Source organism: Dermacentor variabilis, chromosome 11 (assembly GCF_050947875.1).
Source record: "Dermacentor variabilis isolate Ectoservices chromosome 11, ASM5094787v1, whole genome shotgun sequence".
NCBI classification, from domain to species: domain Eukaryota; kingdom Metazoa; phylum Arthropoda; class Arachnida; order Ixodida; family Ixodidae; genus Dermacentor; species Dermacentor variabilis.
The window spans coordinates 85,957,557-86,245,914 of record NC_134578.1 but is presented as its reverse complement, the minus strand read 5'-3'; the positions used below and the strand labels follow the sequence as shown (position 1 = coordinate 86,245,914).

Here is a 288,358-nt window from a genome sequence, read left to right as displayed (position 1 = left end):
AGCACTGGATGCGTGTTCGTGCGTTGACTCAGTGTTTGTAGATTTTAGAAAAGCATTCAGCCTAGTCGATCACAAATCGCTTGTGTGTAAACAGCGCTGGTTTAATTTCAATGAATAGGTAACTATATGGATTCAGACATACCTTTCCTTGCGGTCTCAGCATGTGGTGCTAAATGTTTCAAAATCTGGTGTGGCCCGCGTAACGTCCTGTGCCCCTGCGGGCTCGGTGTTGGATGTTTCTTTTTTTAATATTTGTAAATGGGACCTTCCCCACACCATCGCTTCTTCCATCGGAATGTATGCTCATGATGTAATAACATATAAGGAAAACAAATGTCGCTGACAAACAAAATGATCTTACAAAATGATTTAGCTAAAATAGAGTACTGGTGTAAAGAATCAGATATGCAAATAAACGCACAAAAAGCTGTCCACGCTCGTTTCACGAAGTGTATGCCCAAGGCAATGCATAATCTATGCGGCTCTCCTTTGCAGACTGTTTCCGAGTATAAGTATTTAGGAGTACTTCCCACACCGTCTATGTGGCACAAGCATATTGATTTCATTACAGCAAAGGCGTGCAAATGACTGGATTCTGACGGCGTAACACGAAGCTATTGTCCCAGCAGGCCTGCGATCTTCTGTATAAAAGCTATGTCATACAAATTTTACATTATGGATACAATATATGGACCCTCCCACAGTTATCGACCGAGACAAACTTGAGCGAGACCAGAATATAGCAGCACGCTGTGTAATCGGCAACTACGCAAGAAACCTCAGCAATACTGCTACAGAACAAACATTAGATTCGCAGCTTTTAGAAAAATGAAGGCAATCTTTAAGGTTACGGTTGAAATTTTTTCACAATACATTTCCGGCCCAGGTTGGAACAGACCGCAATCGGTATATTTTTAGCCGCATTATACGTCTCGACGAACAGATCATGAACTCAAGGTCAGGGAATATAGTTGCAGAACCAATCTTCTTAAAAGCACTTTTTTCCCCAAAGCCATTTCTGAGTGGAATCGACTGCCTGCTGCCGTGGATGGCATACTTGATAACGAAGCTTTTGTAGCTGCTCTTTAAAATTCTTGTCTGTCTACTACTGGAGTTCTTTTTTTATATACCTCTTCATTACATAGTTCTATAGTGCCATTTTCGTCTACGAAATCCCTAGGTGCTTTGTTTATTTTATGTTGGTAATGTGCACTGACATCTTGATGTACTACTTCTGCTTCATAGTGATATTTATTGGGTTCTATACTGTACTTCTGTTGACTACAAAAATGCAATAAGTTGTTCACATTGCTTTGTGTAAACCTGACACCCTCCCGCCCCATTGTAATGCCTAAATGGCATTGTGGGTATGAGAATAAATAAAAAAAGCTAGGGTGGAGTGTCTCGTCGCTTTTTTTCATTAACTGTGGCCTCGAAAATCTGCCCCGAAAATTACTTTTGCTTCTTTATTTATTGATGAAGGGGGCAGACCCCTTTGTGGAATTGACATAAGAAAAATGTTGAGCTTTTTCTAAAAACAGCAAAATTCGGGGAAGAAACGAAGAAATAAGGCCTACCTATGTCGTCTACCTACAAACATTGATTAACGTCATCGTTATCAAAAGCTTTTCGCATCATAAAAAAATATAGTGGCCAACTAGTGTGCGGCGAAATAAAACAGTGTTCCTGTAAGTCCTGTAAGTTCCTGTAAGCGTGATATTACTATTATCGTCATGGGCCTTGAGTACGGCGTTCTGTCGCTGTCACATCAAGAATTCTTACATATTTAGGGGCTCTCATATGTCCCGTGGCCAGCACCTTTACCCTCAAGGATGTGAAAAAATATGCCTGGTATACGACAGCGAGCGCAAACAACCCCTGCTATGAGAGAAGCCGTAATCAAAAAATTCGGCAGCCCTCGAGGCTGATGCAGACAAGGACAGGGTAACGAGCTACACTGAAATAACTAAGGCTTTCTATTTGGTGGGACGAAGTTTCCTTCCGCCTAACAACAAGTTATGCAGAGCCCAGGCGACCACCTGGCCGTAACTACAGTGTGATACTTACCCAAACCCTCGAGCATATCATAGATTCTTCTCTGAGATCTATCACGACAGCCGCTGCAAGGTCTGTGGGTTAGAAGCTGCTACACTAAAACGCATGCTCTGGTAATGTGAAGCAAAGACTAAAGGCATTAATTTTGATGTTCTCTCGGTGAGGTGGGCCGATGCCCTGCACAGCTCCAGGCTCGCTGACCAAATCTGGGCCGTCCAGCAGGCCCGCGAAGCGGCGACTAGGCAAGGTATGGACGTCCCGGAGCTCTGGTCACGAATCTGCAGGACACTCAATAAAGGTTTTTAACAACCGACCAACTTATGACTATTTACGTGTCGGAATGCGAAAGCATTGTACCGTTTGTAGACCTCGGCGGGTCATGAACGCTTTCACGTTAGACACACATGACGTGGCGCCACCTCCTCCCCATTGGCTGCGCCGTCGCGTGCCCAGTGACGCACGCACTAGGCACACCTTTAGTCAGCCAGAACCATGGAGCCACCGTAGCGTCTCGGACTTGCATTCTAGTTCTTCGAACATTGTTTTTTTTTTCGTCTTTTCGTCATTAGTTCATTAGAGCTCACTCACGGTCATGCAACCTTGTTTGTTTTACCTGAACGCGCAGGGCACCGGGGTGATCCAGATCGCTTTGTTCATTTCGACCCTAAGGAAGCAGAAACGCTGGAACCCTCGCAGCAACATCGCAGCCATCTGCTCCTTCATAGTGAAATATTTAGCGCGCACAATCTACAAGGACACAGTGAAGGGGGACACACGTGTCCTTGTCGATTGTGCGCATTAAATATTTTATTATGAATTCGTACCAACTCGACCAACTATCAGTTCTGCTGCAGCCATCTGTTCACTATAAAGGTGTCACCTAATGCATGCTTCACTGGGGAGATGACGGCGCAGCCAATCAGGAGAAGGTGGCCCCACGTCATGAGAGTCACAAACAAGAAAAAAGACTATTTCCTCAAGATCGCATCTCACTCAAATGCTTACGCGCTTAAAGGAGATTTACAAACAAGATTCAAGAAGAATGTCAGTCAACTTGGTATCATCTTTTTCATTAGGTGTTTAACATCTTTCAAGTTTTTGTTGTGATGGAAGAAGTTGCTTTGTGTGGTGTTATCTTGGTATGTACTTCTTGTTGACCTGTGAGTGCTTATGACTACTTGGTGCTCATATTGTGAATACACTTCCTGTACATCAACTATTTCGTTCATTGTAATAAACACCATGTTTAAAATAAGATCCGGGGAGCCGTTGGGGAAGCGTGCTCATCTCGCACCCGGCACGCCCGGGTTCGATTCCCAGCTCGACAGAAACTTACCAAACTTTCTTTTCAAAGCCATTAATTTGCTTTGCTTACAGGAACCTCCCTGAGAAACTTGACGTCAATCCGAGCATTTTTGTCGTGTTTTTTTGCTCTTTGTTCCGTCAGCCATTTTTGGTACCATCTTATGGGCCCGCCGACTACGACGATGGATTTTCGCGAAATAGAGCTTGTAATGCTTTCTTATTGAAAGTGCAATAATTTTGACCACCTGGCGTGCGGAGAAATACCTCACACTACAGTTTAATCCTGATAGCTTTTAAGGTTTATCTTGTGCATTTGTGTCGCCTATCACACCTATCCCGTTATTGACAATTCGCCCAAAAAGGCCTCATTAATTTGTCCCTATTAATGATTAAATCTGACCCCTTAAGGTTAAGAGTGTTAGCCATGGAGCAAGCCAAGCACCCTCTGTGCAGCCATAGGGGTCTTAAAACGTTTATTGTGTAAGATGTGATCCTATGTGTGGTTCAAGGAATCAGGGCACGCAGAATGCCGAGTCGAACAGAGGCAGCAGTCAAGCAGTCTTCCTTCTCCTTCTCCACCTCTTGCGGCAGGCGAGAGTAGGTGACCTTGCTACGGTGCACGAATATGGTTCCCAGCAAGCAGACGTAAACCAGCGCGGCAACCACGTGAACAGCGAAAATGGCGGCCGCCAGCATGGTGTCGCGCTGGCTGCGAGGGTTCCAGCGTTTCTGCTCCCTTGGGTCGAAGAGAACAAAGGCGATCTGGATCAGCCAGGTGCCCTGCGAAGACAGGTATAGCAAATAAGCTTGCGTGATCCCGAGCGAGAGCGAACGAAGTAATGACGAAAAAAACACAACTCCTCCCTAAAACAGAGCCTTCTTTGGTGTCTCAGATTGGGCTGAACAAAATTTTCATCGTGTAAGTTGGCTGTAAACAAAACTCTGCTCGAACCTGAAGCTCCCTTCCAACGGCCCACTTTATAAGCAAATATGCAATCACAGTGACAGCTGCCCTACACAAAAGGGCTTCCCAATCTGACCGTTATGTGACCCGTCGATCTAATTATTCTATTCAGTGTTCATGTCGACCCTTTGAACCACCTATGAATATATTGTATTAAGGTATTAAACAGTTTAATTGTTATACTAGGAGCCTCCTGAACGTGATAAAAATTTGCCACCTTTGTATCATGGTCAAGCGGGGACCATTTAGTGTCCCATTACTCACCAATTTTCTGCATATTGTGATACAAAAAAAAAAGCCGGGGCGACCACACTTACATTAACAGTGCTGTTTATCCCAGTGCTCCACGCTTGTGGTACAAATATGCAATGTTTCGTAATTCTCTGAATGCACATACAAACACACAAAGAAGAACATTTTATGTAAGAGTGTATTTTCTTTCACACTTTCATTTCTTGGCCCCTAGGCACTCTACGACGGGCCTCTGCAAAGCAGCACACTTACGGATTTTTTGTGAGTGAACCGCGTACATAGGCCTGACCTTTCCCATAAATATGGATACGTAATACCGCTCTGTAAATTTGTGTCCCAAATTGTCATGACGGCTCACATTGGCACGTATACTTTGATGCATCCATATCCAGTCAGTATACCCGCTGTGGTGGCTTAGTGGCTATCGTGTTGAGCTGCTAAGCACGAGATCTCGGGATCGAATACCGGCCTAGTCCCGATTAATTTTGACCACATGGGAATCTTTAACATGCGCCCAATGCACGTTAAAGATCCCCAGGTGGTCAAAATTAATCCGGAGTCCCTTACTACGGCGGGCCTCAAATGAAATCGTGGTTTTGGAACGCAAAATCACAGAACTCAATCCACTCAGTGGATCAGCGCAAGTGCGAAACCATTCCAAATGGCTCAAGCGCAGCGATAAGAACTAGACTGTCGCACGGAGATTTAAGCACGCTGACGCCATGGACTATGGCATTCAACACGTCAGGCGAAGCAGGTTCATTCGAAAGTGACACACAAGCACATTCAAGTCTCGCTAGGTCACACTCGAGAGCACTCGGAACAATGTCTCAGTTGTATTGGAACACATGCATTGGAACATGAATGGGCTGGCATCCACTTCTCGCGATCGAGTAGAAAAGAACGTGCGCAGCTTGCACTAGGGGTACAAGGCTGGAATCAACAGCGGAGCTTGTGATCACCTAGTTTTTACGTGGCTTGCCAGGTTATTTGTAGGTTTTCCGAGGTTATGCTAAATTTCGCTAAGTTGTTGGTAGCCTTGGCTAAGTTGTTTCTATGTTTTTCGAGGATATAGGCTAGGTTTTGCTACGTTGTCTCGGAGGGCTTGACGCTGGAAGTTCTCGAGCAGTCGCAGGCCGGGATCGCTTTCTCGGCGCCGTCGAGCGTTCAGTCGCTGACTCTCGCGTTCCCTGGAGTGAAACTCGAGATCCTCGACTCGGCGTCGCCTCTTCTAAGCCGCAGCTTCGGCACGGTGTTCCGGATCAGCTCGGCGGCAACGCATTGCTGCTTGTTTGGCAGTAGAGCACTCTTCCTGATAAGCCGCTACTTATTGAGCGTTCGGACTTTCTTTGGTCTTCCGATGGCAGCAGCGCGTACGCACGGAGTAGAAGAGGCGAGAGGTGTGTCACTCCGCCGGCTGTTCGGGGTTTTTACTTGCCTGTGACGTCACGATTCAGCCCTACGCGCGTGGGGCTCGAGGAGGTTACGTGGTCGGTGGTCTCGCAGGTGGTTGCTAGGCAACGCGAGGCGGCGCACAGCTGAGCTGAGTTTTTTGGTAACGCTCCACGGCGGAACTAAAGCTTAAACAGCTCCACTGTTAAAAAACAGACGCCACGAACAGCGAAACACACAAGAAGCAGCTTTTGGCCTTTCTGTCTGTTTCTTGCATGGTTTTGTCCCCTGCTATCCGTCATTCTGCACTGTTGTGCCTGCACACATGCAAACTGAGTACATCAGTGACTGCACCTAAAATGCAAATCTGTCTAGAAGCATGCGACAACTTTTGGGGCGAGCAATCGCTGTTACAATGATATTTGCGCAGGAGTAGGGTCGTCTTCGTCAATCATCGCCTGAATACTTTCAGTTTAGTAGTTCCCCGAAAGCGACCTTTACATAGCCGCCATGACAATCTTCAATCAAATCTGTACATGCGCGAACGTAAATTGCGGTGATAAAGAAAGCACAGGAGAGGTTCTTCAGAGGCAGCCGGCAAAGAAATCAAAGAACTGCCCCCCCCCCGACATAGCGCTACCATTACAGACATTACAGGCGCAAATCAAGATAGTGTGACGATCCAGTGAAAATATTATTGCTTTTGTATTATTTCAAGCGCGGTATACTTCGTTCAAGACGGTTTATGATAACGATGATTGGAGCTTATTGGCGCGAAGGCCAGACGTGGCAAAGAGCACCCGTTCAACGTTTGACAAGAGAACGTTCTCGCTCCAGTCTAAATTAAAACAGTAGCACGAATTGGGACTGAAAAACCGCTTCGTCCAGCCACACACTCTCGCGTGCCTGTTTGCGTTTCGCCCCCACGCGCGGCGGGGCGTACCTGCAATGTTGCGCAGAATCCCCTCGCAAGCGCCGCCACCACGCTCGATCGTCGCGCCATCTCGACGCCAAGGCAGGCGGCCTGCGCCACGATGACGTAGACGAGCAGCTCGTGCACGAGCACGTCGAGAGGGGCCCTGCCGTGCGCGTGCACGTGGAACACGAGCCCTTCGCCCACGAAAGAAAGCAGCAGCACGGCGTAGTCGCAGTCGGCCGGCAAGAGGCCGCCGGGTCCCCTCGACGACGAAGACAGCAGATCCGCCGGTCCGCTGAGACCGCAGAACACGTACGTGGCCATGTGATGCCAGTTCCTGGGAGCCCACTCTCCCTTGGTGATGCACTTGTGTATCTACAGGCGGCAAAAAAAAACGGTTCTTTATGTTTTACATATGTTTTATTTATTTATTTATTTGATTATTACATTTCCGACGGCATTTGTTTGAACGCACAGCCTTCTGCCAGCACCCATAGAATGCGATCTGCGTGGTGGTAGGCAACCTTGCGATTGTTTCGAACAACAAGGTTGCCACCCTGAATCCGAGAAGCGGTAGCAAACGACGGACAGGGACAAACCTGGAGATTACAGAAGCCAACAGTGTGAAGCAACTAACAGATATTCCTCAAATCTGTTCACCATGCGAAATCTCCGAGCGCAGCGCTTTATCATTTGTATTTTCACTACCTTGGACAGCGTGGCTCGCTCGCGTTCCATCGCTGATGACCGTGGCTACACAAGTAAAGAAAACTCATTCTCGATAACGAATAAATAATTTGACAGTTAATCAAGTGTCAGGCTGTAGTGTGTGTGCGACTGTTTGCGCGTGAATGGGCGCAAGCTTTTCTGAGAGTATTGTCTACAGTGTAGTGATTCGTTCATGTTGGTTAACACGCTCAAAGTTTTTCTTAGGGATTCCTCGAACTCAAGCTCACCAAAGTCCTACTCAGTCGTGCTATGTAGACTCCCGGGTAGACCTCAGTGAGCCTGAGTGAGTCAACTCATAAGTGAATTTGCTTACCTAGTAGTCTGCCGCTACTCGAATGACACCATGACGCGTCATTGTCTTTCTTTTTTAATCATCAAGACCCGATTTCGTTGAGAACTCGTTTGCACATCAAGACACAAGGCTTCCCCGGAATAACCAATGTACGCAATACTTTCGGGAAATGTGCGGCCAGAAGGTCAAGCGCGCGAAGAACAAGAACGAGATCGCTTCAAAAAACTCTCGTCCGGAGTTACGAAACGATTATGGCTTACCTCAGTGGCCACGCCGACTGTCGCCGCAAATATTTTGGCCATGCCTTCCGCGCGGCCTGCGGATGCACTGGCCACAAAACGCTCCCCGGTGGCGCGACACCTGGCATGACGCCGCCAAGTCCATAGCGACCACCAGGTGCCGAAGGCAAATAGCATGGCGCCTGGAAGCACGTGACCGTAGAAGGTTCCCATGCTCGTCTGCAAACGGGAACGCAGCCGTCGCCTGCCTGTTGTGTCGGTAATTTTGGTTCACCGCGATGCGCAGTCCACTTCATTAATTATTATTTATGCCCACGGCAGCCCCACTGGGGCTATTGAAGCATGCACCTCTTAGCCACTGGGCGTCTATGCCGCTTCAGCAGTACATGAGGCGTGCCATGTTGTTATTATTTCTGAAAACGATCTTGCCCCATATCAGACTGGCGTAGATGTGCATTAGTTATGCACACACAAAAAAAAAATGCGTCTAATGGTACGCTAACACCGGTTCTGATATCCCATTAGTGGAAAGCGAAGCAAAAGCAACATTGAGGTAATTTCAGTCGTTACTTTTGCGGATGCAATTCATTTTACTTCCAACAAGTCTAACCAGTCGAGGACACGAAACGAAAAATGAGGAACATTTATTGTGCACCAACACCCTAGGTGAGTATCCTGGTGCTTATTTATTGTGAAATTATCCAAACTTTTATTATCACAGGAGAGGGTTTTTTTTTTTCAAGGTTTGCCGCTGACTGCCGAATGCAACAAAAATTACGACATCGTCTAACGACATTTGGCCCACTTCAGACTCAAGGAATAGCCGTTGCCAACCCGTTTTACCCGTTACGGAAACGGCGTATATAGTGTTTTTGACTTTCCCTATGCTTTATATTATTTCTGCTGTAAAGTACGGGCGTTATATTGACGGTTTTTGTGAGATGGTGCTGGTATCAAGCAATGGAGGCCTTGTATTGGGCCACACACAAGCAGCTCACGACGTCACCACAGCAGAATGGTGGCACTATACGTCACCCCTACTGTAAAACACGCCACGCAGGCACCGCCGTTGCATTGCAGTGAAATCGTTATCTTTTGAGCCGACACGCACTTAGCATTGCGTCGGATTTATTTAGTTTCGGACAGTATGCACCGGACGCCGGACGCGTCAAATCGGTTTAATAAATGTTTCGCGACTCGTTAACGCATCCTACATGCGTGAAGTTCTCGATGCTAAATGTTAAGCTTCGCTGACGTGTGTGACAACCCTATATATGCCTCCGCCAGGGAAGATGGCAGCGTCGACGGCAATGATTTCAACGGAACGCAAGAGAAATCGTATCACTGCCAATTCAGTACGACCTTCTAAAGGAGCAAGGAATGCTGTGACCAGGCTAGGAGCTCAAACTATGCGAATCGGCGACAACGCGGTATTAAACATTCCGAAGACGCATGCTTGGAAACCCATTTGTGACTACTCTCACTGTTCCTATCAGACTCGGCGGCCGCGGCTTCTGCGGTAACCTACTTTGGTTCGGAAATAAAATAGCCATACTATTTAATGTAAAGCCTACTTTGCCAGCTAATCTACGTTATCTGCCAAAGTTTCGTCTCGCCCGGCAAGTGGGGCCTATGAGGGACGATTACTATTCAAGTAGGCGAATAATATTTTTAAGATGAAAATGAGTGTGTAGAAATTTCAAAGAACACATTCAGGCACGTGCAAACACACAGATACTCACTCACACCCACACACATAAGATATGTGTGTATATATATTGGTGTATATGGAATGTGTGTGTGTGCGTATATCATCATCATCATCGTCATCATCAGCCTAGTTACGCCCACTGCAGGGCAAAGGCCTCTCCCATACTTCTCCAACTACCCCGGTCATGTACTAATTGTGGCCATGTTGTCCCTGCAAACGTCTTAATGTCATCCGCCCACCTAACTTTCTGCCGCCCCCTGCTACGCATCCCTTCCCTTGGAATCCAGTCCGTAACCCTTAGTGACCATCGGTTATCTTCCCTCCTCATTACATGTCCGGCCCATGCCCATTTCTTTTTCTTGATTTCAACTAAGATGTCGTTTACCCGCGTTTGTTGCCTCACCCAATCTGCTCTTTTCTTATCCCTTAACGTCACACCCATCATTCTTCTTTCCATAGCTCGTTGCGTCGTCCTCAATTTCAGCAGAACCCTTTTCGTAAGTCTCCAGGTTTCTGCCCCATATGTGAGTACTGGTAACACACAGCTGTTATACACTTTCCTTTTGAGGGATAGTGGCAACCTGCTGTTCATGATTTGAGAATGCCTCCCAAACGCACCCCAGCCCATTCTTATTCTTCTGGTTATTTCAGTCTCATGATCCGGATCCGTGGTCACTACCTGCCCTAAGTAGATGTAGTCCCTTACCCCTTCCAGTGCTTCGCTACCTATCGTAAACTGCTGTTCTCTTCCGAGCCTGTTAAACATTACTTTAGTTTTCTGCAGATTAATTTTCAGACCCACCCTTCTGCTTTGCCTCTCCAGGTCAGTGAGCATGCATTGCAATTGGTCTCCTGAGTTACTAAGCAAGATAATATCATCAGCGAATCGCAAGTTGCTAAGGTATTCTCCATCAACTTTTATCCCCAATTCTTCCCACTCCAGGCCTCTGAATACCTCCTGTAAACATGCTGTGAATAGCATTGGAGATATCGTATCTCCCTGTCTAACGCCTTTCTTTATAGGGATTTTGTTGCTTTCTTTGTGGAGGACTACGGTGGCTGTGGAGCCGCTATAGATATCTTCCAGTATCTTTACATATGGCTCATCTACACCCTGATTCCGTAATGCCTCCATGACTGCTGAGGTTTCGACTGAATCAAACGCTTTCTCGTAATCAATGAAAGCTATATATAAGGGTTGGTTATATTCTGCACATTTCTCTATCAGTTGATTGATAGTGTGAATATGGTCTATTGTTGAGTAGCCTTTACGGAATCCTGCCTGGTCCTTTGGTTGACAGAAGTCTAAGGTGTTCCTGGTTCTATTTGCGATTACCTTAGTAAATACTTTGTAGGCAACGGACAGTAAGCTGATCGGTCTATAATTTTTCAAGTCTTTGGCGTCCCCTTTCTTATGGATTAGGATTATGTTAGCGCTCTTCCAAGATTCCGGTACGCTTGAGGTTATGAGGCATTGCGTATACAGGGTAGCCAGTTTCTCTAGAACAATCTGACCACCATCCTTCAACAAATCTGCTGTTACCTGATCCTCCCCGGCTGCCTTCCCCCTTTGCATAGCTCCTAAGGCTTTCTTTACTTCTTCTGGCGTTACCTGTGGGATTTCGAATTCCTCTAGGCTATTCTCTCTTCCACTATCGTCGTGGGTGCCACTGGTACTGTATAAATCTCTATAGAACTCCTCAGCCACTTCAACTATCTCATCCATATTAGTAACGATATTGCCGGCTTTGTCTCTTAACGCACACATCTGATTCTTGCCTATTCCTAGTTTCTTCTTCACTGTTTTTAGGCTTCCTCCGTTCCTGAGAGCCTGTTCAATTCTATCCATATTATAGTTCCTGATGTCCGCTATCTTACGCTTGTTGATTAACTTAGAAAGTTCTGCCAGTTCTATTCTAGCTGTAGGGTTAGAGGCTTTCATACATTGGCGTTTCTTGATCAGATCTTTCGTCTCCTGCGATAGCTTACTGGTTTCCTGTCTAACGGAGTTACCACCGACTTCTATTGCGCACTCCTTAATGGTTCCCATGAGATAGTCGTTCATTGCTTCAACACTAAGGTCCTCTTCCTGAGTTAAAGCCGAATACCTGTTCTGTAGCTTGATCCGGAATTCCTCTAGTTTCCCTCTTACCGCTAATTCATTGATTGGCTACTTGTGTACCAGTTTCTTCCGTTCCCTCCTCAAGTCTAGGCTAATTCGAGTTCTTACCATCCTATGGTCACTGCAGCGTACCTTGCCGAGTACGTCTACATCTTGTATGATGCCAGGGTTCGCGCAGAGTATGAAGTCGATTTCATTTCTAGTCTCACCATTCGGGCTCCTCCACGTCCACTTTCGACTAACCCGCTTGCGGAAAAAGGTGTTCATTATCCGCATATTATTCTGTTCTGCAAACTCTACTAATAATTCTCCTCTGCTATTCCTAGAGCCTATGCCATATTCCCCCACTGACTTGTCTCCAGCCTGCTTCTTGCCTACCCTGGCATTGAAGTCGCCCATCAGTATAGTGTATTTTGTTTTGACTTTACCCATCGCCGATTCCACGTCTTCATAAAAGCTTTCGACTTCCTGGTCATCATGACTGCATGTAGGGGCATAGGCTTGTACCACCTTCAATTTGTACCTCTTATTAAGTTTCACAACAAGACCTGCCACCCTCTCGTTAATGCTATAGAATTCCTGTATGTTACCAGCTATTTCCTTATTAATCAGGAATCCGACTCCTAGTTCTCGCCTCTCCGCTAAGCCCCGGTAACACAGTACATGCCCGCTTTTTAGCACTGTATATGCTTCTTTTGTCCTCCTAACCTCACTGAGCCCTATTATATCCCATTTACTACCCTCTAATTCCTCCAATAATACTGCTAGACTCGCCTCACTAGATAGCGTTCTAACGTTAAACGTTGCCAGGTTCAGATTCCAATGGCGGCCTGTCCGGAGCCAGGTATTCTTAGCACCCTCTGCAGCGTTACAGATCTGACCGCCGCCGTGGTCAGTTGCTTCGCGGCTGCTGGGGACTGAGGGCCGGGGTTTGATTGTTGTATTCATATAGGAGGTTGTGGCCAAGTACTGCACCAGGGTGGCCAATCCTGCTCTGGTGAGAGAGTGCGTTACCGGTTCTGGTCACCGGGATCAGGCCGCACTCCAGGCCTGTTTGTGCAATTTCTCAACACACGTTTTTTTTTTTTTTGTATTTCCCGGAGGAGAATTGCGCGGCACCGGGATTTGAATCACGGTCCCCTTGCACTGGAGACGGATACTCTACCGTCCCCGCAGGAGTTAAATTAAAATTTGAATTATGGTGTTTTGCGTGACAAAAACCACTTTCTGATTATGCACGCCGCAGTGGAGGACTCCGAAAATTTCGACCACCTGGGGTTCTTTAACGTGCACCTAATTCTAAGTACACGGGTGTTTTCGCATTTCGCCCCCATCGAAATGCGGCCGCCGTGGCCGGGGTCCGATCCCGCGACCTCGTGCTCAGCAGTCTAACACCATGACCACTGAGCAACCACGGCGGGTCTCGCAGGAGTTGTACGCCTCATTTAACCTACAGTGGCGCCCTATTTGATCAGTCAAGGTGGACCAATCTGAGCTCGGTTATACCGCATGGATGGCACTCGGCTAGAGAACCTGGTATTTATGACCTGCACATGTGTGGCCACACATAATTGAGGATATACAATATTTTTTTTTAGGAGGGTTTCCGTACAGTGATAAAAGGAAGGAAAATACATTAAAATGAAAAAAAAAGGGAAAAAAAGGAACATAACATGTGATTTGAACTCGTGATCCTTCAATGTTGCCCGGAAAGGTAGCTCAGTCGGTTGGTTCGTCAAGCCAGCGGTTACTTTCAAGCGCTATAGCTCCTGCTCCGAGCCTCATACTTATGTGGAAAGGGGCTGGTGTTGTCCGCGACAGTCGATTTTTATTTTATTTTATTTTTATTTTTAGGCATTATTTCTTGGAAAAATGGCCGCCAGAGGAGCTGCGTGAACTCGAGAGGCTTTAGAGACTAGGAAAACTGCCTTACAATATTTAGACTTGAGGGGAAGCTTCGTTAACAAACTATAACACGGCAATGAGCACTCGAATACGACGAGAGAAATAATTGAGACGTGGAAAATTCCCTCGAAATAAATCTGGTTTGCGAGACAAATGCTTGTATGTATTGAATCTCTTAAAAGATGAGGGGGGAAATATGCGCTCACCGAGAGGGCATCGTCCGCACGAGACCACCGCCAGGCTCCTTACGGGGATGTGGAGAGCTTCGCGGCCGGAACGAAGCCCCCCCTCTCCGCCGACCAGGCGTGGAAAACGCGCTTTCCGATCGCTCAAGGTTGCGTAGGAATGGTATAGTTCTAGCGTCTAGGAAAAGTTTTAACAGGTGCGAGGACGGCACGCATAGCGTGGGAAGCTAGCCGCCGGAATAGCTATCTTCGAGAGCTATTCTATATTATATTATATTATACTTCGGGAGCTATGCCTGATGCTTTTCTATATATATGTATTCATCTCATCTATGCGATCGCATGCGCGTGCTGTTTCTTTGTCTCTGCGTGTAGTAGTTAAGAGAGTCAGTTTAAGGGCGGAGAAGAGGGAAGGAAAGGAAAGCAAACTTGCAGCGCCGTGGTTTTAAAGCGCAACCGTGGTAGAGAAACGGAAAGGCGATATAAGCATTCGTGGCCATGATACGCACACGACAAACTGCCTTAAGGTATTTAGAATTGAGGGGTAGTTTCGTTAACAAACTATAACACGGCAATCAGCACTCGAATATAATTATAACCCTAATAATAATTGTAAATATTCATCTCATCTATAGTATCTAAAGCGCGCGTTGTTTCTTGCCTCTGCGTGTAGTAGTTAAGAGAGCCAGTGTAAGGGCGGAGAAGAGGGAAGGAAAAGAAAGCAAACTTGCAGCGCCGTGGTTTTAAGGCGCAACCGTGGTAGAGAAACGGAAAGGCGATATAAGCATGCGTGGCCATGATACGCACACGACAAACTGCCTTAAGGTATTTCGAATTGAGGGGTAGTTTCGTTAACAAACTATAACACGGCAATCAGCACTCGAATATAATTATAACCCTAATAATAATTGTAAATATTCATCTCATCTATAGTATCTAAAGCGCGCGTTGTTTCTTGCCTCTGCGTGTAGTAGTTAAGAGAGCCAGTGTAAGGGCGGAGAAGAGGGAAGGAAAAGAAAGCAAACTTGCAGCGCCGTGGTTTTAAGGCGCAACCGTGGTAGAGAAACGGAAAGGCGATATAAGCATGCGTGGCCATGATACGCACACGACAAACTGCCTTACAATATTTAGACTTGAGGGAAAGCTTCGTTAACAAACTATAACACGGCAATGAGCACTCGAATACGACGAGAGAAATAATTGAGACGTGGAAAATTCCCTCGAAATAAATCTGGTTTGCGAGACAAATGCTTGTATGTATTGAATCTCTTAAAAGATGAGGGGGGAAATATGCGCTCACCGAGAGGGCATCGTCCGCACGAGACCACCGCCAGGCTCCTTACGGGGATGTGGAGAGCTTCGCGGCCGGAACGAAGCCCCCCCTCTCCGCCGACCAGGCGTGGAAAACGCGCTTTCCGATCGCTCAAGGTTGCGTAGGAATGGTATAGTTCTAGCGTCTAGGAAAAGTTTTAACAGGTGCGAGGACGGCACGCATAGCGTGGGAAGCTAGCCGCCGGAATAGCTATCTTCGAGAGCTATTCTATATTATATTATATTATACTTCGGGAGCTATGACTGATGCTTTTCTATATATATGTATTCATCTCATCTATGCGATCGCATGCGCGTGGTGTTTCTTTGTCTCTGCGTGTAGTAGTTAAGAGAGTCAGTTTAAGGGCGGAGAAGAGGGAAGGAAAGGAAAGCAAACTTGCAGCGCCGTGGTTTTAAAGCGCAACCGTGGTAGAGAAACGGAAAGGCGATATAAGCATTCGTGGCCATGATACGCACACGACAAACTGCCTTAAGGTATTTAGAATTGAGGGGTAGTTTCGTTAACAAACTATAACACGGCAATCAGCACTCGAATATAATTATAACCCTAATAATAATTGTAAATATTCATCTCATCTATAGTATCTAAAGCGCGCGTTGTTTCTTGCCTCTGCGTGTAGTAGTTAAGAGAGCCAGTGTAAGGGCGGAGAAGAGGGAAGGAAAAGAAAGCAAACTTGCAGCGCCGTGGTTTTAAGGCGCAACCGTGGTAGAGAAACGGAAAGGCGATATAAGCATGCGTGGCCATGATACGCACACGACAAACTGCCTTAAGGTATTTCGAATTGAGGGGTAGTTTCGTTAACAAACTATAACACGGCAATCAGCACTCGAATATAATTATAACCCTAATAATAATTGTAAATATTCATCTCATCTATAGTATCTAAAGCGCGCGTTGTTTCTTGCCTCTGCGTGTAGTAGTTAAGAGAGCCAGTGTAAGGGCGGAGAAGAGGGAAGGAAAAGAAAGCAAACTTGCAGCGCCGTGGTTTTAAGGCGCAACCGTGGTAGAGAAACGGAAAGGCGATATAAGCATGCGTGGCCATGATACGCACACGACAAACTGCCTTACAATATTTAGACTTGAGGGAAAGCTTCGTTAACAAACTATAACACGGCAATGAGCACTCGAATACGACGAGAGAAATAATTGAGACGTGGAAAATTCCCTCGAAATAAATCTGGTTTGCGAGACAAATGCTTGTATGTATTGAATCTCTTAAAAGATGAGGGGGGAAATATGCGCTCACCGAGAGGGCATCGTCCGCACGAGACCACCGCCAGGCTCCTTACGGGGATGTGGAGAGCTTCGCGGCCGGAACGAAGCCCCCCCTCTCCGCCGACCAGGCGTGGAAAACGCGCTTTCCGATCGCTCAAGGTTGCGTAGGAATGGTATAGTTCTAGCGTCTAGGAAAAGTTTTAACAGGTGCGAGGACGGCACGCATAGCGTGGGAAGCTAGCCGCCGGAATAGCTATCTTCGAGAGCTATTCTATATTATATTATATTATACTTCGGGAGCTATGACTGATGCTTTTCTATATATATGTATTCATCTCATCTATGCGATCGCATGCGCGTGCTGTTTCTTTGTCTCTGCGTGTAGTAGTTAAGAGAGTCAGTTTAAGGGCGGAGAAGAGGGAAGGAAAGGAAAGCAAACTTGCAGCGCCGTGGTTTTAAAGCGCAACCGTGGTAGAGAAACGGAAAGGCGATATAAGCATTCGTGGCCATGATACGCACACGACAAACTGCCTTAAGGTATTTAGAATTGAGGGGTAGTTTCGTTAACAAACTATAACACGGCAATCAGCACTCGAATATAATTATAACCCTAATAATAATTGTAAATATTCATCTCATCTATAGTATCTAAAGCGCGCGTTGTTTCTTGCCTCTGCGTGTAGTAGTTAAGAGAGCCAGTGTAAGGGCGGAGAAGAGGGAAGGAAAAGAAAGCAAACTTGCAGCGCCGTGGTTTTAAGGCGCAACCGTGGTAGAGAAACGGAAAGGCGATATAAGCATGCGTGGCCATGATACGCACACGACAAACTGCCTTAAGGTATTTCGAATTGAGGGGTAGTTTCGTTAACAAACTATAACACGGCAATCAGCACTCGAATATAATTATAACCCTAATAATAATTGTAAATATTCATCTCATCTATAGTATCTAAAGCGCGCGTTGTTTCTTGCCTCTGCGTGTAGTAGTTAAGAGAGCCAGTGTAAGGGCGGAGAAGAGGGAAGGAAAAGAAAGCAAACTTGCAGCGCCGTGGTTTTAAGGCGCAACCGTGGTAGAGAAACGGAAAGGCGATATAAGCATGCGTGGCCATGATACGCACACGACAAACTGCCTTACAATATTTAGACTTGAGGGAAAGCTTCGTTAACAAACTATAACACGGCAATGAGCACTCGAATACGACGAGAGAAATAATTGAGACGTGGAAAATTCCCTCGAAATAAATCTGGTTTGCGAGACAAATGCTTGTATGTATTGAATCTCTTAAAAGATGAGGGGGGAAATATGCGCTCACCGAGAGGGCATCGTCCGCACGAGACCACCGCCAGGCTCCTTACGGGGATGTGGAGAGCTTCGCGGCCGGAACGAAGCCCCCCCTCTCCGCCGACCAGGCGTGGAAAACGCGCTTTCCGATCGCTCAAGGTTGCGTAGGAATGGTATAGTTCTAGCGTCTAGGAAAAGTTTTAACAGGTGCGAGGACGGCACGCATAGCGTGGGAAGCTAGCCGCCGGAATAGCTATCTTCGAGAGCTATTCTATATTATATTATATTATACTTCGGGAGCTATGACTGATGCTTTTCTATATATATGTATTCATCTCATCTATGCGATCGCATGCGCGTGCTGTTTCTTTGTCTCTGCGTGTAGTAGTTAAGAGAGTCAGTTTAAGGGCGGAGAAGAGGGAAGGAAAGGAAAGCAAACTTGCAGCGCCGTGGTTTTAAAGCGCAACCGTGGTAGAGAAACGGAAAGGCGATATAAGCATTCGTGGCCATGATACGCACACGACAAACTGCCTTAAGGTATTTAGAATTGAGGGGTAGTTTCGTTAACAAACTATAACACGGCAATCAGCACTCGAATATAATTATAACCCTAATAATAATTGTAAATATTCATCTCATCTATAGTATCTAAAGCGCGCGTTGTTTCTTGCCTCTGCGTTTAGTAGTTAAGAGAGCCAGTGTAAGGGCGGAGAAGAGGGAAGGAAAAGAAAGCAAACTTGCAGCGCCGTGGTTTTAAGGCGCAACCGTGGTAGAGAAACGGAAAGGCGATATAAGCATGCGTGGCCATGATACGCACACGACAAACTGCCTTAAGGTATTTCGAATTGAGGGGTAGTTTCGTTAACAAACTATAACACGGCAATCAGCACTCGAATATAATTATAACCCTAATAATAATTGTAAATATTCATCTCATCTATAGTATCTAAAGCGCGCGTTGTTTCTTGCCTCTGCGTGTAGTAGTTAAGAGAGCCAGTGTAAGGGCGGAGAAGAGGGAAGGAAAAGAAAGCAAACTTGCAGCGCCGTGGTTTTAAGGCGCAACCGTGGTAGAGAAACGGAAAGGCGATATAAGCATGCGTGGCCATGATACGCACACGACAAACTGCCTTACAATATTTAGACTTGAGGGAAAGCTTCGTTAACAAACTATAACACGGCAATGAGCACTCGAATACGACGAGAGAAATAATTGAGACGTGGAAAATTCCCTCGAAATAAATCTGGTTTGCGAGACAAATGCTTGTATGTATTGAATCTCTTAAAAGATGAGGGGGGAAATATGCGCTCACCGAGAGGGCATCGTCCGCACGAGACCACCGCCAGGCTCCTTACGGGGATGTGGAGAGCTTCGCGGCCGGAACGAAGCCCCCCCTCTCCGCCGACCAGGCGTGGAAAACGCGCTTTCCGATCGCTCAAGGTTGCGTAGGAATGGTATAGTTCTAGCGTCTAGGAAAAGTTTTAACAGGTGCGAGGACGGCACGCATAGCGTGGGAAGCTAGCCGCCGGAATAGCTATCTTCGAGAGCTATTCTATATTATATTATATTATACTTCGGGAGCTATGACTGATGCTTTTCTATATATATGTATTCATCTCATCTATGCGATCGCATGCGCGTGCTGTTTCTTTGTCTCTGCGTGTAGTAGTTAAGAGAGTCAGTTTAAGGGCGGAGAAGAGGGAAGGAAAGGAAAGCAAACTTGCAGCGCCGTGGTTTTAAAGCGCAACCGTGGTAGAGAAACGGAAAGGCGATATAAGCATTCGTGGCCATGATACGCACACGACAAACTGCCTTAAGGTATTTAGAATTGAGGGGTAGTTTCGTTAACAAACTATAACACGGCAATCAGCACTCGAATATAATTATAACCCTAATAATAATTGTAAATATTCATCTCATCTATAGTATCTAAAGCGCGCGTTGTTTCTTGCCTCTGCGTGTAGTAGTTAAGAGAGCCAGTGTAAGGGCGGAGAAGAGGGAAGGAAAAGAAAGCAAACTTGCAGCGCCGTGGTTTTAAGGCGCAACCGTGGTAGAGAAACGGAAAGGCGATATAAGCATGCGTGGCCATGATACGCACACGACAAACTGCCTTAAGGTATTTCGAATTGAGGGGTAGTTTCGTTAACAAACTATAACACGGCAATCAGCACTCGAATATAATTATAACCCTAATAATAATTGTAAATATTCATCTCATCTATAGTATCTAAAGCGCGCGTTGTTTCTTGCCTCTGCGTGTAGTAGTTAAGAGAGCCAGTGTAAGGGCGGAGAAGAGGGAAGGAAAAGAAAGCAAACTTGCAGCGCCGTGGTTTTAAGGCGCAACCGTGGTAGAGAAACGGAAAGGCGATATAAGCATGCGTGGCCATGATACGCACACGACAAACTGCCTTACAATATTTAGACTTGAGGGAAAGCTTCGTTAACAAACTATAACACGGCAATGAGCACTCGAATACGACGAGAGAAATAATTGAGACGTGGAAAATTCCCTCGAAATAAATCTGGTTTGCGAGACAAATGCTTGTATGTATTGAATCTCTTAAAAGATGAGGGGGGAAATATGCGCTCACCGAGAGGGCATCGTCCGCACGAGACCACCGCCAGGCTCCTTACGGGGATGTGGAGAGCTTCGCGGCCGGAACGAAGCCCCCCCTCTCCGCCGACCAGGCGTGGAAAACGCGCTTTCCGATCGCTCAAGGTTGCGTAGGAATGGTATAGTTCTAGCGTCTAGGAAAAGTTTTAACAGGTGCGAGGACGGCACGCATAGCGTGGGAAGCTAGCCGCCGGAATAGCTATCTTCGAGAGCTATTCTATATTATATTATATTATACTTCGGGAGCTATGCCTGATGCTTTTCTATATATATGTATTCATCTCATCTATGCGATCGCATGCGCGTGCTGTTTCTTTGTCTCTGCGTGTAGTAGTTAAGAGAGTCAGTTTAAGGGCGGAGAAGAGGGAAGGAAAGGAAAGCAAACTTGCAGCGCCGTGGTTTTAAAGCGCAACCGTGGTAGAGAAACGGAAAGGCGATATAAGCATTCGTGGCCATGATACGCACACGACAAACTGCCTTAAGGTATTTCGAATTGAGGGGTAGTTTCGTTAACAAACTATAACACGGCAATCAGCACTCGAATATAATTATAACCCTAATAATAATTGTAAATATTCATCTCATCTATAGTATCTAAAGCGCGCGTTGTTTCTTGCCTCTGCGTGTAGTAGTTAAGAGAGCCAGTGTAAGGGCGGAGAAGAGGGAAGGAAAAGAAAGCAAACTTGCAGCGCCGTGGTTTTAAGGCGCAACCGTGGTAGAGAAACGGAAAGGCGATATAAGCATGCGTGGCCATGATACGCACACGACAAACTGCCTTACAATATTTAGACTTGAGGGAAAGCTTCGTTAACAAACTATAACACGGCAATGAGCACTCGAATACGACGAGAGAAATAATTGAGACGTGGAAAATTCCCTCGAAATAAATCTGGTTTGCGAGACAAATGCTTGTATGTATTGAATCTCTTAAAAGATGAGGGGGGAAATATGCGCTCACCGAGAGGGCATCGTCCGCACGAGACCACCGCCAGGCTCCTTACGGGGATGTGGAGAGCTTCGCGGCCGGAACGAAGCCCCCCCTCTCCGCCGACCAGGCGTGGAAAACGCGCTTTCCGATCGCTCAAGGTTGCGTAGGAATGGTATAGTTCTAGCGTCTAGGAAAAGTTTTAACAGGTGCGAGGACGGCACGCATAGCGTGGGAAGCTAGCCGCCGGAATAGCTATCTTCGAGAGCTATTCTATATTATATTATATTATACTTCGGGAGCTATGACTGATGCTTTTCTATATATATGTATTCATCTCATCTATGCGATCGCATGCGCGTGCTGTTTCTTTGTCTCTGCGTGTAGTAGTTAAGAGAGTCAGTTTAAGGGCGGAGAAGAGGGAAGGAAAGGAAAGCAAACTTGCAGCGCCGTGGTTTTAAAGCGCAACCGTGGTAGAGAAACGGAAAGGCGATATAAGCATTCGTGGCCATGATACGCACACGACAAACTGCCTTAAGGTATTTAGAATTGAGGGGTAGTTTCGTTAACAAACTATAACACGGCAATCAGCACTCGAATATAATTATAACCCTAATAATAATTGTAAATATTCATCTCATCTATAGTATCTAAAGCGCGCGTTGTTTCTTGCCTCTGCGTGTAGTAGTTAAGAGAGCCAGTGTAAGGGCGGAGAAGAGGGAAGGAAAAGAAAGCAAACTTGCAGCGCCGTGGTTTTAAGGCGCAACCGTGGTAGAGAAACGGAAAGGCGATATAAGCATGCGTGGCCATGATACGCACACGACAAACTGCCTTAAGGTATTTCGAATTGAGGGGTAGTTTCGTTAACAAACTATAACACGGCAATCAGCACTCGAATATAATTATAACCCTAATAATAATTGTAAATATTCATCTCATCTATAGTATCTAAAGCGCGCGTTGTTTCTTGCCTCTGCGTGTAGTAGTTAAGAGAGCCAGTGTAAGGGCGGAGAAGAGGGAAGGAAAAGAAAGCAAACTTGCAGCGCCGTGGTTTTAAGGCGCAACCGTGGTAGAGAAACGGAAAGGCGATATAAGCATGCGTGGCCATGATACGCACACGACAAACTGCCTTACAATATTTAGACTTGAGGGAAAGCTTCGTTAACAAACTATAACACGGCAATGAGCACTCGAATACGACGAGAGAAATAATTGAGACGTGGAAAATTCCCTCGAAATAAATCTGGTTTGCGAGACAAATGCTTGTATGTATTGAATCTCTTAAAAGATGAGGGGGGAAATATGCGCTCACCGAGAGGGCATCGTCCGCACGAGACCACCGCCAGGCTCCTTACGGGGATGTGGAGAGCTTCGCGGCCGGAACGAAGCCCCCCCTCTCCGCCGACCAGGCGTGGAAAACGCGCTTTCCGATCGCTCAAGGTTGCGTAGGAATGGTATAGTTCTAGCGTCTAGGAAAAGTTTTAACAGGTGCGAGGACGGCACGCATAGCGTGGGAAGCTAGCCGCCGGAATAGCTATCTTCGAGAGCTATTCTATATTATATTATATTATACTTCGGGAGCTATGCCTGATGCTTTTCTATATATATGTATTCATCTCATCTATGCGATCGCATGCGCGTGCTGTTTCTTTGTCTCTGCGTGTAGTAGTTAAGAGAGTCAGTTTAAGGGCGGAGAAGAGGGAAGGAAAGGAAAGCAAACTTGCAGCGCCGTGGTTTTAAAGCGCAACCGTGGTAGAGAAACGGAAAGGCGATATAAGCATTCGTGGCCATGATACGCACACGACAAACTGCCTTAAGGTATTTAGAATTGAGGGGTAGTTTCGTTAACAAACTATAACACGGCAATCAGCACTCGAATATAATTATAACCCTAATAATAATTGTAAATATTCATCTCATCTATAGTATCTAAAGCGCGCGTTGTTTCTTGCCTCTGCGTGTAGTAGTTAAGAGAGCCAGTGTAAGGGCGGAGAAGAGGGAAGGAAAAGAAAGCAAACTTGCAGCGCCGTGGTTTTAAGGCGCAACCGTGGTAGAGAAACGGAAAGGCGATATAAGCATGCGTGGCCATGATACGCACACGACAAACTGCCTTAAGGTATTTCGAATTGAGGGGTAGTTTCGTTAACAAACTATAACACGGCAATCAGCACTCGAATATAATTATAACCCTAATAATAATTGTAAATATTCATCTCATCTATAGTATCTAAAGCGCGCGTTGTTTCTTGCCTCTGCGTGTAGTAGTTAAGAGAGCCAGTGTAAGGGCGGAGAAGAGGGAAGGAAAAGAAAGCAAACTTGCAGCGCCGTGGTTTTAAGGCGCAACCGTGGTAGAGAAACGGAAAGGCGATATAAGCATGCGTGGCCATGATACGCACACGACAAACTGCCTTACAATATTTAGACTTGAGGGAAAGCTTCGTTAACAAACTATAACACGGCAATGAGCACTCGAATACGACGAGAGAAATAATTGAGACGTGGAAAATTCCCTCGAAATAAATCTGGTTTGCGAGACAAATGCTTGTATGTATTGAATCTCTTAAAAGATGAGGGGGGAAATATGCGCTCACCGAGAGGGCATCGTCCGCACGAGACCACCGCCAGGCTCCTTACGGGGATGTGGAGAGCTTCGCGGCCGGAACGAAGCCCCCCCTCTCCGCCGACCAGGCGTGGAAAACGCGCTTTCCGATCGCTCAAGGTTGCGTAGGAATGGTATAGTTCTAGCGTCTAGGAAAAGTTTTAACAGGTGCGAGGACGGCACGCATAGCGTGGGAAGCTAGCCGCCGGAATAGCTATCTTCGAGAGCTATTCTATATTATATTATATTATACTTCGGGAGCTATGACTGATGCTTTTCTATATATATGTATTCATCTCATCTATGCGATCGCATGCGCGTGGTGTTTCTTTGTCTCTGCGTGTAGTAGTTAAGAGAGTCAGTTTAAGGGCGGAGAAGAGGGAAGGAAAGGAAAGCAAACTTGCAGCGCCGTGGTTTTAAAGCGCAACCGTGGTAGAGAAACGGAAAGGCGATATAAGCATTCGTGGCCATGATACGCACACGACAAACTGCCTTAAGGTATTTAGAATTGAGGGGTAGTTTCGTTAACAAACTATAACACGGCAATCAGCACTCGAATATAATTATAACCCTAATAATAATTGTAAATATTCATCTCATCTATAGTATCTAAAGCGCGCGTTGTTTCTTGCCTCTGCGTGTAGTAGTTAAGAGAGCCAGTGTAAGGGCGGAGAAGAGGGAAGGAAAAGAAAGCAAACTTGCAGCGCCGTGGTTTTAAGGCGCAACCGTGGTAGAGAAACGGAAAGGCGATATAAGCATGCGTGGCCATGATACGCACACGACAAACTGCCTTAAGGTATTTCGAATTGAGGGGTAGTTTCGTTAACAAACTATAACACGGCAATCAGCACTCGAATATAATTATAACCCTAATAATAATTGTAAATATTCATCTCATCTATAGTATCTAAAGCGCGCGTTGTTTCTTGCCTCTGCGTGTAGTAGTTAAGAGAGCCAGTGTAAGGGCGGAGAAGAGGGAAGGAAAAGAAAGCAAACTTGCAGCGCCGTGGTTTTAAGGCGCAACCGTGGTAGAGAAACGGAAAGGCGATATAAGCATGCGTGGCCATGATACGCACACGACAAACTGCCTTACAATATTTAGACTTGAGGGAAAGCTTCGTTAACAAACTATAACACGGCAATGAGCACTCGAATACGACGAGAGAAATAATTGAGACGTGGAAAATTCCCTCGAAATAAATCTGGTTTGCGAGACAAATGCTTGTATGTATTGAATCTCTTAAAAGATGAGGGGGGAAATATGCGCTCACCGAGAGGGCATCGTCCGCACGAGACCACCGCCAGGCTCCTTACGGGGATGTGGAGAGCTTCGCGGCCGGAACGAAGCCCCCCCTCTCCGCCGACCAGGCGTGGAAAACGCGCTTTCCGATCGCTCAAGGTTGCGTAGGAATGGTATAGTTCTAGCGTCTAGGAAAAGTTTTAACAGGTGCGAGGACGGCACGCATAGCGTGGGAAGCTAGCCGCCGGAATAGCTATCTTCGAGAGCTATTCTATATTATATTATATTATACTTCGGGAGCTATGACTGATGCTTTTCTATATATATGTATTCATCTCATCTATGCGATCGCATGCGCGTGCTGTTTCTTTGTCTCTGCGTGTAGTAGTTAAGAGAGTCAGTTTAAGGGCGGAGAAGAGGGAAGGAAAGGAAAGCAAACTTGCAGCGCCGTGGTTTTAAAGCGCAACCGTGGTAGAGAAACGGAAAGGCGATATAAGCATTCGTGGCCATGATACGCACACGACAAACTGCCTTAAGGTATTTAGAATTGAGGGGTAGTTTCGTTAACAAACTATAACACGGCAATCAGCACTCGAATATAATTATAACCCTAATAATAATTGTAAATATTCATCTCATCTATAGTATCTAAAGCGCGCGTTGTTTCTTGCCTCTGCGTGTAGTAGTTAAGAGAGCCAGTGTAAGGGCGGAGAAGAGGGAAGGAAAAGAAAGCAAACTTGCAGCGCCGTGGTTTTAAGGCGCAACCGTGGTAGAGAAACGGAAAGGCGATATAAGCATGCGTGGCCATGATACGCACACGACAAACTGCCTTAAGGTATTTCGAATTGAGGGGTAGTTTCGTTAACAAACTATAACACGGCAATCAGCACTCGAATATAATTATAACCCTAATAATAATTGTAAATATTCATCTCATCTATAGTATCTAAAGCGCGCGTTGTTTCTTGCCTCTGCGTGTAGTAGTTAAGAGAGCCAGTGTAAGGGCGGAGAAGAGGGAAGGAAAAGAAAGCAAACTTGCAGCGCCGTGGTTTTAAGGCGCAACCGTGGTAGAGAAACGGAAAGGCGATATAAGCATGCGTGGCCATGATACGCACACGACAAACTGCCTTACAATATTTAGACTTGAGGGAAAGCTTCGTTAACAAACTATAACACGGCAATGAGCACTCGAATACGACGAGAGAAATAATTGAGACGTGGAAAATTCCCTCGAAATAAATCTGGTTTGCGAGACAAATGCTTGTATGTATTGAATCTCTTAAAAGATGAGGGGGGAAATATGCGCTCACCGAGAGGGCATCGTCCGCACGAGACCACCGCCAGGCTCCTTACGGGGATGTGGAGAGCTTCGCGGCCGGAACGAAGCCCCCCCTCTCCGCCGACCAGGCGTGGAAAACGCGCTTTCCGATCGCTCAAGGTTGCGTAGGAATGGTATAGTTCTAGCGTCTAGGAAAAGTTTTAACAGGTGCGAGGACGGCACGCATAGCGTGGGAAGCTAGCCGCCGGAATAGCTATCTTCGAGAGCTATTCTATATTATATTATATTATACTTCGGGAGCTATGACTGATGCTTTTCTATATATATGTATTCATCTCATCTATGCGATCGCATGCGCGTGCTGTTTCTTTGTCTCTGCGTGTAGTAGTTAAGAGAGTCAGTTTAAGGGCGGAGAAGAGGGAAGGAAAGGAAAGCAAACTTGCAGCGCCGTGGTTTTAAAGCGCAACCGTGGTAGAGAAACGGAAAGGCGATATAAGCATTCGTGGCCATGATACGCACACGACAAACTGCCTTAAGGTATTTAGAATTGAGGGGTAGTTTCGTTAACAAACTATAACACGGCAATCAGCACTCGAATATAATTATAACCCTAATAATAATTGTAAATATTCATCTCATCTATAGTATCTAAAGCGCGCGTTGTTTCTTGCCTCTGCGTGTAGTAGTTAAGAGAGCCAGTGTAAGGGCGGAGAAGAGGGAAGGAAAAGAAAGCAAACTTGCAGCGCCGTGGTTTTAAGGCGCAACCGTGGTAGAGAAACGGAAAGGCGATATAAGCATGCGTGGCCATGATACGCACACGACAAACTGCCTTAAGGTATTTCGAATTGAGGGGTAGTTTCGTTAACAAACTATAACACGGCAATCAGCACTCGAATATAATTATAACCCTAATAATAATTGTAAATATTCATCTCATCTATAGTATCTAAAGCGCGCGTTGTTTCTTGCCTCTGCGTGTAGTAGTTAAGAGAGCCAGTGTAAGGGCGGAGAAGAGGGAAGGAAAAGAAAGCAAACTTGCAGCGCCGTGGTTTTAAGGCGCAACCGTGGTAGAGAAACGGAAAGGCGATATAAGCATGCGTGGCCATGATACGCACACGACAAACTGCCTTACAATATTTAGACTTGAGGGAAAGCTTCGTTAACAAACTATAACACGGCAATGAGCACTCGAATACGACGAGAGAAATAATTGAGACGTGGAAAATTCCCTCGAAATAAATCTGGTTTGCGAGACAAATGCTTGTATGTATTGAATCTCTTAAAAGATGAGGGGGGAAATATGCGCTCACCGAGAGGGCATCGTCCGCACGAGACCACCGCCAGGCTCCTTACGGGGATGTGGAGAGCTTCGCGGCCGGAACGAAGCCCCCCCTCTCCGCCGACCAGGCGTGGAAAACGCGCTTTCCGATCGCTCAAGGTTGCGTAGGAATGGTATAGTTCTAGCGTCTAGGAAAAGTTTTAACAGGTGCGAGGACGGCACGCATAGCGTGGGAAGCTAGCCGCCGGAATAGCTATCTTCGAGAGCTATTCTATATTATATTATATTATACTTCGGGAGCTATGACTGATGCTTTTCTATATATATGTATTCATCTCATCTATGCGATCGCATGCGCGTGCTGTTTCTTTGTCTCTGCGTGTAGTAGTTAAGAGAGTCAGTTTAAGGGCGGAGAAGAGGGAAGGAAAGGAAAGCAAACTTGCAGCGCCGTGGTTTTAAAGCGCAACCGTGGTAGAGAAACGGAAAGGCGATATAAGCATTCGTGGCCATGATACGCACACGACAAACTGCCTTAAGGTATTTAGAATTGAGGGGTAGTTTCGTTAACAAACTATAACACGGCAATCAGCACTCGAATATAATTATAACCCTAATAATAATTGTAAATATTCATCTCATCTATAGTATCTAAAGCGCGCGTTGTTTCTTGCCTCTGCGTGTAGTAGTTAAGAGAGCCAGTGTAAGGGCGGAGAAGAGGGAAGGAAAAGAAAGCAAACTTGCAGCGCCGTGGTTTTAAGGCGCAACCGTGGTAGAGAAACGGAAAGGCGATATAAGCATGCGTGGCCATGATACGCACACGACAAACTGCCTTAAGGTATTTCGAATTGAGGGGTAGTTTCGTTAACAAACTATAACACGGCAATCAGCACTCGAATATAATTATAACCCTAATAATAATTGTAAATATTCATCTCATCTATAGTATCTAAAGCGCGCGTTGTTTCTTGCCTCTGCGTGTAGTAGTTAAGAGAGCCAGTGTAAGGGCGGAGAAGAGGGAAGGAAAAGAAAGCAAACTTGCAGCGCCGTGGTTTTAAGGCGCAACCGTGGTAGAGAAACGGAAAGGCGATATAAGCATGCGTGGCCATGATACGCACACGACAAACTGCCTTACAATATTTAGACTTGAGGGAAAGCTTCGTTAACAAACTATAACACGGCAATGAGCACTCGAATACGACGAGAGAAATAATTGAGACGTGGAAAATTCCCTCGAAATAAATCTGGTTTGCGAGACAAATGCTTGTATGTATTGAATCTCTTAAAAGATGAGGGGGGAAATATGCGCTCACCGAGAGGGCATCGTCCGCACGAGACCACCGCCAGGCTCCTTACGGGGATGTGGAGAGCTTCGCGGCCGGAACGAAGCCCCCCCTCTCCGCCGACCAGGCGTGGAAAACGCGCTTTCCGATCGCTCAAGGTTGCGTAGGAATGGTATAGTTCTAGCGTCTAGGAAAAGTTTTAACAGGTGCGAGGACGGCACGCATAGCGTGGGAAGCTAGCCGCCGGAATAGCTATCTTCGAGAGCTATTCTATATTATATTATATTATACTTCGGGAGCTATGACTGATGCTTTTCTATATATATGTATTCATCTCATCTATGCGATCGCATGCGCGTGCTGTTTCTTTGTCTCTGCGTGTAGTAGTTAAGAGAGTCAGTTTAAGGGCGGAGAAGAGGGAAGGAAAGGAAAGCAAACTTGCAGCGCCGTGGTTTTAAAGCGCAACCGTGGTAGAGAAACGGAAAGGCGATATAAGCATTCGTGGCCATGATACGCACACGACAAACTGCCTTAAGGTATTTAGAATTGAGGGGTAGTTTCGTTAACAAACTATAACACGGCAATCAGCACTCGAATATAATTATAACCCTAATAATAATTGTAAATATTCATCTCATCTATAGTATCTAAAGCGCGCGTTGTTTCTTGCCTCTGCGTTTAGTAGTTAAGAGAGCCAGTGTAAGGGCGGAGAAGAGGGAAGGAAAAGAAAGCAAACTTGCAGCGCCGTGGTTTTAAGGCGCAACCGTGGTAGAGAAACGGAAAGGCGATATAAGCATGCGTGGCCATGATACGCACACGACAAACTGCCTTAAGGTATTTCGAATTGAGGGGTAGTTTCGTTAACAAACTATAACACGGCAATCAGCACTCGAATATAATTATAACCCTAATAATAATTGTAAATATTCATCTCATCTATAGTATCTAAAGCGCGCGTTGTTTCTTGCCTCTGCGTGTAGTAGTTAAGAGAGCCAGTGTAAGGGCGGAGAAGAGGGAAGGAAAAGAAAGCAAACTTGCAGCGCCGTGGTTTTAAGGCGCAACCGTGGTAGAGAAACGGAAAGGCGATATAAGCATGCGTGGCCATGATACGCACACGACAAACTGCCTTACAATATTTAGACTTGAGGGAAAGCTTCGTTAACAAACTATAACACGGCAATGAGCACTCGAATACGACGAGAGAAATAATTGAGACGTGGAAAATTCCCTCGAAATAAATCTGGTTTGCGAGACAAATGCTTGTATGTATTGAATCTCTTAAAAGATGAGGGGGGAAATATGCGCTCACCGAGAGGGCATCGTCCGCACGAGACCACCGCCAGGCTCCTTACGGGGATGTGGAGAGCTTCGCGGCCGGAACGAAGCCCCCCCTCTCCGCCGACCAGGCGTGGAAAACGCGCTTTCCGATCGCTCAAGGTTGCGTAGGAATGGTATAGTTCTAGCGTCTAGGAAAAGTTTTAACAGGTGCGAGGACGGCACGCATAGCGTGGGAAGCTAGCCGCCGGAATAGCTATCTTCGAGAGCTATTCTATATTATATTATATTATACTTCGGGAGCTATGACTGATGCTTTTCTATATATATGTATTCATCTCATCTATGCGATCGCATGCGCGTGCTGTTTCTTTGTCTCTGCGTGTAGTAGTTAAGAGAGTCAGTTTAAGGGCGGAGAAGAGGGAAGGAAAGGAAAGCAAACTTGCAGCGCCGTGGTTTTAAAGCGCAACCGTGGTAGAGAAACGGAAAGGCGATATAAGCATTCGTGGCCATGATACGCACACGACAAACTGCCTTAAGGTATTTAGAATTGAGGGGTAGTTTCGTTAACAAACTATAACACGGCAATCAGCACTCGAATATAATTATAACCCTAATAATAATTGTAAATATTCATCTCATCTATAGTATCTAAAGCGCGCGTTGTTTCTTGCCTCTGCGTGTAGTAGTTAAGAGAGCCAGTGTAAGGGCGGAGAAGAGGGAAGGAAAAGAAAGCAAACTTGCAGCGCCGTGGTTTTAAGGCGCAACCGTGGTAGAGAAACGGAAAGGCGATATAAGCATGCGTGGCCATGATACGCACACGACAAACTGCCTTAAGGTATTTCGAATTGAGGGGTAGTTTCGTTAACAAACTATAACACGGCAATCAGCACTCGAATATAATTATAACCCTAATAATAATTGTAAATATTCATCTCATCTATAGTATCTAAAGCGCGCGTTGTTTCTTGCCTCTGCGTGTAGTAGTTAAGAGAGCCAGTGTAAGGGCGGAGAAGAGGGAAGGAAAAGAAAGCAAACTTGCAGCGCCGTGGTTTTAAGGCGCAACCGTGGTAGAGAAACGGAAAGGCGATATAAGCATGCGTGGCCATGATACGCACACGACAAACTGCCTTACAATATTTAGACTTGAGGGAAAGCTTCGTTAACAAACTATAACACGGCAATGAGCACTCGAATACGACGAGAGAAATAATTGAGACGTGGAAAATTCCCTCGAAATAAATCTGGTTTGCGAGACAAATGCTTGTATGTATTGAATCTCTTAAAAGATGAGGGGGGAAATATGCGCTCACCGAGAGGGCATCGTCCGCACGAGACCACCGCCAGGCTCCTTACGGGGATGTGGAGAGCTTCGCGGCCGGAACGAAGCCCCCCCTCTCCGCCGACCAGGCGTGGAAAACGCGCTTTCCGATCGCTCAAGGTTGCGTAGGAATGGTATAGTTCTAGCGTCTAGGAAAAGTTTTAACAGGTGCGAGGACGGCACGCATAGCGTGGGAAGCTAGCCGCCGGAATAGCTATCTTCGAGAGCTATTCTATATTATATTATATTATACTTCGGGAGCTATGACTGATGCTTTTCTATATATATGTATTCATCTCATCTATGCGATCGCATGCGCGTGCTGTTTCTTTGTCTCTGCGTGTAGTAGTTAAGAGAGTCAGTTTAAGGGCGGAGAAGAGGGAAGGAAAGGAAAGCAAACTTGCAGCGCCGTGGTTTTAAAGCGCAACCGTGGTAGAGAAACGGAAAGGCGATATAAGCATTCGTGGCCATGATACGCACACGACAAACTGCCTTAAGGTATTTAGAATTGAGGGGTAGTTTCGTTAACAAACTATAACACGGCAATCAGCACTCGAATATAATTATAACCCTAATAATAATTGTAAATATTCATCTCATCTATAGTATCTAAAGCGCGCGTTGTTTCTTGCCTCTGCGTGTAGTAGTTAAGAGAGCCAGTGTAAGGGCGGAGAAGAGGGAAGGAAAAGAAAGCAAACTTGCAGCGCCGTGGTTTTAAGGCGCAACCGTGGTAGAGAAACGGAAAGGCGATATAAGCATGCGTGGCCATGATACGCACACGACAAACTGCCTTAAGGTATTTCGAATTGAGGGGTAGTTTCGTTAACAAACTATAACACGGCAATCAGCACTCGAATATAATTATAACCCTAATAATAATTGTAAATATTCATCTCATCTATAGTATCTAAAGCGCGCGTTGTTTCTTGCCTCTGCGTGTAGTAGTTAAGAGAGCCAGTGTAAGGGCGGAGAAGAGGGAAGGAAAAGAAAGCAAACTTGCAGCGCCGTGGTTTTAAGGCGCAACCGTGGTAGAGAAACGGAAAGGCGATATAAGCATGCGTGGCCATGATACGCACACGACAAACTGCCTTACAATATTTAGACTTGAGGGAAAGCTTCGTTAACAAACTATAACACGGCAATGAGCACTCGAATACGACGAGAGAAATAATTGAGACGTGGAAAATTCCCTCGAAATAAATCTGGTTTGCGAGACAAATGCTTGTATGTATTGAATCTCTTAAAAGATGAGGGGGGAAATATGCGCTCACCGAGAGGGCATCGTCCGCACGAGACCACCGCCAGGCTCCTTACGGGGATGTGGAGAGCTTCGCGGCCGGAACGAAGCCCCCCCTCTCCGCCGACCAGGCGTGGAAAACGCGCTTTCCGATCGCTCAAGGTTGCGTAGGAATGGTATAGTTCTAGCGTCTAGGAAAAGTTTTAACAGGTGCGAGGACGGCACGCATAGCGTGGGAAGCTAGCCGCCGGAATAGCTATCTTCGAGAGCTATTCTATATTATATTATATTATACTTCGGGAGCTATGACTGATGCTTTTCTATATATATGTATTCATCTCATCTATGCGATCGCATGCGCGTGCTGTTTCTTTGTCTCTGCGTGTAGTAGTTAAGAGAGTCAGTTTAAGGGCGGAGAAGAGGGAAGGAAAGGAAAGCAAACTTGCAGCGCCGTGGTTTTAAAGCGCAACCGTGGTAGAGAAACGGAAAGGCGATATAAGCATTCGTGGCCATGATACGCACACGACAAACTGCCTTAAGGTATTTAGAATTGAGGGGTAGTTTCGTTAACAAACTATAACACGGCAATCAGCACTCGAATATAATTATAACCCTAATAATAATTGTAAATATTCATCTTATCTATAGTATCTAAAGCGCGCGTTGTTTCTTGCCTCTGCGTGTAGTAGTTAAGAGAGCCAGTGTAAGGGCGGAGAAGAGGGAAGGAAAAGAAAGCAAACTTGCAGCGCCGTGGTTTTAAGGCGCAACCGTGGTAGAGAAACGGAAAGGCGATATAAGCATGCGTGGCCATGATACGCACACGACAAACTGCCTTAAGGTATTTCGAATTGAGGGGTAGTTTCGTTAACAAACTATAACACGGCAATCAGCACTCGAATATAATTATAACCCTAATAATAATTGTAAATATTCATCTCATCTATAGTATCTAAAGCGCGCGTTGTTTCTTGCCTCTGCGTGTAGTAGTTAAGAGAGCCAGTGTAAGGGCGGAGAAGAGGGAAGGAAAAGAAAGCAAACTTGCAGCGCCGTGGTTTTAAGGCGCAACCGTGGTAGAGAAACGGAAAGGCGATATAAGCATGCGTGGCCATGATACGCACACGACAAACTGCCTTACAATATTTAGACTTGAGGGAAAGCTTCGTTAACAAACTATAACACGGCAATGAGCACTCGAATACGACGAGAGAAATAATTGAGACGTGGAAAATTCCCTCGAAATAAATCTGGTTTGCGAGACAAATGCTTGTATGTATTGAATCTCTTAAAAGATGAGGGGGGAAATATGCGCTCACCGAGAGGGCATCGTCCGCACGAGACCACCGCCAGGCTCCTTACGGGGATGTGGAGAGCTTCGCGGCCGGAACGAAGCCCCCCCTCTCCGCCGACCAGGCGTGGAAAACGCGCTTTCCGATCGCTCAAGGTTGCGTAGGAATGGTATAGTTCTAGCGTCTAGGAAATGTTTTAACAGGTGCGAGGACGGCACGCATAGCGTGGGAAGCTAGCCGCCGGAATAGCTATCCTCGAGAGCTATTCTATATTATATTATATTATACTTCGGGAGCTATGACTGATGCTTTTCTATATATATGTATTCATCTCATCTATGCGATCGCATGCGCGTGCTGTTTCTTTGTCTCTGCGTTTAGTAGTTAAGAGAGTCAGTTTAAGGGCGGAGAAGAGGGAAGGAAAGGAAAGCAAACTTGCAGCGCCGTGGTTTTAAAGCGCAACCGTGGTAGAGAAACGGAAAGGCGATATAAGCATTCGTGGCCATGATACGCACACGACAAACTGCCTTAAGGTATTTAGAATTGAGGGGTAGTTTCGTTAACAAACTATAACACGGCAATCAGCACTCGAATATAATTATAACCCTAATAATAATTGTAAATATTCATCTCATCTATAGTATCTAGATGAGATGAATATTTACAATTATTATTAGGGTTATAATTATATTCGAGTGCTGATTGCCGTGTTATAGTTTGTTAACGAAACTACCCCTCAATTCTAAATACCTTAAGGCAGTTTGTCGTGTGCGTATCATGGCCACGAATGCTTATATCGCCTTTCCGTTTCTCTACCACGGTTGCGCTTTAAAACCACGGCGCTGCAAGTTTGCTTTCCTTTCCTTCCCTCTTCTCCGCCCTTAAACTGACTCTCTTAACTACTAAACGCAGAGACAAAGAAACAGCACGCGCATGCGATCGCATAGATGAGATGAATACATATATATAGAAAAGCATCAGTCATAGCTCCCGAAGTATAATATAATATAATATATATATATATATATATATATATATATAATGTATATATATATATATATTTTTTTTTTTTCATTTAAGAGTGCCGAACCAGGTTAGGCTCACATTTTTAGATTGCATCTTTTTCGGGATAGGCATAGGTTATTAGATTGCACTATCTTCACGATCATTCCACGAAAACGGCTAGGTAGATATTCGGAAAGAAAACTGATCGGACAATGCCAAAAATGCTATTCGCACTAAAACAAACAAATGGCTTTCAATGACATCATTTCATTCGCTAATACTTACAACTTCTCAGTTCTCAGTAAAAATGTATACATTTTTTAAATTGTTATTTCGGACCTAAAACACGATTCTGCCTCATCAGGTGCGTAGTGCAGCTGGTGGACACAACTTATGCATCAGATTATATGATCTGATAGACATTTAACAAGATTTCGATTGTTAAGCTTCAAAGTATTCCTATTAAAGGGAAAGAAAAATTCAGTATGACAGCCAGGAGCAATGACGCTGTACTTCCATTACAGGAATTCTGAACTCTTCTTACTTTTGCAATTGCAACAGGTTGCTTCACTAGCATAATTAGAAAGCCAATAAGTCATACTTTATTCATTTGATATTCGAACATTGTGTGATATCGTGCTAATCATATGTCTCTCTTAAGTTACCTCACCTCAAGGGGTTCAATTGCACCATAGGAGGCTGATGGTTTTTGACAAATATTTCTAAACGAACAAGTTATCGGCCACCTCACTCTAAACCTTTAAACCCCGTTTACATACTAGCGTTAGTGGCGTGTTCAACAGCGTCTATATCATTGATCAACACAATATGTCCCAGAAAGATTTTCGAGCACAGTTTTATACACTTCTCTAGCAGCTCTTGAATACTTGTCTAAGGTGTTCATTCTAGCTACAAGGCGAAACACGTCTTTGCCATTCTTAAAAGCAATGTGCGCTTTCCCTGCCATATTTCAACACAAATAAAAGAATTCCTCGCCTCTACACCGCCATTCAGCTACGCGTTCGTCATTACTTTTCATTAGGGCGCAAGAAGCATCGGAGTACGAGGAACACCAGAGGATCTTAACCACAGAGGGTGCGCAGCAACAAGATATTGCCGCTCTACGGAAAGCAATACTGGTGAAATGTATTTTATACGGCGAAAATTGCGTTCTTCAAGAGAAACTACCCTGTGATGCATAATAAAGACATTCCTATAGCTGATTCGGAATAAACTAACCGCCCCAACTCAAACATACGCAAAGGAAAGTCATTGTAGAAAATATAAGATTACCATGTTTGAGGTGCAGTTTCTTATATATTTACAACAGGACACATATAAGGCACCTGGTATGCCTGACCGAGTTCGTGCAGTATTCCAATGAAGACGCGAAAAAAAAAATCCGTAATGATTCGCAGCGGATATAAAATGTGTTACTGCCCACAAGTCAGATGAACTTAAAGGACTGTACCAAGAAAATACGAAGCTTATTCATTCCACCATAAAATGCGCAGTTTCAGAAAAGCTAACTTTATTTCACAACATAGTACCACTGTAAATGTCCGTCTATAAAGCCCCATTTTCGACGATGGCTAGTCAAAGCACAAACCAAACACACACTCTGGCTTGTATACACAATATGCAATCTCCATCTGATGTGAGACTCTCGTGTATAGAGGCCGCGTTATCGTGCGAAATCGGAAGTAATTCTTTTCGCGAAGTACTACTAAGCACCTACACATAGAAGTACCTGCGCTCATATCTGCCTTTACCAGCAAAAGTACTGCAATCCGAATGTTAAATCTGCTGATGCGAAGCTGCAGAATGCCTTTTTGTTTTGATAGCCATAGCGGAGGCTCCAAAATATTTTTGCTCCTGGAAAGTATGTTCTTACCCTAAACTATGAACTACGTATGACATATCATACGTTATCGTAAATATAAACAGAGAAATCAGAACAGTGAAGTCCCCGATGCCAGAAATGCCGTGATACCTGTTTGCCCCTAGGGGTGACGCGCCAGCACCTTCGGACGGTTCTGCAGCAGGTGACTCGGCAAATGCCGCACGCCGTCTGCAGAATCATTCATCGCTGCACGGCGGAAGGAACACCTGCCAAAATAACTTTTTTTTTTCTGGGTATGCTGACCAAACATATGCTTCCATAGAGCTTCTCCACTTTTTTGAACGTGCGAGTATTTTTTTTTTCCTTGCGTTCCTGCCACGTCGGCCTGTATACATAAGGTCAGATGCGTCGTTAACACATGTGAAATAACGACGATAAGCGTCGCATCGAGGTCCGAGAATTACTCCTCCTACCCTACTTTATCGCGTCAACTGGAAAGGACAAGTGGAAGTTGCCCCTGAGTTCTTTTGTTTAACTTATTCTCCAAATCTCGCGTTGCCGCTCTTGCCTGATGGGATCTCTGTAGGAGCTCGGTACTTATTTCTATAACGTGGCGCAACAGGAAAAGCAGTGGGTATCCCGTCTACCTTGTTTAGCACTTAAAGATGACGTCAATCGCTTGGCGATAGACGCGCGCCAAAAGGGTTTACGCGTCCTATGATCCACTCGTGACAGCATCTTTTGATACCACTTTGCTAATGTCGCTCTCTGTTGTGCCAGGTTACGGCAGTGCGGTTAGGCCAATTTCCTGCTTCCGATGCCTCTGTGAACTCGCCTGTGCTCTCAATCTCTGGTTTTTAGCACGTGTACCACTAATTGCACCGCAGGTAGCGTGCTAAATGAAAATTCGAATTTTAATTCACGATAGGCCACTTTCCCGAATACCTCTACTCAAAATTTATTTAGAGATCTCATCAACCTCCATTCAATACATGTAAGCTTCGTATTAGAAGTATACTCCCCCTCCCCTACCCCTTTTTTTTTTTGCATTCTGTCAATCGATTTCGCTCACCGAGGAAAAGCCTTTACAAGGATCCTTTTCGCCAGGTTGGATGATGCATTAGTGCTCGAGTTGTCTTCTGCCTCGAGGTCTCGACACTAAATTGCAGCCATAGCAACGTGCGTGATACGCTGCGTAATTTTCCACGCGGGACATCATGAGTACCATGCATTTGCATTTCTTTTTTTTTCCGCATCAATGTTATGTAGTTCTTTATAAACACCTTGAATTTCGCGTTACACTCAAAAATAGTCACTTTAGTACACCGCAGAATCATCGTAACCCCTATGTTTTTTTTATGGCTAAACCGGTTTACGGCTAGATGTCCCACAACGTTCAAGTATTACGATGCACCAGAAACAATGTCCTGGGTAGGCATAGTGGTGCCTATACGCTGCCCGTTTAAGCTCAAGCTTTCAGCAATTCCTGCCGCGTTCGCCTGCGAAGTGAATTGCGATAGACTTTCGGCGTCTCTTTGCTTCACCTTGGCTGCAGACTGTCGCGGCATTTCGCCGGCTTCCGTAATATTGGCTTTTTACCACTAGAGCTAATGGACAAGGCATGAAGGCGGATCAGTCTCGATCGTGACACACAGGCGGCTCGTCAGATTGGCTTGGCGTGGCTTCGGACAGCAGGCGCAAGCATGCGCTCTCCCTTTGCTACTAGCAGCAGCTAGCGCAAGCGAATAATATATTTATTCGTGCATCGAGAGGCCGGGACGCATTAAAACGCGTAAATGAGCAGGCACAAAACTCGGGAACCATCTTCATCCTTTCATTCTCTCGACTCTCACGGCTCGAGGGAGCTGGTGTCTTGAGAGGGAGAGAGAGAGAGAGAGACAGAGAGAGAAAACATTTATTTGGGCCATCGAGGTCGTTGCTCTTGAGGCAGAGCGGGTGGTGTCCTCATTCCAGAACTCCACTGGCCATGGTTGCTCGACGTACTTGTTGGACGAGAGCTTCTTGTCCCGCCAGGGTATCGCCGGTCAGCTGTCCCTTCCGCCGCTCAAATGGCGTCCTAGTCTTTTTTAAGTGTTGAGGTTTGCCCCTGCACCCCCACGAGATGTGAAAGAGCGTAGGGTGTGTGTCGGCGCACCCTACTGCTGTCACGATCTACTAAATCGAGTTCGTAAAATGTATATATCCCCTTGCTGCAAAACATTCTTTTATAAACTTCATAGTGAAACCATACCGGTAAAAACATGGCTACAGAAACAGGGTATCTTTGTCTCTTCTGTTAACTGTCGCCTTTGTGACGTGCCAGAGACGATTGAACATTGTTTTATTAGCTGTACCGACGCCATACTATTTTGGGATGTCCTCCAACGGACTTTGAAAAAGGACTTTGAGATTAGCGCTCATACTGTGCGATACCTGCTGCCGAACTCTGATAACAGTGCACCTTTTGATATGTCTTTTCTCATTGGAATGCACAGTTTCTGGAAAACGCGAATGATGGACCGAAACGCCGAAACGGTTGTACCTACAAGGGCAAATTTCATCCAAATGACGCTACACCTAAAGCAGGTTTATGATGGACTCGATACACAGCTGGACTGGTACCCCATTTTGGTGAGGTGCCTATCGTTACCACCCTTCTAAAGTGATACCAAGATTTCTACCGACAGTATGATCCATGACTTTTTTCTGTGTGACTTTCATTGTGCTCTCCATTGTCTGACTATGCACAACTGGTGAACGCCGGTTTGTTGCTACTGTAATAAATACCATGAAAGAAAGGAAAAAACCAGGGGAAGATGCCGCGATATGTTTGTGGGTACATTTTGCTGTATCTGTGTAGACTTTGGAATGTGTTGGTCTGAATAAGTCTGAGAGCTACTGAGAATATTGAAACGTTCACTGACGCTAACAAAGAACGATTCATAACGCTATATCTCGTCATTATTAAAGCACACTGGACGATGGACCCGAATTACATGGGGTTTTGGGAAACCTTAGTTATTGTTTCAATTCCCGATTTCTATGCCGCAGGCCAACGGTTGCGTTAGCAGTGTTCTAAGGCAACCTGGCATGAATTCGTCTTGAGAAAAAGCTGCATCGACGGTAAAGAGCTCAACCGTAGCGAGTTACGCAGTACTTCAGGTACCGTAAATCCTCGTTATAACGAAATCGTTTCATTACAGAAATTGATCTGTTCAAAGTCTTTAATGTTCGCGCGTCACTATAGCTCTCCTTTATATCCTCCGCTTTTAAGCAAATATTCCCTAATAACAAAGTCAATCCATGATGCAAAAAAGGTGAGGCGTGCAGACAGGACACAAGAGAAGAGAAGTGGACAACACGAACTGTCTGACGCAGTTCCACTTCTCTTGTGTCCTGTCTGCACGCCTCATCTTTTTTGCATAATGAATCCTTACCAACTAGCCCAGCTTTCTGTCGTTCAAAGTCACTTCCCTGTACATATTACTCTGTCACAACAAAGGTTTACGGTAGTTATGTAAGTTCTTCAAAATGAGGAATTTTTTTGTTCCGCTGATTGCTTATTTTGCTCCACTAGCCAATTTTATCAGTATGTTGGAACATGTTATCGATAAAAAGACCTCACAAACTTTTTACAAATCTGTCGGCGACATTGTATTGTGCAACTTTCGTGTTTACTACGACTTTCCCCATATAATGTCACCAAACTACCCTATAGTTAGCGTATTAGTTGCCTATTCATTAGACAGTATTATGCAAATTTTTAATGTTGACCATTGCTTGTGTATTTAATACTGTCCGCCTGCTCTGTTATCACTGGAAATTTCACTATTGAGAACAAATGAAAAAAAAATCGCAGTTCCGCCCGAAAGGCGAAGCACTGATTGCGATAGCAAATTAGTAGATAGCTGTACGAAGTAAGGATAGTAGTTTTATCGGCCGTACAGATTTGTAAACATTCGCTTACTAACTAAATTAATAATGATTGAATAAGCAAGCGTAACTCAACGAGGACGTAGTAAGAAACAGACACACAGACAGATCTGTCTCTGTATGTCTACTTCTTTCTACGTCCTTGTTCAGTCGCGCTTACACATTCTATCATGGACACAAACCAACTAGCCCGTCAACGTGTTTTAACTAAATGAACCGGCGCGGCGTCACGCACGTGCAGGTAAACATGAACACATCTCGCTCTATGAGCGCGGGAACTCGCTGTGAAAATTCTGGAAGGAGGAATCGCGGCAGCAGCAAGCGAATCGACCTTCATGCGTCTCTCACTTCAACACGAACGAAACCTCGAAAGCACATCGCATACGAAGCTACCGGCATTACGCGCACTCTACAAACATCGCAGATCGCATTGAAGATGAGGCCCGCGCGAGCGCGCACTTTATCCACGTCGCAGACTGCTTTCGAGACACATGAGCGCCGGCAATGTGTCCCTACGGCGTCCGCCACAGGCGTCTACTACAGCGTCCGCGATTCGCGTGGCCAACGCCGTAATAGACGCCGCAGTTGTCTCCACTCTGTACGGAGCGGCGGGCGAGGAGGACATCGAGGCCATGTAACAGCCGCCGCAGAAGAACGCCCCTCCTCCCTCGCCTCACCCACCTGCCTCGCGCGCCACAGGAAAGGGCACACATCCGAGTCGTGTTCCTCGCTCGAGCATGCGAGATTGAACCGCGTTCGCTGGCTCCTCCTCACACGCTTTCACTCATACAGAACACACGGCAACGGCGACGGCAGAAATGCGCCCGGAGCGCCCACATAATTGCTACCGCAATAAAAGTAATATATAAAAATAACTTACAAGGACATCAGCTTTAAGCGTGAGTTCTGAACACTACTTCTCTGTGTCAGTCTTTATGTCTATGCGCCTGTGCGTGTAACACGTGTGCGTGTGTGGTTAGTCTTCAAACTTCACGTGTCAGACAGGCGCTCTTTGTACATCCTTTGACGGCGACATTTACGTTATTTTCTCGCGCCGTTGTAAGGCAGGTCGAAGAAATAGGTCTTTTGCTACCCTTCTACCGAGAACGCGAGCTACATAGAAGACCACTGCATGGTCTACGTAACTGGGCATGGACTAAATATCAACGACATGCACCGCTACTCTCTAGAATCTACACGACTGCAGCGTGGCTTACTTTCTTTACAGTATCTCAAATGTTTCCATTCCTGACGCAAGCATTCCGTTACACTTTAAAAGATGTACGCTTGGCTGTTATACATGCTTTATTATAGAGTCTATAGCTGCTTTGGAGTCTATTTGCTGTGGTTTGGTTGCTTTATTTATTTAAACTTTATTTACTTATTTTGCTTTAGGACTAAATTGAAATGTCCTGAACTCCAAAAAACAACGTTCATTTGTTGGGTATGGGCCTGCCAACTCAGGTAATCAATCCGGCGCCGTGGTGCGTGTCATGTATTGACAGGAAAAAAAGCAGGGTAGGGATCATCATCATTATCAGAAGAAGAAAAAGAATTTCCAGCATAGTGTGGGACATCAGTGAAGCAAATAGTTGAATTCCTTATAAAATGTTCACTTTCATCTAGCATATACTTTTTCTCTCAAGATTCCCTCCCCCCCCCCCCCCGCTCATTTGACTGCCAGCTTCTAAGTCAATCCGTCGTATGTGTACGTGCCACAATATAGGGAGCAAGCACGGATCCAAATTAGCATGTATGAGCCAGCGTTCGGGCACATGAACAAGAAAAAGTGCAAGCTAAATGGAGGCCTGTCAATTAGACCCAAGCCATGGGTCCATGATTAATGCGCGGCACCAGTTCATTCAAAGCGTCTGAAAGATTACGCTGCTAGGGTGCCGACCGTGGAATACCTTATATTATTTTTATTTTTTCCCTTGTTTACGTTTAAGCTCTCAAAATGTGTGGGATCGTTTAGTTACCTAATGCTTCGTTTCGAATGTTTGCCTTTACCCCTTCTCGTATTTCGTTGGATGTACTTTTCAATCATCCAGTGTGACCGATCGCCCTCGTGGGTACCAGCCATGTTCTGAGGCAACAACAACAACAACAATGGAGTCATGGTCACCGCAGCCACAGCCACGTCCGTCATGGAGAGACTACCTCTCACAGGACATGCAGTTCTCTGCGGAACGTAAGCTTCTAAAATCGCATCGCACTGTGTCTCTTCAGCGATTCAGGTTCAAATGCGACGGTGCCGGCCGTCTCGTAAGCTATGATCATCACGCATGAGGAAGCCTCGTGGCTGCATGAAACAGCTTAGCAGACTCTTGAGTTAGCTGTTTCACTGCGTAGTTATAGCTCAATCTATGGCGTTGTTTGTTCAGCCTTGCAGCAATATGCGGCGCATTGAAACGTGGACGGAGAATACGCAGCTTAGCGCTATAAGTAGCGCATGTACATTTTGGCAAAATGGTGCTGAACAAAATACCATGGCGGAAATACTAGGCAGAAGACGACGCAACATCGGGTGCACGAAACTTCTGCACTCACTCTTGAACGCGGCCCGATGCGCCTTGCAGAACAACTATTTACCGTGTGCAAAATTCTCACCCACCGGAAAGTCACTAACTTATCTACGGCAAATCAATTCTGCAGAAGAATGCAATGTAGAGGGAGGTTCATGAAAGGCAACATTGTCATCCACGCAGTTGTATCGCGAAGCTACAAATCAAATCCGTGTAGACATCAGTCTTTAGCTTTGGCGGGCACCACCCGGAGCCTTTGCAACAAGTAGCTGCCTCAGGCAGATGACGCCACGAACAGGTTTTATGACACCCAAAACACGGTATGTTTCAGGAGTGGAAGGTGTAACTTCGGAAGAATATTTCTGCTGCAAAAGATAGCACACTGCATGTGCATGTTTCACAATGCATCCTTAAGATGGTAGATCTCCCATCGGATATTGTGTCCTATGTACAACTGAATTTTCAAGTAGCGTCGTTGTATGACCTCAGCAACGTTATGTCACCTCACGTGCCCTCAGCGTTAAAACACATCCAGTCCACAGTGTTCCGTCACTTGGTGATATTTAGAAGGGACCAATTGAAGCCTTCATTCGCACAACCGCAATCTGCATCCACCAGTCACCGTCACGCCGCCTTCTTGCGTCAGGCAAGAATGTTTCCTCGCCAATTTTTCATAAAAAGCGAGACGTCAGCGACATTAAGGGCATCTTCCAACATCGGCAGTATCCCATTTTTGCGGAGAAACCGGCTAGAAAACGCTTTCTCGGGACGGACGCCGGTGCCATAACTGTGATGGAACAGGGCGTTCTACGGCTGCGTGAATCCGGCCAAAGAGTGTGCGTCGCCCACTGAGAAGACACGAAGTTTGCCAGCAGCGGCGTTTGAATACGTCGCATAGTCAGGCTTCCTCCTGCAGAGAAAGCAATATTGCGCCGCTCACTAGGCCGCTTAGTGGGGACCCCTAGCCAACGGAAATTACGGGATAATGATGTTCATCGTAATGTCAATTCCCTGTAAATTGGGGTGGCGACAAATAATTGCCTAGACTACGCGAGCAACAGAAATGTCACCGCATCCCAACCTGTCGTTCTATCTAACTCTGCTTCATGTCGCGAAATCGCCCTTGCGTTGACAGCAATCCCGACCCTATCTTTCCTGCCATTTCTCTCGCTGATAACCACTACACAGCCGATAACGCTCCGATAAAGCATCGAACCACAGCGCTCTCGAGAGTGGGCATTTGCTGCGGTCCTGTTTGGAAGGCGATAAACGCATTCCATTAATTTGTGCTGAGGCATGCCAAGCTTTTCCCTTTTTTTTTCTGCAGCACACATGTCTCATTCTGTTCCAAATATCTGCTCTTTATCTTCTTGTCCTCAGGCCGCGAGCTCGGGCCTCCAAAAGCGAGAAACGGCTCTCAGTGTTATTGTACAAGTATTCTTTCCTGATTGTGTTGCTTGCCGTCATTGTAAAACTCCATAACCTTTCTCTTTTCTTTCTTTTTCTTTATCTTTTCGCACCCACTTTGCCAACTCTGATTTTATCACTTTGTTTGTGATGAGTCTAGGTTGTGTACATGTACTTGCAATCAACATGTCCGCCCCTCCTCCCTCCTAGTATGCCTTGGGCTAAACAAGTAAACCAAGTACAACGAGAGGTTATTGGCGCACTTGAATTCATGGTTCTAGCGTGGGCGCGCTGCTTCCACGGACGCCACCGTCACCGAGCATTCCAGGTGCTTGTATGTGTTGGTCTCTCATCTCAATGTAGTGGGATAAGTTTCCCGCGTTGGCGACCATTTTTGTGCGTTTTGCTGTGGAGGGACTTCACTGTTTGAACTTGAGACTGCACGCCCTTGTCACAAGGCATTACGCATGATTTTTATAGATTTCCCTTTTTATGGCAAAACCTTGCATTTTAGAGAGTTATGTGTGGTGTGTTGCTTTCACTGTAAGCTATCGTGAAAGCTTCTGATTTTTTTTTCACCTTTTTTTATTGGTTTCTTGCTTAGAGTTGCTCAGGTACGCTTTTCAGATGAGGGTCTCTTCAATAGCCATACATCCCATACCATCGCCATTAATTAACAACCCTAGCCACTTACTAATCGTTCATGAGTTTCTCACACTTCCAAGTGGCCAAATTGGTAACACGAAAATTCGAATAAACTGAAGCAAGAAACCAAACGTTTGGGCCATTAAGGCTGCAGGTTTTGTGCTACAATTGTGGCGAATATTGTTGGCAATTGTGTTTTGTTTTTGAGCTCCTTTGTGTAGTTTAGTTACACGAGTGGTGTCGCAAAGAACCCAAAGTACAAAAACGAATCGAAATACATTACTTGTGTATATCTACGACGGCCTCCAGCATGGTGAGAAATAAAACTACCTCGGACTGCTCTTGCAATATTTTGTGAGACCTTTCGACTACTTGTGTTGCGTGGTCATTTTACGCATTTCCGTTCTTGTTATAATTGTTGCTTTCTTGCTACACAACTACAATCACTCCCCCTATCCTCACCCCCGCCCCCGTTGCCTACCTAGAGAGCCAATTACACGATTTGCCAATTGTGCGGGGATATTATGGCGTTACGCAACTATGTTATGTGATTATGACCGCAAAATTAAACATGCTCTTCTTTCGTTTTCTTCCATGTTTCAGTGCCGTAAGTATTCGCATATTCCTATGTTTTCCTACAGCTCAGCAGGGTTTTGCTCTAAGGATAGTTCGTTCGTCAGAGTCATGTTTTATTTATTTTTGTAAGCTTGCCTATAGTAGATAATGTAGCTCTGTGGACGCTGTGATAATAATAATGATAATAATATTAGTAATAATAACCTATTTTTATCAATACTACGTTGCCGGACGCGGTGAGAATAAAAGTAACTATACCCTTTACTGTACATTCTCATCGCCTGCATACATCAGGCTGAGGCTACGAGGGGGGGGGGGGGGGGGGGCAACAGAACTGACGAGATGCCTCAGAGTAATTCATATATGACTAAAGTATTTAAAGGGAATAATTGTCATCCACCCGACTGTAGCCCGAAGCTCTAGAGGAAACCCGATACAGTTTCTAAGAAAGAAGGCTTTGCAGTTAAAAGTGTGTCCTGGTTGGAGACTCGATCCCGAGACCAACGCCTTCCGGGGCCGTCATTCTAACGTCTGAGCTAACCAGGAGGCTGGCAGACCGCAAATCGAATGCGAATTAACTGACACTGAATATCGTAAATCATTTGTGCGAAAGCCCGCAAGGGAAGGAAAAAAATCTGGGCTATTGCGTGCCACAACCACAGTATGATTATGAGGAACGCCGTAGTGAGGAACTCCAGAATAATTCTGACGACTGGGGGGTCTTTAGCATGCACCAACAGCACGGTACACAGACATTTCTGTATTTCGCCTCTATCTAAACGTGACTGCCGTTACCGGGATTTGAATACGCTACCTCGCAACACCATAGCCGCTAAGCCAACGCGGAGGGTAACGCAAAGGGAGGAATGTTCACGAAAGGCAATAATTTTCATCCAACCAAGTGTAGCATGACGCTACACGGTAAACCTGCGCCATATACATCCCTCCACATTGCGCGCAACCGCAGAATGGATTTGTCGCGACCAAAATAAATACCGTATACAAGGCACAGAAACAAATACGGAAGGAAAAACATAGAAAATAAAAATGGTGTCGCTTTTAACAACACTGCTGAAATGGCGACAATTTAAAAGCAGATAGAATCATTAGCGGGTATCACTGATGGATGTGTGTTATACCGAACAGTTTTCACAATTTGAAGATTTAATGAGAAGTTCATGAAGGTGCAAAAGTCGTAAGACCTGCGAATCCAAGGACTGGAAGAATCAGTTCATTCGGTGGGAATGATAGCTGATAGCAGACGTTTTGTTATTCATAATTAGTACTTATATGACGAAGTATTTAATGCTGTTTATGAGGACGCTAACGTAAACCCTATACGTTGCAAGACACAAAATTGGGGGATGCTTAAGCTTCGCCTTTAAGAGTGGAACGCGATAGCATACAAGGATCCCTGACTGCTTCTCAGGCTCCTCGGCAACTGGAGCTTATGTAACCGTAATGTTTACCGGGCAACGCTGGCGGCGAAAGCTATGCACGAAGGTGAGCTTTCTGGTAGAAACGCAGCCTCTTGAGAGGGCCGATCCCGGAGTTTGTGCACAGCCGCGCCATAACAGTTACATCATTATCAGGTTTGTGTTATTGTTTCGCACTTTTAATACTTAAGTCTGAGAAGATTTAACATAGGAGGCATACGCTGCCGGTGTTTTGCTTCGTGACGTTTGTTTGCGGGCTGCCATCCTCAAAATTCCGAGGAATAACATTGTCGAGAATGTAAGACAAAGTGTGAGCAATTTTAGTGATAGAATGGTGTGGCAGTATAACCCGCGTATACCGCATCTCATATAGCAAGGCATGGCATACACATATACCTAAATATATACGGTAAATTTACGCTCATGCACAACACTGCCAACGCCGACACCTGATTTTCTGCGACGTGGGGCCCTTAATGGTATCGCGTTAAAACAGTATGACTAGGGTTTACAGCATGCGGTAACAGAGCGGGAAGGTCTACGATGTTCAAACACGACTATTGAAACGCGTTACAGTGCGCGATCAAGCGCTCTGCATTTTGGGGCGGTTACTGAGTCAACGGCAATCAAAGCCCAGAACTCTTTCAAATGAACCACGCATCGACCGTCGGTTTTCATTACTTTCTTTTGCGCACCTGCGTCTGGCCTCATCAAAATTCACAATGACAAAAGTCAATTGCGAACAAGCCAAGTTTGCATTAACTTTTTGGTGTGTTTGTAAGCATATACCACCAATTCAAGGCGTCACACTATAGTCTGCGAATTCTGGATGCTGGAAAGTTTTAGTAGTTGTAGTATAGCAGTACTAATAGTAATAGTAGTAGTAATACCAGTAGTAATAGTAGTAGTGAGGTATATAGCTATGTAAGTACTAGCACCCTATACAGCACCGATGAGCATCAGCTATTCAAGCGCCAGATATTGTATTTTTGTCGGGAGTCCTTGTGCCGTGTACTGCGACCGTGGCAAGCGCGTCACCGTCTCATCGCGTTTGCGGTCGTGACTGCTTGCATACCTTTCGCAATTGGTCGCAGTGGTCAACGCGGCGGTGCGCGCGCGTGCCCTCGCTGTGCATTTTTAAGCCGTGAACGACAAGTCGCGCATGGAGCACACACGCAATAACGCTGCGCGCGGCTTTGACGGTGGCACACAGGCAATTGACAACTCAAGGGGCCACACGTCGACCGGCGACTGGCGTAGCAACGAAATGATCTAGGTCGTCAGCTTTCTTGTTGTCATAACCTATGTAGACATTTTTATCTTAACTTGTCCGTAGGCTACAGTAAGTTGTACTGCAGCCTAGAACATAGTGGCACAGGATGTTGCTACCAGCGCTGATGCGGCATTTGACGTTTCCAGTAACCCTGTGTTTCGCGAAGGTGATTACTTTTTACAGACAAGCTAAGACTATCTTAATTTATAACCCTGTATGTAATCGTGCCATTCAAAGTAAAATTTTGTTACATGTTAGCGCCTGTCCGTGCTTGTGTTTCCGTCATTTTTTTTCACGTGTAAACTCTACTCGTTCTACGTGATGCTGAAGGGACCGCGAGTAGAGTTCTGCATTCGCGCTTCGTTTGTTTTCAGCTTATCCCGGAGGCTTCCAAGCACTACCACCTACAAGACGATGGCCGCGTTCACCTTAGGCCTGCCCCTTTTGCTCTTCGTCGTCGTCGTTATCATATCGTACATTTTCATAGGTAAGCGCCGTTGTTTATCTGTCGCAAAGAATTCGCCGCCTGAAATTGCTGCATCTCATATTGTATTTCCTATTCATTTATTATTCATGGTTCCGTATTACGCTAAGTCTTTTTTTTCAGTTTTTCAATGTAGGCGTGTTCGATGCGTGTGTGTGTGGGGGGGGGGGGGGGGGGTAGCGTTGGCAGCGGAACACTAAGGCGGAAAGCGGAGGAGGAGGGCCTGACGAAAGCGTCAGATGAAAAGCGCAGTGCTGCGGTGGTGGTGGTGGTGGTGAAAAACGTTTATTTGCTCTATTTACATATGGAGTTAGCGGTGCGTCAGATGGCTTCTTCCATCTTGATTTGCAGGGTTGGTGCCCCTAGTCCAGGGCCCCACTGAGGGTAGCTGCCGTGCGAGCACGCCTTACTAGCCCTTGCTGGACTTTCAGGATGTCGCTGGAAAGCATCCTCTCCCACTGTTCCGCACTCGGGTTTTCTATTACGGTTATTTCTTTTGCTTTTTGGCAGGCCCACGTGATATGATATAGCGTGGGCTTGTCCCCGCACCAGGGGCATGTGTTCTCATATTGGGTAGGGTAAATTTTGTTTAGAATGTATAAGTTCGGGTATGTGCCCGTTTGTAGTTGCCGCCAGATTACGGCTTCTTCTCTGTTGAGTTGTTTGTCTGGTGCCGGGTATCTCATTCTGGCGCCCCTAAAGTAGTTTAGCGTGTCAGCGTATGTTTGGCCTACCGGTTCTGGGTCCTCTATGGCGGCAGTGTTCTTGGACGCCCGGTTTGTTGCGTACCCTCGAGCTATCCTATCTGCCTCCAGATTTCCCTCGACACTCGTGTGTCCCGGTATCCAAACTATCGCGTGTTTGCTTTGCTTGTCTGTGAGTCGGCCGTTAGAGCGGAGAATGTTCAGCGCTTTGCGGCTGATCCTGCCATTCATGTAATTCCGGCATGCTGTTTGCGAGTCTGTTAGAATAGTTAGGGATTTGCCTAGTCGACAGCCCTCCACTGCCGCTAGAGCTACGGCCGCTTCCTCGGCTTCAACTACCGTGCAGTTCCGTATTGACGCGCTGGTGATTTCCCTGAGGTCCGGGCCAATCACCGTCGCCACTTTATGCTTATTGCCTTCTCCTTTGCCGGCGTATGTTGCGGCGTCAACATACACCGTTTCGTTCCGGATGGCCAGTGTCCTTTGCACGTACTCTGCCCTCGCCTCCCTGCGTGCCTTGTGCAGGTTCGGGTCCATATTTCTGGGTATTGGTGCTACCCTGATGGTACTGCGGTACTCGTCCGGGATCGTCATGTTATCTTGTACTTCTCGTAGGGTTGATTCGCCGCCGTACCTGACTAGAAGTCTTCTACCGGTTTCAGTTTGCTGTAGTCTTTGGAATTGTGCGATCCTTTGGGCTTCTTGCAGTTCCTCAAAGCTGTTGTGCAGCCCTAGGGCTAGCAGCTTCTCGGTCGACGCTGTTTGGGGTATTTGAAGCGCCGTCTTGAGTGCTTTCCTTAGGATGGTATCGATTTGCTGGATTTCGGTTTTGACACAGTTGTAGTACGGTAGGCTGTACACCACTCTGCTGACTACTAGGCTGTTTATCAGCTTGAGTGTATCTGCCTCCTTCATGCCATATCTTCTTTTCGACACCCGGTTTATCATTCTGGCGACTTGGTTGACTGCAGTCTTGGTTAGTGCCAGGGCGTATGTGCAACGCTGGTTTGTTTGCACCCACATCCCCAGTATTCTGCATTGCGTCACTTCCGGGATCTGGTGTCCCTCCAGGTAGATTTTCAGGGGCTCGGCCTCGTCGCTGGCCTTGCGTCTCCGGCGTACTCTCAGGAGCTCAGATTTCTCCGTTGAGCATGCGAGTCCTCTTGCCCTGACATATGTTTCTACGCATGCTGCGGCCTCTTGCAACTTCAGTTCTTGGTATCCTAACGGAGCTCTTTGCGCCCAGATGGTGATATCGTCCGCGTACATCGCATGACGTATACCCCCAATTTCCTCTAATTGTTTGGCCAGTCCTATCATTGCCACGTTGAAAAGGATGGGCGAGATAACTGACCCTTGCGGTGTGCCTTTGTTTGGAGTGCTGAACTTTTGTGATCTTAGCTCTCCTAGCCCGATGGTCGCTGTTCTGCCCGACAGTAATGCTTTGACATAGCCGTGTGTCTTTCTGCCGCAGTTCAGGTTGTCTAGGCCCGTTAGTATGGCTTCGTGACTGACATTGTCAAAGGCGCCTTTGATGTCGAGTGCCATGATGATATTTTCTCCGTAGCGTGGGATTTCGCTGAGTATTTCTTCCTTTATCTGCAGCAGCACGTCTTGAGTCGACAGCTTGGCTCTGAAGCCGAACATGCTGTGCGGGTATAATTCGTTATCGTCCATGTAGTCTTGAAGTCTCTTCGTAACCACTCTCTCGTATATCTTGCCCAAGCATGATGTGAGAGAGATTGGTCTGAGGTGCTCTACTTGGAGTTTCTTTCCTGGCTTTGGAATCATGATGATCTCAGCGTGTTTCCATTCTTCTGGAACTGTTTCCGCTCCCCAGTGTTTGTTGAGGTAGTCGGTTAATTTTTCGACTAACTCGTCACTGAGGTTGCGGATAAGTGCGTTGTTAATTTTGTCCGCACCCGCTGCCGTGTTTCTTGTTGCTCTTCTTATTGCCGCATAAACTTCTTCCTTACTTATGGGCCTGTCCAATGCTTCGTTTTCTTGCCCTTTATATCTTTCTGTGTAAGCGGCCGGGTTGCTGTCGCCAAAGCATTTCTTGCGTACTTTTTCTAGCAGTTCTTCATTCGTCCCTTCATACTGGTGAACCAGTCGATGGATGGCTTTGTTATTCTCTGACGTGGTTTTGGTCGGGTCTAGTAGGGTTTTGAGTATGCTCCACGTCTTTTCTGTGTTCAAGGTCCCGTTCAGTGAATTGCTGAACTGCTGCCAGTTTTGTCTCGCAAGCTGCTCCGCATACTCCTCCGCTTTCCTTGTGATCTCTGCTATTTTTATTTTGAGCTTTCTGTTAAATTTCTGCCTCTTCCACCTCTTCGTGAGTCCCTTTCTTGCTTCCCACAGTCTGAGTAGCCTAGAGTCCACGTCCGGTGTTTGCTGCGTGCGTTCTACTTCTTTCGTGAACTTCCTTACTTGTTCTTTGAGTTTTTCTCCCCATTCGGATATCGACTGGATTTCCCTTCTTGTCGTGTCGCTGTCCGACTCTCTGAAGGCTCTCCAATCCGTGATGCTGGCTTTGCCTATTTGCCGTCTGATAGTATCTGATGTCGTGATTTCTGTTCTTATTATATAGTGGTCGCTTCCTAGGTTTTCCATTAGGTTTTCCCACTCTGCTTGTTTTGTTCGCAGGACGAAGGTGAGGTCTGGGCAGGTATCTTCGGTTACGCTGTTCCCGGTTCTTGTCGGGTTTTCGGCGTCGGTGATTAGCTCGCACCCCGTGTTATCCGCCGCGTCGGCTACTGTCCTACCTTTTATTTCTGATGTCTTGTACCCCCAACTTTCCTCTCTGGCGTTGAAGTCGCCTAATATAACCAGCGCATTGCCTTTTGCGATTTTGTTTGCTCCTCTAAATAGCTCTTCAAATTTGGCCTTCTTTTGCTTAGGAGGACTATATACATTGACTATGAATATGCTTCCTCCTGCCCTTTTCTTTTTCGGAATTATTTCGACTATTACATGTTCTACGTCCGTGTCAGCTATCCTGTCGTGGTGTATGGCCGTGAGGCTTTTGCTAACTAGGATCGCTGTCCTTTTCCGTTCTTCGTCCGGATTTTCGTAGCACGTGTAGCCTTGTAATTTTGGTTCTACGTTTGTTTCTTGTAGCGCAATTATGTCCGGAGGTATTAATCGCTTGTTAATGTATTGTTGTAGTAGTCCTTGTTTTCTTTTGTAACCTCTACAGTTCCACTGCCATAATTCTAGTTTTTCTTCTTTTTTCTCTCTTTTGGCTCGACTATCCATGATTATATTTCGGAGTCGTCTCTCGTACTGTAGTTTTCTAGCATTGGGCGTCTCTGATTAAACTTGTCTTTGGCTCCCTCCGTAATTTTCTGTTTGCGCATGGTGCGGATTTCCGTACCCTGCATCATAATTTGCTGTTTCATTTCTTGTATTGCTTTTTGCATTTCTGCCATGAATTGGGCAAAGTCCGGTTGGTTTGTTATCTCAGGTTGGCTAGGTGGGGGGGTTGGTGGCGTGAGCGATCTAGGGGAGCTACCTGATCTTAGCTCCTGCATCTCTTGGATTAGTCTATTAATTTTCGCGTCCTGCTCTTCGAGTTTTCTTTTGAGGACCTTATTTTCCTCCTCTAGTTGTTTTTCCCTGTTGCTTATAATGTTTTGATTTTGATTGCCCGAGTGCGGAAAAAGGGATTTGGGAGGGCCTGCTTCCCAGCTCACCTTTGTGCCGCCGTTGGGCTTCTTCTTGGGCATCTTCTGCTGCTGCTGGCCCTTGTCCTTGGTGGCCGGGGGCACCAATGGCGGGGATGATCTGGAGCAGCTGCGTGAGCGGCTCCGTGAGCGGCTCCGCGAGCGGCTCTGCGAGCGGTCCCACGACTGGTTCCGCGAGCGGCTCCGTGACCTGTCTTGTCCTCCCTCCGAGCTAAACCACCGTGGTCTCCGTTCCCGTGCCGTTCTATTCCGTTGCTGGTGTAGTTGCTGCTGTTGCCGGCCTCGCAGCTCTCTTGCTTTCTTGAGTCGGTCCTTGCAGTCCCTGGATCCCGTGGCGTGATCGCCTCCGCAGATCAGGCACTTGGCTTGACATTGGTGGTTCTCCGGCGGGTTCTGCATACCGCACGCCCTGCACGCCTTTGTGCTGGGCGCAGGGCAGACGTCGGACCGGTGGCCTTGCTGACAGCAAATGTAACACACCTGCCTCGTCGGTCTGTACGGGTAGCATCTGAATTCCCCTCCGGCGAAAAGCACGTACTTGGGTATGGTGGGGCCGTCGAAAGTGATAACCGCCGTTTGTGACTCTCCTAGCATTCTTGCCGTGAGTACTGTGACTCCTTGCGTGCGTACCTTGATTCTTGCTTTGAGCTCTTCCGACGAGGTCCCTGCGTCGATGCCATGTATAACGCCTCGCCTGACGTCGTCCGGTAGAGCCACGTACTTGTTGATTTCGTAGGTATGTCCTCTAAATTGTAGATTAGTCATCCCCAGCATCGTCTTCGCTGCTTCCTCGTTTGAGGTACTTGCGATGATGATGTTGGATCCCGTTCTTAGTCTGACGGTGACGTCGTCTTCTTTAAACTTGCCGTTGCATGCCTGTACGATAGCTCTTGCAACCTCGGTCGCTTTTAGCTCTCTGATTGGTAGGCCGTTCCTCGGGCGTATTATAATCTTCGCGTCGTCCTTGGGGAGCGGCGGTAACCTTTGTCTCGGCTGCCGTTGACCTTGGCTCGCAGCTGCTGCTCCAGCTGTCTTCGCGTTCGCGCCACCCTCTGCCGAGGCGGACGACGCCATCTTGCTATTCGTCTCCCCGCTCGGGGCTTCTTTCTGATTGAAAGTGGCGGCGTTCCGGGATCCGCTCTTCTGTAGTTTCTTCTGGCGTTTAGAGTAGTAAATCTGCCAGTGGTCGTAGAAATTTTGCATACCTGAGGTACTGGGCTGGTCTTGCTGCATGGCGGTGGCTGCGAGCTCTCCGTCTCCGGTGGCCTCGGTGCCGGAGGAGCTGCTGTAGCGATCGTCCTCCATATCTTGAGATTCGAGCGGTTTTTGGGCTGGGCCGCTCATGAAAAGCTTGGCGTTCGGTAGACTCGGGCGGCGGGAGTCCATTTCGGCCCGCGTCGGTGTCGTCGACGCGGCCTGGTCTCCCTCGAGCGCCGTGCTCGTGCGTTCCTAGCCTAGCGTTCGGCTTAGCTCCACGGCCACGTGGGAGGTTCAAAGTCCGGTAAAACGCCGAAAATAGGGCCTACCGCCTTGAAACTGGTATCCGCGTGGTCCAGCTTGTGAGATGTATCAGGTCCTAAAAGCGTTTGCAGGCCCCGTGGGTCTTGATGGCATGGGTCGGTCGAAAACTGCGGAGCGCATGCGGCGCCCGTTCGCACTCCTCCGCTGCCACGACGGAACCAGTGCTGCGGAAGACGGGCTTTGCAGCAACGATGGCTACGAGATGGAGCCAGAGTAGCGCGCGTCGCTTGTGTCGAAGCAAAGCGCTGCATGAACGGAGGTCCGTCTGCGGCGGCTCCTGTGAATCGCGCCCACGCACCACCCACGTGCCCCATCTCGTGATCTCGCTATTAGCGAGGCAGTAGCGGCACCATTCGTTCCATTAGCATTGTCCGCGCCAGTCAATATATCGCGAAAAGCAAACGAATACAGCCGCGCTCAAACTTCGCATTAGGCAGTATCGTTGTCGTCGGTGAGTTCTGGTTTCAATGTATATGATGTTCTTTCTTTTTTCTTTTAGCCATATACCACCACATACCACCAGCAGGTGGTAATTGTTCACTGCTGGATTTATTTTTCCATGACTATTCTGTGGGGATTAGAGTGCATACCACTTTTATTTCTGCTACCTATATAGATGACTGCTGTGTCCACGCTGTCGGTCACGTGGAGTCTGTAGCCTTGACAACCTGTCATTGCGATAGCTTTACTTCGGGCCCCGAAGTGGTGACATATGACGTGCGGAAAATTAACATTACAATAAAAAGTCACAAATCTTTTCTTTCTTAAGTACTCTTCTTTTCTATCAGCCGATCGCCTTCGCTCATATGTCCAGCATTAGGATCGGCTGGAATTTGCTATTAAGTAATTCTAGAGTAAGTGCTCTTTTTATAAATGCGGCTGTCCAGGATTTTGGAGCCTCGAATATTCGTACAGGAGGCCGCACTGACGCATGTTACGTAGCAAAGGCATGTTGAACCCCGAAGGATTTTCAGGACATGAAATAATTTTGTACAAAACTGAGAAACCTATAGAGTATAGGGTCTTTCATCATCATTCATCAAGTTCATGCAATTTTGCTACTATTCGAGTGCCGCATCCGCAAAGCTTTTCATTCGTAAGTTTCCGTAAGTTGTTCGTATTGCCCGTCCGGCTTCATAATTGACAGGTCCAGCATTACGAGTAGCTGACCGCCGTTCTTCTAGCGTAAAAATATTTTTGTCAACACGGGCCCAGTTTAGTAGCTTCTAGGGAAGCGCCCCAATTGAGTATGATATAAAATTTGTGTAAGCAATTTTTTGACAGCATTACTTGTCTACTTGGAATAAATCATACAAAACTTTCTATCGTTGGTAACCAAGAGGACTAACGAAACCCGCCATTTCGGGGCCAACTCGACTCTTACCTGAGCGATTACCGACAGATGACGGCGTAATGCAGCTGTGTAAATGATCATTGTAATAGAGGCAAATGGCTTTCAAATGAGCAATAGAATGTTTTCCTTTGGCCGTCGTCTCTCCTGAATCTACATTGAGGCAGGGGTTAAAGAAATGTTTTCATACGTGACAAATACCTGATAGCTGGTGCTCCTTCTGGCTCACACGCGATCTCTTTATTTTATTTTTATCTTTCAGATCCGAGCCAAAAGTTAGGCCAGTCAGCCCAAGGTGCGGAACTATCTGTTATTCTCGGCCATGTCATCTGCATTATACCGCTTAATCGATCGGACTTTGAACAAGCCGAGTTGCATCGCTCATCGGCTGTATCAAGAAACATAGATTAAATAAGTTTCAAACTTACAAAGTATAGTGAAGAAAAAAAAAAAAGAAATTTCGGCTGAAAAAAACAATTCATTCCTTACATATTATTATTCGTATTTATCAGTATAACAGTCAATTCACACTTAGGAATTCGACTTCAGCGACCTGCTGGTTGGTTACGTCTCACTCCCCAAATCTCCTGACGCGTGCCCTCTTAGCGGTTTTCAAAAAAAAAAAAAAGTGGTTTCCATGGGGTGGCGAGGGATAGGGAATAACAGCGTTCTATCTGGCCAACTGGATGAGTAGCTTTAGTCGCTTGGTAAAAGAGCGCAGCGACAGTATTGCAGGCAAAGTCATTTGTATGCGACTGAGACTCGCTCAACAGTGACTAGGTGATGAAGCTATCTTCGAATGACATGGCATGGATAAAGAACGGCGGCAGTATTTTGTGAATCTTATAAACATAACGCAACACTCTTAAAAAGAAGGTCGTCATATTCACTAACAAAATACTAGCGCGTTACTTATCAGAAGAAGTGCTGTCTCCGTAGTGGGTGAATGTCTCAAAACGATATTGCTATTCGGTGCTGCTGAACATAGTAATTTCCCCTGGCTGGCACTCCCAGGGTTAGTTCTCGTAGTAGCAGCACATAAATACCCCCAGAAAGTGGACGGAAGAACGGCGCCGCGATAGCTCAATTGGTAGAGCATCGCACGCGTAATGCGAAGACGTGCGATCGTTCCACACCTGCCGCAAGTTGTTTTTTTCATCCAATTTCATTTCCATTAATTTATTTTTTTCATTCAATTAGAAAGTACAAGTAATTTTCCCTGTGTTGCCCTTGGTGTCTTTGTTGGCTTCTTATGCTATACCTCCATCAAGTTCCAATAAACAAGAACACACATACAAGACAACGACACGGTGATACACCATACGTACTCCAAGAGCAACTTCGAAAGTGTGTATAGCCCTACTTAAAAAAACATTAAAATGGTGTTTTATATGCCCAAACCACGATCTGATTATGAGGCACGCAGTAGTAGGGGACTCAAGAAATTTTGGACCACCTGGGGTTTTTTAACGTGCTCCTGAATCTAAGTGCACGGGTGTTTTCGCATTTCACCCCCATCTAAATGCAGTAGCCGTGGCCGGGATTCAAGCCGGCGACCTTGTGCTTAGCAATCTAACACCATAGCCACTAAGCAACCACGGTGCGCAATCCCTAATTGGGGGGAACCACATGTCACGCCAATGAGCACCAAAGCATTCGGATTCTGTATTTAAAATACGGTGGGCTATGACGTCCCACATTGCTGTTATTTCAACATAATGAACAGTGCATAAGTTTTTTTTTTTTTGTTAGACTCACAATCACAGCATAACAGACCACGGAGAGAGGAGGGGATAATGGCTTAGTTGTTTATACCTATTAAACACTGCTAAGAATTCTTTCTGGCTATTAACGGCACCACTTCCTAGGTTTAATAGCCCCTTGCAAGCAGATATCTAGTAAGAAGGTAGTACAATACATAGTAATCTAGTAAACGCACGCATTTACTCTCTATTCACTAGTGAAGAGTGAACATGACAACGTAGTTATTTTGTATGCACCTCGTTGAGATACTTGAGTAAATATTTCTGGATACGATTGTGTTGTAAGAAAATGTGTCTATAAGTAAACGTGTAACGTGGTTTGTGTGGTCACCACTCTCCTATTACAGAAATAGTATAAACTGCAAAGGCTGTCAAGCGAAGAGACAGCAGCAAACTGACAGTCTTGACAGTTAAAATTTTTCTTCGTAAAAATAGGAATCTTAAATTACAAGTGATGAACATAGCGAACCCATAACGAACATGTACTACGTACTGTGTCATCTATTGTGTGTTCGTTTTTGCTCCACTTTTGATCGCCAACCGTTCTTTTGCAGTGCAAAGCACGCCATGTAAGTGAGCTTTGGTCTCTTCGTATATTTTACTTGCGATACATTTCTCGCCGCATCTGAGTAGCCAGACTTTTTTCTGCTATTACATATACAAATATTTGCTAACAATAGTTGTACAGAGCCTGTAAAAAATTATTGCTCGTAGATAATGGGATAATTATAAAAAAAACACGTTCCCTTACATATCCCCTTTGGTGCTGAAAAATTTTTCTTACTGCCTATATCTACAAATGCACGAACAATATGATTTCTTTCTGCTAACCGTTTCGCTTCTTTGCGCATTTTAGAAGCAAAGAGAAAACAAAACTAATAAACTGCACAGATTCGTCAGTCTTGTCAACTTGGGAAATCGATGCTGAAAATGCACTGGCAAAGCTGGAAGTGTAGCAAGAAAGAGTATGTGCGGTTTTAAGGAAACTTTTTTTCGCGTAGCAGCGCTTTTCACAAGCTTACAACATAATTCTTGTCGTGGTAGTATTAGGGTTGATTCGTTCACGTTGAGGTTAAAGCGATGTTCCCCGGTGTAAAGCTGTAAGTTCGTACACAGAAGACCTTCGGCTGAATTCACAAAGATTTCCTTTCGCAAGTGCCGTTCTGCGCGACGCGCGAAGCTGCTTGCTTAGGCGTCACTTCTTTATCGTCGATTCAACGGCGATGGCTCGCCGTACACTAATATGTCCGCCAACAAGATCGGCTGAAATCTTCTCTTACAGACAATTCTAGTGTGAGAGGTCTTTTACGAACACGGGCTGAGGGGGTCTGAGCTCGCCATGCTTCTAGTTCATCGATGCTCTTCGCCACGGCCCGGTCACCTTCGCTAATACGTCTAGCATCAGGATTGGGCGGCGTGCTTTTCTTTTTTTCGCAATTTTACCGTAAGAACTTTGTAGCGAATGGGCGTCCTGAAACGAACCTCGAGCTCAAGCATGCAGGCACGAATTGGTGATTTACCAGAAAAGACTTGGCTGACCGGGATGCAGCGTCGGGCTGCTCCTTCTGCTCCTGCGGTCCTCCCGAAGAGCCCGCACGGAGGGAGCAAAAAGAAACATTACGTGTCCCAAGGTGGGATTGAACCTTGGTCTCCCAGCAGAATAGCTAGATGCTATGTCAGCTCAGAGCGGCGCGCACTCCTCACTGTTGCCAACACCCATTTCTTTGAGACGACGCCTCTGCGCTTCACCACACGCGGCACGTGTTGCGTGAAAGCCCGTTCTCTTGACACCACGTGCTCGCCCGCCAGATTTTATTTCTCTACAAACGCAGGAGCGAAATCGAATAAGAATAGTAAACATCAACGCGGGCTTTTACGTCGTACGTCTCCCTGCACACATCTTTCACAATTCCTTCTTTGACAAACTTGAAACATTGTCTCCGTCGTTGGATCTTTCGTGGCATCGACTTCGTGCTTGCGGCACTCGACTAAACTAGTGCTTGCATTCCGGCACAGCATGTGTACTGTGGTGTACGAACCTGAGCACTGCATTAGATTAAGTGTTGCGCGAGATGGCAATGAAGAAAATCGTGCGCATCGCATTCAGTTTTACAGCGTTTAACTGCTACGCGAAAGCTATCCCAACACGTGAATTAGAGCTGCCTAATTTTTAATCGGGAAGCTGAAGAGCAGCACAACTACGTTCTGACGAAATGACGGTACGTGACGCTGCGGCACGTGACAATACGTACCGGGCGGCCGTCGTAAGGCGCCAGCGGCGCGTCAGCGAAGTGCCACGAACCATGTAAGTCAGAGCTCAGCCATGTAAAGCTGACGATGCGACGAAGGCCCTCACGATGCTTCCAGTGATTTCACACGGCGGGTTTTAAGGACTGACGTGCGGGAAAACGCATTTTCGTGTGTCCGTTTTCGAGAAAGGTAGCCACTTGTGCGAAGCAGTCCACAACCATGGCACCACGTAAAATATGAAGTAGAAAATTAGTGCAAATTGCCATGCAAATGCAGCCCGCCAACAGAGCTCACCGCGGTAAGCTAAGACGTGGAGCGCCAGCATTTATGTTCCAAATGTGATTTTGCTGCGCACATTAACATTGTCGCGTACTTAATCACGTAAATACGGGAGAGCAAAAAAAATCACGGACGATGTATGGAAAATGTATAAAATGGACACTGGGTATGTATCCATGGGTGTGCGCCATTGGTTATGTGCCCCGAGGGACACCGGGCATCTGCCGCTCTTCAATAAACCTTTTTTTTTTAACGCCTCGGTCACTGCATCGCAACGACATCACACGTACGCCGTGACATCTATCTAATGCGATTTATTTGTAAATGAGGGTCGGCGTCGACGTTGTTATTTTTTTCTTCGGCTCTCAAAAAAGGCCGTTCTTGCCAAATATGACCTTCAACATTGCGTTTGTTCTCTTTAAGGGCTTTGCGTGGGAGCTACTGAGCTAAGAGGCTTGCGATGCAGCCGAAGCTGTTCATGAAGACTCTTCTGATTTTCTCGTTAATCACACAATGACGAAGTATTTGTCTGAACACTGCAAAAATTACCAGACCGACTGTGCTGGTTATGAGCGATAACATGTAGCCGTGTACGTGCATTATTCCGCGGCAACGGCAGTATCAGTGAATCTTCTTCGTGTTTACGTCGAACCGCAGGCGCACAAGCGCGATGTCCGAGCCGTACGCAAGGGCTCTATAACCTACAAATTTTCCAACCTGTTTTTATTGCGACGGAAATTGTATGGACACTCCAGGCGTATTTCTGGCGTAGCCGTAAGGTTTCATATGAGTCAAAGCTTGTGAGGGTGAGCCGCGGCGAACGCGGCTCAATGTCGCGTGCGTGAACGAGGAACGCGGCCGTGATCTGTGCCCTCTCCTGTGGCGCGCGAGGCAGGGGGGGGGTGAGGCGAGGGAGGAAGGCTGTTCTTCTGCAGCGGCTGCTACATGGCCTCGATGTCCTCCTCTCCGCCCGCTCCGTACAGAGTAGAGTCACTCGAAAAAATTGAAATTTTTTTCCGGTGACTCTAGTACAGAGTGGAGACAAGCGCCGTCTATTACGGCGTTGGCCACGCGAATCGCGGACCCCGTAATAGACGGTGTAGGGACGCGTTGGCGGCGCTCGTGTGTCCTTAAAGCGGTGCGCGACGTGGCTAGAGTGCGCGCCCGCGCGGGCCTCATCTTCAAAGCGATCTGCGATGTTTGCAGAGTGCGCGTAGTGCCGGTAGGTTCGTATGCGCTGTGCTTTCCGCGCTTCGCTCGCGTGGAAGCGGCAGATGCACGGAGGTCAATTGGCTCACGGCTGATGCCGCGTTTCCTAACTCCAGCGTTTTCACAGACAGTCTCTGCTGTCGTTGAGCGAGATGTGTTCATGTTGTAGGATTTGGAGTCGGGCATGTAAGACGATCGGATGAGCTTCGGGCGACAGGACTAGGCGAACAGGATTTATTTACATTATTTACATTTGAACATGGGATACACTTACACAGTCTAGCGTGACTCCCAAATAGAGCCCGCAAGACGAAGCATACAGCAAACGAGCACAGAGCTCACGAGTACATTGACGAGCACAGAGCACGACGACGAGCACACCCTAGCCACCGACAACAGCTCGTTGTGTCCACTTCGTGTTCCCTAGATCCCTTGGTGAAACAAAACGTTCGACGTCATCGTAAGCCAGCCGCCTCTCTGCTGGACGTTTTACAATCACACACACGCACACACCGCTTTCAGTGCCCCCTCAGCGGGCAGACGACCTTTGCAGCGCAGTCGTCGTGGTGTTCATTGTCCCGTAGCCAGGTGGTCACGCCCGACCCCAGCCGGTGCCTCTAAATTCCAGAGGGTACCTCGAACAGTGGCCTCCGCCGCGGTCCATTGTCTGGTGTCTCGAAAATCGCATAGGGAGGTTCCGCCAATTACCTCCCCTCGAGAACTCCCCTCGGCTGACCCCCGCCGCGTGGCGGCCGGTTGTCCGCAGTTCTCTGAAGTAACTCCATGGTTGGTTAGCGCTGTCCTCGCTGGTTCTCTGAAGGGCGCCACCACCCCGGATCAATCGACGCACCTGCAGCGGGCTGAAATAGCTGCAGGCCGATCCTAACAATGTTTACCTGTGCGCGCGTGACACCTTGCTGGTTAATTTAGTTAAAACACGTTGACGGGCTAGTTGGTTTTAAACCATGATAGAATGGGTAAGGGCGATTGAACAAGGACGTAGAAAGAAGCAGACACGAAAAGACAGCGCTGTCTCTGTGTCTCTGTTTCTCTCTACGTCGTCGTTTAGTCACGTAAGCGTAAGCGAATGTTTACAGGTTTATACGGCCGATAAATCGAACATCCTTACTTCGTACAGCTATCGACTAATTTGCTATTGCAATCGGTGCTTCGCCTTTCCCGCGGAAGTGCGAATTTTATTCCAAATGCGCTATTAGCCCTACTTGTGCATGTATTATTCGGCTGCAATGACAATGGCGACGTTCTTGCCTGAAGACTACAAAGATTACCAGACCGACTGCATTGATTATGAGCGATAACACGTAGACTTGTGCGTCTGTTATTCGGCTGCAATGGCACTGTCCCTGTTCCTTCAAAATACTGCATACATGGTTGGATCAAACCCTTGACACCGCAGGGAAAGCAGGGCGATGTTCAAGCCATACGCAGAGGTCCTATAAGGTAAAGCTATTCTAATCTGTTTTTATTCCAAATCGACGATTAGCCCTACTTGTCCGTGTATCATTCGGCTGCAATGGCAGTGTCACTGGTCCTTCAAAATACTGCGTATATGTTTGGATAGAACCCCTAACACCGCATGCACAGCAGCGCGTTGTTCAGACCGCGCACAGGCTTCTCTCATGCCAACGCCAACTGCAATCGAGTACCTCCACAACGAACGCCACTGGAACGGAATGGCCTGTATAACGAAGCACTCGTGTGCGCTTTAGCTTCCATTCGGCCACTCTGTAAAACTAATAACTTTCTTCCTTAGGTCATGAGCGGCACCGTGTCAGTTTCTTCCATTCTCGTTTCGTGGCGGATAATGCTTTGGGACGCTGTCAAACTGCTCCCCTATCTTCGTGGTGGTTTCTCATTCCCCAGTCGTTTCCTCGTAGCAGAACGCTACGAAGACGCTGCGAGACATGGTATCCACTTAGGCCCAAGATATACCGTTTCTTAATGGAGTAAAAAAATCACCGACGATTATGATACTCCCCAATACGAAGTACGAAATGAAGGTTGTACAGGTCTACGCCCCTACATTCAGTCATGATGGCCAGGAAGTCGAAAGCTTCTATGAAGACGTGGAATCGGCGATGGGTAAAGTCAAAACAATATACACAATACTGATGGGCGATTTCAATGCGAAGGTAGGCAAGAACCAGGCTGGAGACAAGGCAGTGGGGGAATATGGCATAGGCACTAGGAATAGCAGGGGAGAGCTATTAGTAGAGTTTGCGGAACAGAATAATATACGGATAATGAATACCTTCTTCCGCAAGCGGGATAGCCGAAAATGGACGTGGAGGAGCCCGAACGGCGAGACTAGAAATGAAATAGACTTCATACTCTGCGCTAACCCTGGCATCATACAAGATGTGGACGTGCTCAGCAAGGTGCGCTGCAGTGACCATAGGATGGTAAGAACTCGAATTAGCCTAGACCTGAGGAGGGAACGGAAGAAACTGGTACATAAGAAGCCGATCAATGAGTTAGCGGTAAGAGGGAAAATAGAGGAATTCCAGATCAAGCTACAGAACAGGTATTCGGCTTTAACTAAGGAAGAGGACCTTAGTGTTGAAGCAATGAACGACAATCTTGTAGGCATCATTAACGAGTGTGCAATAGAAGCCGCTGGTAACTCCGTTAGACAGAAGACCAGTAAGCTATCGCAGGAGACGAAAGATCTGATCAAGAAACGCCAATGTATGGAAGCCTCTAACCCTACAGCTAGAATAGAACTGGCAGAACTTTCGAAGTTAATCAACAAGCGTAAGACAGCTGACATAAGAAAGCATAATATGGATAGAATTGAACATGCTCTCAGGAACGGAGGAAGCGCCAAAGCAGTGAAGAAGAAACTAGGACTAGGCAAGAATAAGATGTATGCGTTAAGAGACAAAGCCGGCAATATCGTTACTAATATGGATGAGATAGTTCAAGTGGCTGAGGAGTTCTATATAGATTTATACAGTACCAGTAACACCCACGACGATAACGTGAGAGAGAACAGTCTAGAGGAAGTTGAAATCCCACAAGTAACGCCGGAAGAAGTAAAGAACGCCTTGGGAGCTATGCAAAAGGGGAAGGCAGCTGCGGAGGATCAGGTAACAGCAGATTTGTTGAAGGATGGTGGGAACATTGTCCTAGAAAGACTGGCCACCCTATATACACAATGCCTCATGACCTCGAACGTACCGGAATCTTGGAAGAACGCTAACATAATCCTAATCCATAAGAAAGGGGACGCCAAAGACTTGAAAAATTATAGACCAATCAGCTTACTATCCGTTGCCTACAAAGTATATACTAAGGTAATTGCAAATAGAATCAGGAACACCTTAGACTTCCGTCAACCAAAGGACCAGGCAGGATTCCGTAAATGCTACTCAACAATAGACCATATTCACACTATCAATCAGGTGATAGAAAAATGTGCGGTATATAACCAACCTTTATATGTAGCTTTCATTGATTACGAGAAAGCGTTTGATTCAGTCGAAACCTCAGCAGTCATGGAGGCATTGCGGAATCAGGGTGTAGACGAGCCGTATGTAAAAATACTGAAAGATATCTATAGCGGCTCCACAGCCACCGTAGTCCTCCATAAAGAAAGCAACAAAATCCCAATAAAGAAAGGCGTCAGACAGGGAGATACGATCTCTCCAATGCTATTCACAGCGTGTTTACAGGAGGTATTCAGAGACCTGGATTGGGAAGAATTCGGGACAAGAGTTAATGGAGAATACCTTAGTAACTTGCGATTCGCTGATGATATTGCCTTGCTTAGTAACTCAGGGGACCAACTGCAATGCATGCTCACTGACCTGGAGAGGCAAAGCCGAAGGGTGGGTCTAAATATTAATCTGTCGAAAACTAAAGTAATGTTTAACGTTCTCGGAAGAGAACAGCAGTTTACGATAGGTAGTGAGGCACTGGAAGTGGTAAGGGAATACATCTACTTAGGACAGGTAGTGACCGCGGATCCGGATCATGAGACTGAAATAATCAGAAGAATAAGAATGAGCTGGGGTGCGTTTGGCAGGCATTCTCAGATCATGAACAGCACGTTGCCATTATTCCTCAAGAGAAAAGTTTATAACAGCTGTGTCTTACCAGTACTCACGTACGGGGCAGAAACCTGGAGGCTTACGAAAAGGGTTCTACTTAAACTGAGGACGACGCAACGGGCTATGGAAAGAAGAATGATAGGTGTAACGTTAAGGGATAAGAAAAGAGCAGATTGGCTGAGGGGACAAACGCGAGTTAATGATATCTTAGTTGAAATCAAGAAAGAAATGGGGGGGGGGGGCGCATGGGCAGGACACGTAATGAGGAGGGAAGATAACCGATGGTCATTAAGAGTTACGGAATGGATTCCAAGGGAAGGGAAGCGTAGCAGACGGCGGCAGAAAGTTAGGTGGGCGGATGAGATCAAGAAGTTTGCAGGGACAACATGGCCACAATTAGTACATGACCGGGGTAGTTGGAGAAGTATGGGAGAGGCCTTTGCCCTGCAGTGGACGTAACCAGGCTGATGATGATGATGAGTATGATGATGATGATGGTGGCGGTGGAGATGATGATGATGATGATGATGATGATGATGATGATGATGATGATGATGATGTGTTTTCATTTCGCGATGTATGGGCTGGCGCGGACAGTCTGTCTCGTGCGGCACAATGCAAATGAAGCGAAGTGCTGCCCTACTAGCTCCGTGAGCGCATTTCACGACAGCAGCCGCAGACAGACCTCCGCTCATGAAGCGCTTTGTTTCTATATGTGGTATCGGTGGACGCGCTTTGCACATGCCATCGGTGAACAGACGACGGCTCGATACTCTGGCGCCATCTCGTAGCGGTCGTCGCCGCAGAGCGCGTCATGCGCGACACTACGCTTTTCTTCTCGCGCTTTCGCCGTACCCTCCTCCTCCCCTTTCCTCCTCCCGCTCTCTTCGCTATCACTATTTTTCATGCCCCGCTGCGCTCCGCGTTCGTTCCCTTCATCCTTCGCTGTTCTCGTTCTCTCGGTTACGCCCATGGTCAGCGCAGGAGCGGCCGCCTAAGCGGTGCACTCCACGGACAAAAAAGGAGACGTACGTCTCGCTTTTTTTAGCGCCAGTCGCACATGGTGTCGGTAAGTTCCCGTTCTTTGTCCGTTGTAATTTTTTTTAGCTTTGCAATGCTTCGCCCTTCCTAATGTCTTAGAAACAAGCCCAATCTTCAGTGGTGGTCCATTTCGCGCAGCTTAGAGTGACGAAAGCCGTCGATGGCGCCAAGTGTGAACATGCCAGTGCCTTTGCGTTCGCCGTCGATGCACAGCAAGCAGCCATGTGCCGGACGCAACCAGAGTTTGGAAGCGCGAGGAAGGAGCATATACCTTCAAAGGAAGGCTGATGCACTGATAAGACGGCAAAATGACGACTACAGATCTGAGTGTTCGCCTTCGTAGCCCAAACTCCGGAGCCGTTACGGGTGCGGAGGCGAAGACAGGCGATTCCCATGGGACACGAAGCTCTTGCGTACGAACGGCTCTTTTGTTAAATGTTATGACTACTAGACCATGGCAAAGCAGCGTCGGAAATGTGCAGTGCTCAGCGATTGAAACGCAATACTCGGAGCGCGCGGCTGCCGCCGTCTTTCCTTTCTTGCGCCACGGGTGAGCAAGAGGTGATCGCCGTGGGACCAAATGCAGTCACAATGCGTCACAGAAGTTGTCGCTTCTACTCTACACCAAGATTCATCAGCTCGGCGTCCCCAGCGCTTACAGTCAGTGGAAAACGCGCCAGCAACCATGCGCTTCGAGTATCGCGTTTCAGTTGCTGAGCACTGTATGTACGTACTGTTGCCTACAGACCGCGCATTTCCACTCTTTCCGCCGTTCCATCTGGTCAGGCCGCGATGAAAAAAGATAGAAGTGAATGGCCTAACCACCGTCAGTCAAGTTTCAGTAACTGTTCGTACACCCGAAAATGCAGCGTATTTGATCACATTTGGTTCGACTTATCATAAGAAGCCAACAAACACTAACACTAAAGGCCACATAGGGGAAATTACTTGTGCTTAATAAATGAAATAAAGAAACGATAAATTAATGGCGAAATGCGAAGGTTGTGGGATGGTTCCCCACCTGCGGCAAGTGTTTTTCATCCACTTTCACTTCGATTAATTTATCGTTTCTTTATTTCATTTATTAAGCACAAGTAATATCCCCTATGTTGTCTTTGATGTGAGTGTTTGTTGGCTCCTTATGACTAATAAATATGACTAATCAAAAAATCGGGCCCCTTGGTTAAACCCCTTTGTTCTCGTTGGTTCCAATTAGTATTTTATCTCGGTAATTCAAAACAGAAAGAAACGACGGAACATATTAAATCAACGTAGCTGGCGGCAGCCCCTGCTGAGCCTTGCCCGGCCGTCTCATGCCGTTACATTTGTAGCCCCACCGCATGAAGGCGCCACCGGTCCGAACTCAAACCGCGCCCGGTGCCTATGGGTGCTCCCATGACCATCTTGCCTAACAGTTCAAATGGGAATTCAGGATCCAAGCGGCATCGAAAGCTATGGTGTCCCTCGTTGAAAGCTCCAGAACACTAATTATGCTTCCCATCTCGCGGATCCTTGGGCCCACGTGGGCGTATGCTAAGCACCAATATCATAATCCAGGCGCACGCAAAATGTCTACTTGTAAGCATTCGGCAAAGGCTTACCGCGTGCGCAAAACAGCGCCTAAACTGCTGCTTTTTAGCTCCCCCTTTTCCGTGAAATAGGCGTGCAGTGCCAACCATAATAACTGAAATGCAGTTTTTTACTGCCACTAAGTCTTTGTTATCGCTAACTTAACGCATTTTCTTTAATTATCGTTTTTCATCACCTTTTATAGCGCGTGCGCGGAGTTTTACGCATACTAAGGTTTTAGGCAAGAAAAGCACGCAAAAAAACCTCAACTTTGTCAACCGACGGGGCCGGACATGCTGTTTGAGACGTCATTGACGTGCATTAAAAGGCTCGAAAAATTTAACAATGGCTTCCCTAGCATGAAACTTTGAAGGACTAAACAAAAAGTGGACTTCTTGCTTTTGTGACCCTATTTTTCTGTCTGAAAGTAGTAGGGAGAGGATTCAAATCCCACCCCGGATGACCGTGAAATATACGGCCTTCGACGTGAAGGTTTCAGTGTAAATGGAACCTTACAGTAAAAACGTCAAATGACTAGGGCTTAGCCCTTGAACTGGCAGCTCGACAACATTGTTGACCTTGCAAAAATACCTGCAAACAATACACAAAACCGAATATTAGTCTGTGCAATTTCAATTTACCTTAATCTATGTATACCTGCTCAGCAGTGGTAGTCACAAAAATGTCGACCGGGAGCAGCAGCAGATGTTCTGGTGACAAAACTCGAACACCTCGTCGGTACCGTCTTAGCGGACGGGGTGGTCATATTAGCGCTAATTAGAAAATGTTTTGCTTTGTTTAAGAAAGCTATTCTTTTTTCTCCATTGAGGTGCATCTCAAGAGCACACATTTATCTTGCCAAAGCAAGTACGAAACACAAGTTTTGGACCATACATTTGTCTCTAAACGGCTAGGCTACAATATTTTCGACCAGCTGCATCTTACTTAGTTTTCAGAGAAACCCTTTCATATTTCATTTGTTATGTACTTGAACACTATCAAGAATAATTAAAGCAACAAAAAAAATTCGAGGTCAGGTCTTTCTTATCTTGCCAGTTAAAGGGTTAAATGAAGGGAAGATTAAGAGAACCCGTCTGAAACTTTCGGTCGCTTATGAACACCGTGTTCTCACACTTCTCTGCTCAGATGTTTTTTACAGTTCAGGTAGACAACAACCTTCACGACTTTCATATGCGTTCACCCTGACAGCGTCGGTTGCTCAATGCTCTTTTCTGGAACTTGCAACCTGCATCTGTTATGGTTTAGGCTGAACTAATCATCACAGGGCCCTTGTTTTCTGGCATATAAATTGTTTATTCCCACCAAAACCGGTCTTCAAATAACGCCGGCTGCATTAACTTACCGCGTTCAAGTCCCACTCAAGCAAGCATTCATGATCCTTCCTACAAACCACATCCCTATAGCACAAATCTAGGCGAAGCCACCTGGGGGCCCTATAACGTAAAACTATTCCAATATGTTTCTATTCCAATCTCCTGACGTCAAACTTGCGTAACCACCGACGCAAGCACCGGGCGGTCACCCGCACGGTTGTCTGAACAGACCAATCAAACGCTCTCCTCGTTCATAGGAGGTCACTTTTGTTTGCTTGAAAAACGAATAACATTTCCTACACTGAGCGGCTTGTCGTATATAATTGGCTGACAAGAGGCGAGGAGAACGCTCAAGTGGAGAGGGATTCACTGGGGCAGAGCCTGTGCACTGAAAATCGATAACCGGATGAAGAGGGTGGTGCCGGCGTCTGCGATTGGTCGGCTTTCCCTTACTTAGCTTGTGGTGGCTGGTCGAAAATCACGGCGGCATGCAACGGAAGCTTAAGAATGACGCTAAAGCTGACCCTCAGAAAAGAAGAGTTGGCAGAATGAGGTGGTAAACGTGATGAAAGGGCTTGAAAACGTTACACGGCCACCCAAGAAGTTTTATTATTCGTAAATACACCCATGCTCTCCGGCAGGTGCGAGTAGCCATCGTCTCAGCGATCGGCGGCAGCCATCTTTTATTCCTTTCGGAACGGGGCAGCCTGGGACTACTCCGAAGAAAATTCACTTTTGTTCGGCATATTAATGCATCTTTATCGCGTACACGTCACTTTGACGCGGTGAGTTTGTGTGGTTTTGTTACGTCGTGTGACAGGCAGGTGAAGTGGGTGCAGACCGAAAACTTTTTACCAATAGCCGAGGGCTAATGGCGAAAAAGGGTCGAATCAAAAATTACTGTTTTTCTTTTTTCTGTCAAATCATGCATAATCAGTGTGTACACATCATATCAGATGGGGAGGTATCGCGGTTTTCGTGACGTCGCGTGACAAACAGGTGAAGTGGGCGCGGTCCAAAAAAGTTTTTGACCAATCGTGGAGGGCTGATAGCAGAATTGGAATAGAAAAGTTTGGAACAGCTTTACGTTATAGCGCCCCTGGATTGTCTTATGCATATGTGCATACTATCATCGTAAACGAAGAGTTGCCAGGAGTTAACATGAGCCAAATCAATATCCACAGATGGGCTATTCTAAACAGAAACGCACTTTCCTAATAACATACTTCTATGTCCGCTTTCAAGAAACTGTGCTAGCGAGAACGGAGGCATTTTTTTTCACCGGTGACACCGTTGGTCGCTGCAAAAGCGTACCGCAAAATTTTGATGATCGTGGCAGACTACACCAAAGCCGCGAGTGGCCATACCGATCAAATTTTTGTGTCACGTCAATGACAAGTTAGGTATATATCGTGAAACTACCATTCAAGTTTTATTTACTCTAAGCGGAAACATGAGGTAAACTTTGCATGTATGCGGCGCCACCTGCAATTAGCACACACTCGCTAGTCATTGCTTATCCAGTAGTTTTGCTTTTTACTTTGATTTTTCCTTTAGAGCAAAGGGCACAAAAGTTACTCGAATCACGTGGTTACCTGCTCCGACGGTCATCATTTCTTGGTTACAAACGTTACGGCACATGTTTATATTAAAAAGTCGAAGTGAAACGATCTAAAACTCTAGTTCCGTGTTCGTACCTCTCGAAACGACTCTGTAAACCAAAATCTGAACGCCAATCTCAACCAGATCGTAAGACGAGGAAAGTGCGTTGGCAGCTGCATTTTACGCCATGTTCTTGTGTCACGCAGCGGCTGGACAAAGAGCCGCCTTTCGCGGTTCCGCTTGCACAGTCAAGCGAATCGAACGAATAACTTGACGTGGGCATTTTGAAATGTAGAAACGCGCAACTAGAATTGTCCGCCATAAACATGCGCCCTATAGTTGGTAACCAAGAAATTATTTAATGCAGTTACTGTATTGCGTAAATGTTATTGCTTTCACTTTTCTTGCAACAGAAGTCCGCCTGGGCAAAAGTTCATCCGTAGTGACGTAATTTAGATAACCTTTGCAGATTTATTTTAAGTGTTCAAAGTAAAAAGAAAAATACTGTATAGAACGAAATAAAAAAATAATTACTTTGATCGTTCGCTTTGTTAGTTTCGCTTTTTCTTTGAGAAAGTAAATGTGAAACGCACACTATAAGAAATTCAAATAATTAGGTTAGCAGTATTTCATTTACACATAGTAAACGTAGTGGCAAGTAGACAGTACAAAATAATAGTTATCGTATGAATACGCAAGGGAACTGATTGTTGTATCGCCATGGCAATGACAGTAACGGCACAAGTGAATATGTTACAAGGTGCGCTCAATCTTCAGGGAAAGAGACAATTGTAATTACGGCACCACACATTGTTTCAAAGCCATTTAAACATGGCGAAACAGGCCAAATTAAGAAATCTTAACAAATTCGTGCGTAGGGTGCCTCAAAGCGAACCATTGTCATTCAATGATTGGACATTATTAGGCAGAAGTTCTCTGCCCCGCTGAGGAATTGGTGCCCTTGCGAAACAAGCACACCTCTCTTCTGGAGTATTATCATTCGCGGGACAGTCTTGAAATGTATCGTTTCCTATAAACAGTATTTATCTCCTATATAGTCAAAAGAAGCAAATATTCGACAACTTCGAAAAGGAAATTCTCAAATCAAATGAAAACCAGCGACCATTCGATTCGCATTCTAAATTCGTATTATTCACCACACCCCAATATTTTTCTTTTTTATTCAAAAATATACTTTATCGTATCTGTTAATTGTATTTTGTCTTTATTACTACATTTCTATGCAAAAGATTCATTTTCAACATTTTTTTACCTTCATTATCTGTCGGCTTCGCAATGGTTGCAGCTCAGGACCTTGTTATTGGCAACAGGTTGATTTATACCGATTACGTTGAGTCTTTATTAGCATGTTCACGGGTTTTAACTTCTTTTTTTTTTACAATGTCTACCAGTTCCAGACGTGGAAGAACGTAAGTCAACATACTTTTCATTAAACTAAATTATGTGGTCTTACGTGCCGGAACCACGATCTGATTATGAGGCACGCCGTAGTGGGGGACTCCGGAAATCGGGCCCACCCGGGGTTCTATAACTCTATAACGTGCACCTAATTATAAGTTCACGAGTGTTCTCGCGTTTCGCCCCCATCGACATGCGACCGCCATGGCCGCGGGATTCGATCCCGCGACCTCGTGCTTAGCAGCCCAACATCATAGCCACTAAGCAAACACGGCGGGTCACGTGCACGCTTCATCCTTAGTATGTTGATGAGCGCGTTCGCTAAATTCACCCTATGGAGCTGGATTTGCGCGCGATTTAAAACGCGACCACATGTTATAATTTTCTATGGGCAATACGGCCGCTGCTGCAAAGTCCCCGTAGGCGTAATTATGTGGGAGGACATAAAGCGGCACTCTTCTGTTTTGGCATAATGGATACCCACGGCAGAGCGAAAAGAGAAATAGCGAAACCACGAGGTGACATGGCTTCTGGTCACATATTTGTTTCCCACTATAAAATTGTTCCGTAATTGTATCTCCTGTTTGCAACAGATGGCACTGAAGGCCAACTGAAATAATTTTCTATGGCAAGCGTATTCACCAATCGTAGGCCGCTTCTTGAATGCCGACAACTTCTTGCATCAAGTTAACAGGCACCAAAATTCAGACGAGAAATTTTTAACGCATTCAGGCTGTCAAAAAAATATCAGCCCAGTTTAGTTTGGCATATACCAGGTCTTTTCCCAGCTTTCTGAATGAACAATCAGACCAAGGCAACTACAAATGCTGCCCTTAGTTCGATATACCCTGAGATGAGCCTACTCAAAAGCGTCTAGGAGGCCTACAGAGACATCCTTTTGCTCTAATACTGCGATCAGTACTATTCAATGACAAGGGGCATCGTTTATTAACAATCAAAGCAAAGTAAACTAAGTAAATCGCCGCGGCGAACCCATGTCACGTGATGTCGCGTGGTGTCACGTTCAACGTGCCGGCGGTTCCAGTGGTGGACCTCCCGCCCTGTAGTCTGGGCGAGCGGAGAAGTAGCAAAACACGGCGAGCAGCTGTTGGCTATATTCGGCACATGCATTCAGAAACGAAATATTTCACACAGATGCCAACGCAGTCCTCAAAATTTCTACCGCGTTTTCTTTAACCAATAGATATAGAATGTGTCAGCTTTAAACACCTCTTATTTATTATTCATGCATTTCGTTTACATAAGAGTCTGTCTTTCGGAAAATGCCCACAGAATATTATAATTTCTTCAATTTCCCGTTGCGTGAACATCGCAAGCACTTCGACGCAAAACTCATCACAGCTGAAAAGGACATTATACTTTCATTATCGATGCACGCAAACTGTACTTAGTACAGTGATTTCCATTTGACAGGTCCTGCTAAATTTTGTGCGTAAAGAAAATGAAGCAATAAAATTTGGCCTAATGGATTGCAGGTATTGTGCAACATGATTCATGATTATCAGTATTAGGCGGCGCGCAGCAATTACGCGCCGTATAAACGCCAAACTTCCACCAGTGCCGTAGCCAGGCAACGGCACACCGGGCACGAGGCCCCCGCCAGTCTTTCGGTTTCTATGCGGCCATTCCAGCCCCCCTTCCTCTCGCTCCCCTTCCCCGGTCAAGTTGGTCGCTCCCCCCCCCCCCCCCAAAGAAAAAAATCTGGCTGCTCCACTGATTTCCATAACTCTTTCCTGCTCGACGGTTGTAAGGACCTTTGCTTAGTAACAGCTAGTTCAAGTTTCGCGTTTGTCCCGGGTGTCCTTTTTTAAAATTGGCGTCTGTAGATCATGATGTCCCACAACACTTACACAAGGCAACTGTGCCCTCTTATTCCTGGGCCGTTGAACCAAATTTCAAAAAGACGTTGACGGAAGTGCCGCACTTCATAATGGCTACGCGTTCGTGTAATGGGTGACACGCCAGCCCCTGCACGCCACATTTACCCTTGCATTCTCAAATGATCCGTGACTCATTTTTTTCATTTCATCAGGTTGAGAACAGGGCCGTGCCTCGGCTAAATGGGACGCCACGCTTCTGGACAATTGCCGCGGGTTTTCCATGAAGTGCAGTGACCACTTCTGTCGAGGGTCCGGGCTGCCATCCACTTCCTTGGGTCAATGTGGAGCGTTAAGTGGGGGATTCACTCTGCAATACAGTGGTTAGAGCAGTGGTCATTTATTGCTAAGCGCTGACGGATGGACAGCGAACCGAGCTCTACTTAGCCAGTCCAAGTCGAACACCATGCTCCAAAAAACGTCTCGAATGAAACCGCCTCGTCATTCTCGGACTACACAGTAAATGTTGACGCATTCTTAGGAATGCTATAGCTTTGTGTTCCATGGCCAACACCCTTACCCTTACGGCAGGGAAATAAAATCTTTGATGAAGACAAGTCAATTTTTTGTTATTGGCGACTTCGAGGGCCAGTTAAAAGTGACGATACGAAAAGGAATGAAACGAAAGCCGTATGAAACAAATTTTTACGGCTGTCGCAGATACACTCTCGTACCAGGTATTTCGGTGCCTACCAGATGATAAGTAGTGCGCCTTCTTCAACTACGACTTCTCTTATCAGCGATATAGTCCGAGCTCGGTGTCGCGTAAACTAATATATTTGTTTTATAGTCTCAAGAGAAAGCTTGAGCTCGAGGCCAACCGTGGTTTCAATATTCAAACACATGTACAACGCAGAAATGCTTTCACAAGACAACCGCTGAACTAATTTGAATGAAGTTTGTTGAATTTGACAAAGCAAAATAAAAAAAAGCTCTAGTCGTCTGTAGAAAGCAGGATTTTGATTTCCGGCCTGCATTATTTTACTAAAACTTGCGGGAAATTGTAAATTGAAAATAATCCAAACACAATACCTAAACTCTAACCAAAAAGGGATCACACAGTTTTGTAAAGTGCGCCCTTTAGAGCATATAAAGCGGGCAAATTTCACAAATCTACTTGCAGCTTACAGGAAGCTGTTACGATTTTTGCGAATATTTTGCATATGTCCTACTCGCAAACTAGTGCTACATATGAAAGCGGTGTGTATTACGCAAATTATTTAAGATTGAGTGCAGTTGATACAATTTCAATATGGTTCTTTTTTTCATTGCTGAGTTAGAGAGTTGTTAGCCTGATACTCGAGTTTCCTGAAATTTTCTAATTTCGGAAAGCTTTTTAGAAATTTACAATCTAGATAAGAAATTTGCTCACTTAAATTCACTGCAGTTTGACTTTCTTTTTTTACTCGATACAAACTTCATCAAAGTCGGTGCTCTGGTTGCTGAAAGAGCATTTTCTTTGTTACCACGTATTTCAATAGGGACTCCTGGGCTAAATATTGCCCTTGAGGGCACGGGCGTTATCAGTGGGACAACGCAGCGCCCATAAGAGTGCAGAAATATTGGCGTTGGGGCCTCTCTCAAATGCCTAAACTGTGCGCGTGCGTGTGTGTGACCGAAATACGTACGAGATTGTCCCATCTCCTCCGGCTGTACCCGCAGCGTCGCCATGCCAGGAAACGCCCGAATGGCGGGAATGTGTGCCCTTGCTGCCGAACAGCAGTTACTACTTCGACCCAAAGCGCGTCGATTGCCTGCGCTGGGACTCGCTGCCAAAGGGATGCCTGAACGACTCCAACGGTTTCGCAAACTTGCAGCAGTGCCAGCAGACGTGCGTCACGGCCCGTACTTCGGGTGCGTTAGTTCTTACCCTATACACTAGAGAGCTTTAGTTTAGGGGACGCAAGCGGCTTGCGTACGCAAGAACTAGGGGCGACGGTTCTGCGCATGAGCAGACACTGACGTAGGTGTCTGCGCATGCGCAGAACCGTCACCCCTAGCTCTTGCGTGCACAAGCGGCTTGCGTCCCCTAAACTAAAGCTCTCTACTATCCATTACGTCAGGGTTACGTCCACCTGCCGCAGGACTCAATAGAAAGTAGAGAGCTTTAGTTTGTACGTAAACATATTAACGTTTTTTTTTGGAACAGCGGGTTCATGGACAGGAGTACGGCAGCAACGACGTTGGTAGCGACGTCTGGTGACTCAGTTTCTAACCAGGAAGCGGCCAAAACTGACCTAAATGTACCTTGCACTGCTGGTGTAGTGCGTTGGCAGCCAAATAATCCTGCCCGTGCATTACTTTTATATTTCTTATTCGACCATAACACTGGCGGAACGTAAAAAGAAATCGTACATTGTAGTTCGACAAAACACCACACAGTACCGCTACCAGATTTGCTACTGCCGTGCACTGCTCCGGTAATCCGCTAACGTTCAGAAGTTTACAGACAAACCAAAAGTCCCTAGCTTTAGCTTGTCCCTATGGTATTACCCTTTACGGAAATATTGGGTTACGGTGAACGCGGACGGCAGCTACAACTCTGATAGCGACATATTTTACATCTTCGTACAACAACAACGCGGCATGCGTTATTGTGTTACGTAGGTATTCGAGTCGGAGAAATATAAAACAAAAAGGCATAGCAGGTTCGTTGCGTCGCTGCTTATGCTTTACACTAGCAGACAGGTAAAATATGATTTTATTACTACAATAATAACACCGTGTCCTGTCCGGGTAAACTCTGCACCGTAAGATGGCGCCACCAAGTCGGCAGCTCACGTTTGCGTCTCGGTAACCAAGAATTCCATGAAAGGCATACGGTCGAGCAAAAACACTTTATTACGCGACTACTTTGCCTTTGCCGCTGCAGTATAGCTAAATTAGACGGAAGATAAAGTAGTAAAATAGAAGACATTTTATGGGAAAGTTGTCATCTTTTAACGAAAAAACTTCCTTGCGCTTAAAGTTTCATATTTGCAATGACACCAAAATACAAATTTTATCGGGTACGTGCAACAGCATTGAAAAGCAAGTGTTCTGTGCGAAATAACTACGGGAAAGTACGAGTATGGCTACTAAGTGTTACTCAGCGCCAATAAATATTTAGGCCCCTATTTAGTGTCGACGCTAACTAATGTCACTAACCACATAGGCAAAATCCCATGTATTGGTAACTAATGAAGGCCTAAGCTGTAGGCCAGTAACGATAAAATTAAAACGAAAGCAATAGATTTTCGTGCAGTCTAACAACTATCTCACCGTTATAGAAGCTCTCTTTGAGCAGCTCTTATATCGAAATACTAAGCAAATGTTTAACTTCAACTGTGTTCTAAATACTACTGCTGCTGCCACTGCCACTGCTGCTGCCACTGCGGTCGCTGCTGCTGTTCTTTGAGCAATAACTTTTTTCCGTCACCGCTGCCATCGCCGAATCAAATAGTTTGTCTTGCCGCTTCAGATAGTTTCTAAAATGTGTCTTGGATAGGCACAAACTTTTTATTAGCTTCTGCAAATATAAGCAGGTATACTTTGTGTATGCTTTTTTATCTTTTTCTTTATTGCAAAATATTTGAATGCGCAGGTCTTCAGGCAGAACAAGCGGAACAGAAATCTGAAGACGAAGCGGTCTACAATCTCCGCCAGCGAAGCCAGCGCCGGTCTCGGCCTCCCCGAGCAGGTGCAGAGGGATCCTCGAGTAAGTGTAATACTTGGTGAAAACGGCACCGTACTATTGCCGGGGATGCCTTGTTAATCCTGTCATGCCAAACTACACCTCCAGCCAAGTCAGGGAAATTGAGGCCGATTTGTTCATCTTTATTTTGGTACTTGGAGAGTAGATTTGAGAAAAAAAATTACACGTAATTTGGCATGTTATAAATTAATTTCAGGATAGCTATCCATTATTTAGTCGTCGGTTTGATGAACTACCCACGAGTCCGAACTCAAAAGAGCGTGTACTGTTACTAACCAGCACACTATGTGCGCGGGAGAGCGCGAAAACGTTTAAACATCCAACCAAGCATCTTCATTCTCGCGGCGTAACCTCGGAAACAAGGTATTGTCTACACAAAAACCAGTACGCCAAAAGTCGCGTGGAATTTTTCGTGTCACATGGAAGTCACGAAAAGAGGCGCAGGACACGGCAGGGCAGGACATGGCAAGGCAGAGCAGAACAAGCAGGCAGGCATGCAGGGAAAGCGCTAGAAACTAGTGGAAAGATGCGTTTGTTCCACCGCAAATAGGAACTCAGCACTGGCAGTAACTACGAACGCCACTGTGAGTCGTCCACTCCAAGCAGTCAGCCCACGTGCTGGAACGTCCAGTAGGAGCGTCGATGTGCTGTCGAGACCCTAGAGTTTCCTACAAAAATTACTAAAGGAAACTCTGGCGCTGCGATCGTTGCGCGGCTGCGGAATCTGTAGTTAGCGTGTAGCTGTGTCTAATCTTCGTGTCTGTGGCTTCAAGCGGGCTTGTCACGTAATTCAGTGGAATTCATCTTTCGAAGCTTGCCAGCACGCATAATTTTCGAAACGTAGCAAGCTAATTTGTTTATGCCCACACGAGTAATCAATGCGAATCACTTTGTTTATAACGCGATATTTTGTTGAAAGTCATCAGTTGTTAAATTGACAAAGCTGTTTCAAGCCACAAGGATGAGGGTTAGCCGAATCCATGTGCTACCCATGATTCCAATAGAGGCTAAGTCACCATAACTGCAGCTTCCATAGGCAATGGCGCCATATTTGGTCCCCTCTAGTAAATATGGTGGTAACATCTATGATCTAGACAATCCGGCGTTAATCATAATATGCCACAAACGTTACGAACCAGTGAGGCAAACCTGTCTTTCAAAACACGGCCTTGAATCTGGCCTCCGATCTCTCCACCGCGCTCTGCCGCTCGATATTGGACGCCATGCAAGAGCCATAGCTTTTCATAGGAAAAAAAATACTATGCAAGAACATCTGGCGCTGGAACTTGCGCAGGCAACCAGCGTGCCTCTGCAGCTTGTATGAGAATGACGGGCAGTACACTTTACCTCAACCGAGTCCTTCGGTTTTTGTATGATTTTGTTAGTTCTTGTATTGCCTTTTTTCTTAATCTGGAATCTTCAAAGAAACGGCACGAAAAGCCGATGCATTTTTATCTGTATTTCTTTCTTTCTTTAATACGCAAATCTACATGATCAGCCAGTTTCTTCCACTTTTGAAAGCTTCTAAAAACAATATTTTCTGCACGAAATTTTCGCGTGACAAAGATTATTCCCGTTCAGAGTCCAGTTCCTGCTCCCCAAGCAGTTTATTTTAGTGCCAAAACAGACATCCCAAGTTTTGCCTGCCAAGCCTCATCTAGACTGAGGTACAAGTGTACCCTTAAAGCAGCGCACTGCTGTTTTTTTGAAGAGGGCAGTGTGTCCACCAGCAATCAACTACTATCATAGTGTATAAATTCGAAGTTCGGATTTACAAACCTTCTCCCGCGTAAGTTCTCTTCGTCGTCGGTCGGCTGCCTTCGAAAATAATACGCCCAGAATCACGATTGGCTGAAATTTTCTGCTGCGAAAAATTTTAACGTAACAACCTTTCGTAAATACAGGGGAAGAGCGGGAGAAATCACTGAAATCTGATCAGTTTTATGTACTTTTTTACCATCGTCACCAACCACGATGGTGACAAGTTCTTGTTTTTCACGCGACATTTTCGCAAAAGTGCGGCATTGACAGTTGTTTTCCGTGACGCCTTACTTCAAGAACTACAGCCAATAGAAATTTGCCGACGTCACTATATTTGGTCATTTCTTCTCTTCGGCCATATCTGCAGAAACAGAGGGCTTCGCACTTTCTTCCTCGCCTAGCGATGGTATTTACAATTTATACGATAAAATAAGCCAAATTGTGGTACATGGAATGATTACAACAGCTCAAGGTTTATCGGTACTTTGCGCTGCTTTGCCGGTGTATACCACCGTCATCATCCTATTTGCGTACGCCGCCTGTCGCACAGCCTCCGGTTACCAGTGTCCAGCACTCTCTAATCGTGCTGTGTGGCTGAGACATTTTCTTTTTCGCAACGCTCTTAACCTTTGCCGTCCCCGAGCACACTTCCGCTTAGACGGTTGTTCAAACATGAGTGCTTGTTAGCTTGACCATCACTGACAGTCATTTTAAAATTGCCCACGTAAGACAAACTCCGAAAGCAATGAAATTCGGTTGAGATGCAGATCACGGAATCCAAGACAGCTGGTAATTTTCTATGCTCCTTTGCAGACGGAACGACTGTCTCAAACCACTGGTTCACCGAGCCAGTCGCATTATTTCTTCAGCAACCGAAAAGACCAAGTATTCCCGTCTTCGAAAAACGTACGTAAATCTGTTTGCCACTTTTGGGGATTTCGTACAAACCCTGAGATAAACGGAAGTCTGTTAAACTCGGTAAAGCATCGGATAATTGGAGCGTATTAATTACCAATTGGGTAGCATTATTATTGAGAGAACAAGCCGGGAAAATGTCGATGATTCGAGAACCGGCCGCCAACGTTGGCATCTGGCGGAAACAACTTCACGTCGCCAGCGTCTTTTTACAGATGCCGCATCTCGAAACGAGTTTCACATGACGCCAGACACGGAACACAATAAAACATTTCTTGGTGCTTTTGTTTTGTTCCCTGGCTAACATCTTCCGGTGACATGTTAACATCTGAAACATGGTTGTTATGAAGGCATGCTCAGAAATGAGGTTACGCTAAGTTAGTTTAAAATTAACAGCCTTAAGAAAGGTTGTCTTGTCAAACTAGGAGCTAAATGAATGAATAGTGTTTTCTTAAACATGTCGCACTTTCCTATGTTTTCATTTAAGTATGCTGCATGTATTACAAATAATTACAAATTACAGATAATGGATCTCATTGGTTTCCGAAGGAACGACCTCGCAGGTGTAAATTTAGGGAAAAAGTTACAGTGAAGTTTAACTTCATGAACGTGGGTGACGCGTCAACGTATGGTTTCTGTAGCGCAAGCCACGCTATCCTCCCTCGGTGCGCCTAGACGCCGACACTGTCTGCATCGCAGATCATATCCAAGGCAGGGTTCGCGCGGCCGCGCCATACGCCGCAGCCGCCGGAGTAGAACGCCCCGTTATAAGCATTCGCTTACTAGCTGAATTACCTAGCATGGTGTCAGCACGCACGGGCAAACATGAACACTTCACACTCGATGACCGCGGACACTCGCTGTCAAAACGCTGGCGTGAGGAACCGCGGCAGCTGCAGCGAGCGAAGTGACCTTCGTGCTGTCTATCGCTTCAACGCAAACTGAGCGGTGAGAATACATTGCGCGCAAAGCTACGAGCTGTCGGCCCACCTAGACTGTGCTCTCAAAGCAGGTCGGTTTCCAGACAAAGCCCACGTAACTGCGCGCGGCCGAAGTTCAACTGGTACAACGCCCCCTCCCTCCCCTCCTCCGGCGCCGTGCGCGCGACGGAATTCGTTGCGCTTCTTCCCCTTGCGTACGCGAGATTGAGCCGCCATCATCGGCTCACGTTCGTACGTTTTCATTCGCACACACAGCGTACGGCGCACGAGGACGTTATCACGAGACAAACCCGGTACGTATGCATCGCAAAGAAAACCTGTAGCAACTGCCAGAGGAGGTCAACCCAGCGCGCCTACACTACCTTCCTCCTCCGCCACGTTTCGCCTCGCTTCTTCATCCCCACTTCGCTCAGCCTTACCTACAGGTCCCTCTAGGTGGCGTTACTTTGCCGCGCGCTCAGCGCATGCTTCGTACTTTGCCCGGCCCGTGATCCTATTCACCTCCAGGCGCCTTGCTCGATCGCATGCTTCGCAGCTTCACACTAGAGAGGTAAGCGGTCTAAAAAATACATCGAAAATTTCGGGAAAATAGTCTTTTTGTTTGTTTCAACCAGGATGAAACTCAAAACGAAAGAAAAAAACAGAGCTTCTCCGCAGAATTCTCTTGCGATGAGACTCGATTTAACGTATCTAAAAGTTGGGTCAAAAGAAGGACTTTGGGACTCTGCAAAGCACCTCGATCCATCCACGTGGTGGCAAGGACTTCGCTTCAAGCAACGCTTGAGCCCCTCGCCCGTCGCATACTGCAGATTCCCCTTCACCTGCGGCGTGTGAAAGAATCTGGTCTGAGTTTGGAAATGTGCACACCAAGCTACGTAACAGTCTTTCAGGAAACCGCGTGCAAAAACATGTGTACGTGCGCTCAAACCTCAATGTCAGGAAGGCTTCGTATGCTGCACAGCGAAGCGTTGACGCGTGAAACGGAAATAAATCTGACACAGATAAAATGTCGGTCTTGAAGCTTTGAAGTGAAAGCAATGCCTGGGCGTGAAATCGTGCCTAGATTTTGAACCCGGAAGCTCTGCTGGGACTTTTGTGATGCAATAATGTAACAATTATATTCTTTTAAGTGTTCGAGAAATAAATGTGCTTGGTTTTTCATATCTCTGTGCGCCCAATCGTCTTTCTTTCAATTTTTCTTACTTTTTGAAAAAAAAACCATGAAAGAAACCATTTTTTCGCGACCCTCAAAATTTCATGAAATTTTACATCATACACACCGCCGATTTCATGAGCTGGCCAGTTATGCTTGCGCGTAAAACTTCAAGGGGAAGTCAGACACTCCATCCATTAGCCCACACAGAGGTCATGTTGCAGCTTTTCTATTGCTGGTATTTGCACATATAACCCACCCCTAAGCATGCCTGATGTCTTTTTTTGCCATTTCCGCTCTGCCTGAGTTCAGCAAAACCTCTTATATTTGATAATTCTGCCTCGTGGGTAAAGTCATTGCTGTGTACAAATTAAAGAATTACCGGAGCCGTGTACGGCAGTCTCAAGGCTAGGGACTCTATTTCTAACTAGAGTGCGTTTAGAAAAATTTTTGTGCAAAGTGTGTGTTGTCTTCGAATGAAAATCATTAAATACATGGCAGTTTCACCCAAAGGATGAAGCATTCAAAGCGATAGCAATGTTTAGCACCGGGGCTTTTTCGTTTGGGGCCTCTGCTCTGATGCTCGGCTCGACGGATGTTTGCGCCGTAGACCACGAATTTTTTATACAGGGCGCTTTCTTTAGCTTCACCAGTTTTTTAAAGATTGCCTGTGGCGGATAGCACAATTCTAATCCTTGATCTAAATTACTCGATCAGGCGCCCTTTACTTCTACGAAAAATCAAAATACCTAATCAAATAATTAACATATTTACGTTAATTATTTTTTAGTTATTAACATTACGGCCGCTACTCTAACCTACAAATTACAGCCGGGGAGTTCGCAAGGAGTATTTACTTGAAACGAATTCTCAGAATGAATTGCGTGTGTTCCCCTTCTTGTCCATAGTCTATTTTCGCTGTGCCCGTGTAGAGTATTTGCCGAATAACCCAAGCTGCCTCGGTGTTGCTACACAAATTTATTCCAAGGGTGCTGTGTGTTCAAGACACATTTGCAACCTTCACACGCAAACTTTATTCGGCAATATATAGTTTTTCGCAAGCACAGTGACGAGGCTAACACTTCATCCGGCGATGTAGCAATTATTATGGAGAAGTGTGTAACTTGCAAGCATTTACCCCTACGGATACCATTCTAGGCAGTGTCAGCATGAGTAATACTTTTTAATATATTGGTTACTGTCTGTTCTTTACAGACCTTTTGTTCATGGGCGCCACAGCCTGAGCAATATGGCGCACTGCCGCCATATAGATGGATGATATGAGCGTCCCCTTTGAAACAGGGCAGTGGGTTGCGCTAACAAGCTCTTCTTATTTTGCCTAATGTCCTACCGGTTTTTAGAAAAAATGACACACACATGAAGAATTCCTAGCATCAAACTTTCTGGACCCCTATTGGGAACTTCGTTCTTGTAAGCCTCCGTTGTTTGTGGTCTCCCTGCTTTTCTGTCACCAAACTTCCAGTCGCCTCTTACTAATCTCTATTGCGGACATGTTTACCTTTTCCCTGGTGTCGCTCTGTTGAAGGGCTTCAGGGAAACCAGGGGAACCTAAACCGACAGCTGAGCAGATATCTTCATAGACAAATAAATCATGTTCCACCGTTTCCCTAGCTTTACCGCCGCAAGCATACGCTTCTTCCTTGGTGTACCTCGCTTTTTAAGTACGCGTTCTAAGGCATCCTGATCTCACTTCGAAAAGTAAAGCGCTTTCCCATTGCCGCCACCCATGAGGTCATCTCAGCCTCTCTGACTTTCCGCTTGACGTACTTTGTTGCTGTGCTGCTCACCATACAGGCAGTATACTTGCTGGTAAGCTTCCTAGTGCTTTTCCTCCACTGTGAATCAATGCTATTCCTGTACAAATACCTGAACACTCTCCCAGCCCATTTACTTTCTTCCATATTCCTCAGTCTTTCTTCATAATAAATTTTACTGTGAGCTTCCTTCACTTCAAAACTTGTCCAGCCCATATCACCCTGCACAGCTTCATTTGTAGCCTTCCCGTGAGCACCCAATGTGAGGCGTCCCACTGACCTTTGGTTGCCATCGAGTTCTGATTGTACCACTGACCTCAAGCAATCAACCGCAATTCTAAATGTAAATCCTCGAACCATTACACATTTCCGCATACGCCAAAGCACCTCGTACCTCTTTTATCCCTAGAGGGCTCTGTTTCATCGTGGCCATATTGTGTAGGCAGTGGGGCCATCTATCACCAGTTGGCGTGCTGGCTTGGCTGAGCGCTCCGTGAACGCTGGCGCGGCCTAGTTAGTATGAAGTGGCGTCTTATACGTGACAATCGTTTCTGTGAGACGCACTGAAGTGATTTAAGATGGCATGGCCGGAGTTTGTGCTGGCGTATAAGCTGGCGGAGCACTCAGCGCGATGTGTGCGCGCGTGTTTGAGCCGACAATCAGCCTCGGAGACCCATTATGTATTTCTGAAAATTCGTTTCATAAATGTGATCTTACTGCAGGATTCTCACTGTAATTCTAAGATGTGGTTTAGCAACAATGAGTAGTTAGGAAACATATATATGACGAACCTAGCAGCATGGTTACCGTTCTGCAGTGGAATAAGTTGTGCTGTTTACTGTTTAAGCTTTGGAATTGTTACCTGTAGATCCATTGCGCGAGTACCTCGTTTGTTTGACGAGTTTTCTGCTTTGGAATAAAATAGTTTTGGTTAGTAATAACAACAAAACATAGAGTCACACTTATCGAGTGGTACGCACTAAACATTAGGTTACTAAGGACAATTACCAATAGACACAGAGGCTTAGGAGAGGACAGCGCTTTGAGGCTAATACACGCCTTTGCTCTCTGTCACTTCACTTATGTGGCTGGATTATTCAAATGGAAGCAGGCAGAACTTAACAAACTTAATGTGATGCTCAGCAGCTCGTTAAAGTAGCCCTAGGTATACCCAGTAACGCTGCAACTGACAAACTCATGAGTCTAGGGGGCACAACACAATGGAAGAAATCGCGGAGGCCCAACAGCTAGCGCAACACGAAAGATTGACAAAATCACGAGCTGGCAGGAACATATTACAGGCAATAGGTCCAGAACTGAATACATCAAGGAGCCCAATAGAGGCTGAAGTAGAATTAAGGACTGACGTTCGGAACAAGATCAGAACCAACCCTCTCCCCAGAAACATGCATCCCGAATATAATGTCGAAAGGAGAAAGGCAAGAGCTAAAGCACTCTTACAGGAAATAGAACAGCAGAACCAAATGGCAGCTATAGTTGATGCAGCCTGGGTGAAAGGTGAAGAAGCATGTACGGCAATTGTGTCAAATTATCAAGGGAAAGTGCAAGATGCTATCACTATTTTTACCAAGGACCCCATGGTGGCGCAACAAGTGGCAATTCCTCTAGCCATCAGGAGTTATAAGTGGGCCTGCATTTACAGTGATTCGAAATCCTCTATAAAGTGTTTTGATAAAGGCTACGTAGCTGGTGTTGCAGCTAAACTTTTTGAAAACATTGGGATTATGAGAACTGAAATTCGATGGTTTCCTGCGCATATGGGAAAAGTGGACGAGACTCGGATAAACCTCAATGAGGTTGCTCATGACTTGGCACGAGGACTTGCTAACCGTGACAGTCACAACCGAGCCGTTCACCATCAAGCCAGGGAATCTAGAGATCATTTAATAACATACAATGACATTACCAAACACTACTATTTAGGACGCAGGCAATTCCCATTGCCACATTCAAAACTGAACAGGGCTCAGGCAGTCTCACTGCGCTTATTGCAAACAGGTACATATCCCACACCGTACACCATTAATAAAATATATCCAGAGAGGGAGATTAAGATGGACTGCAACGATTGTAATGGCATCATTGGAGTCAGACATATGCTGGCGGGATGCCCCGCGATTCTCCCCAACCTCATTGAAGAATGGACACAGTGGGAGAAAAGGATTCAAAGCCCACTGTTTCAGGACCAACTAAGGGCCGTCCAGAGGGCCCATGATGTCGCTGAAAGGCTTGGCCTGACAGTGCCAACGTGGGAGCGACCCGCCTTGACTTAAGAAGTCGAGCCTCCGGACCTCATTCCAATAAATGTTTTCACACACACACACACTAAACAGAAAAACGCCCAAGTCGTCGTTTTTCGTTTGTCCTGTGGCGCATTTCCATCTGTAGATCCTATTGCTCCCATTGAATGGGCGTACAATAAAACTCCGATTTAGCCGGGCATTCCTTCGGCATACAACAGGAGTAAAGTAATACGACCACTTTACTCCCATTTGACAGGGACGTTATGCGGGCTACATGGGAGTTTTATCATTTCCAAATGGGAGCATTTACGATGAAATTAAGACAGTATTTAGGGCGTTTTTGGTATTAATTGGGGACTTTAATGAAGGAATTAAAGGGATTTTAGTTTACGTGCGGCAAGCACGTAGCGAAATGATTGTTGGCTCGGGCCACACGCTTACACAGCACCCGACGGAACACCGCAGGCCGATATGTCAGACACCGGTGATCAAGGCTCAAGGGAACTCGGTCGTCCGTGGAGCTGCCGTACGAGCAGGCGTTGCTGCGCCTGCTCGGAGTGATCGCGAGCATCGGACACTTTGTCCTGCTATGTTCCGTTCGCCACTGTGTAGGGCGCGGCGTCCCACCACGAAGCGTTTCGCCGTGGCACTATGGAGCGTCCGGCTGCGGACTGCGCGAGCGTTCGAAGCAGTTGCACATTCTGGGCTATATAGGTTACAGGTCTATTTCTGCTATATAGTACATGGACCGAGCAAGCGACATGACTATGCTTGGTCTCATTCACTCATTCATTCATTTTTTTATTTCCTTGAAGACCCCCAAGAGAGTATTGCATGGCGGGTCGGGTATTGTACTAACAATATTTGTACAAACAATACAAACAAACGTTTGTACAAACAACTAGTGCGATGAGATATGTGAGCTGTAGGGATAATGTAAGGAGCGCGATTACGTAAGGACCACGACTTACCTGATACGTCATGTTCATCCATTCTTCTTTTTGCAGACGACTATGTCGTATAGTGAAATTAGCAGTGGCTTCGATATAGGTCTTCAGTCCGATATCAACCATGCTCTTGAGCGGGCTAACACGTTGAACGTAGCGCTAAACATTAACAAATGCAAGCACTTGCGTGTTACTCGTCATAATACTGCACTGCCCTCATATCATCCTAATACTGGTAACCTCGAATCTGTGTACTGTTACAAATATGTAGGCGTGTTTATTTCTTCTAACATTTCGTGAAAGATGCCTGTAGACCATACAACCAACAACGCTAATCGCATGTTGGGCTACATTCGCCTGCATTCTTATCTTTCTTCTAGTTCTGTAAAACTACTTGATAAATCGTTAGTTCGTACTCAACTTCAATGTGCTGCATCTGTCTGAGACCTCAGTCAAGAGACGCTCATCTATCAGCTTGAATCTGTTCAGAACCGGGCGGCTCGCTTCATTCTTTTCAATTATTACCGTAACTCCAGCGTCACTACTATGAAAGCAAGCTTATCATTATATTCCGCCATTGCCTGTTCCATAAGATATATCATAACAACCCCATTCTTAAGACTAAATTTATAACTCTCCCTTGTTACGTTTCAGCTCGCATCAACCACCGTCATAAAGTTGTGTTCCTTCATGCCGCACCAACCAGTTTTACAATTCATTCATCCCCAGTACGTCAGCAAGTTGGAATCACCTTCCCCCATCTTTCATCTAAATATCTGATAATTCCAAGTTCAAAGCTGCTTTAACTAACTTGATATTGTCATAAACACAAGAAATTGTGGCATTGCTATCCTTTTTATTTTTGCATAGCCCTTTCTTTTCTTACTTTTCGATCCCACCAAGCTTTGTTTTGCAGGCATATGTTACTGTTTTGAGCATCATTTCTATTCTGTTCTTTCTTTGCTGATAAGATATCTTTACGCTTTGCATGCTTAGAGTTTTTTCTTTCTTTCTTTTTCCTCCTTGTGCTCTGTGCTACTTATTGTTAATTTTGTTTGTTGTGTTCGTGTAAGCCTTTATTTCTATCTTTACTTTTATACAAGTTTACCGCCGTTTTTTTTTTTTCATTTTATCAAATCTACCTACTCCCCTCTGTAATGCCCTCCGGCCCTGAGGGTAAGGAAATAAATAAATACATAAATAAATAAGTGGCGAATGAAAGAACTTGTGAAATAGAGAGAAGGTTGCAACGCGTAGGTGACAAGACAAAGGTGCTAAGTTACACTCGCCTTTGAGGGACGAAGTACTGATTTCATATGAATACGAAGCATGAAGGAATCTATCAGTGCGATTTTCTAGGATTCTAAAATATTTGCGAGACCTAGTTCGGGTGGTTTCCAGATGGGAGACGCATACTCTAGCTTAGCCCTGATACCGCGGCCCTGACTAATGATTTGTAAGCAAGTAGTTTTACGTGTCTCGGAGCGTTACGTAAATGACGTTCAAGAAACGCAAAATTCTGTTAGCTGATGACGTGACTTTAGCAATGTGCGTGTTCCAGGATATTTGTTAGATAAGGTAAATATCAGGTATTTTCAGGTAGTTACTAGATCAATGGGGACGGTAGCTTTGTTGTAAGTAAAGGGGATTTTGACGACGAATGAAAGAAATGAGTTTGCCTTTAGTAGGGCTAAGAGGGCTGCAACGAGCTTGTATGAACTGACATCTCGTAAATTCTACACAGAACGAATTAAAACAGCAGCGCCGCCTCGGCTTGCACAAGTCAGAGAGGAGAAAAGGCTCGTCGGGCGCCATTTTCTCCTCGCCCGATGAACATGTCTAGGTATTTCTCCTAATTGTAAACACAGTAGGACATATTTTCATCACATCATTGTAGGATGTGGTCGAGATCTTGTTGTAGAGTCATATGATCAGATGGGCTGGTAACAGTTCGGTAAATAACGCAGTCGTCAGCAAACATGCGGATATAACAAGGTATAGACAAAGCTAGGTCGTTAATGTATATTAGGAATAGAAGGCACACCCGATGACACTGGAATTGAGCTGGACTACTTGTTATTTGTAAACGCTGGTTGTGATGCGATTTATCAAGAATTATTTTATCCATGTCAGTACAACGAGGTGCCCATTTAAGAAGGATGATTTTAAAATTAGGCGTTTCTAGGGTGCATTATCAAAGGCTTTCGCAAAGTGAAGGATTATGGTGTCGCTTTGTGCGTCAACGTAAAGGCTAGCATGAAGGTCATGAACGAAGAGGAGAAGCTGGGTTTCGCAAAAGAGACCTCTACGAAACCTATGTTGAGAATGGTGAAAGAAGTTATGAGAGTCGAAGAAATTCATAATGTAAGAGTAAACGGCGTGCTCCTTGAGTTTGCAAATTACGCTGGTCAATGAAATTGGTCAGTAGTTCGGAGGTGACATTTTGTTGTCGGATTTCAAGACAGACAGGAGCGACCTTTCATGCTTTCCAGTCATCTGGAATGATGCCTGTTGAAATAGATTGCGACGTTGGCCCGTGTCCTTTCTTTCTGTTTTCTTCTTTATTAAAAGAAGAGGATGAAACCATTTTTTTTTTCGGTCTTGCTCGTCCCGTCCTCTAAGATTTATTCACCCGTCTCACGAAAATTGTGTCCTAACAAATAGCCAGCAGATTCTTTTTATGTGATCCCGTTTGGATATTATTGTTGTACAAGGCAAAAAGCCAACGCTAACGCACAAAGGTGGTATGTATCATGCTGGTTTAGAAACCCCAGTGGTCGCTGTGTTTAGCAACGCCAGCGACTTCATACAGGAGACCAACGTAGAGACTACGTAGTAATTTTGTGTCTACTAGACTTGAAATACATGAGAAGGATGCCAGTAGGCGACGCAGATATTTTATAACGATTGGCGCTTGGATGTATCGGCGTTGCATTAGGTTAGAACAAGCTCTAAGACTAGGTTTGCATTGAGTTGGTCGTACACGAGAAATTTGACGCTTTGGTTCTTACGCCAAACGATCAGATGGTGAGAAAATTGCAGATGTTGCTGCTCTTCGTCGAATAAAAACTGATACAGCCAGAATGGTTCACAACACATACACACCGTGGCTGATGATGCACGTCGCATATTTTTGTGCAACCATGATAAATTTCCGCATACTGTAGTTACCACTGCACCGAAAGGCTACACAGAAGTTCGGCAACGAGCTTGTATGCACTGACATCTCGCAAATTTTACAAAGAACGAGTTAAAACAGCAGCGCCGCCTCGGCTTGCACAAGTCAGAGAGGAGAAAAGGCTCGTCGGGCGCCATTTTCTCCTCGCCCGATGAACATGTCTAGGTATTTCTCCTAATTGTAAACACAGTAGGGCATATTTTCATGAGCTCATTGACCAGCTTCCGGAGCCCTGTGTACTCGTGGTGGATTTCAACGCTGACGACGCTCTGTGGACAGACTCCCGTTGTGTTTCTGCAACGGAAGAAACTGGTGCGGGACAGAAACCGTTGCGTGGCAGAAACCATCCTCGATGATCATCTAAGTAAATGCGAAGCATTTCTCTCTTGCACGTGGCACAAAGCCCCAATGAACTGACCTTCTTCCGGGAAAACACTCGCTCGAGGATCGCCACATTCGCGGGTCGCGATAACCTGACTGACCACTCACATTCAGAACCAGAGGCGGTCGCAGACGCAACACGTCACAACAAATTTGTGCTTTTGAAAGTGCTTCTGAAAGTACTCGTCTCTGCAGGGCCTTTGCGCTCCTCTTCCACTTGATAGTTTCGAGGCCTATTGTTTCATTTGCAAGCAGAGGCAAGCAGGCGTAGCGCAGCCAGCGCAACCGAGCAACGTCCACTTGTGCCGCTCACAACCGTATCGGCAAATGGATCAAGGAGAGGAGGAGCCAAGCCGTAAGCGGCATGCCAGCGGGCATGCGGGAGAGCGCTTGCATGCATGTAGAGCGAGGAGGGGCCGAGCCAATAACGGTCAGCGATCAAGCGCATGGGGGGTGCGCGCGCATCGGCGATAAACTCGGCAACCTTGGACGGCCTCGCGCTTGACCATGGCTCCGACAAGGCCAAATCAATGCTTCGCATTTAACATCAGCACCCACTCAAGCTAACAAGTCATGCACACTTATTACAGTAACAAAACAAGTAAAAAAATCAAGGACAAAAATCAGCGGAACTATATACACTCTAAAAACTAAGGGAGTGCCGGGCACTCTCTTTGAGGGAGTAGCTGCTTGTCCCATATTTCACTCTCTTTTCGAGAGTAGATCGACCCTCTTTGAGAGAGAGTAGGTCAACTCCTCCTGACAGAGTTTTGTTACTCCACCGCAAGGGATTGCTAGTACTCTTCCGCAGAGTGATAATACTCTTCCCACAGGGAGTGCTAGTACTCTTCCGCAGAGTGCTAATACTCTCCCCGCAGGGTTAATAGTACACCGCCAGACCGAGTACTTCTACTCCCCCAAACTTGCTGCGAGAAAGCCTTTCTCAGTGCATGCGAAGAAGCTCAGCGAAGAAATGGGAGTTGCGCTCCTTAGACGCCGATTAATCGCTCTAGCGAAACTATTTCAACAGTGATTGAAGCAGCAGATAGAATGCGACACATCCTTTGTCGAAATCACAAAACATAGCCCAGAAATACATGTCCGTATCAAATTTCTGGAACTTCAATTTAGGTACTCGTGCCCATAGTTTTACACCGATGCATCAAAAACGCATGCCAGTGTGTATTGCGATGCACTCAGCCAATTCTTTTCGGAGTACTGTGCTCTTCACCCATAAACAATCACCTTCAAAGCAGAGGCGTGTGCGGTGTTGTCGGCTGTAAAGCACACAAGAAAATTAAAAACGTAATAAGCTAATTGTATTCAAAGAACCTTTATGTGTCGCAAAAGCGTTATTGTCATTTGGGAGACACAAAAATGCTCAGTGCACATCACATATATGTCCAACCAGCGTGTTATAATATGTTGGGGGTCAGGGCATAGTGGCATCGAGGGTAACAAACTTGCAGGTCAAAATGCTACGTATGTAGTGACGAGGGCTAGCAGCTCTTCCACAGCCATTCCTGCCCTAAACTTGAAGCCTTACTTGTGCAAAAAACTGAGAATCTATTGCCAACGTGTTCGAAACACTGGAACAATTATTAAGCTCCAGGTCATTAAACCATATTTAGGTAAATGGTAATCCCCAACAAGAACACGACAATGCGATGTCCTCTTCTATAGAGCACACCTGTGGACGCACGATTACTTGCTCACAGGTGCTGAATAACCCAACTGTTGTAAATGTGGTAAGAGACTGACTGTCCGCAATGTCTTGCTGGAGTGTCATCACGTGGAAACTGAAAGCGAAAGGCATTTCTCTATAGCCTACCAACATCATATGCCCTTCCATTCGGTAATGTTTCTCGGTGCGCAACTGTTCTGACACCAAAGCAGTTTTAGGCTTCTTATACGATATCAGAGTGCATGCTATCAACGCAATAAACTCGCAGCACATGCTCTCTCCAAGGCGTGCTGCTGCTAAATTGGCGCTTGTAAACATGTCTTTAGCTCTTACGCACAAGGGCCCTGGTGATGCTCTAGTGGTACTGACACTAACAGACTTTAGTATAGCATACCTTCGTAAGATATCTTTTATGCTTATGCAAAACTTCACTAACCATTGTTATTATTTTAATGTTTAAAATGTTAAGCATATTTCAGATGCTGTGTTATATAGGCTCTGTGCCGCCACGTTGCATATTCCCTTGTCATTGACTATACCATGGGCTACGTCATGCCATCTCTTGGCGCTCTTTGGCTATCCTTGGCATTTGCGTCATAAAAATCCCATTTATCATTATCGAAAACTAATGCTCTCTGGCAGGGCTAAAATATTATCGGCAGTTTAATGGAAAAGTGAGAATCACAACCATTCAATCGCTAGAAACAATATACAACCGGGACAATCTGAAATTTTGCGGGACACCCAATAGACATTCGGGACAACAAAGCTGCTGAAAACCAAGAGTATGCAGTTTGGTAGATGCATGCGAGTAGCCGACGCTAAATCGGGATATCTTTGGAAAGCAGAGCATGCTCAGGCCTGAAATCCCAATTTTACAAATACGCAGCTTTTCTGAGAAACACTGCATGATGTAGCTGGCTGGCTCGTTGTTTGTGAGTTATTATCGCTGTTTCGCTTTCTTTGTGTTCCTAAGCGAAGTTTTAAACACAGGAAAGCGTGGAGAAGTGCGCTGAAACGCGCTTTGAAGGGCCATCCAAAGAACGTTCTACACTTATATTCCGATCTGCCAACTTCTACCCCACAGTGCCTCCGAAGCGCTGTCAGACGGTGATACTGCAAAAGTGTAACGCTGCTAGCCTGAAACCCAGTGCAGTATACAATCCGGGCACGGGCACATGTTCCCCGTGGGACTATTCGAAAGGTTGCTACAGGAACACGAAGATCTTCTTCACCACTGCGGAGTGCCAAGCCGCCTGCTGTGAGTACCGCACCGCATGCTCAATACGTATATATAGCCTGCATACTCATTATTGAAAGGAATGACTGATAGCACCGAATTAAGCGCCGATGGGGGCCAAGAAACAGCAGAAAGCCTCCCCTGCTGCTGCCCGGCCTTTCGAAACAAAGGGCCTGTGCCGTCTGCACCGTCCTAAGCCAACTGGATGGAAGAACTTTCTTGTTAGACAAGATCTTGGTCTCGCACATCGCAGCTGCAGAAGGCCGCAAATGTGCTGCAGCGATTTCTGAAGGCTTCTGAAGGCTATCAGACTGCGCGAACGTTTCCGATACTACTCGACCGTCTCCAATACTGCGCTGATAACTTTGACTACGTGGGCGAGATCAACACATCCCCTTTCCTCATTCTCCTAATCTGTTCCTCCCTTTTTCCCTTACCCCTGCGCAGGGTAGCCACGGGGCTCAGTCCTGATTAACTTCTTGGCCTTTAGCTTATCCTTCTCCCTCCCTTTCTCCTTAAGCTGCGCACATAAGTATACGTATACGGATTTACATAACAAAGTGACAGCGTGAAATAGGATATTGAAAAACACTTTAGCATAGATTAGGACGTAAACACAGTTAACCCATAATCTAAGTTTCGATTAGAAGGCAGCTGAGTATATCAGGTCAGATAATGCACAGGGCGTACAAGCAGGGGTCTATTAGAGTACAAGATCGGGGGCGCTATAAGGTAAAGTTATTCCTATTTGTTTTCTTTCCATTTCCTTCACTAACCCTCCACTTCTGGTCAAACATTCTTTACGCAACGTCCACTTTGTCGCTTAGTCACGAGACACGAAAACCGCGAAAATTGACGTGCTCACGATAACGTGTACACATGGATAATGCGTGATTATGTTGAACAAAATAAAAACATTTCTTCTTCATTCTACGTCCTCGTCCCCCAGGCTTCCGCGATTGCTGAAGATGTTTTCAGGTCACGCCTAGTTCGCCTCTCTGTCACGTGAAATCACAAAACCCTGGTCAGCACGTCAAAAGTGACGTGGACACCTATAAAGATGGATGATTGTGCCCATCAAAACTGAACTTATTGTGGAATAGTCGGAGACTGCCCCATTCCGAAAGTAATAGGGGATGGCTGTTCGCTGATCGCTTCGGTACTGTGTACTCGGAGCCGCTGGCCAAAATGGATTTTTTTTTTTGTTGTTGTTGTGCATAATGAAAATGTAACATGGCAGCATAACGTTATCAAGCCGTTTCGGCACGTAGGTAACATTGCGCGACCAAATTGTCTTCACTGATGATTTGTTTTGGCGTCATATTTAAAGCCCCGTAGCACACCACCGCAATCGTCAACGAGGCGCAACAACCTAAGCAAGCGGAAGTCGACAATCTTCACATCCGGTTATGTACTTTTACAGCGAAGCTGTTAGCCTCTGGTTGGTCAGGACTTTTCGCGGCGCGTCCTCACCGAAAAAAAAAATGCCTTCCGCGATTCACTCTTTCATAGGAATCGGTAGAACACGAAAGTGATACGTGTCTTCCCAAAAGCTGTTGTATATTTGCTTCGTGAACTCACGGCTGCAGTGAAAGGCACGAGATTTCCAGTCGGTGCCTGCGTTGCAGGTTTCCTTGGCGCGTGGAAATCGCTTCGGCGAAAGTACGAGCATTTTGGTCGGGCAGCGCAATGCCCTGGGTAGCCAGTTGAGTTGCGACGCGCTCAGCTTAAGGAATGCGAGTGGCAGGGTTCGCAGCGTGCGTCGCGAACGCTCGAAAGCCTTCTGCTTCACGCTTGCCTACTAAGCCGTACTTGCGTACTAAGCTTGCGTAACACTCGCCGGACCAAAGCGAGATTCGGCCGTCGACGTCGTTTCCTTCCTGCGCTGCTTAGCGGAGCAGCTTTCTTAGTTGGTGTCATCGCAAGCAAACCAGTAGGCGGCGTGTAAGCACTGCTGATGCACGTTGAAACGAAACTCCACTCCGTCGGCGACGAGGCGTCACAGGCTAATCGAACGCAAAAGACAATCCATGAGGGAAACTGCGTCGTCAGTTCGGCAGAACGCCTACACCGCCTACACCAGGCTACAGCGCGTTGGAGCCTCCGCTGCACTGAGACTATTGGCGGCGAGGAGTTACGGAGGCGCCATCTATCGGAAGCGCCTCGCTGGCGTAGTATGAGGGATCACGCGGCGCGCTCCTCATAAATTTTGCTGTCGGCGTTCACTGGAAACACCACGCGGGAGCTCTCCCGGACATTTCTGTAAGTACTTTCGAAACGAGAGAAGTTTTTTACTGTCTCAATAATAATCTTGGGCAAACTGAAAGCACAGAATCGTTTACAGACGTTATCTCTTTACCGAATGCGCGCGGTCGCCGCAATGGAGTCTCCCGAACCGGCTTCTTGCGTGAAAGGTAGGCAAACGCTGAGAGCAAACTATGTGAAATATGTTCTTATAGTGTTTGTATAACTAAATGGAGCATAATAGAATGAAGCCTCAATGCAGCGATCGCACAGCTTCGCAGCGACCGACTGCGCGTCTGCATGCTTGTCCGCTCACTGTTTCGCTTTCGCCGCGTGCGCGTTTTCGCACCGTGTCATGAGCTTTAGGCCGCAGAATATGAGCATTTGACAGTATACAAGCAACCAATGTTGCGTGGGCGCTATCAGAGCTGTTCAAAAATAATTTCATTGTAGATACTTCGACGCCTAAGGGGACTGTGATGTGCCGTCGCGACGATTCAATCTTTTTTTTTTCTTCTAACTTCTTGGACGTTTCAATATTATTTCTCGAGTTGCGTCGCACTGTTTGTTTATCAGTGTTCTCAGCGTGCGATTTCCCGCTGCTTCTTTTTTGTAATCCAATGCATTAATTCATAACACAAACATGACCATATGCCATGCTTTTTTTTTTATTTGCTTCTTGCCGCTCCCTTTCCACTCCAGTGAACTTGCCATTATCTATAGCATCGACAAGTTCATAGACCAAACCGTCATGGCATTAGCCGGGCAGCGGACTCGGGCGAGCGTCTCAGTGCGCGTTTTCCGAACATCGCAGACCCGGCGCCGTAGCATAAATCTTCCTCGCGTCTGTGCTTGCTGCATACCCGAGTTGTTGCCGATGATTGTTAGTCGGTTTTATGTTTCGCGAGCCAAGCTTCACGCAGCTCCTTCTCCTGCGACTACGTGTGAATAAGGCTGACACCGGGCTCCGTTGCGTACGTCCGGCACTGCGGCACCGAGCAGTAGCCTACCATGTTGCGCGCCTTCAAAGGCAGCCACTACCTATTCTAATGCTTTCAAGCGTTGTAAAGGATGCTCTCGAAGCGGGAAAATCTCACCACTAAATGAGGACCTCAGCGTACGAGGGAATTTAAACTCTCGTTTTCAGCTCGCTTCGGCGCTCCCGAAGCAGCCGACGCGGCCGCTATGTCCACGTGATCCCTCCTAGCACGTCACGCCGACGGTGGCGCCAACTTTTCCCGTGGTGGAGCTCGAGGCCAATACTGAAGCGCTCACTGTCGGCGCTCGTTAGTGTGATGATGAAGTACTTAGTTTCACCGCTCCTATAGATGGCGGCGCCATCCCTATCAAGAGCGAGCACATTTTACGCGTTCGCGCCGAAGTCACATCCGTTACAGGATGTTTATGGCTTTCGTGTTAAAAGAAAACCTTCCGCGAATGAAGCAAAAAGTACAAACATGCTTTCATAGCATGCATACAACATACAACACACTTATTTCAATAAAAAAACAAGCACAAAACATGCATCCAAACCACATCATTGATAATATGGTGCTCCTGATAACAATGCGAAGCATACAGCGCTCCCGCATACGTTTACCGGTAAATATTACTCTTGCGCAAGCTGCCGCTGCGACGGCAGCTTGCGACGTGGGAGTGACGCAACTAGCCTTTCATATGTAAAAGAACCAGCCTAGCAACTGATTTCCTTAATTTTGCAGCCCCAGTATGGGTAGGCAACGCACAGTTAGGACTCCTGAGGAGCAGCGCGAATACGAGCGGCAGCAAAGGGAAAGGAAACCGCAATATCACCAAAGGCAGCGCGCTGCCAAAATTACCATTACATCCATTACTACCATTACTATAAAGCAATAAATAATTGTATGCCCCCTCAGCAGTTGTAGTGGTGGTTTTTAACAGCTTCGCTGGACATCCACTTTCGCAGGGCTGGAATGGCGATCCAATCTTTTTTTTCTACACTAGCTCGACCCCACCAAAACCCTATTCTCTCCTGCACGCTCCTCGCCTCTCATCAGCCAATTAGATTTTTAAAAATCTATCACGGTAAGCAATGCTGTTCACTTCGAAACCAGTGGAAGATCACCTCCCATAAACGATGAGAGCGTTTGATTAAGCTGCTGAAACAACCTCGCGGACTACAACCCATGCTTGCGCAGGAAAAGGGACGCAATCAGAGGAGGCATATGATTAGACAGGTCTCACAATATCAGTGCGACGAGGTTTATTCGAGTTGGCAAGCGTTAGCCAGGAACACAGCGGCAGCAACGATAGCTCAGCGGGACGGGCTAACTTGCCGCAAGACACGCTATGGGGGTGGCCCTTCTCTAGCATGCCGATCTCCTTCTGGCTCCAAGGCACGCAACGGCGAGGGAACTTTCTGGTGCCGTTCTTCTTCCTTACGCCAAGAATATTGAAATAGTGCAGACACATGAGTGCGCTGAAATTGGACCGCAGTAACAAATAGGGCTGGGTGAATACTCAGTGTTTCGAATACGAATCGGATTTGCGAACGAGGCATTCGTTTTCGTTTGCGAAAATGAACATAAATTTATACAGAAATGCGCAGCTGCAATAAAACGACAAAATACAAAACGAAGTAACGTAGCAGTATAAATTTAAGATCTAAAAGTAAAAAAAAAGAGAAACAAACCAAAAAATATAAACAAATTAAGTAAGGATTAAAGGGCACAATCAAGCAATGTTAAGCATGTTATTCAACAAATTCTGGCTCTCCCGCAATCGAGATTAGATGCAAGCATGAAATGGCTACCGGCAAAGCAGATTGGTTGGAATGTTACAAGCCATGATCTTAAAATGGGTGTAGTGCATGCTCGCAACGGCACACCCCACCACACCACACTGCACCATGCCAAACTGAGCAACGATCCATATGGATGCAATAGTTTCCTGTCACAGACAAAATCTCATTGCAAGTCTCGTCTCGGTCAAACAGCCATCCGCGGTGCGCCGGACGCGCCGTGGATCTCACGGACCACTGGCACTGAAAAGAGCTCAGGTAACTATGTCTCAGCACCAAAAGATAACAGTCAAGTATATAGTGCCCTGTATCTGCCTTTTGAATGTCGCTATTGGAAATGACAAATTAAACTCCAGGGTACTAGAAGTTACAGCCTGAGTGATATTGTGAACAAACCTTAGGAAGAACTCCGAAGCAATATTTCTTGTAACTTGGTTGGGAAGTAACTATAGGATATGTAATGCAGTCTTGACTAGTTGCCCAGATGATTTCGTTTTGTTCTTGCAACGTGCCCAGACGTTCTCGTTTGAGTGCCCGGATAATGGCTCTGGCTTTTGGCTCAAGGTCACTTGAAGGTCGCCGACAATGGAAGCTAAAAGCATTTCATGCTTAAACATTATTAAAGCGCATGATGGATCCGTGATAGAAGTAGCTGTTTCTGGCAACTGATTTCATTCGAAGGTGGGTCAAAGTGAACATAGGTCTAGGAACATAGGTATAGGTCGCAGTTCTGCAACGATGAAGATCCATTTTTTGCTGGCGGTCAATTCTAGACGATATGAAGTGGGATTTTTTTACAAACCGTTCGCGAAGATTATGGTTATGCTAGTAAACTTCATGAAAAAAAAAGTGAGCCAGGCTACTTTACGCCGAATGGTAAGTTCTGGAAGATCAAGCTGCGACTCCAACACTGGCTGTGCGGTTATAATTGGATAAGATAAAGTGAACGATAAGTTCCAGCGTAACTTTTTTTTCCTTCCTCGGGACGCGTGGTCACTTTCTTTTCTTTCTATGCACGTGCAGCGCGCTCGGCTTCGGGGCAGCAGGGGCACGACTGCTGGAACCCCGTTGTTGGCGAGGCCTGCGACGAGCGCCTGCAGCGGCTGCAGTATTTTTTCAATCCACTGCGCTCGTCGTGCAAGGACTTGACCGATCTGTGCCTGGCGGGCAGAAACCGGTTCCCCAATTACACCGCCTGCGCCGAGACCTGCCTTTCGCGAGACCACTAGAATGCTCACCACCGCCACCAGGAGGCATCCCGTGGCTAGCGCGATGACATCACAAACCGACACCATTTCTTTTTCGTTTCTTAGCTTTCACCACCGTTGGCTCTACCAGTACTTTCTCTCAAACCCTAGGGCGCTACAATTGCACCGCCCCATCATACGCGATGTTTAATCCCACGACTGGCGTGCTCTGATATTCGTGCAGTTGCACTTTTGTTCCTATAGTCAATAGGCAATTTTAGAGTTAAACTGTTGAATGTTCCCTGCAGAGCAGTTCTAATCTACAGCAAGTTTTGTTCTACTTCAGCTAATTTTTCTGGTAATATTTGCGATTTTATTATAGCTGGCAACATTGCTTCTTATGGAACTGATTGCAAAGTAAAACGATATGTTTTATTTGAACTTTCTTCATGGCTCATGGTGCTTCGAGAAACCTCTACATGGATGTAAATTTGCAGTGCCTTCACATCAACAGTTATTTTCGTCACCAGCGGAGGCAGACGGAGCACGATATTGACTAAAGAATAGTGGGTTCTCTTATACGCAGTTGATAGTGGCAACAGTGATGTCGCGTTTTAGCTAGTCTACGCTATTATGCACTTTTCACATTGTTTACGTACTCGTACGAGGTGTTCTTGGCTATAGATCAGTGGGCATGCGCTTGTGCTCCTCAGAGCTGACCGGCAATTCGATTCCTTACATTTACTAAGAAAGAGTAGAACAAAAAATGGGGGACGGGAGGCTGATTCTTGGATTTAGTGTGCTAACTGGCGAATAAAGCTCTCATAAGAAAATCACTCGCACCTACTCGCTGGATGTAAACGACTATCATTAATGGGGGAGTGACAGGCTCGTTGTGTTACGTGTTCTGCTCTAACGCCAAGAAACGGGACCAGGAACCAGAAAGCATTTCCCTCTAGCATATAGATGTACTATGTGCCTCACCATACGTCTGTTTCCAGGAAGCAGACCGCTTTGAAAAGCGAATAGCTTCCATTGGCTATTTCACTTGTTTTCGAGGTCAGCGGCCGGACTTGTGGAGTTGTGAACAGAGTTGTAGTTATGAACCGAGTTGTGGAGCGCGTTGCGGCTTCTGAACGTTTGTATGCTTCGGTTTGCAGTGGTCGGCTTGCCGGCTGCTCGCTTAGACTTAACTCCCACAGTGCACGAGATCAGTGTGATTTTTAAAGCGAGAGATTGAAGGAGTATCTAGCCTCCATAATCCAAATGAGCAGATAAGAAAACTCAGGCGCGCAGCTGTTGCGCCATCGTCATCCCATTGACGCGATTCCACTGTCGTCGTGACCTTTGCCATCGTCGTCACACGATCATGGCATCACACTATCATAGCGTCTCTCGAAACCAAATTACAGCCAAACGCCATTATGACGACGTGTTCTGGACTTTGAAAGTCTTTCGTTATACAAATCATTTCGTTGTAAAGATCAGTCACCGTACCGCTCCCTCAAAAGCAGGCTGAGCATGTCCAGCTACACTGAAAACTTATTTTAAATGAATTGATGGCGTACTTAGCATAAGTCGCTACTTTTCTTCTGCATACTTCCGTCAACAGATAGTGCCCGTGCAGCCAACCTCATGTCGTCGAGGTTCGCACACGCTCTGTGGCCAAAACCGGGAGCGATGCAAGGCATGAAGTATAAACCCCATGCAAGCGATCTTGCGCGCAACAGCGACAAGTAACGCGACAGAGATGGCTGTCGCATTCGCTCGTCACCTACAAGTCGCACCCCATGTGAGCGACGACTTCAAGCAATGTCTCCCCAGTGTTGCCGGTGTGAGTGCAGCACATAGGTGCAAAACTAGCCTGACACATGTTTATTAACTTTGGTTGACGTCTTTTACTGTAAAAAGCAGCATAAAATATTTATGAAGGCTTTGCAGTAGGTTCTTATCCTTTCACTACAAAAATTCAGTCGTTTGCTCTTTCCGTGCCACAATCGGCAGTACTTGAGTGATGTACATCCAGTTCCGGCTTCGCGCTATTGGCTAGTCGCTGCTACTACAAAGACAGGCCTCAAACATCAGCTAGAAAATGCTATTACGTTAAAAGGGGTTTGCGTTTCCACCTAGCAGAATTAAGTTTTCTTGAATCTTCAAATTACAATCCCACACCATCATATATGTATAAAAAAAATTATGGGATTTTACGTGCCAAAACCATTTTCTGATTATGAGGCATGCCGTAGTGGAGGACTCCGGAAATTTTGACCACCTGGGGATCTTTAACCTGCAATTAAATCTAAGTACACGGGTGTTTTCGCATTTCGCCCCCATCGAAATGCGGCCGCCGTGGCCGGGATTCGATCCCGCGACCTCGTGCTCAGCAGCCCAACACCATAGCCACTGAGCAACCACGGCGGGTCATCATATCTGTATGTTGTGGGGATTTACGCAAATGGATTAAATATACGATCTAGCCCCATTTGAATTAACTTCCGCTACCATATGGACCATATAGAAATGCAGAGTTGAAATGCGACAGAAATGTTCATCTGGCTGAAAATCTTTGCAGCAGTCCCCACTCTCTGCCAGACCAAACTTCACCTGAAGGAGAGTTTGCAGTGTCTCATTCAACGTAGAGTTTCTCAAGTTATTCTTTATCAATGAAACCTGGTTGAACACGCGTTGGACGGGTGCGTTCGAAACAGGCAGCGCACGTAGGGACAAAGCAAGCTCAGAGGAAACATTGCATTTCCAGCACCATTTTTTTTGCATTCGTGGTGCTTGGTGATGCTAGAGCAGAATATTTCGTCTTGATCGACAGTTGAAACTCTGTGCTTCACTGAGCACGTACATAAAGACTTGAACCGTTGCGTTTGTCGTTTAGTTACTTGCAGATTTTTTCACAAAGGTGCTAGGTAAATAAATAACGCGGTGATTTGCAGAACCAAGCAATAGGCTTTGAGGAAACCTTGATTGAAGGATTGAAGGACATTGAAGGACCACAGGCGAAAATGACTTGCCACAACATGCATGCGAATACTTGAGCTGTTGTGCAAGTCTATATAATAGTTTGCTCTATAGCAGCCGGCACGGAACACGTACTCGACAGCTGTCAGCCCCACCATTTTTCTTGCTGAACCACGCGTGAACCGGTAGCAGATGGCACTAAAACCAAAACAAAAAGAAGAGAGCTTAGCGCTGGAATACATATAAATATGGCAATAATGACATAACGCCATCCTCCCAGCACTGACATTGCTTAAAAACGCAGCCTTCGAGATTGCCTACGTATCTTTGTAGCAGCAATCAGCTTTTGGTTTTCATAAACTGGTGTTCCCGAATTTTGTCAGTGCTGATGTGTCCTTTAGACTTGGAAATTATTAAGACAAAGATAGTCCAAATATAGCCATGTAGTCAACTCAGAATTTTCGACACCAACACTCATAAAAAGTAGCCCAATTTGGCTATAAATAGCCCAATCTGGCAACCCTGCTTTGCGATACCATGCGGGTTCGATGAACACCGAAATAAAGCACCAGCAAGAGGATACAGCAGCACTACATTGCACATCCATCAGAGCAAAAATGCGGAAATGACAAACCAGATGACTGCAACTAAAGTACCTAGATTTATTTTTTTATTTTTGCTTTTTTCAGCAAATCTAGGGACTAACTCCAACGGGCCTCTGCTTCCTTCTACGATGATGATGGCAAGCTTTTGATTTCAGTTCAGTTTTTCTGCCTGCGAAGCATCGACGGAAGAGGGATTTCACTTGTATGCTTGCTTTGTCACAGGCTTGGCGCGATTTTCTGCTAAAACACATTTTTTTTGCAAGGTGGCGCAAAAGACTACTCTCGGAGCAGTTTGGAGTAGCTGTTCCACCACCGCCACTTTACGAAAACTTCGATTCACAGGGATTCCAACGTGCAAGTTGGATCTGCATACGTTCTCTTTTTTTAAGTTACTGTATCACGAGTTCTCCATTCACCACACCATGCAGCCTAGTTGGGCGCTGGCTGTCGAGATACATTTTTGCGCAAGATGGCTAGATTGAAAACGACAGGAGGCAATAAACGATCAGTGCCAGGTCATTTCAGTAGCAGCTCATATTGGCAGAGGTCATTTATTCAGCACGTCAACAAGTAGTACTAAAAAGTTAAAAGCACAGTTTACATCTCATGTCTGAGTCGCAGGTACAGATTTACTGACATTGAGGCACACTTTATAGTATTATAAAGTGATGTTAAACATGTAAAGAAAGAACAGATGATGATAAAAGAAAACGAAGGCATTACTGTCATTAAAAGTACGTATCCTAACATGCTTCAGTTTCTCTCTAAAGGCAAATACATAATTGGTAGCCATGATTATTAAATGATGTATCACGTGTACTACAGCGTCATAATTAAAATGAATGGATGATTGAACAAATGTTGTGAGATACTTGAAAGAACAAAAGCATTGTCATTTATTTAAATCATGTCAAATGAATTTTGTCATGCCCCTCCCCCCCTCTCTCTCTCGTTTGAAATCAAATGCACAGCTCCCGAGTCATGATTAGCCCTAGCCGATAGCTACTGCATGCTTGGATTCGAGGAGCTGACCTTACAAGAAATATGAAAGCTAAAATCTTTAGATATTAGGCGATACCAAAAAAAAAGTCAAGGAGAGGCATTCCATTAAAATCACAACACATAGGCAACGCTTGTCCTGTCTTTTTGCCCCATTTGAAAGCCAAACAGGAGGTAAACCCACAACTCCCCATACATGGACACTTCAAGAGCAGCTTCAACAGCATTTCGGTAGTCACTAACAAATAGCGTTGACGTCGAGGCCTAAAAGCTTGGACAGGCACGTGCTCCTAGAGTTCCATTTGCCAGTCGCGCCGCTCCCGCCTTGTAGCAGCCGGTTGCGGACTGGCAGGACACCGGAAGTTCGTTTCCCGCAGCGGTGGCCTACTGGCTGCAGTGGCGGAGCCCTTGCGCGCCACCGCCGTTCGGCGGCTGCGTGTCACCGCACTGCTCTCGTGGACTGCAGCAGCGGCCTTGTTGAACACTTCCACACTGCTCCGCACCATGCCTGCATTACGCTCGCGGATCTGGATGATACTCTCCCGCTTGTTTGAGGCAGACGGCTCGGGAGGAACTGTCGGCAGTGCAAAGGAGAAGCTGTCTTTGCAAGTGGGCGGAGCCTTGGCAGATGCAGATGGCAGCGTCTGCTCGTCCCTTTTGCACAATGGACCAGAAATCGTCTGTTCGTGCCTTTCATGCAACGTGGGAGGTGCGGCCAAGTCGGAGACGGCAGCAGCTGGAGCAAACAACTGGGGGCACAGCTGACTTGTCTCTCCTGCACTGTTTGCCCGGTCCGTGTCTGGATCATCGTCCACATCCATGTCCTCGACCTTGTCGTCCTGCTGCTTCTCCGAGGGCAGAGTGTTGCGATCTTGCTTCGGCTCTCCTGTGGCAGGTGTGAGCGGTGCTTCAACAACTGCCTCCAGATGACAGTGCGGCACTTTGACGCTGCCCTCTCGATGAAGCTGAGAGTCGTGCTCTGGACCAAGTGGGCCTGTGGACACCAGCTGTGAAGTGAACGCTTCCCTGCGGGCCTTGACAGCCGCAAGGTATGCCATTGTAGGTGCGTTGAAGATGGACTCCCCTTGCGAAGCGAAACGCAGGCTGCTCTCCAGGTTTTCCTTGCCGACTGGGCGCTTTGGTCTGCTGCCTGTGTGTGAAAGTGAAGACCTGATTCAAGCACCAAGAGTTTGTTACAAGGGCATCACAGCACAACATTAAAAAAGACAGTGGCACTATTAGTGCGCCAGCATTCTTATGGTACTTCACACACTTTCTGGGTGTTATGTATGCAAGTACATACTGAAATACCTCATTAACTTGAATTCGCATATCTAAAGAAACTGGCTCAGTCAAAATTTGCCATGGCACCGAACCATTTTCCATATGTGCCATGTATTTACTGCCCTTCATCTCGAAGTATTTTTGGGCCAACTTGCAGATATCTTGAAATCTTGTCCGAGAGTAGAACACCTCCTCCGCCACCGGACCATTTAACAAGCTTCGAGCAAGGCTGCCCCGCTTACCACAAGGCGGATGCTTTCCCCGAATGTGAAGTCGGAACCTAGCAGCATAAGAACTTTGTCAAGCAACCATCATGTGACAAGACAGACGTGCGCAGAGGTACGGCCCTGCAAATTGGCACGCTAGACGCAGTTTTGTTTCCTTCATGCAACGCATATGATTTATCATCAGCGGCGCAATTTGCATTTAAGTTTTGTTCTACGCAATACACGCGGCACACATCTTTTATTCCACACAACGTAGACTAAAAATGCACATGCCATGTGTATTGTGTAGAACTTTATTCTCTGCAACGCAACTGTCATGGACTTAACTGGGAATGGTGGCGCAGAAAGCGACTTGAGCTTTCATGAGTGCACGCTATGAGAGCAGGATGTACTGGTGACAAGTGAATTTACTGGTGCCGAAATCGCTTGGACGGCTACAAATGGAGGGGACGGTAAAGACAATGGCAACGACGACGAAGGACATCGAAAGGTACCAACATTTGCCGAAACAAGAAACATGCTTCGCTTAAAAAAAAAATAAAGTTGAGTGGAGCAGCAGGACCAATCGGCTCATGCGACATGGGAAGCAGCTCGATGATGCCCTTTTAGGTCCAAGTGCTACCACAAAGCAGACCAGCCTTACGCAGTTTTTCTGCACTGAATAAAATGGCAGTGCCGCAAAACGGAGCTGGTTAATATCTCAGGTTTGTTTTTACATTTTTCTTCTAAACCTTTAAAAAGAGCTAGTTTAGAAGCTCTTCTTGAAAAGCTTGTCAGTAGTGGTGAATTTTTTATAAAGAACTAGGTTCCTCACTGCAATTCCCACAACTTTGCTGATCTCCAAAATATGCTTATCTTGAAATTCTCTCTGGTTATTACTACTTCAAGTTAAGTTGTTACTGTGTCTATATGTTTGCGTCTACCATATTTACTCTTGTATGAGCTGCCGTCATGTATAACTGCCACTCCCCGCCTTGGGAGGCGAAAATATGAAAAAAATGAATTATGAAGGCGCTTCCTAAAACGAAAGCTTCGCCTGTCACAGTTCTATAGTTTCGCAAACTACTCCAAGATGGCGCCAGGTAGTTTCTCGCCATTCGCCGTACATCATCATCATCGTGCCGTGACGTGATACTTCCATTGCTTCTGTCTTCCGTTTTTCATGGCAACTTGCCAGTGCCATTACGTCTGTTTTCTGGTGGAGTCTGTAGTGATGCGTGTGCTGTGTCGCTCTAGTGTCGTGTAGTAGGCTTCGTGCTTTCAAACACAAAGAAGCAGAAGCAATGGGCAAGCACAGACGGTCCTAGACTGTGGGCTTGAAACTTCAAGTTATAAGATATGCTGAAGAACATGGTAAACGGGCAACTGGGCACAAGTTCAATGTCGACAAAAAGTGTGTACACTGCTGGTGCCTGTAAATGTAATACCTCGCCGAGGCCATGAAAGGCTTTCCGTGGGGAAAAAAATGCAAGTTTACGAAACTTGAAGGGGACCTCGTCGACTACATTTTCACCACTAGAAACAACGGCTATGTGGGTTGGACAGAAATGATCCCCGTAAAAGCAATCGCTTTGCTCAAGAACATTCCACCTGCGGACTTCACAGCAAGTCGAGGATGGCTTCAGCATTTTATAAACTGGCACCAACTTGAACCTCCGTCGAACGACGTTGTGCCAGAAGCTACCAGCAGAATATGAGGACCAAATAATGAAATTCTATTGCTTTGTCAATACGCTTCAGAGGGAGCACGAGTATAACTTGTTATAGATTAGCAATGCAGACCGGGCCCATCAGGTTCAACGAGTCAGAAAATTTCACTATTGCAGCCAGAGGTGATGAAAGTAAATCCGTGTGCACAACTGGCCTCGAACAGCAAAGGTGCATAGTGATGCAAGGAAGCTTCCACCTTATGGTATACTTAAAAAAAAGTCTTTGCCAAAAGAGCAGTTACCCCAGGATATCACAGACCAGGTTGAAGAGCAGGGATGGACATCTGACAGGCTAGTCATAGACTGGCTGAAAACAGTGTGGCAGAACAGACCAGGAGGCCTACTACAGCGCAAAGCCCTTGTTTTTGGCAGCTTTAGCGGGCATCTAACAGACTAAGTGAAGATTTGGCTGTCTGACTCTCAAACAGACTTGACCGCAATTCCAGGTGCCTTGACAAGCGTGCTCCAGCCACTCGAAGTTTGTGTAAACTGGCCATTTAACACAAGATTTCTGCAGTGATACTTCAAGTGGATGGAGGTGGGCAGCCGTGAAAAAATTGCGACAGGGCAACTGAAGAGAGAGTCTCCTCAGCAAGTGTGCTTTTGGATCCTGAACATTCGACATTCATTGTTGGCGGACACCATCAGAAACAACTTTTTAGTCACAGGAATATCAAACACCTTGAACGGCACTGAAGATGATCAGCATTGGGAGCGCACCAATGAACTGAACTCATGCAGCAGTGGTGAGTACAAAATCGGCGATGAAAAGTTCAATAAAATGTTCATAATCTATCACCAAATGTTGCACTATTCTACACTGTAGTCGCAGTGGTACTACAGTGTGTTGATGCGTAGCTATAAGCCTGACTCGTGTATAATCCGCAGCCGAGTGATATACAAAAAAAAGTTTGGCTTATACACGAGTATACACGGTGTGTATGTATGTTTGTAACCGTTTTCCGTACCTGGGTCACTGGGTGGTCTGTAGTCGAATGGCTAGTGCATTGGGCTGCTGTGCTGAAGTAGCAGGCTTTGATACCAACCGTCGGACCAACTTGGCTCAGTGAGCATGTGGCAATGTGTACACGAAACTCTTTCCCGCCGACTAGGGTCACTGTGAGATGTGGCACTGGGTAGGTACCGCTGTTTGAAGAAGCTCTTTGATCAGACTTGGAGAACTGGTTACGTGCCAGTAGGTGTGTGCTGCTCTTCAGTGAATGTCGTTAACACCAACTCGGGTAACTAGGTTATGTGCCACTGAGAACGTGCTGCTCTACGTTGACGAAAAACATCCCTTAAATTTCTCGGATGATTAGCGGAATCGAATCCACCTCACAAGGGTTCCTCAAGAACAGCAAACCGACACATTAGCAGGCCGTGCCACAAATGCACTGGGTGCGTGCTGGTTTTCAATGAATGCCTTTCATGCCAGCGTTATAGCAAGCTGCGCCACGAACACATTGGTTATGTACTACTCTTCAATGAACCTCTCACCAACTTGGGTGACCGAGTCCGTGCCACTGAGTGTGCAGCAAGCGAGGGGACAATTCTCCTGCACATTTGCAGACACCACCGCGCCATGCTTCTTGTCTCTGAGGCCACGCATGGACTTCTCGGCAGAGCCACTAGATGGCGCAGTGTGTCGACGATGAAGTGCGAGAGAGGAGCCCAATTGCCGGCATGCTACATTTCCCAGCGTTCACATGCACCGGCGCACCATGCATTTCAGCAGCTACGTGCAGGCTATACCGTGGCGGCGCTAGATGGCCAAGTGTTCTTAGCAAAGTGCAAAAGAGGAAGCCTGCAGCAATACACACCTCACACAAACATAATTTGTTTTTACGGCGGCAATACTTCGTGTTGCAATGTTGATTCAATGCTAATACATTCTTTCGAGCAGAGCAATGCCTGCAAGGAGATCAAAACATTTTCCTATCCTCGGCAGATGCCCATAGAGTTTAATGCATTTCGTATACCTCAACAACGAAACATCGCCGTCAGACAACGTGATATCGTACCTGAGGAACTTATAACTTCCCTTGCCACACCTGGTTGTGTACCCTGCTTTTTTCGTACTTTACCCTTACCTCTCATTTTTTTTATTCTACTCCCTCTCTCATTCACATAAAGACATTGAGAGTCTCATGGTAAGAGCATAAAGCTTGTCACAATTACCCAACTCTCTCAGCATTAAATAGCAATGCTAATACTAAACTCCAGTATTTCAAAACAATTTTTCAAAAGGTTGCCCTGAGCACCGATTTTTTCAGGGATATAATCACTCTTTACAATACTTTAACTTTACACACAGCGCACAAGCAGCAACAAACTTGGCAGTTTTGAGATCCTGGTGAAATTTTAAATGCTTCTGTTGTAGCCATTTTTGGCCAATTCAGAAACTTGTCTGTACAAACTTCATCAGCACAAGTACAGCATAGACAACTTATAGCGTAAGTCATCAGAGTACAGCTGAGAAACGTACCATGTGGCAACTAGGCTTCTCTCTGGGCTGCAAAAGTGCAAAACATGTGGACCAAGCAGCCACGTGTAATTGAGAATTGAAGCATGCGACTGGAATGTTCACATCCGTTTAGCATTACGAACATTGAAAGGTTAATGTCCATGGAATCTAGTCTTTGCATGAAGTAGACAAAGTAACACAGAAAAAAAGAACGACATAGAGGAAAGTAAGTCGCTGACTAAATTTTCAGACCTGCTTGATTACTCGAAATTTCCCGTGGCACCGCCACCAACTTTACAGAACTAATGTGGAACAGCGACAGAAATTTTGTACGCTGTACAGTGTCTCGTTCGATTTCTCGAACCAATCTGCGAGCGTACAATGTCAAAAACATGGCAACCGCAAACCATGTTGCCACCATTGGAGTGTTGCCAGTACCACCAGTGCTCTCACTTTCATTGTTAAGATGGTTCTTCTGCATTCCAAGTACCGTACAGCCACTGCAACGCATTTCGTTGACTCGGCACCAAACCCGAACCTTGGTTAGGCTTAGCCGCAGTGGTGTTGGGCAGCACGGCATCATGGGAAGCTTTACCTTGATATGTTCATACCCGTAGACAGTTACGCACAGAATGGACATGCACTCACATGCATGGACTGAACTGGTAGGAGCACGTTTAAAGCAGAGTTTGATATCTCGGGTGATCAGCCACGGCAACTACTGCGAATGCCTACTAAGTTTGGCATGAATGCGTGCTTTTAGGAGCGGCAGAACCTCGCATGTGGACATAAGGCCTAAAAGCTCTTCTGTAAACTTGTTTAAACTGACAGCCACGGCAACTACTGCGAATGCCTACCAAGTTTGGCATGAATGCGTGCTTGTAGGAGTGGCAGAACCTCGCATGTGGACATAAGGCCTAAAAGCTCTTCAGTAAACTTGTTTAAACTGACAGCAGTCAAGGCCTCATGCGCCGTATCTGCTCTTAACGACAACATGCACCGCTGAGGGCGCTTACCGACTGAAGAGCCTAAAGAGTGGCTATGCACACATGTTCAGTGCAGAGGATGCACCGCTGATAAGCGGCCGAGCAAAGGCTTCTCTGTTGCCTAGGCAACATGGGTGCGCCCACTGGTGTTTTCTTTTTTTCATTCCTTGTTTGTTCACTCAGTGTCTTCTCCTCCCTGGCATCGTCTTTGTCACTCTACCACCCCATCAGCCAGTGCACCTAGTCGAGAACGGCGCTCACTACAGTGCTTGTATGCGGTATTTTCCTACGGAAGCTGCATTATAACCAGTATTGGAGTGACAAAAGGCTATGTTATAGACAATTCTTCACTATAAGCGGTCACGTTGTGAGTGGCCTAAGTTGTACTCTAGCATCCCTTCACTGTACAGACTTCTAAAGAAAGGTTTGGGGACTGACAAGCAAATTTTTTCACATGCACATATGTACTTACCTGCGATCTTCAGAATTCATAAAAATCCCACGGACACAACAAATAGGGGGGGGGGGGGTTATGAGGGTTAATAATAGGTGTGTGGGAAACCAACTAGTAGATTTTGAATTGCACATCGAATCGAATTAAGAAAACAATGTCAAACATCAAACTGAATATAAGAAATATATTTTCACCAAATTTAATGCTTACGAATTCTGGGCAAGAAAATATGGTGCTGCACATGCTCGTAAATCTCCTAGCATTGCATAACAAGAATCTAGCAAGCTATCAGAAACATAGGCACATACAACTTTTAAGACATAAAGTACGGTCTACTCTTATTAAAGGGAGAAACACCAAATTAGTACGCCAGTACAGCTTACAGCTTAGTTCTAATGTATGGAGGTCTGAAAAATATTTTTTTCTGTCAATAGAATTTCTGTTGAATAGAATGAAGTGCTTTTCTTCTTTCTAAAACTAATGAACTAGTGACACTTTGTTGTTCTGAATACCAATCAGGTTCTCAGTTTGATACTGGGCCTGTGTTTTCCGGCAGTCTTTTAACTACTGCATATAAAGTTTTGCTTTCCATCTTTTCTTGAAAGCACAAGGGCTACCCAACTTTATGGCAGGGGGTTCACGCAAGGACAATCTGCACAACAGACGAAAGGGCTGCACGTCACACAACTCGTATTGCCAGTGCCCACAGTAAAGAGCAGGTGCCGTCTGCTCCGTTTCATTGTCAGGTTCGGCGTGATTTGCCACCAGTCAAACATTCCACAATCTGCAGTGTCATGGCAAAGATGGCGTGACCCTGCATTTTCAGGTTTACCTGCATTTGTAACTGTGGCGTAATTCCGACTAAACAATGTAGTTGTGACAACTACATGGTAAGGAGCTGGCAACTCAGCAACTGCACGCTGCACTTCAATGTAACGGCACATAACAGGCACAGTGACTGGTTACAGTGGAACCACGGTTATATGTCTAGCAGTTTTGCGATGACCCGGGTAATTACGACGGATTAGCGCAGTCCTGGCGAAGCCCCATAGAATCAACGCATTAAAAACCCCAGTTACCCGACGCAATTTTACGCCTGACCCGCATTATACGACGACGCTCGCGAAGTGCGGGACGGAATGGCGGACAAAAGAAAAGTGACGCCGTGCTAAAATAACGCCTTTTCTTCTCCACAATCACTTTGTCCCTCTCTTTTCAGCGGCGTCGTCTCTTGTCGCGTTGGGGAATTATTTCTCTCCTTCCAGTTTCCCAGTGGCAGATCGCCGACAAGGCAGCGCGGAGAGGCCTAGGTTTATCCAACATGTTCTTCGTCGTAATCCTAGCGACCAGCGTTCAGCAGAGGTTTTGAGTTGTGTGGAGCAACGCAACGCACGATGTCCCGAAAGCGGACAGTTCTGTCGCTCGGCAATAAGCTGAATATTATCGAGGAAGCGGAAAAGCAGCATGGAGCTACAAAAGCCAGAGTTACCCGTCACCTTAAGATACTCGAATCTTCGCTTAAGACAATCCTGGCAAACAAAGCGGTGATGTTGCAGAATGCCAACAAGTTCAGGCTCAAACGGAAAGCGACAAAAGAAGGACAGCATGAGAAGTTAGAAAAAGTTCTCGACAAGTGGCTCCACCAAGCACGGAGCTCTGGGATCAACGTTGACGGCGCCATTCTAAAAGAAAAGGTGGACCTTGTGGCATTGCGTCTGGGCATCGATGACTTTCAGGCATCGAACAGGTGGCTGGATCGCTTTTAAAACGAAACAGGATTGTGTACAGCTGCTCCCGTGGAGGAAGCACTTCTGTGGATGTTTCCACGGTGAACGAGTGGATGGAGTCGCTGCTGGAGATGATTGTCGCTGCCGGAGCTGCCGGAGGCCAACGACAACATTCCGATCTGCGGCAAGATGTCGCTGGATGACGCCATCGAGGAGGCTTTGCCTAGTGCCGACACCGCTGCGACATTGGACGAGGACAACGACGACCCCACAGATGCCGTGCCTGTGCCTACCATGTTCACTGAGGTGCTACAGCACATAGAGGGCATCCGGAACTTCATCTGTTCACACGATGCCACAGAGGACCTCCTTTCGGACATTGCCCAACTCGAGCAAAAGCTCTTGGTTCACGGATCAAACAAGGTCCAAAAGAATCTTACCTACTTTTTAAAGTTCTCGCCGGCTGGCAGGAATCGTGGCAGTAGAGTGCCGCAAAGGTTCGTTTGAATGAAGCATGATTGGTACCTGTACTGCAGCATTAATTCTTATCGCATTTACATATTTGGTAATTTGGGTTTCCAAGCCCTGCAGAGTATGTTAGCAGTTTACATTGAAGTTTCTCGTAAATCCGTCGTGCGAAGTAAGTAGTATATTTATAGGCATAATTTTTGTTCGGATTTTTCGACGCCCGCATTTTACGACGCTTTTTCGCGGTCCCGAGAAAGTCGTATAATTGGCGTTTCACTGTATTTCCTGTTCGCACTTCGATTTACACTAATGACAATGTTGCCAGAGCAGCCAGTGAACACAAACCCGTGCTGGAGTGCTTCCTGGTGCCAGGGCTGTGCCGCAATGGGAGCCCCGGCCGAAGGGAGTTGGGCCGACCACGCCGCAGGATGCTCTTGGTCGACGACGTGGTGCTGGTGCCGCGAAGGAAGTGCACGGTCTGTGGCACCGCTGGCTTGGTTGTGGGCTCTGGCTCTGGCTGCGGGGTGTTGTTGAAAGGGCTCTCTTCTTGCTGGCCTGCGACAGCTGCAAGAGCCAACACGGTCCTCAACAACCGCCGTATGAGGCAGGGCAGAAACAAGAGGACAGGATGTGGCACAGCAGCTGCTATGCAGCCCACTAGAGCAGGCATTCCAAGCTGTTCGTCGGAACAAGAAAGACGTGACAACAGCAACACCCAGAAGAAGGTGGTGCATTACAATAGGTCTTACGAGGGGTTGCACACGAGACAGACAGGTTGCTGCACAGACAGCAGGCTTTGGGAGCGTGCTGTTGTGCGGAGGCCCTTCCTCAATTTAACATTTCTGTTAAATAGTTACCTGCTAAATTTAGCAAACGTTTGAAACTGCCATGTACCACATGCATGGCATCACCGTGCCGCTGCCAGATTGGTGAAAGTTTATGAAATGGGATTTGGAATAAAGCCTTTGTTTCTTTCCTGACCGTTCGTCTCCATGTTTCCGCCCAAGTGCTCTTGTGACGACTTAGGCTTACCTCCCAGTCAGTTAGAGGAGTCTCGACGCCACACATGCCAACGATATCCCCTTTAGGCACCAATTATATCTTCCACTTGAAAATTTACTTTCACGAGCTTTCTTGAATCTTCACAATCATGAAAAGCATACAGCTGCAGAATGGATTATGAATTTTAAATTCTTCAGAGTTTTAGAATCTCAAAATGTGGACTACGCAAAAATTCTCTACAGGAACATTAGACATGCAACCATCAACAGTCCCACATCTACCAGACTTGGAAAGCACCTACTAGCCACTTGAATAATACACCTTATGTAAAACAACATTTGAAGAGGTAAGCCCGCTACATGATGGCATACAGGCGCAGAGAGTGAACACCTAGCCGTTGTTTCCCTTCAAACTCATTTTATTAAAATGCTTTAAACACACAGATTTCCATTGGTTGAACTCTGGTAAATTCAATTTTTTGATTAATTCTACCGCGACTGAAGGTCCTGATTGGCGCACATGCATTTCTAAGGCGAAAAAGTTTCGTTATTTCAATCCTAAACTTTGCCAGGTAACTGGAACTTGACCAGTCAGCATGCAAGCCCCTGACCACTATGGCGGCCCCTTCAGTGGCAGTAATCAGAGGAGCTCAGGGGACAGTGAAATGTGCTGAACACACATCATCTCCCGTTGAAAACGCTTATGCTTGGCCTGCCACAGGAAGATTTTGAAGCAATAACCCCTGTAGCTCACCGTAATTATCCAATTCTGCCTCTCGCTGCATTTTTTTGCAAGAAAATTTGGCTGAAGATTTTCCAGGCAGTGCAATCGGATGTGAAACCAAAACCACCTTCGTGGAGTTCGTTTGCACAAATGTGTCACACAAATGTGCCACAGCAAAGTTGACATTAAACCGTGCAGCAAAGCCAACTTTAGGAAACCAGCCGCATTTGTGCAGCAAATAATAGACCCTCATTGATTTTTCTTGCTAAAAAATTAGGTGCGTGTGTTCATGATGCAAACAGGGCAAATCAATTGGCGCTGTGTTCTGCAGTTTTTTTCTGCATCTTCTTTAATTTTCTTGGCATTCTTTTTCTGCATCCTGTCTTCATCAGGGCAGCGACTACCTTCCTTGGCAGCGTTTTTTATGCACACGTGGCTCGCAGTTTTATGTAAACCTGCCACACGTATAGTGAGCTACGTATGGCAGGGAAAAAAGCTTATTTGCATTATTTGATAAACATAATGTCATCAAAAACTCGATTTCTCATCAAGAAGGAAGTTTGTAAATGCAAAGCAACAGATAGATCATATCTGGTGTACCATTACAGTGACAGTAATGAAACAAGAGAACAGCTCATCACCGTAGAGTGTTCCTGTTCATCAACGGAGCTTGGTATATTACAGTGCCGTGAACCATTTTAGAGAGAGCCAAATGGTGACAATGGCCAAATAAATTGCTTTGTCTATATCAAGACAAATCTGCAGGCCACGTAAGACGAAGCATCCTCATTGAATGGTTGAAAAATATAGGATTACCTGTGCTGAACACATCACTCGGGAACTGGCATGTTTGCGCAACCATCACGATTGTCCTGCAGCCAACCCATTCGGAAACCTCCACTTTCATTAGTTTTTCTACTTACGCTGAACATTTGTGTGCAACAGTAAATAAGTAGATGCTTGCGTAACTTGGACAACTGCAAAAGGCATACACATAGACGGGATAGTGACTGTGCCGTCATCAAATGCATTTCTTTCGTTGCAACCTGTTTCACAGAAGGTACTAGGTACCGTATTTGCTCGTGTAAAGCCCTCAAAGCTCACCTGTTTCCGCAGGATTTGCACTGGTGGGTACCTTGGTATCTTCAGGCTCGGCACTGGCTTCATCCTCCACCTGCAACGGCTGACAATCAATACATTTCCTTCAGTCACCTATAAATGTGTCACTAAAAGAAAATAGAGTTTTAGCTTGTCTGTAAATGTATTACACATACACTGCACTAACAAATGTCTCCGTCAACAATACTGTGTTAACGGAGACATTTCTGTAAGCAGCTGCATAGGTGACACTATCTTGCGATAACCAAGGAGGACGCAAAGCTGTTCTTGCATGGACCTAGCATATTCTGCTTTATTGCTGTTGCGAAGCACCAGTAACGGCATAATTGTTAACATTTGGTCTCCTTTATAAGTGCTATTCGACGAGAACGCACATATAACAAATTTTTAAAACATGTTGCAGTAGGACAAAGCGTCTCTAAATGTCGCTACTGGCATTGTTACTGCTGTCCACAGCTCCAGTAACCCAGTACTCCATAAGCCGTGCTACCTTTATGGACAACCTAAAACTGTAATGCCCAACTAGGCTAAAACAGTAGGGCGACATTTTGATATAATTTGAAGCAACTTTGGCAGCAAAAGAAGGAAGAACCGTAGAGGTTAAGGAAGTGGGCAAGTGTGACATGATCCACTGTAAGCAGCACACAAATGCACAAAAGCAAGTAAAGAAGAACACAGGACAGGCGTTTCTTAGATGCTACTGATGTGCTTTTAGTGGGGGAAGAGTGGAGGGGGGTCATGACTTTCTTCATTCATGCTACCTTAAAGGTATTGTTTTTTTTTTTTTCAAAGGCTGAAATTCATATACAATTTGTATTCATGTCAACATTTTTCTGAATAAACTTTCAGTTGCCAGCAACATTCGCCCTGTGTTCATTCTAAGTCATTTTTGCCTGCCTGTGAACTATACTTACAATGAATGATATGGAAGTACAGAACTGACAGCAAGAACGCAGCCACATCCTTGCTTACAATAGTTTTTGTTTGAATCTGCATACTGCTTTCAATATTGCACTTCTGCACAGGACGTACACATGAGTATTCCAATGTTATGATGAGAGTGTTGTAGCTACTGGCACAGGTGCACCTGCTATCAAATGTACTCCCCTCCATAACAGTATATGGACAAGGGATTCTGCGATAAAGCAGATTTTATTCTCCACCTGTGAATGTAACTTAAGTTGATAACTGCAGTTGAAACTTTGTAATTTGAACTCTCTCTTGCACTCATCAATTTCACTGTCCATTTTAGTTAACAAGAAAATCAGCTTTTCCAGCGTGCCTGTGGTCTGTATACGTTTGCTGACAGGTGCACACAATACAGGTAGAGCATTACGGCAGTGTTGACATAAGTGTCAGTTCACCCAGAGCTTAGGGTGATGCTCTATAAACAAGGCGTTGATCATCCGTAGCATCGTTTTATTCAGTGAACGAGGACTGTGCTACCCGCGGGACTGTACCCATCACTTTCAGACAACTACAGAGGAAGCCCATGTAGTGATGTCATCGAGACCAGGAAAAAAACTCCCTATACCAATACCTTCGGCTATAGCCGCAGTGGACTATTTTGCCTTTCTGTAACTACAATAAAATGTTTTCTAAGCGCAGCTGGTCAATTCTTGTTTAGAAGAGTCATAATTGTTCTTTTTTTTTAAACTAGGTTTACACATCTTTGACTAAGTGTTTGCACTCCATTGTTTGGGCGTCGATGTACTAAAGCAGCTTCTGCTTGTTGAGAATAGACAGAAGCTTCCGTTTCAACATGGACAATCCAACGCTGACACTTTTACATAAGTACTGGAAAGCCTCATCAAGGTTGTGTTGCCCAAGGCTGCACGATGCCGTTATCGTGCAAGATGTGCACCAATGGAAAGGAGAAGTGGCTATCATTACACATGTAGATGCTGCCATCATTTGAAGAGCTTGAAGAGTGCACCGTGATAAGAAAACCGAAGTGACCACCCCAATAAGAATTTCAGGCAGCTAACGCATGCATTGTCAGTCACTGGAGTGTGTGTTGAAACCTAGCGAGTGACGATCATCATTTACTTCATCACAAGGAAGCCAGTCTTCTGTGCCTTCTTTTTTGTATTCAGTAATTTTATTTACTTCAATGGCATGGCTATTTATGCAGTTCCAGATGAAGTAAAATCTGGATAAGTGAAGCGTCACGTGAACTTGCTGTGATCCTGAAATTTTCAGAATATTTGACAGGTGGAAAATCACGCCGAACTTCACAATGAAACAGCAAAGACAGCTCCTGCTCTTTACCGTCAGTGCCTGCTACGCAGGGAGCAGTGATTGAGCCGCGTGATGCGCTGTCCTTTTGTCTGTCAAGCAGATTGGCTTTACTACAAACCCAAGTGCTGTGAAATAACACTTGTTTTTATTTCTTAGGGTACTTCGCGCTTTTTCCAGTGGCTATCTACCTATCTGTCTATGTATGTAAGCATCTTTGTTTGTGTCTAACCGTTCTCCTGCCTCTAGTGTGTCTACCAAGTTGACATTTCCAAATTCCCTGAGTTTTCCAGGTTTTCCCTGAGTGCCTTTGCAATATTCCCTGAGCGATGCAGAACTATGTTTTATGTCAAGACAGGCTGAAACTATGTCACCCAATGCGGTCACTCTCTAGTAAGCATATGAAAAAAATTTAAAAAAAACTACTTAATCCAATTTGAATACTAAGGGGTAGTGTTTATGTTATTCAAGAAGATAATGCAATGGAGGGGTTAGTAATATGCACAGCAAATAAGATATCCTAAAAAAATTGTAGATGGAGTCGGACATTCTCAAATACGAATAAAAAGATGGTGCATACAGAAGCAAATATTTTCGAATATGAGCAATTTCTATCAACTGGTAGCAAGCTCAGTGGTACGAGGCCCGAACTTTGCCACAATTGATATTCTCTCTCAACAGCTCGTAAGTCAACCTCAACTGTCCTGACATACTCTCAGCCTGCACACGATGCCTCAGTATTGTGTTTCCCTGCTTTAAAGAGTTTATTTTTGTTTGGATGAGGGACACCTGCTTCTCGGCATCAGCCAACACTTTGTTTTTTGAGCTCAAGCTCCTTAAAAATGGCGGCAGCATGCTTCCTTTGCCGTTTATTCCTCAATGCGTAGGTCCTTTCTGTTCTTGTCCTCCTCCCGCCATTGGTTCGCCCCACGGGTTATTTGAAGCATCTTCTCGGTCAGTTACACAGTCCAGATCCAATTTTTCGAACTCTCTAGGGGCCGCGAAAACGTCCGAAAAATCGGCCAGTTAGAAAAAAGAATGCATGTCATTTACTGCCTTAAGAGCTCAAACCGCCACAGGCACATTCGAAAGCACTCTGAAGGCCTGTCGGTACACGTATTAGGCATATTGGTGCTTGTACTGTGACAGGAAATACTGGGTGCACGTGTGTATAATTAAGGAATACATGTATACATGAATACATGTATGAAAGCCTCTAACCCTACAGCTAAGAATAGGACTGGCAGAACTTTTGAAGTTAATCAACAAGCATAAGATAGCTGACATGAAGAAGTATAATATGGACAGAATTGAACATGCTCTCAGGAACGGAGGAAGCCTAAAAGCAGTGAAGAAGAAACTAGGAATAGGCAAGAATCAGATGTATGCATTAAGAGACAAAGCCAGCATTATCATAACTAATATGGATGAGATAGTTCGAGTGGCTGAGGAGTTCTATAGAGATTTATACAGTACCGGGGGCACCCACGACGATAATGGAAGAGGGAATAGTGTAGAGGAATTTGAAATCCCACAAGTAACACCGGAAGAAGTAAAGAAAGCCTTGAGAGCTATGCAAAGAGCAAAGGCAGCTGGGGAGGATCAGGTAACAGCAGATTTGTTTAAGGATGGTGGGCAGATTGTTCTAGAAAAACTGGCCACCCTGTACACGCAATGCCTCATGACCTCGAGCGTACCGGAATCTAGGAAGAACGCTAACATAATTCTAATCCATAAGAAAGGGGACGCCAAAGACTTGAAAAATTATAGACCGATCAGCTTACTGTCCATTGCCTACAAAGTATTTACTAAGGTAACCGCAAATAGAATCAGGAACACAGACTTCTGTAAACAAAAGGACCAGGCAGGATTTCGTAAAGGCTACTCAACATAGACCATATTCACACTATTAATCATGTGATAGAGAAATGTGTGGAATACAACCAACCTTTATATATAGCTTTCATTGATTACGAGAAAGCATTTGATTCAGTCAAAACCTCAGCAGCCGTGGAGGCATTACGGAATCAGGGTGTAGACGAGCCGCATGTAAAAATCCTGAAGGATGTCTATAGCGGCTCTACAGCCACTGTAGTCCTCCATAAGGAAAGCAACAAAATCCCAATAAAGAAGGGCGTCAGGCAGGGAGATACGATCTCTCCAATGCTATTTACAGCGTGTTTACAGGAAGTATTCAGAGACGTGGATTGGGAAGAATTGGGAATAAGAGTTAATGGAGAATACCTTAGTAACTTGCGATTCGCTGATGATATTGCCTTGTGTAGTAACTCAGGGGACCAATTGCAATGCATGCTCACCGACCTGGACAGCAAAGCAGAAAGGTGGGTCTAAAAATTAATCTGCAGAAAACTAAAGTAATGTTTAACAGTCTCGTAAGAGAACAGCAGTTTACGATAGGTAGCGAGGCACTGGAAGCGGTAAGGGAATAGATCTACTTAGGGAAGGTAGTGACCGCAGATCCGGATCATGAGACTGAAATAATCAGAAGAATGGGCTGGGGTGCATTTGGCAGGCATTTTCAGATCATGAACAGCAGGTTGCCATTATCCCTCAAGAGAAAAGTGTATAACAGCTGTGTCTTACCAGTACTCACATATGGGGCAGAAACCTGGAGGCTTACAAAAAGGGTTCTACTTAAATTGAGGACGACGCAACGAGCTATGGAAAGAAGAATTATAGGTGTAACGTTAAGGGATAAGAAAAGAGCAGATTGGGTGAGGGAACAAACGCGAGTTAATGACATCTTAGTTGAAATCAAGAAAAAGGACTGGGCATGGGCAGGACACCTAATGAGGAGGGATGATAACCAATGGTCATTAAGAGTCACAGAATAGATTCCAAGGGAAGGGAAGCGTAGCAGAGGGCGGCAGAAAGTTAGGTGGGCGGATGAGATTAAGAAGTTTGCAGGGACATGGCCACAATTAGTACATGACCGGGGTAGTTGGAGAAGTATGGGAGAGGCCTTTGCCCTGCAGTGGGCATAACCAGGCTGATGATGATAATCATAAAACGTACATGTTTCACTAAATGGTTCTGATCACACATTATGAGCGGCCCCGAATCAGTGCATGAATGGTAGGCTGAAGTAGGAGTGCTCTTAATTACGTCGAACAAGTTTATTTACACCAAGGTAAAACTGCTTTCTGTATGTGCTTGTTTACATCTGTCCGTTATTGCTCCATCTCAATTTGAAGAATATGTCAAAGGTATACAAGCGAAACCATCCTAAAAGAGCTCAAACATAGAGCAATTGGATACTGAGTGCTGCGAGACTGGTGTGCAATGAAAAGAAGAGTAAGACGTGGCAAAAGCTCTTAAAATATAAAAATCATCACTTGGGCAACCTGTAAAAAAGCACAAAGGTTGTGGTGAGAGTGGCAGTAGTCTTTTGAAGTCCAACCCGGTCTGCGGAATAGTCTTAGCAGCAGGAGATGAAGTACTCTTGAAAGGATATTTGCTTAAGAAGATCTTGCTGAACGACTACATCACCGCCAAAAATTTATCCAAGTGGTGAAGTAGACTACATTTGGTTACTGCAGTATTAGCTCTGGGTTTTCTGGTTGAGCTCTGTGCCACCAGGTGGCTGCACCATGCAGGCTGCTCAGGTTTGCACCTCCGCTTATCTCACAAAACGCCCAGTTCGCTTGGATTTATTGGAACAGTGGACATGCTAAACCTCTAAAATTGTCAGGTTTGGCATGATTTGCCACCTGTCAATGATTCTGAAATCTGAAGGGTCACAATAAGTGTGTTTTCTCAAAGTCCAAAGCTAGTCTTGTATACGGTTGCTTGAAGCTACGAAAAGAGGTCAATGTGCATCCACGAATGGCATCAGCAAGAATGAGAACACCAAACGGTGTGTCACAAAGTTGGCGGCTGTCATTAACTTTTCCTTGCTTTTGTTTGTGAGGCAATTTGTCGGCTTCGTGGGTGTCTTGCGATTGCAGCTGATAGATCTGGTTTGATTTTGTAAGAAACCGTAACTTTATTCCCAGACACCCGATGATGAGCAGCGCAGATAAGGCCTAATGGTCTAGGCAGTGTAGCTATGACAAAAATTAGCCGCTGCTCGATGTGGTAACAGATTGCAAGTCGTTGTGGAATGATTGCCACTAATACGTTCACACGGGTGGAGTGATTGGTCCCGAGATCACGCGTGCGAGTTAGGTTGACGACTGATGAAGTAGCATCAAGTTTGTTGCTACATATCCCACACAATCTACGTTCCTGTTGGTGGCTAATCGGCTCCAGCTTCGTGCACGCTTTCACACTTAGCGATATACGGGCTGCTTTTGTTGCTGTTCTCTATTCGTGTCGCATTATCGACTCCATCGCTCCTGTCGACCTGGACAGACCTTGTACCGATGGAGCCAGACCCAGCTGATGCGGTGCCATTCTGTGGATTGCACCATTTGGGCACAGTTTGTGTGATACCCGCATCGAGCCAACGTCGGGGAGCACTCACAGTGAGAAGTGTGCTACTGCGCCAGCCCTACACGGCCCGTCCGTGGCATGCTCGGTGCTTCTTTTGAGCCGAAACTGAAGTGAAACACTCCCTTGGGCGGCATCAAGCATGAGAGCTCAGCGGCGCACTTGACATGTGGCGCTACGCGGGTCTCCACACTGAATATATCGAATATTTGAAAAATCGAATAGTTGATACTGGATTCGCAAATCGAATTATTTGAGCATTCACTATTGAATTCGGTGATATTTGAGTATTCGCACACCCCTGGTTGTAACTCTGGTTGCAGGATATAATATACAGTGACAGGCTACACACATGAAAGTGTGCAACTTTACGGAAACATAACTTTGCTTTTATCTTTTAGCGAAAGTTCAAACCTGCTCCATGCATGTCAGAATTACTACGAAAGTGGCATAGTCAGCACCAACGTTACACGCTGCCACTCATTAATCCCGCTCCATGTTATAAAACGGCCCGTCACATTTGCCGCAATGCACTGCATGTTCATTGCACTTCAATTTGGTTGTGGGGCCACAAAACAAACTCTACAGTTCCATAAACCGCTTGCGTGTAACAACTATTCCCTCCATGACAGAAATATTTCCAAACTCACCGGCAGCAAAGCCACCTCCTGGCGCAGCTTGTTGAGCAGCTCGGGCGTGGCGGCTTGCTGTTGCCGGCTGGACACCAGCCCTTCCTCGCGCTTCGCCCTGTCGAGACAAGATACACATTCAGCGATTCTCTCTCCACTCGATGACTATCTCTTACAAGGGATAGCTCAGACATTGGACGTCAGAAGGTGAATTACACTGGTCAATCTAGAATGCTTTAGAGCCCCTCCAGAATAAGATTATGACAGGCTGTTGATAAACGCATCAAATTTCCACACATTCACTTCGAGGTGCTGGACTCTCCATTGCGAGAAAGACAGTGGTAGAATGTTACTTTGTGCATTTTCTAGTGAGTCGTAATTACAGACCATGTAAATAAGTATCAACTTGTGTGTTAACCTTATTATGCTTTCGCATAAAGACGATTGAACCACTAGCTTGAAGTAAACCTTGGCTTAAATGGCTTGGCTTATGGGTCGTTTGAGTATAAATTCATGGTGCTGCTTTTTTTTTGCCAGTTGTCTGGTTCTGCGTGGCTGTTCCTGCGATTTAATTCTTGGGATGGACTTTCAACGGGAATATCGCTTCATTATTGACCTCCACAAGCACTGCATTATTTTTTTGACAAGGAGGGCAACAGCACAAACCGATGCCATCAGATGCAGATCTGCACTTAGTGTTTCAGGCGACAGCGTCACGATACTGCCACTACGAGTGTGACGGCTCTGGTCAAGTCCGACGAGCTACGAGACAGTGAAGCCATTGTAGAAGGCAACATTTCTCTGTTGCTCACCCAAAGTATTTGTGTAGTGCGAGGCCTTGTTGAGCTTCATGATAGCCAGACAGCAATCCTCCTTATCAACTTTATATTTGAGAATCGGCACATTTTTTGTGGCACTGCTTCGCCTAGGCCGAGCTGCCAAATGACATTGTCGAGTGTTTTGCTTCTAACTGGGCACAGACGGCAATTCGCTCATAGGCATCAATGTAAACTTCGAATTTGTGGAAGACCAAAAAAGTGCACTTCATGAACTCTTGAACGAGTTCCACGCGTGCTTTGTTCAGTCTGCTAAGGTGGGCCAAGTGCAAATCACGAAGCACCAAATGACGACGTGCGACAACACATGCCCCATCTAGCAACAGCCTTATTGCGTCTTGCCGAAAGAATGTGCGGCAATTCAAGCCCAAGTCAAGGAGATGCTAGATGATGGTGCCATTCAGCCTTCATAGAGTCTGTGGTCCTCACCGGTAGTTCTTGTAAAAAAAGGACAAAACACATTGTTTCTGTGTTGGTTATAGGCACCTCAACGATGTTACCAGGAAGGACATGTACCTGCTGCCACGTATCAACGACTCTTTAGACAGGTTGCAGCGAGCTAAGTATTCTTCGTCTCTTGATCTTAAGAGTGGTTACTGGCAAATTGAGGTTGATAAATGATACCGCGAAAAACTGCTTTTGTCACTCCAGATGGCCTTTATGAATTCAGAGTACTTCCTTTCGGCCTCTGCTCTGCACCAGCAACTTTCCAGCGAATGATGGACACCGTTCTAGCTGGGCTGAAGTGGCAAAGCTGCCTCGTCTACCTCGACGATGTGGTTGTTTTTTTCGGCGACATTTGACGAACACCTGAAATGACTGTGGCAAGTTCTCAAAGCCATCCAATCGGCTAACCTCATCCTTAAGCCTCAGAAGTGCCACTTTGGCTACAAGAGCTGATGTTTCCGGGTCGCATGGTCAGCGCAGAAGATGTTAGCCCCAATCCTGAGAAAACTGCCACTGTAGCCATGTTTCCAAAACTGACCGACAGGAAAGGTGTTCGAAGCTTCCTGGGCCTTTGCGCATACTACCGGAGTTTTATTGACAATTTTTCAAAGATGGTGGAACCACTGACTCGCCTCATGAGGGACAATGTATCGTTTGTCTGGACCTCAGAGCAAGAGACTACTTTCATCGACCTTCAACAGTGCCTGGTGTCAGCACCAGTTCTAGCTCACTTTGATGAGGAGGCAGACACAGAAGTCCATACCGACGCCAGTAACGTTGTCTTGGTGCAGTGCTTGTACAATGACAGGAAGGCATTGAATGAGTGATCGCCTATGCAAGTTGCACACTATTGCTTGCAGAGACCAAGTACACTACCATGGAGAAAGAGTGTCTTGCCGTCGTGCGAGTGCTAGCTAAATTTTTACCTAACCTCTACGGCCGCCCATTCAAAGTTGCAGCAGGTCGTCACTCGTTATGTTGGCTTGCAAACCTGCGAGACCCTTCTGGACGACTGACATGGAAGAGTCTATGTTTGCAGGAGTACGATGTGACCATACACAAGACGCACTCTCGCACACCCCTATCGAGGCTACTGACCAAGACACTGAGGACGACGAAACTTTCCTTGAGGCTATAAGCGCGACTGATTTGTCCACACAGCAGCGTGCAGGTAATGCACTACAAGTAGTACTCGACACCTAGAAGGAAGAAACCCATCGATACCCCGGCGCATCGCTCAAGGATTGTTTTTTGTTTACGGAATGGCGTCTCGTACAAGAACAACTCCATTGCCAACAATAAGGCCTACATTTTGGTCATTTTCCAGCAGAAACTCCATGATGAAGTTTTGTTCACCTGCCATGATGAGCCTCCGTCTGGCCATTTTGGTTTAACACGAACCCTTGCTAGAGTGCGCAAATCCTACTACTGGTCGAAACTTTTGTGTGTTAAGCGGTACGTCCAAGCCTGCCGTGAGTCCCCGTGCCGGAAGTCACCAGCTGTGAAGCCTGCGGGATTGCTGAATCCGATTGACCCACCTGGCAAACCATTCGACCAGGTCTGTATGGATCTTCTGGGCCTGTTTCCATTGTCATCTTCTGGAAACAGGTGGATAATCGTTGCCACAGACTATATGATGTGGTATCTTGAAACAAAGACGCTGCCTCGGGGCACAGCTTCCGAGGTTGCCCAGTTTTTCATACAAAGCATCATGCTACGGGATGGCGCCCCATCGCACATCATCACATACCGAGGCAAAGCCTTTACAGCACAGCTTATAGAAGACATTTTTAAACTATGCTACATGACAAATCGAAAGACGACTGCCTATCCACAGAAAAACGGCTTGACCGAACGACTGAACAAAACAATGACCGACATGGTGTCTATGTAGATAGACATAAAGCACAAGACAGACGAGGTACTCCCTAGCATATAACACTGCCGCACAAGAAACGTGTTCACGTCATTTTACCTGGTTTACTGCCGTGGAGTGCAGACTATGCCAGAAGCAATCAAGGTGCCAAACTTTTCGTGCAACACGTGGAAGAGGCATGTCAGCTTGACCGAGTGAACATAAAGAAACAACAGAGCATCGATGCGTGCCGTTAAAGTCTCCGGCATCGACAAGTCGAGTTCCAACCTGGTGATCAAGTATAGGTCTAGACTCCCCTCTGCCGAAAAGGACTATCCGAGAAGCTTTTGAACCGCTACTTCAGAACCTACAGAGTGTTACAGTGAATTAGTGACATAAATTACGAAGTCCTTCTTGACGAAAGCCAGCCTCCCCAACGTCGACAACCGCAATCTGACACAGTGCATGTTGTTCAGTTGAAACTGCATTGCAGTCCCTAATAGCAGACATTTTCAGCAACTTGTGTTAGTTTTTGTTGTTCCTCATCGCTCAGTGACTTGTGGTTATAGCACACATCACAGCGATTTGAGCTATGTCCTTTGTGTTTGTCCTAGGCCCTCTCGGCCTTCTCAAATTAAGGCTATGTTTTCCTTCATTTTTTCTTTTTTTTTTTTTTTGCGGAGGAAGAGGATGAATGCCACATTGTGGCAGAGTAAAGGACTGAGGAAGAGGAGAACGAGGTGCATCTTGGCACCGCGCATTGATGCTTAAGCTTAATTAAGTGCCAATGCCTGGAGACTCAGCATGTACTTACGCACATGTACTTGTATTGTACTTACGCACAATATGTACTAATATTGTACTTACACACAATATTATGCACATGGATATCACAAACTATCAGCTATAACGAACTACTGGTTATAACGAACTAAACAAGAAATTGGTTGCGCATGCTTTATTTTAAGAGGCTAACCTATGACCATAACGAAACCAAAAGTACAAGTTCCAACACAATATCGGATATAGTGAAGGAAACGTTTGTTCACGAACAGTTCAGAACATGTTTCCTGGTAGGCAGGCGTTGCGGAGTGGTATTATATATTGGTATATCGCATTTATATCACTTAAATGGTGCGGATATAGCTCGGCATTTCCAGCGTGACTGGCAGCGGTGGACGAAGTCGGATATGTCACGTCAGCAATGCCAGGATCGCCTAAAACTTACCCCCCGTATTGTTCATCGTGTTGAACGTCACCCGCAGCAGCGTGGTCAATCAGCTATTGCCACGACATATGCACACATCTGCGTGGCAAGTGAGCACTTTGGTATTTGGCAAAGGCGCAAACTCGGCACACTTGCTTCAGTGCACCCGAATTGTAGGGCCGCATGCTGCCGGCTAGTCGAGCTAACACGCAATATACTCTGGTCTACGCGGAGGTACGACGACGAGTTACATGCAAGTACAATGCTGAGGTACGCTGATGCTCAGCACAGGAATGGGTGGCTATGAGCTGCGCTCTAAAACACAGCCACTAATAGATGCCTAGTACACTGTAGCACAGCTAAGGGATAAGACACCTGTGACGATACCATGAACTCAACCGTAAGTTGAGGGATAGCGTCCGAGTTTGGAACGTTTTGGCAGCAAAATTGGAAGTAGTGGCATCTACGCGACTGTCCAAAATGAAACTTGAATTGCACGACACAATGACGTTTAGTAGGTGGAGCGTTATGGGCCCACCCCGCTCCGCCGTAGCCTTCGCAGAGCAGGGCATTGAAGTAGGAGTGGCAGCACCACGAAGGGAATCAAAGGTGATCTTTGACTACATTTCTTCAGAATAAATTGAAGTACTTTTTGCTGCAAAGTATTTCTGAGATACTGTTAACTTTCAAATGCATTTCTTGACTTCGATAAAAAATATTGGTGTGTGATAGCAATTTTTGAGACCGAATCGAATACGAATCAAATAGTGCCAAAAGCGAATCAAATATTGAATTGTTTTTTAATAGTTATTGAATAATGAACAGCCATTATCACAATTAACATAGAAGATGTTCACATTCCAGCACTCTGAAAGTTGGCAAGTTTTTGTCATTACACAGTATGTTATGAAGCGTTATGAAACGGAGCATTAGGAGTAAACAAGTAACTCCTTCGTATTCACAGGACTCTTCAGACAGTGCAAGTGATCACTGTACAGCCTGTAAGGTTACGCTACCCGAGTGATGGAGCCTGCTCCGCTACTCAAGTTCTCGAATGTCTCTACTATGCCCACAGGGGTAAAAATTTATCGTACTTTTGTTCCTATATTATGTTTAATTGGGCACAATTGACGTTTTGGAATATGCTAAATGTATTCAAACATATTTGCATATACGAGTTATGACTATTCGATATAGAATAAGACACTATTTGATTCATTATTAGAAAGTTTCAATTATTTGCACACCCCTAATATGAAGTGTTTCAGGGGCCCCTTCAAACATTCTGATGATGCACCAGTGTGATCACATCTAATGACATCCAGTGCAGTGCACTCCATTTTCCTCTGCCTGATGTGAATCTTGAAGGAGCGCAATCCAAGCCTTCGACAGCTTCTCTAGAACAACTAGTGATATTCAGCAAAGGTAAACACCTTAGCGCAACACAAGGGGTGCATCATGCAGTTGATTGCTTGTATCGAAGCAAGAGCAGGATGAAAGACGTGGACGCAGGAAAGGAAAACAAAATCAAAATGCAGTGCTAACGACTGCTGATTCACTGCAGTGAAGGGCAATTGGATGCATCTCATCTCCCTCGTGCCTGCCTTTTCTACGTCCTTGTCTTCCAAGCCACTGAGGCAGCTTCATTAGCGCAATCACAAAGTGAGAGCAAGACAAAGGAAAGCGTTTTGCACCAGAAACACCTTGTCAGACATTAGGGCTTGCCTGCTAAAGACCACACATGAAAGACACAGAGCACTGCAGCCAGGCAACAAGGCACACATTATCTTGAGGATCTCAGTTAAACCTCGTCATAACCTCGTCTTTTTTCGTGCACCCGACATGAAAAAAAGCTGTGTTGTATCCAATGTATGTTAAGGCTGATAGCGCTGAAAAAAGAAATTGCAATCAGGTCTATGCATAAGGAGAGCAAGCTAGATGCCTACAGTCAGCAAGCAAAATGTATGCTGTCAGTTTTAATGGCCTGTCAGAAGGATAGCATCACATCAATGATAATGGCTTTCCCGTGCCAATACATGGTACATCAACAATGCTAAATTAAAAACATGTGCTTTGCACCACCGTTAATATACAGCTGGGTATTGATGAAATTGCATGGGATGGGCACATTCACTTGTTGCCTGCAGGCCAGCAAAGTCACTGGCCAAAATGCACATGCGTGTCCGGAATGTACTAGATGTCGAGCTTGCTAAGCATTCGACATTATTGCTACACCAACACACATCTTGAGCTGTTGAGCAAACAATTATTCGCCTTGCTGTAATCGATACTGTTTTACTTTGTGTTCTAAGTTTTGCTATGCAGCAGATAGCTCTCTGAAGTAAAGCATGACCAGCCAAATTTTAATATCACTTTGTTATATCGAATATTTCATAACATCTCTTTTGGTCATATAGAGGTTCAAAATTACAGTAAAGCTCAATGTTTTTAAGAAATCTGTGAAACATTGTTGCAAAAGTCATGTCTGACGACTATGAGAATGCAATCGCATTTCAATGTTATGCTGCATTATGGCATTCAGATGCACACATTTAGTGCGACTACATCCACAATGTCTAAGGTGAGGCTGTGCATTCAGGTTAAAGCAGCTGAATAATCTCAACTAAAGACCTTCGTTCACTGGACAAACGTCTGCTTGCAGCGACACTGACAGGCGCCCAAATCCACCGCAAGGCATGCAACTGCGGTAAGGAAGCACAAGCGAAGTGAAAGCGCGACACATAAGCTGGGCAAAGCCACACAACCACACCGCTCTGAGCTAACGGATACGTGTACCTTCCAGAGTGCCAGGAATCACGAGAGGAGAGGGAAAGTCTGAAAGAGGAGAAGAGAAACCTTTCATTGTGCATATACACCCTCCTCCTCAGCTTATAGACCAGAAGTTGTTGCTATCGCACTCTTGTTTAGAACAAGACTATTTAATCTTGAACCCCGGTCACCGTCTGCTGGCATGGGCTGCGCAGGTCATGTAGGTTTGACGATGGGGCAGCTGACAAAGAAGTCATGACAGACAAAGGCTCACGGTAATGCATGCAATAACATACGGAAGACAATCTTGGCTATGTTTTCACAGTCCCCAGCATAAGCTGACAGCCACCTGCAAGCTTACAATCAGAAGCACCTACAAATGCCTGCAAACAGGTGGCTGTAAGTGTTTCCAACTCAGTCACTGCTCATTTGTCGCTCTTGGGTGCCTTTGCCGGACACCAAGATTGAAAGGCTACCATTAGCACACTGTTTAAGAAAAATATGCAGACCCTATGCACTGTGGGAATCGGTTTAAAGGCCAACTGCAACAACCTTTTCAACAACACAAAAAGCCCAGCTTCAGATCGTTTAGACATACAGCAGCCTCTGTGCAAAATTTTGTGCATAGATACTAGTCGATGCGTCCGAAAATGATTGCAAGAATTTATCATTTTTTATACCAAAATTAGACAAGTGACATACAAGTTAGACCTTAGATAACCAGAGCCTGTGTCGCCTGTTTCAACAGCTTGTACTGTTCCCATGTACCGTCAAACAGGACCCGCAAATCTGCTAGCCACAGTTAGTATACCGCTAGCTGCTTTGTGTGCTGTGCCCGTGCCACTGCGCCTCTGATGTTCTATAATGCGAACCATTTTTTTTCCCTAGTCAAGCCAGTTTTCTATATCCGGTTGTGTATGTTCAACGAGTAGAGCCTAGATGCGTTCCATCCCTGCTCTGAGATGAACAGTGCGTGGGCCATAGTGCCATTGGAAGCGCACATTTAATAGGCGATAACCCAAACGTGTCACTGTCCCTCGCTGCAGATGGCACAAAGTGAGCGTTGCGTTTCTCTCTGCCGGCGTCGTTTCATTTCGGTTTCCCGCCGTGGTCTTAAAACAACAACTCGCATCTCGGGCGCCACCAGCGCGACGTGCGTCGGCGTCGCTTGCTGCAGCGATACTCGCCGAGTGGGCACGTCGAAACTTCCCGCCAAAATGCTCCTCCCGAAGAAGACTGACCCAGGCCGAATTCTAGAAGCGTGAACCTAAGCTTAATGCAGCCACAAAAATGAAAACCTGTGGGCCACTCGGCCGCCAGCAGATCGGCACACGCCGGCATCTCCTAACGTGGTGTAACAATTCCCGCAAGGCTTCGCCATACGTAGGTGTCTACTACAGTTTGAGTCTGCCAGATTGTTCAGCGAGTTTGGATTGTACGCTTTCCCGGCTAGTAAGTTTTTTTAGCGTTTTCTTCTAAAATGTATATAATGTTTATTTAAAATCTTACTTTCACCCGAAGGCATTACACATTGCTAAATGACACAATAGACCCAGTAGCTGCAGCAAGCAAATTTAGAAAAAATTTTCAAAAAGAAGAGCTATTTATTGGCTAATACAGTGTGACCTCATTAACTTGAACTCCACAGGCACCAAAAGACTATTCGCATAAAACCAGTTTGACCAAAAGAGCCCCTTTGAACATTGTACTCATTAATGTGCACGGTACAGGACATAATAGATTCCCCAACCAATGTTTTGAAAATGGCGAGAACAACCTAAATGTCCGAATAAACAGAGTCCGAAATATCTAATTCACCAGCAAATGAGACTTTATTCCACGAGTGGCCAAAAAGCTGGCCAACCTATTGCCGCACGCATGAATACATGCTTGCATGTGGCCTGATCAGTCTGCATCTTAACTACATTTTCATGGCTCTTGCCACAGACGGATGAAAGTATGGCTTCCAAATGCACTAAATCTCCATACCCAGCAAGTTCAACAGAGGCAGACGCAGGTTTCTTTGCAAAAGTGGTTGCCCGGAAGTTCCCTCACTTGCCACTCCCTTCAACAGACATCAAGGGTGGAGTAGGTGCCTTTTTAAAATGCTTGATTACGACCATTAACATTTCATAATATGGCACTCAAATATGCCACCCTAGACCATGTCACAATATAACATGTAGAGGAACAAACCAGGGTGCGCAGAAGTCGCAGTATAACGAACTGCAAATACATAGGATCCATCACAACTTTGCAGATTGGATTGGCTTGTGGGGTGGTTTTCGCAAAGTCAGCTATGAATGGACTGACTCGACAGACTTACTTTCAGTTTCGAGGAAGCGCCAGCGATGTATCAAAATATCACTTTTCTGCTCGACTCTGTGAAGTCTCGAGCCAAATTGGCATGCGGTCATGCAGGTGGAGCTGGACAGAGCCCAAATTCTCCAGTGAAACGCTTCAGGGTGTCCAAAATTTCCTTGAACCTGTCGGTTATTGGTCAGCAGCTCTACTGTATCATTGAGGCCTAGCACGCATTTTGGATAGCACTGCCACGGAAATTATAGATCACTGAGCATCACTGAGATCATTCGAGCTGGGAATGTCAAGAGAATGAGCATTGTAGTAGTGCACCCCGTGGAATACACGCCTATCTGATAATGCCATGGCATTTAGCGCTGCTCATTTGTAGGAACACCTTAATTCTTGATTCTTTATGGCGTCATTAATTTACTTATCAGATGAAGCATGGCACACGACGACAGTATGGTAATACACTACTTGCACAGCACTTTAACCCCAGTTACATTACACCACATTAACCACATTACAGTTGTGGGCGTTCTTTGTTTCCTTTTTTTTTTTGTCACAGAAAACGGGTGCATGTTACAATCGAGGGCACATTAGAATCGAGTAAATACGATATTACGAAGGGCTAGGAGGCCAAATATTCACGATATGTGTCGTTACAGTGGCTAGAGAGGCATCATACTTTCGCACTAATTCGCAAGAGTTTTAATCTATTGAAATACATGCGACTCTGCCAAAACCAGCCGATCACTTTCAATTATCCATCAGTTATGAAGACATGTTGAATGACCGGGATTTCACTCTATTGCAAACAATTTCAGCAGAAAGATTAACCACATTTAAAAAGCACCTTAGCCGCATTCACCAATGCAAGCAGACAAGTGTGCTGTGTAGATTCTGCAGTGAATCATTTCTGCAAAGTGGTGGTATGCAAATGCAGGGCCCCAAAAACAGCTTAAAATTCAAACAATTGCAAGCACGACTTCGAGGAAACCCATGACCTGCAACATACCTTTGCTTATGTGCTGAAATTGTGGACGTGAACATACTTCTATGAAGAAAAGCGTGCAGTAAGTTGACAGCTAATTTCCCTCACCAGCACAAACTTGGAACACATCTTAACTTCATTTCAACGAGTTGACATTGACAAAGAACTGTGGGTGAAGGTGCCCTTGTATGCATAGCAAGACGCATACCTGGACACAAAAATTTGCAAACCTTAAGGCCACAATGAACAAAATCAAGAAAAAGAAACTGAGGCAGATCAGTGCAGCTTTCAACACTCACACATCACAGATGGCAGAACAGTATTATTCAACTTTTCAACCCATTGCTGCTTTACAAGCGTAGCATGCACAGTGGTGCAAGCATGGGCAGCACTGCACTTAATTAACCTTCGGCAACGAAAGCATGGGCCTAATATGCAAGGGGTTTCAATTCACTAGTGGGAAGGAAAGGGTGCCAAGCGTAATAGCCACTGTACGGTGGTCACAAATCAGACGAAAGGAAGAAGCACCGTGCGCCCGCTTGCGAAGCACTTGCCTCTTCCAAGGCGAGAGTCCACGAGGCAGGAGCTCGCGTGGCTTGCGGCGCTTGGAGCCAGGAGGGAGATTAGGCGCAGCAGAGTCCGGCACCACGGCGTCTATCTCGCCTCCGGGCCCCTTGCGCTGAGCCACCAGGCGCCGCAGCTGGTGCAGCAGCAGGCATGCTGCGACCAATAGAGAAAGTTGCAGGTTCTCTCAGCGTTTGATAATGGCCGTACGCCCAACTTTATACTCTCTCACACATAGCACGCAATGCTATGAAGGCTAGAGAGACTTCTCTTACTGCTTCCATTCGTCGACAAAAAAAGAATAGTGGGTCACTTGCGACAAAAAATACATGGATACATGTAATTCGATGTAGCATTAAAGGGACTGAAAACCAATTTTCATGGTACTCAATTTTTTTTAATGCAATGGAAAGCTTACAGGTCAGGTTGCCTAATCATGAAGTGGTAACGCGGACAATGCCGTGGAACATTTATCAGAATTTTTCTATCTGCAGCGAGGATGTAGTCGTTCAGTGGAAGCATGCTGAAAATGGCGATAGCAATTATACAGCGGTATTAGTGTGAGGCAGACGACAACTGCGGCCGTAACTGTGGGAAAGTATTATTTTGTTTATCAAGCCAATGTTCGTGCGATTCGTGTTTTCCCATGTGTTAAAGTATTTCTGCGATAATAGCACAGTGCTTTCGTGGTTTCCTGTCCAACTGCTTTGGTATTTAACCAGTCAAAATGAAACCCATTGAATTAAAAACGAAACAGCACTTTCACACCTCATACGCAGTTCAGCATGTTTCCGTAGCCATTCATACACTTTTGATTTCCAAAGCTCAGAACAAAGCACACGTGCCTATAGTAATAACATAGCAGCTACAATTTTAGGCAATAATTATGTTGTACTTAATAACAGCCAACTTACATACAGTAATCTCGTAGACTACATCCGAAGAACTAAGATCTCACCGCGAGGCCTCGCCACTTACTGGTTTTTGAGACTTTCTTTGCCAATTTAAAATTATAATTCCTATTTACATCTTGAACAGAGTGCTGGATTCCATCACTATAAATCATGCTCATTTCATTTCCATCAACGTCTCGCAACACATTCTTGGCAGCTGTCAGTCCCTCGAAGTCTCATACTTTTCTTCCTCAAAATATGAATAATTTATTACTTGTAAGGCATCGCAGGCATGGACCTATTTGCCACTAAACAAGCAGAGAGACAATTCAACATCTGGTAGACACAGAGCACAGTTTGTGCACTTGCGACCAAAAAAACAGTATGTCCCATAATGTGAAGCTCACAGGTGCATAAGCAGCACATAGTTCGATGTGACTTTACATCAACAAGCTGTGGTTGTTATATGTGAAGTAGTTACTCTGCAGAAAGCATTGCAGATCTAAAACAACTGCACCATGAAATGGACAGGGTGGGAATTCTAGACTGCACTAGCACTTTCGTACCGAATTTTCACGATTGTAAGACAACTCGAATGTAAGTCGACCCCCCCATATCGTGTGTGACACGAAAAAAAGAAAGAGCATACCCGAGGGCACATTTGATAACGAAAATTTATCGGTAGCTGGCATGGTCACTGGACTACTCGTCCTCACTAGTGCTGCCATCGTCATCGCTGCTACGGTCCCACAGCACGACTGCACCATGAGATCTTGTGGAACAGCAGCCCACACCAAATGCACCCAACCACACGCAGCCGTCAGGGAGGCTCTGTTGCCAGGTCCAGTTGGCATAAGTTCGTGGTCTTCTGCCGCTAGCCACTCATTGTACTCAGGGCAGAGCAGGTCCTTAAATGGCGAATATCCGGGCTTGTTTCATGACCATGTCGCACTTCACTGGCAGGGACCGATCACGCATTTCAGCAACGTATGCCGCAAGCTTGGCCTACAGCTTCGGAAAGCGTCCAGACTTCGGCCTGTGGGAAATTCACTTGCCGTCACAGGTGAAAATTTTGCTTCACGGCAGTTGCCACTCTCGCACCACCCGTTCAGACACATCGAACTTGCAGCCCGCTACACAGTGATTTGTTTCTTCGGAGTAAAGGATGGCAGCCCTCTTGAGTGCTGCCGTGAACAAGCGCTGAATGTTTAGTGGGCCTGGAGCACTCATGACGACTGAGGAAGCATGGAAGTAGCACGTAGCTGGCAGTCAAGTCGAACGCGTCAAACTGAGGGCTATAGGGAAAGAGAAACACGTGAGCAGTGTGTGCTCTTTCATGAACTATCGATACTCCCCGCAAGTGGCGCCGTTCTGAAGGTGCCGCCGCGTATGAAACAGCAGCACTTCCATCAACTATCGACACCCCCATGAGTGTTGTGTGCACTGCAAAACTCTCAAAAATGTTGACAAACCCTTCCAAAAACCGAACAAACGCGAGGCATAGCGAGTAGGGCCATAGAGCAAACATAAACTTGTAACTACGTTGTAGCTCCCATGATATCTCGCTTTTTTTGGCGGTGCCATGTTTTGGTTTCGATTGCAAGTCAACACCCCCACCTCCCACTTCAGATTTTCAAATTTAAAAAAATAGGTTGACTCGCAATCGTGTAAATACGGTAGCTTCCGCAGCATTATGGGATTTATTACGGAATCTATACATTAGTTGCAACGTAAAGCGGCATGGAGCTTGTCTAAACGTCTGTTCAGCACTCGTAACAGCCTTATGGCACTAACAGGAGCAATAACCAACAGCGTTGTGGACTGCAAGTGCAACAATGCAGATGGTAAGAGCATCACCAGATTGTGAGGTCACTGCCTCTTCATTGCTGCTGCACGGGGTTACCGTTTTTAAGCAACCGAGCACTTATGCATGCCTCGGCCACCGCCAGTGGCCATATGGCTGTGGCTGGAACCCAAAGGTGAACTGAAGGTTCAGTACAGTCAAGCCTCGTTACAATGAACACGGATATAACAAATTATCGGACATAAAGTAAATGGGAACACTTTTAACTGATATCAGAATCTAACAAAGATGTGCTAATAAGGAACATCTGATATAACAATATCGCATGTGATTTCGTTATAACGAGGTTTGACTGCACTGTAATCAGTCTTGTTGTAGTACAGTCGAACGCACTTACTGTATTTACTCGCATAATGATCTAACTTTTTTTGCCAACGAAATTGACATAAATTCAGGGGTGCGATCATTACGTGGGTTAAATTTCCCGCGAAAAGGATTCTTTTTTTTTTCATCCAGTGTTTGCTGTGGGATGACAACAGGTCAACAGGTGGCTGCTGCTGTAACAGTGCAGGAGACCAAAACAAAAATAGCAGCCAGCGGAGCAAGCAGAACGTGCCAAACGCATTTTTTTCTTCTCGTGAGTACATTACGTGCATTGAAACAGTTTCTTCTGTATCAGTAATGAATGATATTGTTAATATCGGCAAGTTTGCAGCAATAACATAGCCATGTCCAATTTGAGGGGACAGAAACAGATGGGCGCGCTTAGCTGCCAGTGACATAGAAACACATGGTGGGCATGCTGCGGAAACTGCGGCATTTGTGTTCACTACTATCCTAATACGACACGTTTCCGCTAAGGGTGGACGAATATCTCAGCTGTGTTACAAGCCTCGGCGTATGAATAGGGTACATTTCTAACGTATCAGTGTAAACGTGGCTACTATCGTTGCCGCTCGCGATTTGTTGCGTGCCCACGAGTGCAGAAGAGAAGAATCAAAAGGCACATTTTTGTTGTTGTTGTTGTTGGCCACAACCATTATAATGCCTAGACATAATAAAGGCAAGTTTGGTTGTAGCTTTTTTTTTCATGGAAGTGCGGAAAGTGATGAAAGGAATGAAATGGGGCATCCGCTTAAGAATGTTTAGTGCGTGCAGACCGCTTAGTTTGTCTTGGAAGAGCCGTTAGCATAGCATTCGACAGATGGTAAGTGCAATCATTATTAGCTAGACTTTGCACACGATATATCAATGCGGCAAGTTCAGGGTGCGATCATTACATGGCAAAGAAAAAAAAGCGAATTTCGATGACAAAATTCAGGGGTGCGATCATTACGCGAGTGCAATCATTATGCGAGTAAATACGGTATAACCATATTCAGGTGCCACGAAAATTCCATTACTATAACTGATAATTGTTGTAACCGAATTGCACGAAAAAAAATCAGAATAGGGGATGGCGTAGCTGTTCCAAGAAAACTATAATGGCGGGGAGGCCAGTTCTCCTCCCCGCCACCTTCCTCCATCTGGCTTCCGATTGTCTTGACTTGTTTAACATTGCTTCCTGCATGCTCCGACCGCAAGTTGTCAATAAGCCGCGGCTGTCAACGTTCAAGAATAGCACTGCTATAACAACTGCAAAGAGGGGGGACGGGCAGCAAGTGACATACAGGCTCCGCCGAGTTATTGCTTTGGTGGCCCCAAAAGGTGCCCTTTAAAAAATGTGGGAAGATTCCCGCAGCAGCACCACAGCATGAGAAATCCAGAGGAAATGCTGGAACGTGATTGCCACAAGCATCTACGTTCAAGAATAGCACTGCTATAACAACTGCAAAGAGGGGGGACGGGCAGCAAGTGACATACAGGCTCCGCCGAGTTATTGCTTTGGTGGCCCCAAAAGGTGCCCTTTAAAAAATGTGGGAAGATTCCCGCAGCAGCACCACAGCATGAGAAATCCAGAGGAAATGCTGGAACGTGATTGCCACAAGCATCTACGTTCAAGAATAGCACTGCTATAACAACTGCAAAGAGGGGGGACGGGCAGCAAGTGACATACAGGCTCCGCCGAGTTATTGCTTTGGTGGCCCCAAAAGGTGCCCTTTAAAAAATGTGGGAAGATTCCCGCAGCAGCACCACAGCATGAGAAATCCAGAGAAAATGCTGGAACGTGATTGCCACAAGCATCTTGCCGCGAACTTCCCACTGGCTTGCCTGAGAAAACCATGCGTCCATCAGCCTAGCTTGCTTCACGTGAAGCTTGCCGACATCTTTCTACAAGGCATCCATGTGCTCCACATAGTGCAGCAGAAGGTCCCTCGCGAAAGCAAGCCCATGAGGGACAGAATCATCTACAGGACTTCCCGCGGGGACAATGTTGAGGCAGCCTGCCCTACCGCATCAGCGCTGCCATCATGGCAGTCACTGTCGCTATCCCATGTAAGCATGTTCACGACGACTGCCTCGTTTAGAAGCACTTTGTTTCAAAACCTATAGGAGTGCACTTTCTTTTCACCGGCAACGTCGTGCATTGCCGATGATCCGTGGCCAGATCAGCCATCTTCTGTTTCGACGGCGAGTCAAACAAGGCTGAGAAACAATGTGGCCAGGAATGACTTTGATGCAAAGAACAAAGACAAGCACGAGCGACGTAATCCGTTAGCAGAATTGCACAGAATGAGGGCCATAGAATAAAGAACCATCTGTGAGGGCCAAGAAAGCAATCTGGGAGCAGAGCCGGCAATGTTGTCAGCACAGCTGGCGCGGTCCATTCGTGTTTCGGAGAGTGGCACGGCCGAGGTGCAAGCGCGGCGCAGAGCTATGGGCGCAGCCCACTCGTGCTCGAAGGGGTGGACAGGCAATGAGAGAGATCCGCACGAGGCTGGCGTTGCAAAGAAGCTTGCGGCGGCGGTTGGCGTGGTGGGCGATCATGCAGCGGCTCACATTTCAATTTTACTTTTTTTTTTCTTTTCAAGGATTTCGCATTCTATTACCTTTCGCCAGGGACTTCTTCATTGTAGCCGATAATGCGGCATGGGGAAATTGTAGTAAGCGAGTTATTTCCCCATGGAAACACGCTGCAGCAGCTTTTCACTGTTATAAACGATATATTGTTAAAACCAACGTCATTATAAGCAGGTTTTACTGTAAGAGCAATCCGAAGGAGCTGCCAACAGGATACTCCAACATATGACGAAAACAGACTTTGAACTAAAGAATATAAACATTTCTCTTGCAAATAACGAGACTACAGTGAACCAAAAGCCCATGCTAAGTAGACAACATGCATACATTATTTAGAAACACCCAGGGGAAAAAAAAGAACCTGTTCCATGGCGAACTTCACCCAGAAAACTACCAAGATATCCCGAATCTTTCTGTGGCCTATTCATGTGAACAGCTTTCGTTACTGCAGTATTGGCAATTCATTTGTTATTTTCCGACGAAAGGAAATCCGTTGACAAGTGACAGATGCACTGGAGAAAACGGCTAGATGAGCAAGACTTAAACTGATGGGCAAGCTTCTGTATAGGATCCCTGTTCCCCCACCAACTCACCCGATGAGGTCTTCTTGCGGCCCTCGCGGCCAGGCAGCGGTGGCGGGGCGCTGCCCACCAGGTGGGAGGCCTCAATCAGTGCTTCCACCAAGGAAACCAGGCGGTCCAGGTCCTCCCTGCACCATGTATGTCATAGCTCAGCACACAATGACAGTAATTGTGGCCGTAATTAGAGCTCCATGCTGCTGAATGTTGCCATGATGCCTGCCGTACTGTTCCAGCACTTTATTGCACACTGATGAAGATTAAGCGAGAGTTGGGCATCCTTGAACAGCTCCAATGACGTGTGCCGAGCAGAAGGAAAAAGATGAACCTGCAGCTGTTGCTTCTTCAAAGTTGGAGGGACATTGAATGCAAATAGTAGTTAAACCCGTTGGTATCAAATGAACTGAATTCTGGGGTTTTACGTGCCGAAGCCATGATTTGATTGTGAGGCATGCTGTAGTGGGGTACTCCAGATCAATTTTCACCACCAGGGCATCCTTATCACGCCCCCAATAAACAGGACAAAGGCATTCTTGCATTTCACCTCCATTGAAATGCGACCACCACGACTCGGATTCGATCCCACGAGCTCATGCTTAGCAGCACAACAAGACTGTTCATCAGGTTAATATATTATCTGTTCCAATGTAAAAGTTTCCAAGCCACAGCCTTTCTGTGAAGCCTCTGTCTCATTTGGAATCCAACTTCAACATTTTTTTATTTTTTTAAATAGCTTCCCCCAGAACAATTAAAGAACGAAATTAGCTGCACATTTTCTTTTGCTTCTTGATCACATAATTGTAAGCATGCGCACTGTCATGTTAACACGTGCCCTTATGGTACGAAGTGCGCATGCTCATATTTGTATCTGTCCCTATATATGCAGCCCCTTGTCTGATAATAAACACACTTTGTTCCCTGCCTCCCAACCGTTCACATGTTGTCAGAAGTGGGATGGCGACGCGTTTCACAAACCGCGTTCACTGCTGTTCTTCCCCGCCCTCTCGTCCAGCTGCACCCCTAGTACACTCCAGAGAAAGAAGTATGGCGTCGACGGTTCTACCACCACCAAAGCCACTGGAAAGTACGGGTGATGCTAACAAGAACTGGATCAGTTGAGTTGAACTGGATCAGTCATTCAGTTGAGCTGAATGACCCACAAGGAGTCGTAAAATATGTTTCTGAAATATAAAAACAAATTTTAAGCTAAAATTATTGTGTTTTCTTGCAATAGACAGTTTTAGTATAGCGTACGCTATACCATTGCGTACGCTAAAGAATAGCGGATCGTCACTGTGCATGCGCTGAACGCTAAACGAAATAGCGGGTATAGCGGGCGTACGCAACGCAAACGAGCTAGCGTTAGCATTGTTGCGGGGTTTGCGGAGCTTGCGGGAAACATGGCGGCAGTCTCGGTTGCCCGCTTCGAATTGAATTTGGCGTTGCTTTTGTAAAATGCACTTCGTTCGTAGCAAATGACTGTGTAAATCGCTTTCGCTTAGTCTCAGGCCGCTTCGACGACAGAGTATTATGGATAACCCTGTAGTGTTTTCGAGATCGCTTCTCATTTCGAACGAATCGAAGCCTAACGAAACATTCGAGATGTCAGCGCCACCTGTCGCTAAAGGCACGAAATATCCTCAACAACGGCATATGGCCTCTGAGATCCGAAGATATCGCCGGTCAACTAAAATTGTAGAAAACGTGCGCTGCTTAGCGTATGCTATATTATAGCGTATAGCGTACGCTATAGTTGCTGACGCTAAACTAAAACTATCTAATATGTAACACATTGTTTAACGTGGCCGTTAAGCGAAGGCTAGACTGCCTTGAACATGGCAAGCTAGCAACACTGCACCGCCGCAACGAGACGCACGGCTACGCGCGGCAACTCGTGCATCATTTGGGTGCGCGCCCTATTCCTCCGTCGGGCGTGACGCGACGTCGAGTCAGCGCGGCGTGTGCGGACGCATTGGAACGCGTACGTCTGGTTGAGCCTTAAGAGAAAAGCAGCGGATCTTCTACAACCGGACGGCCAAGCGTCTACCCCATCTTCGCAGTGGGTCTCCAGTATCAGTGTACGGCACCATACGCAGAACTTGGTCGCCAGCTGCGGTTGTAGGCCCTGCAGTCACACCTCAGTTGTACAACCTACTTACAGACAGCGGACAAGAGCTGCGGCGCACCATGGAGCATCTGTTACATACGAATTTGTAAATTTTTGTTCTCATTTTTGTTTTCTCTTTGAAAAGAAGGAAGATGTAAGTATGCGCACTGTCATGTTAACACGTGCCCTTACGGTACGAAGTGCGCATGCTCATATTTGTATCTGTCCCTATATATGCAGCCCCTTGTCTGATAATACACACTTTGTTCCCTGCCGCCCGACCGTTCACAATAATCAGTGACCTTTTTCGCGATCTTCATTCATGCTGTCAGAAGACTCTAAACGCAAAGGGGGGAGGGGGGGACGTAGTTCGTCGCAACCCTCTTAGTCACACATATGGCAAAATCAAACCTAGCACATAAAACACACCTGAGCCCAACGGAACTGATTCTTGCGAGCACTCAGCTATGTATCAGTGACTTCAGTACTTGTAGGGTTGGCAGTAACGTCCTCAAACACAGCTCTCCATCAGAGTCAAATCAATGTCAAAACTCTGTTAAGGGTCAAATTAACGGACATCAACTGTGCTAGCAGCTTAGTGAACTTGATGTCTATGAGCTTCCGCCTATAACTATTAGCGATCTATTTGCATCTTGGTAGTTCTTTGTATCGTTCCTCGAGTAGCCCGCTTTACCAGGCAGAGCCACAATGGGTGTTGGACGTCTGGTGTCAGATGTCAAGAGGAAGTGACGCATCAGCTTCCTCTCGAAAGCTGAGATATCTGGCAGCAAGTTGCCAACGTTGTTGCATGCACAAACAAACTGCTGAATGTTGTCATAGATGCGCAACAGACGTCCACGTAAGTCGGAACATACGCACTAGCCTTCATAGCATTGTCCATCTCCTCCTCATTGGACATGCCTGCAGCATCAGGACACACAGCTTCAATGATGTCGACCAGTGACACTGCACTGCATATCGCAACATCGTAGTCGGCACTAACGTAGTCCGTGAAAGTTCCTGACAGCTGCAGACTGCAAAACTTTGGTTCGTCGTCAACAGAGACTGCAGCTTCACGAGTAGAAGAGGCATCACTTCTCTTGAAGCCACAGTGCCTGAAGGAATTTGCAATTGTGCATGAGGAAACCGCGGTTTCCTCATACACAATCTTTCTCATACACAAGCTTCCTCTCTGCCCAATTGCCTGGACAGTGTTTCGAAAAGCGCACTAGGCAATGACGTAGGTCATACGACATTTGAAGGAGCACTCAGCGAGGAGGAGACGAGCCAACGGATCATACCGAAGGTAAGAGAGAAACAACCGATGGCTGCGTTTCCATCATCGAAGGCGTATAACTTTGCTACTGCGGCACTATATCGAAAAAATTTTCATGGCTATGTGTTCGTTGCAGACTCATGAAACAACTGTAAGACCGCGACAAAATTTCGACCGAGTGGTTTAGGCGCCGCCCTTTAAATGCCAACGTTTGCTCGGGTAGCATGTTGTAGAAAACCCTGATCTCATCCACGTGGAATATGTCGGACGACTTGTATTGTCATATTAATTCCAGCAGCAACACAGTCCACTGCACAACAGTGGAGCGGCGGAGAGATGCACTTTCTCCACAGCAGCAGCTGTACACAACTCCGCTGCATTTCTTGAAACTTTCTAGCCAGCCATTAAATGCTTTAAAATCATGAACGTTGCAGTGCAGTGCAACCATCTCTGCCTTCTCTTTTTCAAGACTGAGCCATTCACAGCAATACCCAAGCTGTGTGCCTGGCGCAACCACCCCACGTAGGCGTTCTACAAAGCGGCATATTTTCCGTCTTTCGCAGTCATTCTTTTCAGGCCGAACTTCTTGGCTAGTACTGTTTTCAGTGATGATTCAGGAATGCTGAGGTTGCAGGCAATGCTGGTCTTTGTTGCCCCATTTCGCTTCTTTGATTATTCGTAGCTTCTCTCTGAGCGTCGGCGGTTTTCAGACCCGCAAAATTGCGAGCGGCACCAGTCGCAGCCAAGAATTCGTAAACTTCGTCGATCAAAAAGGAAAGCCCATCTTGGAACACCAAATACTTTGCATGCGCACACAGCAGCAGCAGTCTACAACCTTCCAGGTAGACGCAGAGGTGGAGGAATGGCAGTGATGGCAGAGGGAAGAGGACGGCAAGATTATTGCACGCCAGTTGTCAGACAGTTACCACAGAGGCGTCACACGAGGCGGGCGTCATATAATCAAGGTTTTTAATATGTTATTTCCTTTGAGGGTTTTGCCAGGACCAAACCAATTCATTGTAAAATGTGGGTTGTCACATGACCAGGGGGACGTATAATCGAGGTTCCCCTGCATCGCAAAAAAAAAAAATGGAAGTATCTTTCAAAAGTGACCGTTCTAGACAACGCTTCCCAAGTTAGCCAACGCGCGTTTGCTGCGTACATGTATGGTTTGCTTTTGTGCAATCTTTTTTTTGGCACATGCGCAGTTTTTTTCGTGGTCTGTGTCAACATTGTCGCAAAGGCCATTACTGACATGTTAAGGTGTTCATAACTACTTATGCCCCTCGCATTTTACTTATTTATTTACTTGCACCACGAAAAATTCCAACACTCCGCCGTTCAGATTTAAGCAGATGCCAATAGCGCAGCAGCCAATGAGTTAAGGGTTCCCACCTGTTGGCCGACTGGACGGTCGGCGGGCCACACAGAGTGGGTGCCAAGACCACGGCCAGGTTGTGCGGTCCCATGCGGCTTTGGGGGTCCGCCGCCAGCTGTGACAGCCCCGACAGCAGGTGGCGTAGGCAGGCCAGTCGCTCCTCCTGCAGGAGGCGCAGGCCCAGTAACACCGCCTCCAGGCCATGCTTCACCTGGCACCTGGTGCCACAAGGCCACAAAAAAAAAATATCATTGCAATATAGGGTTCTACGTGCAACACAACAATCTGATTACGAGGAATACTGTGTTGGGGTACTCCAAATTAACTTTGACGGCTTAGTGTTATTTAAGGTACGTCTTATTCATGAGCACACAAGCATTTTTTTTTCCTCTTTCATTTCACCACCATCGGAATGCGGCCCCCGCATCTGAGATCAAGCTCAGAAGCGCAACGCCATAGCCACTAAGCTACTGTGGTGGGTACAAGGCCGCATTGGGGGTCATTGATGGCCACATTGCAGGTGAACTGGAAAATTGCACAGGCCTTTGGCAAATTGTCGAGCTTGTCAGTCTGACAGATCTCAAAACTACATTGCAAGTATACCGAATTGTATTTGTGACCTTCATCTCTGCATTTTATTGAAAAGAGTACAAAGCTGTGTGAGTTGCTCCTTATTTCTCACTAAGTGCAGGGGGAAAGAAAAAATGAATCATTGTATTTAACAATCCCAAAACAGCACATGAGTGACACCATAGTGGGGAGACTTAGGACCATATTTTCAATTACAATGGGCTTTGTAACGTGCACCTAAGCCTGAATACACATGCATTTTTGCATTCTGCCTCTGTTTGCAAAGCTTTAAAAAAATATGAATGACTGTTGTATGACTAGCTTTCCAAAAACATCAAATAAATGGCTGCCAAAAAAAAAACAGCAGTTGTAGAAGGAACAAAAAAACTTCAGAAAGACTTGTGCGCAGTAAACACATGTAAAGGACCCTCAGCCATGAAAACGTCAGTGGTTGTAACATAGAAGATGAAATGGCTATATAGACTTCCAAAAACAGGAAAGAGACTACAAGCAAGAATCGCAGTTATCATGTAAGCTTCCGCCTCAAAGCCGAAAATAAAGTTTGCATTACCCATTTTGTACTGCATTGCTTTGGAAAGTTTTGCTGTTTCACTTCCGATAATTTGAGATACCTTTTTTTTAGCTGACAGAGAAGAGTAACACGACTTTAGCAGTAAGTTGCTGCGATATATTTGGTTAGACTCCTGCATCCGGAAATACCGAACAGTGCCTTTTCAAATATGAATATTTAGTGCATAATATTGGATTCATATTCGAAACTTCAAATATTTGCCCACGCTTAGTAAATTTGCTTTCGAGACGTTCTGGCTTAGCAAGCCTCTTCAAACAATAAGAGAGGCCATCGTAGCGCTAAGAGCCAGGTCAGGCCAATGGCAACGGCACCCTGAAGTTGCCAAACTTTATCGCCACGACATAGGCTTTTGACAGTGTTAGCTCAAGGCTAGTTATTTACTTGTTGGTATAGAATGAGAACAACGAATCGTAAAAAAAAAAATTCAAACAGAAACTCCTCTCGGAGCTGTCTCATTGTGCGTAAGCATTGTCCCACTTGCTCATGTCCATGTATCCCGTTGTCAATATCAATGTTATGAAACTTGATCCGGCCTGTATAAATTCTTACCAACCCTTATCAGACTAGATTGGACCCTTTCAACCCTTATCAGTTGTTATCAACCTCATAGGACATGATCTGACCCTTATCAGCTCTTATTGGTCCTTAACCTTATAAGGCTCAATGTGACCCTTCTCAACCGTTATTGGTGCTTATTAACCTTATTAGAATTGCTCCGACCATTATCAGCCCTTATCATTCTTTAGCATGTTATCCATCCACGTCAAACCGTTATCAACAGTGATCAGATACATATAACCCCTGATCACTCCTTGTCATCTCGTTGAATGCTTATCTGTCTTCTGTAACGAGAAGTGCACGAGCCCTCACAGATCGGCGGCATTTCGGTCGGTGAAGCAATGCCCCAAGGAAAGCCGCCTCCAACAAGCCCCGAAAAACATAGGGAATGTGGCGTGTTTGGCATTAAATTTTCAGAAAATGTGAAATTTCCCGATGTCTACAATGGTTCAAGTCAGCTCTACACATGGCCCTAGAGATGGCTTTTACCCAACCGTCACCAAATCTTTCAAGAAAGCCTTCTTAGAAACTTTCTCCTTTGACATTCGTTTTGTACCGCCGGCACAACACATTCCTATGGTGCAGATCTATTCACCTTCTGCAAGCGCGGGTGTTGAGGACAGTGGCTAAGACACTCAGCTTCCGAGCGTGGTGTCGTAGGCTCGAAACTCACCACTGCCGTTTTTTGTTTCAATATGATTTTTTAATATTTTAATTTCACTATAACGACTTGTATTATGTGCCGGACAGACGGGTTTCCTCGTTGGGTAGGCACAGAAACGCTTACGCATTTAAAATTAAACCTAGAGAGTATGCACGCAATCAGGGCCTAGAGGTCAGAGCATTGGGCTGCTGTGCTCGAAGACAGAGGTTCGATTGCAGTGTCGGCAGTTCTTTCTATTACGGAGGTACAAAATGAGGAGGGGAAGGTACCTGCCTACCGCAAAGTGCCTTGATTTAGTCAAAGAAGGACTCGCACTGAAAGAGTGCTTCGCCAGTGTAAACCAATTCGTTGTACCTCTTTGGCACCCCACTCAAAAGTCCAGGCACTGCTTACCTGAGCAGCAAATGAACCAGGGGCTTGGGCAGCAGAGGTTCAGGCAGTAGCTGCAGCCACTGCTTCAGGAGGCCCGACACGTCATGCACAGGTGCGGACGCCAGAACCACCGAGGCAATTCGCAACGAAGCGCTCGTCTCCAGCGAGGACTGCAACACACAGGCCACCAGAGAGTCATCGGCAAGGTTTACAGCCGACTTGTGTTCTAGTAACACGTGGTTCACATTGCCTCGGTCACATTCACAGCAGGACAAATGCCCATCCCCCATGAAAGTATACAATCCCCCCACCGCGACGTGAACCAAATGCATTCCATAGGCCCAACGCTGGTCGCACCATCTGCCGGCACCTCTAAAGTATACTCAGGAAAATGTGGCATTTCTCACTGTGCCAGCTCTACACGCTTAAACAAATGTACACCGCTAGGGCTGTATTTTGTCACACAACAATAATCGTCATCTGCCTTGCTTGCGTCTCCCTTCTTGAAAACGCTGTGCTCGCTACTTTGCTGTCGAGAATGCTCAGTCATGCTGATAATGCGCATGCTGTTCACGACTTGGAAGTACCGGGCTCGCAGCATTAAAGAAAGGAAATGCGGACAAGACAGATGATGATCACTGTTGTGTGGTAAGATACGACCCAAAGGGTGTAATTTTGTTTAAGAGTGTATTGCATCAAGCGACAGTGACTACACTATGTTGCGATGTTTTAATTGTGTTTCATAACATTTCAAATAACAATGCAGGGTTATCGTGCGAGAGTTCAAGCGTACGATAAACAGAAGCTATCTCCATGTGCCGTGCTTTGTTCTGATCCTCATAGATGACACCGTCCGGACTACATTTCCAAACTTGGCAAAATACTTCACTAACGCTCTGCCATAAAGAAAGATAAAGACGAAAAAGCACCGTGGAATGTGTTGCTCCAGGCAAGCAAATTAGCATGAACCACACAACCATGGAAGCAAGCTCGGCAGCAGATGAAGATACGAACGTTTCCCAACATGTTGCCTAATCTGCCATCAAAGCACTGCGCTTTGCCGTTCGGGCAAGCTATGGTCAGTGCATGTGTTGGAGAAACAGGATGCCATTATCCTATCAAACTGCTGAATTTAATGGGTATGCAACACCTCATGTTGTTTGTAAGACAGCCTCTTTCAAAACTGAGGAATACAGAGCACTTGTACAGAGCAGTAGCTTCCTGAATGAAGACTTTTGTACACACACAAAAAATGGCTCAGTTACATCATCAAGTGCAGGATCTGCTGATGCAGGCATAGTATACCTCTGTGAACAAATAGAAAAAAAAGAAATGATAGAGCTCCAGCCATTAGATTAAAAAAAATTAACTTTTTTCCATGACCTATTCTTCTGCCGTGCCTATGACGCGTCTTCTTCACATTCAACAAAAGGATGTAATTATGCATTGTGGTTCCCGCTATCCTTTGCCTAGAAAACCCTTAAAAACGTAAAAGTTGAAATTAAAACTCAGATGACTGGAAACCACCTTGGTGAAGACCACAGTAGCGAAACTGTTAATCAGGAAACTAAGTTCTGCTTGGGTGAACTTGTGCCCACAAGAGCAAGTGACACTCTAGGCACAACGATAGTGGCGAGCACAATCAGCGATCGTCGAGAATCTGATCAGCAGGTGAAGTGCGTTTAATTTTATACGTGACTTGTCAAAGGTTCCAACGTAACAGCTGGTGCCCACGTTCCTTCCAGAATGTACTACACAATTTCTGTCACCCATAAAATCCTTACAAAAAGGTGACGCCAGACAACGAATAGAACCATCGATAACACTCGAGGAACTTCCAATACATGTAGGCAGGTCCGATAATGTTTAACATTTGTCAGTAGGTGAAAAGCGGTCACCAGAGAAGGATAAACCAGTATACATGTGGCTGAGCCGCAGAGATGTCCAAATAATCAAACATGTCCGAATTATCGGTCGGCGACTTTAAAGAAGCACTGGCATGTACTCACATACTGACATTTTTGCCCATTAAAAAAGAAAAGCTGTTTAGCGCATCTGAAATAATGTGGAGCTCACTAATAAACCTCCTCTTGTAACCCAGGTTCCATTGTTCCATCTCAAATCGCATTCTTACTAAAGTAATAAAACTTCATGCAGAGCCGCGCGTCTTGCTCTGATCACCTTTCGACACATGGTTTTGCAGGCGTGAGTGAATAATGAAGACGTTCAATGGTTTAAGTGTCACATATTTTGCTTGCTAAAAAAAAAGGCTTGTTGCTGAAAATGGGCACACTCAGAACAGCGTGAGGGATATTGCTCTGGCACAAGTAACCCAGCTGTTCACTCTGATGGTACACCTCTGCGCGCATCTAAAATATTCTAGGCACCTTAGCAACACCACCTTGAAGTTCTCGCACCAGCTCCTAATGAGATGGATTTTTATGGCATCTGCCACAGGGTTTGTCACAATAGACTAGTATTACCTAGAGGAAGATCTGGTGCCACTGTGTATGCCAGCTTGTCAAAGGGCAGTAAGATAGGAAGGTTGGCTAGTTGGTATTTCATTCTCGTAAGAAACTTAGAGCGCAGGAAGACGAGAATGAGAAAAGCGACACGCAAGACAAATGATGTTGCATGCAACTTTGTTCGTTCTCATCTCTCCTGCACTCTAACTTTTATGCGATTCTAAAGGGCATTGTGCCGCCACGGGAATGCCGAGATATGTGTGTCCGAAGCCTTGTCTCGAATGTGGCTTGGTCTAAAGCACGGTCATGGCCGCACAGATAAAGCTCGCTTAAAATTAAATATATCCATGAACTCTTTTCATTCGCAGGTATTACATCTTTCAATGAAGTTTACCTGCCCACAGTGCACAAGAAACCACTGACAAACAAGAACAGGCGACAAGCTGTCGTAAAGAAACCGAAAACCTTGTTGTTCTCCAACTTGAGTGTGGCCCACTGACACTTTCTGATGTTTCACGTAATTGTACATCCAAGCACAAGTCCTCGCGATGCAAGAAAAGATGCTTCAAAAAAGAAAGGAAAATAAGAAGCTTTTCGTGTGCTGTTTGAGTGAAGAACGAACCACTGTGAAGGATGAAATGGCATTAGCCAGGGTGTTGATTCTGCGAGAACGATGGCGATCCGAAGAAGTCGCCAGATCCCGGAATTCCCATGCATGCAACAGCGCTGCAGCACTTCCCTCTAGGCAACATTGCAAGAAACTCTAAGACGTCTGCTTGGGCCTAGTATGTTCTATCAGCAATGATGGATTACATGCACCCTAAAAGAGCCGGGGACTGAAATGGTCAAGTTTCACGAACATTTACTGCAGCATAATAGGTAAAGTGCTAGAAAACACACTGAAATCCATGAAATTGCAGACAGCAATGCAGGGGTAGAGCGAAATTTGGTACAATTGGACTTTAAACTTCAGTTCCTTGTTTAGTAATCAACTGATTACCCCAAAAAGAACAAATATTGAGTTCTGAAAGGAGAGCATCAGTCTAGGTTGATTTATTGGTTTTCTTGAGGATCCCTTTAACACTTGTTGCTATAAATGAGACTTGAGCATGGACAGCAGAGCATAAATAAACTTACAGAGCTAACTTATATACTTCTTGTCAGCAGTAGGGCTCATTTTTCACTGTGTCCTTGCCTTTTGCTTCAAGACAGTTGCTGCACTTCCCAAATGCCCTGGCGAAGAACATAAACCAACTAAGCTGATGCGTCATTTTACAGCTTCCCTGCTTACGGAAACCATGGTTACCCTAAAAGAATACCGTCTATATATTGTAAGCATCGAACAGTATGCCAAATGCCAACATCTTCACATTAAATGCAATGGAATGTGGGCTCCGAAACCGAGTGCGGCAGAAAAAATAAATCGTATTAGTATGCTCCTTAACTAAATTTCATAAACGAAGGAAAAGGCTCTCAGTGTGAGCAAAGGCATACCTTGCATGCCATTTTTTTTTTCATAGTAAAATTGCTTGTCCCTTAAAGGGCCCTTCACCAGGTCTGGCCATTTTAAGCTGGCAAGTGCCACCTATACAATGTGCGCTAACGATCGTGTTTGCTAAGTATTACATCGCTACGCCTCGTGGAAAGAGCTGAAATTTCAAACCGAATGCCGTTTGCCCTTCTCCTCACGGGCGCCGTGCTCCTAGCCCGAGAGTCAACGTATATCGCACAAGTGCGCCTATGTACATCGTACTTCTGCGACGTTGCTCGTAATGACACGTGACTTCTAGAATTATTCAAGGCAACATCTGTAATTTGTGAAGTCTGTTGCTTCAATAGATGAATTAAAGTTTAGAGAAATGATAAAACACACAGGCCGAATGTCTGCACGTTCTTGTTTTACTTCCCACCGCAGCAAGAGAGATGTACTTTCGTTTTGTCTGCTTGTTCACACGTATGCCATTTTATGTGTATGCCATTTTCTATCGTGTTCCAGCACATTATCTTGCCCTGCAATCCACTTGCGTCTGCCTCAGTGCTCGTGACGCACTGACTTTTACCGCTAGGCAGGTGTTCTCGTGCAAAGCGTGCATAATCGTGTGCTGCACGAAACGAAACAAATGCAACAGCTCACACGCAACACCATCAGCAGAAGTGCGCCACGCAGCAAAACAGCGAGGGAAAAAAAAAGGGGAAGGCGGGGTTCGTGACATATGTGCCGCCCGATCCTCGTGCATGGGAAAATGCAGGGAAGGAATTTCACTTGTGGAGGCTAGACGGGGCAAGTGGAGGGAGTGTCTCTCTTGGCAACGGCCCTCGCCTTCTGAAATCATGGGTTCGCGACACTGAAATAGTTGTCTCAGCTATTAATGAAGCAATTTGAAAAATTCTTGAGGCAGAATGCTCCCTAGAGAGCACGTAACAACTTGCAGCATATAACCGAAATTTTCTATGTGGCTTGGTGATGGGCCCGTTAAGTCATGCCATGTGGCCACTGTTTTCCCCAACAAGCGTGCAGCAGTGGAGGCCCAGTCCATAAGCATGGCATAAAGTCACAAATTAGCTAATTAGCATTATATCTGAGATCATAATATATAGTAAAATGCGTGGCACTGAAAAGAATACGAATGCCCATCTACTGACCATGATGTGCTCCCCTTGCCAAGACGTGCACTTAAAGGGACACTAAAGCGAAACAATAAATCAGTTTAGACTAATGAAGCATTGTTTGAAAACCCTGCAGGCAGTCATTTCAAAAATATAGTTTGATTATTAGATGAGAAAATCAAGATCCAAGTATCAGTATTTGAATTTCGCGCCGAAACCTCAGCGCCGGTACGTCAGCGTGACGTCAGGGATTCGAAAGTATGTTTTCGCATTTGGGCCACGTTGGCTGAATAAAGGTTCCCGAAACTTGCCATGCTTAATATTTGGTTCCTTTAGAACACAATGTAGTCAATGTGTACCGCTATATATAATTAGTAGGCCCTAGAAGATGCCATCAAAATCCAAGACGTCACAGCCCTCAAGTGCGGGAACTTAAGTAGGCGTCGCCACCCGTATTTCGTTCTTGCGCTTTTTCTGTCTTACCAAACGTCTTATCGTTGTAAAAGTGGTGTTTTTGATGTTGTAGAACGGTAATTTGCTGATGCAGAAGAAATCATTTTTCACTTTAGTGTTTCTTTAAGCAATCGCTAAGCTGAACTGACGCAACTCTTTGTAGTTGCCAGCACAAACCCAACCCAACCAAGTAACAATAGATCAGACACCTGTTATCACATACGTTGTAAATGTGACAGCAGTCATAGGCAGTTCCTTACACAAGTGCAGAGGCAACTAACCCTGAGCAGCCGCTGTCTCGCAAGGGAGCCCGACTTGCGCAGGATGCCTTCAGTCGACGCATGCGAAAGGAGCACTCGGAGGCTCTCGTCCAAGAACCTGGCACGGAAAAAAAAAAAAAAAAACATTTATTAGGCTTTTGGTTTCCAATACTAGTTGTACTGGAATATATAAGCGCACACCTGCAGTGGGAGGCAATGGGGTGACTTTGACTGCATTCTTCAGCATGCAGCTAATGAAAATCGAAGCGCTTTTTGCATTCCGCCTTTATCTGAATCTGGTCATCGCAGCTGGGAATCGAATCGGCAACCTCGCACCCAGCGGGAGAGCACTGTAGGCACTGAGTCACCACAAAAGCCGACAGAAAAAACAAAAACAATAAAACAAGGGGCATTCAAAGCTACAAAAAGGGCAGCACTAGACTGATAGAGTATGCCTCAAGATTTCATTTCACATTTCTTTCGGCAGTAAAGGTCCAATATTATGAAAGAAAGATGTCTGTGATGCAACCACATTTTCAGATTTAGGCAGCCTTTATGCAAAATTGCAGCCAAAATTTTCATCACCGGCCTTTGCTTGCTTTAATTTTCACCGCGATTCCCATAAACAACTGGAGCTTTCCTCAATTCTGAAGTTACCAATGGCTGTGACACTGGAAACTTCAGTGCTCGTGCTGCGTGGTTTGAACTTCAAGCAGCAATGGCACTGGAGTTAGCGGTGTTATGGCCCAAGAAGCGCCATATCAAGACAAAAGAGACACACCAGGGCACTGTTAACCCAGCCACCAGGTGCGAAGGCTGCTGCGGCTGCTCCAAGATGTCCAAACCAAACAGCGGCCATCCATTAGACGTTGCCTGCACAAAGCGTTCAAGAGGTACAAAGCATGCTCAATCATAAACACACTCGAAACACAGCGAAAGACACTAAGTGGCACTACAATTATTCACTTTGAAACTGAACAATAAAGTATGCTGCCTATTATTGGATAAATTTAAAGTTAACAGTGTGAGCAGCAGAATTACAGGATGTGAAAACGACAATTGCTTTACAATTTGCTACAGAACATCAAAAGGTGCTGCCCAAAGAAAATAATGAACAGTGACATAATACTTTCATCAAAAAAACAAAATCTGTTTCAAATTTAGCTATTCATGCTTTGCCACAGTGAATAAAAGGTGCACATACTAATGCAGTATTCGCTGTAGCAAGGCAAATGTGATTGTGAGCAGTCCAACCAGCAGCAGAAAGTGAGAACATGCATCTATTCTTCAATTCACTATGGCGATCAACGGACAAAAAATGCGTTTTGGGTGCTTGTGCCAGGTATGAACAAAAGAAAGAGCCTTTCGCAACAAAGGTTTCGTAATTTTGCTGTGCCAAATGAAGTTCCGGCAAAACAGCTATCTATAACACATCAAGTTCTTAGTGTTATTCATATACTGCATAACCAAGCATACCACAACGAACACCATTTAATATGAGCCACAAAGCAATTGCACTTAATAGGTAATCTGGTGCTCCAAAAAGTGAACATTCACTGAATATGGGAAGCTGAAAGCAAAACTTTTTAAGTGAACATCTGCATGTTAATTTGCTTATATAGAGTAGAAAATATAATGAAAAGAAAGTACAACAGAATGTTGCAATTAATGCCATTTACAAGTGTGCTGAAATCCAGCAACTAATCGTAGAACAACTCAAGGATCAGCACAATGAATGCCATGAGAATGTCAACAGAAAGTAATGCAAGACTGCATGCATCAAATTATTGACTGAACCGAATGTCCAAAATGCAGATGAGGTAAGGCAGTGAAACATTAGCAGTGGAGCTTGACAAGGTTGTTAAAAGGCCTGTGTTATTAATTCTTCAGTTGCACTGTAAAAAAATCAGTCCAGAATTGTGCACAAGCCCTCCCCTACCCCCCCATGCCCTGGCTATTCTAGTCCCCGAAGCAACAGTGAGCTCCATTAGAAGCTTACAGAAGTATACAGAAATTTAGAGAATTCTGCATGCATCCCAAAAAATAATGCTTTTATACTTAGGCCGACTCCGAGCTACCGCAGCAATTTTATGACGTGCATATAAGGAACCTAATTTTAGAAAATTATCTTCAAGGATATTTTTTCATGCACAAAATTTTATTCAAAATAGTATCCTTCAGCATAGTGCCACTGCTGCCAGAAGTTATGCATACATTGTAGCTCCTGCAGAAGTTTTGAAATGGGATTTCCTTCAGAGAGCGCTTGTTGTGGCAACTTGCACATTTTCAGGTCCAATAATGGTCTGCTTTTTTGAAGTTGGATTTCAGAGCTGGGGAAAGATGAAAAAGTCGCCCAAAGCCTGTAGGTAGGGTGGTTTGAAACGGTGTTACTATGGCTTGCTCTGCCCGAAACTGCACTCTGTATCACTGAACAGAGCATTGAATTTTGACCCACGATGCAACACGCAAACAGCTGTCCATTTCACAAGCAATCGGCACTCTGTAAAGGCTCAGAAGAAATTGAGCTGTGTTGCTCTCTCAAACTGACAAGCCTGAAGGCTTGTCACTTTCTCAATGATGAGCATATGCTTAGACAAAACTAATGGTTATGACTACCTATTGAAAGCGATGCTTTATTTTTCTATTGCATGCATCAGAAATCGGGGTTCTCAGTTTCCAATCTGACGTTGAAATTCCGGGGTTTTTAGGTCCCGAAACCACGATACGATTATGAGGCACGCCGTTGTGGAGGACTGCGAAATACCTTGGGCCACCCGGGGTTCTTGAACGTGCACCCAACGCACGGTACGTGGTCGTTTTTGCATTTCGCCTACGTCGAAATGCGGCCAGGATTTGATCCCGCGACCTCGTGCTTAGCAGTGCAACGCCGTAGCCACCGAGCAACCACGGCGGGTATAAAAGTTCTCAACCAATTCTTTTGGTCTGCGTTCGTTTCCGTTCAGCATGCCTTCTCCCGACCAGACGACTTGCTCGTGGACAGAACGCGAGTCAAAGGACACTATGTTTGTCCAAAGATTACATGGATATCTTTAGATAATCACCGTCGAGTGCTGTCGAAAACCGCACGGAAAAAAAACAGCCCAGTCTAACGAAACCAACTGGTTATGCTGAATAGTTAAGGTGCTCGAAACTTAAAAGTACGTTTTAAATTATTTTAGCTAAGCCGTCAAAACATTCCCGAGTGACTTACCAAAATTCTTAGATGCAGTAGTATTTTCTTGTCACTTCAATGCTCATGATCAAACGGTAAATATATAGGGAATGAATGGGTCACGCTACGCATCTCACGTTTTTTTTTTTTTTCTTTTTCAATTTCGCTAGGTTCGTTTATGTGACTTACATCTAGATGCAGTTTGTTTTGGACCTGTTGGCTATCGGTCCAACTCTGTATACATATTTTTGATGCTGAACTTTAAAAAAAGCTGAAGGAATGATTGATTGAAGCTGGCTCACCCCTGCAACTTTCGGATACGGAAATTAAAACTGGACCGACTAGGACGCCGACCGATAAAGTGCGTCTCGTTTTGTGAGCTTTCCGTGTTGCTCTAGCACAGCACACTCCGCTTGCTTTACTTCTGCAAAATTTAAATAACGCCGACGACGAGGTCATTTCGCATACCAGTGCGGAAATGCAAGGATATAACGGAGAGCTCCTTTCAGCTCGAGGAATTTGCACTCCAGCAAGCCCGGTTCCCATAACGGCCTACCTGTTTGCCCGTAGACGGCGTGGACTTGAGGCAAGGAACTCGAAGGCCCATGCGCCGCAGTTCGTTGGCAGCCAGCTGCCTTTCAGAATCGGCAGTGTCCGGGACGGACATGTTCGTCTTCAAACGTGGGTTGCGGCTCTTCGAACTGCGTTTAATAAAGGGCCCGAAAAATCCGCCCCTGAAGTCACTCCGGCAGTCCACAACAAGCACAACGGGCGTGCGTCCCCCCCAAGATTTTCAAGTTTCGTGCCAAACCGGAAGTCAAGCCGAGGTTCTGCTCAAACTTGCAACGGCTTTTGCGCCTGTGCTGCCATCACCCGTGTGGCAGGTGGATTATTCTGTAAAAGTAATAAAAGCAACAAAAGGTAACATTTTTCCTGTTTTTTACCATTTAAAAAGCGAAGAACGAACTTCAAAAGAACGGTGATTAGTTTGTAACATTAAATTAGAAGACATTTACACAAGTGCTTGCAGCGCCAGAAGACATAATACGGTGCTCTCACTTATAAGCATCCAAAACAAGAAATGTCACATTTTTGTACAAGTAAGCAAAAATTAGACTCTAGAATTTGTGGCGTTAGTTGCATTTATAACATTTGTTTGGAAAGGCATTGTTTATTTGTGTATTAATACGATGGTGCTGAAGCTGCTGTTTTCCCTTTTTACATAGAGTTTCGTTTTTATTTCTGCATTTTGCAGCGAACTCGCTAACGCACTATAGGCTGTGTACGCTATATACCATTGTCCACCGCACATGAAAGGTGATGTCACCCGGCCTGACGCGATCGGTGGCAAGGGAGCGTCGGTGTGCTGGCGTTGGGCGGTCGTCAACCCGCGTCATGTGAGGTCTGCTGCCGTCGCAAGCTCAGCGTGGCTCAGCTGTTTCCGAAGGCGGCGGCAATGACGTGCACGTGAGGCTAACCGGAAAGGCAGGGCGAGATGCGCGAAGCCGGCTGCGTCGGTTGTCCGCCGCTGAACGTCGTCGGCACCGTGGCCCGCGCGTTCGGCGCGCTCTTCTTCGCCTGCGTCTTTCAGCAGCAGCTCATGGCTTCGCTCTACATCGCCGCGCTTTTCGTGGCCCTCGCTTGCTACGCCATCCACCGAGCAGCTCTACCGCGCGTCGACGACGCGCTCGCCGCCGAGGTGATTCTCGGAGATCAACGCGGCGCTGGCGACGCCGACGCCCCGCTGCCGCTCGTGTTCGCGCACCGTGGCGGCGGCCACGACGCGCCCGAGAACACCCTGGCAGCCATCCGGGAGGCGAAGCGCAACAACGCCTCGGGAATCGAGTTCGACCTCTCCTTCACGCATGACAGCGTCGCCGTTCTGTTCCACGACGAGACCCTCGAGCGCACCACGAACGGCGAGGGACCGCTCGCTGCCATAACCTTCGAAGCCCTGCGCCGACTCGACGCGGCCGCCAAGCACCCTTTCGCCGAGCGCTTCGTGGACGAGCGCGTGCCGACGCTCGAAGAAGGCGTCGAAGAGTGCCTCCGCCTCGGCCTGCGGCTCATCCTGGACGTGAAGGAGTACGATCACCGAGCCGTCACCCTCGTCGATGAGCTGTTTCGCAGGCGGCCCGAGCTCTATCGGCGGGCGCTCGTCGCCTCCTTCTACCCGCAGTTCATCTACGCGCTCCGGCGCCAGAACCCGGGCATCGTGACGGCGCTCACTTGGCGACAGGGGTTCGTGGCGTACGACGACATCGAGAACCTGCGTCCGCGCTTCAAGTCGTACACCAAGCACCTCCTGGCGCGAGTCGGCGACTGGCTGCTGGACCGGGCCCTTCACGGCGGCCTGCTGTCGTACCTGACCGGAGCCTCGGCCGTTCTCATCTGCAAGAACGTGCTGAGCGCCGAGTACGTTCGGTCGTGGCGCGACCAGGGTATGCACCTCCTCGCGTGGACGCCCAATCACCCGGCCGAGAAGGACTTTCTTCGCAAGGTTCTTCGGGTGCCCATCATCACCGACACTTTGCGCCACGCCTAGACCCGCCCGACGCTTTTAACTCCCTTTCCAACGCACATAATTAATCTCTTTTCTCGGATAGTCTTCACAAATTGCTGGTGCATGCGCTCGTAATGTCGGTCAAGCGAATAACATTGTTGCATGACTGGGTTTGCGAATTAGTGCGAAACTTCTTGCATGTGCTTTAAGGGCCGCTGCATTTAACATACCTATAAGCCTACAGTGACCCTTCGTGGCGCTCTTTTTTATGTACTTTGCAAGATTGCGATCTTTTTCCACCTCTTAGAAGTGATAACATGTGAATGACTGATGCAGTACATAACAATCCCGTAGTAAATTCTTAATGAAGCTTCATATGCGTGTTTTGATAAATGCATAACTCGTAATAATGCAATGCTAAAAAATGTGGGCATATTTATCATTGTGAAAGCAAGCAACTGAGGGAACAAGAGGATTACGAATTCACTTCATGTTTTCGACGTCTCTATTTATGCTGTGTGACATTTTTTGTATGAGGGTAAAACTCTCACTACACGAGTGAATCTTGAGTTTTCAATCAATAACTGTGCACTGTGAGTGGAAAGACCACCCTTGCTTACTAGTTGTGGTAAACAAGCTTTAACAATTTATGAAACTGACAGTAGTGTTGCACAAACATGTATGTAGTTAATTTTGTTTTATCCTGCCAAGATAGTGTCATTATGCCACAATGTTTACAAACATTACCATTGACTTTGAACAAATCTTATATGTGACTGCGTTTTGGTTTACAGAACACAATCTGCCATTCATGCTTTCTGGTTCCTATTGACAATGGCATTTTGATTACACCTTGCATGTTAATGCATAATTGACACTAACCTAAACTTACTTAACTTAAAGCAGCAAAGCTTAGTAGCTTTGGAGTTATAAGTAACCTCTTGCGCAATCTTGCAGCTTCTTATGCAGCTTGTATTGCTCACGTTGCAGCCAACTTAGTCCTGGCTGACATTTTTTTGCACCGGTGATCTCTGCAGAGCGTTCTGCACTTTCACAGATAAAAGTGGGGGGCCCTCACCAGTGAGTACCAAAGTGCTTGATAGGAGGGGGTACCTAGAAGCTGCTGGAGTACTCTCCTTGACACATGCATGCTCTGTAATTTACTGAACAAGCCCTTAGGAAATGCCAGATTATTTCCTTTCTGCGTCAGCATGCGCGCTTCCACATTGTTTTAGGTTCTGGGTTGGGTGTTTGTTGCCGTGAGAGAACATGCAAATCATTCTCTCATCTACGGCAAGCACAGACACTGCGGCAGGGGTGCACATGTGAGCTAATTAGTGACTTGGCTAAGTGGAAAAAGAAATAATGCAAACGCAGCACGACAACGGCTTAAAGATGGGACACGGCGCTGACTACCAAACTGTTGGTTTATTGTGCCGACTGCAGGTGCTTGTATAGTTGGTAGCCAATGCTTTGTACTGTGTGTTTTAGCTGACATCCCATGCTCGCGTTCGTTCACACCTAAAGGTGCGCTCTCTCCAGTTGGAAATAGCCCAATATTTGGTCACATGAGATCCGCAATAGGTACTTTCATCTGAATCTAGCAAAACAATTTTACAATGGCATTTGATTTGTTCAAGAAACCTACCTTTGAAACAGGGAAATAAAGGTGGGAGCATTAGGCTGCGTGTCTACTGAAAAAGCATCGTATTTGTAGGCATGTGAAAGAACGAGAATTGCTTAAGCTTCAATCTGGTCTTAAAAAGAAGCAATTGCAGATCCAGACAGAGGGGTGTAGCCACTGCTGGAAAAATGCTCACTTCCACAAACACCATTCTTTTCAACTGAACTATCGCGGAATCACCCATACCAGCTTTTATGGAAAGCATAATATAGTGCCTTTGCCCCTTCAACAGTTGTCTAGGTATGCAGAAAGGTTCTGCACACATCTCGCAGATTTAGTATCGTTAAATAGTGCCAATCAGCTGAGCAAATAAAGATTCCGAATGTTTTGAAGATTTTCGTTACTTGCTCAGGCAAACACTTCACTACAACCCCACCAGCAGAGCATGTCAAGCACAATTATAGAGCTAATTGTTCTACATATACTGTGTGCTTGCAGTATACCCAGCCGTTTGGGAGACTTTAGCTGGGACAGTGTAACAATTTGGTTGCAACGCTACGGCTTCTTGCACTTCATCAGTGGTGCAAGCAGTGCTTTGCAGCTGCCAGTCATGAATGCTGGATCGTATAAAAGGAATGGAATCAAGTTAAAATAATCCTTACATTATAGTGGTCTTGCAATTCACATTAGTGCTAAAAGCAACAATCCTGCTGGCATTTCCAGAAACGACCGAGATGTCTTATGATCGTGAGCTGTTTTTAGTACAATATGTGTGCGATACCAGTTTCACAGAACACATCCCATGAAAGTGTCTAAGCTGATTACTGTAGATTTTAGTAGACCTTTCTGTTTCTGTTCTTTGTTTTGTTTTCTTAAGGCGCACATAATGCTGAGGTTCAAAAATCATGTCTAGAATTGTGGAACACAGTGAGTGAAGGGGTAAGAAGTCTGTTTCGAGGTGCACTTAATGTGCAAGGCTAAAACAGTGCTTTTCAGCAGCATTTTCCTTGAACGCGAAAGAAGGAACAGTTGTCTTTCGGGTACCCCCTCGCAGTCTTTCATGTGGAACTTTCAGTATGCATATCAGTGTGGCCTCCAATCATGAGTGGTTGTTTTGGGCAGCTTGTGCTTCCATGAAGCAATAATCATATTGTTTTTCACCCGATCTAAATGTTTTTTTTTTTTAATGGTTGTCAGTGTCAACTTGTGCAGCTGCGTACAAACTTCTTTTTTCTGCTGTCACGTGGATGTGTTTCATCATTGTGACATTTATTTTGTACATCTGTCACTGTGGTCCACTGATATTTGTGTTGTTGTTTAAGTGTCGCAGTTCTCTCACCTGGAGCACTGAGTAAATAAATGACTAAAGTGTGGTGTCACTCGAAGCATCCCTTCGATGTCTTGCAACTTGTGAAGCTTTCTTGTTAAAAAAAAAAACGCTTCGTGAAGTTCAGTTTATTCTCAAAGCTAGCAGTTGCTAAGGTATTTGACCAGGCCTTCATATCTTGGTCGAGTAAGTTAAATTACCTCCTCTGGCAGTAGTTGCCCCTGTCTATATGAAATTTTTACTTTGAATTTATGGTCAATTGAAGACCAAGAAGAAATGTAAATGAGCCTGCTCAAGGGCGTCTAGTTATGGGGGCAGAGATAGTAGCAAAGCAACTACTTATAGCAAAAAGGCAACCAAATGCAAAGTTTTACAGGCAATGAAAGAAGACTTCATTGTCAAGAGCTTGAAGAAAATTAAAACGAAAGATCTTTTCGAAGGAGACTTAAGTTTCTTTTTTCTTTGCAACCTCATTATGATGCAATTGTGAGCCCTCAAGAGAAGCTTCGCTGCGGAACACAACGTAATATAAGGCTTGACATGAAACCTGAATGCGCTGTCCGAGCAAAAGCTGTCGAACCATACAATTATTAAAAATTGAGGGTCCGCGTTTGAATGGCCGTTGTTGCAGGCCAAGTCTCGCAGCAGGGGTGGACAAAAAAGTTTCCGACGAATCGTCTAGAAGCGTAATTAAGATTCACTAATTTGCTCTTTAATTAATGTTACGCCGTCAGCTTCAAACGTATCCAGCCAACGGCGAGCTCAATAGTCTCCTAAAACGGATCAAGCGCGCGCAAAGTCCCGACTGTATTTGCACGCGAAATCGAGCGGGTCGGCATGTGCGTGATCATGCCCTAACGCAAGAGGAATTTTTTTTAATTTCACGAAATCTGGCACAACTCGCCACGCGATGAGTATTCAAGTATGCGGAAAGCCGAAACACGTCACGCATGAGGCGTGTACTGTAGCCGGGCTCCTATCTCGCGCTTCGGATGGATGGATGGATGTTATGAGCGTCCCCTTTGGAACGGGGCGGTGGGTTGCGCCACCAAGCTGTTGCTATTATACTGCCTAATGTCCTCCCTAGGTTAAACAATAAAAAAGAAGAAAAAAACACTATCAACTCTCACAACCATATTTTCTAACCCCCTATTGTTAACTGTGCTTTTGTACGTCTCCGTTTTTGTCTTTTCCCCCACCAATCCTCCAATCGCCTCTTACCAATGCCTATTGCGGACATGTATACTTTTCCACTGCTCTCGCTGAACCCAAGGGCTTCAAGGAGGCCAGTGGTGCCTAAATCGACCGCTGGGTAGACCAAGGAGGTTAAAGAAAAACTCTTCGAGGTGCACTTAATGTGCAAGGCTAAGACGGTGCTTTTCAGCGGCATGTTCCTTGAACACGAAAGAAAGAACAGTTGTCTTCTGGGTACCCCCTCGCAGTCTTTCATGTGGAACTTTCAGTATGCTTTCATATGCTCGGGTTTTTCTTTAACCTCCTTGGGGTAGACGCTGGGCGCCTTCCTTCTCGGCACACTTCGCCCTCTGGCGGTGTCGCCGTGAAGCGCGCGCATATCCGGTGGCACGTGCGCATCGACCCAGGTTGGCGTTAAAGAGGTTCATCGAAAAGTAGCGCATACTCGCTGGAACGGCAACCATTTTTCTTTAGACTGCACTACCTTCAAAATTGACTCACTTTTTTTTTTTTTTTTTTGCGGCATACCTGATTGCCGGAAAGAAAAACTCGTCTGGCAATGCCAAGTACGCTATCCGCATTATTGTAACTATGAAGGAGCATGACTTGCGGCATATGCAGCGCTGACGAGGAAAATTGGCGCGTCAAAATAAAATAAAAAGACAATGCACACAGGAAGGGAAGAAAAGGACAAGAGCTTCTTGTCTTTCTCCCCTTCCTGCGTGCGTTTTTTTTTTTTTTTCGCGCTAGTTTTTCTCATCAGCAGTGCAAGACTGACCAGCCCAACAATTAATTCTTTTTGGCTTATGACGCCATCCTCTCCCTGCTTTCTCTTGGGGAACCATGGTTATAATCGAAACATATTTATTAAAGGGTGTAAATGGCGCACGCTGCGCGCAAAGTCCTAGGAACAGCAGGCCGTACGGACGTGGCTTGGTTCTGACAGGTTTGAATGCCGCCGGCCTCTGGAGTGTCCACCGTTTTTGTCTGGTCACACATGGATTTCAACTCTGCACTCTCAAATTTGAACTTAGTGTTTTTCTGGCTTATCTTGTCCCCAGACAATAGTAGCAGTGTCGTAACCAGGGGATGAGATGGATGGATGGATGAGATAGTTCAAGTGGCTGAGGATTTCTATAGAGATTTATACAGTACCACTGGCACCCTCGACGATAATGGAAGAGAAATTAGTCCAGAGGAATTCGAAATCCCAAAGGTAACGCCGGAAGAAGTAAAGTAAGCCTTGGGAGATATGCAAAGGGGGAAGGCAGCTGGGGAGGATCAGGTAACAACAGATTTGTTGAAGGATGGTGGACAGATTGTTCTAGAGAAACTGGCCACCCTGTTTACGCAATGCCTCATGACCTCGAACGTACCGGAATCTCGGAAGAACGCTAACATAATCCTAATCCATAAGAAAGGGGACGCCAAAGACTTGAAAAATTATAGACCGATCAGCTTACTGTCCGTTGCCTACAAAGTATTTACTAAGGTAATCGCAAATAGAATCAGGAACACCTTAGACTTCTGTCAAGCAAAGGACCAGGCAGGATTCCGTAAAGGCTACTCAACAGTAGATCATATTCACACTATCAATCAGGTGATAGAGAAATGTGCGGAATATAACCAACCCTTATATATAGCTTTCATTGATTACGAGAAAGCGTTTGATTCTGTCGAAACCTCAGCAGTCATAGAGGCATTACGGAATCGGGGTGTAGACGAGCCGTATGTAAAAATGCTGAAAGATATCTATAGCGGCTCCACAGCCACCGTAGTCCTCCATAAAGCAAGCAACAAAATCTCAATAAAGAAAGGCGTCAGGCAGGGAGATACGATATCTCCAATGCTGTTCACAGCATGTTTACAGGAGGTATTCAGAGACCTGGATTGGGAAGAATTGGGGATAAAAGTTAATGGAGAATACCTTAGTAACTTGCGATTCGCTGATGGTATTGCCTTGCTTAGTAACTCAGGGGACCAATTGCAATGCATGCTCACTGACCTGGAGAGGCAAAGCAGAAGAGTGGGTCTAAAAATTAATCTGCAGAAAACTAAAGTAACGCTTAACAGTCTCGGAAGAGAACAGCAATTTACAGTAGGCAGCGAGGCACTGGAAGTCGTAAGGGAATACATCTACTTAGGGCTGGTAGTGACGGCGGATCCGGATCATGAGACGGAAATAATTAGAAGAATAAGAATGGGCTGGGGTGCGTTTGGCAGGCATTCTCAGATCATGAACAGCAGGTTGCCATTATCCCTCAAAAGAAAAGTATATAATAGCTGTGTCTTACCAGCACTCACCTACGGGGCAGAAGCCTGGAGGCTTACGAAAAGGGTTCTACTCAAATTGAGGACGACGCAACGAGCTATGGAAAGAAGAATGATAGGTGTAACGTTAAGGGATAAGAAAAGAGCAGATTGGGTGAGCGAACAAACGCTAGTTAATGACATCTTAGTTGAAATCAAGAAAAACAAATGGGCATGGGCAGGACATGTAATGAGGAGGGAAGATAACCGATGGTCATTAAGGGTTACGGACTGGATCCCAAGGGAAGGGAAGCGTAGCAGGGGGCGGCAGAAAGTTAGGTAGGCGGATGAGATTAAGAAGTTTGCAGGCATGGCATGGCCACAATTAGTACATGACCGGGGTTGTTGGAGAAGTATGGGAGAGGCCTTTGCCCTGCAGTGGGCGTAACCAGGCTGATGATGATGATAATGATGATGATGATGAACCAGGGGATGGTACACCGAGCACGTGCTCTCCCGCGCCCCGCCCCCCTCCCAAAATTTTTGTGTTAGCATGCGGCTTTCCGAGCCCCCATCCCTCTTAGCTTGCGTGGTGCCTCCTCCCGAAAAAAAAAATTGCCGACGATTACGTTACTTCCTAATGCGAAATGTGAGCGCAGCAAATAAGCTGTTTCACCTTTTCGATAGATTGAGGCAAAGAAATCTAGCAACACATGTATGCGCTATCACAGAATTTTTTTTTTATTTTTCACACGTATTCCTTTAACAAAGACTCCACTAACAGTTCTTGACAGTCATGAAGGAAGCTTTGTGGTCGGAGAAATAGACTGATATATGTTCGACTTGGTACACCAATGCTGGATTCTCAAAGACGAGATGTATACAAGTGCCTCGCGAGGTTGTCACAGCCGTGGGACGCGTTACGAGCGAGAGGAACGGGATGTTCTCCCGCATAAGTGTTAGGAAATTGCTGTTTGTCTTTATGTCAAGCCGCCACCGATCTGGCTCTCTGATTGCCACCGCACAGGGCGAACGGCAGCGGCAATTTCGGCTCGGGCGGTGCACATATACAGATCCGCCGCCACCGATCTGGCTCTCTGATTGCCACCGCACAGGGGTTGCATTGGAGGAGGAGCGAAGAAAGGAACTAAGTTCGAGCCGGCGCTTTGACAACCGGAGACTCGCAGGAAGAGGGGGGAGGGGGGCGGCGTGTACACCCAGCGGCAAACGATGGGGGCAGAAGCGCGCGCAGCAAGCGGACAACACGATAAAGGGAGGAGGGAAGAGATAGCAGCGACTGACTGATGCCGCTGACGCCGATAGTGAGTCAACCCCAGCTGCGGAGTTGGTTTCAGGGACAACGAATAACCGGCGCGTCGGCAACTGAAGAGCACCCTATCCGCCACACAAGAACAGGGGGGGGGGGGGACCCTTTCCTCCTCTTTCTGCATGGCGGCGACGGTGTTCTATGCAGTCACGTTATATTGACTCTCTAGCGGCGTCAGCGGCATCCAGCGGTATCAGTCGATCGCTGCTATCGCTGGGGGGATGAAAGGGGGGCGGAGCTGGCTACGAGGCCGACGACGACGCCGACGCGAAACCCAGGAACGGACGCCAAAGAGCTGCGCTCTAATATTTCTGGGCGCGGCCAGCGGCTGCAATGGCTTCCCGTTAGGAGGTCCTGGTAGCTCCTCAGGATTAAATAAAGTTCGTTGTCTGTCTGTCTGTCTGGGTCTGAATAATAGTCATCTGTATTAACGATGCGCACCCGGTACTTCCAAGTCACGAACTCATCACCAGCGCGACGTTGTGTTCTTGACAGAAAGGAACGAGCGCAGAGATTTCAAAAGAGGAAACGCATGCAAGACGGGTGATATTTATTGTTAGTGGGCGAGATACGCCCTAAGGGGTGCACATTTTTTTTAGTGAGTAGGGATTTAACCTTAGCTGGATATAGGGTTTTTGGAACAAAAAGGGATTCAGCAACATTGCATGAATATTCTAGGTATTTTTAGAAGGCGTCAAAAGCCACTTGGACATACCTCTCAATCAAGGATTCTTACATCGAAGTGGGGGGGGGGGCGCATTTCCTTGTGGACACATTTCAATTGCCAGCAAGTTTTCCCGCCATCGTCGGCTAGGACGTCACCGTTATCGACCACACGGCGGGTCTGGTGGGATAAGAAATGAACATTGTGCAGTTGCAAAACAGTTTCCGCAATCCAGTAGATGATAAAACAGCAGCTGTACCTAAAAAATGACGGTGTTTTACGTGCCAAAAGCACTTTCTGATTATGAGGCACGCCGCAGTGGAGGACTCCGGAAATTTCGACCACCTGGGGTTCTTTAACGTGCACCTAAATGTAAGCACACGGGTGTTTTCCATTTCGCCCCCATCGAAATGCGGCCGCCGGGGCCGGGATTCGATCCCGCGACCTCGTGCTCAGCAGCCCAACACCATAGCCACTGAGCAACCACGGCGGGTGCAGCTGTACCTATATACTACGTTGATTCGCTAACTTGTCCGGACAGTGTGTCGTTCATGCATGTTAACCTGCGCGTGTATATATTTTGTCTCATGTTGAAAAAAAAAAAACGTTAATTGTGCTGTTGTTCGTTCCAGAAAACACGATCTGATTTTCAGGCACGCGGTAGTGGCGGGTCTCTCAAATAATTGACCGTCTAGGGTTCTTTAACGTACACTCAGTGCACGAATGTTTTTTTTTTTTTTTTTTTTGCATTCCGTCACTTATAGAATGCAGTCGCTGCGGCAGCGATTGATCCCGCGAACTCGTGCTTAGTAGCATTGCGACGGTTGGCCTGTCGGATAAGCGTGAGTCGAAACTAATATTGAGTCGTAATTCCACGCCAGAGAGGCTTTGCAGAGGCAGATGTTAATTACAGATTTCGTAGAAAAATTACTTATACGAGCTTGCACGCGAGAGACTCAGTAATCGTGTTTTACGAACCTCGTGTCAGGTTTTTTCCGAAGTTGTGAAAGAAGTGAACTTGTCAGCATGTACTTTTGGAAGGACTAGGCAGCATTTTATGGGTGATGCGCGCCGCGGGAAATGTTTCAAGGGCGCCAGTTAGTTTCTTGAAAAAAGAAAACAAAAAATGCTTAGACAAGGGCTCGAAAACCGTTATGTGACTGAGTGTTCTGGAAGAAGTGAAATTGTTCACGGAGTTCACATTATATAGGTGAAAACGGGGGCCATGTTAGGGCTGACGTGTTGCCAGTACTTCTCGCTTAGTTATGGGATGTGCAGGCAATTATACCGAATACTTGTGCTCTCCATATTTTAAGGCGTTTTACGAAGCACGTAGAAAATTACCCCGTTGTCCTCGGTGAACTTAAAGTGGCCTCTACCGTGTATGTGGTGAAAGTTGGAGAAGTGTACGGTAGCGTTATGCAGACATTAGACTCAAGATATCTCAGTGTCCTGGGACAACTAAATGCGTCTACGACTTTATGCATATGCGACGGAATTGAGGAATCTGTTGTTGGGCTTTAGTGTTTGATAAATGTACCTGACGTCCGCGTATTTTTCTTTTTTAGCGCGTTCACTGTAAAATAACTTTATGTCAACCATTTATGTCAACTGCGCGAAACTTGTATTTTATTGCTGTTATTCAGGTATTAAATTGCTACTACTGTTGTTTTCTTTCTTTTCTACAGTGGTGCCCCTTGACATTCCTGTACATACCTCCTTACGCAGTTCCTCTAGGAGCTTGTAAGGTATTTTTAAATAAATGAATAAATATCTTATATATACAGGCAAAATTTTTAAGTGTTAAATGTGTGGGTTAATTACGCCCAATTGCAAAAATTATTTACGGCATCGCTTGAAAACGCTTTGCGATATTCACAAACACGTTTTCTTTCTTTCCAGGAAGAACGAATTGTGACATCAAGTTTAAGAGAGTATATCGTGGGTCATATGTGGGCAAAGTTTAAAGTGGATGGCTCAATTACAATCAGTAATTTTTTAAAAAATAACTGCGTTAAGAAAACAGCTTCGTTTGAAATTGAGCTGTAATGTTGCGATGTCGTAAAGTCTGCTGTGTTTGATATACCTTCTCATTTTGTCACTACTACCGGCGCTGACAAGAGGCCTTTTCTCTTCTTAGCGGCGGCAACATGCATGTATGGGACGCGTTTTTTGGTCGAGACGTGATTTCACAGCGTCACCGTGCCAATTCTACGCTATCTGATGCCTGCACCCTGTAGCCGTAGCCGTAGTTTATTGGTGTAGTTGAGAATCTTGCATGTCGATCATAGTAAAGAGCGTGGCTGTCGTATAGCATGAACTGAACTTCCCAACGCCACCTCCGTGGAATCGAATGTGCGCCGGTGCCGAGCAAAAATCAAAATTCCGCCATATTGTTGCATGCGCCATCTTGTTAGCCCTCTGATTGGCTCACAGAGCAAGGGTGCCTCAATGTCTGATGGCGGTGGGCATTGAGACACTCTACTAGGGTGGCCCATTCTAGCCACCCCAACTCTACGCAGGGCGGCTGCGCCCTCTCTGATTGGCTCAGAGTGTAAACATGGCGGAATTACGCTTGGATCGGTTGCTTCTGGTATACCAAAAGCGTTCGTCTTACCGCAACGTGGAAACTTGGTAAACCATAAAAATAAAATCACCGCCCAAGCACTCCGTACAGATGGTTAACCAGTGAAGCTGAAACGTGCGGCTTCGGTGTTTATCACTGGGTTAATCCCGCCGGTTCATTAAACGACGGCTTGGTAGGCTGCCGGATCCTCGGCACGCGGTTGCTGCTTGCGCACGACTGCGCAAGCCTGTTGTTGTGCCCGGGTGGCGGCATCGGCACGGCGTAGACGAGCTCGTTACCGTTTCTGCTTGTGGCTTTGCTGATCGAAAGCTGCCTGCTGCTAAGGAGTACGTATGACGCGTGGTCTACTCATGTTGGAGCCGGAGAGAAACTGCTGCGCGCACACTCGGCTGCGACGGCGCCACTACTGGTGCATCTAATCCAACACCACCTGGATAGCACAAGGCCTTTTCAATCCGATCCGTGATGTCATGTTACCTGGCCCGACTGCCACAGAATCTCATGGGGGCGCTCCCCGCCAGTAGACAACAATGATTTTGACGTCACCGCTTTCATCACTCCAGCTTTATCAATGGAAATTTCGAGCCAGATAGAGGGACGTCGTGGATCGGAGTAAACAGGCTTTGTGCTATCTAGGTGGTGCTGGCTAATCGCGCTAAAGCCCCTAAAACTTCGTAAAGCAGTGCCACGCTTTGAAGAATGCCGCCTCCTCCTCGCGCGCTCTGGCCGCCGCCGCGTCGCTATTGGCCTAATAGCATTACATGGGCCCTCGCGCCTTGCTTTGGCGCCATTTTTGCTCGAGAAGCGTCTACGGAGTGGCGAGGAGCGCATGTTGGCGCCGTTGCTACGCTCGAGCAGCGTAGGTGGCGCCGCAGTCGAGGAAGGAGCGTGAAACAGAGGATAAACGAGGAGGAGTGAAGGCGGAGGAGGAGAGTGTCGCTACTTTACGATGTTTAAGGCATAGAGTTTCCTACAAAATTACTAGAGGGAACTCTGGCGCTAGTGTCTACGTGAGCTACAATGGGAGCGGTTGTCCCAGCATGGGAATTATGGGAAGTACATGGATTTGCCTAAACTTCGTCCTTTTTGGCTTCAAACGGCTTTGTGACTTAGTAAACTCGTCATTTTCAACAGTTTATTGCGTAATAAATAATTAAATAAACATCATTAAAATTGCCCGACTGCAGGATTCGAACACAGGGACTCTAGTACAGAAGCCTGATATTGAAACCATTAAGCCACGGATGCATGTACCGACAAGCGAATGAAACGCACTTATGAATTTATCGCGGGCATGCCAGTGCTTTGAGACGCTTGGTGCGTTTCGATTTGGGCACATACACAAGCTCAATCATTGCAATTAATAGCAATTGTACGCGTTCCCCGACGTCTTCTACACTTCGAAGAATATAGATTGCGCTGAAATATACGACAATAAGATTTATATAGCGTAATATACAAAGCCACAAGAACGTCTGAATCCACAAGCACGAAGATCAGACAAATACATGTACTTCCCATCATTCCCATGGTAGGACAACGACTGCAGCGCCAGAGTTCCCTCTAGTAATTTTGTAGGAAACTCTATGGTTTAAGGGGCTTTAAATAGCGCGCCTCTCTCTGTCTCTCCCTCTCTCTCTCTCTCTCTCTTTAGCGCATGCGCATGGGTTTCGGACGGGTTTTCGGCGTACAGGTGGCCTACAGACGGGCGGACGGACAAATCGGCTAGCCATATACGGCTTCGCTGTAAAACGGTACGAAGACTTGGCGACCGTCACTTTTAGTTTACTGCACCAGCTCTCCAGATGTCACGAGTTTTGACAGTTTCTGCTCGTATTAGTTAACAGCTTATCACTGAACGATGTATAATTGCTTTCTCAATGAAGCAATGGCCCTATCTAGGGAAAGAGAGGGAAACAACTTTATTCCTGCCATAGGTTCATATTCACCGTGTTCTTAGTACAGGGCTTGAGTGGCCGCACCAGTGTTCGAGAATACGTTGTTTTCCACCAAGCAACACGCATTATTACCCTTCGAAACCCTAGAAACGTGCGTAGGGAGTGCCGGAAACAACAGTTTCCCGGGCTCGTTCTGTTGAGAATTGTTCAAGCGGAAAGCGAATCAGAATGCGCACTGTTAAGACGACGAAGCCCCAAGCGAGTGTAGCGAAAACATGAAGCGCTGCTTGTCTGCGCGGTGCACGCATGAAGACATGTCAAGCGTACAGTTTTTATGCTCGCATCACATAGCGAACAACGCGCTTTGCTCAGGCAGTGACGCACGTTTGTACGCTGGCCGTCATTATACTTGCAGAGCACGACAGGAGCCTCGCAGGAAGTCAAGGCTCGGAGCGCGCGCATGTCCACCTGAATCCTCCTGTCGAATTGGAAGCCCCATTACGTAAAATTATCTCTCGTGCGAAGCCAGATATGGGAGTGAACTGTACGAAGCTGCCGTCGCATTATATCCCTGTATATTGTATATAGCATATATATATATATCCCTATATCTTATCTTATCCTGACCGGCGCTGTGCGCAACTCCATGTTGTAGGCATAGTCACTTCAGCAGCAGAGGCTAGGCCAGCTTCATTTTTCGTACGTCACAGGAGGGTGGCACCGGGGGCCGCGCTTATCAGTGTTGTGTGTGCAATCAGCTAAATTCAACAAATAATTATCGCTTGACATGGGTCGTTTTTAAGATTTTCAAACACAAAACAAGGCTTTTGTGACAGTTTTCTTCAACTTTCCAATATAAACATGTGTCGTAAAGATTATTTGTAACTATGCAGTTAATTATTGTAATTATTTTATTTATTCGATTGATTGTTTTCGGTTTTCTTGCCAATGATATCCGCCTAGGCACATAATTAATGTGTAGTAACGTGACTCCAGTAACCTTAGTGGGATATTTTCTAAATGAAAGTGTTTGAAGTAGAAACACAAAAAAGCACGCGTTGTAGAGCGTGTGTAATCTCTCTGTCGCGCTATCAAACGAGTCAACCAGTTTCAAAAATGACGCTTCGCTTAGTGAAAGTAGAAACAGTAATAGAATATTAGTGGAAGTAGAAAACATGATGTCACGCACGCATTGATTTTTTTTTTTTTTTGCGCACTGCTACGCCCACCTAGCCTAAAAATTCCTCGCGCGAGGATTGACTCCATCACAGTAGACTGAACCACTTAGTAGTGCTGTGCCCACGGGCTCTAGATGAGGCATAATTGAAACACAGAGAGGTTACGTGTTTAGACGGGGCGAAGGCATTGTGCGTAATTACGAGCGCTCGAGAATACATGCGCAATAAATCCTTCTCGGTCGGGTGGTTGGATGCTCTGGCATTACGTGGAGTTCCTGTTTGTGCCATGGTCGTACGTACTCAGAACTGAGCCCATAGTCCACCAGGGGCGCTATGATCCGCTGCGTCGTTTGAACCACCCCATCAAAAGCTCTCCTCGTTTATAGGAGATCAGTTTTGTTTGCTTTCAAATCAAATAGCATTGCGTATACCTTGACATGTTTTACTTATCTACTTGGCTGACAAGAGATGAGCACGCAGAAGTGGAGACCGTCCCTGTGGGGCCGAGCGAGTGCAAAGTAGATAATCGGATAAGGAGGGTGGTGCCGGCGTCTACGATTGGCCCGCGTCGTCTTGCTTGCGGTAACTAAATGAGAGTTGCCAGAGCGATCTCTTAAGCGTGCCGAAAGGGCTCGACAATGTTATACTGTCACGCTAAAATTTTTATTATACGCAAACAAAACTATTCCCCCAGGCAGCTCCCAGCAGCCAGTGCCTGATTTATCGGTGGCTGACATCTTTTATTCCTTTCGGAGAGGGGCATTCTCCGGCTATCCCGAAAGAAACTCAGTTTTCTTCGGTGAAATGAGCCTTATTTAATGCGTACACGTCAGTTTGACGGGGTGAGCTTTCGTGGTTTTGTGACGTCGCGTGACAGACGGGCGATATGGGCCACAGACCGAATGCATTTTGACCAATCGTGGAGGGCCGATTGGAGAAATGTAGTAGAAACAGTTTGGAACAGCTTTACGGTTTGGCGCCCCAGGAGTGCAGGCAGGCACAGGTCAATTGAGGTACTATGGCTCATTGGAGGTTCAGCTTTATTATGCCATCGCAACCCTTCTATGTAGCCGGTTCATTAAGGACACGTGGGAGAACTTCTGCGCATTCCGCTAGATCATCTCGTCTGCAAGCTCGTCGTCAACGCCATAGGATTGTAGAGTTGTTGAATACTGTAGGGGCCGGTTGCAGAAACCGCTAGATTCTGCTGCCGCGAAAACGCCGACTCCGAGGTCTGCAACAAGCATGCCCGGTACTTTCGTTGTTGTGTACTGTCATAGCTGTATGAGGTACACGGATTAGGTGACTTCCTTAACCAATGCAGTAATTTGAACTAAATCATGCCTAATAACCAGTAATAATAGTCTATAACTAACAAATTAAACGTATATACGCAGGCGAATGAAATTCACCGAGCAATGATTTCCTCATAACCAAAGAAAGCATTATTTTTGCGCCCTATATTCTACGATATATACGCTGATGCGACTGTGTTGTTGAGCGCAATATATGTTTCAAAACGGTATCCTTCTGTTGCCTGTGTGATAAGCAATAAAAGAAATAGCTTTCTTAATTGCCAGTTGCGCAGTGAATGAATGGTACAGTAATCGGTGCGTGCGCCAGATTGGGCCTCGTATTGCATATTTGCATAATAACGCAACATTAGAGCGCACCTCACCAGGCCCTTTCCAAAATATTGGTCGCTCACTACTAGAGATTGCATATATCGCCGTCCGGGGAGTGTTTTGGCCAAGGAATATTTACCTGAGATTCAGTAGCAACCAAGGCAGAAGCAAATGAAATGTTGCAAGCTGATAATGAGGGGAGGCGAGCTATACGTTCCCTGCAGCAGAAGCACCTCTCTAATTGCCTCAAACGGTGCTTTTAGGTCACGACGCTTAGCCGCCTCCTTTTAAAAGCCTTATATGTCTCCATGAAGCGAAAAATACGGCGTACGGCGTTATCATCTGATGGTACCAAAACCCACGTGACCAAGTGATGACGTCGCGTCCCCAGCGCTGAATCTGCTGCGACTCGCACTGTGAAGTTCCTCTGTGAGCAGCCACGGCATGGGCCGGACGCCGTGGCAGACGCCCAAAAAAACTGACCTGTCCCTCTCCGAAAATTGGATGAAGGTGGATGAGTATGGATTAAGGCGGATGAAAGTGAACCAATGTGGATTAAAGTGGATTAAGGAGGAGCTTTAATTTAAGGTGAGAGCTTAGACAAGTCCTCATGCTTTCGCCTTCGGATCAGGTGAGGATGCTCAAGTTACCGTCAACTTTCTTTCTCCCTTCTTGCTTGTTTCTTTTCTTCTTTTTTTACATAGTGTATTGCGTAACCATTCACCCACCAAGCCCACCAGCTGTGCTCGTTCCAGCTGTTCGTACCGGTATCGCTAAGGACGAGCTGTACTCGTCCAACCCACCAGTTTCTTCGGCTTTACGCTAGCGGGAGACGACTGTCACGCTCGTCAACGCAGTTTGCGTCGTGCATTTTATTCTTAGCCATAGCCAGGCCATAGCCAGACCATAGCCATAGGCAGCGAAGCTGCCTATGGCCAGGGTCTGAAAAGAAATGTATCCGATATGTTGACACAAACAATTCAGGTGGGCCGATCCCGGTGTTAGTGCAGAAGGTGCTCCAAGCTCAATGACACATACACCCCTCTGGGCTCGGGGAACTGTAACGCGCCCTCGAACTACCCTTTTCACACGTGGGAAACCAAAGAGGTCCCAGGCACAAGAGTTATAAGAACAGGTGTTTTTGAAAAAAAAAAAAACGTTTTGTACGACTTTTTCAAAAAGGATTGTTAAAGAATTCTCGGTGTCAACCGCGCAAGCGCGCTAGTGCCACTTCTCGCGCGTTCGTCGTCGTCTGCCACAGCTGGCTTCGTCGTGCAAAAAACTATCATCATCAGCAATGGCTCGAGCGTCGTCTTCTTGATCCACAGCTGGCTCCGTCGCCGTTCATCATTCCAGCGTAGAATTTCACTTTTCTGTCGTCGTAATGGGCATCCCGCGTTTACGGGGGTATGAGTCATAGCTTAAGGTGGTGTGAGCCATTCATTGTCTTACCTGATGGACAGGTTTAATAAGAGAGGTGATACGCGAATATGTGGGCGTGCCTATATCGCCACGGTGACCACAGTTTAGGACACTAAATATGTTCGCACATTTTTTCAGTGTTCTGTATCACCTCTGCGTCGCGCGCTAAACAGCTTCGCTGGTCTTCCATGTTCACATACTGGAAGGGCTCTCATCCGTTCAAATAAATATACACGAACTTTACACGTGAGCTGAGGGAAAGTGTATTCTGCAGAGTCGATGTGTTTTAATAAAATTTCGGCTGAACATACGAGAAACCGCACGCGTAATTTACTTTCAAACACGCATAGAATGTGCATTAACATTGTCGAATAAAGAAGTTTAAAGATATTGTACACTCTACGCAAAACTCTGCCAGTTAAAGAGTTAAGGTGCTTTTGTGTGCCTCTGCCTTTCACGGTATGCACGAGTTGTTCGCACCGATGCCCTTTTAAAAGAATTTTCACATCCCTTGGGGCTTACTTGTCTTCAAGCAGTCTATGTCATCTGCCTTGCGCGCATTTCCGTCTCCCTTTTTTAACACTCCGATTTCGACATTGACGATGAGTATTTTTGGAGACAAGAGAAGGCTTAGGAGATTTTTGTTCGTTTGTTTGTTTTTTTCTTCCTTGGAGCGTACCGGCTATTTGCGCGCTGCAGGCCCATGACGGGGAAGAGCCACGCCTGTGACGTCATCTTTGCCGGCGGGAAGAGTGGCTTTGTCGAGGACTGTGCGGGCGCTTTCCTGGGAATTTCGCGCCGCCTTGGCAGCATGCATCTACGCCATATTTTGCCAACACGATCGTCAGCGCATGATCTGCGCACCATCCGATCCACCGAGAAAGGAAAGAACTGGGAGAGAACACATTGCACGTAACAGAACTTGAAGCTAACAAATGTCACTCCAACACGTGAAAATGTTGCGGTAAGTTTTCTACGCTCTTCCGAATAGACCACGCGGGTTCATGGCAGCAACGTGCAGCTGCCGCAGGTCGCAACGAAAACGATAAATGTATGCACACGTTGCGACAAACAACCGAAGTCGCACAAGCGTACCCGAAGAAAACGTGCACAGAGCAGTTGGCGAAGCACCCGAACGAACCGCGGAAACCAAGCACACTGGGCTTACTCCACCGAGTGAAGGGTCACGTGTTGGGCCAAGTTTATTTTTTTTTTTTTTAGAGAAAAAATGGCGGAAGGGATCGCTCCACCGGTTGTTAATTCGCTTGCGAAGGCTGGCTGCAGGACGTATAGTGCTTCCTCCAAGTCCTTTCGGTAATTCCTCCGTGATCCAATGAAATAGAACAGTTTTGACGAACATATATATATGCCAAAGCTATCCGACTTTTCGCGCGACAAAGGAAAGATACACAGCGTTCTGCCTGCGTAAAAACAGCTTGAAACATGTTCACCCGACAGAAACTTGCCGGATGCATTGTTGAAACGTGGTACGACGCATCACACAGTTCTCGCACACATGTGTCTCGCGTACTTAAGGGGAAAAAAAAAGTACGAGCGTTACGGGAAGCGTATGAGCACGTAAGAAAGGTTGGCGTGCGCTGCGATTTTAATCGACGGATCGTTTCACGTTCTCGACGGCCACGACAGGATTCTCCAGATCGGACTGCGGGGACGGGAATGGCTGGACGAAGGATAGGCGGCCTCGTAGTCCTCCCGTATGAGCGTGGCCGCCCTGTCGGCGATCATGTGCACCGGTACGTTGAGGTTTGCCGTCACGATGGCGGGCATCACTGAAGCGTCCACCACGCGCAGGGACTCCACTCCGCCTCGTACCCTGCACCGAGAGCAGCGCAGAAATGAGCGACAGTCAGGCCAGTGGCGTGCGGTGAGGACCAGTTGGCATACAGCGGTGGCCATGTACCGGGACGATAAAAAGAAGAAAAAAAATGATTCACAGGAAGAGGAAGACGAAGTACGGTCAAGAGGTGCTCGAACGAGGAATCCTTTACGATGGGGGCCGACGTTGCGTCATGTCGCCTTGTCGAAACGTTATTGGCTCCAACGTTACGGCATCTCCCTGTTCCACCACTGTTGATCAAAGGCGGAGTAGGTGGGATACGGATTGCCGTTTGATTCGCGGGATTTAATGTCTGAAAGCAACTATGGGAGCACGGCGGACGCCGCGCACATAGTGGAGGGCTCCGAGCTAACTTTAGGTCCCTTAATGTGCGTCTAAACACAAGTACGCGAGCATCTTTTTTTTTAATTTCGCCCTCCATCGAAATACCGTTTATGCGGTCGGGATTCGAGCCCGCAGCCTTGCATTCAGCAGCAGTAGAACGCTATGGCCAGTGAGTTATCGCGGTGGGTGATACAGACACACCAAAACATGATGACAGCTAGGGGGTTGATGTACGGAGTAGGTGAGATAACGCTCCATGAGAGGAGGACAAGAAGAGGAAGCAGGTGGGATACCGCTGCGCCCACCATATAGTGTGTGTTTGCTCAGGAACAATCAGTTCTACAAGCCATCCCTTATGAAACGAGCCTGCACATGCCGTTTTATCGTTTGCGCACACTACGCGGCAGTGCGTGCGTAATTGTAAAACAAAGTGGTTATTAAGCGTTTATTGGGAGAGAAATGCGTCAGCATCACCTAGCGCCTCTTTGAGGTCCCGGTTCCTTGATTCAAAGCGCGTTCACCGCATTGAAAAGTGTTGTTCAGGAGCTCACTAGACGCACGCCCTGCCTCTTCAAGGAGGAGCGAAGTGCAGCTTATACGATGGGCCGGAGCAGACCACCGTCAGTTGTACTATATATATATATATATATATATATATATATATATATATATATATATATATACACACACACACCAATCAGCTCAGTGGCAATGGTATTGGGCTGCTGAGCACGAGGTCGCGGGATCGGAACCTGGCCACGGCGGCCGCATTTCGATAGGGGCAACATGCAAAAACACCCGTGTACTTAAAGTTAGGTGCACCTTAAGGAACTCCAGGTGGTCAAAGTATCCGGAGTCCTCCGCTACCGCGTGCCTCATAATCAGAAAGTGGTTTTGGCACGTAAAACCCCATAATTGTTTTTCATACCATTCAAAGAAGCGAAGGAAAACATAGGGGAAATTACTTGTGCTTACTAATTGAAATAAGGAACTGATAAATTACTGAAAATGAAAATGGGTGAAACTGGTCGCAGGTGGGGAACGATCCCACATCTTCGCATTACGCCTGCGGTGCTCTTAGCAATGGAGCTACCGCGGCGCCATTTTCACGTCCACTTTCTGAACTATTTATGTTTTACTACTAGAAACGACAAAAAGAGGCACAGAGGGGCTCGATTTTTGTTAATCACGACCATATATAAAGCCAGCAGGCAATCAGTATACATACATACATACATACATACATACATACATACATACATACATACATACATACATACATACATACATACATACATACATACATACATACATACATACATACATACATACATACATACGTACGTACGTACGTACGTACGTACGTACGTACATACATACATACATACATACATACATACATACATACATACATACATACATACATACATACATACGCGCTCTTCTAAGCTTTCCCATCTCCTCTCTATCTCTAACACGTGACCACCTTCCCCATTTCACAAACACACACACCCATTTTTTTTTTCACTTTTACACGCCTAATGTTGAAGCAATAACAGTCTGAGACGTGGCTCCCTTGATGAGGCCGACGGTCGCGCGCCTCTACTACCCGTCATACCTTAACTGTCTTGCGCAATTGATGCTGGCCATTAGGAGTAGACGCTTCCTGGCTCTGCTCAGGGACTGAACGAACCCAACACTACTCGGCCTCTGTCTTGGGACTAAGGCCGACGTCGTGTCATCGCTGACGGCCCAGAAGACTGAAGATGCCTATGTATTTTCGGCCTGTTCAACAATTATCCTCCGAATTGTCCTATAAAGTGTGAAAATGCGTATACTTGCGAGTGTGGGTGTGTCTTCGTCACATGAAACATTCTAAATCCATCCATTTACCAATCAGCCAACAAATCAAGGAATATCGAACCGCCCGAGCTCCTTGACGGGGCGGCGCTGGAAGGAACGCACCCGAACGCTCCGTGAGCGTGGCGTTTCACGCGTACCTGAGCCTGCTGTCGACGACGGCCCGGTGGTCCTCTCCCATGGGGCACGTGCAGCACGGGTGCCACACGGTGGAGGTGTGGTGTCGCGCCAGGCACTCGAGGTACGGCTCGCTCCACATCTCGCCGGCCTCCTCGCACCCCGGGAAAGGGACGTTCCACAGCTTGGTGCCCAGCTTCGCGAACGCCTCGGTCCGCAGGATCTCCACCGCCATGCGGCCGCCTGCGCGTCGCAAGTCGCCACCGTGCCGTCGAATACGCTTTGATCGTTTTGGGAACGTTTGAACCCGCCCATGTCTTCTCCCTCGGACGAGAAGCTTGCCTTTGGCAACGGGCGGTTCTACAGCGTTGCAAGACAAGCCGGCAATTGCTCCGCCCGAGCGTCTGCTTTCGGTAAAGTTGAACAATGCACCCGGCGTGGTTGCTCAGTGGCTATGGCGTTAGGCTGTTGAGGTCGCGGGACCGAATCCCGGCCACGGCGGCCGCATTTCGATGGGGGCGAAATGCGAAAACAACCGTGTGCTTATATTTAGGTGCACGTTAAAGAACCCCCAGGCTGTCGAAATTTCCGCAGTCCTCCACTACGGCGTGCCTCATAATCAGACAGTGGTTTTGGCACGTAAAACCCCACAATTTAATTTTAATTTAAAGTTGAACAATGCGGGAAATCTGTGCGTGTGTCGTTCAGGTAGCGTTCGTTCAGAAACGCAGTGCGAGGTGGGTGAACGAGGTGACTCGCACATCGAGACGGAAGAGGCGACAAGCGCGTGATACCGGTGAGCCGCGTAGCGCACGATGCCGAGTCAATGAGCAGTGCTGGTCACTTTAGTGTAAGTCCGACGTGAATGGGTGAAGAGGAACATTTCGTCTGTTTTGGTAAGCTACGCATATAGGCTACCAAAAGTTATCTCTCCTAGAGTGAATGCAAACTTCAGAAACAAGTAAAGCCACGATCGAAACGCGAAATACGGACTGACATTGGGTTTAGAGTTCCCACACCCTCTCACAGCAACTACAATGGCGGCTTTTGGGGACCATTTGAACACATATTAACTGTAGTCGATTACCTCGCGGTGAAGCTCCGTCTGATTAGGTTCTTCTCGACAAGAACGGCCCGAATGCAAGAACAGACAAAGAAATTAAGCCGCGCTGACATCACGTCACAGACGCTGTGGTTACGGTTCTAAGTTCAAACACGGAAATATTGGCCGTCATTTTTTCCCCCATGTAACCAACATTGTCTCATAAGCGAACACTTACACTGTAAAAGCTTGCTACACTGACACTCCGAAGTGATTTTCTGGCCCCCTTTTGGTTCCTCTTCAGCGCGCCAGATATGAATTCGTGCTCAGTAAAGTTAGAGTTCAGGGTCACGTGCCTTCCGCTGCCACCTTGATGTCTTCCGGGTGGCTAAAGTACCGGGGGTCGATAATGGGTGCGTCGTCCGGGTCGGTGCTGCGCAGCCGGATGTACCCGCGAGACTTGAGCCGGTTCAGGATGGGCGCCAGCTGGAAACCGTACTGGTGCCGCTTGGGGCGGTAGTACTTCTCGTACGCCTGCGAGAAACGAATGCAGCCGCTGCAGGGCATCTGTCAGAAGTTCAAAGAGCACTCACGCTGTGTCCCCAAAGCAGACTTCGAGGCTCTTGCATTCTTGCAGGACTTGCAAGAATACAAGGTGTCACACTGAATTTTCGTGCTCAAAGGATGCGGAAGCGTTTGTACTGAGTAGGTGTAGGTGAAGAAACATTCCGGACAAGTAAAGTTGGCTTGCACAACATACTACAGGCACTTAGAAGTCGTGAATGACCGACATTGATATCCTTGAGGGGTCTCCTTGAGATTATCACGATTGTCATCATTCTATAATAAAACACAAACAGAATGAACTGAGAGGGAAATGAGGAGAGAGCAGGCTGGCAACTGCCACCGAGAGGGGAACAACGCCAGCTTGGCCTTTAGGAAGGAGGGAACAGAGATGAGATGGCGGTGTGTAAATGGTCAGTTCTGTAGCTACAGCCGTCAAGGTATTATTAGTACGCCTTGCTACCTCTTTTGTGAGCCCGGTGTCGGTCATAAAGCGTTCTCCTTCTTGGCTGGCCGGCGACACCGAGAGCAGCACTATTTCGACGTCCGGAAAGTCAAGGCTGGCGTTGACGTAGGAGGTGCTGACGAAGGCCACCGTCTCGATGGCGGCCGGTACGGCGAATGGCCCTGGGGTCACCATTGCCAAAAGCATCATTTTCAAAAGCAGAGCTAACATCGTTACTATATGCACAAGACAGTGGCGCCACTGTCTGCGCAGAGCAGGAATGATGGGAACTATGTGAAACCATAAGGACATGACTTATAACGCTTAAGGTACTGTTTTCAGTACCCTCACGTGGTTTCCTCTAGTCTGTTCTTAATACAGTGTTTCTGCAAAGCAGTTGTTAACCCCTTGAAATTGTTTAATTTCTTTCTGGAATTACAGATGCAATAACCAAAAGAACGGCAACTGCTGGATTTGCACGTGGCAAAATTTCCCATATTAAAGGTGATAATCACCATGGGCTGTGAATATCGAACTTTGGTAAAGTAGGTTAAGAAGCTCAAATACTGGTAACAAACACTGACTGAAAGAATGGTACCATTGACACTGTGACGCCCAAACATTACTTCCATTTTGCGCGAAGATAGAAGCAATTAAATTAAATATTGGAATTGTGGTGCAAGGAGCTGACCAAAACTTTCAGCAGAATATGGTCTCCCAAATCGCTTAGGCGGCGTTGTCGTCTCCCATTTCCTCCAGCAGAACCGGCAAGCGATATTTCTCCCTTGCCTTCTTCAAATCGGAGCTGGAGTCTACGTCATGGTTACGTAAAGAACCCGCTGCTCTTAATTTCTCTCCCTCTTCTATTTTTAATGTGATTAGCATTCTGTTGGGATTAACTAGTTTGCGCTACGTTTGTCTGTCTGTCCGTGTCTAACTTCTTTCGCCCCAACTTAATTCACTGGGCACTCAATGGCCTAATGGGTCGGAATCGGATCAGAAAGAAAGGGTCGGGCCTGTCTTGATTCTATTGGCATTATTTGGCAATTTCACCCAGTTAAAAAAATTGTAGTGCTTCACGTGCTAAAACCACGATCGGATAATGAGAAGGTCGTCGTGGGGGACTCCGGATTCATTTTGACCACCAGGTTTTTTTTAAGTGCATCTAATGCACGGTTCCACGGGCATTTTTGCATTTCACCTAAGTCGAAATGCAGCAGCGGCTACGATTTTATCCCGCACTCAGCAGCGCAACGCCACAGCCACTACATCAACCATGTTTGCAATATGCACGCTTGTATGTATCTAACAGCTTTCACGGCAGCTTGGGTCACTAGATATGTGCAAATGGGCATATGCCACCCTTCAACAAACAAAATCTTTAAAATGCATCAGGTGCTGGGAGGAATCGAGCCCGCATAATATATATTCCGACAATCTTGTCTGAAATCTGAAAATACATCCAGACACGCACAACGCCTGGACTTCGCGGCGGCGCCACCAGATGGAGCATGTCTAGAAGGAAGCACAAGAAAGGAACCCCCCGGCGAAACGCGTTCCGCCTCATAAGTAACGCATTTCGGTGATGGCAGTATGATTCGTAGTGCTTCTATGCCAATTGCATTAGCGTCGACAACTAACCTGACATGGTTGCTCCCGTATTTTTATCTTTTTTTTTGCTGCATAGTGAATTTGTGGTGCCAGTTTAGACAACGTTCTTTTTTTTTCACTGAAAGCCTGTGGTTGTTAGCGTTTCTACTGGCCATTTCTGTGCTGCACAACGTCAATACCTGACGTTGCCGGTGAGACCTGTAGCACTGTAGGCGAGACTTGTGACGTCTTTCTTTTTTTGTTGGCGTTAATGGAACTGACCAACTATCCCCGCAGCAAACAGCAGTATGTTCAATCGTGGGCACACAGTGGCAAACAACCACGTATGGTGGGAATTCTGTGTGTGTCCATCTAGTGAACTGTCCATTTCGACCGCCGCTGGTTGGCTCCAGCCCAGCCAACCAGCACTTCAGTAGCAGCTGAAATGGACATGTCCACTGGGTGGACAGCTACAGAATACTCGTCCATGTCTCACATCATGCTTGGCACAGCTTATATAGGATGCTCAAAAACTATAAAGTTCTTAAAATATTGACTCGCCATCCCGGCCTCGCGAAAGTTGATGTCCAGCGAAGATATTAAAAACCACCACAACTGCTGAAGGGGGTATGCAATGTTCTATTTTTTTTTTCACTTGGATTGCCACTCGACATAACGTCATAATGGAGCTAAAATTAAAAATCTAAGGATGTAGGCCCGTTTCACATAGATACTGCAACAGTTGCTTATAGAATATGTTGTCCATAATGCATCTTTCATTGTCTTCAAAATTATCACTGTTCAATTTCACACCTTTCAGAACACTTTCGCGAATTTTCTTTGTCCCAGGGCACGTCCCAAGTAGATGGCATCCGCCAAAGAAGCAGGAGCAGAGTACTTCGAAAATTGGACAATGTCTTCGTACGGTTGGCCCCATGCACAAGTGATGGCTGGTGTAAGGGCCGCCCCGGCCCAAAGTCTCTGGAGAGAGACTTACTCCACCCGAGAAAAATTGTGTGGAAGGGAGCAGACACGCGGGGGGATAAGAAATAAAGCAATGCTTTATTGCTTTAGAGTAATGATAGTAATGGTAATTTATAGTAATGGGAGTAATGGTAATTTTGGCAGCATGCCGCCGCTGGTCGTTTCTTTTCCCTTTGCCCTACCTCGTATTCACGCTGCTCCCCAGGAGTCCTAATTATGCGTTGTCTATCCATCTCGGTGTTGCGACAACAATGAAATAGTTGCTAGGCTGGCTCTTTTAATGTGGAAGGCTAGTGACGTCACTCCCCACATCGCAAGCTGCCGTCGCCGCGGAAGCTTGCGCAACAGCAATAATTACTGGGAAACGTATGCGGGGAGCACTACGTGCTTCGCATTGTTATCATGAGCGCCTTACCATCAGTAACGTGATTTGGATACTTGCTTTGTTCTTGTTCTCTACTGAAACGAATGCTATGCTGCATGTAGTATGTGTGATACCAAAGATTATATGCACTTTTCCCTTCAATCGCTGGAGTTTTTTTTTTTTCGTAATCGCCGAAGGTATTTCTTTCCGTGAGGACGCGCCGCGAAAAATCCCTATCAACTAGACGCTAGCAGCTTCGCTATAAAGTCAGGAGGGCACTTTCTCTGTAATTCTAGACAGACTTGGAGTGACGGAAATATTTCAAAAGCCTTTTACGCCGCTCTAAATCAAGCTGCTCCCGTACGCTGTGGCCGGAAAATGTTTGGCCGGGGCTGCACGAAGAGCGCGCACGCACCTTCCTTGCGGAAAGCGTAGTTGATTATGATGGAGGCGCTGTTGAGCTGGAGCTCGGAGTGCTTCTTGGTGGTCGCCGCGATGCCGCCGACGAATATGTGGTCCTGCAGGTTCTCGCCCACGGGCAGGTCTGCCACCACGGGGATCTGGGTTCCGTGAATAGGCATTGGGTTTGCGTGATCGAAAGAAACGCCGTGAGTCGGAAACTATAGCGCAACACCTTTATTTAGCATGGCGGAGCAGACGGCGAACACAGACGCGCACCAGATACACCCTCGCAGGAAAACCAAGTAGGCAGTACGCAGAAAGTTTGTTGAAGTATTCTGGGCAAGCTATCTATCTGCATTATACAAACAGCTTGCGTAAATTGAAATAATAGCCTTTTTGACGACTAATGGTGGAAGACCATGAGCCTGAACAGGTGCCCAATGGAAAAGACAATAATAAAGTACCTAATCAGAACAGCATTTAGCCAAGGTACAAGTCCAATAATAATAATAATATTTGGGGCTTTACGTGCCAAAACCACTTTCTGATTATGAGGCACGCCGTAGTGGAGGACTACGGAAATTTTGACCACCTGGGGTTCTTTAACGTGCACCCAAATCTAAGCACACGGGTGTTTTCGCATTTCGCCCCCATCGAAAAGCGGCCGCCGTGGCCGGGATTCGATCCCGCGACCTCGTGCTCAGCAGCCCAACACCATAGCCACTGAGCAACCACGGCGGGTAAGGTACAAGTCTAAGAAATCAGTGGGGTGTAGAGAAGATTTATAACAAACCTACATACCATCCGAAACTGTTTGTAAATGCCGGTCCGTTAGGTCCGCCACACAGCAAAATAATCAATATTTTTTCGGACTAGCTAATCACCTTACATATAGAACAAACCCTGCAATTGCGGTAGAAAAGGGTCAGTATGTAGGAAGCACGCACAGTGAATCCACACGAAATTGAAATGAAAACTTAAAACGTCGACAGCCGCACATTTCTGTTCAAACGTGAGTGGCGTTATAGAAGTGACCATCCGAACAACGTTCCTTCACATACTTTTTCCCGATAATCTGGGGAAGTATGCTGCCTTCTCTCAACGACGCAGTAAAGTTTGTTTCGTAGAGCTATTGCTGTAACAATAATATTGTAGAGCTATCGCTGCAACAGGGATAGCACAGAGTTATCGCTACAACAATGATATCGAAGAGCTATCGCTGTAGCTATTGTAGATTTATCGCAGTAACATTACAGGGCTATTGTTTTAACAACGACATTGCACAACCATCGCTGTAACAATCTTATTGTATAGTTATCGCTGCAACAACACTACTGTGGAGTTTGCGCTGCAACAGTGATCTTGTAGAGTTGCCGCAGTAACAACGACAATCAAGAGCTATCGCTGTAAAAATATTAGAGGTATCACTGTGGCAAATACATTACAGAGCTACAACTGCAGCAATGATATTCAGAGCTATCACTGTACAATGGCACTGTAGAGTTATCCCGTAAAACAAGGTTGAGTGTAAGACGGCGACAAATACCCCAAACTCCTCGAGCTGCTTGCGGGGTCCGATGCCGGAGAGCAGTAGCAAATGCGGAGTTCCGATGGCACCCGCGGATATGATCACCTCCCGCCGGGCGCGCACTTGCTTCTTGTCCGCGCCGTGCTCGAACTGCACGCCTATGGCACGGTGGCCCTCGAATAGCACCTGCCCATGGACAGTTTATACAGTGAGTACACTAAACCACGCAGTTGTATTCCGTTACAAATTCGTTGCTGGTGACATAGGCAGAGATGCTTAGCGTGCGCACCTTTCTGCTAATTGCTGCGCGCACAAATTTTCGTTACCCCCCTTTGTGCATCTCTGCTAACCCCCAATTAAATATAGAAACCACGGTATCTTACGCTATCTTGAAAATTTCGTCGCTAGCTCGCTACATCTTTCGCCGCCGAGTTTTTTTCGTGCAAGTGCCAGGCAACTGCAACACACTGTGAAAAGGAAATAGAGAATCATCGGAGGGCGAAAGACAGCAATTGTTGGCGTAAAGAACATCATACAACAGGCGAGAACGACCGCCAACAATGATGCTTGCAAGAGCGCCCAGCTGCCTCTCGCTCCCCCATCCTCCTTTTTTAAATATTCTTACAATGGCGCAGTCAACGAAAACAGCCTTGAGCACCGTACTAGGGAGTTCTTGTCCCCCTAGCGGCTCTCGCCGGTTCTGGGTCTCGCAGACGTTCACGCTTGCCTTGCGATGAAAACGTTTCTCGGGACTACGTCAACCCCTCTGCCGCCGAGCGATTCCACCCACGCCGTTGTCTCCCTAGAGCAGCACACGCTCGAAAGAATGGTCGACTGCCTCTTACCTTTCTTCTTTACAATGCATATATCATGATAATCATTAGATCCACTGAACGATAAAGGGGGTATCTAAGCCTATCATGAGTAAGCGTACTACATTTTATGCCAACATATGTCCGAATGCCATCACTTCTTAATCCCTGGCTGCCCCTTTCTGCGTGTGGCGAATCACTTCCCTTGGCACGATCTGCGTTACTCTTGACAGAACACCGGCCGTCTGCTCTACGCATTACGCCACCTGCTCAATTCCACTTCTTCATCGTTATCTTAAATGGGAAATTGGTTACTCGCACTAAAGAGAAATGTGTAGCTGGATTGGTATTACATTTCTATAATGCCGGAACCGTCAATCTTACCGGGTGCGGAGCCATGGTAATTCACAAATTATGGTTACACCCCCCCCTCCCCTATATCCTTGCAACCCCAAAAAATCACGTCAAGCACATTTGCATCAGGACACAGGCACATTAATTCCTCCGTGTGTCTGCACTGGTTCCCGTTATCATCCTAGCGTGCCGGAAGGTTCTTCAAAGAATACTTGCTGGGACAGCCCTTGTTTCTTCGGTCACGTGGGCCTGGGCTCCAACACCTGACGATCCTGTGAGCTGTGCAAAATGCTGCTCTGGCCTCCACAGCGGTCATTCGTCAGCTGTTTTGGCTCTGTCCAGGAACGGGAGCTATCCAAGTAAAGATACTAAGAGCTACCACGCTACGAACGGATCAGGCGGTTCATTGGCTCATGGACAAGTTCGCTGACTACCTGCTGCAACTGCACGAGGAGTGCATCCATGATCTTATGTAAATGCAAATATGAACCACAGTGAGGCTGTCATAATGAAAAACGATATTTTTGATGTAAAAACCAAGATTTTCTAGCCAAATGAATACAATTATTGAAAAAATTCCTCAGCATACTAAGATAATACAGCATTGGACTTCCTCGGCACTAAGATAACACAGCCTTGGACTTCGCTGTCCTCTTCACTGTTCTTTGAATGCTTATAACTTTAGGAGTATCTGAGAGAGCGAAATAAAGAGGCAAGGAAAGGCACGAAGCTAGGATAACTAGACGCACCTCCGGTTTGCTAACCTGCACTGCGGGAAGGGATAAAAAAGTGAAGAAGCGAACAGAAAGAGTACTAAAGTTGCGCGCGCACTTGAAGCGGCGCACCAAGTCTACAAAGTGTCCCAGCTTACGTTACCCAAGCTCCTTAACGAAAAAAAAAAGAATAAACACGATGCAAGCTACCATTTTAAGACCTATGGTGTCTCCTGAAGCTGTGGCGAAAGCTCCATGTCGTCCGCCCTGTCACTGTCGACGACATCCGCCGGAACGTAGGTTTGCTGAGACGCACCGCGTGGAGTCTGTCTTACGCACAGCGATTGCGGGGCGGTGATCAAGCGTCATCACGTGATCAAATATGGCGGAGCCGACGGAGTAGCCGTGAAAAGGATCAGTATCTAAAGACAGGCATAACCTCAGCGAAGCCAATCAGGGTCACATTGAAAAAAGCGGGGCTAAATACTCCTCCCTGAGGCACGCCGCAATACGTGTAATGTTCAGTAGTTGTGAACCCTTTTCGATTTGCGCGAAAATGTGTACCGGTGGGTTTTGAAGTCCTGTAACCATCGAGACATGCGAATGCCAATTCTGATTGCCTAGAGATGGTTGGGGATGTCGTCATGGTCAACATTCTCGTATACGTGCCCTTTACGCCGAGAAAGAGCAAGTGATAGACGCTTCGACTTCTCTCTCGTTGCCCAAATGTTGCAAGGTCAATAACACTGTCGAAAGAGTAACGGCCCCGATGAAAGCCTCCTACGAAGGCAGAGTCGGCATTGTTGCGTTGGTATTATTCTACATCGGCGATGACTATTTTTTAAGTCGCTTCCCCAGTGCAGCTCCCACAGTTCCCGCTATCTGAAAGCCCTCGTGGGACCGCTGCGGCACATAGCAAGTGTAGCGAATTATGAGTAGACCTACCCTTTATGCAATACTTAGCTGCACCAGGGGCACAAAAAATTTGTCATGCGTGCTACATCTAAAAGCCGTACATGAGTTGAAAGCGTCCAAAAACAAAAATCGAAGTTTTCTTGCACTGTGTTATTTTGGTGCATCTTCGGGTGTATTCACGTCCTACTTGTCGCATTTATCAGCGCGAGGATTCAACATACCTATTTTGCCTATATTTTTTTATTTGGCATATCGTTAAGAGCAGGTTAGCACAGCATAAACAAAGACTAGCACACTAGTTATAGTAGGCGCATTTTTACGCAGAATGCATAGTACATTTGGCGTTAAAGCACAAGGAACAACACGCGTAAACACACCCAGCGCACGCTGTGATAGCTATTATTGTCGGTCATGACTTATCGCTGTGTAGCACAACGCAAGCCAAGCGCCAATCTGTACTTGTACTCTTATATGAGCAGCCGAGGTTGCTTTGTGGCTATGGTGTCGGGCTGCTAAGCATGAGGCCGCGGGATTGAATCGCGGACACGGCGGCCGTAACTCGATAAGAGCGAAAACACCCGTGTAATTAGATTTAGGTGCTCGTTAAAGAACCCCGGGGGATCCAAATACGGCATGCCTCATAATCAGATCGTCGTTTTTGTCACGTAAATAACCATAATTAAATTTTTAGTCTTACGTGTTCGCAATCACATATATTGCTTGTATGACACGGACATGAAATGTTTTAGCACTCGACTAAAATAGCTGATTGCGTTTGGTGACGGCGTTTGGTCCGATCATGTCCACGCAAATTTCCGTGTCATCTTATTTAAGCTTTCTTTGGGAAGGAACCGGATGCGTTCCTGCCTGGAGGTGGACGCCAAGTGCCTATTACAATTTTCGCTCCACCTTGACTAATTTTCGCACAATTGGTGAACCTGCCAGGCGGCTATCTTTCTTACCTTGGTGGCGTGAGACAACAGAGATATGTGCAGGTTTCTCCGCTGTGCTATCACCGGTTTGATGAAGTTCTTGCACGCGCTGTGGCGGGTCCCACCCAGCACGTTCGTCTGTAATCGAGCAAACCCTGCGCCCAAGAAAAGGGTGATCGGTGAGTCCCTGAATCATTCGTTTAATAATATATTCCACAGGAACAACCTCCACAAGAATAGCGAACCACTTGCGGCGTACCTGACCACATTCATGCTGCTTTGATAGAGAGTACAGCATTTAATGCGCAACAACAAATATCCTAATGCTTAGAGATAGCAGCTCAGCGTATAACATGAACGCGTATGCCGATGTAGTTAGAACCGTTGAGCAAGCGTACACTCGAATACGTATGCTACCCCTCCAAGGTGGCAACAATGAAATGTTAAGCATTTGGGCAGAGAAAACAAAAGCATCCCTATTAAATGAGCCCATTTGCCCCATGACCATGCGCCTGACAGTCCTTTGTCGTAGGACGATGGCAATAATACTGTGCGTCGATCGTTGTCTCCTTTCACTCCAGTTTCACAGTTCCAAGCATATGGTCGGTTGTCCGATATTTCAATAATCTAGTTACCCAGAGCCACCTTTTTCGAGCGCTTGCCGTAGCTCGAAACACTCCGGAAACATCTGTTGCTGACGAATTCTGTCAACATATAAGCATACCAGGAATTCCGTTTACTTGTCTGCAATTTGAAAGTTCCATGGCGTTATCAAAACCGAAGGTTTGTGCGTGCTTTACGTCACAGCACCCTCAACTTGACTGTGAGCTTTGCTTAGATGAATTGAAGTGTGCGCTTTTGTTATGCCGTACAAAGACAATCGCAGGCCCAGACGGCGTTACGTAAATGATATTCAAGAGCCTCGGTCCAGCAGGTAGAATGGCTCTTCTGGACATATTTAATACCTGGATAAGAGACACTCTTCCAGATTCACGGCAATTAGCGCGTGTAATTCCAGTAATGGAACCAGGAACGACTCCACTTTGTCCTGACTCCTTCCGACCCGTCAGTTTCAGAAACTGTTTTTCTAAACTAATGGAGAAGATGGTAGACAGTCGACTGCAGTGGTGGTGTAAACGCACAAATGTGCTTTCAAACTACATGACAGCTTTTCAATAAAAGTGGTGTACAATGGATGTAGTGTTAGACACTGTCGGACGCCTAGAAAATAAACGTATGTGTGGAAATGAGACAATCGCAGTATCCTTAGACATTCAGAGAGCACTCGACACTGTAAATCACATACATGTTCTTGATGTTATGTTATAGCTTGACCTGCGTGGCCTTCATGGCTGAACACTGCGGCGGATATCAAGCTTCTTAAACAAAATAAAAATATTTATGGATACAATTGAAGGAGAGAGTAATTATCACATAATCACGCAAGGCGTTCCGCAGGGCAGTGTTCTCAGTCCGTTTTTATTATACTGTGTCATGGCAGTCTTAGCACAAGAACTACCATCTGGCCTGCAGTATGCCCTGTACGCCGATGAAATCTGCATATGGGCCTCCGGGTCTCATGTACAAGACATTCAAACAACGTTGCAACACATTTCACATTTCACAACACATCGACACACTTTTAAAAGAAAGAGTCATGAACCTGTCATATTCAAAGACAGTCGTACTTTCACTAGACGACATTCGAATAATTCACAACTTAAGCTTGAAGGGAAAACATGGAGGTTCGTGAAACAGTACAAATTTCTTGGCGTTATCCTCGACCACCGGATGTCGTGGGTATCATGCATCCGTGCAATTGAAAAGCAGACCAATATTCTAATAAACGTACGTCGCCGACTCGCAGGTACAACATGGGCGGGGCGGGGGGGGGGGGGGGCTTAATCTCCTCACTACTACAAGTTCATAACGGACTCATAAAAGAAAAAAATTGCTGATTAGGCGTGTATTCTCCATGGTTTATCGCAAACTTCTGAGGAACGCTTCGTTGCGTCATAAAACCTCATACATCAATCAATCTTCAATGATCCCTGGAAAGGGGGCTGAGAAAGTGTCTTGCCGTCCTGCAGGCTACCTCGAGTTGTCTGTTGTCTAGTAATTGCTGAAGTTCGTCACCCACCATTTTCATTCATACAAAGGTTGAAACATGCTGACATGTTTATCGCATCTTAACTGGACATGAGAAGCTTCCATTAAATATCGTGCTTTGCCAACGAAATAAAAGCAGAATTCACGATGTTCAAGAAAATAAAGCATCCTTACCAAGATTTGAATTATACAACGTGCTTATTAGTTACCCTCATTGGGTGTTAACAAGTTCTAAAACAGAATTTTCGGTCGAGGGAATTATATCTAACAGACATGTTCATCACAGCCGCACAACAATTGGCACAATTCCAAATTTACTCATTATATTCGCAGCAAATCCAAGTGCATAAAGGCGGTTCATGTCATAAGGATTCTTCTTCAGCATTCGCCATTACACATTTGGTGCTAGAACAAACGTTTAAATTATCCCGAGAGACATTCCACCGTGGCAGAACTGTTTGCGATCCTGTTTGCTTTGCGTTTCATAACATTAATAAAAAATCCCCAAAATTGGGTTATTTTTAGCTATTCGCAAGCCGCTCTCGCATTAACAAAACAATAAGCAAAACTATTTGAACACTTGGCTATTGTATGAGACGCTCAAAGAACACACAAAAACAAGCACAATGAATCAAGTAATTGCATTTCAGTGGATATATATGGACGCTGCAATATTCCTGGTAACACTGCAGCGGACGCAGCTGTGAATCGGGCGCACAATAACGAAGAGGTAATTGTTAATTTTTTCTTTAGGGCAGTAAAATCCGTCTGCTCCTGAGTCAGATGTGCTGCCGCTTCAGCTTAACTACCTGGTTTGATCAGCAGTCCAAGAACTCAGAGTTATAGTTGATAGGCCATGTACGAACCAATAAATTCTGTCAAACCTGAGAGAAAACAGAAAATTAGAAACACTTGTTCACCGCTTGCGTCTTGGTATTGCACTTACGCGACACTCTGCACACAGTATAAAACGTGCCTCTAGTTCGCAGTGTTCTTGTGCCCATTCAGACGAAGATCTCCTCCTCGAGTGTACAAAATTTGATTCACCACGAAGGGTACTGCAAGCAAATTTGTTGATGTTAGACGACCATTCGGTGTAAAAAAGATGCTTGGTCCGTGGCCAACAGCGGGTCTTCAGTAAAAGGCACTTCTTGCTTTGAAAAAAAGTTTTTGGAAGACACAAGCATTTTAGAGAAATAGTAAATTTCGGTTTATCCTAATAAGCTAAATGAGTATTACAAATGTTTTTCTGTGTTCGAAATTGATTTATGTAGTGATCGGGTTTCTTGCACTATGCTACTTACTTGTGTTCTGCGTTCTGACCATTCAAAATATTTGACTTTATATATATATGCACATGTGTGCTGATCTCATGCACAAAACTGATTCATCTACTGTTGAACTATATTGTGTCTATACGTGTAATGTCCTACTGAGTGCCATATTTTGTGATATTATTCTTTGTTATTGCGCATATTTGTTTCCTTTTCTAAGTGACACGGAGTAGCCGGTGCCGCCGTAAACGCGCCAACCACTCCTATTAATCATTTCAATAAAAAAAAAAATCCCACAGCGTTCACATCGTGTTTTTGTATATGTGGTTTATGGGGCACAATTTTTTGTGGGTACGCAGATGTGATTTAAAAAGTGCGACTATGAGTATATTTCACATGCGTAATTCCTCATGTGGGCTGTCCTGGATATCACAAGTCACTGGTGATGTCTATTTCGAGCGGGCAAACAAGACCACGGAGAACGCCTTCGAATGCACTCTCATGACGGCTCGTATTGAGTGTCGTCGCCAAGACTGGCACAAACGCCTACGAACACATAGCAACACATACGCGCTGCGTTCCGTTAGTCTCTTGTTCTCCCGTGACCTGACAGAGACTCTGCGGCCCTACAGTTCCTCATCATCAAGGCGTTCCGCAGGGCAGTGTTCTCAGTCCGTTATTATTAAACTGTGTCATGGCAGCCTTAGCACAAGAACTACCATCTGGCCTGCAGTATTCTCTGTATGCAGATGACATCTGCATATGAGCCTCTGGATCTCATATGCAAGACACTCAAACAACTTTGCAACACATTTCACATTTCACAACATATGAACACATTTAAAAAAAGAAAGCCACGAGTCTGTCATATTCAAGGACAGACTCATGTCTTTGAATATGGCAGACTCATGGTACAGACTCATGGCGGTGCCAGTGCACCTGACGAAGCCGTGACTTCTCTTTCATGTCAATGTTGTGTTGACGAACGTAGGGGGAAGGCGCTCTTGCACATCACGGAAGTGCGCCTTCACCTTTGACTTCCACCTGACCTCTCCCGACGTAAGCCAACCCTAATTTGTCACCTGTGACTAGGACTAGGCAAAATGTGTTTTTGTCTTCCGTATCGTGACGGCCGAACATGCTCCGTGTGATGACTGTGGTTGCGAAGAGACAAATGAGCAGATTCGTATTCGCTGTCCTCGATGTACATAATGAACAGAAGTGATCGCTCGCAACTGTGCCCGTTCGCGTTGACGACACCACTGTCCTAAGATACCATTTCGAAAGGCCGCCTTCGCCAGTAGTGTCAGATAAGGGTGACGAAGGCTGTGTTACGATTCTTAATGCTCACATGCTGCAACTGAGTTGAGCGCTGAATAGCTTTCACTTGTGCCGACAGCTGTTGTAACGCATTTGGCAAACGCGTGTGACGAGTTATGTGTAGGCTATATCGAGAGATGCATCAGCACGAGCGTTAGCAAAAGCATCATAGTTCCTTCCCTTCTACTGAATCGTTTGCTGGTCTGGCGAATCATTGTCACGCACTTGATTGCAACTCCATATTCAATGACACGGCCATCTTAGCACGTCACAGTAACAATGTTACGAGGGAAATAACTGAAGCTTTTCAAATGTGCAAGCCACACTTCAGTGAACCTCTGGTTTAAAAGAATCCATAACTTAATGGGCACGTGTGCAACTTTTGTAGAACTGATCGGGCATTTTGTTCTTGTCTGTCTGCTTTATACGGTGCTCCATAATCCATTTTCGATGGTGTGCCGTTGTCACAGTGCTTTTGTTATTTTATGCTATTACTTGGTATGTTCTGTTGCGTTTAGCCGCATGTATAAATGCTTCACTTCAATAAAAATTTGAGTAGAGCCGCACGTCTACTCTATTTGTGTCTTTCTTTTTCGCCTGTATTCAGTCGCACTGTCCAAGGATCGCACCAAATTTTTACATACTGCTCGACCGGTGACCGGCGAATGCTCTCGTCAGGATTGGTTATTCGCTACACCGGACAATAAAAAACTCGGGCTAATAAAACAATATGAATGTCTGCGTTGTAAGGACCCTTATTTGACCGTACCACTGCGATCCCCGAAAAAAAAATTTTCTCTTTTCAATATGTACCTTTTACACAGCATACAACGTTTCCATTGCATGTTTTATTTAGTATGCTTAGCCATTCGTTTCTTCTGAAGGCACAAAGCGGTCAGAAAGCCAGAACGATTGCGATGAGGAACATAATGGCAGGTGTCTGCAAAAAAAAAAAAAAAGAGAGCGTTGTGCGAATAGTGGTTTTCGAGACAAATAGAATAGTGCCAGAAGCGGATCGAACACGTTTCGAAAAGTTTTCGAATAATGAATCGTCCTTATCAAAATTACAATATAAAATCACGTTCACATCTCAGTAATCTTGATGTTAGCAAGTTTCTGTCATCACACAGTACGTTATGAAGCGTTGTTTATTAAAAGCACGAATGGAGACCACCAGGGTGGACATTTGAATTACTTTTGCTCCAGTGTTATGTTTATTTGAGCGTTTATTGATGTTTTGAAATATTAAAAAAGTTGTCGGAAAATATATTGACACCTACAAATAACGACTATTCGATTCGAAAACCGAATCGAATAGGACGCTATTCGATTCTATGTTCGAAAGTTTGAAATATTCGCACACCCCTAAAAAAAAAACAGTCAAGCCTGTCGAGTACCACGCGTCAGGGTTCCGCGTCCTCAACCAACACGTTCGAAGCATCGATTGCTTCCGGGTTTCACAAGAAGCGGCTGCCTGCGTTACCTCGTCAACGTCTATCGCTGGCTTCTCGCGACGCCTAATTTTAGAACCAGACTGCCTGGTTCCGGCGCTCGTCAAAGGCCAAGGCCAGCTCGACTCCCACGTGGTCGCTCGCGCGCAGAAGCTGGGAAATTTTTGCCACAGCTATTGACGACGTAATCACCCAAATTTTCTCTGTTCTTTTCCGTGGGTGCTCGAAAGCGGTCGTTGCTCATCAGCCAATCCACTTAACAAAGTCTTGCTTGATTTGTTGGAGGATCGCATTGCCGGCTCACGAATTTTAAGCGATGTCTGGCGCCCGCAGTGCCTTCAACAATGTTGGATTTCCACAATTACCAATAAACTTATTGAAGCGTGTGAGAAGGGCGTACCTGAGCATCACCGAGCCCAGGAAAATCGGATATCGACGAGGAGGTCTAACAGCCATGCGCGATATTTGCACTTGGCAGAAAATGCGCTTAAATTGTATTACATTTACAAGAATTCAGGATCGCCAGACAGCCTCTAGAGTCTGCAAGGAATACGTTTACCTAGGTCAATTACTCACAGGGGACTCCAAGGCAAAGTCGGATACCTTTTATGTGAATGGCTTCTAAGCGCTCGTATTGGCTGTCTGAGGGTGACATCAGAGGTAGCTGATAGAGGTGACATCAGAGGTAGCCAGCGTCAAACAAGAAAGTGCTCTACGAAGCTGAGTCACGCCCTCTACGACTTCAGGCTTCCCACGCTCTGATGATCCAGCTACTACGATTGAGTGAGTCTACGCCCGGTAGAGCCCTCTTACGACGTATAGGTAACAGGCCGCGCTCACATTTTTATGCAGCATTGAACACGCTTCGCGTATATTATTAGGATTGCGCTGCTCGAGACAGAGGGAAAGGATAGAATCACCCTGGACATTCGAGGACATCACATGCAACTTAAGTGTACCACGATTGCAATCAAAGAGCTGCATTCCATCTGCAGAAGCCAAGTCATTAGTCCTGGAACACGACTTACCCGAATAACCTACAAGTATACACAGATGGCTCTGTCAAGGCAGACGGAGACCGCTGTGAAGCTTCATTCTATATTCCCTCTCTAAGATATACGTGGTCTGGCCGTCTGGACTGTATAGCCTCGTCGACAGTGGTGGAAGGCGTAGCAATAGCTTCACCTCTGGCCAAATTAAAGACTTTGCCTCCGCAGAATGTGGTTGTCCTTACGGACTCAAACGCCGCATTACAACAAGTATACCGTGGTTTGCCGTCCCTCAAGTTCCCACGCAAATCACTAGCCATCGTGAAAGAACTCAACAACAAAGGCTTCACAGTAAAGTTTCAGTGGATTCCCTCCCACATTGGTATCTCAGGAAACGAAAAAGCTGATGCGCTTGCATACGCAGCGCTCTATCATCCTCCCAAAATCAAGGCTGCAAAGAGTAATCAAGTGCAAAAATCTGACATTCGAAATAACTTTGCGTCGCTTTGGGTTCCCCCGCACAAGCCCTGCGTAACCAAGAGATTGCACCGAGAGGAAGCCTCACTTCTATATCGAATAAGGACAGGATCTTCTAATACACCGACCTGGTTATTTAAAACGGAGCGAATCAATTCTCCGAACTGTACGGCATGCAACGAGACAGGAGACATTGAGCACTTTTTGTGGTCCTGCCAGCAATTCCAAGATGAAAGAGACACTCTCCTGAAGCATCTGCAAAACAAGGACCTTCCGCATGCGCGCCTGCAACACCTTATATTTCCCGAGGGATCAGTTACAGCCCGCAAAGAAACTTCACGTCTCCTCATCGAATTCTTAAGAGAGATTGGTTTGATGGACATATGGTGAAACCCTTCAGCGGTATTGTGTGAGACGCTCGGGCGGAGCAATTGCCGGCCTTGGTCGCCAGGCTAAACCCCCCTGTTGCTACAATTCACCACCACCACCACCACTCACAGGGGACTCTGATCATGAGAAGGAAATTTACAGAAGACCAAGAAATGGGTTGGAGTGCATGCGGCCGACATTACGAAATTCTGACTGCGAGCTTACCACTCTAGTTGGAAAAAAAGTACAATCATTGCATTCTAACAGTGCTAAAATATGCTGCAGAAACTTTTAGGTTAACAAAAAAGCTCGAAAACAACTTAAGGACTGCACAAAGAGGGATGGAACGAAGAATGTTAAATGTAACGTTAGGAGACAGGAAAAGAGCGGTGTTGATCAGATAGCAAACGGGGATAGCTGATATTCTAGTTGACATAAAGAATAAGAAATGGAGTGGGACAGGACATGTAATGCGTATGGTAGATAAACGGTGTGCCATTAGAGTCACAGAATGGGTGCCAAGGGACAGGAAGCGCAGTGGAGGACGGCAGAAAACTAGATGGGGTGATGAAATGAGCAAACTTGCAGGCGCAAGTTGGAATTAGCTAGCGCGAGACAGGGGTAATTGGTCCTGCAGTGGACATAACAATTGGCTGATGATGATGATCATAGTTGCTTCGTAGTGGCGGGTACTTTGTATCTGGGTTGATGACGACGACCTAATAACGACGGCTCAACGACGACAGCGGCGTAACGGAAATGACAGACGGACGCAAAATAGCAAGCCCAGTTTCGAGCGTTTAACTGCTGTCGTAGCAAAAAAGTCTCAGTTTCGCCTGAAGCGCGAATAATCGATTGCGATAGCAAATTAGTGGACAGCCAGCTATAAGAAGCAAGCATAGTAGTTTTATCGGCCGTATAAACTTGTAAACATAGGCAAGTTTATAAACAAGTGTGCTCGTGCGCGTTCACGAGCAAACATGAACACATATCACTCGATGACCACGCAAACTCGCTGTCAATGCGCTGGAGTAAGGAAGCGCGGCGGCAGCAGCGAGCGAATTCATTTTCGTGCTTCGTCTCACATGAACGCGAACTAAGCCGCAGAAACAGAGCGCGCGGCGGACCCTGTATCCGTCTTTCAAGATAGGAAGCACGCCGTCTTCTGTCGCTCTCATATCATGTCGCTTGCTGGACAGGCCGGACGTTTGCACGCACAGCGCAGCTATTCCCGCGATTTCGTCGCTGAAATTCTTGAAATCGATTTAATTAAGGTGATCGGCAGTAAGGACCCTTTCAGTTTCCACGAAACACCTCGATTCGACGCCATAAAACACAAACGTGAGCAGCAGCTCCAAGCGAATGAGCCGCCGTGAACCCACATGTCGTAGCCACCTTTGCTCATTTGGACAGTGCTGTCAGCACAAGTAGCCGATTCTGGAGTTGCCAAAATACTGGGCTGTTGGGCAAATGAATAGCAAACGCAGATCGATCGCGGTAATGGAGCAGCTTGAGCGTGTCGCTCAACGATGCCTGTACCTGCTCGACTGAAACTACGGCTCTACTGTTACTGAACCTGGGAATGTTTAAATCACGAGAAAGCACAGTGCCTGCTGTGGCAGGCATGTAATTAAAAGCTTTATGTGTGGGAGGAATGCTTCGCTAGAGTCAGGTATTTCCTCTGTTTTGACATTGTAAAATAGGCACGCGCCTAGTATAGTGTGGCCTCTAGCGCTGGTATGTCCTATTCAATGCGCATGCCAAGAATAGCGCGTGCAAAATGCAACAAGCAAGCATTAGGCCGGCGGCGATAACATGGACACAAAAGCACCGCTGTTCGTCACCGCAGCTCGGAAAAACTGTACGTTTAATTAAGATTCCTGGCGAACAATGGATCCTTGATATCGCGAATAGCGAATAAACCCACTGACTGCTCAAGAAATGTCATAAAAAAAGTTGTCGTTCGTTATCGCTTTCGCAATTACATATAGGCTTCATTATTGGACACGTGAGTGCATGGTGTGCGCTCATGCTGCGAATTCCACGCGCACCTGCTTGCGTCTGACGGGTCAACACGGTGTATTTTTTAATCAGCTTTCGATAAACAGTTTGGCACCTGCACTCAATCGATAATTATGCAAAGAGGGTTAAAGGGGTTGAGACACCAAATTTTGAGGCTATAAAAAGCATGTTGTAGGCTGCTTCCGTATGCAAGGACACCCAGAACGAGGTATTGGACGCTGCAAACATTTCAAAATAATTTTAATTGAGCTCCAAAGAGTCATTAAAGACTCCTTCTCGTAGTCGAGACCCATCGCTAGCGCGGCAGTTACTACGTCACAGAGGAGGAACAAAAATATTGACGTCATAGCACACCAGCACAAAAACGTGACGTATGTTGAGTAGCGATGAAATGCCGATTACGAAGCCTGCTGAGCCGAGCAACCGAGCATAGCCTCCACTACGACCGAGCTACAGGCATATAGAAATCCTTTCTTAATGCAAAGAAGGGGCAAGGCGTCCAGACACGGACACAAGAGGAGAGAAGTGGACAACACGAACGCCGCACGCCGGCCCGCGAACGGCAAACTGCGTGCGGCGAGTTGCCCTGCGGACGGGCCTTTACACGTTTGAGTGTAACACTAGCCGGCCGACTCCGAAAGGGACCAGGATATGCGGCGTTCGTGTTGTCTGCTTCTCTCCTCGTATAGTCGCGTAGTTCGGCAGCTCGGAGCGGACTCTCCTTCGCTTGGCCTTTCCACGTTACCGGCCCGTCCACGTTACCGGCACGGAAACTCGCCGCACTCCGTTTGCCGTTGACGGAGGTTTTGCTAGCGAACGGCGAGATTTCCTTGCCGTAGAGATGACGGGCCCGGGACCCATTTGTGCGGCAGCCGTACGGCGAAGCGGCCAATCAGCGACCGAGGAGTGGTCGCTCTGGCATCGACGGCAGCTTCACCGCCTCGGATCGTTCGGCGCCGCCGATATCGTCGCTAGGCCTTTTCCGGTTCACTTCAAAGCTAATGCTTACGGCGCTTCGGAATGAATCACCGACTCCCACAAGCCGCAATATTTTCTTACCGTTGTTGTCGCTCTTCGCAATAATTATAATAATCGCGACATGCACTTCGAATCGCCAGTGGTTCACCTCTGCTGGCAGAGCACGCATATGCGCGAGCAGACGACGCAGCATAGTTTTACGTCACTATTTTTTGTGGGCCACGTGACCAAGCCATGTTGCGTTTCCTCCTCTGTGACGTCATAGCATCCCCCTGAGCCCAGAAACCGAAACCGAAATCGCTCGGTATAATAATGCTATTATTAAATTATTTATCGGATATATATGAATCCCGCTGTGTGTATCGTGCTCCCTGAAGCATGACGCAACGTTTGAATCAACAAACGCATGAACGAAAATTTTGATGTCTCCACCCCTTTAAGTGGGTCCGACGTACAGCGCCTGACATGATCGTCCCTTGACAAACGTTTGGCACATGAAGATCACTTTTGCGGGTGCAATTCGCTATCATTCAAAAGGCTATCATAGTAAAGTAGGTAGGTACGCTGAACGTATCAGGCCCCATTATCAATTGCGCAAGAAAAGACAAAAGACGCACAGATATGGTATAGACATGTGGTAATAATGCAGTTCTGCCCATTGTCCAAAAGCGCAAGCTTTACCTCCAAAAAAATAGCCCCTAATCAGGACCATGAGCCGACGCTCGCTAATGACACTAACACAATGACATAAAGAATAAAATAATTTACTGTTGCCCCTTCCCCTCTCCCCCATGATCCCACACACTTACAAACAAACCGAGGGCAATGGAGCTGTGGCAGGACGAGGTCCTTCCAATAAGTATATACTACCATCTCATATATGTATACGGCGCACAGTAAAACTGCATTATCCTACGGCAGTGGAGAAGTTTGTTCCTTTTATTCTATTCGTTTGCTAGACGCAGTCGCTACAGTAGCGTGAAACCACACCATTGAACAGAAAGTAAGCGACAAAAACGCGTGTACAGAAATTGCCGTTTTCTAGTTTTAATCACTTTCATGACATAAAATATTTTCGATTTTGGCCGTCGGCTGTCTTAGCAGTGGAGACCTCCAACTCGGAAGCTTACTTACGAACTTTTCATGAATAAACGTCGCATTATTCAGCTGAAGCCACTGATGCCGACACCGGCACACCGAGTTAATGCTCTTGTCGAACAACCGCGAGTTACACGATCGCCATCAACGTATAATATGGGACTCGCGAGCAAGCGAGCGCGTTTAGACGCTTGGCCAACGCGTCCTAGACGGCACAAAGCCAGTGCACTTCGATTCTTGACGTCATGCTACCTTGTCCGACTGCCACAAAATCTAATGGGCACGCTCCCGAGTAAGCCGCGGTGATTTAGACGTCACCGCTTTCGTCGCGCCGGGCTTGGCAATGGAAATTTCGGTCCAAGTAGCATGACATCATAAAGCAGAGTGTGCAGGCCTGCCATCTAGGACGTGCTGGTTTAGCCCAGTGGCTATAAGACACTCGGCTTCTCAGCGTGGGGTCGTAAGTTCGAAACCCACTAACGCCAACGTTCTTCCTTTCCAATTTATTCAGTTTTTCTGTGCATTAATTTCTTTACATCGATTACCGATGCGAAGTTAGAATGCAGGCGAGAGCTTGCGCGGACAAGGAACGCGCGGATAACACAGGCCTCCGAGAGCGAGGGGGAGAGAGAAGTGGTTCTTGTGGGGTAGGTCGCGGCGGTGTCCTCTAACCCTCACGCAACACCTGGCGCGCCAGCGCGGCAGCAGCAGCGCCCGCTCTGCTCCGTCGAGGCGTTCACGTGACGTGGCGTCGCAGCCAATGACAATTTAGGTGCCATTTTGCTGCTACAGACACCGGCTTTTTCGCTCAATGGGCCTTCTGGTGCATTCGCATCACTAATTTCCCTGTTCCGAGTTCCGGGAAATCCGCTCCTGTTTGCCGTGTCTAAATCCCGGCACAAAAGCGGATGTCGCGAACTATCGGCCAATTTCTCTTCTGTCTCCCGCTTCCAAGCTTTTTGTTCAGGTGAATAAATAAATAAACCCATGAGCCGTAAACTCACCCAACCGACTTTGCACTTCCAGTGACATCGGAATAGACACAGAGGGAAATCACATGCCTGTCTGGCTGGGCCCGTTGTAGTCGACGAGGGGGTAGCCTAGTTCTTGGCCAGCTTCCAGGAACACGTCACTCAAAGGGGTGTGGGTGTTGGCGTACGCACAGGGCATCTCACCGCTTGTACCATGATAGCCTGCATAAAAACATTTTTTAAAAACCCGCACACTCTTTGCGTTGGTTGGCAAATCGGCTCCAGCATATCCCCTCCAAAAAAGCATCTCGGTCAAATTCTAAAAATTCTCAATAGGTTTTAAAGTTAGCAAAATCGACAGGCTTAATTAAGGTACTAAAGGCTTTCGCCGCACGAAACTTTGTTACTTGCCTAGGCACTGCACAGAAAAGAAGATGGCTCCTGAAAAGTTTGTAATGAAATCAAGAATGGGGCTCCTCTTCGTTTTCGGTCGCATTTAGGTTTTAAATATTCATTTTGATTGATATGTTCGCTCGCTCATAACGAAAGACTGATAGCGTCGGTATTTTTTGCCGATACCCGAGTGACCCTGCGTCCAGTGCGTAATAGAAAGTGATGTCACGAGGCCCGCGATGTGTTTGTATAATTTTTCTTAAATATTCAAGTCAAGCAAGTGCATAGATTGTCGACGGTGCTTAATTCCAGGCCCCGTGTCTGCTCTGCTTCAAAAGCAGCTGTTAGCAAGCTAGTAAGGATGTATTTCTGATGTGCAACTGCAGAGCTATAACTCCACAGACGGAGAAGAGTAAGACGATCTGAGGGGCTATTTCGTTAGTTAAAACCATACCAAGAGAACCAGCAGTGAATCCTGAGAAAGCATAAGCAAACCAGACTGCTATTTTCAATTGAAATGCAGAAATAACAAGGAAAATGGAAACGATATTTCACGAAAAGGCGACCTGTTGCAGATGCATGGGAGCTGAAACCACATCTTCTGAAGTGAGGATTACAGGGTTAGTAGACCTCATACATAAACGCGCAAGATAATGTGCAGAAGGACGGCTGCCATGGTAAACTAGCTTAATCGGTAATGCCTAAATTCGCATCGAACATGGGGGAAGGAAGAACTAAGGAGAGGCCCTGACGTCACTCTTTGTCATGTTCAGTGACGCCGGAAGTAGGCGTCACTCCGCCATCTTGTCGGGGCAGACTCCCCTCTCCTTGTTTGCATTTCTCGCTTTCAGCGCGCAATCACGACGGGATTCACTGACGCGCGCGCGCCCTAGTGCCATGGCCAACCGATCCGATCGCGGTGTGTACCATGACGATACCATTGCCTAAGTCATTTCGGCCGAGTATTGTGCTCCAGCAACGAAAAGAGTTCATAATGAACTGAGCAAGTTAGACCGTGAGGCCGCGGTCCCCTGCTACTTCTGCCACCTTTTCTGAAACTAAATCTACGCATTCTCGCAGCACTGGAAGCTTCCAAAGGTGACGACCGGCAGCACGCTTTACGCACATCACCACCGATTGATAGTCCATCTGCAGTTTATGAGAACAAACACGTACGCCGGTCGTGACTTTATAGGAATCGCTTTGCTTTGCTGAACAAGTTTCGGGCGGGCGCGCAGCGCGGAGATGTGATGAGCAAACAGCGCGCCGACGAAGCGGCCAGAACAGTAGAACACCGTTGCGCGTTTAAGTATACACTGACTGCGGCCTGAGGTGCACTGTTCTCGCGGTAAGTGAAGCCTCAGGGAAACAAAAGTTGCGCGGTATCCTCCGCGCGGTAGCCAACAGTAAGCGCGTATGCGTGCGGCTATATAGCGCGTTGACCTGGCCTACGTGCGACCGCCAGCCATTTGATGAGCGCGTAGGCGTACGTGCTTCTCCCGAGCCTTGTTCACTCTTGCACCGCATCCGCCCAACCTCCACTTCCCTGCGCCCCTAGAGCACACAGATAAGATATTGCGCGGCAAGGAGAGCTCGTCCCCTAATTACTCACAGCAGCCGCTACTTTCCCAACCTTCCGCACGGCTGTTTTACGTGCCGCAAATGCATCGTCCGCTTTCACAAGCAGGAACAATGCACCGCTGTCACTGACCCGCAAGGCGTTTATCGTACGCGTTCTGAAGCACAGCGGCTTCAGTCTGTGATGATACGGTAGCATGAATCCGGCAAATACATTCCCAGATCGTCCTTCGTCCGTGGAGCGGCACGTGGTGGACGGAATTGCATGCGCGCTCGTTTCACGCTTTTTAGCGCGACAGCGTTAAGGAGCTCGTGTCGCAGAAAAGCCGGTGTCGTCAGCGTCGGCGTCGGTGGCGTTGGCCGTGAGCGATAAATCCCAGCAGGCACTTCATGAATAAAAAACAACTTGCAAGATGGGCTGGGTGGGAATCGAACGAGGGTCTCCGGAGTGTGAGACGTTACCACTGAGCCACGAGTTTTTTTTCTTTATTTAACTGAGCCACGAGTTCGATGCTTCAAAGCGGTACAAAAGCGCCTCTAGTGAACGCGGTGTTGCCTTAGAAACGAGCTGTTTCTTAGGCTCAGGCGTGCGTCGCTTGCTCAGGCGCACATTTCGTTGTCGCGCCGAACGCTGCGTTGCACGACGCTCACCGCGTCCGATGCGGGGCGCGTAGTCGCTGCGCCGTAGCCCATTGTCTTTTACTTCTTGCAGTGCCACTTGGCCGGAAATTAAATAAATCGTGGGGTTTTACGAGCCAAAACCACTTTCTGATTATGACGCACGCCGTAGTGGGGGACTCCGGAATAATTTGGACCACCTGGGGTTCTTTAACGTGCACCTAAATCTAAGCAGGCGGGGGTTTTTGCATTTCGCCCCCATCGGAATGCGGCCGCCGTGGCCGGAATTCGATCCCGCGACCTCGTGCTGAGCAGCTCACAACCATGGCCACTAATTAACAATGGCCGGTCTAGAACTTTTGAATTTTGCCGGCTACTAAGACCGTATGCTACACGCCTGACGCCTGAGGTTAAAGTCATAGTCAAACGGATGCTCCAATATCCCGCCAATGACGTGAGTGGTGCTGACTAACACTCACGGAGTTCAACCTATAGCGGACGTGCACAAATACTACGTACGGATGAATATGTGCAGTTTAGAATACGAATCTAACGGTATGCACCAACTATTCACGCGCGGTATTAATTATTCAGTATTTTTCAGTGCTCGAAACAAACGAAATATTTTGCAACAACCGACTGGTGAAGTATTGTTACTGTTCTCCCTCTGCTAAACAGAGTGTCACAAATTATCAGAAGTGAAAGTATTAAAAACAATTTTGAGGCGGTGCAGAAAGAAGTTGGCTTATAACGCAAGCTTTGTTGTCGGTTACGCGGAGGAAGTCTACATCACGGCAAGTGATTTTTTATTGTCTGCCTTTTAGCGTTTCTGACTGTCTAGGCTTGAAGCAGTTTTATGCTTTATGCTAGAATTTTGATGTTATTTTTTTTTGCGACGGGTTCCCTTACGTGCGTCTTTAAGACACACAAATCCCTCAGCAGCTTTCTTTTTTCAACAAGATCTGATTTTTTTTTTCATTAACCATTTATTTGGCGTTTTTACGCTTGCTTACAAATCATCTAAAGTTGTTGAGAGGCTGGTCATGCAGTTTATTTTTAACAATTACTACTATTCTGCTTAAAGCTAATTTTTTCGTTTATTATAGTTGTTTTTTGATCTAGTCAATAAAGGCCGTGGTACCTAATAATGCCGAATGAATCTACCTGCTGTAAATACATGCTTCTGCGTTTGACTATTCAATATTTGATTCGATATTCTAAACTCACTGTTCGAATTCTGTTCATATTAGCAATAGCTGATATTCGCCCACCTCTAACTAATAGCAAAGAAAGCGTTCTGACAGGTGGTGCCGTGGTAGCTTAATCGGTATTAGAGTATCGGTGGAAGATAAGCGAGGAATATATTAAAAAACCGGAGTCACTGCAAGTGTACGTAATGCTAAAGCATAGTAATAGAGGCAAATACGAAAGTTGAGATCGAGATCAGATAGACAAAAGGCTAGATAGCGATAGATGTGGTATGACTTAATAAAATCAACCAGATTAGGGGACTATTTCCCCACGCCATGTTTCAAAGGAGGATGCCAATTATTATCATCATCATCATCATCATCATCATCATCATCATCATCATCATCATCACGGTAAGGTACCACACGCGTAGTTCGGAAGGTGTGTGCTCGAATTCCGCTGGCAATATAAGCTGTCTTTTCGCCCACTTTCACTTCCATTTTCCTCATTATTTCTACATTTGAACTGAACATCGCAATTAATTGCCCCCGTGCTCTTTCTCTGGCTTCAGCGTCTGTTTCCCCAAAGTGATGCCCAAAGTCCACGTGACGTCATGCGCAATCTTTGACGCAGGAAAATCAATCTCTGCGCCACCAGTGTTCGTTGCCGGTGCACCGTGCGGGGCTTGTGCTCACCGTTGTCCGAGTACGCCTTGATGTGACACTTCTCGATGTTCTTGAAGTGGGGCAGCACCTCGTCGTAGCTCCATCCCTTGACGCCGTAGTCGTGGCCCCAGCTGTCGTAGTCGCGCCGGTTGCCCCGCACGAACAGCATGAAGTTGATGACGCTGCTCCCACCAAGAGCTTTTCCTCGCGGCCACGGGCTGCGCTGCACGCGTACGCAGGTGGCCAAAATACAGTCAGGTTAAGTATGCGTGTGGTCAGCCGAAACTAGACTACGGTTCGCGACGAAGCTTAAGTTTACGTTCGAGAACAATGACGATTATTATTATTATTATTATTATTATTATTATTATTATTATTATTATTATTATTATTATTATTATTATTATTATTATTATTATTATTATTATTATTATTATTATTATAGAAGTGGTTTTGTTAATCAAAATGGCGAGTAAACAGTGGCTGGCATTGAAGAAAGACAAGTACTTGGGCGGATTGCTGCATCATGTGGTTTGTTGTTTGAACTGCACAATCTCCGCGATCGGCCCACATTTTCGGACAGCACTTTCTCCGGGATCGGCCCATATTTTTCGTTGCGTAATGCCATAATTCCGGTTCTGGTTTTAAGCACGTGCACTTTGAATGGGCGTCACTATGTATGTTACCGCCTGATGACGGTTGCCTCAACAGCGGTTGACATCGAAGAAAGACAAGATCCTCTTGGACGCATTATAGTACGGTGTGGTCTGTTTAGACTGCGCTACCTTCGGGATTGGTCCATATATTTTTGGACTGTACTATCTCGGGGAATTCACCCATATTTTTTGTTGAATAACGGCACACTTCCGGTTCCGATTTTAGTTCACGCGCACTTTGAACGAGAGCATGTGGGTTTCATTTCGGTGTTTTTTACGCTAATTACGCAATCTTAATGCCTCGTACGTAGCTCTACACTAACCTGATGCGTCTTGTTCCTTCCAAGCTTCATTTTGACGTCTTTTCTGTTAGTCTTCAAGGAAGACCTTGCTTTAAAAAAAGAAAGTTAACCTCGCACTCCATTTCCGTAAATTAAATGTTAGGCTTTGACTTAATAGTTCTGCGGAAACTCGCAACTTGGAGAGAAGTAATTAATAAAGGGAAAATTAGATGTCCACCCAATGGTAGCAATTGCTACACAGGAAATCCATACGGGTTCATCAAAAGAAAAGCTTGGTTAGCTCAGATGATAGAGCGGCTGCCCCGGAAAGGCCGTGGTGCCGCGTTCGAGTCCCAGACCAGGACGAATTTTTCTTCAACTGCGAGGCCTTTCTTTCGAGGAACCTGTATGTATTTCCTTGGTAGCAATTGGTATACCACTGGGTGAACGTCTAATTTTCCTTTAATAATTACTTCTTTCCACTAGCGGGTTTCCACAGAACTATTACGTCCAACTCTTGCATTTGCTTGGAGTTGGTGACAAGTTAGACTTCGCCCTGCCATCTGCTAGCCGTCTGGTTAGCTCAGATTGTAGAGCGGCTGGTCCGGAAAGGTGGTGGTCCCGGACCAGGACGAATGTTTCTTTCAACTGCGAGGCTTTTCTTTCGAGGAACCCATATGGGTTTCCTTCGTAGCAGCTGCTACCATTAGGTGGACGTCTCATTTTCCCTCTATTAAATGTTAGGCTATATTAACATGCTAGCAAGCTTAACATGATAAAGTGTCAATGTATAAATAACAAAATGAACAGTACCGAACTCTCACTTTGGTCTTTGGCATGCTCGTCAGCGTAGTTCGAAAGTCCATTATAGGGAAACTATGTCATTCAACACGGTATGACAAACAGGCTCGTCATTATACTACATCCCAGACTGTTTTAACAAGCTACCTCCAAGTTTATTCCGCTCCAAAGTTATATACGAAGCACTAGGCTGCAGTTTTCTTTTGCAGCCAGGGGGCCAACTTTGTGCACGCAGTTATGAAAACTGCACTGCTGCCTTTTTTTCATTGGTATGTTTAAGTGATCTTGTTTATGAGCTCTGTGCATGTGATCACTGCGTATATCTTAACAATCATCCCGCGCCTAGAGTTGCCAGGCAATCAGCCAAGCTAACGTCTCCGGCATATCAGTAAATCTTGTATCTCTCTTTCTCGGTCAGACATTTCCACTTAAGCTCTATATGTAGCATTCGCAGCGGTGATGTTTTGTAAGGTATTTCTTCTGACCTTATCGAAAATGTTTAACATTAGTAACACAAAACGCTACTGTAATACCATATGCGTGTGTTTGCTTCTACGGAGAGCGAGAACTAAGTATACGAGAAAATGGCGCAGACGTTTTACAAAGCCTCTAGTTGGTCCGGATTTATCTCAGCGTGCTCAAAAAAAAAAAAAAAAAGAAAGGAACGGTAGCTGGAAAACGTACTTGAGTGAGTTGCTGCGTAACACAGATATATTTTCTCGCTCGTACATTCGAATCACAATCCCATGCTATCATGTCTGCAGGTTGTGCCCAAGTCGTACTTTACGAATTTTCCGACGCATTTTACTTTGATAAATCCAGTTCAGTAACGTACTTGCGTCACGTGGAGGCCTTACAGGAATAAGGATTTATGCTGTGCTAACGGTACCGCCACCTAGCGGCCGCGGCTACTCAAGCAGACCTGAAATGGCATCTGGAAAAGGGCTTTGTCTTTCAGTTTCCGCGTAACCGATTTATTTTTCTCATACGTTTGAATAACAGTCCGAGGCTTTGACGTCTGCAGCTTGTGCATAAGTCGTGCTTTACACATTTTGTGGCACACTTTACTTCTAAACATCAATTTAGTGCAATAACGCACTCGCGCTTGGCGGACGGCCTGGAAGAATGAGGATCTATGCTGCACTTCCGCACACGTTCAAACGCGCGTGACGTACGTCCCTGGCGGTGGCGCTGCCTAGCGTCGCTTAACTTGTCTAACGTCTGCACCAGCCTAATTGTACATCCACTTTGACAGGGTGGAATGCAAGTGGATTTTTTCCCACTAACTCTCTATGACACTAACTGGTTATTTGACTATTAGCGATCTAAGTAATATCATGCGGGGTGTCTCCAAAGGAACAGAAATACAACTGTGCAACTGACGCTAATATTTCTTGCAGAAAAAGGGACACAGTTGCATGGAAAGGTTGTACAAGGAATTTCAAAAAAAAACATGCCCGTACTTTTTAATGCCACACTTAAGCAGCAAACACGCAAAAGCATATGTGGTGTCCCACTTGGTGGCTTTATTGTAATAATAATAATAAATTTTATTTCTGCCTCAAAGATACATGGACAGAGGAGCTGCAGAAAAAGCTGTAAAAATACAGCTTGACAAAGCCGCAGCCCCCATTTTACAGGCAACAGCAGAAGACAAACAACGACTCAACTTCAGGTGTCGTATAAACGAAACAAAAGAACAAAAATGTAATGCTATACATCGCAAGAGCACTTCAAGCGTACTGAGTAAACACAGGGATAAAAAGATTGTTATTACATATCACACTCTCATACATGAGATATGAGATACAGAAGCAAAGACTTATTTTGGCACAACTGAGGATGAAAATTGTTCGGAGCTACCTTCTATATACATCCTACGCAATACCTTATGAGTACAGGTGAATAAGTCAAAATGTGCAGATGTATAAGCGTTCAGAAGGGAAGGGAGTGTGAATTGCAAACGTTCTTGCCCGGAGTTTAGGCGTGCTGTTGGCACCATCCATTGTTCGGGTTGTCTGAAAGGGTAATTTGTGGTTTTCTCTTGCAAGTTTGCCAATCGTCGAATATGGTTTGTACCATTTTTTATTTCTGTTTTGTAAGAAATGCTCAACCGGTATCGATATAATTCATAGATTTGGACCACACCGGCTGCAAGAAAGAGACCTTTGCTGGGTGACCCATAGCTAACATTGAAGGCGTAGCGAAGGACCCTTTTCTGCAGCATGTGTATTTTGCGAAGATAAGAATGTGTTGCAGTTCCCCATACAAGATGACAACAATTTACGTGAGAATAAAAAAGTGCGTTATAAAGAGTTAGTTTGAGTGACGTCGGAAGAATGTGCCGTGTGCAACCAATCGTGCCCACTACTCTAGCCAGTTTGACAACGTGAGTTACATGGTGTTCCCATGACATGAAGAAAATATAACTCCAAGGCATTTAAAATGATTAACTATTTCTATAGGTCGAGAATTATATAGAATATAACTTTGAATAGAAACCGGCTTATTTTTCGGGCGAATTATTACGGCTATCCGTTTTACTCTGTTGTTTATCCTGATAATTGTGTGCGCTGTGTCTGCCCATTATGGTTAAGTCATAAGCGCCATACCCTTGAGCAGACCACCGATTGTTTAGCGCATGTCACCAGGAGGAGGAGAAGGCTGGTGAAATCTACGGGCGGCTCTATCCCTGCAGAGGTATGCCGGCAGTTGATCTACCGGAGCATCTCCTTTTACCGGCGTGACGATAAATACGCGAACGAACACGCTGTTCGTCGCAGCATACAACTCCCTCCGTATCCCGCGGGGCGATTAACTCTGACGGCACATCAGTGACGCCGCAACACAGTTATGCGCAGCGTTGTTGTGTTTACCACGCCGTACATCCGCTAAGGCGCACACTCATCAGCAGTGTCGTTTTTTACGTGCCCACGGCAGAGTGGACCTCCAACGCGCTTTGCTGCTGTCAGTGCTTGCGAATGCGCAGCGCCTCACTCGGGCGTCTCAACAGCATGGCGCTTTCGTGCTGTTTGGGCATTGCAACGGCGCGATTTTGTTAGCGCAAAACCATCACGAATCGCACTGAAGCGCGCCACCCACTGTTCGGGTGTCACGGGTGCACGACAAGCCCTTGCCGCATCGGCCACGTAGAAGCGTCGTTCGGCGATTACCGCGTCGGTCGTGCTCTTAGGACCATGAATCAACCTGCAAAAATTGCTAGGGGAGCCCCTCAGCTACCACGACAATGACGGTGTGTACATGTTCTCATCTTCGTGCTTGGGGCTTCGGACGTTCTTGCGGATTCGTTTACTACGCCGTATCTGCGTTTATTATAAGCGAAATTTTGAAAATGTCGTCCTTTTCTAAACATGGAAGGGAATAAGGTTCAACTTACATGCGCACTCATTGCGAGTGTTTGCGTCTGTACGCAGCAATCAGTTAAATCTTATCAACTTGCAAAGTCACGTCGTCATTTGAAGCCCGAAGGACGAAGTTGAGGAGGCCAAGGTCAGGTACTAACCGCCACCCTCAAACTAGAGCTGAACCGTCAGGCTTGCGGCTCCCGTAGACACTGGCGCCAGAGTTCTGTCTAGTAAACTGAACAGAAAGCTCTGCGCTTCTTTGAACGAGACATCGCGGTATAGGGATTTGTCTTGCTGGTGTCGGCGACAGCGCTCTCGTTTTCCGCGTTTGTGGCGCTCCTATCCTCGCCTTCCACTCCACGACGCCTACAAAGCGAGAGAGGAGCATTCGACGACATTGCTGATTCGCTGAGCGCCGCTACCCCGCCCGTGAAGTGCTTCTGCATTGAACCACGATTTCGCAGTAATGACACGGATACACTCCATGGGCGTACATTTGAACAAAATGAACTTCAACGTTCCTCTACTAGAAAAGCCGCCGGCAATGGCTCCACTGTTTTCAGAAATCGTCTGCTTCGAAACGGCGCGTGGCAAGTGAAGGCAGATAGCACAAAGCGAGAAGACATGCATTGAGTTTAATAAACGTGCAACAATTACTGCGACTGTAGGGCGGATCGAGAGCGCTTGGTTAGCTCTTTAGATTGGTGCACGCTCTGCGCGCAGTCGCGCTAAAGGAACACTGCTCTCGTACCTTGTCCTTCAGAGACAGACAGGAGTTCTCCTGCGGCTCGGTGGCGTAGTTCCAGTCGTAGGGCCCGTGGTAATGGAGGAGCGCGTACAGAGGCACTTCCGTCGTGGCGTCTTCGGGTCCGCCGGCCTCGATCAGGAGGACGGTGACCGCCGGGTCGGCAGACAGTCGGTTGGCCAAGACGCAGCCCGCCGAACCACCACCAACTGCACGGGACACGTCATCGCTGGCTTGTGGTCAGAGGAGGAAAAGTAGGGGGTGCTTGGTATCCGAGTTTCGCACGAAATCGTATCGTCCGACTGCCATGTATACGTATGCAGATGAACAGAGCGATGTCGCGACACGTTTCACTACAACGCCGCTGCCGCAAAGCATGCCGGTAGTAGTAGTCCTCAGTGGGCTGAACGGCAAGCATCGTAAGATGCATGTTGTGTCTGCAACATGACAAACGCGCTTGGTCCTCATGTACAGGTCTTGGGCATTCGAACGCAATAATTCGCCCGCGTAGCGGTCGGCATTGTTTGCTTAACTGGTGGGCAGTGTAGCAGCCAGGTTTCTTTTCTTTTTTTGTCGGGGGAGGAGTCGCACATTACCGGAGACGGATAGGAAGCGGGACGGGAGAGCTCGGCAGAAAGCATCCTGGTACACAACACACATACTAAGAAGTTTGTTCACATATGCCCCGGAGGACTTGAGAGAATGAGGATGACGGAGAAGCAAAAGCATGGCTTCATGAGCGATGTATAGCGTGCTCAACTCTACGTAACTCCTCGCGTTTTATGTCAACTATGGCCGCCAGGATAAATTTACCACTATATTGCTCGCACTTCATGTTTGAGTGTGCACAGAAGAGTATTGAATTACTCCAGACATATTCGCATTTGCCGCATTATAAGTATATTCGGATACCGACGCTTCGTTTCGAAGACCAAATAGAATCGGGCCTTATTAGATTGTTTATTCAATTTTTTTTTAATATTCGAACACCCCTACCTTAATCGTTCGTTAACATGCACGATCGGTATTCTTTAAGAGTATATAGTGTCGCGTAAAGTGTCGTCAATGCCTGACCGATGACGTAGTCGTACTCCTCGTGAAGCTTCTCGGTGTGGTAGTAGTTCAGGTCGGGTGGCTGGCTCATCTGCAGCATGGACAGCAACTGCGCCAACAGGAAGGCGCCCCACTTGGGGATCACGAACGGGATCGTGCCGGAGCTGATCATGGTGACGCCGCCGCTGTACCTCCGGAGCCCTGTGCACGGGCGATGAATCGGACGTCATGTGGCGGCACTGCTTGCAAAATGCCCGTCATACTTAAAGGCTATATGGCTTGCAGCGAAAGCTAACTTTCGCTAAATTTCTATTAGATGAGTAGTGTATACTGCTGCATGCAGCCACCTTGGCAATGTTGCAAGAACGGTAACTGTTTAGTTTTCTTATTAACAGCATTTAAATATCACTTAAACTGACGACGCGTCTAGCCGGCGGTTAGCGGATAAGACGCAGGCCCCAGAATGTCGCCTCTGAGATTTTCACTCACGCTGCAGGCGCCACCTGGTTCTTTACGTTCTGGAGGAATAATAGTGGGCATCGCAAACCAACAGGGCATAAGGGAGGGCAAACGGTGTAGATGGGCGCTGACTCCCAACTATTTTATTTTGGAATATTCAAGGCAAGTTTTGTACAAGCAGGCATGTTACCAAACAACAAGTACACGTTAGAGATGACAATTTAGAAACGACAGTTTATTATCGCTAATGTTTCTGACAGGGGCGCTCACTCGGAGATCACCAGCTTTGCTGATGTGGGCTACTTAAATGACTTCGCTTCCCTTGTTTTTTTTTTTTTTTTTGCTTTTTGCATATCCTATACAGGCAGTCTCGCCTAAGTACGGTGCACGTGAAACCGCATCAGTTGCAGTGACCTGCTGGATACCCCAACAATGTGCCAATTAGCCTGAGAACAAATACTTTTGGAACAAAGTTCTAGGGAACTCGGGCTGTTTCGCAGTGTGCTAGGATGTGCGTCATTTCCGGCGAATGGCGATGGCGCCATTCCTTTATTTTTCCTTTCGATTGCCGTATCCTGAATGCTTATATTATCGAACATTTCCTGGCGCGTCCGCTTGTATTCGAAAGGTAAAAATTCGCATGGAGATTGCTCTTTACCTGCACAACGTAAAACTAGGCTTTTTACGTGGTAGGAAATTTCGTTGCAGTCGTCCCTAAGCCCGAAAGCGCTTTATGCGCCTTCGTACTTGCACCACGGAGGGTGCCGTATATTTCTGGAAGGGTGAATTTAATCTGCTAGCTCAATGTGTCTTCCTTCCACAGCATTCGTTGCTTTCTCCTTGGAGCCGATGTTTCTTAATTTCGAGCCGCTGTCTTTCACTGCCCTGTTTAAGTCTGATGGTAAGCGGTACATACATTCTAAGCACGGTAACTTTTACGAAATCGCCGATTGTAAGATCGTGATTGGTTACAAGCTATTTTTAAAACAAGTTCCTTCTTAGCGAGTATACATATTTTCAGGATTAACAAGTGATAATGCAGAAGAGAAGATGCATGGTGCGTAAAAGCAAAGAGAATAATGCGCACGTAGAAACGAACGACTTGGCAGCGCGAGCGGCACAAGCAGACGGGCTATAGAGAACTGAAGAGGAACGGACAAACCATGTCTGGCAATTTTGACAAGGCCTTGGCGTGCTGGACTGGTTCGAGGACAGCAAACCGACGCTTTAGCAAGCTCCGCCACAGATGCGCTGGATCGGTGAACGTCTTCCGCGCCAACGCTTTAAGCGAGGTCCACCATGAATGCACCGGGAATGTGCCGCTCTTCAATGGACATCTGGTCAACTTGGGTGACCGAGTGTGTGCCACTGCTGAGGGTGCGGCAAGCGAGGGAACAATTCTCAGCCTTGGCACACACTGGCGCGCCAAGCCTCTCCTCTCTGAGGCCACGCGCGGGCTTCTCGCCAGCGCCACCAGATGGCGCAGCGTGTTCCGAAAAAAAAAAACGCGAGAGAGGAGACCGGCTACCGGCGTGAGGGCGTTTCTCAGCAGGGGTGTGCGAATATTTGAAATTTTCGAATAACGAACCGAATATTCTAGTCGATTCGCTCTCCGAATCTCATAGTCACTACTCGTAAATGCGAATATTTTTCGAATACTTTTACACTATTTCATACCACCAACTGCGCCTCCGAAAGAAAGATAAAGTTATAGCAAAAATACGGTACATTTTCACTCCCGCGGGCATAGTATCAACATAAACCATGAGAACCTGCGGAGCGAAGTAAGCTACGTCACTTAGGTAGCCATCATTTAAAGGTTGTACAGCGACCATTCGCGTTCTCTGAAGAGACCTGTGTATGCGAAGAGACTACTTGTTTGCTCCTAATGCTCCATTTGTGCTTTTATTACACAACGCTTCACACGTACTATGTGATGACAGAAACTTCGTAACTTTAAGAATACTTGGATGTGATCACCGTTTTGTATTAGTTGTGATAACGGCAATTTATTATTCAAGAAGTGTTCGAAAAGTGTTCGATATTCGAATGAATCGGATTCGCTCTTGGCACCATTCGATTCGCGTTCGATTTGGTCTAAAAAATCAGTATTCGCGCATTCTTATTTTTATGCATTTCGGAGGCCACGGGCAGGCTTCGCGGCGGCACCGCTAGATGGCGCCGAGTGTTTTTTAGGGAAGCGCGAAAGAGGAGTCCCGCAGCTGTACACGCCTGACGTACAACTCGTTTCGACGTCAACAATACGTTGTGTCGCTATATGGATTCAATGCTAAACTGATTACCCTCGACAGTCACCCTGATGTGGGTTCTGCCAAGTTTGTTTGTTCTATGCCTTGCTTTGCTGTCCTCTCAACCCTAATACCTCACAGCATGGTAAGTCACCCGGGAGCGATCCTTGTTGCCATCCATGCATTTGCTCTTTAATTTTTTTTTCTTTTTGGGGCCTCCAAAAATAATTGGTCAGATTCCCAATAGATCTGGCAGCAACCAGCGCATGTTTAGCAAAGATGTAAGGTACACTTAGGCATTCGAAATGTTTCACCGGAGCGATGATTCTCATTTTGAGGCAACTTGCTCTGTCGATTTAAACTAACGCTTCGTGTAAGTGATGACGCATAATATGCTTGTATCTGTGTTAAATAATTCTGTGGCAACTGTAACATTAAAGATATCTCGGCTGTCTCACGTTGAATACGTCGGCTAATGTCTACTGACTAAAGCTAGGCTGTTTTGGTCATTTTCACTTCTTACGTGGAAAACCACTGGGGAATACTGAGTGTTGATTACACCCAATGGCGGTGTCCACACTGAGAAAAACAGCTGTGGTGTGCGCTGCGCATGCATACCCTAACACGTCTTTAGCTCAATTTCTCTCCTCCGCACTTTCCCATTTGTTCTCGACACAGGTTTCTAATAACTGCCGCTTCCTTTGATAAGTTTCCTCATTTAGGCTGATTTCAATAGTTCCGAATACCAGTATTCACTTTCCTTTAACCTACCACTACTTCAGATTAGAGCATTTCCAACCTTCGAAATACCTGGTGATGCGCTCATGTCTTAAGGAATGCTTTATCTGAAGGATAGCACACAGAGGCACTGCTAATTGTACACAAGGGGCACTAAACCAAAAGCGAGGCAGACAGAGGTTCAAAGGGAGCAGGATATTTAAAGGGATCAGCAAGAGTCTTAAGAAGGAATCCCTCAAGCTGGAGACGTTTCGACAAGGGGACTGCTCTTCGCCATGACGAAGACAGATATTGTGGTCGACCACAGTTGACTATTACACTAAGTTTGGACATATAGGTTCTGTGCTTTTTCGGCCAAGCCCTACCTCAGAGTTACCGCGAACTCTGCTGACATGTACTTACCACGTAACAGGTCTTATCGGCTTCTCTTGTAATCCGGCCCGGCTCAACGGTAACGGCTCTATGAAATGCACCCTGGCTCGGCCTCCAGATGTGACGGGCAAATGCTGCGCCGTGTTCTTCGGGTCGACGACGCCGTCGCGTGGCACACGCGCCGTTCTCGCACGTGTACTGTCTGCAACTGCGTCCATCGTCGTGGCGGGCCCAATAACTCGCTTTGTGCAAAGCACAATGGCTGTCTCGCTCTGTCCAGCCTGTAAGCACATTGTTTTTGGCGGTTATACGTTCCCGGGTGAAAATGAGGCGAAAAACAGCTCCGCGGGTATGCACCGGCCACCGAGAATTATCTTTGTTTTTTTACGAGGGCCAGCAAACGGCACTCGTTTTCTCTTAGCTGCATTTGAGAAGAAGGAGATCATGATGCTAATGGTATCGGCCAGTTGTCAGAAACCAACTTTCTCGTTTTGCAAACAGTGGCAGTTTGTGCTAACTGAGAAAGGCATCACGGAACTATACTGTTCTCACGCCGACCTATCTTACGGCTAAAATCGGTGCGAGCACTCAAAGGCTGTGCACGCGTACAGTGCGAAAATCAGTTCATCACACGCAGCCCAAACACCATTCCACATCAAGCGCCGGCTATTTATCCTGCCTTCTAGGGAAGAGCATTAGCCGGCGCCCCTCATAGGCACCAACCTGCCCTAAATTCAGTTAAATAAAAATAAAATTAAACGATTATCTCTGGCCGTGGACAGTATATATACGTATGAAAACAATGAAAGGTTGTATGAGTTATAAATAAATTACCGTAGTAAATAATTAATTTACAAGACCGCAATATTTTGTGGGATATTCTGGAAGGGGAAGGCTTAGGTGACTATTGTCTACAGCTTTTGAGAGAGATTTACCTAGAAAATACCGTGTGCCTTGAATGGGAAGGGATGAGGAGCGAGGAGAAAGTTGATATCACCAAGGGATTGAGGCTGAGGTGCCCTTTATGCCCGCTGCTGTTTATGATGTACATGATGGTGAGGATGGAGAGTGTGCTAGAAGGAAGTAATATCGGCTTTAATCTCTCATACAAATAGGCGGCTGCAGTAGCAGAGCAGCAGCTTCCAGATTTATTTTATGCTGACGATATTGTGTTGCTAGCTAACAAGCAAAGTGCTTTGCGACGTCTGGCTAGTATCTGTGTACAGGAAGGCAACAATTTAGGTTTGAAATTTAGTGTTAGAAATTCAGGTGTTATGGTATTCAATGAAAACAGGAACAGACAGTGGCGATACAGGGCCAGGAAATACCTCGGGTACCAGAACGTAAATACCTTGGTATATGGATAAACGAGGGCAATAGATATGTGAAAACAGGAAATAACAATAACAGTTAAGGGGAACAGAAATGCAGCCATATTGAAGCACAGAGCGCTATTGGGATATAATAGGTACGAGGTGCTCCGAGGTACGTGGAAAGGTGTAATGGTTCCAGGACTTGCTTTTGGAAATGCGGTTGTTTGCTTTAAATCAGGGGTACAATCAGGACTCAATGGGAATCAAAGATCAGTGGGTCACCTCGCATTGGGCGCTCACGGGAAGACTACAAAGGAAGCTGTGCAGGGTGATATGGGCTGGACTAGTTTTGAAGTGAGGGAAGCTCGCAGTAAAATTGAGCATGAAGAATGACTGAGGAATATGGAGGAAAGTAAATTGGCTGGGAGAGTGTTGAGGTATTTGCACAGGAAGAACATTGATTCACAGTGGAAGAAAAGAACTTGGAGTTTACCAGCAGGTATGCGGCGTGTAGGGTGAGCAACACAGCAACAAAGAACGTCAAGCGGAAAGTCAGAGAGGCTGAAATAACCTCATGGGTGGCGGCAATGGAAAAGAAACCTGCCATGAGTAACTACTCAAGAGGAAAAAACGAAATCAGGAAAGAAACAATGTACGATAATTCAAAGGGAAGCTCATTACTTTTCGAAGCGAGATCGGGATGCCTTAGAACACGCACCTATAAAGCGAGATATAAGAAGGAAGAAGAAACATGTGCTTGCTGCGGTAAAGCTAAGGAAACTATGAAGCATCTTTTATTATAATGTGAAGGCGTCTACCCAACGGTCGATTTAGGCACCACTGGCCTCCTTGAAGCCCTTGGGTTCAGCGAGAGCAGTGGAAAAGTAAACATGTCCGCAATAGCGGTTAGTAAGAGTCGATTGGAGGATTGGTGGAAGAAAAGCAGGGAAACAACAAAAAGCGGAGACGTACAAAAGCACAGTTCGCAATAGGGGATCAAAAAATTTGGGGTTGGGCGTTCATAGAGTTTTTTTTTCTTCCTTGTTTAATGCTTAACCTAGGTAGGACATTAGCCAGTATAATAGCAAGAGCTTGGTGGCGCAACCCACCGCCCATTCCAAAGGGGACGCTCATAACATTCATCCATCCATCGTGGAGTAATTTGACCACCAGGGGGTTCACTAACGTGCACCCAAAGCACGTCACACAAGTGTTTTTTGCATTCCACCCTCATCGCAGTGCAGCCCGCACGGTCGCGTTTTGAACTCGCGACCTCGTTTAAAGTACAGCAGAACGTCATAGCAGCTGAGCCTCCGTGGCGTGTGCACTGTACTTCAGATTGAACATACAAAGGATTTTTTTGTGTGTGAAATCCTGGAGCATTTATGCTTACGCTGTGGCGCTGTGTTTCTCGGTGCACTGATTTAATTTGCCATTAACTTTTACGGGACCTCCGACGACAGTGAGATTAGTGCCGTTTGCTGCTTAGCATGTCCATAGTTATGGTGTTTGTTGGAATGCTTTCTAAAGCATTGTATGTTGACGGCACACAACTCTAGCGTACCTATCACACTGTTCGAGCATGTACTATGAGTTAATCGTACACACTTTGCCAGACTTGTTTCAACAGAGAGGAAAAAGACCATATTTAGTTTACACACGGATAACCGCACAGCCTATAATATGCCGTACGAGTGAGAAGTTGTGCCAACGCAATTAGGTATCCCTTGGGGACAAGCCAAGCCGAAAACATGACATAGGTGAACTTTGAAGAGTCGCAGCTTCTACCATGAAGAATTCCTCTTAGTTGTCCATCGAAGTAAGAGTCAAATATTGACAAGCTTGTATCGAAAACCGACGAATCCTGCGCGCACTGGGAATCGGTTTAAGCGAAAGTTGATCACGTGCTTTCGAGCAAGGCTCTTCTTGTTTAGCCGTCGTTTACAAGTATAGTTCAGACGAGACGGTTCGCCAGGAAACGGGGCCTCGGTTACAGCATACATTCGTGGAGTCTGTGCGTTGCCAACGGCCAGACGTCACGAGCGGCCAAAGCGATGTACACGCCGCCACCCTTCACTCACGCAAACCACGTGCCACCCACACCGCCAACGAACAGCGTCCTGGGCTCTGCACCAGGTGGCAGCAACGACTTCATCCGGGTAAAGCCCCTTTCGGCCAATGTCATGCAGCCACTGCTTCCTGCGCAAGCCGTCACGCTTTCCTTGTGGTATCATAAAAACGGCAGAACCATCTTCAGGCTTCTCGCTGCAGTTATATGCGCGACAGCCTGGCTAAGCGCTAGAACATAGAGCAGGAAACACCGTGTACAACGTTCGCTACGCCGAGCCAGCCGTGCTGAGGAGGAAAATGGCGCGGACGAAAAAGAAAAACACAAGCAAAACTCAAGATCCGCGCGTTTCCAAGGGCAACGGCAGGGAGACCAATCGTCGTGCAGAGAAACGGGGGCAAAACTGGTTGCCGCGGGGGAACGCACAAGGGGCGAGGAGGAGGCGAGGAGGTCGCGCGGTGGCGGCAGAGTTCAAAGAGTGTCGCTACTTTCAAATTATCAAGGGATTTTACGTCCGGGCCGACGGCGAAATGCTAGCTGGCGGCCACGTTCCTGTAAATCGTCACACCGAGAGACTCGAAGCACTCGTTTTTTCCCCGTGGCGCATGCACTCGCTGGAAACCGGGCCTCGTGAATCTTTACTCGATGCCTCCGACAGTGCGACGATGTCCGTTTTGGCATCACGTGATGAGCTTCGAAGTCCGGAGCGTTCACATCGGCGCATACTAAACTGGTAAAAAGGAGTGTTGTGTCACATTGTTTTCGGAATGCAATCGACAAATCCTGTGCACACAAGGCACCGGACAGCTTCTGCAGGCAGGTCGATCGCATTGTGTCAGCAGGATATCCGGGGAACGTGCAAATTTCTGTGGCAGGGTGTCTGCTAAGAAAGCGCCATGACGTCAGCCGAGACAGGGCAACACAAGACGGCGGACAGAATGGTTGTGCTGCCTTACGTGCACCAGATATCACACACTCTTAATAGGATCGGCCAGGCTGCAGGCCTTATAGCGTTGTTTTTTTCTGCGCCGCGCAAGTTAATTGGTCGATGCGCAAGGTCAACTCCGACACGCACACTCAACGAGCGTGTATGACCAAGAACAAAAACCATGTTGTTGACTGTGTACAAGAGATGGTGTATTCGGTGCCGTTAAAATTTGGGAAACGATATATCGGCCAGTGAAACAGTTGTATCAACGATAGGCTTGGAGAGCATAACAACAATGTAAAAAATCTTGCAATCAGTGGAAACCGTGACTTGCATTGTCGGCAGTGTGGATGTAAGCCTATGTTGTATAGAATGAAGCATTACATAGACGCCCTGATAAATGCACCAGGGAAATAGAGACTTTCAAGATTAACCGCCTAAATGCTGATTGCATCAGTATCTCGTCTCTTAAACTGTACAAGAAAGAAATCAATTTTTTTAAAACTTCATTGTAACAAGAATGGGCTGAGCGCGAGGTCTTTCCTCCTTTCTCTTTTGACCAAGGGGCGCTTTCTTTTCATGGTCTCGTTGGTACTGCTTTCACTTCTCTGTATAAAAGGTTCAGCAAGATAATAAATACGCAGTTAGTGCAGTGTGTGTGTAGTTTCTCAGTTGTGTGCCGTCTTGAGGCGCTGTTCTTAGTGAGGTAGAGAAGTTTTGAGGAAGAAAAAGAGGATTAAGGAAGTGGACACAAAAATGCTAGACTGAAACACTTATATAGCATACCTGATTAAATCAAGCAGTCTAGGTGTCTGTCTCCGCCCTGTTTCAAAGGGGGTGCAAATAACTCATCATCATCATCAGCAGCAGCATGATTTCGCAGCGCATGATAGCTGCTGCGGAGGCATGCCCTGTAGACGCGTCCTAGCACTCGATGAATCGCGCGATGCGAGGTGCACCGCGTAGCGTCCATACGTGCATACTTAGCATTGTATTTCAATATTGGTGTACCAGATGGCATGCCATGTAGAAGTTACACAGGTAGTAGTACAAGCTAGATACAGAAGTTTTTAGGAAGAAAAAATGACCGCCCTTCCACTGCTGTGAAGAGGGGCGCAAGCGAAGCTCGGTATCCGCGTGTCTTCCTTGTCGTAACGCCTCAGCTTCGCGCTCCCTCACGACGAGGTCGGCACGTCGATAACAAGCCCTTTCTCGAGCGAGTTCCAGGCAGTACTCACCAAACGCCGCCTGTTCTTCGCCCGAACGCACAACGCGCGGCCTGCTTCCACTGCCGTTCCTTCAACGCAGCCTGCTCCTCGACAGAATGAACGAAACGCAGCCGCCCCCCCCACCATCCGACTGCCGGGCCTGAACTTGCGGGGAACGGCGGGCGCGAGGCAAGCGAACATGTGATCACACCCTTTCCCTTCTCCGAAGGGAGAGAAGGCCTGTGATTGGCTCGCGTCTTGCGTTGCGTCTACTTCATCCACACAAAGCCCCGCTTTAAAGATCGTGTATGATGAACTGACAGTGGCTGAATACTCTTATCTTGGTAATTATCTTGGTGATTATCTTATATAATATTGAAAGGTGGCTAGTGGGCATATAATCACTATATTTTTAACGTCTTCCGTCTTGTGAATCACAATACTGTGAGCATTCTTGCAGCTCACTGATGCACTTGAAGGTGTGAGGCATTGTCCACAAAGCGCCTCAAACTTTTGAAGCATGATCTGAATAAATCGACTGTTTATCCATCTTCTGATGCTTTTCCCCGACGCACGTCTTGCAAAGCCCTTCTGACTTTATCGCTGGTTATATGAAGAGCCTCTATATCCTGTTCACCACTACTTCTAATGAAGGTAGCGCGGCTGATCTGGGTTCTCTACAGGTTCGTATAGAATCATTCTGATGATTTTACTGTATCATCGAAACTGCTGATGACATTACCATGTTCATATTTAGCCGCGTACATCTGACCCTGCCCATGCCAAGTCATCTTGTCACTGACTTCATGCTGCGAGCATCTTTTACTGTTTTCTCAATCTTTCCGGCATTATATTTTTATCAGTTTTGACAGTTCAGCAAATTATGCCTGATCTTATGAGTTAGACACTTGTATGCGTTACTATTATTAGGTTCTTTGTTACCCGAAAGCGCTTACCTGCTGGTTGCCTTGGTGTCCTGCCTCCCACTTCAGTTGCTGCTTCTAAAATCAACCTAATTACCTTTTAATTCATTACCTGAGCGTCATTTTCATGTTCCTGTTCTGAAGCTGCATCATAAGAAGCGAACAAACTGACACCAAGGACAACATAGCGGAAATTACTTGGCCTTAATAAATGAAATATATAAACGCTTTCATTTTCATTAATTTATCGTTTCTTTATTTCATTTATTAAGCCCAAGTAACTTCCCTTACGTTGTTCTTGGTGTCAGTGTTTGTTGGCTTCTTATGATACGACTAATAAAAATCGGGCCCCTCGGTTAACCCCCTTTCTTCTCGTTTGTTCTAAAGATGCATATTTTTTGGCGAGCACCAGACTGAATTCGTCCGCTTTTAGCCTTGTTCCGTCTTAGGCTGGCCTGTTTCTTCTTGGCAAATTTTGCTCTTCATCTCTTCAAACTGAGAGTGATTCTCGACCTGCCTAACCTATGATCACTGCCTTTAGCCTTACCTAAAACTTCTACATCCTACACTGAGCTGGGATTGGCAGATAGTATAAAATCCATTTCATTTATTTTTTCTCCATTGAGGCTTTTCCAGGTCCATTTTCTGTTACTGCGCTTCCTGTAGAAGGCATTCATTATTCGGAGTCTAATCCTTTTCGCGAATCCTGTCAACATCTCTACTATTTCTAGAATAGACGTCGTAGTTGTGAATACCTTCTTCACTAGCCTGCTTTTCCCCCACTTTTGCATTGAGGTCGCCCATCTACTATACTGAGCTAGCACCTTTCTCGTTGATACCGCACCACCTTATAAAGCTGTTTTGTTTATTCATCATCATGATTGGAACGTAGGCTTGTACTACCTTTAGTTTACATATCGTATTTAGCTTTATTACAATGACTAGCTGCTACCATCTCATTATTCCTGTAGAGTTAATCAATGCTTCTCGCTACGTTCTTATGAACTTCAAATTCTACGCCGTATTGTCTTTCATCTGGAAGACCACTGCAGCAAAGGACGTGGCCATTGGTAAGCAGTGTTACAAGCCTCACCAGTTCTGGTGACCTCACTAGGACCAATGTTATCCCAGTGGCGCCCTGGTCAGATCCAGAGATTCTTAGCATCCCATGCCGCGTCGCACGTCCGACCACTACCTTGGTAAGGTGCTCCGCTGCTACTGAAAGCCACGGTATATTACAGGAGTCATGAGGAAGGTAGGGGGGCCAAATACTGCACCAGCGAGTTCAATTCCTGTTCTCACGAGGAAGTTTCGTTACTGCAGCTTAGTGGACTTTCCTGATTTGGTTGCACTGGGACTAGTATATCCCCGCTGCCTCTCGGCATTTTTTCTTGCCGGTGTCAGGCGCTACTCCAAGCCTGATATATGTAGCTGACTGGACGAGGATTCGAACTTACGAGCTTGGAATTAGAATCCCGATGTTGTATATATATACAACATCGGGATTCTAATTCCAAGCTCGTAAGTTCAAATCCTCGTCCAGTCGGCTACATATATCAGGTATACCTCTGCTCCACGCCACCACCCTGTTATCATGTATATGGCACAAAAAGCACATGTATCAAGCAACAGTAGGGAAGCTGTATATCTTGAGTCACAGTGAGTTATACACATTCTGGAAAATTAGCCATGAATGGGCACTTTCCCACTGCACATACCGAATGACTAAACAAAAAATAATCGTACTATCGCCCGAAAGGCGAAGCATTGACTGCGATAGCAAATTATTAGGCAGCTATACGATTTAAAGTTAGTAGTGTTATTGGCCGTGTAAAGTGCACTGAGCATTCGCTTACCAACTATATTAGTAAACCTTGTATCATGCGCGCACCATCAACACTAACAGATCTGACTCGACGACCGCAGATACTCGCTGTCAGAACAATGGCGTGATGAGCGGCAGCAGCGGTGAGTGAACGCTTCGTTCTGCCCCTAGCTTCAACGCATCTCCGAAACTCTAGATTGTCCCACTTCCAACATCACGCGTGCGAAAAAAAAATGCACACGAAACCACGAGCCATCATGGCGCGCGTAAACTTTGCATCCGCAGCGAAGTACTTCAAAAAAAAAATTGGAGGACGCTTAAGCTTCGCCTTCAAGAGTGGAACGCGATAGCGTTATCGCACCCCGTTCGCACCGCCTACTCAAACGATCTACGCGAGCCAAACGTCGCGATCTACCCGAGCAGAACAGCCGGCTCGCGACGCGCTGAGTGGTAGCGTCTCCGTCTCCTATTCCGGAGACCCTGGTTCGATTCCCACCAGCCCATCTTGCAAGATCTTTGTTTTTATTTATGAAGTGCCTTCTGAGATTTATTGCTCACGGTTAACGCCGCTGACGCCGACGACGGCTTTTCTGCGACATTACGCTGTCGCGTTAATAGAGGGTTAACTGTACCAGGCGCAGCATTGCAACGACGAAGCTAGATCGGAAATGCGCGCTCATCGGCCTTCCTTCCCCCTTTAGCGCGTGCTGACCTCCTCCTCCCCCCGTCTTCCGCAGTCCGCATTTGACGAACGGGAAGACGGCGCGCATCGGCCGCCATCCATAGTGCCCCTGTTTACAGGGTGTCGCACAAAACTTGAGCCAAGAATTTTAAAATGAAAAGCGCGTCGGAAGCGAATTGAACCGAAGGCATACTATTCGCAATAGCCTATAGTAACTCAGCCAATTGTTTTCTCCATACCTCACTAATTAGTTAAGTTTAATTACCTAACTTTTTCAATTATTGGCTGTGGACCCCAAGTATGACGCGCAGATTTGTAGAGCACCTTCAGAAACCACAGAAGAGTGCCAGACGACCTAGCTACGCCACTGGGACTGCGTGTGACGTATCGTAAAGGAAACAACACGATCGCTGGTTTCTGAAGCTGCTCTACAAATCTGCCTATCACACTTTGGGTCCACAGCCAATAATTAAAAAGTTGGGTAATTAAACTTTATAAGTGAGTTATGGGGAAAACAAAAAATTCTCTGAGTTACTATAGGCTATTGCGAATAGTATGCGTTCGGTTCAATTCGCTTCTGACGTGCTTGTAATTTTCAGATTCTTGGCTCAAGTTATGTGGGACACGCTGTATGCTAGTGTCCTTGTATATCACTATGTATGTGCTACTAGCATATACAGTAAGACTAGCTGCTAGCGGTGGGGTTAGTCAGTCGCGACAGGCAGTATAGGCTCTTGCTCTGGCTTGGGGTGGCCAGCGACGCGGACGCTCCGCGCGGGCGCCGATCAACGGTTCGCAGGACCGTCCAGGGAAAGGCTTAGCGATACCGCTAAGCCTTTCCGATACCGGAGTAGACGAACACCATCGTTCAAACACGCCACTGTTCGCGTGATCCTACACGAGAACGATTAGGCGTTAGTGCCCAGCATGGGAGCGAACATATTGCCTCGCTGTCTGGTCGCGGTGAGTTGCATTTCCTCGATTTGTCGCGCACCCATCGGCATGTTCTGACGATAGCAATGCGGCTAGCAGGCATTAGTGTATGAAAAATACAACAAATGCCCTTGTGATTGTTTGCGCTACTGTGTTGTCGTTCCTTTGTCCCAAGAGCACGTGTGAGACCTCTGAATATTGAAACCGCGCCCGTGGCTCTTACAGAACTATAACAATGCACTGGTACATAAACAATATATTTACTCGTGACACTTGTTGCCGCGTCGACCTTTCCTTAACGCAGTCGTGACAACGCACGAAATAAAACTGGATTGAAGTTCGTCCAGATCTAAGCACGACGTAAGTTGTCCGTAATGATAGGCACCCGAACAACTCGACGAAGATATTCGTGCTCGGCCCAGTCGTTCGAAGCCAGCGCGATGACACCCAGGCCCCGACCACTACAAGAGCTCACGTACTGGGGGCTTATCACGCTTGCGTTAACCAGCACCGCCGAAACCATGGTCAGGCGAGTCAGCAGGCCGCATTCGAAGGACAATTCGAGAAGCCAGTCGGCGGCCTTCGCAATAAGGTGCCAGACGATTTTGTCGTAGCGTCGCTTGGTGTTCTGCGCGTCCTCGTACGCATAGGATCCAGTTGGCCAGGTAAGCGCCGTCACGATGGTCGCATTGTGACCACCACGCAGGCGAGCAAGAAACATCGGGCTGGGAGAGGCGACCAGAACTCGTCTATATATTTCGGGCCGGCCGTGGAACAGTTCGATGAGGTGGATCAGGGAGTGGATGTCGTACTCCTGCACGTCCACGATTACCCGAAGGCCTAGACGCAGGCACTCATCGATGCCTTCTTCCAACGTCGGCACCCGTTCGCCCTGGAAGCGTGCAGCTGACGAGTCCTTGCCGGCATCGTTGGCTGGGAGTCGGTTCGGGTCTTTCGCAACCTCCAGCAGACCCTGGCGTTTCGCGGTTCTTTCTAGCTGGTTCCTGTCGTGGAAGAGCACCCCTGTGCCATTGGCCACGATGGCCAAGTAGAGCTTGATTCCCGAGGCGCCCGTCCTATTCGCTTCCTGGATGGCCGCCAACGTGTCCTGCGGCGCGTTCGTTGCCCCGGTGAAGTCAACGAACGCCGGTGGCAGCCAGCCATCGTCATCGCGCCTGTCTCCGAGAATCACTTCGGCAGCAAGGGCATCGTCGGCGGGCTCGGCGAAATATAGCACGACGAGGAGGGCGGCCAACAATGATCCGAAGATGGGGGTCACGTACTGCCAGACCATGATGGCTTGCAAAAGAACAGGCGTGCAGCAAGTCTTAGGCTATACCTCACCGCACATTCTCTGTGGCGACATGACAAGAGTTGGTTGGCTTGTTTCTTGGTGGAATGGTGCAGCCCACTCTGGAGCGATCGGCCAGGACTCCAACCAGGAATCTCTTCTTCTTCCTTCAAATTTTTGTACGCACCCAAGAAGGAGGGGGGGGGGGGAGAACGGCCATGATGCTCAGTGGAAACATCTGAACTTCTTGCTTCGTGTTATTGTATTGATCAGTATTATGCACATTTAATTATTAGTAACTATATAAATTATTTTCTGTTTCCGTTTCTTGAATAGCGGTCGTGCCAATTATGACGAAGTTGCTATGTTTCAAAAATAACACGATTCGATGTTCATAATGAGGAAAAATGGCTTAACATGAGAGTCTTCCAGTCGCAATGACGTGCTCATGCACAATCTGACACGCTTACTTTCGGGTTCGGCGAAGGGTAGTTGCCCCAAAAGAAAAAAACGTTAATCACTGACAGAGGAAGGACCATACGTGACAGGGGTTGCTCTAAGTAGGTCTTTCTTTCGGAATTATATTTCCTGCTAAATAGGAGGAAATGGTCCGGTGATAGGAATGTAAAAATGACGACCTTTTCACTGAGTTTTTATTCGGCTTTCCCACAGCACGTGTTCACCGATTGCGAACGACAATTCAATATACATGTTTATGTTACAACTAAGGGCCATAGAGTAATTACAAAAATTATTCACGACTAATTCAAGTGACAAGTTTTTTGTAGTTCCTTTGAATTTATCGCCATTTTTTCCCTGAATAAAATTTTTTCTCTGACCTTTCTTCATTTCCACCCGCCGTGGTTGCTTAGTGACTATGGTGTCGGGCTGCTAAGCACGAGGCCGCAGCATCGCGGCAACGGCGGCCGCATTTGGATGGGGGCGGAATGCGAAAACACCCGTGTACTTAGATTTAGGTGCACATTAAAGTACCCCAGGTCGTGGGTTTGGCACGTAAAACCCCATAATTCTTTTTTTTTCTTAGTCTCCGCTCCTGGCCCCTAAATGGCTACTTTTCATAGTTCAGGATCATCATCATAATATCACAATTATCTTAATTAATTTGTATGGGAACGAAGGTCTTAAGGAACTCCGAAACCATTTTGACGGTTTTGTACAAACCTACTGAGTTAAGGTAGGTCCTTCTGATCAATAAGTTACACATTTAAGCGCTCCGCGTAAAGCGTGTAATTTATTACAAGATTTTAAAAACATGCATCGCTAACGATCGCAGCGGCGCCGCTCCCCTGAGTTTTCAGCCGCCCCACCCATAGAGTTACTATACTGCCCCACCCCAGTTGACGCGTTCGGTCCAACTGAGATCAGTTGGGCGAGCTATCCGATTGGCTACCCAGGTCGCGTCATCGATAATTTTTGCAACTTTATGGTGAGCAAATGTTGTTCTTAATTCTTGGAATGTTCGTTAATTTGTTTGTATAAAAAAGTAACAGAAAAATAATACACAACGACAATTTATCAGTACACTCAGGCACTATTCCATCACACAGCAAGTGTCGTCTGCTCGTTTCACAATGTCCTCCCCATTGACGCGAGGTGCACCATCATTGCTGGTTTCGAGCTTTCTTTTCGCCAGCACAACGGTTCGCCATTTTTGCGTCGTGGGCAGCAAACGTAGCGATGGGCGATATGCCAAGATGCGACATAGTGTCCCTCTGCAAGGCAGCGGAGTGGCAACAATGCACGGGGCTGTCGGTATCCGATCGTCGCCGGGATCTACGCGTTTGCAGCGGTCACTTCACGCCGGGGGACTGCTGCCCCAATAGAGAGTTTTAGAGTGTCAGGTATTCGGGTAAACGCACGCGGAAGCGGACTGGGCGTTTTACCAGATGGGCGGAGGCGCAAAGATGGACTGCCTGCATGGTGCAGCCACCTGTTGGTACAGAGCTTAACCAGACGAACATAGAGCTAATATAGCAGTAACCAGGTGTATTCTACTTTTTACGAAATCTTGTATCTCACAGGGAGACCACATAACTCTGGGTACTTACTAGCCAACTCAAGCGCGTACAACAACAGCACGTGCGCCGCCATGAATTGTGGGACACGTGGGACACTCGTTAGCGTGAACTTTCTCCACTTCGTAATGCGCATAGAATAAAGCGCGAGCATCTATGAATATACGAACTCCAATTTTAAGCAATAAGCATGCTGTACTTAATAACAGCTAACTTACGTGCAGTAATCTCAAATACTACATCCAGTACCAAGATTTCACCGCCAGGCCACTATACTTACTGATTTTGGAAAGTTTCTTTGCCAATTTGAAATTATAATTGCTTCTCAAAACGCGAGCACCGTGCTGAATTCTATCACTACAAATTATGGTCATTTTATTTCCATCAACGTCTCACAACGCATCCAGGCCAGTTCTCAGCCCCTATAATTTGAAACGCTGCAATTAAACAGTGACGCAGATGTTCTACTGTAGCTGTTCTACGCATCTACAAAATTTGTCCGAACCGTTTCTGGCACCCTTTAAAGTGCCCCTCACCAGGTCTGGCCATATTGAGCTGACAAACAGAGCATACAATGCGCGCTAACGATCGTGTTTGTAAAGAACGACATCGCTACACACCGAGGAAAGGTCTTTGTACTACATCTCATGGGGATGCCAAAATAGACCGCCGAATTTAAATGCCTACTTAGTTAGGTATAATCTAACCAACACACTGGAGCAATGGGAGGCACAACTCGCCAGCTCAGACCCGAAGGCGCAGAAGGCTCTTCTTGGTCACGTTCGGCTAGCGTCAGAAGCCAGTGGAGCCCTGGATTTGGGGCACCACTCATCAAGCTCCTAATTCCCTATCCCCATTTCCCCAATAAGAATCACTGGCTCCGGACAGGCCGCCATTGGAATATGAACCTGGCAACGTTTAACGCTAGAACGTTATCTAGTGAGGCGAGTCTAGCAGTGCTATTGGAGGAATTAGAGGGCAGTAAATGGGATATAATAGGGCTCAGTGAAGTTAGGAGGCCAAAAGAAGCATATACAGTGCTAAATAGCGGGCACGTCCTGTGCTACCGGGGCTTAGCGGATAGAAGAGAACTAGGAGTCGGATTCCTGGTTAATAAGAATATAGCTGGTAACATACAGGAATTCTATAGCATTAACGAGAGGGTGGCAGGTCTTGTTGTGAAACTTAATAAGAGGTACAAAATGAAGATTGTACAGGTCTACGCCCCTACATCCAGTCATGATGACCAGGAAGTCGATAGCTTCTATGAAGACGTGGAATCGGCGGTGGGTAGAGTGAAAACTAAATACACCATACTAATGGGCGATTTTAATGCCAAGGTAGGCAAGAAGCAGGCTGGAGACGAGGCAGTGGGGGAACATGGCATAGGCACTAGGAATAGCAGGGGAGAGTTATTAGTAGAGTTTGCGGAACAGAATAATATGAGGATAATGAATACCTTCTTCCGCAAGCGGGATAGCCGAAAGTGGACGTGGAGGAGCCCGAATGGCGAGACTAGAAATGAAATAGACTTCATACTCTGCGCTAACCCTGGCATCATACAAGATGTGGACGTGCTCGGCAAGGTGCGCTGCAGTGACCACAGGATGGTAAGAACTTGAATTAGCCTAGACCTGAGGAGGGAACGGAAGAAACTGGTACATAAGAAGCCGATCAATGAGTTAGCGGTAAGAGGGAAAATAGAGGAATTCCAGATCAAGCTACAGAACAGGTATTCAGCTTTAACTCAGGAAGAGGACCTTAGTGTTGAAGCAATGAACGACAATCTTGTGGGCATCATTAAGGAGTGTGCAATGGAAGTCGGTGGTAACTCCGCTAGGCAGGATACCAGCAAACTATCGCAGGAGACGAAAGATCTGATCAAGAAACGCCAATGTATGAAAGCATCTAACCCTACAGCTAGAATAGAACTGGCAGAACTTTCGAAGTTAATCAACAAGCGTAAGACAGCTGACATAAGGAAGTATAATATGGATAGAATTGAACATGCTCTCAGGAGCGGAGGAAGCCTAAAAACAGTGAAGAAGAAACTAGGAATTGGCAAGAATCAGATGTATGCGTTAAGAGACAAAGCCGGCAATATCATTACTAATATGGATGAGATAGTTCAAGTGGCTGAGGAGTTCTATAGAGATTTATACAGTACCAGTGGCACCCACGACGATAATGGAAGAGAAAATAGTCTAGAGGAATTCGAAATCCCGAAGGTAACGCCGGAAGAAGTAAAGAAAGCCTTAGGAGATATGCAAAGGGGGAAGGCAGCTGGGGAGGATCAGGTAACAGCAGATTTGTTGAAGGATGGTGGACAGATTGTTCTAGAGAAACTGGCCACCCTGTATACGCAATGCCTCATGACCTCGAGCGTACCGGAATCTTGGAAGAACGCTAACATAATCCTAATCCATAAGAAAGGGGACGCCAAAGACTTGAAAAATTATAGACCGATCAGCTTACTGTCCGTTGCCTACAAAGTATTTACTAAGGTAATTGCAAATAGAATCAGGAACACCTTAGACTTCTGCCAACCAAAGGACCAGGCAGGATTCCGTAAAGGCTACTCAACAATAGACCATATTCACACTATCAATCAAGTGATAGAGAAATGTGCAGAATATAACCAACCCTTATATATAGCTTTCATTGATTACGAGAAAGCGTTTGATTCAGTCGAAACCTCAGCAGTCATGGAGGCATTACGGAATCAGGGTGTAGATGAGCCATATGTAAAAATACTGGAAGATATCTACAGCGGCTCCACAGCCACCGTAGTCCTCCATAAAGCAAGCAACAAAATCCCAATAAAGAAAGGCGTCAGGCAGGGAGATACGATATCTCCAATGCTATTCACAGCGTGTTTACAGGAGGTATTCAGAGACCTGGATTGGGAAGAATTGGGGATAAAAGTTAATGGAGAATACCTTAGTAACTTGCGATTCGCTGATGATATTGCCTTGCTTAGTAACTCAGGGGACCAATTGCAATGCATGCTCACTGACCTGGAGAGGCAATGCAGAAGAGTGGGTCTAAAAATTAATATGCAGAAAACTAAAGTAATGCTTAACCGTCTCGGGAGAGAACAGCAATTTACAATAGGCAGCGAGGCACTGGAAGTCGTAAGGGAATACATCTACTTAGGGCAGGTAGTGACGGCGGATCCGGATCATGAGACGGAAATAATCAGAAGAATAAGAATAGGCTGGAGTGCGTTTGGCAGGCAGTCCCAAATCATGAACAGCAGGTTGCCGTTATCCCTCAAGAGAAAAGTATATAATAGCTGTGTCTTACCAGTACTCACCTACGGGGCAGAAACCTGGAGGCTTACGAAAAGGGTTCTACTCAAATTGAGGACGACACAACGAGCTATGGAAAGAAGAATGATAGGTGTAACGTTAAGGGATAAGAAAAGAGCAGATTGGGTGAGGGAACAAACGCGAGTTAATGACATCTTAGTTGAAATCAAGAAAAAGAAATGGGCATGGGCAGGACATGTAATGAGGAGGGAAGATAACCGATGGTCATTAAGGGTTACGGACTGGATCCCAAGGAAAAGGAAGCGTAGCAGGGGGCGGCAGAAAGTTAGGTGGGCGGATGAGATTAAGAAGTTTACAGGGACGGCATGGCCACAATTAGTACATGACCGGGGTTGTTGGAGAAGTATGGGAGAGGCCTTTGCCCTGCAGTGGGCGTAACCAGGCTGATGATGATGATGATGATGATGATTTCCCCAATTCAATAGTTATTCTCTCTCTCTCTCTCTCTCTCTCTCTCTCTCTCTGAAATTTCAACCCGAACGCCATTTTCCCTATCTCTCGCGACGGGCGCGCTCCAAGTGTGACGGTGACGTAGGCGCGTTCCTGCGCCTACGTAGTCGGGTTCGCGATGGGACGTCGCTCGTGGTGACACATTTATTCGAGAGTTATTCAATGCGACATGTGTTATCTGTGTGATCTGTTGCTTGAATTGACGAATTGAAGTTTAGATAAATAATAAAACACAGAAACGGAATGTCTGCGGGTTTCCTTGTTTTACTTCGCACCGAAGCAAGAGAGATGTACTTCCGCATCGTCTGCTTGTTCCCACGGTCGTGCAGTCACGTGCACGTGTACCTAAACTATGCCATTTTCTACCGTTTTCCATCGCGTGACCATGCTCTGCGATCCGCTTGTCCTGCCTCCGTATTCGTGTAGCACTGAATTATACCGCTGGTCACGTGTCCTTGTGCACTGCGTGCAACATCGCGGCCCACACCGACCGCGCGTTGTTGAACGCTGGTGTGTGATGCCTCAGCAGTAGGTTCAGTGTTTGTTGGCGTTAAAGCCTTGAAATATAGTAGTGGTGTGGCATGGCAACTTTTGGCCTCGCTGAACTCTGGTGGTGCGAGACCCGTATTTGAGAACAATTCCGCGGTGCTGTCGACGATCGAAATATTCGCGAGGCGTAGCGCCTCGGCAGCGCAGTGTACGCCGACGCTGTGCAGCAACGTCGCCGTGTGTCCGCCCCTTTTTGGGCTGCGTCATCACATCACGCATGCACCTTTACTTGACGCATCGTACGTGTTCCTGGCAACGACTTCAGTCACGAAAGTAATGTAACGCTTTAGGTTCACGCATCGTCCAAATGAACCAGCGCATGTTTTCAGTCGCGTTAGTGCGCCGTCAGTGACGATGCGATTTACTTTTATCACGGGCTTTGCAATTATCACATAGTGCTGTGAACCGAACGGAGCCCTAATGACACCACATAGTCTGCCAGAGTTCCACCAACTAAAATGCGTAGTAGATGCTTGGGATATTTGGTACTAAAAACGCGATAACCACAGTCATACGGAGCTTAATACCGTGCCCTGTGATGTTCACTTGCATCTCTAACAGTTTTTCGCGCTCTTAGTTTTAGCAATCGGACGCACAGATTTCTGTGCAAAGTTGGGATAAATCTATGTGATAATGTGTGCCTACAATGACTTCACCGCCACACATCTCCGTAACGCAGTGAAGCAAACAGTGTGTTGCGGTGACGGGTAGTAATATCGCCTTAGTTCCAGCTTTGATGTCCCCGTTGCCCTGAAGATACTTCGCCGTCCGCTTTATTACAATTTCAAATGCTCTCGAATTCTCCATTTGCAGGTATTCTTTTCACATACTAATGGTCTCGTATCTGTAGTGAGGTGAACCTCACCAAATGTGTCAGACTAAACAGTGTCAAAATGTCACGGCCAATATACCAGCCCACACTTTCACTTTAAAATTTGTATCACGACCGTCAAACTAACCTTACAGCATACAAAAACAATTTAAGGACCTCAAGAGTTGATTAGGAAGAAATACACGCATGGAAAGCACAAATCCAGTGTCCAAGAGTATGTTGAAGTGCTTTACACACGCCACCGGCACACCCTGAGTGCTTTAAAAGTGCTAAGTATTTACTCATTGGTGCAGGTTGATCAGACTTACTCCGATATTAGTTTCTTTACAATGAAAGTAATAGTATTAGACAAAAGGATGCAACCGACATGTGTTCTGTTTATCTATGCAAGCCACATATGGGTCCCAGAAATACCCAAGTAGAGTTCTCGTTTACGCATGGTGCTTGTGTCTTATAATCTAAGGCTCACTTATGCAAGCAGTATAAAGAGAGGCTGTAGCCATAGCGCTTTCAGTATCATAACTCCAATTTTGTTTCTTCTGTACTCACCTCAATTTAAACATCACGCTGTCGTGACAGCATCGCATAACTTGTCACATTTTTGCGACGAAAGCAATGCTCACTCAGTAAGAGTGGCCTGTTCTACTATTACTCCAAGAATTCTTCAATGTTTAAACACGGAGCTTGCCATGCCTCTCAAGTAAACTGCTTTGCACTGCAGCACGTGATACCCGGTTAGAAAAATTATCGAAAAAAAGCTCCTACAAGTAGCTAAAAAACAACAAAATCTTTTAAAGTTTGCTAGATGTGCAGGTCTTAAAGTGGGTTATTATTGAATTAGGGCAATGAGAGCGTGAATTTCGGTCATATATTCATGCGATATCTTTACAAGTTTGTCGAACTGTTCCCTGCGTCCATGCAGTTATTGAGCACATTTCTTGCTTATAATCAGAGTTATGCATAATGTATGTAAGCCCCATTCAGGAATAAGTGACGGTGGCATCATGCACTGAAACTTTAGCTTTTCATTGTTACAGTTTCAATGTTGAATACGTGGGTCTGAATAGGGGAATCTTGTAATCGAATCGATACCAATATTTTTTTTAATTACCTTTGAATGTCGAATCGAATATTGTGGTTTCACATTTTCTAAATTAGTGAAACAAATATTTTAGTTAGAGTCTGTTTGGAAACAGAGGCCTTATTTGAAATATTGGATATGTGTAATGCCATGAACAACTGGATGTCAGGTCAGCTAAGAAGCTTTTAAATTAGAAACCAAGTATGATCGTATCTGGTACAAGACGACAACGACATTAATAAAAAAATCAACACGTCCTGGACAGTGTAGTAGGGTATAGAGGTCACTGAAGGAGCTAAGGGGAATTCTGCAGTGCCGCATAATATATTTTAAAGGAATCCAAACATATTGCTACGAGGCACTGCAGTAGCAAACGATGATTAAAGGACTGGCGAAGACGACGATCGCCGATACACAATTGGATTGGAAATCCAATTTAATTGTCGTGCGCACGAGCTCCATTTTGTATGCCTGTCTTCTGCCCGTTGTATATATCTTGTAAATATATTATCGAGGGTCTTTTCTCCCCGTAACATTTTGGTGGAGAGTGCGGGTTTTTCAAGTTTCAAGACAGGTTTACGCAGCGGACACGCCTTGGCGGCATCTACAATTCCAGCGAAAGGCGGGGACGAGAATGCTTAGAGCAAGTCACCAACCGTGCCTCAACCATCCGCCACCAACCGTCCTGTCGTTTTCATACAACCGCGTGACCCAGGTACCTTTTCCGGCTCTGACAACACCGACGTCGAAGATTGGCTTGAACTGTACGAACGGGTGAGCACTAGCAACAGCTGGGACCCAACTCTGAGGCTAGTGAACATCATATTTTACCTGGCGGGCACGGCACAAATGTGGTTTCTGAACCACGAACAGGAATTTACGAGCTGGGAGGTATGTAAGCAAAAACTCATCGGTCTGTTCGACAAGCCCACCGAACGCCGCCGTGCTGCGCACAAAGAACTTTCATGCCGAGCTCAGACTTGCATCGAGTCCTATGCGACGCACATCCAGGACGTGCTCGCGCTTTGTCGCAAAGTCGATGATACGATGCCGGAAACGGAAAATGTTGCGCATATCCTTAAAGGTATTGCGGATGACGCGTTTACATTTCTGGCTTTTAAGAACTCATCCACAGTGCAAGATGTCATCAATGAATGCTGAAGAAGCAAAAAGTCGCCGCGTTACTCCGAACTTCACCAGTCTTCCGAACACACCTGCGACGTCTACCTGCGAGGACCTCCTTGTCCAACCCGCTCCACCCATTCCTGATGCGCCCGACAATATTCTGCGCATCATCCGCCGCGAGATTGAAGCTGCCTCCCCAGTTCCCTTCCAGGTGCGTAACCCCAACGAGTTCCATGCAACCATTTCCCTCATCCAATCCGTTGTGCGTCAAGAACAAGCAAACGCAGGATACGGACATTTTGCCCATTCAACGGACCTGGCTATCGCCCACCCACCGCACCTGAATTATAGAGAATCCCAACTGTCCGTCCTCGTTATAATAATTCTGCAGAATGGTGTGCTTCCGATGACACGCCCATATGTTTCTATTCTGGACGCGTTGGACACATTTCCCACCATTGTCGCAGTGCTTGGAACTTGCAGCCTTGGCCGAGTTATCGAAACAACCGACATCCAGGTAGTAGTTCCCGAGTGCCGGTACACAATTACTACGACAGCGCTCCACCATCATGGCCAGCACGATCAAACTGCTCCCCTTCGCCATCCCGACAGCTTCCTACTTCACCTCTGCGTCGTCGCTCTCCTTCTCCCTCACACTCCTACCACTAATCGGAAAACTGACGGGCGCAGCTCCGAGAGGTGAGCCTACCACGACGACCCGACCCGAAATTCCTCTTCTCACACTACCTGTACATCACAACCTCATCAACGTAGACGTGAACGGTATACCTGCCATCGCACTCGTTGACACCGGCACCCACATATCGGTCATGAACTCAAACCTCCGTATTCGTCTGAAGAAAGTTCTTACCTCTACTCCGATCGCTGTAGTCCGCCTAGCCGATGGTGCGACTCCGGCTGTTGCTGGGTTGTGTACCACGCTTGTCACTGTTGCCGGGCGCCACGCTTCAGTTTTGTTTTACGTCTAGGCTCAGTGCACACATGCAATCATCTTAGGACTTTCTCTCGGCATAATCGGCTCTTACTGGCTGTTCTGCAGGGGTTATCCAGATTCCCTTACCTCATGCCATTCAGCCTTCTGATCCTTCGACGAGTCGGCTGTGTTCCGCCGATTACATTCGTCTACCACATCCAGCAGTGACGTACATCGACGTCTCTCCTGATCCCCCTGAGGACGAGGGCGGTTACATCGTGTCGCCCAACGCTACCGTCCTCTGTTCGCAGAAAGTCATGTTCCCGCACTAAGTCATCAGTATAAAGGGCAATGCCACATGTCTCCCTATTGTGAATTGTGGACTATGCCCTCAAGCAATACGCCAGGGCATTTCTCTTGCAACCCTAGCTCCAGCCTCCGACTATCGTGCTTCCGTCTTAACTGAGCCTTCTACACCGCCTCCTGCGGCTATTGATTTGAACCCCACGATGTTAGATAACATAACGAAGATGATCGCCACTGACCTTCCGGCCGAACACGTGCACACGCTTCGGCGCCTGCTCATGTCGTACCAGGAATTTTTTTTATTTCAATGACCGACCATGCACTGGGCCCAATAACAGTTGTCAAAATAACTTCAGTTTGGCCTAGTTGTTGTTTACTGCATACTATATTGACCACCCGTGTCGTTTTTGTTTTCTCTTCCGCTGTCCCCGTCTTTATTTGCGGCCAATATGACATGCAACAGTTGTCAAGCATCGGATTCACACCGGTGATGCCAAACCCATACACCTACGTTCCTTTCATGTCTCTTCCGCCGAGAGCCAAGTTATACAAACAGCAGCTGACAAAGTGCTTGCCCGTGATATCATCGAACCTTCTTCAAGCCCATGGGTATCTCCTGTCGCGCGCGTTAGAAAGAAGGACAACAGCTGGCGCTTCTGTATCGACTACCAGAATCTCAACCAAGTAACAAAAAAAAACGTGAACCCCTTACCTCGAATATATCCCGCCCTTGACTGTCTCAGTGGTTACAAGTATTTTTCTACGATAGGCCTTCGTTCCTGGTATTGGTCGATTACAGTTGACATGGATCGTGAAAAAAACGGAGTTTTTACAGCTGATAGGCTCTATCAGTTTAAGGTGATGCCATTCGGGCTATGCAACGGTCCCGCCACATTCGGACGAATGGTGGACGCCCTCCTTCACGGCTTAAAGTGGTCAATCTGCTTGTGCTACCTCGATGATATCGTTGTCTTTTCGCCGGCTTTTGACAAACACCTCGAGCGTCTCTCGACAGTTGTTTCAGTGTTCCGCAAGGCGAGACTTCAGCTCACTTCAGCGAGATCTCGCTTCGGCCGCCGGCAACTTACTGTGCTCGGACACCTCGTCGACTCTTCCAGTATGCTTTTCGATCCGGAGAAAGTTCGCGCGTTCAAGGATTTTCCTGTGGCCACCTGCGCAACCGACGTTCGAAGCTTTTTCTAGGCCTCTGCTCGTACTTCCGCAGAGTCGTGCGAAATTTTGCTGACATCGCACGCCCTCTAACGGAACTTCTTTAGAAAGAGGTGACTTTTGCCTGGGGTCCCGACCAAGCTGGTGTATTTGCTGAGCTGACGACGCAACTCACGTCGCCCCCGATTCTTGGCCACTTTGACGTGTCCGGCCCAAAGGAGGTTCGCACCGATGCCAGCGGCCATGGTATCGGTGCTGTTTTGGCACACGGACAGCACAGTTGCGACCATGCCATTGCGTGCGCTAGCCGTCTTCTGTAACCAGCCGAACGCAATCACTCGGTCACCAAACGTGAATGCCTCGCCATCGTTTGGGCGGTAGGTAAATTTCGCCCGTATACCTCCAGGGACGACGGCCTTTTGCGGTTATCACCGATCACCACGCCCTATGCTGGTTTTGGTCATTAAAAGATCCAGATGGACGTCTCGGTCGGTGAACTCTACGGCTCCATGATTACTCTTACACATTGGTGTATAAGACAGGCCGACTCCATGAGGACGCTGACTGCTTCTCACGTCATCCAGTAGGCCCACCAGACCAGCCTGAGACCGGCGAGTCAACTTGCGTCCATGCGCTTTCCGCGTTTGGCGACATCGCCGATGAGCAAGGACGCGACCCTAGCCTGAGAGACATCATTTTCAGCCTGATAGATCTGCGAACTTCACCCTTTTAGCGTATGTTTATACCGCAAGATGGCATATTGTACCGTTATAACATGCGCCCTGATGGCCCTGAACTGCTATACATTGGTCGTTCCCATGGCAAGCATATGCACGAGGCTGTACTCGCACACTTGCATGATGTTCCAACAGCTCGTCATCTGGGAGTCTCAAAGACATATGACCGTGTTCGGCGTCGTTTCTTTTGGCCCGCTATTTGCCGTTTCGTTTGCCGTTTTGTCGCCTCCTGTAAACATTGTCAGCCCAGCAAAACACCAGCAGCCCTACCAGCTGGCCGTCTTCAGCCCACTGAAATACCACCTGTGCCATTCTTTCGGCCTGGTCTTGATCTCCTTGGCCCTTTTCTTCTATCGCTTAGTGGGAACAAGTGGATAGCAAGCAGTTGCTACGGGCTAGATCACCCGGAACGTGATTATTTTTTTTTTTTATTTAGAACATACTGCAGGCCTACAGTAGGCCCAAGCAGGAGCGGGCTCTCCCTACTAGCTCCCTAATTATGCGGGCTCTCCCTACCAGTTGTGCAACCGACGTCAGTAAATTCCTGTTCGACGCTGTGATACTTCACCACGGCACTCCCTGACAACTCCTTACCGAGCGAGGCCGCTACTTTCTCTCACAAGTTGTCCAGGATATCTTGCACACCTGCGCCACGAAGCACAAGTTTGCAATGGCGTATCACCCTCAGACCAACGGCCTTGCAGAAAAGTTTGCAGAAAACCAGTACGATGCGACCAAACGCAGCACAATGGATGGTCAATCGCGGATTGATCTTACTGTCGCCGCAAACTGTGTGTATGAACAATGCCCGTCATTCGATTACATGCAAATATGACACTTTAGTCAAAAAGAAAGATTACAGGGCTGCTAAAAGAAAAACACTGACTTCATGAACTCTCACTTACCTTTTGATAGGCGCAAGACATACAGCCGCTTCAGAAATGAAGCTCCAAAGGGCACGACGAAAACGTTTGCCTGGAACTGACAAACGTTCACGCTTTAACTCATGAGCGTGTGACACAACCACCACAACGTTAGCCTGGACATGACAAACGACACTTGAACTCATGAGCGAGTGACAAAACCCCCACATTCAGAGGAAGCACGCGAACTGAGCGCGTGAGAGCACGGAGCGTACCAACCAAGCAACCTTCTGGCATTCCGAGCTTACAGAGAAGGGCGAAGAGATCCAATAAGCCGACGGTGTTAAGTCATGTGACCGACTACATGCTAATCAGCGAAAAGCGTGCGCATATATGCACCAGACAGTGGTGATATGACCGGGTTAAGGCAGTCACTTCTCTGTTCTACGGCAGTGGTTGCAGCCGTTACAGAGCTTGCCGTACTCGGCTTTCTCGACGTGTTCGGAGCGTAGGACACGACTAATTCGGTTACGCCTTGCGGGAGGTGGTAATGCGCAGCTGTTCTGGTGCTCTGCCTGTCGTTTTGCGACGTTTCGTCGCAATATGCTTGTGCAGTTTCAGTCGTTCATTGCAACTTCTCTATTCATTGTCTGCATTGGAAGTTTCATTCTGAGTGCAGCAGCTTCACATTGCTGGCTGACATGTCTTTTCGGCAGAGCATGCAATGAAGGCAGCCGTGGGAGAGGCTTAACATTCCGCAATATCATCACATAGTACGTGTTGGATTGCGTGTGTTGGTCCCACATATGGCCCGTCTGGGACATGCCGTTGAAAACATCCACGCGATTAAAGTATTGGGGTTTTGTTTAGATCCCAGAAATTCAATCGTGTGGATGTCCAAAGGATGTCTAAAATAGGACATCCCGAAACGAATGTCCACATGTTAGCCACTGGATGTCTTGACCGGGATTTGGACGTCCTGAAGTACGTGTTGGATTGCGTGTGTTGGTCCTACATATGGCCCGTCTGGGACATGCCGTTGAAACCATTCACATACTTAAAGTATTGGGGTTTTGTTTAGATTTCAGAAATTCAATCGTGTGGATGTCCAAAGGATGTCTTAAATAGGACATCCCGAAACTAATGCCCACATGTTAGCCGCTGGACGTCTTGACCGGGACTTGGACATTCTGATCTAATCAGGATGTCCAGAGGATATTTGTGGTCCAATGGGATGGAAGGTAGATGGCTTCCAGAGTTGTTGAAGCACGATGGGGGAAGCTGAAGCTGACGTTGCTGTTGTTGACTTGAAGACAACATTCCTGATCGTCTCAGACAAAAGACCGTGCTTCGGGGGCAATCCTTGCAACCTGTGGCTACCTCGCTGGTCTTTGGCAACATTGGTTTTATTTCCGGGTTGGGGCATCGAGCACGGCTCTGCGGGGACATCCGGTACAATACCCAGCACCTCCACCATACCCACCATGGTTGCTTAGTTGCTATGGTGTTGGGCTGCTAAGCACGAGGTCATGGGATCGAATCCCGGCCACGGTGGCCGCATTTCGCTGGGGCAAAATGCGAAAACAACTGTGTCCTTAGATTTAGGTACACGTTAAAGAACCCCAGCTGGTCCAAATTTCTGTAATGCCCCACTACGGCGTGCCTCGTGACTATATCTTTGGCATGTAAAACCCCATAATTTAATTTAAAATGTAATTTTAATCTCCACCTTATGGCACATAATTGTGACGGTGAAGGAAGTAGCAACACTGTGAATGACAAAACTAACACTTTATTGGGTGAACCTGTGCCCTCAAAAACAGGCTACACTCAAAGTACAATGATAGCGGTGAACACAGTTGACGATCGTCGAAAATCTCATCAGCACGTCGCCTACTATACATTAATTGAAGGTTCAAGAGTAAATGCTGGTGCCGGCATGTCTTCAAAAAAGTGCTATACAATACGCGTCGCGCATACATGCAATCAGATTCAGACAAGGTCCAGTGATAACAGACGGTGAATAGAACCATCGATAACATTCGAGAAACTTCCTATACATGTACGCACGTCCTGCGCTGTGTCGTTTGTTAGACGGTGGAAACGCTGTCACACGATAAACAAGCAAACGTTTCAATATTACGCATTATTTAGAGCCGACTCCGCCAACCACTGCAGTCATGGTGCTTGCTGAATGTATTCGCACAGTTGTCCAAGTTATATTGATGTTATCTGTACTTCGCACACAGCTAATTAACACGGCAGGAATGTGAGCCATGTTAATAACGCTCCAGGGACCACTTGGCCAAGCAGGGCATCTAGAATGACAGCCTTTTTCATTTCGAAGGGCCAAGTCAACACCTCAAACTCAGTGATTCAATTTGCTTTTTGGAGTGTCGTATTTTTTCTTTGACTGTACTTCAACCAGCATGTCCTCAATCCCAGTTTATTGGCTTTGCCCTCGGTATCAACGGCTCTCTTAATGGGTCTTCCTATGGCAGACAGATTTCATGATGCAAAGTACTGAAAGTTCTTTTTGAACTTCGGTGCAACCACTCTTCAGGGGCCCACTTAATGTTGGGAGAATTATTCATAATATATAAAAGACTAAAGGTTCTGCAAGAAAGTCGGCCATGGTTCACCCATAGCCTCAGGAAGGTGCTGGAGCTCTGTGCTTGGCTGACATGCAGAGAACCCATCACGTCACCGACATACCTGTGCGATTTCCACTCTCCCTTCGGATGTGTACACTAACACGATGTCAGCAAGATGTGCTGTATATTTCTAGAAGCATATTTCTCATCTCTCTGGGTTTTGTCTGTCTCGGCTCTTGCTAGCGTGCTGTAGAACATGGGCCTTCGTGGGCGTGGTTGCTATCCGTGAAGTGCGCATCTGAAGTGGAAGGGGTGGCTTTTGGACAGCGGCCACTGCCCGATAAGTATTTGTACCATAGCGCAAAGCCGCCACTCTTGTCTATTTCTGCCGCCTGTGGTATATATATAGAAGCACTCCATTTCTTACCTTCACATAGCGACGCTATTGAAATGGTCGCATCAGAATAAGACATATGCAGGAGATATAAAACGAAACTGGGAGTGTGTGAACCGTACTAACAGTGTATTTGCCATTATCTATGTTCTCTTCCCTCCCGAATAACCAAAAATAAATCATTTTGTTTGCTTTATATTATCTGAGTGAAGCCTGACATTGAAAAGGTTAAGGATGCATAAGATTAAAAGTCTTTCAATTAATCAGAAGAAAGTTTTAATATTAAGCAATACTCAAGCTTTTGAAAGCTCTGCACGAATCCTTACTAGTAAAAAAATACCAGTTATTCAGTATCACTGAAACCGTAGTTGAACCACAGTAGGATTGAAAAATCACATTAATAACAGCATTTGCATAATAATTTTAATTCCTTAGAAAACTGTCATACCAGCATTATATGGCAGTTAATAAGCTTCGGTTGTCACTCAAATCATCTTGATACATTCAACACAACAAAATGCTAATGAACAGAAACATTATATGCTATTAGAGCCCCCCCCCCAAGCATTGAAATAACAAATAAAGATACCTATTCAGAATTTTATTTATTACACTGAAACTAGCTTACACAAAGCTTTTATAATGAGCAGATCAGTTCTTGAATGGAGCAAAGAAGCGCTTCTATGCAATGCAATAAAGAGATTAAACATCATAATATAGAACAGTGAAAAGACGTTCAATAACTCATATATCTATGGAACAACAAGCAAAAAAAACATTAGTTTAAGACAAGAAGTTCAGCAACAATTGGGAGCGGGCTAGTTGCTAATCAATCAGTAGAGTTGAAGGGCAAAATTGACATGGAGGATAGAGAACCAGAGACAAACGCTGACTTCCAACTATTTTATTTAGAGCAATAACAAGCACATGTGTGTGCACTTCCATGGAAAAAAACAAAAACAAAACATGATAAACAAGAAGAAAGAATGAGTAGTGCGTACAATTTAGCGCTGCTGCACAGCACGTGTACTCAGGAAAGACAATTCTTTTTTGCAAATGGTACACTGATACGACAGTTACATAAGAAACCTGTGCACTTTGCAATTTTTTTTGCTTCGACAATTTCTTGTGTGGAGTGGCTTGGGAACCTGTACATTGATTCGCAGGGCACTGAATGGCCTATCGCCTCTGTGGATGCACGGGTGTCAGTTCAGTGCAAACTTCCGCGACAACTTCTCAGGACATGAAGGGCATTGAAACAGCCCCTCACATTATGTGTGGAAGTGCAGGTGAGCCTTCAGCTTTGACCTTTATGAGAAGCTTTGAGGGCGCGCAGGGCACTCAAATCACATCTTTCCCGTGTGGGTACGCAGGTGTCGGTTCAGAGTCCTCTTTTGTGAGAAGCTTTGAGGGCACGAAGGGCACTGAAATGGCGTCTCGCCTGTATGGAAGTGGAGGTGTTGTTTCAGAGAACTCCTTCGTGTGAAGCTTTGAGGGCAGCAAGGGCACTGAAATGGCCTCTCGCCTGTGTGGGTGCGCAGGTGTTCATTCAGAATACTTTTTCGTGAGAAGGTCTGAAGGCAGGAAGGGCACTGAAATGGCCTCTCGCCTGTGTGTGCGCGTAGGTGTTGGTTCAGATTATTCTTTTGTGAGAAGGTCTGAAGGCATGAAGGGCACTCAAACGTCCTCTCGCCTGTGTGGGTGTGCAGGTGTCGGTCCAGATGACCCTTCTGTGAGAAGGTCTGAAGGCATGAAGGGCACTCAAACGGCTTCTCACCTGTGTGGGTGCGCAGGTGTTGGTTCAGATGACTTTTTTGTGAGAAGCTTTGAGGGCAGCAAGGGCACTGAAATGGCCTGTCACCTCTGTGGACGCGCAGGTGTTGGTTCAGATGACTCCGGTTTGACAAGATTTGAGGACATAAATGGCAGTGAAATGGCATCTTGCCGATGTGGATGAAGAGATGTTACTCCAGATTAACATCTTGTGAGAAGGTCTGAGGGTATGAAGGGCACCGAAATGACATTTTGCTTGTGTGTATGTGCAGGTGTTGATTCAGCTTGAGTGTTCATGGAAGCTTCGATGGCACAATAGGAATTCAAACAAATGATGGCCTGTATAGATCCTGGTGAGCACTTCAGATCACAATTAATCCATCTCATAGGTACAGGAGCTTCTGTAGTGGTGGTATCTTTCATGTAACTGCACCCTCTGCATTTGCTGGACAGGTGGACGTCAATGCTGCACCAAGAAAACAAGACAGGTTACCAGAGTAAAGCTTATCACTCAAAAATAAAACTGTAATTACAAGACTCACGAAGAAATGAGAGAACATAGATACTATTGCTAAAGATCAGCCTTTTTTTCATTCAATGTCTTGGCAGTGCTTTCAGATCAAATAAGACCACAGCAGGTCAACCGTTTTGATTTGGAAAATATATTTTTATGATTGCTTAATGGCCAAGTTGATGAAATTTGCACATATCTTTAATTAAAATATTCAACTGTAAGATACAGTGAGAAGACTAGCAGCATGGTATGAGTGCAAGCTGCCCTTGCAGTCAATTGCAACAGCCCAAACATTCAGTGATACCATCATGGGCCTGATGACTAAAATAAGAACAGCAGAACTGCGTCTCGAACTAGGTTTCACTATATTGTCTGCTGTGGTAGACAGCTACATTTCTGAAATTTATAAATACTGCCGACTCACTTAAGTACAAGAAGGAATAAATATATAGAAAATACAAACATCAAGGGCAAAAGAACACAAATATTGGAAAACAATATTAGAGCCAAGCAATATAAAACACAAATATGACTACATATCTCCAAACAACAACACCCTTAGGTGATTCATTCCATTGTTTGCATGAGAAAAAAAATTACTCTGTATAAGTATTATTCACGGCACTCAGGTCCTGTATCATTCTACTGTGATATTGAATATTTGCACGAGAAGCAGGACAAGTAAAATGAGTTCATTATGCTTGACTTTGTTGTATACTACATGCAAGAGTTGTAACTTGTTTGGCGGTTCTCGACTGCAGCTATTCAAAGTGGAGAGCACTCAGCATCTCCGACATACTATAAGTTTTTCTGTAGCAATTGCAGATGAACCTAAGTACTATTTGCTGTACTCTTTCCAATTTATCAATATTTTTTGGTGTATGGATACCACAGAGCTGACGCATAATCAAGGCAAGGTCTGACAGCGTACTGAACGCTGCTTTAACTGTATAGGCACTCCAGTGAATTTGCAACAAAGAAGTCCTTAGGTTCTGAGAGCGCTATCACAAATGTTTTCAATATGCTCATTCCACATCATGTATTCAGTTAGTTACCCAAGGTACCAATATGTATAAACTTAATTAGGTAGTGTTACCAGTGACATAGAGAAAGTGTAAACGTCTCTTCTCATTGCTTATGTTCATAAGAGAGCACTTACTAATGTTTCAGCTCATTTCTCACTCTTTACACCTGCAGAAAACCTTTCTCGGCTTGTGATTTAACTACTATGTACAATACATTGACGAAAAGCTTTGTTTCAAATCAGAATCAACCATATTTGTTAAGTCATTGACTACCAACAGAAAAAATCCAATGAATCACTCCTGTGGTACAGATGACGTGAAAGCAAACGCCTCAAATACGATTGCCGACTGACATACTGAACACGGTTTTCAGGATAGGCTCTGATAAAATGCACAGATACGGTGTCTATTCCGACTGCATAAAGCTTACATGAAGCTCTAAGTTCAGGGGCTTAATCAAAGGCGTTGGCAAAGTTTAAAAATACAGCGTCTACTTGTTCCCCATTATTACAGGAAGTCGTGGTATGAGATAGTAAGCTGAGTGACAGTAAACAAGCCTTCTATAAAACCATGCTGGACTTCGTACAGCATGGTGTCTTCATGTAGGTATTGTTTAAGGTGCTGTGTGATTACATGCCCTAACATTTTGTGGCAAAGTTAGGTGAGTGAAACAGGACGATGATTTTGCATGTTTAGGGGTTCACCTCAATTAGGTATAGGTGCAAATCAAGAAGCTGTACAGTCAGTAGGAACAGTACACTGCACAAACCGTGCATTAAATACAGACCATTAAGGTAGATGCATTGCCAATGGTTTTCCTTCCTAATTACAACACCTTGGTAATATTCTTAATACTCTTCACCTAAGATTTACACACAATACATTGCAACAAGAAATCGATGTTACTGTCACCTGTACAAAAAATTTTTTAAACGTCACCAATGGCCTACAAAAGGCATCGGTCCTAAGTTCGATCCTTAAACCGGGACACATTTTTCTTTGACTACCAAGTTTTATTTCTGAGAAATCCAAATTGTATTCATTTGAATATTTGCACTATGTTAAGGTTAATGCCGATTTTTCTTTCATAAAGCTTTCTAAGCTTTTCAGTTAGGTATGTCTACACCATCTTGGCAAGTGTCACCCATTGCGGCTTTGTCTATGTTTCATTCAGCTCTGCAGCCTTCAAAACAGAAGTGACAAGAACAATATACAGAAGTGAAGCCGCCATTATCAAAAAGGTGGTAGCAGAGGCTGTTAGACGTTCTCAGTGCAATGCCAAGAAAAGCGGTCTGCTGCATAAGCATAAGCCCCTGAGTCAAAACAGAGTTGCTGGCATCACAAACCTATACATCAATGCTGCTGTTTCCAGTGACCATACAACAATAATTTCTTTATAATATAGGACGCAACACAGTATGGTTCCTCAGGTGACAAAAGGGACACTAGGACAATGCCATCGTAAACTAAAACTGGCTACATTTGACCAGGGTGGCTGCGTTTCTCCCAGTATTCTGTGGTTTCAAAGCACCTGCTTCTTCTTGCAGCCATTTATTGCATGCTATTCAGCAAAAACATCTTTTTGAGCAGTGCATGTGATGTGATCTAGCACCTGTTACAGACACATTTTCTGAAAAACTGTTCTACAATACATTCTACACACCACTGCTTTACGCCTAGAGCACACATTGCAGCAATGTTGAGTGGTCACTAAGTTTGCATACTGTGGTGACCTATGGTTGCAGTATTGCTGTTGTTAATTTCCACTATTACAGCTATGCTATTGCATCATACTTTCTTTTGATACTGTAAAGAACATGAACCTTAATAATGCAGACAAGTGTGCAATGAAGAAAAGGATAATGCTAACTTTGCAAGGTAGCTGAACCAGATATAATCTCTAAGCTTCAAGCAGTGCATAAGAAGAGTACACAAATCAGAGGCTTAAAGAACTCTGGTTCCTGATGAGCAGCAACCAGCTGCACACTACATGCACACATGCAAACACAAAAAAATGTAGGAATCACACAAATTACACAAAACACAAAAACAAAAAGTATTGAAATAGCATGCCTCACTGGCATATGTGTTAAAACATGGCTCTTCTGCATCAACAAAAGCAGTGAAATTAAAATTGCAATAATATAAAAGAAAAGGTAAACAGAAAAAAATAAATCCTTCATGCAAATGAAAGCACAAATGCTTTCATGCAATTGAAGGACTGTCACCTTAAATATAAATATATTTAAAGTATATCAAACCTTTATTACGTTCATAAATATGCCTTCCAAAAAAAATCAGAATGAACAATGTATGCAATATTATACAGCAGAAAGTGCAATAAAAACTGTTTTGAATCTGCAATTATTGTTTCAATGCTGAGGCTGAAGAAACAAGGGCGTACCTCTTTTAATGGCACCAAAACAGACAAAAGAGCAGAGTGGTAAGCTAGTTGTTACTGCATAACTTGAGCTTAAGCACAAGAGAGCATGTGGGACAACAGAAGGGGACGACGATAGTGCTACTAACTGAATTTTTACTGCACGTGGTTAACACATAGCACATATATGCCATGGCACAACAGGAAAAATTATGCAGATCCCACGCACTGTGGGAACCGATGTAAGATAAGCTTTCTGTGCTGGTTTCTTTGATTGGTGATAATTAGTGATGATGCTGATTGCGAAAGCTTAATTTCTTTGTTTAGTCTAACACGAGAGGGATGATTTAGTGTTAAATGCTACCTTGCGTGCACCACTGCTCTTTGTCTGCGTAGTACACAGAACACACAGGGAGCGGTGTTTGCTTGAGGCGTTACTGCGCGCTATATCACATAACCTCAGACAGTTGACCCTTGTCGTTGCCTCACATGGCACATAGCATTGTGGCATAAGTATTAAACTTGAATTGGATTATGGGGCCATACGTCCCAAAACCACATTCGGATTATGAGGCACATCGTAGTGGTGGACTCCGGATTAATTTTGACACCATGGTGCTCTTTAAAGTGTCCAAAAGGCGAAGTGCATGTGCATTTTCTATTTCGCCCCCATCGAAATGCGACTGCTGCGCTCGGGATCAAATCCGCGACCTCTAGCAATGCCATAGCCACAAAGCTACCACGGCGGGCACACAAGTGTTGATTTTACGTTCGACCACTTCCGTAGTGCAGCCTGGACCCTGCGCTAGACTTTAATTAATGCGGCTCTGCTTCTGCACGCCTTCCGTCAGTTGTCCGCTTAACATATTTGCATAGAGTTTATTTATCAAAACTAGCAAAAACGTACTGTACCGTATGTTGAAGTTAGCTTGATCCAGTTTCCCCACAACCACTGTCGTGTATATACTAGTAGCATTTATACTGAATACATTGTTGTGCCAAAAGTGTTTCCTTCCCTTCTCACATCACCTGTTCCCTCTCCCTTGTATGGGAACTGCCTCTTGTTCCCCTCCTCTCTACAATACTATCTACGTTTCCTCTGGACTTGCGTCTTAGTAGAAAGGCAAGTGCAATGCTTTCTGCAATGCTTTTGAGGGCGGTCTCGGATAATTAGAGCTGTCGAAAAGATAACCTGGACATGCCCAAGGCGCTCCAGAGAGCATTGTGCACATTTGACGCGGTGGGGTCCTCCCCTGTCGTCTTGCTCCTGTCTTGTATGTGGTGTATCAGACAACAACAGCACCAGCAGCAGTGCGAAAGTCGAAGGAAGAGGCTAAGAATGTTTTGCTTTAAAACAAAAGGGTACCATCGCAGCACAGATTAATTTTTGGGATAATCACCCACTACAGGATGCTACTGCGATAGGGACAAGCTCTCTTTTTTTGATAGTGAAAAAGACAGGCAACTTGGAGTTACTGCTTCAAATCATTTCAAATGTGTCGATCATATCCCTAGTCGATTGATTTGGGTTTCTGGATACGTGTGTTTTGTTAAATAAGGGTTTACAACCACAACACAAGCAGTATCTAGATGACCAGTCTTTACCAGACTGCTAACATTGTTTGAATGTTGCTCTAAACGATCATTGAGGCATCTTCCCGTCTGTCCAATATATTCCTTCCAGCAGTCCAATATAGAATATGGTAAATCACTCTTTCCATGCACGAAACCAACTGTACTAAGTGTTTTTATTGCAGTCATAATGCTTCTTTTTAGTACTGTGTATTTTCGCGCCCAAATGTTTCAATTTCAAAGGGGCTGAAAAGACTGTCAACGCCAACACGATTCCTAAATTTCTTCAGATTATGGCTAGCTTGGTGCAAGTACGGCATGACAATCACTTTTCCACCTTTGCTCACTCGGGCAGGGGAATGCCGATACCCATCCCATTTCCTTAACATGCTGCCAGCCACTGCTCTCAGCAGTGGCAAGAGGTAGCCAGCTGCACGTAGGCGCAAAACTTGGTTTTCGAAGCGTCTGTGTACCAGGTGACGACAGGATTTTATAAAAGCGCATTTAAAGCAAAAGTTAATGATTCCCCGGTTAACTAATTTGGAATGCGCTGATGAGAATGGTAGAATGGCTTTCTTCCCTTGAGGCTCATAGTACCAACACACATGACTGTTTAAGAAACAAAGCGCAAGATCTAAAAATGTAATGGCAGCGTTAAATGTGCTTCACAGGACATGAGGTTGGAGGCTCTCGTAAAAAATTCAACAAACAGACGTAGCAGAAGCCGAGCATTCATCGTCAAATTGTAGAAACACTAAATGTGAATCTACATCCACTCCCGACGGCCAGGCCTTCGACGCAGCACAATATGGATGTAGCCTGTGTCTCTTCGCCTTTCGGGTAACAGAAGCGACCAGTTCTGCCGTTCCTTCGACCCCTACTCGTTTGAAGTGCTGTTCGTGGTCACCGAAACGTCTCGTACACCTAGCCCCGTTTACAATCGCCTGAGTAGGTGAGATTCTGGAACTAACAGGATAGAACCATTTAGAACGGTCATTCCGCGTCAACTGTCCCAATGTTGGCGCTCGACCATCAGCGATTTCTTCGAAAAAAAAATTGAGGACGATCTATTTAAAGCAAGAAGTCTTTCTGTAAAATATTTTCTCGAAAAAACATTTTTGAACACCGCAAGGAACATGCAAAGTTTTTTAGAAAGCTCGAAAGTAGGAGTTGTAAAACACATCGTCACAAAATTTTCTCTTCTTAAATTAGGTGAGCACACAATTTTCCCTTGAGAATGAAGAAAGGCTTTTCACTTAAAAAGGTGTTATCAATCTTTACGTTTCCATGAGTTTTATATGGCACTAAATATGCAAAATTTCGTGCATATTGGGAATTTTCTTGCAGAAAGATGGCTTTTACTGAAAGGTTATATTTCATAGTAACTAATTGCCAGCAAGTTGTACTGTAAGTGAAAAATAATTTGGGACGAATATAACGTGAAATGGCCTGTACAGCTGGCGACAAAGTTGCAAAAAAGTTAGTTTTATCCTATGTTTAGTCGTAAATTTAGCATTAAGGTAGTCGGGGTAAAAATATGCTAAATAGTGTATTTATTAGAAACATTCATTGCCTACAAACTGAGAAACTTTTAACGAATTACTTTCTGTTTTAAGGAAGCAAAACATTTTTGAATTTGTGTTATACCGGTCTCTGTGCTTGGACATGTTTCCCCTTCGTAGGAAAGCATCCTAGCGGCAAGTAGAACTTGCGCGGACGCAAAATTTCCTGAGTTAATGGAGGAACATCTAGACAAGATAATCGGCTCCTCAAGTTTTTACTTGAGTGCTTTATCAGAAATTATTAGCCTAGCCAATAAAAAATGCGAGCCCCAATACAGCGCATTTAACCGGATGTCGCTGTACACCGACTGCCTGCATAGCGTCGTCACGCAGCATCGGAAAGTTACGCCGATGAGTACAGAGTGCAGTTAAGTACACTAAAATTTAGAAGTGGGCAAAAACCTTGTGAATAAGAAAACAATCTGTTGCTTTATTACGGCAAATATGTAGCAAATATCTGCCAACACTATCGTGTTCTGGCGACCATGTTGGCAATGATGTTAGAGGAGTGATGTCGACTCATCATTAAATGTTCTGGCATGCTTAAGTTCGAACTACTGCATTTAAAAAGATGATGGAAAGAAATAAATATGTTTGGTTGCTCGCCCTTTCTGTCTTTCTTGTTGTTAAATGTTAAACTCGGACTGAATGAGGCAGTCTGCTGACCTTTAGGAAGCACAGGATTTAATATCCAGTCTGCGATAACTGAAGAAAGAAAATGGAAAGGCTCATTGGAGTTATCGACTGTATAACAGTTGTGGCTATAATCCTAAAATGCGCTCCTATGCTCCTCAGATGCATTATATTTTTTCACACAAAGCCTAGTATGTTTCAATGCTTGCACTTCCCCTGGTGGTCTTCTTGCAGCAATGTTCACAATAAGGTAAGAACGACGTCTCTTAGGCATTAAAAGGCTACAGTAATTGCTTTAAATAAAAGTAGGGAGATTTCAAGTGCAAATATTTCCGGTACCTACAGCTACAATGTATTTCTGTAGTGGCTCTAGCAAGACATTAGAACTTTTATTGGTGATATCTGCCAGAGAAGTCAGACTATATATCCTGAAGAGTGGAAAGACTCATCCAGATCCACCTAGAGGATTACAGTTTTGACTGTGCCACTTTTGCATTATAGAATAAGAAGGGCAACAGATACTTTTCTTCGCAGTTGTGCTTAATAGTCTTCTTGTATATGCGTGTTTAGAATGGTCGCACTCATTCTTGCATATGTCGGAACGCAGGAATAAAAAATGCATTCTATTGATTTGGCACGTGTTTATTGCATCCGACATGGAGGAAGATAACCTAGGACAGGCCCCGACCAGCACGAACGTATTGGAGAGAGTGTGGCAGATGTCACGTGCTGTTTTTCGCAAAGGAGCACTGGGATGGTTACCCCAAATGTCAACATTGCCATAGCAACCACGCTCACGAAGCTTTCGCTGCTGCTCTCGGTCTCTGAAAAGTGAGATAAGATTTTTCTACGGGTGTCTTTTTCGCAGCACATCTTGTTCGCGAAAAAAGCTGACTTTGGAGTGTGGTGTGTAAGCTTGAAAGCTCTGTTTGGGTCTGTGAGGGTGAGTGTCAGCCAGCAACATATACACTCAAGCAGTTATGGCGCAAGTCTTCGTCGTCTTCTTCAAAGTGGCACAGAAAACTGGAGCATGTCTGCTTCCCTAAAACTGCTACAGAAGTTTTGTAAGCTTTGTTTTGACGCACGTCGGCTGCACACACTTCCGGCGGTTCGTAACCATGCAAGTTCAAACTCGCGCCCATCTGCTCCGGCGAGCTGCGAACCGCTGATTGCAGGCACAACCTCTTTACAGTCAATAGCTCGAACAAGCCATGCTATATTTTTCTTCAGTTATCGCAGACTGGATATTAAATCCCACGCTTCCCAAAGGTCAGCGGACTGCCTCATTTGGTTTGAATTTAACTTTTTTTTGGCAGTTGAATTTATTTTCATCAGTAGTACAAACAGTAGTACAAACAGGTCAAGTATAATTGTGCAATTGGAGGTCCCGAAGTAAAAACTGCCGAGGGGCTTCCTAAACAAGAAACAAATGGGGTTTAGTACAATTGTGGCAACAGTAGCAGGCTACATCATACAAAGGTTGTGTTCGTCAGCAAAAACAAAAAATTGGATAAAAATAAGAAGGAAAGAAAAAACAGAGCTTTGAATACAAAAGTGTGGTAGTAGGGCGTAGAACATGCAATGCGGAAAAGTCTTCATCGGGAAGAAAAAAAAGAACAATGTTTTGATAGAGAATTAGGAGGTGGTAGCATGGGGAACAATCAATGCTGTAAAGCATTGACAGGGACAGAAAAAAATAAAAATATATAAAAAGAAAACTAGGAACAGTACAATACAAACTTATTTAATAACGTTTACATCGCACAAAATATACTAGGAGTTCGGTAAAGAGTTAATATAATATGCCTTAGCTTTGCGCTTGAAGGCTTCAAATGCACATGATCTGATATCCGACGGAATCGAATTCCACAATATGCCTGAAAACATGACAGTAAATTTCCCATAGTTAGTTCGAATTTTAAGAAGGAGCAAATTGTGATATGCAGAAAACCTTGTGTTATTATTATTATTGAGGTCAATATGGGTAAAACTTTCAATACCTAGCTCCGTAGTTATGAGGCGGAGAGAGAGAGAGAGATAAAGAGGAAAGGCAGGAAGGTCAACCAGATATCGGTCCCTGGTTTGGTACCCCACACTGGGGATGGGAGATAGAGGTTATAAAGAAGGCAGAGAGGAAAACGTTTAAAAAAACACGCACACACACACAAGAGGCATTCCAGTTAAAGTCGTTCACACAGGCCGGAGATCGCAAAAAGTGCAATAGTGATTGCGCGCCCTTCTTCTGTCACGGTAGGTCCTTTCGATGGTAAGGTAAGGTAAGAAGAACTTTATTGGGTCCTGAAGGTCAACCCTAGGTTGACGCGGGCTGCTCCCACGTTGGGACTGTCAGGCCGAGCCCTTCAGCCACATCGCGGGCCTTCTGGACTGCCCGTAATTGGTTAGAGAGTGATTCGCTGTGTAGCATTTGCCGCCACCTTTCTTGTTCCTTATCACAGTCTGTGAAGGCTGCGGGGCACTGCCAAAGCATGTGGTCAAGAGTAATGATGCCATTGCACTCATTACAGTTGATTTGAGTTTCCCTCTCCGGATAGATCCTGTTAATAAAATCTGGACTTGGGTATGTTCTTGTCTGTAGCAAACGTAATGTGACCGCTTGGGCTCTGCAAAGCTTACCGTGAGGCAATGGGTATTCCCTTCTGCTTAAATAATAATGCTTCGTGATTTCATTATATGTTAATAATCGATCCCTGTGTTCTTCGGGTGAAATGTAAGTTGCTCGGTCTTGGAAGAGCATGGCTAGAAAGTCCTCATGCTGCTTCATTTGCCACCTCATTGAGGTTTCTCCGAGCTCCGTCCAACACCCCCAGATGTGCAGGAAACCAGCGGATTTCAATCATCTCACTGTTGACCTTCTCTAGTAATTTTGTTGCTATCCGTGTTACATATCCGTTGGTAAAGTTGCGTATGGCTGTTCTAGAGTTGCTGTAAATATGTGTCCACCGATTAGCCCGGATGGCTTAGGCGATTGCTACTTGTTCTGCTACTGTTGGGTCCTTGGTATCGACGGTGATGGCATCCCGTATGTTACCTTGAGTGTCTACAACAACGGAGGTACACGCATCCTTATTTTTAACCCAGGCAGCATCAACGAACACCGCCTGCTGCTTATGTTGATCTATGTCTTGAAGGAGTGCCTTCGCCCTTGCCTTCCGTCTGTCGAGGTTATGTGTCGGGTGCATGTTCCTAGGGAACGGAGTCGTCTTTATTATTTCTCGTAGTCCCTCTTGTAATTGTGTTAATAATCCTCCTTCGTTGCTGTGGTTGTTAATTTCTACGCCAATTTCTGCAAGTAGCGCCCTCCCAGGTCGCGTCCCCATTAGTCTCTCCTGGTGGGCCACCTGTTGAGTCTCAGCTATCTCCTCTAGTGTGTTATGCAGCCCTAGGCGCAATAAGCTATCATTGGCCGTGCTGATGGAAAGTCCTAGAGCAGTCTTTATAAGTCGTCTGATTAAAGCGTTTAGCTTGTTCTTATCAGCCTGTGTCCATTGTAGCATGCCAGCCACGTACGAGAAGTGGCAAAAGGCGAATGCATGTACCAATCTTATGGCACTGTCTTCTCCTAGCCCCTTATGCTTGTTGGTAACTCTACGCAGAAGCCTAATGACTTCTTCTGATTTGTTAGAGATGGTATAAAATTTTTTTTTCTGATAGCTGTTGGTTGTCCAGCTGGTCAAGTTCGTGGTGAAGGCATTCCCTCTGTGGACTGTACTGCAGGCAGGCGCACAAAATATGGTCAATTGATTCTTCGTGGCCGCAGTGGTCACAGGTTGTGGTGTCGGTCATCCCTATGCGGAATGCATAGGCTTTGGTAAAGGCAACGCCCAATCAAAGTCTATATAAAAGCGTGGCGTCTCTATGGTGAAGCTATGATAACGCTCGAAGACTTAATGTGGGATCAAGTGAATACAGTCGCGTATTTCTTAAATGTGGCTCATTCCATTGCGATGTGGTGCACTGCCGAGCAAGTAGGCAGAGCTTCCGCGCTGCATCAGTTCTAGAAAGAGGAATTGGGACATGGTGCTCCTCAGTATGGGCTGAGCGGGCAGCTTGATTCGCCCGTTCATTGCCGATAATCCCGCAGTGACTTGGAAGCCACTGGAAGGTTATTTCATAGCCTGCATCACTTATATGGTGTAACGTCTCTGTAATACAGAATATTAGTTGTTTGTGCGGTCCTCGTCGTAAAGGTGACTGTAGAGACTGCAGTGCCGCCTTCAAATCGCAGAATATCATCTACTTGTGTGGCGGTTCACCACTAATGTGATGAAGGGCAGTAAAGAGCGCTGCGAGCTCTGCTGCCATCGATGTTGTCGCGTGGGTCGTCTTAAATTTGATTGTTGTAGTTTTCACTGGTATGATGATTGCTGCAGCAGAGCTGCTTGGAAGGACAGATCCATCAGTGTAAATATGCGTAGAGTCACAGTAGTTCTCGTACAAATATAGTAGCATGAGCCGTCTAAGGGCTGGTGATGATAGATCAGCTTTTTTCGAGATACCAGGTATTGTGAGGTTGATCTTTGGCTGAGCGAGGCACCATGGAGGAATCAAAGGTCTCGCAGCCGGTGTGAAACAAGCTGGCAATGATTCACCATATACGGTTACCGTTTGGCTGAAAGATGCGTGTGGTCTGTCCGCTGGTTATGAAGCGGAACATTATTAGCAACAGCTTATGACTGAATAACATGCGCAAGGGGAGAAGGTTTAGGCAACGAAAAATGGGAGCAGAGTGAGACATAAAAGGTTGAAATGTCATCAATCATACCGCTTGCTTTTGTAAAGCTTCTAGTTGGTGGAGATGAGTGAAGTATATATTACCCATGATGAGAGGCAATATGAAAGATGACTGTGAAATACGCGTAATACAAAGACAAAAGAATACTTGGTTCAAAAAAAGAGCGCGATTTAATAATGACGTGAATTCCAAAAGAAATTTTTTGAAGAGAATTGGCAGGGCGGTTGAATTTTAAGTGCTCATCTAAGATAATGCCTAGAAATTTGGTTGACCCAGATCTTGTAATTATGTGATTGTTAAGTGATACAACTAAGGAATCTACGAATAATGTTTGAGGGGAATGAAATACCATATATGTTGTCTTCGATGGATTGATATCAACAAGAAAGAGAGGGTGAGCAACTAAACGTATTCATTTCTTTCCATCATTCTTTAAAATGCAGTAGTTTGAACCTAAGCATGCCAAAACATTTAATGACGAGTCGAGATCACTCCTCTAACATCATTGCCAACATGGTCGCCAGAACACGATAGTGTTGGCCGATATTTGCTACATATTTGCCGTCATAAAGCAACAGATTGCTTTCTTATTACTTGCAAAAAGCCGTGCAGAAATTCTGATGGGCAGGCGGCTATGCACAGCAGTTCCTGTCCTTCCAAAGAGCTTTCTGCCCCGGAGGGTGAGTCTGAACAAGTAGAAAAATCGTGATACAACCCTCCAACAGTGGCAGAGTCGGTACTTCAACAGTCGTCATAGAGCTATTTTGTTGCCACCGCTCAAACGGGGTGTGGAAGTATCGGTGAGAGATTGCAAAGCGAAAGCGATAGTCTTGCATCTTGCAAATTGGCTGAGGTCGTATACGGTTAGAACTTCCAATGGCATAGTTCTGGAAAGAAACAGGAAATTCTTGGTATGCTATGTTTCACTGCAGAATGACAGCAAGGACGGCGGAGGTAAATATGATTTTCCACGGGCATTTTATATTCCGATAGAAATGGAATGGGAAACTAATCGTGCTACAAACGGCAACGAACCTGATGGTCCATCTAGCAGTCCCTTGCTACGAACTGATCATCCTGAATACAGAACGCGAGGTCACATGAGTGTTTCCATATATGTAGGCTGCTGGCATGAAATAAAGGTTGTCATCACGCCCGCCACCTGAGTCAGCGGCTAGTTCTCTCCTGCGGCTAGTACAGCTGCGCTTGCCATACGGCAAGGGCCGTAATACCACCGCAAATAACACCATAGTTATAAGTTTTAATCCTTGAGGCTGTTTCTTTTTTTTTTTTTTTAATGAGAAGGTGGTAATCTTGAATTCACCTCCTCCAGTAAACCATATCTTCAGGTTTGGAGTGGCACCTGACACCGGCGAAAATGCCGAGAACCAGTGGGGCTATACTAGCCAGTGGGTCTTCCTTATTTTAAGAGATAATTTCTTTATCTGTACCACGTTGTTGCTTCGGCTACAGAGGTACGAGCGAAAAGGTATCATTGTTTTGTTTTCCTAGTGGCACCGATGAGCGGGTGAAGTGGAGACGCGCAATACCGCGACAGGAATCTACCGGCCTTGAATTTGACTCTCAACACGTCGAGTGTACGAAAAGATTTTGACATCACGGTCGTTGTTTAAAGCTAAGTTTGTTGTGAAAGGAGATGCTGTGTCGTTGCATGGCACCGTTCCTTGGCTGTTCGAAGGGCTACCGGTGTACCAGGCACCAGGGCAGAAATTGTGCATTTTTTTCTCAGATGCCGTCTGCACTTCTTCATAAGGGAAAAGGACAAACTTTCACGGGCAAGTGCACAACAAGCCCAGCCTGTGAGGACAAGAAAGTGATGTGCTGACATGCTTCCTTAACGGCTTCAGCCATGCAAACAAGCAGCATTTTTTTTTCACTGCTTTTTCTTAATGCGATAGAAAATCGTAAATCAGAAAAATACATTTCCTCTTTTCTTTGACTAGTATGTCAACCATGTTCATTCTTCTATTTTTAAACTACTTCAATAGAACTACTTCGTAGCTTGCTGTTCTTGAGGTGCTTTCCAGCATATCATTTATTTTGCATTCTTGCATTGTTTACTGTAAATCTTGTTGCACGACAGCGTCATGTTCACGAACATATGTAATGCAACGTGCCATTATACTGACGCTTTTGACACAATGGGCATGAGTGTCTCCTCAGCGTGACACGTTATTGGGTAGTTTGCCCCATGTCATGTAGTTCCCATTCTGAGCAAATCGGCAGTGCAGCAAGGTCATGCTTGTGAACACGTGTGCTTATTTTTGTTTAGATTAGTAACATGAAACACGGCTTCGTTTCACTTAACCAAGCCTCCCCAGTGCAGTCTTCATTACGCAATCTCACGCCACGCAAGTGTAGTCCGTCCAAGCAACACACTGTCATTATGAAGCATGCCAAATCGGAGTGGAGGTGATAGCGGGACTTGTTCCAGGAGGCGAGAGATTTGTGAGAGCGCAACCAACGCAAGAATTAAAGCTGCACGGGTGGCCTTGCGTAGCTGCGCAACTTAAAAGGAGAAGCACTTTCGCTCGTGGAATGCCTACGTTGCATGTTGGAAATATACAGACAGTGGTTGCAAACTCGGAGTTAAGGCTAGGTTAGAGATCAGCACGTATTCCCGCAATACACGGACGTTGCCTTGCGAAAGGTTCGTTATTCCCGCTTTGAAATGTTGCAGATGCTCTCTGCAATATGCTGCAGCAGAGCGACATTAGGTTTTATAAACTGTAAACACAGCAAATCTAGTAGCTTTTCTGTTTTGTAATGTAGCAGTGGCAAACTCCCATGGCGTAGACGGTCTCATTGCGAATAGCTAGCGCGATCGGTGCTGCTTCAAGTCTCGCTGCGAGGCTTAAATTTGCGAGTTGGCAAGTTTCTTAGGCTTGCAGTGTCACAAGCCCAAGCAAATGACCTATCCTTATATAAATAATCTCGTGCTCTTCTGCCTTAGATAAGGGACTGTGCTGCAATGACAAAAACATTCAATATTGCTGTGCCGGCACGACTTCTCCCATCATAGCCTTGCTATCTTGCAAAGGTAAGCAAAAGTAACTTTTGCACGTGCACATGCAATAACTGCATTGTATGTCGGTGAAACATGAGTGACAGTAGAATATTAGCTGTTTGATAAAAGATAAACAATTGCCCGGTGCCGTGCAATTTTCCACCAGATTAAAAAAAATCCACGTGTTCATAAAATTGCATAAACAGGCCTGGACTGCGGCCTGATCCCTGTGACCAGAACCGGTAACACACTCCCTCACCAGAGCAGGATTGGCCACCCCGGTGCAGTACTTGGCCACAACCTCCTATATGAATACAACAATCAAACCACAGCCCTCAGTCCCCAGCAGCTGCGAGGCAACTGGCTATGGCGACCGTCAGACCTGTGACACAGCAGAGGCTGCTAAGAATACCTGGGTCCAAACAGGCCGCCATGGGAATCTGAACCTTGCTACGTTTAACAGTAGAACATTATCTAGTGAGGTGAGTCTCGCAGTGCTATTGGAGGAATTAGAAGGCAGTAAATGGGATATAATAGGGCTCAGTGAAGTTACGAGGAAAAAAAGAAGCATATACAGTGCTAAAAAGCAGACACGTCCTGTGCTATCGGGGCTTTGGGGAAAGACAAGAACTAGGAGTCGGAGTCCTGATTAATAAGGATATAGCTGGTAACACACAAGAATTCTATAGCATTAACGAGAGTGTGGCAGGTCTTCTTGTGAAACTTAATAGGAGGTATAAATTGAAGGTCGTACAGGTCTATGCCCCCACATCCAGTCACGATGACCAGGAAGTCGAAAGCTTCTACGAAGCCGTGGAATCGGCGATGGGTAAAGTCAAAACAAAATACACTATACTGATGGGCGACTTTAATGCCAGGGTAGGCAAGAGGCAGGCTGGAGACAAGTCGGTGGGGGAATATGGCATAGGCTCTAGGAATAGCAGGGGAGAGTTATTAGTAGAGTTTGCAGAACAGAATAATATGCAGATAATGAATACCTTCTTCCGCATGTGGGATAGCTGAAAGTGAACATGGAGGAGCCTGTATGGAGAGACTAGAAATGAAATAAACTTTATACTCTGCGCTAACCCTGGCATCATACAAGATGTGGACGTGCTCAGCAAGGTGCGCTGCAGTGACCATATGATGGTAAGAACTCGAATTAGCATAGACTTCAGAAGGGAACGGAAGAAACTGGTACATAAGAAGCCGATCAATGAGTTATCGGTAAGAGGGAAAATAGAGGAATTCTGGTTCAAGCTGCAGAATAGGTATTCAGCTTTAACTCAGGAAGATGACCGTAGTGTTGAAGCAATGAATGACAATGTTATGGGCATCATTAAGGAGTGTGCAATAGAAGTCGGTGGTAACTCCATTAGACAGGATACCAGTAAGCTATCGCAGGAGACGAAAGATCTGATCAAGACATGCCAATGCATGAAAGCCTCTAACCCTACAGCTAGAATAGAACTGTCAGAACTTTCCAAGTTAACAAGCATAAGACAGCTGACATAAGGAAGTATAATATGCATAGAATTGAACATGCTCTCAGGAATGGAGGAAGCCTAAAAGCAGTGAAGAAGAAACTAGGAATAGGCGAGAATCAGATGTATGCGTTAAGAGACAAAGCCGGCAATATCATTACTAATATGGATGAGATAGTTAAAGTGGCTGAAGAGTTCTATAGAGATTTACACAGTACCAGTGGCACGCACGACGATAATGAAAGGGAGAATAGTCAAGAGGGATTTGATTTTTAAAACTTCTGTTATGGGGTTTTACATGCCAAAACCACTTTCTGATTATGAGGCATGCCATAGTGGAGGACTCCGATAATTTCAACCACCTGGGGTTCTTTAACGTGCACCTAAATCTAAGTACACGGGTGTTCTCGCATTTCGCCCCCATCAAGATGCGCCCGCCGTGGCCAGGATTCGATCCCGCGACCTCATGCTCGGCAGCCCAACACCATAGCCACTGAGCAACCACACCGGGTAGAGGAATTTGAAATCCCATAAGTCACGCCAGAAGAATGATGATGAATGTGGTGTTTTGTGGCCAAAGAGCGCCAGGCCGGTGGTAATGCGTTCGCAATGGAGCTATGAATAACGAAGGGCAGATGTTATGGTGGCTGTAAAGGGGCCTAAAAACAGTCGCTCTAAAGTGCATAAAACCTATACAAGATAAAACGATAAAACTATGCCGATGGTTAATGGGCTGTACAATGGACACGAAATACACATTGTGAAATAATGATGATTTAGTGAAATATCTCACAGATATACTTTTTGCAGTAAGCACTACTGCCTTAACAGAGTCCTTCGGATGCAAGGGCCTGTAGGCATGTGCTATGCAAGACTACCATCACAGCGGCATCCTCCAGAAAGAGGATGTGCTATGAATTTCTGGGGCTAAAAACTTGCAAGTCGACATCGTTCAAGAAACCCAGAACTGCTTTGGCGTCAAAAATGGTTCTTCACCAAGAAACATTGCTGGATGGAGAAGGGTGTGCTGGCGATATACAAGGGGAAAATGTCTCTTTCTCTCAGCTTCGGCTTCCTGACACACCAGGAGGACGTGGAGAACGGTCAGCCTCTCACCACATCTACCACACGTTGGAGGCTCATTTCCGGTCAGTAAAAAAATTGTGGGTGTCATAGGTGTGTCCTATCCAGAGTCGACAGAACAGGACATCAGTTTGTCGTGTTTTCGTTTTCGGGGGCCAGAAACCTAACTTTGGCTTAATCAAGTGAAGCTTATTCGTAGTTTCGATATCCCACCACAAGCGTTGCCAGTGGCTTCGCAGGTTCTTCCGTAAGAGGGGCTTCAGATCTGTGACAGGGACAGCAGCCGTAGGAATAATAGCTTGCGAAGTGATTGGTGTAGCCATTTTGTCAGCTAGTACATTCCCCTCTATGCCTCTATGGCCAGTTACCCAGCATATAATGACATGCTGGTTAGACATATACGCTCTACAGAGAATGGAATAGAGCTCAGTAAGTACGGGGTTTCTGTGTTTACAGAGTGACTGCAAGGCTTTTACGACGCTTAAGGAGTCTGTAAATATAATTGTTTTTTGAAGATTTGATTTTCTGATATGTTTCACAGCCGACAATAGTGCATGGGCAATTTAACTCCTGCGGGGACGGTAGAGTATCCGTCTCCAGTGCAAAAGGACCGTGATTCAAATCCCGGTGCCGCGCAATTCTCCACCGGGAAATACAAAAAAAAACCGTGTGTTGAGAAAATTGCACAAACAGGCCTGGAGTGCGGCCTGATCCCGGTGACCAGAACCGGTAACGCACTCTCTCACCAGAGCAGGATTGGCCACCCTGGTGCAGTACTTGGCCACAACCTCCTATATGAATACAACAATCAAACCCCGGCCCTCAGTCCCCAGCAGCCGCGAAGCAACTGACCACGGCGGCGGTCAGATCTGTAACGCTGCAGAGGGTGCTAAGAATACCTGGCTCCGGACAGGCCGCCATTGGAATCTGAACCTGGCAACGTTTAACGTTAGAACGCTATCTAGTGAGGCGAGTCTAGCAGTGTTATTGGAGGAATTAGAGGGTAGTAAATGGGATATAATAGGGCTCAGTGAGGTTAGGAGGACAAAAGAAGCATATACAGTGCTGAAAAGCGGGCATGTACTGTGTTACCGGGGCTTAGCGGAGAGACGAGAACTAGGAGTCGGATTCCTGATTAATAAGGAAATAGCTGGTAACATACAGGAATTCTATAGCATTAACGAGAGGGTGGCAGGTCTTGTTGTGAAACTTAATAAGAGGTACAAATTGAAGGTGGTACAAGTCTATGCCCCTACATGCAGTCATGATGACCAGGAAGTCGAAAGCTTTTATGAAGACGTGGAATCGGCGATGGGTAAAGTCAAAACAAAATACACTATACTGATGGGCGACTTCAATGCCAGGGTAGGCAAGAAGCAGGCTGGAGACAAGTCAGTGGGGGAATATGGCATAGGCTCTAGGAATAGCAGAGGAGAATTATTAGTAGAGTTTGCAGAACAGAATAATATGCGGATAATGAACACCTTTTTCCGCAAGCGGGTTAGTCGAAAGTGGACGTGGAGGAGCCCGAATGGTGAGACTAGAATTGAAATAGACTTCATACTCTGCGTGAACCCTGGCATCATACAAGATGTAGACGTACTCGGCAAGGTACGCTGCAGTGACCATAGGATGGTAAGAACTCGAATTAGCCTAGACTTGAGGAGGGAACGGAAGAAACTGGTACACAAGAAGCCAATCAATGAGTTAGCGGTAAGAGGGAAACTAGAGGAATTCCGGATCAAGCTACAGAACAGGTATTCGGCTTTAACTCAGGAAGAGGACCTTAGTGTTGAAGCAATGAACGACTATCTCATGGGAACCATTAAGGAGTGCGCAATAGAAGTCGGTGGTAACTCCGTTAGACAGGAAACCAGTAAGCTATCGCAGGAGACGAAAGATCTGATCAAGAAACGCCAATGTATGAAAGCCTCTAACCCTACAGCTAGAATAGAACTGGCAGAACTTTCTAAGTTAATCAACAAGCGTAAGACAGCGGACATCAGGAACTATAATATGGATAGAATTGAACAGGCTCTCAGGCACGGAGGAAGCCTAAAAACAGTGAAGAAGAAACTAGGAATAGGCAAGAATCAGATGTGTGCGTTAAGAGACAAAGCCGGCAATATCGTTACTAATATGGATGAGATAGTTCAAGTGGCTGAGGAGTTCTATAGAGATTTATACAGTACCAGTGGCACCCACGACGATAGTGGAAGAGAGAATAGCCTAGAGGAATTCGAAATCCCACAGGTAACGCCAGAAGAAGTAAAGAAAGCCTTAGGAGCTATGCAAAGGGGGAAGGCAGCTGGGGAGGATCAGGTAACAGCAGATTTGTTGAAGGATGGTGGTCAGATTGTTCTAGAGAAACTGGCCACCCTGTATACGCAATGCCTCATAACCTCGAGCGTACCGGAATCTTGGAAGAACGCTAACATAATCCTAATCCATAAGAAAGGGGACGCCAAAGACTTGAAAAATTATAGACCGATCAGCTTACTGTCCGTTGCCTACAAAGTATTTACTAAGGTAATCGCAAATAGAATCAGGAACACCTTAGACTTCTGTCAACCAAAGGACCAGGCAGGATTCCGTAAAGGCTACTCAACAATAGACCATATTCACACTATCAATCAAGTGATAGAGAAATGTGCAGAATATAACCAACCGTTATATATAGCTTTCATTGATTACGAGAAAGCGTTTGATTCAGTCGAAACCTCAGCAGTCATGGAGGCATTACGGAATCAGGGTGTAGATGAGCCATATGTAAAGATACTGGAAGATATCTATAGCGGCTCCACAGCCACCGTAGTCCTCCACAAAGAAAGCAACAAAATCCCTATAAAGAAAGGCGTCAGACAGGGAGATACGATATCTCCAATGCTATTCACAGCATGTTTACAGGAGGTATTCAGAGGCCTGGAGTGGGAAGAATTGGGGATAGAAGTTGATGGAGAATACCTTAGCAACTTGCGATTCGCTGATGATATTGCCTTGCTTAGTAACTCAGGAGACCAATTGCAATGCATGCTCACTGACCTGGAGAGGCAAAGCAGAAGGGTGGGTCTGAAAATTAATCTGCAGAAAACTAAAGTATTGTTTAACAGTCTCGGAAGAGAACAGCAGTTTACGATAGATAGCGAAGCACTGGAAGTGGTAAGGGAATACATCTACTTAGGGCAGGTAGTGACCACGGATCCGGATCATGAGACTGAAATAACCAGAAGAATAAGAATGGGCTGGGGTGCGTTTGGCAGGCATTCTCAAATCATGAACAGCAGGATGCCACTATCCCTCAAAAGGAAAGTGTATAACAGCTGTGTGTTACCAGTACTCACATATGGGGCAGAAACCTGGAGACTTACGAAAAGGGTTCTGCTGAAATTGAGGACGACGCAACGAGCTGTGGAAAGAAGAATGATGGGTGTGACATTAAGGGATAAGAAAAGAGCAGATTGGGTGAGGCAACAAACACGGGTAAACGACATCTTAGTTGAAATCAAGAAAAAGAAATGGGCATGGGCCGGACATGTAATGAGGAGGGAAGATAACCGATGGTCACTAAGGGTTACGGACTGGATTCCAAGGGAAGGGATGCGTAGCAGGGGGCGGCAGAAAGTTAGGTGGGCGGATGACATTAAGACGTTTGCAGGGACAACATGGCCACAATTAGTACATGACCGGGGTAGTTGGAGAAGTATGGGAGAGGCCTTTGCCCTGCAGTGGGCGTAACTAGGCTGATGATGATGATGATGACATCGGATTCCGAGAAGGATGGACCAATGGCTGCGTAGGACACCCCGGCATGCGACTTAGAAGCATCTGCGTAAAACATGGTGCACGAGTACTTGTACTGTAGTTATAAGAAATGCATTTTAGTATGTGTCTCTGGCGCATGTTTAGTGACCTCTACAAAGGGTGTGTCACACTCTATCAGCTGCCACTGCCATGGCGCCAACAGTTTCGCTGGAGCCATAAGACAATGCCGGAAGAAGTAAAGAAAACCTTGGGAGCTATGCAAAGGGGGAAGACATCTGGGGAGGATCAGGTAACATCAGATTTGTTGAAGTATGGTGGGCAGATTGTTCTAGAAAAACTGGCCACCCTGTATACACAATGCCTCATGACCTCAAGCGAACCGGAATCTTGGAAGAACACCAACATAATCCTAATCCATAAGAAAGAGGATGCCAAAGACTTCAAAAACAATAGACTGATCAGCTTACAGTCAGTTGCCTACAAAGTATTTAGTAAGGTAATCACAAATAGAATCAGGAACACCTTAGACTTCTGTTAACCAAACGACCAGGCAGGATTCTGTAAAGGCTACTCAACAATAGACCATATTCACACTATCAATCAGGTGATAGAGAAATGTGCGGAATATAACCAACCCTTATATATAGCTTTCATTGATTACGAGAAAGCATTTGCTTCAGTTGAAATTCAGCAGTCATGGAGGCATTGCGGAGTCAGGGTGTAGACAAGCCGTATATAAAAATACTGAAAGATATCTATAGTGGCTCTGCAGCCACCGTAGTCCTCCATAAAGAAAGCAACAAAATACCAATAAAAAAAGGCGTCAGGCAGGGAGATATGATCTCTCCAATGCTATTCACAGCATGTTTACAGGAGGTATTCAGAGACCTGGATAAGGAAGGATTGGGAATAAGAGTTAATGGAGAATACCTTAGTAACTTGCGATTCGCTGATGATATTGCCTTGCTTAGTAACCCAGGGGACCAATTGCAATGCATGCTCACTGACCTGGAGAGGGAAAGCAGAAGGGTGGGTCTCAAAATTAATCTGCAGAAAATTAAAGTAACGTTTAACAGTCTCAGAAGAGAACAGCAGTTTACGATAGGTAGCGAGGCACTGTATGTGGTAAGGGAATACATCTACTTAGGGCAGGTAGTGACCACGGATCTGGATCATGAGATTGAAATAATCAGAAGAATAAGAATGGGCTGGGGTGCGTTTGGCAGACATTCTCAGATCATGACCAGCAGGTTGCCATTATCCCTCAAGAGAAAAGTGTGTAGCAGAAACCTGGAGTCTTACGAAAAGGGTTCTACTTAAATTGAGGACGATGCAACAAGCTATGGAAAGAAGAATGATGGGTGTAACGTTAAGGGATAAGAAAAGAGCAGATTGGGTGAGGGAACAAACACGAGTGCACATCACACCAAAATGCTGTGATTTCATTGTGAAGCTGCCGAAGGACTGTGAAACACAGGTGGGCAGGCACAACTAGCAGATGCTGAAAACCATCGGTGCAAAGACTTGCGGTATAAAGTTTCACTATGAAAAGTATACATTTGGAGCCATGCACCACAGGCCCCACAACTCAGATGGTTCCTTACGACATAACAGATCCAGAACATGGGCATTGTTACATGTTGCTCAGGTCGGGTGGGATGATTGTATATCTGGGAAAGCAGTCCGCATAATGATACAAGTGTTCAGACTTGTGCACTACAGAAAACAAGCACCTGCTCCTGTAATCACAATGCACGGTGTCAAAGATGGCCTGTAGGGCCCTCTAACAAAGCCAGCAGAGCGCATGGCAACCTGTCACTACAGGAAATGGACAGCCAAACAAGCAGGGGCAAAATTTGAGACTGGCCCAAGTGCAATTCTATAGCCACTTGGAGAAAAGGGTTCCGGTTGCATATCGCCTCACGTTGCAGTGGAATCACTCAAAGCATCAGAAGCCGACATAAACACGAATCCTAAGTTTTCAGGTTTCCAGTACCAAGAATTCTTAGGATTCCCACATAATCTGTCAATAACAGGTTCCTTGTATATAGCCTAAATTAAGTGCACTTGATGTCACTGATCAGTGACCCACAGTCCTCAGCGCTATCGCTGGCACTGACAAAGTTCACAACAGAAACACTGGCCAGGACACCACGCAAGTCATTATCACCACTGAAGGAGAGGTTGCCGCCATCCCTGTCATCGTCCAGGAAAGCAGTAGCACCGTCCGCAGTCTTTTTCTTTTTGAATTTTAAAGCTTTCTTTAACTGAATTGTGCATGTGAGAGTGCTGACAGGGGTTGAATTATAATTGAAGTGGCCTGCTTTTACGTTCTAAATAGATGAGTTTTCATTCTGTAGCAGTGTATGTTTACCTTGCCATGGATTTTCGGCACATTCAAATTGAGGGGAAAGTTGAATCACCCTGGTTGGATTTAATAGGTATTGTAGTACATGAATGTTATCTTTGTGTGTTGTTCAATATCTTGTGTTTATGGTGTGTTTCAATTTTCCTGATAGAAGATTGACCCTAGGAAGCTGAAACCAGTTACAGTGGACCAACATGCTGAAATAGAATGCAATGTCGTGAATTTTCTTTGAAGTGTCTTGTTTTCGAGGCCAAATTTGCATGCAAGTGTTTGTTTTGCATCCCATTGATAAGTGCAAGTGCTTGTAGCTTACATATATATTCTTTATACATACAAGAACTAGTGTGACATGGCTGAACGCTTTGCTTCATACAGTCCATACTTCTTGTTGCCTTCTCATGTAACAGTTGTACATTTCTTGTTTCATTCGGGTGCAGCATTCACCTGCATTCTTTAGTCCACTGTAACACTATAGCTTTTCTTCAGCAGACCCAGCAGTGACGTGACCATGTAAGTTCCCATCGCTTGTTCTCCATTTTGCAGTAGAATATTTTCCTGTGTACAAAATATTACACAGGTAGCCACTGGATGAAAAATTTTATGCTATATCTAATGCGGTTCAGAGGCATGTGCTGCCAGCAAGATAGTCTTCCTTCGAAACAAATGCTTTCATTGACTGACACGCCTCATTCTCGCATACATATAGAGTGCCTGAAATATGTCCACAAGTCTAATCAAAACAGGCCACAGCTTTCCAAATTTCGGATTTAGGTGCTGGTTGTCCAGTGTCTCAGTATCTGCAGGACGCCTTGCAATATGGCAAGCGCAAGAAAAACCAGCATTTTCTTGTAGCTGCCAAACTCCCTCGCTCCTCTTAGCCTTGCAAGGGTGTACAAAGAGAAACTGCACCGCAAAGTGGTTAGTCTCGCAAACAATGAAGTAAATGAAATGTTTGTCAAAGAAGTGAAGTAAGATTCCACCGCACCAGATCCATCATCTAGTTGGGGGTTCATTCGAGGAGACCAGTAAAAGGTAACTGAAGCGGTGCACAACGAATTGTGGCATCTAGTTCTCATCATATATGTGCATTTCATGTCGTCCACACTTTCGTCTTTACCATCATCAGAGCCGAAAGAGAAACACCATGCTTGTACAGAGTCGGTTGAGGCCAGTTTGAAGCCGTTTCCACTTGAGAACAAAGTTACAGCCAGCAATTCTATCTTTTCTCTTTGTATCAACACCACATGGTCCATAATCAATGCTTCTCGCGGGGGCTGTCATCTTGAAGCTGAGAACATCCGGTGCAACAACGAACCTCCACGCAAAGAACCAATCTTTGCTGGATGCTGCACATCGTCTGTTTCCTAGAAATGCAATGCATGGATGAGCCAGAGCCAACTCCACGACTCTATTATCAAGCCAAGCATCTTGAGAAGGGCTAGACTCATTTTCCATATTTTCTGCAAGTAAATACTTGACGAGCTATGGTAATCTCCTATAGCAACAGAATTAAACATCCATGCAGGAGTTTGCAGACAAAGCTTGTAGAGCTACCGGCTGGCGACTTGATAGCAGGTTCAATTATAGCCTTATTTCAGAATGGGAACAATTACTACTGTATTCCAACACTCAGAAAACTACCCTCAGGTCTACATGTTGTTAAAGAGTTCCAGGGGTATACTAAGAGTGTTGTCTGGGAGGACAGCCAAGGCCTCTGGGCCAAGCACCAGCCTTCTATAGACTTAATGCTGCTTGGAGCTCCGCTACTGTGAATTCTTGTTTGTATTGGCATTCATAATCTTTGTGTTGCAAACCTTTCCCTTTTACAAGGCTTTCTCAATATAATATCCAGTGTTCCTCAAGGTTCCACACTTCCCTCCTTTTCTCAGAGACATGTGCTCCCTTATGCCGCACCGCTATGTTAGGAGTCCGTACTGGTACGAGTCATGTTTAGGTATCAATAGATCTAGAAACCATTCAGTGTCATTCAAACTCGCCCCTTTCGCAGCACGGAGTGCTTTACCGAGGCTCCAAAAGAGAGCAGCACAAGTAATCCTCAGCGGCTGATATAGAACAAACTGGTATCAACCAACTCGCACCGCACGAGGCAATTAACGCGTAAGCTTTTCAAAATTTGACAAACAACATTTCTTGTATATGAAATATAGCAGGTAAAATTTATGGCACTGTCTTTTGTGAACCACTTAAATTTCCAAAGCACTGAGAGCAAGCACTCGCATTCATCAGATGTCTTCTCAGCGCACCCATGTTTGTGGACAGAAGTTGTGAACATGGAGCACTCGTTGCCCCGTTTGTGAACATAAGTTGTGAATGTGCAGATTTGATGCGTCTTTTTTTTTTTTTAGTTTCGCAGCACTTTACCCCACAGATTTTGCTTTAACATCCATAGAGGGGTTAGTGCTTAATTTGTGATATGCCATGAGGAAAGCTACAATCCTTGCTAATGACATGAACGCCAACAGCCTAGGAGGAGCAGTGTTAATACAGTTTGTGAAGGTACCTGCGCAAAGGTCACATATTTTCACGAATCAATATTTTACCGCATTAGAGATTTTTGATTGCCCACTGCAACAGAAAAAGTTCATGCCTGGAAGAGTCAATCTAAACCACACTGAAAGCGCTGCTGTAAACCTTCCCAATGAACAGCAAAGTAAGCCATGGAGAATCGACCTCCCTCATGTTGAGAACATAAATGTGTGTCTGGTCAAACGGAGGAAAGATAACAAAGGCGTAAATTCCTTTTCGAGTGCTGTCAGAATAGACCCTACGCAAGTACTGGTCAAAGGATGAAAAAAAAATATGTACCGCACCTGGTAAGTGTATTTTATTATAGCCTATTGATGAGGAGAGTGGAACTCATCGGCAGGTATATTTTATATGCTAATGTGAAGGTCAACTCTAGGAAATGGGCCGTTAGGATGCTCACAGATTTTGTCGACAATGCTGTCTGCAATGCATGGGTTGAATATCGTCGCGAAGCAGCAGCTTTCCACCTACAACAAAAAGAGGTGAGGTCTCTCCTGTCTTTCAAGGACGATGCAGCCAAAACATTACCCGTATATAACCCAAATCAAAATTGTACCAGTGAATAAAAGTACGAAAGCAGACCAGCAGCTCCAGAGACGAGACCTGCCTGACGGTGACACAAGAAAATCGTTTTGACCACTTCCCAGAATTTCGTCAAACTGAAAATGCAATTCCAAGCAGGAACATCAATTTTAAAGCAGAGTACAGAGTTCTGTGCATGAAGAGCAGTGTTTTCTTGTGCCTGCAAGTGTACAATTATTTCCTTTATTTTTCCCATGCTCCCAAATAATGTTTACGTTTCTCGACACTAATTTGTTTCATTTGAACTGCACTTCTGAAACCATTTCAAATGAAATGTTGAAAACGTTTGTTTTCTTCCCTACATTTTTTCCGGCAGTAAAGAGGTTAATTGTGATTTGTACATCGCTTTTCTGTCTCCTTACAGTTTTACTAACATTTACTTTGAACAAAACTACAAAATGATGGACCCACCTGCGCGTCTGCATTGTCTCCATTCAAGATGCCACCACATTCTAGACCATGCTATAACAGCACCTGTACTTAAACTAGTCACACGTTCGCACAGGCTAGCTTTTTTATTTTATTTTATTGTGCCACTATTGCTTAGTTGTATAACATTTACGAAACTGTTGGCAATCTATGATGTATTTATATTCTGCTTGTGAATTTTACCCACTCTACTGTCTAACACCTGAACGACCCTGAGAGCAAAATATATCAAATGCATTCAGTAAAGTTCTGGCTGTGAGGAAAAATTGAGATGTGTTGCTCCGTCCTCTATTCAGAGGCCAATCTAAAGCAGGCCAAGGGGTCATATCCACAGCACACTGTTCGTGGTTCAGTTCACTAGCGGCGCTAACCACTTGCCACAAAAAGACAACGCAGGCAAGTGATAGGGGTTCTTACTAAACATTTTGTTCATGCCATTGTTCATGCCATTGCTATGGGAATGCCACTCACACCAGCTCGCATGGCTGCCGTGAAGGCTCAGTTGTTTCGTGTACGCTCAGAGTGTTGCAAGACATCCTCTCTAAAGGATGCGACGGCTTCTTTCTGCTTTCATGCTTAAACTGCAGTTTCCTTCTTGAAGCTAAGTGACTCGTGAAACATTGCAGAATGAATACTGCATGCTATGCAGGGTTGAAGGGGCCTACTGCTTTCACAATGCGGTGGTGCCCTGCATCTCCCTGCAAATTTTGTGGAAAAAGAATGCCTGCAAGTTCTGCATGTAAAATTTTGTGTGATATTTTGCTCATGAATATTTCCTTCATTACTTAGTTGTGGCATGGACAGCATTTTATACCGAACAGTAATTTTGGAATTCCTTCTCAGCAATTCGGTGCCTGAGAAACTAGCAGCAAGCTTCGTCTTTCTCTAACGAGTTGCACCAGTCAAATGCAAGCACCATATTATTACACCGGCAGTCAAGTATGTTTTATGAATATGCTACTACTTTCTACGTTCTCTGGAACGGGCGCTATAGAAGTGAATTGCTTGTGCCTCTTAACACAGCTCCGTGCCATATATATGTGGTTGTAACGAAACAGGCAACAGGCCATCTCTACGAATGCCTGCATTTTTGTTTAAAACTTCTTCCCCATAGTTTTTCTTTTCCCCATCCCTCGCACTGCTTTATGCTTTTCATCTTCACACTCAGCCCCAATGCAAGTTTCCAGTGAGACTTCATGACTAGCCTGGTCGTCCAAGATGACTGGCGAGAGGCATTGGCTGTTTCAGGATCGTCTATCATCTCACAGACAATTATTCCTTTGCAGTTGTGAAAGCATGGTAGGAAATCCTGGACACCAAACAGTAATCAGCTTTGCTGGCGCATCGTGCAAACAGTGAAACCCTTTGCTCAGCCTTCCGATGCCTCTTTCCACCATTACCCGTGACGGATCAACGCTCATCGATGCACTCTATTTACCCAAGCTCGACGAAACATCGCGTGCTACTGCGATATCCATGTTCAAATCAGGAATTAAAGGCAATTGCTGATCAGAAGCTGTGACATTCATATAAATTACGGGACCACCATGTGCAGTGGGTGGAGATGCGAGCTTTTCAGGGGACAGCTGCATCTGTGCCATAACCTGTAGTCTCTTGCACATCTGAGAGGAGGACTTCAGCCGAATGGGCAGGTCTTCAATAAATATGACATCAGCTGTGTTGGCTTCCTTCAGCAACATGTTACCGAGTGCGGAGTGAATGGCTGCACCTCTGGCCAATGACTACTTTGAAATATGGACATGTGCCTCCAATGGATCAGGAATTATTGTGTTCCCAGGATCTGCGGACTGTTCTGGGCGCAAGAGTGATAGCATGTCTAGTACGAGAGGAGACTGTGTCTCACAGTGACAACAAAGGCCACATCAATTACTGTGGTTGAGAAGGGGTCTCAAGGTCAAGGTGCAAAAGTCAACAGCACTACCATCGATGGTGAGCTAAACATTCTGCCAGCAGTTCAAGAGAGAAATAGGCAGCATGCTGTCACCGAGGCCTCGAAAGGGTGCGCCAATCCAGGAATAGTGTGCGACTGGGGCGTAGCGTTAAAGCAGTGCCGCATGTCCATCTCCAGTGTTCACAACAGCCTTGAGCTTCCCCCTTGTGCTGTTAACATGCACTCATAAACGGTGGACGCAGGTGCATATGCGGTACGGCCCCCAACAATAGCATATACTTCCTGAATACTTGATCGGCAGTTTCCCGAAAGATATGTTCTTGTTAAGACCAATAGCCAAGACAATAAATGTTCCACAGTGGCCTGCAACAACATTCATTCAATGATACGGCACACTCCGTCCCCAATAGCACAGACTGTTCTTATGACGAGTCACTTATTGCTTGCGAAACCCATCCGTTCACTACAACTTTGGATGGAAATGATGAAGCAGTCCTTTAAGGCTGCAAGTTGGAGTGCAATAAGTACACTTTAAGCAGGGAACAGTTTATGCTGTCTTGACGAAAAAACGTAAAATAGCTTGTGCAGTGATCGAACAGCCATTTGAACTTATGCCTCAGATTTTAGTGAAGGCAAAAAGCTGATTCTGCAAAGCACTTCCGGCCCAGTGTCGAACCTAATCAACCTTTCGTTTAGATTATTCAAGGAAAATTCGGCACAAGACTATACATGTTTTTTAACTGAAATAGGCAATCAATATAACAAACTCTGCTTTATGTGTATAAATAAGGCATCAGGATAAAAAGGACCTAACTTTTAAAATAATGGTCAACCCTTTGCAAACATCGCAGTATAAAGCTCTTTACTGATGGTACTGTTCAGCGCTTATTAATCATGGGAAAGTTTTGTATTCAGAAAGTATTGACAATATATCCTGTAAATTAGTAAACAATACAGCCTCGGTATCTAGCAGGTTTTATTCCATATTTTTCATCAATCTTTATTGACAAGTTAGATACCCCAAGATTGGAAAACTGCCAAGGTCATACCCATCTTTAACGACTTTAACAACAACTTGGCTGAAAACAACCGACGGATATCGATGACGCATATATGCTGCAAAATGGTGGAACATATTATTGCATCTCATGTCTACCATTATCCAGAAGCTAACTTCTTTTGTTCCTAACCAACATGGTTTCCAGATAGGTTTGCTGCGCAAAATGCAACTGCTTGCATTTAAGATAGATTTACATTTTAGCATGGACACAAACCTTCAAATTGACTGCCTTTCTGGATTTTTCTAAAGCTTTTGACCACATAGCCCATTGTCGCCTGTTTTAGAAATTATCATCATTGAAACTTAATACACAAAATCCTGGTTTCGAAATTTTCTTCGAAACAGACAGCAGTTTACTTCAAGAAACAGCTTCTCCTCGCCCCTTTCAGATGTTTCTTCCGGTGTACCACAAGGAAGCTTTCTTGGTTCCTTGCTCTTTCTAATATACATTAACAACCTAACCAATGACTTCTCTTCACGCATGTGCATATTCACTGACTAGTGCATTATCTATCGTCCTATTAACAGCTCTGATGACCACCTGATCTTTCAATATGATCTTAACCAAATTACTAATTGATGTGGAACTTATCAAATTCACCAAAATATAAGGCGATGTCCTTCAGCCGCAAATGCTCCAATTCGAATCATTCCTACTGTATGAAAAATGTTCTACTGTCTGGCCTCATCATTAATATATCTAGGTGCAAATTGATAAACAAACCACTCCTGAACTTCTCACATACCTCCACCTGTGCCAGTGCTCCTCAATCGCTAGGTTACCTGCGCCTCAACCTTCGAAATTCATGTACACATATCCACAAACTGACATTTTAAATATTCGTTCACCTCAGCTTAAGTTCCGCTCTGGCCTGGTGTCCCCACATAGTTACTTAACATGCTGCAATCGATCTGAAATAGAGCCGCATGTTTCATTCCCGTAATTATGGCTACCACTCTAACATAACCTCTCACTTCAGCTACCAAGCAATCATCGCAACTTAGCTATTTTGTCATGCTTTCGTAACTAGGGCCACCAGACTAATAAATGCTCCCTGCGCCTTGAAACGTCATTCTACACATCACACAGACTACACGATCGACTTAGCTTAATGCGCATCTACAGTAAAACTGAAGCATTCAACACCATTGCAATTCCACATGCCACTTGTCTCTGGAATTGCCTTCCCGATAACATAGTTGCGTCAACTTACCGTGAAAAATTTCAGGTACTATGGTACTCACTCAATTTATTTCACCCTTGTTAAAAAGTGCTATCATAAACACTGTTCAGTTTTATTTTTCCTACTCTTTCTTTACACTGTAATGCATTTCTTACAATAAACTAATCGAGTTGCTTCTTGTTGTTCTGACACACGGTTGTATGTCACCAATAGGTTTGTTACTTTCAGGCTGTGCAAATGGCTCGTGTTTCTTTTGAACTTTATATCGTCATGACATTGCCACTTTTTATGTGCTTACTTTGTTCTATGTTCCCCTTACTCAATGTTTTTACATTGTTATTACAATGTTATTTTACAAATTATTTAATAATTTAACACATATCATTTTCACAAGAAACAGACATTTCTGTGTTTGGCGCACTTCAAGAGAACAACAATACATGATGAAACACGCGCATGTAACAAATATCATGCCCTACCAAATTCTTGGCTCTTATCTCATCACTGCTGTTTGAATTATTTGAAAGCTAGTGTAATTACAACCATGAAATCTGCTGTTCCGATCATGCAAGGTTGCAAGGAAGCTCCTAACTAATAAGCAAGTGACTGTGGTTGAGTATGCATATTTTATGTATTTATAAATGACACCATCAACAGTTGTGCTGCAGAATGCGCGATTGAACATTATGGCAGCCTTCTTTTTGATTCGACAGCCCCCTTGAGTAAACTCTGCACCACACGAGGGTTACGAGGTACGAGGATTACAGAACTGCAGGACTAACAAGTCCACATGGAGGCAGTACATTGTGACCTCCGCCGGAGATAAATGCAACCAGAGTGAAAACAACAATGGAGGACCGACTGCAGTGCTGTATCTATGGCTATGGCCACTTTGTTGACTTCCAGGATGACGCTGATAGCACGCATTAACCTTTGGTTTAAGTTTTACTAACTAGGCAGCATGAATGAAGCGAGCCTCATGTTCTAATACTTTCTTTAGTATAGGCATGGTAAAATTTTCTGCTAAAGTGCCAGTTTGGACAAGGATGGCAGAGAACTGTTCTTGACATACATAGCCGGGGTTAGCCGGCTATGTATGCCAGGCTAACCCCGCCTGCTTCAACATCACCACCACCACCACCACCACCACCAACTGTTCTTGACGGAGTTATTCCAGGACTGCTTCTGTAACACAATGTCAAACCTCCAGGGTTTTACTTAAAACTGAGACCTATTTGCTTCATCAGTTCATAAAGCACTATCTCGTATACTTGCATGTAAAGGGACCAGATACTGGTCCCTGCCCTTCCCATGTGCTGAAAAGAGCTGAAATCCTAAATTATGTTCACTTCCAATTACCGCCACTTAAAACCGCTGATAAATAGCCTAATTTGGGGGAGCATTTCAACGAGCAAATGGCTCTAGCAGCTCACCTCTCGAGGCCAGTGTTAGTTCAGCCATATTAGCATTCCACATAGCACCAATGGCAGTGAAAACCAATTCAGCCATTTAATTGTGAAGGTGAGCTAAGTCAGAACTGTAGGTCACACTCAGTATGAACTGGCTCAAAAGAAAGAAACACATGATGACAGTGAATGAACACGTTGTGTCTCATCAACAAAACTAAGGGCATATTGGAAAGTGCCTACACTGAGGCTATAACATCAGTGACACAACAACTGGAAGTGAACAGTGTGGACCTAGGAAAGCAAAATGATATTTTAGAGGAACTCATCACTGATGAGGAGTTCACTGCAAACGTAAAGCCCGTCATGAAATATGAAGGTCCCTCCTGAGGAATTTTCAGAGGTAAAAGCTAGAGAGGCGTTACTGTAACAGAATCAGCCTACATCAGAAATAGTGAAAATAGTAGTATCGCTCAATGCTCAGCCAGATGAGGAGCCTAGCATCAACAGATTATAAAGCTCCTAAAATTCCAGTGACATTTTGGTGGTGAAATTTGTCAATAGCCTGGAATCTGGGAGCAGCTTAATGAATCAGTTCACAAGAAAGGTCTCACAAAGGACAAAATATTTTATTACCTACATAACCTATCGAGCACCGTGGCAGTGATTAAGGCCTCCAGGCGACTGAACTGTGCTATGTGCTGGCAGAGGCATTCTCACCAGTTGCATCGTTTACCAGCATCTCAGAGTTCAAAAGCACGTGGGTTGCTTACGAGCACTACCATTATTTGCCCCAGGGTTTACCAAGGCCTGAGGAAGTTGTACGACTTAGTCCAGTGTGACAAGCATTCAAAGATCATAATGTTAGCTCCGAAAATAGGCCAGATGACAAACGCCCCAATCTGCTGACTCTCTGCTCTGCTGACTGATATCATTGGATCCCACAGATTAATGACCAGAGGCACTACTATTTCTCAGATTAGTAGTGAACGTAGTCACACAGGCTAGGGTACTATGTGTAAGCGCCTCTGCTGAGTCGACGAACAAGATTCTGCAAAAGTTCTGGGAATATGAGGGCATGGGAATGTTGAGAGACGGGGACAGTTTTGAAAAACTAAATGCTTTGATCGGTCCTTGAAGTGTTTTAAAGCAAAGTTGTATTTGCCGGTGGTCACTGTGAAATAGCCTTCTTATGGAAAGAAGATTATGAGTAGCTAGACAACAATCAAAGAGGAGCGTTAAAGTGACTGACATTTCTGTGGCAAAGAAAATATAGCTCCATAGGGGTTTAGCTGCGGAATATGGCTCTATTATTAAAACTCATGTGTACATGCCTTGCTGAATGGAGACCGGAAAGAAGTGGTGTGACATGTCTCGGATTCATTACAGTCATTACACATCGCACTGGCGTACGCAGTGAGTCAACAACTACAAAAATATGAATGGTCTTTGAAGAGTCAGCACATGGACCTGACTAGTGTCAGTGAACAAATGCTTAGAAAAGGGACCTAATCTTTTGACTGACATGGTCACTCCTCTTGTATATTTTCGGTTTAATCAAGCTGTTTGACAGCTGATATTTAAAAAAAAAATGTGGGCAGTTCAAACCTTACGTTGATATCTTTGTAAGTGATAGCTTTCACATTACAAGAGACTCGCTGCAAATTTCAGTGACAAACGTGCCCCTCAATCTTCATAATAGACCTTGCATATAAAGCAGTACATTTATACAGCATAAAACCTTCTTCAGTCATAATGCACAAAGGGTTAACCTTGATCTTGCAGCAACGTGCCACAGCACAACACAATGAGAGACGTGCAGGGAATTTCTTGTTGCCAAAGAAAGGTTCATACACACTATAGGATACTGGCCAGGAAGCAGGCAGCTTTACAAGTGTTCTTATTAAGATTGTAACAAACAAACAAAAACTTACCATATGAGAGCGTAATTTCAGGTATGAATGCATCCCGCAACTTCTTTCTTCATTGCCACCTGGATGATACGCGCACTTAGTTATGTCTTATAGATAAAGTGTTGCTATGTGACACACAAATGCTGACTTGCTTAAGTTTAATTCCACTTCTTCAAGCAAGAGTGCGTAGACTGCATATCAAGAAAGAAGGCAGAGGTACTTTCCAGTGAGCTGAGAATAACCATACAGCTTTTGGGAGAGGATGTCAAGAACTGCAGTTCCAGCATCTAGAATATTCTCAGCCAGGTAAAGCTGACACCTCAGAAATTGGGGATGGCATTGTATAAGGTAAAGGCAGCAATAAAATGCAGGTCTCGCACGTAAATGTCCTCGTCACAGAGAAAACAGAAATACACCAGCCCGTTTCTCCACTGGTGAATGACTCGCAAGCCTTTCGCTATCGCAAAGACGAGATTGACATTTCAGTCCCAAAATCCACAGCAACAAGAAGATAGTGTGATGGCACAGTTCCTTGAGCAATATTGGAAAAGATGGCACAGAGAGCATCTGCTGAGCCAAGATGCTGCACACCATGCAAGTGTTCAAGCCCGAGCTTCAAACAATCTAAAATATGGAGCTTGTGTTTGTTTATCAAGATTAAGGATCACGACCGCTATGGAAGACTGGGCAGATCACAAGGTACATTAAGGACATGATCAGAACACAAAAAAATCTGTTGACTTATTCTTTCAAACAACTCCGTAACACGCAGACCTGTTCGACATTTTCTTTGAGCTTTTATCCACTCAGCAGTCTCAAACAGCACGCCTTTTCGTGGGCAGAAGATAGCGAAGATTTTTGCTTCTTGTGCAAGCACAAGCATCAGCTCCAAGAAGAAAACTAAGACAGGGTGAGCATCCCTGTCTTGTAATAATTTATCATCGCAACAGTCATGATCTTATTTTGCACCTCCTCCCCTTTAAGAATGACAATATCTGATTTAATAAAAGAACTACCATACTTCAGACGAGCAAGTTTGCTGAATTATACAAAAGGCGTCATGAATAACTGTATTGAACGACAATACAGTTAAACCTCGACAAATAGAGGGCGGTAAAATCGGCACTTAGTTAACCTAAAATTTGGCTCCACTGAAATTCAACGTTTTTGCTAAACACTTTCGGCAACCGATTCTTTTTTTGCTCGGAAGGGGTGCAATTAAGGACTTAACTCCACCTTCCTTTTCCCCTTCTTCCCTAACATAGGCGTAACATCAACTTGCATAACGTTTTTCAGTTACATTTGTCGTAAAGGCAAAAGGATAGACAGTTGGGCGAGTTGGTACGGTAACATGGTCTTCGCTTGTAGCGCTCGTCCTGTCTGCTCCTTTCCGTGTCCGTGTTCACTTCGCGCTACAAGCCAAGACCATGTTGCGGCAAAGGCGTCTGATAACTATGACTACCTTTCTCTGGGAATTTCTCATTTTCTTCAGCGCGTCGCGGGCAACTTCTTTCAACTTCACTCATGGTGAGCGATCTCTATGTGGTATCCCGAAACGAGCAGCGACATCTTTTATCACGCTGTTCTATAGCGCTAGCTTGATACTAACTGACCTTGCTCTCAGACGAGATGGCGTTGCGTTTCGTACTACCGCCTCTACCGATATTCACGCTTGTTATTTTCCAAACGAGGTAGGTGCATTGTTCTTGCAGACAGCAGAAGCAACCGGCACACCAAATCGGACACCAAAAACAAAAAGCACGCGCGCTCGCTGTCGATGTCGATTTGGCATTTTTCATTTAAAGGAGTTGAAAGTACCACAACGAGGACGCTGCAAACATTTCAAAATAATTTTAATTCGGCTCTATGGATGGATGGATGTTACGAGCATCTTCTTTGGAACGGGGCAGTGGAATTGATATTATACTGCCTAATGTCCTACCTAGATTAAACAATAAAAAAGTAAAAAAGAATACTATGAACTTCCACAACCATATATTCTAATCCTCTATTGTTAACTGTGATTTTGTACGTCTCCGTTTTTTGTCGTATTCCTACTTTTCTACCACCAATCCTCCAATCGCCTACACTCTAAAAACAGTTGCACCCTTTGGGGTGTATATTTGTCCCACACTCTTAGAAAATTTTACACCCTTTGGGGCGTATCTTGTCCCACAACGATAATCGTCATCTGTCTTGCCCGCGTTTCCTTTCTTTAACGCTGCGAGCCCGGTACTTCCCAGTCACGAAC

The 288,358-nt window shown here is 45.9% G+C and overlaps 5 protein-coding genes and 1 long non-coding RNA gene across 7 annotated transcripts; 1 reads left to right on the top strand and 5 right to left on the bottom strand.

The window, feature by feature from the left end:
• Window positions 1–3,809: 3,809 nt before the first annotated feature.
• On the bottom strand, window positions 3,810–37,303 carry LOC142564704 (transmembrane protein 45B-like). Its single transcript, XM_075675839.1, has 4 exons — window positions 37,226–37,303; window positions 8,166–8,363; window positions 6,912–7,259; window positions 3,810–4,140 (listed from the first exon to the last, which is right to left on the bottom strand). Exons 2-4 carry the CDS (start codon window positions 8,355–8,357, stop codon window positions 3,865–3,867), a joined length of 816 nt encoding a protein of 271 aa, XP_075531954.1. The 5' UTR covers window positions 8,358–8,363; window positions 37,226–37,303; the 3' UTR covers window positions 3,810–3,864.
• A 68,000-nt stretch (window positions 37,304–105,303) lies between these two features.
• LOC142563801 (uncharacterized) lies at window positions 105,304–159,827 on the bottom strand. Of its 2 annotated transcripts, none has more exons than XM_075674421.1 (11): window positions 159,495–159,827; window positions 156,548–156,639; window positions 155,788–155,884; window positions 150,003–150,151; window positions 147,243–147,443; window positions 142,480–142,595; window positions 136,219–136,384; window positions 125,274–125,370; window positions 117,919–117,997; window positions 115,435–115,653; window positions 105,304–106,920 (listed from the first exon to the last, which is right to left on the bottom strand). In XM_075674421.1, the coding sequence occupies exons 1-11, from the start codon at window positions 159,603–159,605 to the stop codon at window positions 106,061–106,063; spliced, it is 2,187 nt and encodes a 728-aa protein (XP_075530536.1). In that variant the 5' UTR covers window positions 159,606–159,827; the 3' UTR covers window positions 105,304–106,060. The 2 variants fall into 2 exon arrangements, with proteins under 2 accessions (XP_075530536.1, XP_075530537.1); XM_075674422.1 differs by having other exon boundaries at window positions 117,919–117,988.
• Window positions 159,828–160,239: 412 nt separating this feature from the next.
• On the top strand, window positions 160,240–164,444 carry LOC142563800 (glycerophosphodiester phosphodiesterase 1-like). Its single transcript, XM_075674419.1, has one exon. The coding sequence runs from the start codon at window positions 160,434–160,436 to the stop codon at window positions 161,481–161,483; it is 1,050 nt and encodes a 349-aa protein (XP_075530534.1). The 5' UTR covers window positions 160,240–160,433; the 3' UTR covers window positions 161,484–164,444.
• A 15,508-nt stretch (window positions 164,445–179,952) lies between these two features.
• On the bottom strand, window positions 179,953–217,917 carry LOC142563361 (4-pyridoxate dehydrogenase-like). The gene is made up of 11 exons (XM_075673922.1): window positions 217,767–217,917; window positions 216,699–216,901; window positions 210,875–211,067; window positions 206,490–206,621; window positions 193,372–193,496; window positions 189,634–189,801; window positions 188,101–188,245; window positions 184,766–184,929; window positions 184,095–184,272; window positions 182,720–182,939; window positions 179,953–180,371 (listed from the first exon to the last, which is right to left on the bottom strand). Exons 1-11 carry the CDS (start codon window positions 217,915–217,917, stop codon window positions 180,161–180,163), a joined length of 1,890 nt encoding a protein of 629 aa, XP_075530037.1. The 3' UTR covers window positions 179,953–180,160.
• Window positions 217,918–231,792: 13,875 nt separating this feature from the next.
• LOC142563360 (glycerophosphodiester phosphodiesterase 1-like) lies at window positions 231,793–232,737 on the bottom strand. Its single transcript, XM_075673920.1, has one exon. It carries the CDS (start codon window positions 232,735–232,737, stop codon window positions 231,793–231,795), a length of 945 nt encoding a protein of 314 aa, XP_075530035.1.
• A 17,288-nt stretch (window positions 232,738–250,025) lies between these two features.
• LOC142563799 (uncharacterized) lies at window positions 250,026–287,868 on the bottom strand. The gene is made up of 3 exons (XR_012824417.1): window positions 287,721–287,868; window positions 286,129–286,187; window positions 250,026–251,376 (listed from the first exon to the last, which is right to left on the bottom strand). It is a non-coding gene; the product is annotated as an uncharacterized LOC142563799 (long non-coding RNA).
• Between the last annotated feature and the right edge of the window lie 490 nt (window positions 287,869–288,358).

Excerpts from the sequence above, each read along its gene's own strand:
- LOC142564704 (XM_075675839.1), bottom strand. The coding sequence starts at position 8,357 with ATGGGAACCTTCTACGGTCACGTGCTTCCAGGCGCCATGCTATTTGCC. Across the intron at positions 7,260-8,165 it reads CAGTCGGCGTGGCCACTGAG|ATACACAAGTGCATCACCAA; the intron begins GTAAGCCATAAT and ends TGCCGCCTGTAG. Across the intron at positions 4,141-6,911 it reads GATTCTGCGCAACATTGCAG|GGCACCTGGCTGATCCAGAT; the intron begins GTACGCCCCGCC and ends CTGTCTTCGCAG.
- LOC142563801 (XM_075674421.1), bottom strand. The coding sequence starts at position 159,605 with ATGTCCGTCCCGGACACTGCCGATTCTGAAAGGCAGCTGGCTGCCAAC. Across the intron at positions 147,444-150,002 it reads CTGGTTCATTTGCTGCTCAG|GTGCCAGGTGAAGCATGGCC; the intron begins GTAAGCAGTGCC and ends TTGTGGCACCAG. Across the intron at positions 136,385-142,479 it reads CCGCAAGAAGACCTCATCGG|CATGCCTGCTGCTGCACCAG; the intron begins GTGAGTTGGTGG and ends TATTGGTCGCAG.
- LOC142563800 (XM_075674419.1), top strand. The coding sequence starts at position 160,434 with ATGCGCGAAGCCGGCTGCGTCGGTTGTCCGCCGCTGAACGTCGTCGGC.
- LOC142563361 (XM_075673922.1), bottom strand. The coding sequence starts at position 217,917 with ATGATCAGCTCCGGCACGATCCCGTTCGTGATCCCCAAGTGGGGCGCC. Across the intron at positions 216,902-217,766 it reads GGAGTACGACTACGTCATCG|TTGGTGGTGGTTCGGCGGGC; the intron begins GTCAGGCATTGA and ends TGTCCCGTGCAG. Across the intron at positions 189,802-193,371 it reads TGTTGTCTCACGCCACCAAG|GTGCTATTCGAGGGCCACCG; the intron begins GTAAGAAAGATA and ends GTCCATGGGCAG.
- LOC142563360 (XM_075673920.1), bottom strand. The coding sequence starts at position 232,737 with ATGGTCTGGCAGTACGTGACCCCCATCTTCGGATCATTGTTGGCCGCC.